The sequence below is a fragment of the Platalea leucorodia genome, assembly GCF_965183815.1.
Source record: "Platalea leucorodia genome assembly, chromosome: 7".
Lineage (NCBI taxonomy): Eukaryota > Metazoa > Chordata > Aves > Pelecaniformes > Threskiornithidae > Platalea > Platalea leucorodia.
Window position 1 is genome coordinate 43053615 of NC_138829.1, and position 278931 is coordinate 43332545.

Genomic DNA, 278931 nt, shown 5'->3' on the forward strand with positions numbered 1-278931 from the left:
ATTTCTCCAAACTCCTCTTTCAAGACTTTGTCTAGAGACAGGAAGTTGAAGACCATTGGGGAAAAAATATTAAAATTGTGGCCAGCACATTGCTAAGAATTAGAGCAAGTCAGTTGTAGGGGCCTGAGGAAATCAATTTATGAAGGTCTCCCCACCAGCCCTAGACCAGTGCAATGGTAGCATTGGTCTGAAGCTCTCTCTGTGGTCCTCTTCTTGGGATTATTTCTGTGTATTCACAAACAGCTGAAAGCCACCCCTCTTAGAGTTTTTTGTCCATGCGTCGTTCCACGGCTTGTAGCAATAGCTCCGAGTACTGTTCCAGCAAAGCCAGTGTCTGCTCATCTCCCAGACTCTTGGGACTCGGTAGATTGGCACCACATCCCTCATTCTGTGGGCTAGTGGTATCTTCTGGCTTTGCCAGTACCTCCTTAACCTTTGGATGCTCTTCCTCATCCTTCAGAGAGTCCAATTCTTTCTTCATTGAGGAGAATGTTTCTGTCAGGAGGCCTGCTATTTTATCTTTGTCAGTAGAAGACTCCGTATCATTTAACACCTGAAAATAGAGAGGGAAAAGAAAAAAAAAGAATGCATTGGGGTTTAGGTAGAGCACCAAGTAAACAGTTTCAGCCCTTTAGGGAAGTGAAGCCATGAAGATTTGCAGACCACTCAAGTGTCCTTTTCTTCAACATTCGAGACTGCCAATTTAGTCACGTAGCAGGGCATGCATCCAATACTACTAGTCACACAAAATCCAGAGGCATTACTCCAATAAGATAGAGATTGGAAGCACATTTTTGGGTAGCATTCCCCTTATACTGGGCCTAAGGAGGTGCTATGTTTCCCAGCTGCAGCACAGGGCCACAGTCTCCTTTTCTTCCCGTCTGCCAGATGCAGCTGGTCACAGGAACAGAGCAAGGTCAGAGAGCTACTGCAAGTGCTGAGGCCAGAGCTGCAGAGGTCCACGTGGCAGAAGCTCGCTGTGGAAGGTTTCACACTCGTTACAGGAGCCTTGACAGATGAGCGCAAAGCAAAGAAAGAAAGAGCTGTTATATTGCTCTGCATGTCCCTATGGTCTGGCAGTGAGAGGGACAGGCGAGTGGTTGCATGTTCCCTCTCACAGCTGGATTCCCATGGTATCTCACATTTGTTAATCCTTTTCCCGGGCATCAAAGACAAAGAACAGATGGGGATAATAAAACTTAAAGCTCCTATAATATTTTGTATTTCTGAAGCACTGCATAAATATTAACTAATTCCCTAATAGCCCTTTGAAACAGAGTGTACTGTTATCTTCAGTTTACAGATAGGCTAAACAGACTGGAAAGTTAATTGATTTGCTCAGAGTACCATAGCAAGCCATTAGAAAATCCAAAAGTTGGAAATTGGGAGTTCCTGCCTCCCCAGTTCAAGCTTAAATTGCAGTCAAGTGGACAACCAGGCAGCTTGTGTCACTGAACACCCAGTCAAAAGAACACCTTGAGCCAGCAAGCACATACACTCGATGCTCGCGGGCTGTAAAGCCGACCTACTGTAACAGAGCCCGCGTCCGAGGTCACTCACCATGCGGTAAAGATGAATGGCTTTGCGCATGCTGTCCTGGAGCTCGGATACCACATGCTCACACTGCTCGATGCTGATGCACGATTCTGAAGGGGAGGAAAAAATAAAAACCCAAACTAAGACATACTCCAATATCTGTGGTCTCACAGTTGGGTAAGAAAACATTCTTTTTTAATGTATATTTGAAAGACCATGCGCACTTCTCATTCGATTTTTAGGGCTGGTTTGAGCCAATCATTAAATAGGCAAGTTCTACATGTGCTTTCCTTCATACTACCTAGAGATGCTGCTTGTTTCAAACATTTCTATTTTTCCAGTCTTTAGCCTCTCCTAAGTCAACAATGGTTTTTGTCAGATCGCACATGTTTGTTACAGTCAAGGATAGTCACAGATTACCCATGCCACTCTCAATTATAATTAAAGTCAAGTTTGAATGAAGGCTTCTAGTGGCAAAAGGGACTGATCTGAGGAGCCTCTAATTTAGCCTCCACCTGGTCAGAAATCTACACGCCCCCCCTCATGTATCCTTCTGTACAGTGTACAACTAAGTGCTGAGGATGAAGGATTACACTGAATTATTACAGTGTTCTCTAGTGAGGACTGAGGTCCAGAGGAGTGTTGACAAACTCAATCACAACAGAATCGCATTTCTGAGCAATCCACGATATGCACTGCTGATACACCGTAATTCAAAAATGAAAAATAAAAGCAAGCAACTGAAGAACACCATCTTCTGCCTGCCCCCACCAGATATTATCTCCAAAGCATCAGAGTTGAAGGCCTGCAATGTTTTAATAAAATAAACACTTTCATGAGTTAGACATAAAACATGAACAAAGACATAGACGCACACACAATCTGCAGTTATTTTCAATTTGCAGAGGCCTGGACAAAGGCCATTCGACTTCCTTTAGTCACCTAAAAACAAAACTTGGTCACATTAGCACTATTATTTCTGCACTTCTAAGAACGTCATCTTTGAACAGGCTGGAGGGGACCTTAGCTAATTTTATGAATACATCCAGAAGATGTATAAACAAATACAGCTATAAAAACATCTATTTATACATAAACAAACACATCTAGAATGAAGGGGTGTGAACAAATCCTTCCATCTGCATTTTTTGTTCCCAAATCACCCAGCCTTGTAGAGTTTGAGCACAGTGGGCTTCAGTGCAGTCCAAGAGTCTTGCCTCTTTTTTTTTTTTTTTTTTTTCCTCTCTTCTTTTGCTGCTCCCCTCCTGCCCTCTTTTTGTTTTAAACCAAACTGTTTCTTCTCATGATCATTTCTGGATTTCTCCTCTGATCATGCTTTTTATGCTGGTCTCCAGCTTTGTGAGCTGCCAGTCTGGAGAAAGGTCACAAACATAAATGCTTGAGTAACAGGCATTTGCTGCCTCTCAGGTGTGCAGAGCAGAGCTCTTCAGAAACCAGCAGAAAATATTAAACACGGCAACAGTATTAAGCACATCTACAGCACTTTAACTGTAGATGTCAAAATGCTTTAATAAAAACAATTAAGTCACTTTATCTGCAGCTGTTATACAGGCAGGAAAATGGAAGGGCAGAAAAATTAAGTGGAAACCCAAAGACACAGAGCAAGTCAGAAGCAGAACAGGTCTCTGTCAACCCTACAGTTCTAATCTAAACTGCCACACTATGATCCACAGAAGCCACAGTAAATTGTTCACAGCAATAGCCAACCTGGATCTGAACAGCTTTTCCAGCATCTGCCACTAAACATTTGAGAAACGTGGTCTGCAAGAAGCTGAAGGCTGACAGCTGTCTGTTGAGGAAAAACAAAACTGGGGATCCACTGTGCTAAATCATCCTAACCCACTAAAGGATGCTGCTAAATATTCTGACAGGGCGTGCTATGTATTGCGAGCTGCTCTAAAAAAAATAATCACTGCTGCAAAAAAAATTGCTCTTTCTCTGCACTACCTGTGCTAATTCTGCAAAGATTCATAGCAACCGACCAAAAACCATGTGATATGTAGCTTGATTCCCAAGTCTAGAAGAGAAAACTCAGCCTAAAGAGTACAGACAACTGGGCTGTTACTTCTCTGCTGTAGAATGTGATTCCACAGCTCCAGGCTGCATCTACTGTTGGAGGAAACCTCACCCCTGTGGGGGTAGGGTCTGAAAGTTTCAGATGCGCTCGCTGTTCTACAGAGCAGCTACCCTATAGTCTAAGAACAGCAGGTCCCTCAGACAAAACACCACATTTCCTGTTTTACATGAGTGCTTCAATCTTAGAGCATTTGATCCCTCTAGAAATGCAAAAAAAAAAAAAAAAAAAAAAAAAAAAACAACCAACAGTGCATCAAAAACAGATTATCCCTCTGCAATGCTTCAGTGCAGAAATACTGCGCTTAACCATTGCAATGAATGGTGGAGCAGCCTGGCACCACAGAAAATAACTGATCAGAGGATTACAGAGGAGTCCCTTCTCAGACAGGAATAAGAACAACATAGCAAAAGGGATTAAGAACTGTGCACCGTATAGTCCCCTGAAGGCACAAGGTATCAGTGCAGTGGTTAACATCCAGCTTCCTACTGCACGACTCAGCTGAATATTTCAGGAAGGCGTATTTCCTTTCAGGTTGTGACGGAAAAGAAAAAACTCTGGACGTTTTAGTCCCACAGCATTTGCTATGCCTTCTCTGCCTCTGGAGGATCTCCTGCCATGGAGGGCAAGATTTTTGCTTCAGTTTGAAGTTACCTGCTACTTTTCATTTGATTGAAGTACCTTCAACCAGGGCCTGTAACAGATCCAAGAGCTGTTTTCAGCAGGTAAAACAGTTGCCCACCTTGTACCTTTTTCTCGAAACGAGAGATAATTCAAAAATTAATCCATGTTCTTTATGCTCAAACCCAAAGGCTAGCCATACCCAGTTTGCAGACATGTCTTCAGAGTGATAGCAGCACAGAGACTTTCTTGCTCTCACAGGTGACTACAGCAAGGAACTCACCTTGGTCAAGCCTCATCTCATGCAAGAAAACTGTATGCAAACCCTTCTGGACCCTGCACACTTGCACATTAACAAAGTAAAGCCTGAGCTGCCTGGCATAACTTCACTGTCACTATTATCTGTGCTTGCTAGGTTCAGCTAGCACATGTTGGCCTGCACCTTCATCTGCTGGTCAGACATGCTCTGAGCGGGGCACAGGGGCTGTAACCTACACACACTCACGGGGTTTCCCAGCACGTCAGCTTTTAGCATTGACCACAAAGGGGTTTTAGCCCCTACATGTAATTGTATGACTAAAAACATGAGAGTGCTGAGGTCTACAAAACATCCAGCTAAAAAGGACCTTCAGACATAAGACCCAGAGGAAATGGAAATTAAAGACTGAGAAAAAGATGTCAGGTTGAAGAAGTGTCTCACCATTGAGGGGATGGCTTATGGAACGAGACAGGTGCAGACAGGACGAGACAGGCCAGAAGCTGGACGTAAAGAAATGTGATGGGATCGTGAGGCGGTTCACAAAGACAGGAGACAGAAGGGGGAAGATAAGAGATGGGTATCCATGCACACCTGAGACCTGTGCCGAGGCAGTTATAGATGTAGGAGACCTTGGCCTGATGGGGTCTAGTGGGCAAAGTCCAGGTTGGTTGTCTAGCACACAGGCGATGCCGGTGATCCTCTCCCTGCACCTGGCCAGCGTGCCCTCGGGAGACCTTAGGTGCCGGCCCTCTGACAACTCCCTCAGTTTTGGATTAGTGATCCCTGGCTCATCCTGGCAACTTGACCTTGAGACTGAACTCTCCACCAGGCTCTCCTTAGCAAGTCCTGTTGGGATCTCTCTACCAGGAACCAGAGACCCAGCAGTCTGATTCTCCCTCTTGGAGGTTCGGCCCTCAGGAAAAGAGGGTTTCTTTTTACAGGCCCCAGCAGGTGACTGCGGAGACTGTGGCTCAAGCAGGGTTTTTGTTTTGGTAGTGGGTGAGAAGGAGGCCAGTGTGGGTCTATCAGGTAATGGCTTGGGAATGTCAAGAATCAGATGTGCTCGGTTTGATGATGCCAACTTGCTGTGGAAGGACTTGGGAGACGAGCAGTTTACAACTGGCTGAAGTGCTGGCTTCACTGGAACATTTTCTTTCACTGGTAGCTTAATCTTCTCAGCATCTGCTGTGGAACTAAACTGTGTCTTCTCTGCCACTGGAGGGCTAATCCTCCCATCAGTCAACATTTCGGTGGAGTAACCAAGGTACAGGTTTTCCCCTACAGATACGCTCCTTGACATCTTAGCACGGAAGCTGGTTGTCGGGTTCATGTAGGACTTTGGTTTTGCAGCCCTGACATCTTTGGCCAGCAGAGCACCAGATCCATCCATCTTCAACATACTGGCTGATAACACCCTGCAACTGTTAGGTCTGGGATCCTTCTCAACCACCATAAGAGTCTGAGGACGCTGCTTGGCAGAGGCTATCACTCCAGGACCCTTATCTGTGAAAATTAAACAGACAAACATACCAAAAATAGACAAGAGCCTGCAGTGAATTCCAAAATCGGAAAGTAACAGAGCTGCTCCAGCCTATAAGCCTCAGCTCAGCCCCTGGGAGAGGTGTACAGAACCACTACTTCAGGTTAATATCACCAAGCCTCAACAGCTTGCTTTTTCGCCTCTCCCTCATCCTGCTCACACACTACTGCTTTCCTGATGAGAGAGACTTGTTCTTAAAGCATATGGCCAGAAGACCTCAGACCACTGTGACCGCTAACTGAGAGGCCAGAGGAAGCAGGCAAAAACTTATACATGGTGTTGCGGTGATAAGGTTTATTTTTTTTTTAAAACAAACTGATGGTTCATGAGTTGATTGTTTCAAAAATTGAGTTCTTTCACACAGAGTGCATGGATACAGTAAGCTGCCTCTTACTGCCCCTACTCCTTTCCTCTTTCTCTCCTCCCCACCCTGGGGAGCTTCAGTCTTGGCCTGGAACAACCACCCACAGCAAGAGAGAATTTCTTTGCAAATAGTTCATTTCACCCTTGGCACTGCTCCTCCCACAGCTGCCAGACAAATATCAGAGACTGATAATTAGGAGACCAGCATCTGCATTACAAATTAAAAGTATTTTCCCTTGACAGGCTAAGAGTTAGAAGACATGCAAAGCCTCTAGCTCAGAACACAGAAAGACATAAGCTTAATTTAAATCTCTACTCAAGCTCAAATCTCCTCATTTCATTCTCAGGTTTATACCATCATTCCAACCTGTGTCCTTACCCTCATGAACGAGGTCGTGAACTGACTGTGCCTTTCTCATCACTGCATTCACAGGGCCTTCTGGAAAGGATGCAATAACCCGTCCAGGAGCCATACCAACTCTGCTGGCCTCCAAAGCTGATCTGCGTTTTTTCTGGACATAAACAGCCTGACTTGAATTTACACTCTCCGGGATCTGGCTGTTCTCCAATGCATCACCAGCATGGCTGCTGCCATTTTTCAACAGGTCTGGTGTAAACCGATTGGTCTGGGTTGGCGGCTCGATTGGCTTTGAATCCAGTATCAGATTTGACGAAGAGAGTGACAATCGTCTAGAGAACACGATAAAGAAATCTCAGTTAAAACAAGTAAGTATGTTGCCCTGGCTGAACAGGCACATATGTTAAGCCAGTTTCTCTGGGATAAAGAGCCCTTCCCTATCTGAATTTTTTAAAGTCAAAAATGCCCTAGGCTGTTACCACTTCATTCTACTCATCCCTGGAAGCACTGGTCTTCAGGCATTTGACTTTAGGCTGCACGATCACAATTAGCATTGGGTCACTGTTTCCAGGGGAGACACTGTAAAAGGTGAAGGCGAAGGAGAAGGAAAAAATCCAGGCAGAGGGAAGACTGGGCAAAGTCAGGTCAGGTCTTTTATCTCAGCTCACCTTACTAACAATGAAATCTTTTCCGTTCTAAGATACCGTAAGAGAAAGTAACTATACTTCCTAACATTATGAAGGCATAATTACTAGGAAAGCTGGTCACTGTCTTCAAGAGGAAAGCCTAATTTCCTCTTCCTCTCCACTTCAGACAAGCACAGTGGGCTTACCTCAGAAAGGAGGCAACTTTCAATCTGGCATGTTTGAACAGCGGAACAGATTAAAAGCCCAGAGGTTTTCATAATCTAAAACTACGTCTCTTGTTACATCTCCAGAGCGCCAGTGACTTCCTTCACTCACCATTGCAACTCTCCAGAAGCTTACACATTAGCTAACCACTGGCTTTCTTCCCAAACATGCGATCCCAACGCGAGTCAGACTAAGAGGCACTCCTGACAGCAGCAACAGCAGCTGAATACAGCAATGACAAAAAAATATCCCTAACATGGTGAATCTAGACACAGCTGGTGAACCATAGAAGAGGTACCCAAATCTGCTCAGTCCTATACAACGAAATTAATTTAAGCTGAGATTTCAGGTTGTCATTTTAGAGGAATACAGAAGTATTTGTTTGTTTTAAACATTTATGAACCCAAATGAACAAAAGTATTTACCTCATTTTTGTTCATTTTTTGTTTCTTTGTTTGTTTTATTGGGATTTTTTTTTTTTTTTTAAACAAGGGAAACAGCTTGGAGAGGCTTTTTGGGGTGCTTTAGGGTTGAGGTTTTTTTGGAAGAATAATATCCACATGGGGCTTTGTATGAAACACCAGAGCACCCTGTGAAGGCATGGGACCGAAAAATGAAGCTGAGTAAGAAAGGACTGTAAAACAAAGGAAAAGTTGACAAGCCTACTTTCATTGTCCAAGCTGAATGAAATGCAAAAGAATAAACAGAGCATAAACAGTGAAGAGTAAATTAGATGATTAGCAATTCCTCCAGCTTAATCAATCAAGGCATTAATCATGAAACAGTTAAGCACATTGTTGAAAGAGGAAAAAGAACAAAACAACAGTGTTGCTTTAGGAAGATATAGAACAGCTAAAATGACACAGGATGGCCTGTCCAAATCACAAGGGTTTGCAACCAGCCTACCAGGTGCTATGCTAACACTTTGCTGTGCCAAGGCACATTAAGGCCAGAAGTTTGCTCAACTATTTTGACCCAGGGCCTAGCAGGACACCTTCTCACACTAGTAAAAACAGACAGACAGAAACACTCAGAACAAGCAGAGCCATACCTTAGAGCCGGGGACTGGGAAAGAAAGCGAGAGGAAATGCTGAGGTTTTCAGTTCTTTCCAGATTCCTACATGAGCCACCTAAAAATTTTGGTTAAAGGGGAGAGAAAAAGGGAGCAGTTTAGTTACAGAACAAACATTCTGACGCATGCATTTTCTTATCACAGAGACTATCAAATGTTCTCCCATATCCAAGGGGATTTTTTGAGCTAAAACCACAGAGAATGAAATAATTTCATTGCCTTTGCCTCTTCAGTTCTACTTAGATTACTCTGCCTTAAACTGCTACTCTCCCTAAGGGTACGCCTCCTCCTTTTTCTCTTCCCTTTGTGTCCTATCCTGCCTGCAGGACTGTGAGGCACTGGCATCAAGCAGAAAACAAACCAATCAAAGGAAAGGGGAAAAAAAAAAAGAAAAAAAAAGAAAACAGACAACTCACATAGATATTGCTGCCTGCAACCATTATCAATTCTAGAAAGATACGCTTTGTTTTGGAGTTGGTCGATAAAGACTAACCAGCTCCTTTGCCACTCTGATGTCTCCTCTTATTCTCTCCCTCCACCCAGCATTTCAGCCTTTTCTTTTGTGACATTTGTTATGCCTTAGTATACCACTAGAGGCCACTACATGTCACCTATGGGGGGGGGGCCGGTGCACACACAGTTGATACCTTCACATATAACAGGAAAAACTAGTCCAGGAACAAGAGAACGGCTCTTCAGGATTTCAGGGACAGCACTTAACCCAAACTGACACAGACCCCAATCTCATCCACACAAACTTACACACAGACTGATGGAGTTAAGACATGTCGCTCTTCTTTAGGCCTCTCTACATTGGTTCCCCATTTTTGCCCCCTCGGATACACACACCCCCACAAAAGCCTAGCAGAACTTGCAGTCTGGTTTGATTTACACAGGGGATAAACCTGGAGTGACCTCAGAAAGTCCCCCCACTGAGCAGAGAGCTGTACCTTTTCCATCAGTGCTGCCCAGGGTACCAAAATGCTGCTTGAGGAACTTTTCCTGATCAGGTCTCTGGGGGATTTCTGCCTCTGGCATACTAGTACACACGTCCTCCTCTCCTTCCTCTCCCTCCAGGTCTGAGACGCCATCCACACTTAGGGGCTCAGTGCTTTCAGAATCTGGGAAAAGGAAAAAAAATGCTGTAATAGCATAATCACAGTAACATTAGTCAGGTTAAAAAAAGATACAGCAAAGATGCCAAATTGAAGCTGAAATGTTAAAGCAAAAGTCAGTCAGCATTAAGTGCAATTCTCTAATCTATCATATCGCACAAACAGCATAGCCTATGGGATAATTAATATTAAACCTGCCTCCCTACCTAGCAAGGTAAAAGAAAGCCAAAGGCGCACAAGGGAAGTGCACTTTAACCAACTCCTGCTTCTACAGTGGCTTCACTGAAGTGCCTGTTCAAATGTGCCTGAATCTTTACAGCAATACTAGCAAGACTAATAAGAGTGCAACCTCAGTTCAGCTCATGAAGAGGATCAAGTATTAGAGGTCAGGAACATGGCACAGAACAGTCCCAGGAAGTTTCTGCAGTGTTCCACATCACATATAAATACATTTATAATGTCTTACCTTCATTTGGATGGTCTGGGCTGGACAGACGACTGCTGCTGTAATCTACAGAGCAGGCACTGTCAGGACTGTGTTTGTCTGGGCATCCATTACTGTGATAACCTCTACTTAGCTTCCCATGGGGCAACGCCTTTACCTGGAACTCACTACAAGAGAGACAGGAAAGATACAGCACTAGAAGAGATATCTGGTTTATATGTAAAGAAGCACATTCTAACTTTAATAAGGCCTTACCTGTGTTAGTAACACCTTTGATTACAAAAGTAAGGCTTTAAAGAGAAAAATAAGTTGATTTCTCTCATCATTATACAGTATATTTTTTGCATTTCATTAAGCTTGGACAGTGAAGTCTCAAGGGGACCGTCTGACTTTCTGGGCGTTGTCAGTTTCCCATGATTACCAGGCACCAGCACAGCACTGCCCTGGCTTGATTTCCAGCACAGGTGAGGAACAAATGTAGAGGTCTATGTAATGAAAAAGGGACTAAAACCAGGCCTATACCTGCATGATAGAAACTCCAGTGTGGCATAGATTTGAGCCCTAATACAGTATTTTTTCCACATTTATGACCTGCTTCTTTGGGCAACTTCTGTCTTGCACAATAGAGAAGATTCTGGGTTTGAGCAAGACTAACCTACTGAAGAACATCATACAAAAATACAATGTTGTAGGACAGGGTTCCTGATTTCTGTTGCGATTTCACAAGTCTCGTTTTGTCAAATGACACCAGCACTGTTCTTTTGGCTTATGCCTGAGGACTTCAGTTTTCCACTTTATTAAATACTTAGGTTTCAGATGTACTCCAGTGCAAGGTAGGATGCAGAAGTCACTCAACGGAACTGAATGGCAATTACCCCTGGCAGCTTGCAAACTCTGCATACTTTGAGATGTGTCCAGTGTGTATCCAACATTAGCAGAGAGCCTCCCTTTCTTACATGATGGAGTAGCACATGGGTCTGCTCTGTCCCAATGTTATCATAATAAAATTAAGAATGTAAATAAAGAAAAACTGGGAGAAACCTAGCAGCTTCAACTGCAAAATCTTGGCATGCACTCTTGCATAAAAGCCTGTCTAAAGCTATCAGCCCACTCTTTGTAACAGAGCAGGAGGAGACAGAGGAAATTAAACAGCTATTAGCATCAGGTTAAGAGGGAAAGGGAAGAATAAAATTCAGGGAAGGAAAACAAATGGAGCACAGAATGAAAGAGAAAATTAAGTGAGGTAAAACTAAACCAGAAGAAACAGCAGCAGAAGAAAAAAGGTCTCTACTGTCTCCAGTGTCCTTTTCAATTCCATCTGTCTCATGCAAGCCATTCTATTTCCCGTAACAGGGTTATCACATACTACATTTGTTAAATTCTTGCCTAATTAGGTTTGTCATAAATTTTATATATATATAAATAACAGCGTCCTGTCATTTCTCCTGGGCAGACATTTCACTTCCACATATACGTCACTGTTGGGTGGTTTTCCAGCTTCCAAGTTTTCCCTTGCTTGTTTCAATCCAGATAAGGGAGAAAGCAAAAGGGCGGCTCCCATGTTCTTTATTCAACAAAAAAAAATGGAGGAGGCTGCTAATGTGCAGTTTCCTCCAAGGAAAGAATATTTTAATGGTGCCTTCTTAGTTTCAGATTCCTTTAGCATCAGGCTGGCATAAAACTCTCAACTAAACATGCCTGGCATCAATCAGGCAGTAAGTCAACTCATCCAAATTACCACACAAGCTGCAAGCAAACTAAAACAGAAACGTCTAAGCCATGCACAGCAGAGAGCTTATTTTTAACCTGCTAGGGTCTGTTGGATGGATTTCATCTTGCTCAGGGTAGATTACACACTCCTCACTCTCAGAAGGTTCCAGTTCCTGAGAGAAAATCCCGTCTTCACAAGACACAAGCCGAATCACTTGGGGACGCACACAAGACCGGTTATCTTGGGGAGGTATTGAGCTGCCAACCTGTTTTTTAAAAAATAAATAAAAAAATAAAAATAAAAAAAAGAGAGAGAGAAAACTAGATATTGCCAGTGTTTTCCCTTAACTCAGCAAGTGCTGTGCAGAGCTAGAAAGTACACATTACAGCACAGAGTATCATCAGAAACCTGAGATTAGAAAAACACAGCACTCCTATGTCTTTCCTGTTCCTTATCTACTAAACTTGACAGACTACTGCTGTAGTTTCCTATTTTGTTTCCTCTTTGCAATCCCCTAAAATTCTCTGGTAAAGTACTGGACTCCCCATCCCCCTTTGATCACACATCAGGAGTGTAAGTCACATAGCAGCAGGTTCTTCCATTACCTTTTATAGACTGATCAGACATAGTTCAGAGCAGTCTGTGGGCCACAGCTGAAACACACTGATTTACTGCACGCAGTGAGCCCAATCCTCTCCTCAGTCACGCAGTTATAAATGCAGGAAAAACTCTAATGAAGTTAGGTGGCAGGACAGACTACTACTGGAAAACAGTCATTAGTCTTCTGAGGTATGAGCATACATCACTTGCTGTTACCCATCAATACTGAGATCTTGGATGTGTTTTAAAGAGAACTTAATAATCTAGCACAGCCCACAACTAAGGGCAGCATACGAGCCATATTTCAGTGGCTAGTAGAGTCAAGAAACTGCACCCCAGCAGAGTAAGCTAACAGGTAATCAAGTACACTTCTGTAATTCCAAGCTCAGCTTCTCAGCTTGTTTTTGCCGTAAATAACCAAAGAGCTAAAAGAAAACATGAGGCCTTCCTCTGTCATTGGAAAGAAACCATGAACCCATATGGACTTTGCTACAAGATGGCAGAAAAGCCAGAGTCACACATTACAGGAGTACTAACTACAAAAGAGTTATCTGAACAGGTTTCTCAGAAGGCATTTAGAGCCACCTCTAAAGACATAAAGAATGGCATCAGTTGGTAATAAATACAGGTAATAATAAACAGAGACAGGACAGATGCACTCAGAGTAGATTCACCTCCTTAGAGTAGTACTGCCCTTACTTTGTTGATGTGCACAGGAAGATCTGCCTGTTCTTCTCTGTCATCCCCATTGCTGTTCTGAGACAGTGAGTCTCGACTCGGAGAACGGGAAACAGAGAAAGACTCCAGCTGACGCAAGTCAAGCATGGATTTCACAGTCATCTCTATGTTACTGGTTGGCTGGGACCAGCGCCCACGTTGCCGGGGCATCTTGCTCATTGGCGCCTCTGAGTGCTGGATTGCTGCTATCTCTTTGGCCTGAAGGAAATTGAAAGACAGACAGTCTTAGGGACTGAGTTCTGCTGATAGAAAAACAGGAGAGAAAACAAAAGACCCACAGAAAACCACAATTATATCCATCTCCATAAAAGCCCCAAAGCTGTTGGTGCGACAGCTTAAAATTCCTCCCTTAATCATAAAGACATCAAGTAAAGATGATACTTCTGTCACTGCTTCTCGCATAATTGAACATTTAAAGGCCTCACTCAGATCCAAGTATATGATCAGCTTCAGCACTATGTGACATTCAGGCCAGAAATGAAGATGACAAAAGCATAACATCTGGTAGAAAGATACTGATGTAAAATCCCAAGTAAAACTGTCTCTTAACTAGGCTATATTTTGCCATCCCCAAGTCGTTCTTCAGTGAGGCTTCTCAATGGTTTCCCACTGCAGCTGTACCTTTCCCACCAGTGAGAATGAAGTTTTTAATCTCCATGGGAATTTATTTTCCAGTTTCCCTACGACAACAAATACAATTTGAAGGTTTAGCAACTCACCCTCCTCATTTCCCAATGGGAAAGGCTTCTTGAGAGGGTAAGGTCTGGATCTGGAAAGGGAAAAAGATATATACCTAGTTGACATCCTTGGCCAGCAGTCCAGCTTTTTAAAGACCTCTTACCTCATCTTTCCCCAAAAGCAGCATTCCTACACCTTTTGAACCAGCAGACCACTGCTAACACATGCTTTCCCATAGACTACCAAATCGTTGTATCAACTTTTTAATGGAGATGTACTGTTTTATGTAAGATTTTCACTGACTCAGCAGACCCACTGCAGAACACTTGTCACAGTGCAGTGGCCCATCCCAGGCTTGGGAAAAAACCCTGCTCCAATACACTGTAGCATCTGTGCTAAAAATAGCTCAAATTAGTAATGGTAATCTCTACTGTAAGTTTTATCAGACATCTCTAGAATCCTCTGTGAGATCTCTTTTGGCTTCTGTGAACTTCTAACAGCTTGTAGACCCAAGCCCAGGACACTAACTCAAAATTTGTTTGGCCAGTTGGAACTAGCAAGAAACCTGGCAATTTAACAACTGAATTTCTAATCAGAGAACTCCGAAATGCACCCCTCTTCAGATGCAGGAATGGGCAACTCCACATTACCCATTGGTGTCAATCCGTTTCTGTTTTGGTCTTTCTCTTTCTGCCGGTATCTTGTTATCCCTAAGTGTCTCTCCTCTTCTCCCCACTTCACATTCATGCCATTTTTCTCCATCTCTGCCCATGCCCCTCTCCCATTTATACCTGAGTCTCTCTCAGTGTTGCAGCTGGACTGAATATGGAAAGACTGCAGCCCACGTAGCTCATCTTCATCGTTCCCTTCATCTTCACCATCCTTGTCGCTATCTGATGAGAGTACAGGCACAGAGGACAGGGCAGAGATGGACTCGTGCCTGGGAGGCAGGAATTGGAAGCAGTATTATGGTCTGTCTCAAGAATTGCCCACCATTTCAATCCTTACACAGGCAGTTCTCTACTTTATCTCCATCCACACTCAGCAGGCTGCCTCAACTTTCCCAAACAGCCCTCGCTCTAGCAAAACTCACCTCTGAGAAACGGGGCAAGTTAAACACTGCACAAAGGTGTGCAGAGCCTGCCACAGCAATTGTTTCATATGTGTGGAAGGATGACAGAAATCAGAACAGAAATAAACGAGTCTGTGAAAGTCAAGTGGAATGAAACTTGGCCTTCCATTTCAGACCCTGCCAATTCATAAGGTCAAGATGGTAGAGCATATTTGAAAGGCAAATATTTTTCCCACCCTTAAGCATTTCCTCTCTTCAACTCTTTTACACATCAAAAATGTCATAGTGATACTCCCTGTTTGACAACAATTGGGTATATGGCAAATTATCACATAAGAGACAGGTTCACATCAAGGATTGCACCACGCAGAACCTGCAGGCACAGCCCACTCACCATAGGAGCACTGTGCTGCCATTTTTAGCCTTCAGGCACAAGGAATAATGTAAAACATATTTTGGGCAGATCTTTAATCAAAGTAGATCAGACAAGTGTTCCCACACAGACCTCAGAGGCACAGGCACTCCCAGGATAGAATTCCCCAACACCAATCAAGGACACTTACTAACACCAAACTCTTTCTTCTCCTCCCTCCCCTCACCCCTTCAGTCAACAGAACCACATGTCCACTTTGGACAATAATTGAATAAATGAAGAATCCTTAACAAATACATTTGAGTAGCACCCACTCCATTGCCTTGAGCTAGAGTGCCAAAATCATCATTAGTGACATATAAATGGATAAAAGGATATAAAAGGGTATCACTGGTAGGTGTTGAGTGTCAAGCATTATTCATGAAATAAAAATAGCTCTTCCACCACATACAGCCTGGCCAGGGATCAACTTGTCATGCAGCTGACAGATAGCAGGCAGTACTGAAACATGGTAAGAAGTAGTTAAGTTATTTTAATATTTTCTCTTCCCATATAGTGGCAGAACATTAATTTTCATTTTGTTAGAGGTGGCTGAGCAATAGCTACCCAACCCTTTCAGATGAGCTTTGAGGTATTCTGGCAAAAAGAAGAGTGAAACTGACTGTAGTCTGCAGTGTCCCCAGTGAAACAGTTTCATGTTGGCTGCCCTCATCTACTTTTAAGTTTATCTGTCTCTTCTTCTTTTCCTCTGTCCCTCTTGTCACTCTCAGGTTCTTGTGCCTAACCAGGGGAAACCCAACAAAGTTCAAGCACCACAGTATGTTTGAGGTTATGCCATGTTTCATCCTATGAGGTACATTACATTTAAATACAGTAGACAATATTAACTTTGTATCAGTAACTTTGATAGCATCTTTCTGCTTGTATTCATGACGGTTGTTTGAAGAGTTTATTGAGGAAGAAGGGTTGGATTATTACACATTTTAACATCTAACTGGTTGAATACCTCACTATGATGAGGTGATATGGCCAGACAAGGTTATGTGTTTGCTGAACTCCTGCACGTACTGTCATTGGTGTAAATGGAGAAGGAAGGATTGCTACCAATGTGGTTTATGTTACAAATAGAAAGATGGCCTCTGTCCATCAGATGGTGACCGACAAAATTAGTAAGGGGGAAAAAGTATGTTACAATATCCTCAAGGGAGCTGAATAAGAGAATGCAAAACATATTTTGGAAGTCAAATGGGCATTTTTGATACCTCACAGGGAGTGCCAAACAAATTACGAAGTCACATGTGTCCGATACAAATGTAAGGTTATCTTGCATTATCCCAGCAAAAATTCATGCCCCCCCGCTCCTTTTTACAACTCAAATATGCTTTTCAAACTCAGTCCTCTGACTTGAAGGGAGACAACTGAATGGGGTTTTCTAAAAGGATCTTGGGCCCACTGACCTGAAACTGAGATACTCCTGAAAATGAAACCTAGGTTCACAAGGTCTTGAGTGTTTTAACTGTTGTGCTTGCCCAAGTCAATCCCTTAATTTGGGCTTTACTCCTTTCTCCTTTCTTTCCCTGCTTTCCTCCATGTACTCTGGATTTTCTTCTATGCCCCTCTGTGGCACACATCTCCTCAACACTCTTCCTCAGTTCTTGATCATGCTTAGATAGAAGTCAGAGTAATGTAGGGTGAGGTTTCAAGCATGGGAGCTGCTTCCAAATAAGCACCACACGAGAGCATTCTGAAAGCAAAGGAAAAAGACCTCTCTCTTTTGGTGAAAGCAGGTTCAGCCAAACCCCAACAAAGCATCATTATATCAGAATGAATGTTTCAGAGTAGCTATTCCAGAATAGCATGTACAGTCATGTCCAGTTCTCATGATATATGTGACTCAGAGCAAGGATTTTACTTGTCCTTTCTCTTGTCTTCTTCCTTTGCTGAGGAACTATCCCATTCTAGTACTGTGCCTGGGTCTTGTTCTGTACAGATGGGCAGAGTCAGTTGCACTTCAGCTACCAGTTTCTGAAGGGTCTGCCAGTATGGGGTCAGTGGCAGGGAAGGACCTTCAGGGAGAAAGTCTTCAGGACACATATATAGACTTAAAAGTGCCACATGTCTTTATGGAGTTCCAGTATTAAGACATCTGATATTAGGTACTCTGTATTTTTTTGCATGTCCTGAATTCAGCCCTTCTCTCTTTTCTTAAAACAAAACAAAACAGACAAGAATGGCAACTATCCATTTAAAGAGGTATGTTGTCAGCATTCCCACTCTGATCTCGTGCTACTTAAACCCTCAGCTTTAGGGGCCTATTTATGAAACTGTAACATCCTATGTGGTAGGCATCACTAGCAGATTGCCTCCTCCCCCTCCCCAAATGCCTAAGGGTTTCAAAAGAAAGTTACCCTGCTTTCCCCCACAGAAAGATCACAGTGCTTTTGCCTCCAGAGTTTCCCTGGTGTTACAATTGCAGTAGTTCAGCACAGACTCAGGCACCACTTCTGACTGGCGTCAAAAGCCTGCCCCATTCTGAGCCCTGGAAACTGCACAGCTTTCCTGGACTGGACCAAAGCCTCACTGAGAATTTGATAAGAAGCTCTTCTTTCCAAATACATCTGAGGGCACACAGTACTTCTTCAGCAAACATATATTAGTTTTAGACAATTTAATTTGGATAACATTTCTGTCTCCTGCTATTTATACTAGACCTTCAATGAAAGTCACAGAAAAAGTGACTTTTAAAATTAAAATAAAAAAATATAAATGCTCAGCTAAAACATGACTATAAGCCCTGCAAACATTCCACAGTAAAATCAATTTAAAACTTCCCTTCCAAAAATTTGAGACAAGCTTTTCTAAACAATAAATGCATACTTGGATCGAAATCAAAACTGTATTAAAAGGCCTTTACATGGTTCCTTCTCTGAAAATACAAATGCTTCAAAACCAAAATGTACCAACAATATCAGCTGAGTACAAGTTCTATTATCCCAAACCATCAAAGCTCCTCATGTTCAGCAGATGGGAGAAAAGCACACATCTGCAGTTACCACAACCAGAGGCAGAACTGAGAGGCTCTTAGGGGCACTATGGAGAACTGTGGGTCCTACAGGTCCGATCAGTTCCAAAATAATCCAATGTCCTATAAAGGCACGTAAGAAAAATCCTTCAGAGGAGAAACTTTAGTCTCTCTAGAAGTTTTTGGAGGGACTGAAAAGGCTGGGACTCTTCAGTTTGGAGAGAAGGCTGGATGGAGAAAGGTTATGATAGAGGTTTACAAAACCATGGGGACTACAGATAGCTGGATGCAGAACTATAGTTCACCAAAGCTAACAATATTCAGAAGCAGGGAGCTTTCAACAAAACTCGCAGGAGTGTGGTTTAATAGAGACAAAAAAAGTCCTTCTTTCCAAACTCCTGGAACTTATCACCATGGGAGGCTGCAGAGGCAGAAAAATATTACAAAGTTCAAAAGGGATTTATACAAATTCAGTGGATGATGGGTCCATGACCAAATACTAAAGGGAACAGGCAGAGATGTACCTCCTAACATCCCCGATATAACAATAGAGCATGAGGCGAATGGACCACAGAGATCCATATAGCAAGGCTCACACAGTGTCTCACTAAATAGCATCCTCCATTGCTACTTTCACAGGCAGAATACTGGGCTTCATGGAGCACTGGTTTGACCCAGAAAGGAATTTTTACGCTCCAGATGTTATTCACCTGGGACAATCCCTGCCCTGCCAGTCACAGCTGGATAGAGACAGCACTGTCCTGAACTGGAAATCTTAATCTCCCCACTGCCTTTCAAGTTCAGTTTTGTTTCCCCAGTATTACTTTGATTATTCACTTTGTCATACATTCATACTATGAAACTAGGAGACTGCATTACTACCCCCACAACATTCTAACAATACCATTCTAGAGAAAATATCGTAGAACAAATGACATATCGCCAGGCAGGGACCTTTCTTACACTACTGTGCGTCCTTTTGAGACAACAGTTTCACACCACAAGGTGCAACCCCAGTCTCCACTGCAACCTACACAGACTTTGGAAACACAACCAGAACAGGTACAGGACATCCAGAAAACCAATCTTATTCAAGTTCATTAGTTTTTCTTCTCCCACCTCAGTAATGCTGGTCCAATAGGCTTTTCCTCCATATTCAGTCCCAATCCAAAATGCTCTGTAGTTATGTCTTTGCTGATCTCCAGTGACCACAGTGGTTGATCAAAACTGAAAACAAGCTGTCAAAGCTGACCAAACAAGTAGATTCCAGGCTTGCAAAGAGGTTACCAAACAAGTTTAATAAAGTGCTGGGCTTGGCGTGGCACTAACACCGCCCTTCAGCAAGCGTCTGTGACGGAAACAAGTATCACCTAATGCGGAAGAGAACTGGGATTATCTGTCACAGGCTGAGCCTCGGTAGGGTAAGGCTGCAGCTGCTGGAATAATGGAGAGTCTGCTATAAAAAGCACATTGCTTGACAGCTCCAGAATTTTGGCTAGAAAAAAGGCTTCCTGAGTTCTCCCAGCATCATTACCAAAAGCACTTATTAGACAAGACTCGTTTCGAGAATGAGAAGATCAAGACTTTCCTAAATGAAACTATGCAGACAGACTTGTTTCAACATTACTTGCTCCCAAAGGGAGTGGGAAGGTCCCTGTGATACTCTAACAACCAGTGTGGTAAGTCCTCCAGTGCGTTGGCACTTTTATATCCAGAACTCAATTTGTAGTCATTTGGAGGACGAAAATTGTGGGACGTAGCATCAAAAATCTGTGTTTATCCTTCCCCACTTTGATCCCATATCACCTCAGTCAGGACTCTCTCCTGCATTCCTTACAGTCAAATTAGTCTCAGCTATTTACTAACTACAGAGAAACAAAATATATTACACTAATAATCCATAATCACCTGTCACTCTTGTTCTGTTTAAAAACAGGGTCTGTGTTTAAGCACCACTTTTTAAAGAAAGGTCACCAGATAAATTTAGATCTATTCAGTTTGTAGGCTGTGGTAGTTTGTTTTTAGATACACTGTTTACTGAGCAAAAAATAATAATATGATTTAGCTGCCAAGAACTTTTCACATGGAAATTATTTTTATATTTATTATTTATATTACAATTATTTTTAGGTGACCTTTTTCAAAGCCTCCGGGAAATAGTTAAGAAAGGAACAGCACAACTGTAAGGACTCTTTCAGAATTATGATCAACATGGCAAACTCATACAGCTCACAGGTATACTTCAGTACTGACACTGCAGAAAACAGTCTTTAAATTGCATTCAGCTTAGGTCCAGAGAACTTTATTCATGAAGGAGCAAGGCTTCCCTGGTGGGATGCTGTGTACCAGCCTCAGTATTGCTAGGTAAACTGCTTATTAAAGTTTCTGACCACATCATTAAACTAAATTAAGACACAAGAGGCATTGCATACACATTGCAATCAGTGAAGCAATACTAAGTAAGTCTGTCTGGAAGATCACAGTCAGGCTTCTGTATGCAAAGAAGCGGGGCACAAAACCCATGCCAAATCCAACAGAAGAGTAAGAGAACTTTTGGGAGACACTATTAGTGAAGATAGCAGAAACCTTACAGTTGAATCCCAGTGCCACGCTTTTCACATTAAGCCCTACAAAGCCAGCCACCTCTTCTCAGTCTGCTCACCTCATGAGTCCAGCTGTCTTGTGTGGAGGAGACTTTTCTGCCTGCTTCCCTCTCTGCTTCATGTCAGATAGTCGCTGCCGCATGTTGATGGTCATCTCTGAGCTCAGACGCCAGATGAAGATACAGCTGAAAGAGGGAAAGGGGAGGCTGGGGTCAAGTCTCAGTTCAGTTTATTGATATTATCAATTCCCACTGCAGAGGCAAGCGAGCCCTTCTGTCTGTAGCAGGGACAGACACACGCAGAAACAGCTTCACAGAAACTCAAACCTATCACAGGCCTCATGACAAAAAGGTAAAACCTGCCTGGCAAAGACTGCCTGTGGGCGAGATCAACTGCAGAAATATTTGCACAGACTTATCTCTGATCTTATACCTTTATTTGACTATCTGACCAGGTGCTGAAGGAAATGCTGCAACAAGTCCCTCCATGGTCAGCAGGATAAGTGGAGCCTACAGATGTCCTTTGCATCCTCTAACAGAGGCTAAGCTGCAGCCTCTGATGCAACTACCCCCATGGTCAAGGCCTTTCTAATGCCCACCATCCCATAGAGCCTCTGTGGTGTAATAACGCTTAAGCTTATGTGGCAGTACTTTTTGCAGTCAGGATACTCCTAATATTTACTTGGGATCTCTCCAGGAGGGAATTTGAGTGAATTTGGTCAATGGATTCAAGTGTTTAAGAGAGGGAAACAAGCAGTGTGATCTCATTGGTCTCATTTTCTTCAGAAATCTGGCTAAAAAATAAAAGAAAAGAAATTCCTCATCTCATTGGAGAATACTGTATCTTATCTTCAGCTACTAGAAAGTAAAATGACCAGTGTTTTCTCTGAAATTTAACCTCAGTGTTAACTAATTCTTCTCATCTCGCCTGCCTTTCCTGTCTAGCTGGGTATACTTACACTGATGTAGAAACAGAGGTGGTGCTTTTACTATCATTTATAAAACCCTGCACACTACTTTGGAATCCAAAGAGGATTAAATCAAGTTCTTCAAGACCCATCAGTGCCATTATACTCATGGGTACTCCAATTCACCAAGGAGTTTTCAATGAGGGGCTTTCCCCTCTTCCTTGCTAGTTTGTAAAAATCCATTTTCTCTGCTGTTTTGAACAATGGCCATGAACTTTGGTCTCCTGGACCTGAGGCAAATGCCAAAAGCACCAGGATCCTGAATGCCTGCATCTTCTCCATTTTTGTCCTCTCATGAGGAGACATTTTAAAAGGTTTTATTTCCATGCCACACGAAAAGAAGACAGAAACGCCGCTTTGCAGTCTGTGGAGATTTTAATCATAGAATCATAGAATCGTCAAGGTTGGAAAGGACCCTTAAGATCACTGAGTCCAACCGTTAACCTGTCACTGCCGAGTCCATCACTATACCATGTCCTCAAGCACCACATCTATCCGTTCTTTAAATACCTCTAGGGATGAAGACTCCACCACTTCCCTGGGCAGCCTGGTCCAATGCTTGACCACCCTTTCGGTGAAGAAGTTTTTCCTAATATCTAACCTAAACCTCCCCTGGCGCAGCATGAGGCCGTAATGAAAATCTAAAAATTAATGAAAAACTAAAAATTCCCTTCTTGCCACCAGTGCCACTCCCTTTGCGACAAAGCTAAAGAGCATCACTCCCAGCTACTGAAGTCACACACAGACACAGATGCTTCCCATCAACAGTGAACACACCATCATCCTCCCACCCCAGCTTTTCAGCCAGGAGAAAGTGGTGAGGCACTGCATCTGGGAACTATGGCAACCCAGGTGCAGCCAGCTGCTTCCCTTCAAGCAGCAGCTTTCTCGAACATAACAGCAACCATAATCTGCTGCTGAGAAAATATTGAAAAGCAGGAAACAAAATTCAGAAAGCAAATCTGGCTCGTTCATTTATCCCACCCCCACAGCTGTCAAACCTAGAGATAAGCAGCAAACAGTATGAACTTGTAAATACATTAACATTCAACACAAAGCTCTACAGAAGCATGCTCCCACCTTCCCCTTTTGCCGCTTTTCTTTTTCCTTGCAGTACTTTTCTCACATGGGTCTCCTAGTCCTCATGCCCTTCTCCATCTCCATTTCTCTTTCTATTCTCAGTTTTATTCTTTGCACATGCTGCTGTGTGTGAACAGACTATTTTCCCTGTTCTCCTTTGAAAAACACGCTTTCTCCTCTCCTTACAACAAAGTTCTTCATGAATCCTTTCCTCACTTCTCATCCATCTCCTCCGCACCCTTAGTGAATAAAATGACCCTTTTGCTCATGGAAATGGTCAACAAGGGAACATTGTACTAAATCACAAGGATCACTGGGGACCTCAAATCATCCATGTTTCTGGAATTTATCAGAAATCCACAACAAAAGGACTCTTTTTTCTGCAACTTTTCCCCAAATCTATTTACACACATGAAAGGTAAAGAAAGAGGAAAACCAAATTATTTACTTTTTACTGAAAGAGAGAAATAACTAACTGATGCAATTTAAGGTGATATATTGTATGTTCTGTAACAACTCACCCTCTAAAACTCTTTTTCGGGTTCAATTGCGGTTTATTAATTGTAAAGAGAAAGAAAGAGAGAGAATCTGCGTTGCTCTGGCCTTGAAATATCACTCCAGGAACCATCTTTCTCAAAGGAAAAATTTTATTCGGTTCAGCCGATTTAAGCATTCACTGATTCCAGAAATAGTGGGTCCACTCATCTCTACAATCATCACGTTAGGCATGTAGTCTCCTTTTCCCCTTGGGCTCAGTCTGGTGATTTCTTAAGCTTTTGGAGAGCTGATTTAGCTCACTAAATCAGCAGAAAACTCAGCTGGGGAGGGGTGGAGGTGGGAGGGTGCTGATGTAGTGACCTGAATCAGCTTAATGAGTCACCACAGCTGACTTGGGGGAGTGGGGAAGACAACCATAGGGACAGGAGCAAAGAGCGGGGACAGGCCTGTCCCTTTTGCTGCTAGACAGGCTCATTCACCTGGTGAAACCTCACCAACAGGAGTACTCTAAGACAAAGTTTGGGCACCGCTGGTCAGAATACCACAAGCTGCATTACATTACAGACCTGAAGGCTCGTAAGGAAACAGGCCACATCCCTTCCAGCAGGGAATAGTACCTACGCTCAGCAAACCACAAGGGAAGCACTTCACATAGGCATCTCATTCTGTGGAAGGATAATATAAGCTCTGTGAGCTTTGCCAACAGCACACATTTAGGATTCAGAAAGCTCTGAGGTTTCTTTGGAATTCATAAAACATCCCTCATTAAAAAAAACCAAAAAAACAAAAAAACCCAAAAAAAACCCAACAAACAACCACCAAACAATTCTACCATCCTTCAGGACACATTTTAATTCCAGTGTGAGATGGCATGAGCTCATATCACAAACAAGCAAGCCCCTCTTACCTGTCACCAGAAACAGAGATCAGATGTTTGCAGTCATTACTGAATTTCATCCCAGTTACAATCTCTGTGTGAAATAAAGCACAAGCAAAAAAAAAAAAAAAAAAAAAAAAAAATCTTAATTATTCCAATGGGCAGAAGAGATCATTAGCCGAATAGCCTATCTGTGCTCAGCAACTCAAATTCCAATTAAAGCCAACACACTTCATAGATCAATATGCCCCAATTACCATAAGCATTTAACAAAGAATCTAGGCTTGACATAGAAAGGGTATCCCATAGCAAAATAAGCACGAAGACCGAAGTCTCTTTTTGCCTATAATAGAATAGCCCCAGCATGGCAGGAGCTGAGCGTATATCATAATGAAACTAAATATACACTGAAAAACCACATATTACTTTATAGGCTATTAGAAAAACTATGTAAACAAATACATAGCCTGACAGGCGGGTATGTGCTTGTGTTTTGCAATGCAAAATGAGGTCTGAAAAAAGTTGAAAATTGCAATGAAATAAGCTATAACACTTCATTCAACCATAACCTACTCCAGAATACCCATTGGGTAAACTTTGGTGGGGCGGAACCTTCAGAGAGCTTTGACTAGTAACAGACCCTGCTATATAGTCATCAGCAGAAAAAACACATTTCCAGAAGTTTACATGCCTTACCTGAATGTCCATACATGGTCGCAACACACTCGCCAGAATAGAAATCGAAGATGGAGAGGTTCTTGTCAGAACAACTGGTTGCAATATAAAGACCAGAGGGATCCGTTTGCACCTGGTTTAGGAGATAAGAGAAGTGCAAAGATCTGGTGAGAAAGTGCCTTCAAACTGCATGAAAATGGTCCCCAAGAGAGTCATAGTAGTTAAAATAATAAAATGCAAGTAGTTCCCACAGGACTCCAATTGAGTACCAGGCTATCCAGCAACCCGGCTAAGTGTTAAAACTATGTCCAACCTAATCAGAGACTAAAGGCATGTACATTAAACGCCTTCATGACTGTGAAGGCACCATCACCAATGGACAGACTTATACCTCTCTCTACCTCCTTTTAACCACTTGGGTCTTACTTTCTTCTATCTTTTTTGTATCTTAAGATCAAAACAAAACAGAACCCCACACTCGCCAAAACACCCCCCCCCAAAATAATCAGAGCTGACAAAGTTAAGTGAAATATTAAAAGACTCCAGGTGTTGAGGAGAGAAACCAAAAAAGAACTCAACGCTGCAGAGAAATTGTCTTTGATAATGATTCTGACAAATCTCCAGCATTTGCAACTCCCATATTTGGATTTTTCTTTTTTTCATATACACCCATTTGTTGTTTGATCATGGATCAAATATAAACCCCCCTCCAAATGCCTCACTAAGTCTAAAGCAGCACTACACAGCAAATACAGCTACTGTCACCAAATGTCCTGCTCTGTCCTTTGTAGAACTTAAAGGAACTGAGAGTGAATATGTGTCTTTTTTGAGGAAGACATGGTATTTAAATAATGATAACTTTTTTTGGTTATGTTTATTTTTTTGCTGTATCTTTTGCTTTGCATGTCACTGTTTGGGTTCTACTTGTTAAACTGCAATGTATAATATGATCTCAGGACAACATGCCAAGAAAGTTTAAATTCCAGAGACAACCATAATCCCTTGGTTACATAATTGTCCTAAAAATGAACAAAGCAACATTAAAAATAATTGAGATTCCCCACTTCAGCTACACATGAAAAAAAACACAAAAACATAAAGGATATTAGAAACAAAAAATCCGGCTCCCAGCAACATTTCATGGTTTGTGGTCTGAGAAAGATATAATCAAGCACCTGAGCTTACCAGCAATAACGTGTAGCATCAATTTTTCGTTTTCATTACTCTGACTTATAAAAAACTTTGTAGGAATTATAACAGGCAAAGAGAAAGAGAACTTATCTTTCTCTGTAAAACAGAAGAGATGACACTGAACGAAGTTGTTTGCTTTCCTCTCTCTTTTTACCCAGTTATTTAGACCCATCAATAATACTGCTGGTCTGTGCAGCTGAACAGAGATATTTGGTTTAAAAAGTAGAAAAATTAACAGTGAAAAAAAATACGATGAAGCAGCTTGTTTGGTAACTTAACCTGAGAGATATTTTGGTTGTGTCAGTTGGTCTTCCCCCTTTAAAGACAAGAATGCAATTCTTCCACATCCCAATGTACTGGCGTCACTCTTAATGCTGACTCTTGAATGCACCTGGTTTACCAGGGGAAGTCCAGGACAGTGGCAGAAGCAGGCCTGTTACCCTACCCCAAGGCCTGGATGCACTCAGCAGGTGGGAAACATGAACAGACTCTCTCTAAGCAGTACTGGGCTTGTCCAGCACTCCAAGACTTGAAGAATACAGGCTTTTCAGGGCAGATGCTACTTAATTTCATGAACTCATGGTGAGTTTCCCTTGTATTTGCCCTCTGGCAACCACAAATTTTTCAAACACTGATCAACAGGCAGCTCCACCTTAAAAATCCTAACAAAAATAGTCAAGAAAGCCAAAATGAGCTCTCTGGAGCAGAAAGTAAAGGATTAAAGTAAATGGACTAAATAATCTCCTGACAGATACTGGTGCAGTTCTACTTGCTTTTACAGCATGGGCCTGTGCTTCACTTCAGAAACACAAAAGAGAGTGAAGTTATAGATCAAATTCAGCATTCCTTGGCTCTTTTCCTGTTTTAGCCTGATGGAACGCAAATACATTACCAGCCCTTAAGGATGGAGGTACCGGGAAGCAGCAGCAGGATAAGGGACTAAGTATGGAGCAAGGGAGGGGGGGAGAAAAGAAGTTCCTGTGTTCAGATTTGTATTTCATTTTCTTAGCCCCGAGCTGCATTTGGAAGAGCTGGAAAAAAGGAAAAGGGAAGAAAAAAAGAAAACTGCTTACTTTGATGAGGGTGCCATCTTCACCTTGGGATCCCTTGTAAAGCTTCTTCTGCTTCCCACTGCTTATGTTGAAAACCCTGAGGGGGACGACATAAGACAACATTGCTCATTTTGCCCAGGTACTGCTCCGTGGCTCTTGTCACCAGGACCCTTTTCTCTTTCTGCTCCTCGTTCCACATGAGAAACGGGGAACGCGGCCAAGCCACAGGAAGTGGAGAAATGACCTCCATGAACTATAACCAGCAATCATTTAAATGGTTCAAGAAACAACCTCAAAAGTAATGTAGGGGCCCAAGACTGGATGATACGATATGAAGCAGATTATCTGAATTAAAATTGAGGCTTGATTCTCAAGTCAATGATCAAAACCAAGAATTGCATCATGGCAGTGAAGGAGAGGTCAAATGGGAGGGAGAAAACCTTGCCATGCCTTGTAATGGCTAATGGTTATGTAGCAGAAATGGCTCTTCGTAAGCTTCACTCAGTCCTCCCTGCTATAAAAATACCTGTGGCTCCTTCATACTAAAGGAAAGGGTTAAGAGAGCAAGACCCTTTATTTACATTAGAATACAAAACCAAATTACATTCAGCAGTGGTATGTAGCTATGACCAAAACTCTCAACATCTCACCCAGATACAACAGGAGACACACAACTGCAAAGTCTCCTTTGCTTTGAAGGTAGAAGCAGACAGATTAGAGAAATGGATAAATAGGGAGCACAGAATGGATTCCACTTGTCCAAAGACAGTCAAACCTAACTCAATTTTAGGTTCCTGCAGTCCCAGCTATTCCACAGGACCTCACAGCTTCTCACTAGACATGCCTTTAAAAGCAAAAATTACCACAGTGCAGAAGTTCTTGCCTCACAGCTCAATGATGTGCCAAGGAAGGCACACTTGCTCTCCCAGTAGAAAGGCTTTGCTCTACAGGCAATCCAGCGAGAAGCTGAGTCCCATGGGCATTTGCATATATCCACAGCTTTTTATTAGTGAGGGGAAAGGCAGAGTTCAACCTCACAGAGTGTGAGGTGAGGCCTCAGATCTGTCTGAAAATGCTGTGTCAAAGAACCTAGAGGAATAAGGAAGATGGAGCTGCCTTGGCCAACTCATTTTTGACTGCAAAAATATTTTCAAGAAAAGAAGTAAACTAACCTGATGTTACGATCCTGGCATCCAATAGCTGCGTATTTCCAGCTGGGGTCCACATCCATGTCATACAGAGTGGTCTTCCTAACAATGTGATGTGTTCGGGTAAACTGAACCCCTTCTCCTGTCTAAGCATGTGGGTAAAGACTGTGTCAAAATCAAGTAGTTAACCCATTATTAAAAACTTCTAAATACAGATGAGTCCTCTCACACAGCCAGCACAAACCAACCCTTCCCACTAACCAGGTCTGCTGGCAGCAGCTGGGACTGGAGGCACAATGAACTCCTCTCCAGCCCATACTCTTTCACCACTCCTCACAATAGCCCTGGCAGCAAAAGAAAAGCAGATATCCTAACAGTTCTCTACTTTGCATCTTGCTGAGAGAGGTCAGGCTGGGAGCAGCTGCATGCTTCACAGAACTAGTTCTCCAAATGTAATCTCTTGCATTGAGTCAGTGGGAGACACTGAGGCTGAAAGAGCAACAGGCTCATATAGAAACTCTGATATCACGCTTTAAAGTAGTTCCTTTGTGGAGAGATTATTAAATAAAAGTGCACAAAAAGCTGTAATAAGTTACCTTCTGCGCAGTGCGGAAATAGATGCTCTTGTCTGCCCCACAGCTTATCATTCGCACCTTCCCATCATTGGCTGGAATAAAAAGGCATGAGCTGATCAAAAGATAAACACAAATACAAGGTGGAGGAAATGTTTCAATTTGTACCACTGCTGGTTTATTCCAGTCCTGATTAGCTAAGACTGACTCCTACCTAAGCAGCAGGATGCTGCAGCAAAACAGAAGGCCCTTCTCAGGGACAGCATTTGTTAATGCTCAGAGTGCATGAGGCCTTAACACAGAGGCTTTACACAACAGATTAGGATGTAATTCTGTCTTCTCCCCCAACAGTATGCTCAAAAGCTTATTCTCTGTATGCCACAGCACTCTGTGGCAATATGACAGGTTCACACTCAGTATGAGCTGAAAACGGGCAAAAGGCACTTTTCAGTCCTCAAAGTCAGTCACATGTTTCTTGCTGCCCTTTCTTACAGCAGTATCAGGCTTTCCTTCTTCCCTTAGCTCTCTTCTGTAACCCAGCTGCTCCTTCAGCAAAGCAACACCTGATAAAACTCCATGTAATGAAAATGGATCCAATATCACACAAGTCCACTTGAACCGCACCCACTTAGAGCAGGGCTGCACTTAGCTCAGAGACTAGCACAAAGGCCTTCGCTGCCAGGGCCTTGAGTGCAGTTCCCTCATCTCCTAGGAGTTTATCTGGCTGCATTCAAGGCCAGCTCACTGATAAGACAGACCTGCCAGAGAAACTTTTGGTGGGCTTGGAGCTCCTTGAGAAAAAAACCTGAAAAAGCCTCACAGCGGCTTTGGGAAGAAGAAGAGAAGCCTCTGCTATGAAACTTCAGCAAGGTCCCTGCCCCTTCACTTGGGAGCTACTTTCAAGCTGAGGTTCTCATCCTTGAACCCCAACTGAGCTACACTGCAGCAGCATTGCAGCCACACCTGTGCCTGGCCACGTACCCTGCTGATCTGAATCCTGACCCTGACCCTGACCCATGGACTCAGCTTCCTGATTTGAGCTTGGACCTGCCTTGCTGCTATGGGCTTGCCTGGCAGGCACTGAACTGTGGCTGACCATGCTCGCTGCCTCCGTGCAGATCCGAACCTTGAATTGCTGACCTGTCTTATCACTATGGATTTGTCTGGTGATCTGAACTACTGGCTGGATCTAGTTACTGTCACTGGACTTGATTTGTTCCACCTTGTTCAGGTACTGTGGGACTCTCCCACTGCCAGTGAGGCCACTACCTCTGCCTGCCTTCCTGTCGTCCTTGGCTACTGGCTCCCCTGGCAGAGCAGCCAGCCCTTGTTGCTCCCCAACAACAGCAAAACACACCACACTGATGTCTGACCATCAGTAGTAACTGAGTGCCGGGGATGCAATGTGCTCCATTGCCATGAATGCAAAGTCTTACACTGGTTTGCAGTGACAAATTTACTTGTGACTAGTTAATCCCAAAATGTTTTTTGTGGGTTTGGGGATTTTTTTTGGAGGATGACTGTTGCACAGTTCTCCTCACTAAGAATAGTGTGTAGCCATCTGACATCAGTTAAAAGGAATAAATCATTACAGAAAACAGCTTTTCAAAGAAATGCTGAGGACTTCAATCAGGAGAGGTTTTTTGAGTGGGGAGGAAGGAGAGGAGAAAAAAACAAAAGGGAAAAGAAGGCAAATACCATCAAATATCACCTTCTGTTAGGACTGCAGCTACAGAAGATGACAAAAAAGCAGCTGCAGCTTCAGCCTGGCCTAACCCAGTGTTCAAGCAGTTATAATTACTTTACAGGCACAATGGGACAACAGCAGTGATCAAATCCAGCTTTGGAGGGAGGCCATGATTCTCTACCTGCAAACTTCACAGCAGTGATTGAAGAAGAATGTTCATCCAGGGTCTGCTGCAGGCTGTAGTCCTTTCCAGCATCCAGGACATGAATCAATCTATCCCGACTGGCTGAGGCTAAGAGCTTTAAGCCTGTCAGAAAGTTAAAAAGAATGCAAGACCATTACTAAAAAGTCATTTGTTCTTCCAGTCACTATTTTAAAACAGCTTCTCAAGTCATCTTAGGGACAAAACATTATACTGTAGCTAACTGCACGGATGGACACAAAGGAACGCCCCTAGATTTCACACTGTAACAACAGACAGAACAAGTTTCAATCTCAACCTACAATATTCCAAGAAAAAGTACGAGAAAGAAGCCTGTTTTGAAGTCTGGCTCTACTGGCCCAACGCTACAAGCCTGCTCTGAAATCCAGGAGTAGCTCACCACTGAAAGTTCTGACATACCATGGCTGGACATTCTGACTTGCTCAACACCACATTCGTATGCAAAAGGGAAGAAGCTCAATTGCATTTACCTGTGTCAGGTTTGGAGTACTCCAGACATAGGATCTCAGAGTCATGGGCTTCCACCTTCAGCATTTCCCTCAGAGACTGCAACTCATATATCCTAAGACACAACATGGCTGATTTCAGTACGTTTAATAAAATTAGCAAGACCTGGTCTTGACTCACATGCCTGCCCAGCCTGCAATCTATGCAAGAAGCTCTATGGGATTACCTGAGAGTGCCTATCCTGTCCCCCGAGGCCAGGTGCTCCCCACTGGGACTCACACAGACAGTGCGTATCCCCACCTTCGTATCCATCACTTGTGCATCAGCTTTGTCCGCACTTCCTGCTGAGTTGTAATCAGTATCCAGAAGTACCTGAGTGTTGTCATCTACATAGATGATTTTCATCAAGTCCTGGGGATACAATACACCCAAAAATATTAACTAGTTACAAAATATTAAAGTGAGGCACCTGCCTTAGAAATGGGGCTCCTGGCCAACATATACACTTCATTGGCACTAATGCTGTAATTGGTGGGATCTTTTAGCGAGGAGCAAGCACTCAGTCCCTTCATATTGTAGGATGAAAGTTTCACAGCCGTGTCTCATGATCACCCTTTGCAAAAGATTTCCCTTCAAGCTAGAAATTAACAGCACCTCCCATACAACACACAAGCTCCAGGATTAGTGATTATAATGTAGTAGGGGACACAGCATGAATCTGAAAGACTTCTAGGGATCATCCAAGTCAGTGCATGCCTTTTGAGAAATGACAGAAAGAGCAGGAGCTTTTTCCACCATGAGCAAATTGCTGAGAACAGGCAGGTCAGGGCTGCTGTGCCCATGGATCTTCCAACACAACTGAGAACAGAGGCAAATGTCTATAAGTAATCACCGTTCTGTATGAGTATCCTCCCTCTTACATAGATGAAGTGAGTGTAAACTGTTTCTCATTCAATTCTCCCAAACTTCTGCCTCATTTAATGCACCTTTTCCAAACAAATCTTAAAGTGCTTACACATCACAGAGATGGAGAAAAAGAGAAACAGCTCTCCTGAAGCATACAGCATGAGCCATTTTGGAAGAGACCAAGCTTGGTGAATCCTTGGGTGGTTTATGGAAAAAGCAATAGTCCCCAGGGCCATTTCAGACAAACTGTCTTTCCACCTGATACTCCCTTCATGTTTCTTCAGGTTCGTACATTTTACCAGACTTGTGCTCTGTTTCCAGAGAAGCTTGTGTTGACTTAGAGATCCAAAGAAGTTTGGCCCTTAACTTGGGAATACCTGTGTATGAGGAAGAGCAACCCCAAGGGCAAGGAGGTGATCAAAACCTGGGATCTTACATTGCTGAGGATGTTGCGGTGCAGGGCTGTGCCATGAATGTTGGAGCTCTCAGTGTTCCACAGACGAATGGTGTTGTCAGAGGAGCAGGTGATGAAGGAACCAGGGGGGAGGCATGACTGATTGTTGTCCTTCACCTCTGGATACATCTAAAGGCAGGTAAAATCAACCCCTGGATGAGATTGCCTGGCACCCTAGGCACTGGTAGCAGGTTTCAAAACAAAATGAGATAAAAAGGCTGTCCTCCCTGTTTTGTAAAGGCGAGAGCCAGCCAGTTCTCCTAATGAAAACCTGTTTGCAAACCAGAGCTTCATATTCACTTCAAACAAATGCTCACTGAGCTTCCCTGAATGTAGAACATCTCCTTAAGAAGCGTGCAACAAGCCGCATCCTTTGTTTCTAATAGTTCAAAGAGAGCATCTCAAAGATCACACAACAACGACCATGCAACAACGACCTTACACTGGTGTTTGCAACTTTCAACTACTACTGTTGATTTGTAATCCAAAAGGAAAGGGTGAGATGCAATTAATAAATTAACAAAAAGAGTCCTCAGCCTCTTCCCACTTTCCTTCCACTTCCCCCTTTCCTGACCACTGTGGGACATATTTCAACACATTAACAACTACATTGTTTCCTCTACCTCCTTTCCTTCCGTCTGTCCCTCTGAGGGAAAGCAAACTAGACAGACTGGAAGATGACAGCCACTTGAGAGGCTAATTCCAGATATCCCGGTAAATAGGTTAAGAAGGATCAGAGTTGAGATCTTATCACTTGTTTCATTCCTTTGACTTTGGAGCACTTGCTCACCACAGACCTCAGACAATTTTTTTGAGGTCAGCAGTAAACTCTTGTGCGTTTTGTGAAAGGAGCCCCTGCATTCAGCTTTGTCCAGTTCTGCTCCTTCTCCCACCTCTCACCTTTTAACAGTGGGATTTTTTTTTTCCCCCCAGTAACACACTGCATCTAACGCATTTGGTCAGCCATTGCAGTGCAGCCAAAGAACTGTTCCCAGCTCCAACTCAAGCCTCGTAGCAACCACACTAACCACAGGAGGAAATCTGAGTCAATTCTTTCTCTCTGCAGTAAGTGTTTGCATTCAAACTTGGCAGCTCTTCAGATGACTTCCTCAGCTGCAACTCGCAATCCAACACTTGTGTCTGCAGACAACGTACCTCAATGTTCCACACGCAGGAAGAATGGTACAAAGCAGAGTACACCTTGCCCACTTTCTTCGGGTCTTTGACATCCCACACATACAGGCTGTGGTCATTGTATACACAGGAAAGCCACTGGTTGGTGGGGTCAAAGGTCAAGGCAATCGTGTCTGGATACTTTGCATCAGCCATACCAGAGAAAAGACGACTGCATAAAGAGAGAACAAGAGTCTGGTTACCTTGTGCTCTCTTGGAGTCAGAGCAAGGAGGTGAAGCATGAGAGCTCAGGTTCTCCATGGGGTGCTGGCGAGGTGAACAATACACTGTGGCATATATAGATAGAGAGAGTAGCTGGCTGGGAAGACCTGTCTCTTGAACAACCAGAATCCCAAAAGAAGCCTGAAAGTCCCATGGCAAAAGTCATTCTCCTTGCCATCCAACCCAGAGGCCCACCACAGACAGGTGATTGACTTTCCCTGAAGAAGGACCAAACAGGACACTTGATCATCACTGGAGCTCATCATCATTTACCCCTGCATAACCAGGTAGTAAAATCTAAGTCAAATAATCTCAAAAGAAAGGGGAAGGAGGATCATCTTTTGGTGGGTACCATATTTTGTTTACTGATTGCAGGAACTGCTCTTGTGTGTGACCAAGCAGAAGAGTACTGCACTCAAAAGACAGAAGCACACCAGCACAAGGGACAAAGGAATGATTCGCTTCAGTGGCTGCTTGTCTGACATGCTTCCCTTCCACCCCCACCCCACACACAGGCCAGCTTGGTGCTGCTTGCAGCAGCTCACGAGATGGGCAACTGCAGATGGGTACAGTCCTTTCCTCGGTAGGCAAGCTCTCTGATGCAAACTTAAAAGCAGAGGAATTCTGCAGAACAAAGAAACATGCCTTTCCACAGGTTAGACCAAGATCACACCATGGGAACCCTGTATCTCCTCTACAGGAGTCCTCTGTTAAGTCCTGCTGCCATGCATGTAAAGAACGAGCTTCTGTCTTGACCTGAGGTGAACATAGCCATCCCACAATGCTGCTAACAGTATTAAATAAAGTAATTATAGCCAGAGTGCCAGGGTGTTGAGACCAGGTAATTTCAAGGACTGATGGAGATGCAGGGATGAGGGCCAAAGCACATGTAGCACACCAGAAAATTGGAGCCCTGCTTCTGCAAGTGCAAAGCTTTGAGGGCTAGAAGAGCGCAGCCCAGATCCTGTCAAAAAATCAAGTCATTGATACAGTTGTGGGCAGTTCATTGGGGGCAACTGGCATCCCACAGAGAGGCTCTGGCATGCATGGGAATATAAGAAGTCCTGTGTTTTCAAGCTTCTTTGGAAGTAATTAAAAAAAAAAATTGTTGTTAAGATTGTAATCAGCACTACAAATGCATGTTTAAGAATCATATGCATATTTCTGCTCGACTGATGCATGAGAGCAGCAGAGAGTATTTTTAAAGGGTCCACGTATACAATTGTTTGACTTTAGCACTACCAGAAACTGGTAACATTTTAAATTGAAAGAGTTCCTTTTCCAGCTCCCTTACTGGAATATCATTATCTCCCACTGATCTTCTGGAGAAGGACTACACAGTGCACTGTTTGAACCTTTAACTCAAGTTCCCAAGAAAAGTTTAGAGAAAACCTGTTGAGACACAAGGAAAACAAAAAACAAAAAAAACAAAAAAAAAAAAAAAAAAGAAGAAAAAAAAAATATCTGTAGAGGTGGGAACTCCAGATATCCAGTGGAATGATGGCTGGTGGATTCATACACCTTTGGATTTCTTCTCCCACTAGTGACAGAAGTGAAAGAGGGCAACAGAAGAAGATTGGGAAAGCCTCCAACCGGGACTGGCAAACAGCAACACATGACGGGTTTTCTCTAGCATAAGCCTCTGCAAGCTGGCAAGGCAGAACTGTACAGAAATCACATTACCCATCTCAGAAGCTGAGAAATAGAGAGCCAAGGCAGAAGATACTGGACCAAGGTAGGAAAACAAGACAACAGAATGTACAAAATGGAGGGAGAAAGACTACAGACAATAGTAGGAGATTTGGGTCTATAAAAGATTGCAAGGGAGCCTTTGAAAAAGTGCCCCATGAGAGCCTGGGCATCTCTTAGTAACATCATTATATTGCTATGGAGGAGAGTCTTCAGCCCTTACCAGTGATAAGCAAAGGATGTGCCGTGGTACAGGCACAACTGAAGTGTGCCACAGCATCCTGTGCCCTCTGCCTGCTTGCTCATGGCAACCAATGTCAAAAGGCCACCAGACCCGAGCAATCCCACGGAGATGAGGAGCAAGATATGCTGTGTAGTTCAGCAACAAGCTTTGGGCTGTAGCCCAGCCATGCAAGGAAAGGCTGCAACAACTCAGGGAGACCTACAACAGGCTGCCAATTTAAATCCATAAGAGCAGCACACTCCAGATGGCAAAGGTCTGGGGAACAGTTCTAACCCCCACAAGCCTCCCTTGCTCCCTTCCACCATTTCGACAGTACCTGGCCTCAGTCACACTCGCGATGTCTGTTCCCAGGAAGTGTGGCTTTGGCAGCGTAGTGACAAAGTGAAGGTTCAGAGGGTTAAAAATCCGCACGGTGCCATCAGCACAGCCACAGAAGATGTAGTCATGATTCACCGAGATGCAGTTTGCCACAGTGGTCTGAGGAGGACACAGCACACAAGAAGACAAATAAGCAATGTGCTCTCACTTTAAAGGTCACCAGACACAGGACAGGGAGAATAGCAAATTGACAGACAAAGGAGTCATGGTCAGAAGAGCTGAAGTGAAGTGAAGTCGAGCCCTGGGAGTAAGGAAAAGCCTAAAAATCCAATTTTCCTTTCTGAGGAGCTTCCCCGCAAGGTCCACTGCAGATTCCAAGTGGTTAAGGAAAAAACCCAGTTCCTCTGCCACCCACTGTGGTGGGAGGTCAGCAGAGCTACACATTTGCTCCAGCTGAGTCTCACTCTGAACATTGTTTTTTGTTCCTCTGTGACATTCAGCACCACTGGCAGGCAAGCAGCACCTCACCCTGTACTATCACGCCAATACGTTACCTGTCACAAGCAGATAAGAAAAGAAAAAAATGGATTTTCTTCCCCCTCCCACTGGGATCCGTACAAATGGCAGAAAATGGTACAAAATGGAGTGTGGTGATAAGGGGATGAGTTCAATGAAAAACTTTTTTCCAACTTACTGTGAAGCTGTCTGTATTCTGAACGAGAGTGAAAGGCAGATTTTAGAGAGGAAAGGAAAGGAAAGAAAAGAAGAGGCATTTCACTTGAGTGAAAGTGTGGAAAGATTTTTCCCTTGATTTTAATACACTGGATCCTTTCAGGTGGGCATCTTGCATTCAATTGAGAGGAAAATAAGCACAATTAAATTCTTAACTACGGGCCAACCTGGTGGTTGAGACCAACTAGCACCTTGGGAACCTGCATTTGAGATGCACAAGCCAAGTAAGACACTGCAGAGTGGGTAAAAATCAGAATCCTTCTAAAACTCCTACGTGACCAGGCCAAGCCAGGAGGGACAACGCAGGCATTGCCAAAGCTACATCGGGACACTGCTTTGCCAGAAGGGCAGTAGCTCTAACGCTGAGGCTTGAGAATGAAAGAGCCCCAATGATTAATAAAATCCCTTTGCCAAGAAGCAACGCTATTTTTGCCTGGCTTTCCAGAGTAAATCACAAAGTGGCAGAGGCCCAATGACTTTCACTGCTGGTGGTCAGCTTGTGCTCCCTGAGTGCCCTTATTATTTGTTGTTCCTGCTCTGCTTCAGCAGGCACAAATATTGCAGGACAGGAGGATGTAAAACTCACCCTCAGCTCCACCCACTTGTCTAGCAGCCTTTTTTCATTGAATTCACAGAGAAGGCCTGAGGATGTGATACAGAAGGTGCTGTCAGCTTTTTTGCCTCTTCCACAAGCCACGTCTGCAAAGAAGTTGTTCCTCAGTTCTCCAAGCAATCCTGAGCGACCTAGCAAGGGGACTGTGGCATTGACCTACCAATAAAAAACAGTTTGTTAGAAACAGAGCAAGGCACTCCAGGCAGACAGACATTTTTTAGAACATCAACCCTTGAGTGCTGAAGTGCCTCAAAAAAAAACCAAAAAAACCAAAAAAAACTAACCAAACAAAAAAAAGAGCTGCAAATGGCCTACAAGGAGAGGTAGTGACACATTTTACTTGCTGCAGACCCATCGGTTGCACGGTGTATTGAGACCATCAGTATTAGCACATCAGTGGAACAGAACACTATTAGTGCCACCAAAACTGCGCATCCAACCGTATGACCCAGAGACAGCAGATCAATCACTGGAGGAACAACCATTCCACAGCCAATCTGTGATTTATACCAAATGCCAAAGCAGGGTTCAAGCATGAAGTAGGAAAATCTGTTCATGAGCACGCAGAAAAACTATTGTATGTGAATTCTGTCCCCCAGAGAAGAATCAAACAGCTAAAATTTTAAACACTTTAGCTGTCACTTCAAAATAACACTCACAACCCTTTGAGATGCTCGTACCAACATCAAACAGCAACCCCCACCTCTGTGCTTCAAGTCGTTTAATGACTGCAGCTCTTTTCTAGTTTTTTTTGTCCTTTGGTATACTTGACTACTAAAGAACAAGCATGCTGCTATACAACTCCAGGAGCCATGCCCCTACCTCAGTGCAGGATAAGTCAAGCTTTTGGTGCCTTTTGGTGCTACCAGCCCACGTGAAGACTGAGACTTGAGAGCCAGGGGTGGAGGGCTATCCTTGAATCCCAGCAAAATCAAAGAGCTCCCCCTTCCCACAGCTCACTGGGGCAAAATCCACCGTGCCGTAAGATGGAAATGCCTGTTCACAGCTTGGCTTTGATGCACCTTCTCTCACCTTGGAGGTTTTGCTGTCATCCAGGTACCAGAACTTGATGTGTCGATTTCCAGCAGTGACAAAGTAACTGCAGTCCTCCGAGAATGACACAGCTGTCACTTTACTTGAGACTTTGTTGGCTGCTACTACAATGTTTTTCTGGAAACATAATTGTTTAGATAGCTTAATTTCTTTGCTAAGAAGCAAAGGAAACTCATTTCAGTTACAGGCACATATCCAGTACAAATGCTGCAGCAGGGAAAAGGCAAGGCCCAAACTATTCCCCATTCATCCCTGAATACAATCTCCCCAGCATTAGCTGGGAGCATTGATTTCGCAGACAGTACAATTCACATTTACATTCAATTCCACTTCCACATTGACTGGGATCTAGAACAAATCAGCAGGCACTAATGCCTGCAGGAACTTGCTGTCTGAGCCATGAGAAACATGTTGGTTTCACAATCACCAGGAGCTCAGAGCAAACCCATTTCCCTCTCTAAACAGCAAAAGCTATACAGGCCAGCACAAGGAGGAGCTCTCCCAGCCTCCAGGCAGCAATGAAGGCAAGGCACTCAAGATGGGGAACAGGTATTTTGCACAGGGAAAACAGTACTGTTTCCTCCATAAATTTTCTCTTTTCTTTAAAGACATAACACTTTATCAAAAGAACAAAAACACAAGGAGACCATGTATTGGAAGGGACAAAGCAAAATCTGCTACACCTCAAATGTGCAACTCAAAACATCGAAGAGTTTGGGAAAGGAGGAAGAACACAGCAGGGACAGAAAACAGGAACGGACGCTGCCCGAGCAGAACGGTCAGATGGCAAGAGCAAACTGTCCACAATACCAGCGCTCGGTTTTCCTCCCCCTGCCTTTCCCCAGGGACTGGTAGAAGTGAGAATAAAAAAGTTTCCCCCTCTGCCTGTGGTGGGTTTTCAACCATCCAGCACATGGTTGACAACAGTGCACCACTTCTTACTCTCACTCTGTTTCCTTTACCCTTCCTTTTAGGGACTTGGTTGCTCCCAGTCTTCCCAACGCAATGCCCTCAGCGCACAAACCACGTCATTCCAAGGGCCCCATCAGACTGTGTGCTGACAAAACTGAAGAAACTGGCAACAGAGGAGTCTAGGCTGCTGCACCGTCACCACAGAGGACCCCCCAACCCAGACTGGGGGAAAAGCAAGGGGGACTGCCGTTAACACAACTTCTTTCAAGACAGCACACAGAGAAAGGCCTAGGGTCCTTGCAGACCTCAACATCTGGACTGTTGCTGTGGCCTTTCTCTAGGGAAGCAAGGGGACCCTACAGACAACAGGGGTTTTATTTTCCATCACAGTCAAATGACTGACCAAGCTTCCCAGCCAGGAAAAACAGGGAAACCGAAGCAGCAGCACAGTTGATAGAAGAAGGGTTGTGGTTAAAAGTGCAGGAAAGTGCTTCGGGAGATCTGTTTTCACATTTTGGTTTCTTACTCTTCTTTAACTTCAGTCAGGTAAAGTCTCTCTAGTTTTGGTACCCAGCTCGCAAAATAGAGGCTAGCTGGACCTCCTGAGAGTCACAGTCCAGAGTGTACGCTTAGAGCATGCGTTCTTCAGCACAGAAGAGTGAGATAAGCCTTACCTCACAGGCTCTCATGCACACGATTATAAATAAAACACAGCGAATAGAAAAACCTGCATCAGCAAGGGAAACAAAGATACTTGTACTCAGACCCACACGTGCCATGCATTATGACCATCTCCAAGTCACCACTTTCATTCGTAGAACTAGAAAGAATCAAAAGGCTGAGCACTCAGTTTTCAACACTGACAAACACACTTAGGTTTTATCACTAGAGTTCAGCTATACAAAAAAATAGCAAGGTCAAACTTCAGCTTATGCAGGAGAGAACTAACAGAGTTTAAATTACAGCACATATGTACAGGAATGTGGCGAAGAGAGTAAAATACTAAATGAACAGAGACTTACAAGCTGCATCATGTCAGATTTTACAGATGCATTGAAGTTTTTTTTAAATTGCATCTCTTTTAGAGAGGGTACAGCACCTGAAGAGGTAGCAGTGGCTGAATAAGTGCTTAGCATTTATTAATGCAGAAGACTCCAAGCCTACTGACAATAAATGTTTCTTTTTTTATATACAAACAGCACACATTTAAATGTTTTCTACAGGATAAGACATGGGTTTTGTTCCCACAGAGTGCTGCGCCAATCCAGTGGCAGACAGAGTGACCTCCATCAGTTTTCATCCACTGTGCTTTCTCTATGTTCCCTTTCTTAATCATCAAGGATGGGATTAGAGTATCACAAACCCTGACAAAACAGAAACAAAACAAGCCAAGAGCATCCACTACACCACAAAAGAAATCCCTGGCTGATAAGAGTTTCCTTCCTCAACTTCATAAATTAGTTTTTAATAAGCCTCTAAAAAAAGCACAAGACTTTGACAAGGTTTCAAAATCCAGGCTTTTCTGACTTAGCAGCAAGATGTCACACGTCTCCAAGTATAAAGAATATCCCTTCACTGAAGTGACTTAGACTTTCCCTAAGGGACCATAGCAGTTTCTCATGTCCAAACTTGTCTGTGCCTATGAATGTCAAAAACAAACAACAGAATAATAACAACAAAAAAAAAAAAATGGCAGAAAGCAAGATGGAACTGAAATAGTTTACAGACAGACTGTCCACTCTCTTTAATTTAGCAACACCCTGTGGTACACCCAACCTCCCAGAGAACTTACCTTCCATGACCACACGTTGACAATCATGTCATGCTGGTACCCCACTGAAACAATGTACTTGGAGCTGGGGGAGAAGGCCACGCAGGCCACGCCATACTTGTGCTCCTGGAGCTCAGCCACCTGCGCTCGCTCGGCCACATCCCACACCCGAACTGCTGGCATGTGTCCGCTCTGGAGGGGACAAGAACAGACACAGAACAGGAAAGGTAACCCCCGAGGTCAGTTCTGACAGATTGAAGCATGCAAATATGTGGGGGCTTGGAAAAAAGATGTCTAGATGGTGCATTCACAATAGGGTTAGAGGTTAGACCTCAGTTCCTGCGACTCTTTAAAGCCCAGGTTGAAACTGACAACCTAAGGAGTATATACATTTCAACAGGTGTCTGAAAGAATTAATATGATCTCCCCGGCTTTAATCCTTTTCTTATGCTACTCACAAAACAGCCAGAGACTAGAACAATAATTTTGATGCACATCTTTGCAATGGGAACTCACAGCCAGCTCTCGAAAAGGATTATAATAGACTGGATCTATATAATAGACTGGTATCTCTGGACTCAGTGCACCAAAAGGCCCTCATATCCTCTGCTCCTAACACAATGTGGACATCCAAGATCTCAAGCCAGGTCATGCCATACAAACCCATGACATGACTGTTATGATTGAGGGAGGCCTCTGGGAAACTAGCAGCACCATTTCTGTCACAAAAGTAACACACAGATGCATGCTGCCTGAAAGCGTATGGGCAGGGCAGTGTCAGAGAAAAAGACATTAAGGGAAAAGAGCCTCTGGTTTTACGCTTTTCTCCAGAGAAACAGAAGGTCATAGACTTCAGAAATGTCAATTCAGTCAGCACCTTCTGCTAGACAATTCTATTCTCTTGCTTAATTGTTTGTTATTAAACCAAAATAAAACAAGGCACACAAGATGAGCTGAAATGCTGGCCAAAAACATAGAATACCAGGTTGGAATAGACCTCAAGGATCATCTGGTCCACCCTTTCTAGCACAATCTAGATGAGATGGCCCAGCACCATGTCCAGCTGAGTCTTAAACATGTTCAGCGTAGCGGAGTCAAACACTTCCCTGGGGAGATTATTCCAATGATAGACTGTTCTCATTGTGAAAAATTTACCTCTCGTGTCCAATCGGAATCTCCCTGGGAGTAACTTGTACCTGCTACCCTTTGTCCTCACATGCCTGATGAGCAAAACCTACTCAAGAGCCTGCTCGTGATTTCACACTGAAGTCTGTCAAAACAATAGCTTGCAAGATAACATATCCATGGCAACATGGCAAAATGGTACCTTCTCTGATCAGTTTTAAGTAAGTCACTTGATTGTGTGGGAGAGGCGAGTCTGATCACAAGGAAAAGTCAAAGCTTTAAAAACTCAGAACTGTGCATGTTTTAATTGTCTTGTTCAAAAGCTTTGCCAAGCAACGGCTTGTGGCCTGGAAAAACACCATGGTCAGATTTTACTGCAGTTGGTTCAGTTCTCTCTCCTGCAAGGCAGAGCTCAGGTCTCAAGGTGGCTGGCAAGATGTTACAATGAGCTGAATCAGCTGCTCATCAAAGCAATTACTGTACTTAAACACATACATACATATGTGTGTATATACATACATACACACACACACATATATATATACTTCCCAGCATCTTAGCATACACATCAAGACCTTAACGAATTGAATTCTTATTTCATCATTCAAGAAATGCTCACCAAAAGTGAGCTCTGTGTGATCCCCATGGATAAGGAATCTATGCCTCTATGGGGAGAAAGAAAAAATAAAAATAAAAAAAGGAAAGGAAAAAAAAAAAAAATCTATTTTCTTCTGGATTTGAAAGACACAGAAGACATTCAACATGTATGGTGGCCAAGGACTAAGCTCCATGCTCTCCTTGCTGAAAAGCCAGCTATGCAGAAAACGAAGGTGTTACCAGGCAGAATTAGCATGAGGCTGCTAAAAGTGAGCTTCACCAAGTGAACTTGGAAAGCATTTCCCTATGGGACCACCCACAGCACAGAGGTTGAACTAAGACCAGACTGCTGACACCGGCAGGGGACACTGCTACACCAAGTAATAACTCAAATGTTAGACACGTGGGAGGATACTGAAAAGAGAAATGGTCTTACAACAGGGCAAGAGGAGACATGTTTTGCAACAAGGCAAAAAAAAAGCTTTCAAGTATAACTGGAAAGGCTTTTTTTTTTTTTTTTTTTAAAATATGAACTAGCCATTTACCCCAATGAGGTTTCAAACTGAGAAGTTTGAGTTGTCAGTAAGAAAAATACCCCCTTCATTTTTTTACCACTTTTCCTACCCCACATGAAAAGAATAGAGCACCAGAGATTTAAAGAAAAATAAAAGAAGGCAGCAGAATCATCAGAACTGAACACTAGGGAGGAAAAAATATATATAGTATATATATTATAATTTCAATATAAAGGTTTTTTATTACATTAAGACTTATAGAGTGTAAGGAGGCATTAAAACAAATTACAGGTAGAAAACCTCATGCTTTCACTAAAAAGTTAAAAACAACAACAAACTCTGATGCTCTGATGGAAAATTTGTGCTTACTTTTTCTGTGTCAAGGTAGCCTCCATCCCAAAACACTGTTGTTTCCATCCTTGGCCTGATCTATGCAGGATGCAGGCCCAGCTCGGGAGCCATCCAGTGACATGACAGCTGCCATCACTGTGGCTGCACTAGGAACCTCCGGAGCGAACAGCCTCCATCTTGACAGCTCTGACACAGGGCTGTGACATGCTTCTCTTCTCTGTGGCTGAGGCTCAGGAGGGGACCTGTTTCACACACGCTCCCTCCCCACGTCTTACAGAGGCACAGAGACTAGCAGTAAATTACCATTAATCACACACAAGCGCAAACTGAGCCCAACCATACGGGGGACAGTCAGCATTTCTGTGGATTTCTAACATCCAACAATTCCATCCTCATGACACACAGCCTGTGTCTTGAACTTCTAACACAGAACAGACATGCAGTGCACTCATCCTTGTTCTCCCCCTTGGGCATGTTTGGAAAGAGGAAGCAATTGTTGCCCCCAGCCAAACATACAATGCCAAACCACAGGCACCAGCATCTTCTGTCACTATTCCTAAAGCTTCATTCCACATGCACTTTTCACTTTTTCCACGACACTGTTACTGGCTTCAGTTACTTCCTGAAATCCTAAAGGGATGATGCTAAACTCAGACCAAGATTAAGGACCATCCAAGTACTCTTCATTGATGCTAGAGTAGAACCATGCTCTGTGTCCTTCCACTTATTTTCACTCCACCTTCAACCCACAGACGCCACCCCAGAAGAACCATCCCCCAAGCTGAGGAGAGACAACACACTGAAAAACTGCCAGCAGGAGCACCCAGAGTCACCCATAATCCAGTAGGTCCACCCAGAGGTGCAACACTGAAATAGATTTGTCTGTGTCAAGGCAGATCACTGGCTTGTTTCTTCTAACACCCTCTGCCTTGCTTCAAAATGCAATGGACAAGATGTGCCCTCTCTCCTCTCACACTTACCTCTCCTGTAACCAAATATTTTCCATCTGGAGAGAAAGCAAGTGCTGTAATTGTTTTCCTAAAACAGAGAAAGTGACACTGAGAAACATTTCCAACATGTGATTTTGTTTCAATACGTCATGACTGGGGAGTAGGTTGGGATGAACTGGAAAGGGGCTAAAATCACACATAACAGCCTGACACAACAGTTTTGCTTTACCAGAGGTTAACACTTGTCATGGAAATTCCCTGCTGCCCAAATGTCAAGCAGCATGCCTACAGCACCGGAAAAGCTCCAAAAGTCAAGGTTCATCCTTGTGCCTTTTTTCCAGATGCAGGACCATGTCCCAGTCCTGGCTTCAATAATGAGTTTTAGGTGGAGGAAAAAAAAAAGTCAGATACCACGGAGTTCTAGTAAGATCTCCTCCATGTCATGCCTGTTAGCAGTTCCTCATGGGACCACAATGTTTATGAGGTGGTACCTCATCAGCAATAGCACCTCACATTAGAAGGAGCTGGAGTCAAACTGGCAGGCAGCCTCTCCCCAAGGCAGCTCTCACTGAGGGAATTTAGCCTGGAGCAACAGCAATTCCTGCACTTCACTCAAGCCATAAAAACCTTGAATTCACCTCTCACAGAAAGCATGCCCACCTTAAAGCTTCACTTACCTGGAACTGTTTAGAATATGGTGTTGCTTGTTTTTTCTAGGGTTGAACAGCACAACAACGCACCTAGATGGAGGAAACAGAAGAACAAAAAGAGTTGACATGACCATGTGTATAAAGAAAACCAAAGATCTATCCTTGCTGGCAGAGCAGCAGCAAAAGCAGCACCAAAAAGCTGTTTCATACCCTAATCTCACAGACTGAGCTGGGGTTAACCAGAAATCACAAAGAAAAAGAGCAGCCAAAAGGGGAATCACAAGTCTCTCCCACGTTGAGGAGTACCATGTGCGAGTACCATAAGTAATTACCTTTCTAGCATCTGGGAGCCCTGAGTCTCTGATTGCTCAAGCTGGGCAGAAAGGTTAACCATAAAAGTTTGTGCAATGGTGCTAAGGGATTATGCCCCCTGCCATAAAAGTGACCCTATGTACTGGGCACCAAACCAGCATGTCTAGAACAAAGTAAGAAGGAAAGAGGGGATATTTCAGAAAAGCTCTCAGAGGAGGAAGAAGGGGAGGTAGAGGGGCTAAATTTCTGTGCCTGGCTGTAACACTAGACAGGACAGAAACTGTTGAGTATATCACAAGAAGCGGATGGCCAGTTGAGAAGCGAGACATATGATGCCAAAAACTATTGACCCAAGGGACGTATCTGAATAAACAACTTGCTCAGGGGCCTTGTAGAAATCTCTCGGCGAGATGAACTGCAAAAGCAAGCAGTAGTAAACTCCTGGTAAGCAATATAATCATCTCCATTGGGAGCAAAACAGTTGCTGACTGGGAGGGAAAGTAAGGAGAAGAGGCCCCACTTTCCCACTAATCTTGTCCATAGCTCATTGCCTTGGTGCCTCAGCCCACCACAAGAAGCCTGGGGCAGTCCCAGGTACTGGAGCCTTCCCCACTCTCCACAAACACCCTACACACGCAACAGCATTTGTCTCATAGCAGAGAGCAGTAGCCACCTGTAACAGAAAACACACAGCCCTTACTGCCCCCTCCCAAAAGAGTAACTGTTAAGTGAACAAAAGGAACGGAAAACTGGCCTCAGCAATTGCTCTAATGACCCTGTGCCCTATCTCTCACTTCACCTCTAAAATAGAAATCATGATTTTCACCGGTCTCTCTGCTAGTACACTCTGCCAGTGCTTGGAGAGTCCCAGCTCCTCCTTCACTGCGGTGCCAGGGGAGCGCTGCGGGATGCCCCTGCTCCACTGCCAGCAGCCCTCACCGCGCTGGGGACTTCACTCACGTCACCACCACACTGGGGCTTGCCTGCAACGCGTGCCAGGCTACAGACGTCAGTCAGGGAGAAACACGAGGGCAGAGAAGGAGAGGAGCTGGCCTGAAGCAGCCAAGCAGAAAGGCAAAAGCTGCGGCATCACAGAAACTCATTGCAGCACCTCACCTACAGATCTCACCAACATTTCAACACAGACAGCACACCCTCGTGTGCAGGGCTTTAGCCAGGACTAAGCACACCTCAGTGCCGTGCTGCCCAGGACAAGAGCTGCGTCCTTCCAGGCCCCTCTCCGCGCCCCCTGCAGCGGGCAGGGCTAGCAGCGCTGCAGGCATGGCTCAGGGTTGGCAGGGATCTACGACTCTCTGGCACCTCCTCACCTAGCCCGGGCAGCTGACCCTTCCCTTGATCTAACCAGGCTACCCTGCCAGAAGTGGTGTAAATTTTGAAATGGAAAAGAGCAGAAAGGAGGACTGATGCACCAAGACCTTGAGCTCAGAGTCCTTGGCTGAAGCTGTCACGCTCCATTAACATTGCTAGCTCAAAGCGGACACCATCAGAAGGTACCAAAGCTTTAACCCCCAAAGCACCAACTACTCACAAGATATGCCCCTCTCTCATTAGACTACTCTTCTCCACCCCTGCCCTACCCAGAACGCCAAGGCAATTAAGCCACCAAACTTTCTTGATAGTTAAGGCAGACAGCCATGGCTGGAGAGGTAATCTTGCAGAAGAACAGGGAAAGTGTAAATAAGCAGTTTGTTCAGACCAGGATTGATCCTTCTGCGCTTTTCACGCTGGGGAACCAATCTGGAGAGTTTCAAGTCAAAGCTATGCTATATATTTCTGCAGGATTAGTGTAAAGAAGCAGGTGGTTTGTGATCCATTAACAAGTCAGGGGAGGTTAAGCCTTGCAAATCACAAGATATGAAATAGGAAGTTAGCAGATGTGAAAATCTATCTAATCCCAAGCCTCTAGCTAATCAGAAAAGCAAAGCAAAACCCCATTATGTGGAGTTGGATAGGGTTAATGGACCAAAAACCTGCTGATTTATGACAGGGATATATTGTGCTCAAAATAAGCTTAAAAAAACAGAAAGAATAAAGGAAAGACACAAAATCTTGGCAAAGACTTTCCTATGCAGCTCTTAAGTTACTGTTTATTGTGAGGAACTCTGCAGAAAACCAAGACTTCAGAGAAGTGAACACAGTCTAAAAACACAAGAAAGACTTTAAAAAAAACAAACTCTGGTCTTCAAACCAGGCAAGAAAACAAACCACTTCCTAGAATAGTATAGTGAACCATGAAGGTCCAGGGTTTTGCCATTAACAACTTACACGACAGAGCCTTTGGCCACTTACAATCATGAATTTTAGCTCAGCTGCACTCCAGAGTGGGCTGTCTGCCGGCAGGCTTCCTCCCCACTTCCCAACCCTCAGCCAAGTCCAGAGCCCACAGTGAAGGTAAGAGCCACCCAGCTCACACACCAAGGCGAATCGACAAACCGCTCCAAGAGCCACATGGCTTCTAGTGACAGAGCAGCTATCACAAACACGGATATTTTAACTGTCTTGAGACAGCCTTATTCTCAATTCACTGAGTTTTACCCATAATTAAAAAAATTCTATCTGGAAGGGGCAGGGTCGGGGGGGGAAGAGGGAAGTAAATCACAGTATCTCCTTATTGGTCAGCAAGCATTGATTTATGCCATGAAAAGGTAATTTTAACTCACAGACTCAGTGATTGATCGATTGTTTGATAAGATTTGTTTGGGGAAATACAAAGATTTTTTGATAAGATTGCTTGATAAGATTGTACATGGTTACGCTGAGTTGGAAGCTAACAACTAACATAACTTGCTAACTGGTTATGACCTTCTGTATCAATGAAGTAATTTAGCCAGGATAAACTAGTCTTCTAAACTTGGTTTCTTAAATTAGCTACTACCCAACAAAAGCTACCCCACTGCTATGCTGTCCGATGCTGATTTTCCTCCATCACTCTCCTGTCTGCCATACACAAGGACAATGAAGGCTCCAGCCAACTCCAAGGACACATTATCCAGCAAGACAGCAGGCCACAAACCTCAAATTTTACAGTGGGACAAAGGTACTGTTCTGGGAGTCAGGAGCACCCGCCTTTGAAAACTGGCTGTCTCTCAAAATGCTTGGGAAGGTGTCTAGTCCACTCCACCCTAGAGAACACATCTCCTAAATGAGCAGAAATTAACCATTTCTAGCACTTTAATCTCTTCTGAGTGTTCAGGGCGGCCTCAATTGCCTGCTCTAACACTCACAGCTCAGCTCAGTGTGGCCCCAGAGCAGCTCCCTCCACCCCACGCAGCCAGCAAGTTGCTCTTCAGCAGAACCTGCAGTGGTTCCCCAAACAAGGTTGCTCAGAGCCCATTAGTACTCTGGGCATGCTCTCTTTTAGCAAAAGAAACTGGTCTAGCAAAATAAAGGGAATGGAGACACTGAACGGTCAGATCACTGACCCACCTACTCCATGCTGCCTCCAAGTCCAGTAAAGCTACCAAGCCCTCAGGAGACTCAAAGTATCTACTCCTTTCCATTTATACTGGCTTTAATCTTACAGCATTTAAAATAATAAAAATAATTACCATGGAAAATTAATTGCATACAAGAGCATACACCCATCTATCCATCCTCCACCTTTGTCTGCTCCTTTATAAGGCTGCATTCAGCATTTTACAGCCAGAGGGATGGAAAGGACGCAAGGGAAGAGAGCACTGATGTTTTTGTTCCTAGCTTCCAATTGTGGATGTAGACCAAGCAAAGTACTTCAAACCTGCACTTCTATAATGGTCACATCACGTCTTCCACCTGCCCCACCCCTTTCCCAAATTGAAGCTTTCAGAACAAATTCAAGTTCTCAAGACACCTTTGTCTGAAGAGATCTTTTTAAATGTTAGTGCCAACATGCAAACTAAGACTAGCTGCAAAAGCACCTCACATGGGACCTACAGACAGAAATATCGACCCTGGTGCACACGAGTTGTTTAGAAGGCAAACACTGTTAGCACCCTTGCTTCAGCACAAACTGTACCTCCTCTGCAGCTGTGGGCAGCACTTGATGACCACAGTACCTTTTTAACCCACAAGTATATTCTGATTTCCAATATGTTTATAGAAACTATTCACGGCTGTATGGATTACTGCCGTACAAACCATCTATCAGCCAGCTGAGATCAAGTGTCCTGTTTGTTTGCATGCCAGTTCCTGCAGAGGCCGTTGGCAATGGCATACATATTTAAAGGTAGTATTTCTAGGTCTATGATGCCACCCCACAACCTTTAAGTACACCTTCCTGATGCAAGCAGCTTTTAGAAACAACTTGGCTGTGGAATCTCTCCCAACTCTCCTCTTCCTTGTGGGACACTCAAGTAACCTCAAACACAAGGAAAGGACAGCATCAGCTCTCACAGCGATGTCAAAGGTTTTTGCAGACAACCTGAGCTCTCTCCATCAGGGAGCCTATTTGGGTCAGTCAAGAAGAAAGTGGTGAAAGGTTCCTTGCAGAGCTTTCCAAACCTCCATGAAGGCACAGCCCTATCTTATACTTGCACCATATATGCAGATAAAAAGCTGGTGTTGTTTCAAAGAGGAGTGGGGTGGGTGAAGGGAGTGTCAGAGCAGTTTCCATTGGCTCCAGCAAGAGGAAAAAAACCAAAATATAGAAAAGAAGCAATTTCCCCTAAGCTAAATATAGGAGCAGGAATGGAGAGGAATCGGACGTCAGTATTACATTTACACGAAGTATCTGACTCACTAAGTCAGCAGCAGTGGGTCACTCCATGCAGCTCCCCCCACCTCTACTTCTGCCTTTTCTCCTACTGGCTTCACTCCTGCTCTTCCCAAAATCCTAGTTTCTGAGCATTTTAGTCTTCTCATTGTCCTCCTGTTTCCCCGCACATCCCTCTAGTCTCAGCTGCCTTCCCCTAACCACCTCCTTCCTCACCCTTCTTCACCAAGCTAATAAAAAACAGATTTCTGAAGAAGTCAGTTTTCCTCTTTCCTTCCTCTGCAGGCCACACTCCCCTCCAGGGGGCTTGGGAAAATTAAAAGCCTGTGATAGCATTCCTTTCCAAGTTATCCATCAACTCAGCATTGCCCTATCTTGTGGGACACATGACTGGAGGCAGAGTTCATGGGTCAAGTCCTCCTCTCCTAAATTCATGCAGCCTATGCTATAAAGAGGATGCTGTATGGAGGAAAGAAAACTCCATTAAGACATTAAAACAAACGTTGGCTTTCTTTTTTTCCCCACAATATATTCCTTTCATGCCGCTGCAAGAATAAATGAACAGAGCAAACAGTCCCATCCCTTCAAAACTGGTCCATTTCTCAATTTCTGGCCCATATTCTGCTCTCTTCCCCCGACCCAAAGCTATGCAAATGAGAGTGCAATAGCTTCCTACGCACTAAATGCATGAAAAAGAAAAAAAGACATTGATAAGAACAAAATCTTTTTTACACTGCACTGGTTGCCAAGGGAAGCTTGATTAGAGTGAAGCAGTGTCTACAAAAGCTGGTGTTAATTTTCTATGTGGCAACTCTTCCTGCCAAAAAGCTTCTTTAATTCACAGCCAGTACTGGGAGTGGGTTAACAACGATGAGAGAGGATGTGCACGCTGACTATGTAACTGAATAGGTATTTTCATGCAAGCTATATTAATTAAATGCATGCTGAGAAGAAAGATGTATCTGTCGAGAGGTTAAGATTTGGGTGTCACCACCTGAGCAGAAAAGCTTTTGGAGCTCCCGGCACCAATCCATGACCAAGAAGATTGGAAAGGTGGGAGCCTGTGAGATGCAGCTAAATTCACGCTTCAGAAACTGACACAGGCTAATGAAAAGCCACGGATACTGAACAAGAAACCCACTGTGAAAAAGAAAGTGAGCGATACATTTAGAGTCTTGCTAGAGTAATAGTGTAGGAATTTCTGATTGCCAACCAGGGACACGTTTGTTCTGTTTAAAAGGCTGTGTGGCACCCCAAGTCTGCAGGAGTGGGAGCTCAAACGCACCACAGAACAGGCTCTGCACCAAAAACCACAGGAAGAACCAGACCAAACAGAAGTCCAATATCTTGCCTCCAAAAGCCCAGGCCTAGGGAAGAACAGGGTAGATTTTAAGATACTTGTCCAGACTATTCTCCCAGCCTCCATAAATTCGACATTCAGAGATATCTTAAGCCAGCGGGCGCCCACACACAAGAAGAGGGAGAGCAGCACAGTAAATTGAGTCTACAAGAAGGCAGAGCAGAACTGACAAGAAGGATTTGTAGGGATAATCCCCAGAGGGAAACAGGGCAGCCTCTGCTCCCCCCATCATTTCAGCCTACTGAATTCACATCGCCCATTGCATTGATTCATAGGGCAGACATGTCCAGTACGAGGGAACACAAGATAAAGGAGCCCAACAGCCTCTCTCTCTCTGCCCACTGTCATTTGCTCTGCACAACCACAGGATAGTGCTCTGATTACTCTCCTCAGCTGGGGCAGGGTAACACCAGTGACAGCTCCCTTCCCATTCAACCTTCAATGGGCTGAGACAGAAGAGCAAGCCATGCAAGAGAACAAATACTATATCCCCAAATATGGGAGCCTCAAAATGCCCACCACCCCCACATAAAACCCACCAGTGCCTATGTGATCTGATGCCATCCAGAAAAACAGGCAGCTTGCTCTCCCCCACCACCTGGCGAGGACACTGCCATTCTCATGATCTGCTGCTGCCAGCGTGGTTTGTGCCTGTCTACATGCACAGGCTCTGCTGCAGATGAGCGGACAGGGCTGAGTGCCCAAGAAGCTCCTTCTCAGCTCCTGCCCTGCACAGAGCCAACATAAACTCCTGCCATGCATGGCCAGTAGCTTCCACTGGCAGCTCTCAACAGCCCCTTTACACCTGCCAGACTGTATCTTTAAAACAACCAGCCACGTCTCTGACCTCAAGCTGCAGATAGCAGAGAACAGATCTGAAGAGACACCCAAAACACTTTAAAAAGACTTTAAAAAAAACCAACATATAAATGGATTAAAAGATCCAACAAGGAGCAGAGACTGTGACTGCACACTGAACAATCCAGGCCTCTCCTTGCATACACATACACACCACTGAAGTCTCAGCTTTACCAGGAACAGAGAGGAGAAACTCTGCAGGAGCCCTCCTGCCCGCCTCCTACCAGAGCGAAGGTGCTGCCTGCCCACAAGGACTGGCTGCAGTGATTCGTAGCGGGTCCGGCTGACCTTACTGCAACGTATCCTCACCCCCCTGGAACTACCGCACGTGGAAAACTCCATCTTAGCATGGAAGCCTCCAACGCTAGGTTATTTCAAGGTCTCTTTTTAAGGGGGCAGAACAGAAGAGGAGGAGGAGGAATTTTAAAAGCGGCAACCCCTCTGACACTGGGCAAACATAAGGCAGAGTGATGATTCAGGAAAACAAACTCAGATTCCACACTTCGCACGAAATGGACGCGGGGACAAAGACAGCCCGGGTCCTGTCTCCTGCTGGGTAAGTTGTACACAACTCCACAGCAGCCACTCTGGAGCCAGAGATGCAGCGGTAGCGCCCTTGGGAGAGTGATAGCTTTTCACAGAGCCGCACAATAAGGAGGCACCTTTTCTGGGAGGCAAAGAGCTAAGCCAGACAGAGATTGTGAAAGAGCTGGGCAAGAAGAGCATGTGGGGAAAGCAGAGGAGAGAAATGGGCTCAGAGGAAAACCACAGAATTTAAACCAGCTTACCAACTGGGAATCATTACAGTTGCAAAGAAGATGAAAATAATTCCAGTTAATTGTTATGGCTCATGGCCGCCTAGTCACCAGTGATTCAGCAGGAACTTCACCTTCAAAACATCCCAATTCCCTTTGACACTCCAAAGCCAGGAAAGGAAAAAAAAAAACCTCATGGATGAGACAGCAGGGATAAAACCCTGCCGCACAGAACTGGGGACAGGCCATCTCCCCTGCCCCGCAGAATATCTCGTCTCTCCTCCAGCCTGCAGCAAAGGTAGGTGGAACAACGAAGCCACGCAAAGTGGCAGCTGCACGTACACACACTGAATTGCCTGTCAGCTTGCGTGTCTGACAAGCTTCAAAGGACATAAGGCACTGATGACAAACACATGTGCGCACACACACACATATATATGTGTATGTAGGTATATATACAGACACATGCACACATATGGCTCGTGGCTGACTATAACACGCACGCACAGAGTCCACATTTCTCCCTCCCTCTCTCCAAAACCACTCACTTCCCTAGGGGCAGGGAAGCAATGCCAGCTATACACCTACATGAAGCATTAAATCAACTGGGCCGGGAGTAGGAGTTGCAGAGCTGTGTTTTACTTCAGCACTCTTGGCAAACACCCACTGAACACTGCAAATCAGCAGCAGCCCCAGGGGCTAGAGCAATGGGCAACTGATGACAGGAAGGCTGGAGGAATAAAAGGATCACTGAGACAGTTCATGGCAAGAAAATGTGCTGATCAGTCAGACAGGAGAGACGGAGAAGCAGTAGAAAATGAAGCCTTGAGAAGAACCTGGCAGGTCCCAGGTGCGACCAAGAAGGATGAAACAAACAGCCAGAACATGGCTGAAAACCTGAAGAGCTTTGCATCAAGGCAGGGAATGCAACCTTTTCCAGGATAGTATGCTGTAGCATCCATGTTAATTCTTGAGAAAGGACTTGTTTGCATACACTGAGGTCTCCTCCCAAAGTTACGGCTGTCACAGGCACATCAACAAGTAGAAGAGAACAACTCTCCGTCCTGACAGACCAGCCAAGACACCTGCTTCAGGGATCTCTTGCTCCCCAGTTGTGCTCCACCCCTCCACTTGCTGTTAAGAGCCAGTCCCTCTTCGATCAGCCTCTGGCTGACAGCCCCAGATTTGCCATTCTCAGCAACAGGCCATAAGCTTTGTGCTGAGTCTGAAAGGCCTCGGGCTTCCTCGCTCTGAACTTTTCTTGACCTGCCTGTAGCTCTGTTTTACTTGGTTGAGCTGTGACAGCAATTTCTCTAACTGACCAGGTGTCTATGGCTAATTTGTTTTACTTCTGTTTATCTTTGTGTGATACAACCATAGTTTTATATAAATAAGAGTAACAAGCGGTTATTTTATGTAGACTGAGATATTTACAACTAACATGACGACGTAGTGGAGAGAAATGCAGGCACGGTATGATAGCAGAGGCCTTGAGAAGTGAAGATGCGGGATGCAGTGCAGAGTACAGGCATGGGATGATAAGAGATGAGGCACATGCTTGGCAGCGGAGTCCCCATGGCTGTGAACAACTCATCCACAGTCTGTTAAAAAAATACAGACCTGGAGCTGTGCAAAACAGGTTTTAGGGGTAACAAAGAAGACAAATAATATCCAAATGCGTGAAAGACACCATGCATAGGGAATTCCGAAGCATTGTGGAGCTGCAGACCAACTAAGAAAGAGAAAGGTGGGAAAGTGTGTTAGGAAACATATGAAAAATGACCCAGGTGGACCCTGGAGCGAGGAAGAATCCAACAACATCCACATCATACTCCTCCCAGTGAAGGGCTACAAAGGCTGAAGAGTTATGGTGTTACCCTCCAATGACTGACTTTAAGATCCAGAGAAGCAACACAAGGGTGAGCATAACACCAGGAAAAACTAATAGGAAAAAAGAAATGTGTTACAGTTTTAGTTGCATTATCACAATTATTGAGACTCTTTCTATATAGAAGTATTCTAATGCATTATTATTCTTTCTTTTTCTGTAATAATTAGTGGTAAAGTTATTCTTGAATTAGAGTGTTAAGAACTCAGTTATACTAACAATAAATTCTTGCCTTTTTTATTTATACACACACAGAGCCCGTATATATACGGGGTGCTTCCTCTTTGCCCATAAACAACACTGAGTGTAACAAAGCCCAAGGGGAGTGCCTCAGAGAAAAGAAAATGCATAGATGTAGGGGAAGAGGAAGCAATGAAAGACAAGTTGAAGAAAACAAAGAAAAAATATTTTTAAAACTCAGGCAAATAGCAGTTCAGAGGGAAAGGCAAGAAAGACACAAAGAGAAAGCAAAGTTTTCAGTAAAATTCCTGCAGAATAATCAAATCTGCCATCAAGCACTGAGCAAATTCAGCTCTCCAGACCAACAGTAGAATGAGAGAAGATGGGAGCTGTCTCTGAAGGCACCCTTCTGGGAGCAAGCGGCTCCCTGCAGAGATTCGCAGACCCAGCTGGGCTTACACGGGAACATCTGGCTCTACACTTCAGGTCTGCACTAACTTCTCTGCAAGAGCAGTTCCCACCAACGCCACAAAGCCTCAAAAGCTGAATAAGTGTCTTCCTTTAAAATCAAGTCCCAAAGGAAAAACATATCCCACTTGCAAGCAATCGGCCAGCATCTCCGTTGCCAGCAGCAAGCGCAGCCAGAGTATTCCCTCATTGTGCCTAAGCAGCTCGGGAGCAGGGAGAAAGATCTATACATCAAACTAATCATCTGGGGCAGGCGAACATGACAGCTCGTGGCAGATGCCTCAGGGCTTTAATTGTTTTACCATGAGCAAGCAGTGCAGTCAATATTAAAGTGGCATCAATCAAATGAGCAAAACAAAAAGTAATACAATTTAACTCTCTCCCCCTTCCCATCTAATTAACCTTCAGAAAGAAGCAGACTGAGGCCCCCTCCCCACCACCACCTCCCTGGGGAGGATGGCCACACGGAGGGTAAGGCACTGGGCAGGCCCCTCCGGTGCCCATCAACCCAGCGTTGATCTCTCCTGCGTTCCAGAGCAGATGGCAAAAGCCCCCACTGTGGCAGGGAAACTGGAGCAGCTTTTCCCCTTGAATGCTTCGGTAAGCATAATACCCGCTGTATCTCTGTAAGAGCGTCAGAGACAAAAAAAAAAAAAAAAAAAAAACAAACCCGCTTCTTCGAAAGCATGGAGTTAAAGAATCACCCACTCCAAATGGTCAGTTGTTTTCGGCTTCTCTAGGCATGGCAAAGCTCACAGCTGCCCCGGGCAGCAGGCTGCCAGGGCCACCAAAAAGGCAATAAAGCCTCCCGCCAGCCCTGACTATTCGGAGCCCTATGAGGTCAGGCTGGCGGACACTGAAAGAAGGGGCAGGGGGGAGCCTGCTTCTCCTCCCAGCTGCTGTCGGTGCCACAACCCACGGGAAGCCTGCCATGGCTCCCGGGCCCAAACACCCAGAGCTCTCACCGGCTCCTTGCCCTAGCCCCGCTGCTTCTCAGAGCAGGAACAGCTCAGGCGTTGCCAGATTGGCAAAATTCAATTCTGCCTATGTTATCTTTTTAGGAGCCTTGTGACAGCTCTGGCTTTAACGGAAGATGAACATTTACCTCTGGTTTTCCTGTATCTCAGCATAATATAGAGCATTTTAAATGCACTAAAATTTTTCTTCAGAGAAGCTAATGAGCACCAGTTGTCAGGAGATCTGAAAAGACAGCTTTGCTGGAAGGAGAAGCAATCATGATAAAACCAAGTTTTGCTTTCTCATCTATCTACATCTCTTGTCACAGAGAAACGTGGCCAGGTTAGAGTCCAAGACTAATAAGCATTAGGTCAGCATTGCAAAAGCGTAGCAACTGACCCCGAAGGCAAAGAAGTGCCTGGTATCAGCTCTGTCGGCCCTTGACTGCCAGCTGAAAGAACCTGGTGCACAACAGGCCAGTGCACGTGTGCACACGTTGCAGGGCACAGCTTCCAGCGCAGGGCACGGCTTCCAGCGCTAGCCCAGCAGGGACGGCCGAGTCCTGCCTCTGGTTCCTAAGCAATAGCCAGGGCACTTCTGGGCATGCTTACAATAAACAAAATACACTGCTTCTTGGAACTTCTTAGCTATCCTAACATGATGCTCTTTCACCTTTAACTTCTTGCCTTTCTGACAGTGACCAAAATCTGAGACCATCTACAGTGCCAGATTTTCCAGGAAGAGGAAAAGGACTGACTCCCTGTTGTTCACACCTGGTGATGGGATATGTCCTTTGGACTGTATGTACTTCTTTTAAGTTAAACTCTATGATTTGTGTCAAGGTTGCCAGGAGACGCAGCGCCTGTTTTGAGATTCTTAGAAAGGGTGGAGCTCAGCTGAGGCGGCTGGTATCTCATTTTCATCCCAGACTTTGCTATTCAGTCCCCATTCCCCCCCCTCGCTCTTATGCAAGCTCAGGACTTGGCTCACGAGCAAGTCATGTTGCCGCACCAAGGCGCTGGTTGCTAGGAGGTATAACTGCTGGAGAGATACAAGGCAGGTAGAGGAGAGAGCAGGTCGCTACCTGCAGGTACACAGGCTTTCGGGCACTCCTGCTCTATGCCATTCCCCTTCCTTTCTCAGGCCAACGCGCAAACCCCAGCGGGCTGCAGAGCTTCAAGCTGAGAAAAGGCCTACATGTTCCAAAATAGCCAAGGCAGCATGAGCTTCGCAACCACTCCTCTTCCCTATTCCACTAGCATGCAGTAGCTTTCCAAACCTGTCAAAGCTTCCCACTTGCAGAGCTCTACCAGAGTGTTTAGCTCTGTTATTAAATAAAGCAGACATGCTTGTTCTCTAGCTTCAATTTCTTTGTGCATAAACTGCAAGTGACCCTCACCAGGGGACTGCTTTTTTTTTTTTTTTTTTTCATAATGACTTCCCTTTAACTCACATGGTGGTTAATGAGATCAAAGCACAAAGTAACAAACTAACCATCTACATGGGATTATTTCTACCTTGCCTCTCAATTTAAAATTGGTACAACTGGCACAGTGAAACATTGAGGACAGTCAGCATTTCTCTTAATAAGGCAGGTTAAAGTCAGATACGACCAATATAATCATTAAAACAGCAACTGTAGGAGCCATTCTGACAGACACGATAACACTCTCCCATTGAGGGAACTGGAATATTTGCCCTGGAACTAGGACAGAAGTAGTAACAAGCATGTACTTTATAGTTCTTAATATGGTTTGTCAGGCAACCCAAAGAGCAGCAAACTCACAGGACTCCTCCAAGAAGCCCTACCTTTTCCTGCTCGCAGCCTCAGGAATCCAGCACAGGGAAGCTTCAAGGGCAGTTAAGTGCTTTTTCTTTGTCACAAGAATTTTCATTGCAGCCTTGCAAAGATAAAAGCATTCCCATTTCCCTGCTCTCACTTTTCTTCATCACTAACATTTTTGGCAACAGCAAGAATCCACACTCTAACATAAACTTTCCTGAGGGCTCAGCTAATACTTCTGGCCCCCCAACACACACTGCACAGGCAGTGCCTGGACCTGCCACACCAGTTGTATGAGGCAGTGCGGGACTGAAACTACCTAACTAGACTTGCCCTACCCACACTACCAAACCTTATTTATGGCTCGCTCACACCACTGCAGTACCACACACAGAAAGAAACCCCCTCTCCAGGATTTCCATCACTGGAGGCGAGAGCACATTCACACTGCCTGCACACACACTGCAGGCAAGAAGCCTCCCTTGGCCCAGAGTAAGGGTTCTGCAATTCATTCTTACACTAAAAACCATCCACAACTTCATTATCAGTTAAGCACAAAAGCTGCTTAGAGTTAACACAATTGTGTGCCATGCTGCGGTACTGAAGGGTGAGAGTTCAAAGGTATACAGTATGGAAGAGGAGAGGGGTGGAACAAGAAAAGCTTTGACTTTGAAGTAATCAAAGAAATTGCACGTAAAGACACTGATGTTCAAGAAAAAAATGCAAATTGCACCACTGAACAGATGCCTATGCAACTTCCATCCAATTTCCTTCTACAAAACCATTCTGAGAGCATTTCTTTCCACCACCGCCCCATTCTGCTCTCCCCTCTCTGTCAAGAACAGGGCTGGCTCAGCACTGGGAACATGTACAAAGGAGGACACAGAGGCACTGGAGTAGGCAGCATCTGGTGTTCTTTGCCTTAACCACCTTAACTTTCTGTGCATATACCTACCACAATGTCACCTGAGCTCATGTCCCATGTGTGGAACCAGCTGTGGGAGGTTCAGCAGGAGCAGCACACTGCAGAGGCTCTTACATGTCTTTGTGGACTCCACCACCTCGAGGGATGGCTAGTATGTGATGTTGGGAGAAGAGTATCCAAACTAGCAAGGGTAAGGACTGTTGCACAAGACAGCACTTTTTAAGTCTTTTTTTTTTTTTTTTTTTTTTTTTTTTTAAAAGTCATCTGTTTAATACCCAGCTCCTATTATCTACAGTTCTTTAAGGAAGAAAATAGAAAACTCTTAGTCTTATTTTTAGAAAAATGTGCAAGCTGGGAGAAGCAAAGTGATTTTCTCTACCATCCAGTCCCATGGCAGACCAAAAATAGAGAAGAAAAGTCTCAGTTCTCTGTGCCCTACAATACATTGCTTCTTCCCTATTGCTGGCTTTTTTCAGAAAAGTCTTCCTGTCCTTCAGACAAACTCTCACTATCATCCCAAATACAGAACAACATACTTCTGGTGAGACCCCACCTGGAGTACTGCGTCCAGCTCTGGAGCCCTCGGCACAGGAAAGAGAAGGACCTGTTGGAGCAGGTCCAGAGGAGGGCCACAAGAATGATCAGAGGGCTGGAGCACCTCTCCTATGAGGAAAGGCTGAAAGAGCTGGGGTTGTTCAGCCCAGAGAAGAGAAGGCTCCGGGTGAGACCTTATTGTGGCCTTTCAGTACTTAAAGGGGGCTTGTAAGAAAGATGGGGACAAACTTTTTAGTAGCTCCTGCTGCGATAGGACAAGGGGTAATGGTTTTAAACTGAAAGAGGGAAGATTCAGACTAGATATAAGGAAGAAATTTTTTACGATGAGGGTGGTGAACACTGAAACAGGTTGCCCAGAGAGGTGGTAGATGCCCCATCCTTGGAAACATTCAAGGACAGGCTGGATGGGGCTCTGAGCAACCTGACCTAGTTGAAGATGTCCCTGCTCATTGCAGGGGGGATGGACTAGATGACCTTTAAAGTCCCTTCCAACCCAAACTATTCTATGATTCTATAATTTTACTGCCCCCAACCCTGTAATTTTGAAGGTGGGGAGGGGAAGGAGGAATGGAGTCACCAGCTCATCTCTGAACTGAACCCAGTTTTCTGCTCAACTCAAAGCAGGGTTGCCCACATCCCAAGGAAATATTCTCAGGCAATTTGTTCTGGGGAAAGGTGCCTGCTCCCACTCATGCAACTCCCTCTCTCCACAGAATTCCCGGTAAAATTTGTGAAATGTTTCCCAAAGTGTTTCATTGCAGCTGGACCACTCCCTTGAAAAATTCTCAATTCAATCTAAATGTCAAAAACCATCTGGCAATCTAAACAGGTCAAGGATTGCTGTTGTGGCTTTCGGGAGTTTGTTTGGGGTTGTTTGGGTTTTTTTGGTTTGTGTTTTTTTTTGTTTGTTTGGGGCTTGGTTTTGTTTGGTTTAGGGGTTTTTTTGTGTGGTTTTTTTTTGGGTTTTTTTTGTTTTGTTTTTTTTTTTAAAAACAGCAGCAAACTCTGCTACCAAGGGTCATCAGACTTCAGCTTTGATTCATCCCTAAGCCTAGAGAGCAGGTACTGCCTGTCAACAGGGTGGGTCCTCCCACTGGAAGGGCTGCAAGAGGAAGCACAGACTGCTGCTCCTTGCTTTTGGGGGGGGTGTTCTATAGCAACACGGGGATGCAGCAGCACGCTCCTATGCTGAGCACAGCTGCAGAGTCCAGCCCTTTCCTGGTACCTGACAGAAAGGAGGAAGCACAGAAGCATGGATGAGCACAGGGTGGAGTGTACAAAGGAAGCACTTTGGGAGAAAGGGCTCAGATCACACAGCTTCTGTGGAAAGGAGGAGGATAAATGGGCACACTGGTACCTGGCGGCTTGAGGGAGGATGCCATATCAGACCTACTGCTGCTGCCAGATCCTCAAATAGTAACTGTGGGACAAAGCGTCACATTTCGTCTCTAGTTCTCCCTAGGCTGTAGCAGCTGGCTACAAAACAGCGAACCACCCCCTTGTAACCTGAAGGCTGGATTAGCGTATGGCACTCTGGAGAAGTAACCAGAAGCTCTGTGTACATCAAAACAGCAGCTCTGTGTACAAGACGGCAGCTTGTCTCAAAGGGAGCTGGCAACACCAAGCATCAGCACTGCCCTGACTAGTTTTTCAATACCAACTGCGACACAAGGTACAATGTCACACAGGGTCTGAAGACAAGCGCCCCACAAGATTCCTGCAGTCCACCACAAGAGCTTCAACCTCCTCCACTCCTGACAAAGTGGCATTAACCACCTCCCCAGCCAGTGGCTGAGCTCTCAGAATCAAGGGCTCATGCTCCCAAGACCTTCCCTCCAGCAGTCTGACTGCACCCTGATGCTGCAGCCTTCAGTCCATGCAGCACAGACAGCAGCGCTTTCGGCAAAGACTTGACACAGTCTCCCTCTGGTTTAGTAAGAAGCTTTTCTGCCCAGCTATTTTGAGGTTTTGTCCTATTTTTCTCCCTTTTCTGCTGGGCAGCAGGTTTGCTGCAGGTCTGGAGCTTTGCGGCTATCTCATTATTTAAGATTCTACCAAATGTTTCATCCTCAGCTGTTTGTCACAAGTAAAGATTTTAAATTAATTAGACATGACATCAGAAGCCCACACACACACACGCCTGGGGGCTGGCTGATGGAAACTGCCTGGAAGTCAATTTGACAGGCTTGACTCCATTCTGCTAAGGAGGAGTTTGCCCGCAGCTCTACATGATAGCTACTAGTACTGCTTCATTTGCTTCTTCATCTCCTTTTCTGCCAAACCAAGTGAGATTACAGCTGAACTGGATCAGTACACACCCATTCAGCAAAAAACTCTACTTTTTAGGTGCAGTTTTATTAGAGAGACATGGATTTAATGTGGAGGAGTTTCCAGCACTCACAAAAAGGGAAAACCAAGCAAAAACCAACGTAGAAATTCTTGCCTAGCTCTACAGGCATGTGGAAACAGCTCACACAAGTAAGACTGTGCCTACTCCATTAAGCAGGGTCTTTTCTGTCTGAAGTGCAACAATGGGGATTCAGGACTGGACCCAGCTGCTACCTAGATGGGAAGAGGCAATTGCTCCAGGACTGCATGATTGCTACCTGTCAAATCTCACAGGCCAACAGCAAAAGAGCAGGGGAGAGGTCTTAGCCCTCTTAAATCCACCTCTGCAAATTAAAATATCAAAGTTATGATTCTTTGGCCTGAGAATAAAGCACTGTTGCAAAGGGGATCTCCATTCTCTCGTCCCAAGTACAGAGTTTGCTCACTTGCCAGAAACTAAGGCTGCGTTAGCCTTCCTCAGCCCACCCTCCCTGTCTAATCTATATTAATAAAAGCAAGGAGTGAAGGGCAGTATTTCACACTTCAGGTCTTCATGCCTCAGTGCAGATATGCTCCAGTGGGTATTTAAGACAGGGAGATTTAAGAGTTAAACAGAGTATTCCTGCATCTTTCCGAGAGATCTGCTATTGCTGGGGAAGGAAAGGGAGGGAAGGGTTTGGCTACTTTTCATCATCTTTTTGGACACTTTCAGGACACTGAAACCTGGTGGTGTTGCCTCTTGGCACAGAAAAATTGGTTTGGTTTGGTTGTAATGGCCCAACTCAAACCCAGCTGCAGTCACAGCTCTTCAATTCAAATTGTGTTTAAATCTCAATGAAGGGGATTTTCTTATCTTCCTCTCCGGGTCCACCACCACAATTGTGCCAGCTGGAAAGTCTCCGCAGATGGCATGTACAAGCACAGTAGCTTCACAGAAGAAATGCATTAACAACAGTCCGGATTCCTGGGAGACAGGGAGGGGAAAGAGGTCTAACGCTTGAAAGGCAACTGTCCCGTTTTAAAGAGGACAAAGCAAACTGCCTCTGGTGTGGCCAAAGATACTGAAATTTGCTTTGAACCGTAGATGAGAACTTCTCTTTATTTTAGGGTAGATTTCTACAGTCTTTACAAACCCACAGGATTCTCCTTTAGAAAAGAACATACAAAGAAAGCCCAGAAATTCTACTTCAGAGGTTTGGGTAAAGTAAAACTGAAGGAGCCAGCACCAGCAGAACTGGATTTATCTACTGGCAACCCAGCAGTTCAAGTATTTCAGTGTCCCTTTACCCATTCAAGCTGCATTTGGGATACAGCCCAATAGCATTAGCATTTATGCTAAGGAAAAATTAGTGAAGAACTGTACCTGCACAGAGCAGTAGAGCTTTGCACAAACTGCACATGTACCAAAAGGTACACTGGGCCTATGAAGAAGTGGATTCCTTCTGTGTACCTACAGCTTTCTAAAGGCAACTACCATTGTGGCATCCAAACAAAGTGATCAATTAGTTAAGAAAAACATGCTCTGAAATAAGGCAGGAATACTTGCCATCTTAGAAATTAGGATTTCACTGTCCATGTAGCGACCAATACTAATCTGGCCACGATGGTCGTAAGTCTTGAAAAGATCCCAGTTCAGAACAGCATTTTGCCTCGTTCACCGGCAGTCATCTACTATATCTGCCTCTTACAATTCATTCCTGTACCCCACTGACCAATACCTTCCACTTTAAAGACAAAAGAAAGAGCAAGGCAACATCATGCCTGGTAAAGTTACACAATGTTTATCCTAAATGTTATTCTTCCATTGTGGGTTATAAGCAGCTTAAGGTAAAGGGAAATTGTTCTAAGCTGGTAATTTATTATGTTGTGCAGTAATCTATGTATATAATACTGGAAAACGATGATTAAAACTTTCCAAGAGACTCCACATGTGGATGGGCTGGAAACCACTTAGCCTTACGCTCTATCTACTGGAACTGGAAAGAGGTATTTGGGAGCAAACCAACAACCACTCCTGGAAAAGAAAAATCCTCACTCTTTCAGCTTCCAGTGGGACTTACCACTCAATTGTGTGAGACAGCTCCACACGTGCTGAGCAGACTCCTGGCTGGATTAAAACCAATTCACTCATTTCCCTCTGTGCTCCTCCCCTTCCTCCCTTTGCTGTGACACAGACCCTGGTCACTGCCCTGCCTGTGCAGGACCTGACACTTACCTCCCTGGATCCGTGGGCAGGGAGCCAAGAGGGGTATGACTCAGAAGGGCTGACAGAGTTAAGAGGCTTCCACTCAGTACTGCAAACCAGCCAAGGACAAGGGGTGGAACAGAGGGAGGCACAGTGAAACCAGAAGAGGAGACTGTGGCTCGATTCTGCTGCAGCACAGGTTGGCATGCGAGAGGCTGCTGCACTGACATCCAACATGCATGGCACAGTACCAGTAAAATAAAATTTGACCCAGACAGCTGTGCAGTTTTCTGATTTTGAACACATCATACCACTATTCACTCCTGAATAGTATTTGTCCTGTCTCAAAAAAAAAAAAAAAAAAAATCAAAGTGATAAAGCTGAAGCAAGAACAAGTCTAGCTCTTCAACAAGATCTCGTGCAAAAAGCAGCAGGAGAAAAGACTTAGTATCTTCATCTCTAACTTTGATCATATAGCTCCTTCTTTTATTGTCCCTCCCTTCCTATGTACAAACACGAGTGATTCATTCTGAAATGGTACAGAATACGGGGGCATCCAAATCATTTGTTCATCAAATTTACCATGCAGACACAGAGCTAGCCAGGGGCTGTGTCTGTACTGACTACAATAATTTCTGAGAGAAACTCAAAGAAACTCATTTCACAACCCATGTCTGCCTTTAGCAGGAGTTGCTGTATGTAAAGAGCTACGCTAGAGAGCTGAAGGGGAGGGAAGAATATGCAAGCTGAGACCGATCAACTCACTACATGTGCTATGCATCAAATACCAATTCCCCCAGCAAGGAACACTAATGTGAAAAATCCCTGACTTTTATCAGAGTGGCTAGGAATTGATGAGCAGAGCTGCAGAGCTAAAGAGAGGCTTGAGCTTGCCAGAATATAACAGAATAGTGTTTAAAAGACATTGCACACTGAACAACACAAAGCACTACTTTCCTGCTCCTATGGAGAAAAAGCACAGGCTGCTCTCTCAAGCAGGCAAGTGCCTCATGTGAAGACAAGGTTCCCAACCAGCTATCACGACCAACTGTGAGCCAAGGAAAGAATAAAGAGAAGCAAAATAAATCAGTCAGTCACACCAACCTATAAGGCTTAAAAAACAACAGCAAACACAACCCCAAAACAGATAAGCTGACTCAAGCTATCTGAGCAGCTGGTCTAGAATCTAAACGGACAGACATTCCCCCCCCCCCCCCTTTTTTTTTTTCCTTTTTTAATGCTAGTCATCCTCAGAGGATTTTCTTAGCTTTGTTTCCCTTCTTGTTTCTAGGAAACAGAACCTCAACTAGCTACTGAAAAAAAAAAAAAAAAAAAAAAGAGAATAAACCAAAATGAGAGAAGGGCAGGGAAAAAGCAAAGGGGGGAAAAGAATGAAAGGAAAGGAGAACATAGCATCAGTCCTGCCACAAGAAGTAAAAAATTCAGTACATTTCTGTCCCCCTCACTCCTCCAACAAAACCCAGTTTGTTACTCACTGCATAACCCTAACAGAGATCAAATTAAGCAACTTTGGGTTTATTTCACTTGCCAGCATAAGAACAGGCAAGTGCAGGCAGCAGTTCTAAGACCTTTGGAGAGGATGTAATTTTCTCTCTTATGTTGTCTTATCTTCCAAGACAGCAGCCTTATATGAAAGTGGTGGCCTAGAATATCTGCAGCATGAGGTGCCTTTAGCCTTTATGGCAGACACGAAGAAAAAGCCTCCTATAACACAAGCATCCCACCAAAACAATACCAGGGTCAGCAAAGCTGCTGTCACACACTGCCAGAGCGAAAGCCTCATTATGGTCAAAGAAGAGAAAGGATAAAAGGTTCAAAAGCCAGTGAGAAGGAAAGAAAGTAATAATGTAACGCTCAGCTCTTTGGCACCATTGTGGAGTTGGAACAAGCTTGGGCTGCATTGGGAACTGCTTCTTTCAAGAGATTCAGAAACTTTTCAGGAGATTCAGAAACTCCAGGAAAGAGAAAATCCAGAAAAGCAATCATACTAAAAAAAAAAAAAAAAAAAAAATTACTTTAGGCAAAACCAGAGACCAGAGTTAAGATTCCGCTCAAAGAACACCAAAGCTTCTCATGCACAAGTCCTCATTCACATACACGTTCGTACGCCTGGTGTGGATGAAGTCAGGATGCCTGGGGCAACTGTTTTGATCTCAACCAAATGAGTCCAGGTATGTTGAAAGTGTTCTCAGGAAAATACAGAGTTGTTACGTAAATTCAGCTTTTAGGGGTAGGACAGACCGGAGCAGCAAAGCATCTGCATGTCAGGACTGCAAAACCTCAGTAGATGAGCAGAGGGCTGAGGAAATCACTGGAGTACCTGGAGCACAGCTGAAGATGACCAAGTTGCCTGGACAGGTCATGAACCAACTGTGCATGAGCCATAGCCAGTCTACTACATCAGCTTCACATAAGAAGCTTCTGTGTCCAGTAAATTCAAACAAGTAGAAACAAAGATAAACAAAATAAAGCCAATCTACCAGAAATACCAGGGTTCTTCCAAATCAAGAGAAATTCACTGGAAATGAGAATGGGGAAAAAAACCAAAAACTACCATTAACAAACTGAACTTGCATGAACTTAGTAAGGTCTGCACCAGTACCCCTCTCATGTTTTGATTCCTTAACTAATGCTAGTTTTGTTAGAGATTGTCTTGACTGCAGCAAATCACAACAGCATCACAAAACAGGCCAGCCATGGCACAAATACAGCAAGTCATATAAGCCATTAAACAGTTACAACACATATCTGCCAGATTCCATAGGTTTCCTGCCCAGGCCGTGAGACTCTACCACCAACAAGTAAGAACAGGAATTCCCCTGTAAAGCCCTAAGGAACCCCATAACCTTTTAATTACCCAAAAGAATCCCCAGGTGTCCTCATGCTTGATTAAATCAATGTTAGGCACGCACAAGCTCATCAGAGGACATCGCTATCAACAAAACTAATCTATCTTTAGCTATGCAAAAGCCTAAAACATGTGTTTACTGCACTTGTTTTCTTCCCTCTCTCCTTGCCCTCTTCAAGCGTGAACATATTCAGTGTCAGAAAAGGTGCAGAAGAGGCAGCACACACTGGAATATATTTGCCTGGCTCCAAAGAGTTCAAGCATAAAGGATGCTGTCAAGCACAGATGTGGATCTCAAATTGTCTGCAGTTCAACAGACTGCCCACTGACAGAAAAAGAGGGAATGGGCAGAAATTAACACACATGAAATTCCATTTGAACATAAAGGAAAAAGAAAAGAAAAAAAACAAACACAGCTTTTTTTTTGCCTTTTTTTTTTTCATTACTGTGAGCGTAGCCAAACACTGGAACATGCTGCCCAGAGAGGCTGTGGAGTCTCCATCTTTTGAGGTATTCAAAAGCTGCCTGACCATGGTCCTGGGAAACCTGCTCTACGTGACCCTGCTTGAGCATGGGGGCTGGTCTAGATGATCTCAAGAGGTTCCTCCCAACCACGATGATTCTGTGAACTAGGATATCGCCAGAATGGGCAAAAATTTCTAGCTTGTTTTACTGACTCCATCTCTCATTTTGGCCACAAACACAGAATTCTTAACTGTTGCTAGCCTGTTTCTTGTACACTTGAAAATGTCATCTATAATTGTTGTGGAAGTTTCTTTCTTTCTAATTTTCTTCTAACTGTTTTCATGTCTTAAGAGTATGCCTATGCAACACCACTTGGAGATACTTCCTCTTCTCCTTTAGCTTGCTGACCAGCAGAATAAACTAGCTCAGAGGAAGAGCCAAGCTCATACGGACTTCTGCAACCCTGCCAGCTGGAGTATCCCCACGTAGTGCTACATTAGGCAGTGAAGGCTTTTCCTGAAGAGTCACTCTTCTGTCTTCCCAATCTATTCCCACTACAGTATCATAGCTTTTCATCTAAGTCATAGATATACCCCATCTCATCAGCCACGCTTCCATTGGCAGGGTAAAATGATTTTTCTCCCCTGCTTTTCAAAATGCCATCTATTATGAGACCTCTACCTGCCTCTTTCACAGTCCCTGTAAAAATTTTCAGGGGCTTCATTCTTTCAGACAAGTCCCATCCCACAGATCAGCAATAATGACATGTTCTGCTCCTCCATGGACACATGCCCTTTGGGTAAGCTCTGCCTTCAGCAAGATCAGGCTCTGGCCCCAGATGTCTATGACTTTGCTAAACGTGCAACTCAAAGCCACCTCTCCAGCCCTCAGCTATCCCCCTCTAGGTAGCTCTTTTGGCGTCTGTCAAAGTCTCCTTCTGGATATCTCTATTTGGACTTAGACCGTGGTTGATAGATGTGTTGCACTCCAGAGAACCCACATGCAAGAGGCTGTTAGCCTGAAATCTTTCTCTGCATTTGGGTGAGGAACACGGTAAGTCAAATTGCAGGGCATATACAAGAAGGCCTTTGTCAATTCACTGAAAGCATCACCTGCTCCATTAGGTACTCACTGGCTTGAGTATTGCATGGAGTTACATGCAAGTTCACCACACTACATAGTTTAAAAACCCACAATTTAACACCCAGCTTAGAGAAAGAAGAGGGAAAGGGGTTGCATTAAAATGGATCCCGTTAAAACTTGACAGATAAAATGCAATCCCTCTCCCTTGCCCATTACACTAACAGTGCTGAGTCTTATCATTGTCCAGTGTTAAAAGACTAAAGAATGGTAAATAGCCTCCCTAAAGAAGATCATGGTGGAAACACCCTGAATCTTTATGTTGATACATCAGTCCTGGTTCATCTTAGCTTTGAAGAACGCGGTTAGTGACTTACCCTGCTGGATAAGCAACAAGGCCAGTTCTGGGGTCGCAGGCTAATCCTCTGCCTCCTGACACAGTTATCCCCAACACCTTCTCCAAAGTCACCTAGCGCATGTGAAAAAGAAAACAAGAAGTTATTATGAAATACGAGTGCAGTTCAAATGGACCTATACACAAATGCTGATGGTCTGGTTCACACTGGCACTAAGAATCAAAGCTCCTAAATATTTGCTGACAAGTACCCAGGTACAGAAGCAACCCTGCTCAGTTTTCAACACAGGCACAGTAAAATACTGCTGGGGTACAGAGACGGAGTTATCAATCCACTGATTACTTTGTCTATGCCAGAGCATTGCAAAGACATAGGACTGCAAGCAGCAGATAGTACTGGTGAGAAGCTGGGATGCACATTCACTGCCCACTGATTCCCACCCTCCCAGCAAGAGCAGCAAACCACTTTCTCCAGAGCTCTTTCCCAAAAGTTGTTTCCAGGTTGACTCGTTCTCCTTATCTCCTCCATCCAGTGGTAGGTGGTTCAGCCTGGTCCCAGCCCTATATTCCTAGGAACTGAATAGTCAATTTTTCCCACAGTGCTTGAATTGGAAATCACATCCAGTAGATCAGGGCATTCCTCCCCAGGAATCTCAAGAGACAGAACAGCTTACATGACTGGGTTCACAAGCCCAAATACCAATGACCCATGCAAGAGACAGTAATTCAAAATGCTTGCTTTCCCCCCTGAGCAAAGATCTCAACTATTTTTAGGAAAAGAAAAGAAATGCAACTGGGAAGAGCCACTTGGAAGATACAAAGATTCATAGCCAGGCCTCTGTGGCAAGAAGCTGGGAAAAGCAAAAACAAAAGAGGAAAGGAGGGGGACAGATGGACATGACAGTATTTTGGGGAGCACTCCCTGGCAGAGAAAGCATCAGAATTTAGCAATTACTCCAAAGCAAAAGGTTGCCGTGGGATTACACTGCATAAAATCTCGTCTGTAGCAAGAAAGGACTCAACCTCTGAGCACAAACCAGTTCTCAGCCCTGGGGTTGTTTTGACCGGCACAAAATAATTCTCTTTCCTTTACATTTGCACAGCTTGATTTTATTTATTATACATTTGATGCATACATTCCTCCTCAGCATTGCTGTCCCTGCCAAACTGATGGATTTTACTGGGTCACGGTCTTCTGTTTTTAATTATCATCATCTAAGTTATATTTGGTTAAGGCCTTAAGGGCATGGACGCGGCATAAGAAGTTACTATTGTAATAATTACTACTATCTTTAATAGCTGCCCTGAAGACGAACATCTTGCCTTTATACCAGGATGGTGCACAAAAGGCAGGGGCAGGGCAGGTTCCCCACGCCACCGGGACCACACAGCTTATCAGACCGAAGGAGTTCAGCTGCAGGGTGAAGAAACAAAGGCTCACTGAGCTCATGGCCCAGGTTACTAGAGACAGGGACAGAAGTAACCCTCCACAGAGAACCACCTTGCTTCAACAGGTAAAGCAGGGCTGAGGTGGCACCACTTAAAGTGAGCCGTCCATGCTTTAGCTAGTTCAAATTTGGCCTGCCTTCAAACCAGTGACATGGAAAGAGTAAGGTTCATATCCCAGTCTCTGGAACAACATGGTCTTTTTTTCCCTTTTAGTAATAACATACCCCAGATTCCTTGAGACAGTATGAGAGAACACCAAATTGTCCCCTTCCCTTACAAAATGAGTATCTCTGGAAACATGGCTTTTACAGCACTCCATTGGATTTTTGTTTAGTATAAGAACATACAATTAAAAATCCATTTACAAATCCACTGGTAAAGAAAGGAAATAGTTTTGTTCCAGCTTAATGCTGGAACAAAAATGCTGGGGGCGGGGGTAAAGGAGTGCAGGAGGCTAGGAGGATATCTACTCTTCCAGGCTTGTTAACAATATTTCAAAACACATTTATTTTTAAAGCAGCCTCACAAATGCACAGAAAGAAGAACCCAGTGCTTCTACTGCTGAGATTCCAGCTCATATCAGCAGTTCCCAACCCATCGAACTAAGAGAGGTTTAAATTCCTATAGAAACCGCATTCTTGACAGCGAAGGAGGAAGTGGAAGAGACATGTGCCATCCAAGTGCTCCAATCTAGATAAGGCACCAATTGATGCTGTCAGCAAACACCAATTTAGCAATGCTGTACTTACACTGCTCAGTACAGGCTTTAGCTCAGGCTGGCTGTAATTGCAACTATCCTAAAAGGCTCTACTTGACCTTGACTATGCAGCTATTCAGCAGCAATTCAGCAACCTAATTTCACCAACAGGTACATTTTTGCTCTGTGAGGATGTACATTGAGCCTCTCAGTGTGCAGTCTTACGCCACAGCTGAGCTGATCTTACAGCTGCCTGCTCTGGAGGGGACAGTTCTTTCTTCCCTCATCCCACTCATCCCAATGACACTCCCCACCATTTCCCTTGCTCCAGCACTGGCATGGCAACTGCCTGCCCAGCAGGCCAAACCAGCAGAAAACTATATTGTAGTTTTTGTTTTCTGTTTGCCAGCCTAGGGAAACCACAAGGAGCTCAAAGCCACGTAAAAGAAAAACTGTCCCCTTTCACTGGCAACGGCATCAATCCAGCTGTACCTCCAAAACCCACCCTGTACTGGGTGGTGTGGAAAAATCTGCCCTCTCCTAGTCTTTGAGAGAGAAACTGAACAAGAGTACTAACTGATTCATCTTGGCACTCTTACCCCACCAACAGCAAAATGTCACACTTGCTCCAGCTTCCTCTCTCACTCTAGGGTCTGTGGAGGCCCCATGCTGCTCTGCCAACAGACTATTTGCGGCAATGCTAGGAGGTGGAAAGTCTACCTTTCTCTTATGGTCAGCACACAGCTTGACACAAAAGGAGTAGCTCAGTCTTCAGGTTCAATTATTCTACCGCCAGTGAGCATCTTGTGACCTCCAACAGATCACTCGTTCCATTAGAAAAAGACAACTCTCAAGGCCATACCGCTGGTATTGATAGACCTAGTGCCACAGAAACAGATACCTGTGTCCAGAGACTCATAAATAACTTTCTGAAAAAGACTCCACATCTTTTGCTCCTAGTTTTAGCTTTAAAACTTTCCTAATGTAAAGAGGCTGAAAGGCAACCCCATGAGCCTATCCAATGGATGCTCTTACAACACCTCCACATTATAATCCTTGAGTACTAAAACCAACTTGCTTTGAAAAGGAGTATATGCAAATTCAAAATTTGGTCTTACGACACTTGTGAGCTCCACTCTTACCACCCTGCCCACAATACACCACAGCTTTATCCCCATGACCAAGCTCCAGACTAGGTGACATAAGAGCAAGAGATAGTCAGTCACTTGTCACAAAACTTGACAGAAGAATGAAAAACATTTCAGCGAGAAAAAACAGTAGGCAACAACCCAGTATAAATTGGATTCCTCTCAACTTGCCAGCTAATACAAAGAAATTGCTAATATAGTTAATTAGGGCAGGAGCACACCAACTTTAACTTCCTAATCTGCAATTAAGATTTGTCAGCAAAGGGCAAATTTGCAGATACAGGTCTGCCACCTCTGAAGTTACAACTTACAACAAGGTAGGAACCCACCTCCTCATGCGGCAACTGCAGTCTCCCAGTCCTACACAGCCATAACCACTGCCATTCATACAAGCCTCCCAGGTGGTACTTCAGTACATCCCAATTCAGAAATAAATTCCCTGACACACCTTTCCAAGTCTGATCTGAGCTAACCACAGGACCTGGAGAGTCCCCCTGCAGATCTGAGACACCGTGTTCATTACCAGTAGCTCCCACGTTGGCGCAATTTGCTTCCCACAGTCGTCAGACATGTCACTGCTTGCTCAGGCCTTCACAGGCAATCAATGGGCCACCTCATCACCCTCATCCAAGCCTGGAAACAACTGCAAGATTAAACCTGTCATTTTGTGTGCCTAAATTAGAGGCACAGAGAGGAGGCCAGCTATCCACATTTGTTACTTCATCTCGAGGCTTCTATTAATAGTATTTGGCACTTTCAGTCAAGATTCTCTACACGATTTGCAAGTGTTATCAAATCGATCCACACACACCGTGCTTCTGCAGCTCACTTTTCATTGCTACTATCCCACCTGTAACCACCCCAGCTCCATTCCTTTAAGGTGAACTTTTTTTCGAATTTGGAGGCTCAATACACACCCTTAGGCACCAAAAACAGAATCAGCTGTGCAGCTAACACCTGTCTTGCAAAACCTGATATTCACCCATTTTACAGGCTTAAATCTAAATTTGGCTGCTTGGAGTTGCGCAAATGTGCATAGAAATTTTAGTGCCTAAGCAGATCACTTACCCTGTTCCTTCCACGTCAGATCCCAAGATCACCAGATAGTTCCCACACCTGGTAGGACCAGACCAGAAGAGTCCTGAACTGCAGGACTCGAGGAACCGACAGGTATTCACGGCAGCCAGGCCTTCCCAGGGAGAGGGGCCTTGCTGCAGCCCAATCCCACCTGGAAGTCAAAGGGCATGTCTGAGAGCAGCCCCTGCTTCCCACGCAGCACGAGGGGAAAGCCCATAGTTGTGTGACAAAGCTATGCCACCTCTGCCTTACTACTGAAGTGCAGATAATCCTTTCAGAAAGCCTGGTCTAAACAGCCCTGGCCAGCCTTGTCCGTCTTTTCAGGAAACAAGATGCATGACCAGCTGCTCCCAGCTCACAGAGAGCGAGTTTCATACTTGCACGAGCTCTTTCTGTTATTTTGAGGAAGTTACCACAAGCAGTTGTTTCCACATGTTAAAAGAACAACACAAATCCTTGAAGGATCAGCCCAGCTTCAGCCCCCTGCAAACACTCTCCTCCATCCCATCATTTGCATCCCTTTGGGACTGTCTACGCTTCAAAGCCACGCAGGAGGTACAGGAGGCAAACACTGTGGCCTGTACATCTAGGGAGCACGCTGTTAGAAAGCAACAGTAAATACACCCAGCGCAGTAATAATTTCCACCAAAATGGGTGCCAAAAGGGACAACCTAGTCACAGTGATAGTCCTGCCTGACCTGAGCTCACAGGTACTCTCCCTCCAGTTGCACTGTTCTACTACTGAGCCACTGCTGCTGGGTCGGAACTCCTGTGTCTATACCTGCTTGCCCACCAGCAGACTTCTGCAGTCTGGCTTCACCTTGAAGAAAGAAAGGAAAAGAAAATTTCAAGGGAAAGCCATTTTTAACACCAGGCATCCCTCAAAGACTTTTAACTGTAGGCCAAATGATGCTGCTACTCACCCCAACACCCTCCCCAGGCCAGCAAAATACTGGCCCATACTCATATGCTCATACCCCATACTCATATGCTCAAGAAATTAAAGAGTGTTCTGACTCCATCACCTCACCTCCTGCCTTCTAATACTACCCACATTCTCTTCTGGGCCCCAAAACTCATCATTCTCTGTAAACGCAATTTATTTAAGCATGGAAATAAAGAAGCAAAGCATTTGAGAGGATACATGCAACTCTCCAGTGCTCAAAAAGACCACCAAGGAGAGAAAACTGGTGTTACTGTACAGGGCTGCCCATATGTCCCAGTACCTATGGCATTAGGCAGGAGGCTACAGCCTGAGAAAATCACAACCAACAAGCAGATGTGTCTTTTCCAGACTTCATGAGACTGGCCATCTTGGATCAGACAGTGTCTAGCCCTGGTTCCTGTTTCCATTTGCAGCCATAAGTGAAGGAGGAAAGTCAGAAAGAACAGTATCATAAACAAATGTATAGATAAAGTTTAAGAGCAGGGAAAGCAAATTGGATTCTTTCTCACCTCCTGTCAATCTCCCAGTCTCAAAATAGATATTCGCAGTTTTTAACCTACTTCAGCAGAGTTCTCTACCATTAACTTATCCACTATGTCTTTAAAAGCTTGGCATTCACAACATCTTTTGGCAAGGAACTCCACCAGTCTGGTACACGTTGCAAGAAGAACCATATTTCATTGCCTGTTTTAAATCTGACTTCTATTAGTTTCATTTGATGTGCCTTAGTTCTTGTATGGGAAGAGAGAGTGAATAGACAATCGCCACCTACCATCTTTAGGTGGCTCATGATTTTGTAAGGAGCTATGCTATCACCCCTAAGTCATCTGTGTTCCAAGGACAAGAGTCTTCACTTAGTTTATGGCTCTCTTGAAAGCCATTTCATATCTTTGATCAGCTCTGACGGTCTTCTGTGAGCCACCTTTCAGGTCCACTATAGCCTTCCTGAGATGAAAGAGGAAAGACTACATACAGCTTTCAAGGAGTGGTCGCAGCAAGTGTTTACAGAGCAGAATAATATAGTCTTCAGTTTTGCTCACCATTCTTTTTTCCCATTAATACCTTACACTCAATCTGCCTTTTTGACATCTAAGATCATTTACAGACAGCAGTGAAGAGGTCACCCTGCTCAACAAAGTCACAGATAAGAACCCCTGCTGCTTTGCACTTGGAAACTCATCCCCCATTCTCTCCTCTCTGCTCCCCTATGGAAAGGGAAATCCTGTTCTTGAATCAACAGTTTGATTTCAACTTCCCCCTTCCTCTCCTTGCCTTTGTGAGCACTTATTCATGAACAAGAGCATCCTCAGAGGGGGTTCTTGCAGCACAATTATTCCATTCCACTCCAGAATGGCTACTTCAGTAAACATCCACATGCAGACAAGTTCTATTTTAAAAGCCTTCCCATGGGCCTGTGTATAACACAGTTAACGTTTGAATCTATTTAATTAACCAGCGGCATTCAGTCAGCATGAAAAGACAACATCCATCAGAGTTCATCTATCATCCACTGCACAATGTGCCTGCCCTCATCCCTCTCCTGCCTGGATGTGGGCATATTTAATAATGTATATGCAAAGGCACGCGTTCCTGAGAAAGTGGTGGACACGGAAATCCCAGAGATACATAATCCATGAGGGTTCCTTTGAAAAGCCTTCCCTGGCACATCAAGTAATCAGTTACCGTCTTGTCTGAAGAGCAGCTACATAATCATCTGTTCTTTTGCCTTTAAAAAGATGCTTTAAGGACTCGACTTGAGACCCCAATACTCTTCAGTCCTGGCAATACACTGACACAGAGAGCTCCAAAATCAGGCCCACGTTTCACAACAGCACTGTGCTTTTCACATCCATCTCCCTATATTCTGCTCACAGAGTTTTCAGCACTGCTGCACACACTCCAACGTGTTTTCCGTGCTGCAACATAGCAAAGTTGTTATCAATGCACTCCAGCATCCAATACGTGAAAATGCATCGTAGCTGGACATTGTCAGCGTCAGCATTTAAGAAATAGCCATCTATTTCTTACATAAGTGAAATTTGATACAGAGTGCCAAATCTCACAGCTGGCCCTGTTTGTACATCTCTCCTGCCGCCCCTGAGCCCCACCGCAAAAAAGCACGTTTAACCTCCAGGGACCAGCACACACGTTGTAGGCTCTAATCCACCATCTGAACATGCTGTCTGATCTCCTGTTACTGCTGCAGAAAAATAAAGGCTTGAAGTTTTACATTTAGCTCTGCTGTGCTTCTTTTGGCACATTAAACACAGAACGCTAATTACAGTATAGTATTCTACTTAAGGGGCTGTCAGCATTTCCACTGCAAAGCCTTCATTTTAGGGCTTTATAGCACAGCTGTGAAATATTAATTTTGCACTTGAGCTTGACAGGCAAAGGTCTGGCTTTGGCACAGGTTCCTCTGCCTGTTTGTTTTTTCGGGAGTTGGGGTTTTTGTTGTTGGTCTGGCAGGGGGAGAGCTGAAGACGGGTGGATGGAATTAACTGCAGGGCATGTTTGACTTACAAGAGAACACAAAGGACACCACCACCCAGCTTCACAGTTGGTTTCTGTTCCTCACCTACATAATGCCTCCCCCTGGTTTTGTATGTGCACATAGAATATGCATTTTAAAAAGCTTTTTCAAAAGGCTTTTCTATCCTCTCCCTCCTCTCCAACCAGAGCCTTCTCTCCCTCAGCATCCAGTGCAAGCAAAGAGTACTGTCCTGACAAGCATGGAGACTGAAAATATTCCACCTGCAAAAGCAACAGTAGTAAGGTAAGCTCCAACACACAACCAACTCAGGATGCCTCTGCCTTGACAGAGCAGCCTCCATGTCTCCTGCAGTAAGTTTCACAAGCCTTGCTCACTGCCTCCATTGCAGACTCATACCAATTGCCTAATTGACCCTCTAGGAACTACTCCAAGACCATCAAGCTGGTTTCATGCAATCCACCACACAGATCTGTTGCAACATTTCAAGGTGTTTCCAGCCAATGCTCAATTTGAAGCAGTATTCATGGGGTGAAAGGATTCAGAGCTACACCTGACTACTGAACAGGTCCTCACATTTTAATTAATTTAAAAAAAAAAAACCAAAACCACACCTGACCAGAACATCATCATCTGCAACAAGTAGTTGCCAATTCTGGACAACTGGATTTCAAGATAACCGCTTTAAGAACATCAGGGAATGATCTCCCACAACACTATGACTGACGCACCTTGGCACAAGAGTGGCAAGGGTAGAAACCGACTTGTCCAAAGGTTTTGAATCACTGAGTTATGGGAAGCATTACATTACATTCATAAACCTGCACAAAAGTGGAGGCAGGGGGGCAGTTCTAATGGAATGCTGAGCCCCAGCCCTAATGGCTCTCCCAGGTGTCACTACAATGGTTGTGCAAGGGTGTGCACACACATCTATTAAAAATGATCCAGGCAGTTGAGAGAACAGGGAACAAAACAGGGATGGAGGTGGAAGAAAGGGAACGTGAGCAACCCAGGGCCCCTGCAGGCTGTCTTTCCACGTGCGCCTGCACACAGTGTGCGTGCGTTTGTCCATCTCTCCACACAGCCTCTCTTGCCTGCTCTCCCCTCCTGGCCTCCCCACCGTGCTTTCAGTCTGATTCCAGCTGTCAGGACTGCATTCCTGTCCTGTCAGCCCCAGCTGTCGGGGTCTACGTGCTGAATCTGCACTCCGACTTCTTCTCCATGCACCTGGAGCAAGGCAGTCCCAGGGAGGCCATAAATATCGTTGCACAGCCCTGGGGAAGTGGGTGGGAGGCTATTAAAAGCACCTCGACTGGGAACCCTAGCGAGGGCACTCAGAACTGACAGCAGCACACATCTGCAAGTATCCCTGTCACCTGCAAAAGAGGATACATAAAGGGTTAATTTCCTACCAGCTTCTGCAGCATGATCTAGCCATCATTAAATAATTACCTTCTGTTTCTTCACTTAACACCAGCCTTATCCCCCAACCTTCTCTTCCCTACCCCCACAGCAAGGTCCAGTTTCTTCTAAAATATTGCAGGGATGAAGAAAGGCACATGTAACCTTATCAACCCTGGCTAAAGACATGGCAAGCAGCAACTTCTCCTCCTTCTCCCATTCAGCCATCATTCTCACTGTAAAAGCAGCCCCAACTCAGATTTTCATGAGATTTCACAAAACCTTCAGAATATCTCAGCTTCAGAGATACAAATGCGGTAAAGGGACAAGGCGTGGAGTACGTGTAAATTGTCCACTTTTGTCAGTGTTGCGATGATGCTATTTTGACTTTGGTGTGGGGTATTCTTTTTGTTGATGTAAGCAAAGTTTGTGAAGATCGTGTGTGAATGTGTACTTTAAAAAAGAAAGAGCGACATCAAACAGGCTACTGGTTTGCTGGCACATAAAGAGTCAATCCTGATTTATTCCAGACTAAGCATCTGCACATGGAGTCAATCGGACCAGCTCCCTGGGCAGGCGAGCCCTATGGGACACAACAGAGATGCATCCTGTGTGGGCAGGCTTCAAAGAAGCCATTCCTTGAGCTCTCAGGACCTGGAATTGTGCAGGATCACTTCTTCACAAGGAACAGATTTTTTCAATTTGCAAACGTGCATTACTTTTTCATAAGGAAAGAAATACAAGACTTTACGAAGGGGGTGCTTTTGCCCTCCCACATAGGCAATTTGTCAAGCTATTCCTTCTTTGTAGTAGAAAAAGGAACTAATTCACCTTCCCCTGCATGGAGAACTGTCTGTAAGAGGATTAGGTACAAGCGAGGACTTGCAATGCTCCCTCATCAATCTGTCCCAACAGTGGAGATCAAAGGAAGCAACTTTTGACTCTCTGGCAGTGTTATTCTTTGGTCTCCTCCAAATCCATGCACAGGGCCTGAATATAGGCAAAGAAAGTGCTTCAGTAAGAAGAAGTAAAAAAAAAAAAAAAAGTAAATACAGCTCCCTTGGGCAGCGTTTCAGTTACTCATATAAGGGTTTGAAATCAAGCAGGAACAAACGGTTCTCTCAGCGTAAGGGTCACTGTTTATCATCGTTAATCATCACTTCCCAGATAGGAAAGGCTCTTTCCCCTCTGTTTCGCCCAGGCTTTAGCACTCACGAGAAGCAAGAGACAAGAGCAAGGAAAAGAGCCAAACAGGGACGCGGGCATGGGCTGGCACGGCTGCTCCCTCTGCGGCTCTGCCAAAGTCCCTCTCCACAGCCCCGACCCCGAGCTGGGCCTGCTCCTAAATGCAAACAGCAAACGGTTAAAAGTCCACAGCTTTGTGTCAGAGATGAGCATCCACTCCAAGGAAACCGTGGCAGCTCCACATATCTCCTGGCTCCGGAGAAGTCAAACACATGGGCTATAACACGGCATTTCTAACACCGATACCACCATGACGAGGAGCTCCATCCTAAATCACCTTCTGCTGAACTCTATAAACAACGCATACGTTCAAACTAAACTTGGACACAGGGAAGACAGACTGAAAGAGAGGGCGCAGAAAGCCTTCCCCGCAGTTAACCCTGCCGAGGAGAGCCAGAGAAGGAAAGCCACATCTCAGCACTTCAAGAAAAGCACCATGTTACAACCCCCTTCCCCTTCATTTCTTCTCACTGGGGCTTATTTTTGGTATAAATGGATCCGTGCCCTGTTTGACGAGGCTTGTGGGGAGAACTTGGTGGCTGACCTTGAGTCCAAGAGTAGAAACACACAAGCTAGAGCTATGCAGGGTAAAGAAAAGCCTTTTGATCAGCCTGCCTGAGGTGACACTCATAATTCAGTTGTGATTTCTTTATTCACGCGCAACGCTCCATGCCAAATCAATCTATTTTTATCCTTCACCACTGATTTGCACAGCAGTTCTGTCCTAAAAGTCATCGACTGCAACTTCTAAATTGTGTCTCTGGATCTCATCCCTACCTACCCAGCCCTCATCGCCATGAGGGCAACCACACAAGTTTTTTGGAGAATGGGACAGCTGTAAGTAGTGTATTGAAGTTCCCAGGAAAGATTTAAAGAGACTCTCTGTATGTAAAAGCTTCATCTTTTTATGCCCAGATTCCTTACACAGAGCAGGTATCTCTCCCCTCCACAGGAGGTCAGAGAGCTCACCTCTCCCGGTGCCTGAAGGCTCCTGCCTGTAACACCTGAACCACTCCAGGACTAGACTCCTTGTCCTCCCACGCATGCATCTGCCTAAGACTGCAGTGATGCTATGGGGGAAAGTACATACTCGCATCCTCAGGGGATTAGAAAATGGTTTTGTTGTAAGCAGATTTAAATTATATTAAAAAACACTTATCAGCAATTTAAAAGATGCTAAGATTGGAATAAATACAACAGGAGGGACAGAGTGAGTACCCAGCATTTATCACACAGACAACATCCCTACAGAAGGAGGCAGGTGGTAAAGAGCTTATTCAGTCTTTCCCTAAACATTGTCTGGACTATTTAGTATTTGTTTCACAGTACTCACAAGAAGTCCCAACAAATATGAAGGCCTCCTGTGCTTACAGCAGGTAGCAACATGTACTCTCACACAGCTTGCAATCTATAACCAGACATAAGAGGACTAGGTGGCAAAAAACCAGAAACACTGAGGTAAAATGTCTTGATCATGGTCATGCAACACATTAGCAGCAGAGCTGGGAATAACCTCACCTCTCTCCCAAGTTCCAGCAGCTGTCTACTGCATGGACCATGCAGCACCATTGCTGTATCTCACTCCTGCTTGAGGCTAGGGACAGTATTTTTAAAGAATGCTTAAAAATGAATCAAAGGAAAGCACAAGAGACTTTTTTTTTCCCCAAAACCAATCAGGATATACAGAAAGAGCTACCCAAGCATCCTGCCCACCTCCAGCCACCACTCACTGCCTAGCTCTTGGCAGTCCCTTCCTGCACTCCTCCCTGCCCTCTGCCCTGAGGAATAAGCTTCTTACAAAAGAGCTTGCATCATCATCTGCCCTTCGTGCATCCTAGAATTAAGTAGCTCTTTGTATCTGTCAGTCAACATGCATATTGAGCACCCAAGAGATTTCTCCTGTCAGCCAGAAAGGAGACCATGTCCTCCAGGAGAAGTGATACATAGGAATGCAGGCCAAAGATTGAGAAAACAAACTTAAGAGAACAGCACAAGCACTGATTTCCATCATCTCCTCAACAACCCTGCTGCCACCTCCTCCTGTTCCCGTATGGCTGTAAAGTCCTTCACTGGTAATACAGTGTCCCCATCACTGCATCTGCTGCTCAGCCACTGGCACGGACAACTCCCGCAAGCCCTCATGTACTCACTCAGGTACACACCGCTGGGCCATCTTTCTGCTTCAAAGATGGAAACTGGTACTACAGGAGAGGCAATCATCATTCACAGTCTTTTCCAAACAGTTAAAACTTCTTGCAAGTTTTATGTCCTAGACCCAGCACCCCAAAGACCTGAAAAACTCCCTCTGCAAGTCACCAGCAAGAAATAGCATCGATTCTCTCTCCCTTACACACACACACAGAGGAAACCGCCACTAGACAATAAACCGCACAGAAAGATAAAAGGTTATAAAGACAACTACAAAGCAATCCTAAACAAACTCATTAAATCATTCATTCAGCCCACTTTCCTTCTTCACATACTTTGCCCTTAAATCACTTCTTCCTGTGATTTTTCCCAAGCACCTTTTCAGTTTCTTTTCCTGAAGGAAACAAAGTCTGTAAACAAGATGTACAATAGCCCAACATAAGCTGACTTATTTGAGGAGTTCATTAAAGGTGACTTAACAAAAAGAAAAAGGGAGCAGGCTACCATCTAAGTGACTTAAAACCCTGAAACAGGGGGAGTAATACTGGAAAAGCAGGTCTCCTCTAGCCTACATTTAGGCTCAGGAGCATGGGTAACTGGTAGAATTACCAAATATGAGAACTTGGAAAGTAAAATCACACTCAGAGGAAGCAATTTTTATCTACAGACTTAAAAAACCCTTTGTTACCACCTAGCTTCTGCCATACTTCTAAGAAAGCAAACCATTACAACTACCACCATTTCTTTACTGCCTTTGTTTAGAAATTCAGAAAGCCCTAGATCCAGGCACACAACCAACTCCTGTTCCTTCAACACTTCACAAAGTACTTCTGTTTTTACATGTTTAGTTCTTAGCAGAAATTCTGCTGTAAAAAGCAGAACACAAAAAAAGAGATTATGGAACTCCAGTCTTCAGCAAAGAGTCAATGCTCCCAAAGCATGATTTTCCGGTCAACAGTTTTAGACACATTCACCTACTCAGAAGCATTTAGCAGAATCTGTCTTGGTAGGAAATAACTTTGAGCAACACATGTAGTTCAGAAATACCTGAACTACTAGTCCTAATTACATTTCTACAGTTTAAACAAAGGATATAAGAAGCAGACAAACACTTGAAGGACAAGCAGTAAGACTGAACAGCAAAGCAACGCTTAAAGAGTCAGAACATCCCTGTTGACTGTCATTTGTACTGAACCACTAGGCTAACCCTGCTCAAACTGTATTTCATGTCCTCCAGCAAAAAGATAGCTATAAAGCTTCCACGCAGTTTCTGTCCACTCCTTGCTGTGGTGCACTGGCAGCTAGGTAGTGGGCAACAGCTGGACACAAGATTTACTCTCACCCCTGCACAGGAACTGGCCCCTGCGTGAAGCCAGGCTGCAATTCCCATCACCGACCAGAGAAGAGGTGTTGGATGAAACAGAGCTGATTGCCTGTCAGAGCTGTAAGAACGCAACTGATGATTTAGACTCTTAAAAAAAAAAGTTGCAGAAATAAATGATTGTAGAGAATTGTTCATGGAGCACTGAACCTGAAAATGTTCCCACCTGTCCACAATCTTGCCTCTCTTCTTCTAATTGTATCAGTCTGTTTAAGAAAAGACATTACTTCCACCTGCCAACCTTGCCTCTCTTACATTCTTAGAACACCACAGGTTGATACCTGCAATAAAGCACGTAGGAGACAATATTGTGCAAGGATCTGTTTACAAATCATCCAAAGACAAACAAGCACTTAGAGTTTAAAGATGGAATTAACACCAGCCACAAGTAAAGACTAAAACTGGCTGCTCAGTGCTTATCAGCACTTTCTGCTATTTCTATAGAGGTCACTTCCTACATTTCTTTTGGGTGAGATAAAAATCTATTAGTGACAGAAAGGACCACAGAAATCGGAACAATCTGCTGCAGCAGCCAAGCTGACCAAGCAAAGACTTGCACTGAACAATCTCGTACAAAGAACCAGAAAGGTACTTAGAAATTGCAGAATTTGGTTTGCTTCCAAGCACTGCCTGGAAGAAGTCCTATGCACAGTTCATATGGTTCAAAAGATGACAGCAGCATCTCGATGCACCTGTGAAGCACAGACACACAATCATGTCACTTCAAAATGCTGCTCCCTGCAATATGTCACAACATGATGACCAAAGCAACTAGAAGCTCCACAGGTACCCAGATTACTTGTCTAACAGCTAGAGGACAGAAGTGTCTGCCAGAAGAAGTTCAAGAAAACTCAGCAGCAGTTTCGGAGTCACAAGAATCCCACAGACTGTCACAGACCAAACCGCGTGGCTTTGAAGGACCAGGTCACTGCAAACTGAACTCTGTGGGGTTTCTGATGGATGTTCCACCAGAAGAGAAAAGAGCTGGGCAACCGTCAATCAGGAAGCCAATGCTCCAGACCCAAGTATCTTGCAGTTTATGCTCTTCTCTGAAGGCTAGCTGTATGGCATTTTGTTGCTGCTTTCAGTCACCTTCCCCAGCCTTTTCCACTCAAGATGGAGCTCAGGGAAGTCTTCTTGAATCCGCTCTAAGGAAGGGAAGCCCTGGTGCTACCCCTTTCTCCTATTTATACCAACAACATTACTGCAACAGTTCAAACACATTTTATATATAGCTCTGTGGCTTATTTCCAGGCAGAAGTAACTCAATGCTGGTGTACATATGTTTAGACCACAGCAATTGGAAAGAATGTCCCATAAACACTGTTAACTCTGCTGCTCCACTGTGACCAGAACAGGCTCTACCACTGCAGAAATACAAGCCGTGTTAGGAAAATTAAAAAAAAAAAAAAAAAAGAAAAAAAAAATCATCCACCCAGAAGCTAAGCAAGCCACTCGCCACCTGCACAGCACTGACAGACTTCCACTATAGCCCCAACAGATTTATAGCTGTAAGATAACAGCCAGCTCTTGTCACATCAAGATACAGTGTCTGACTGCCAAGAGGCCACATAGAGGTGACCAGGGTGTGTGCCAGCATAAGGGCAGACATGCAATACATAGAGCATCTGCCAGTATCCACTTGCACTTTAAAGAAATCTTATAAACTTAAGGGCCGGACAAACAGAATATAGTCAGATTTGCACAGCTCTATTTGCAAACCCTGCTTATACTGAAAATATCAGTAGTGCTACTATATTTTAATGAGTCTGACTTTAGTCCAATACCCCTAAGCTCATGCACTGAAAAGAAACAAGGAGGGCAAGGTGCGAGAGCCATGGACCAACATCCAAAATGTATTTGCCCTGATGCTGGTTGCAGGGACCTCAGTGACGTGTAGAGGAGCGAGGTGCCTGCCATAAATCCGCAGGATGCTGATCCCAGTGCTAGGCCTAGGTTTTAACATGACCCCAGGTGAGGCAAACACCAGGCAGCAGCCCACAGGGAGACACAGTGTCTGCTATTTTCCCTCTCCTAAAGGAGGGTGCTCCTGCTACCACATCTACCAGGTGATAACTACCATGCCTTTCACCAGACTGTCCCTCTCATGGGCTGCAAAGACAGCTCTGCCAGTCTTCCCAGAATACATTAAAACAACATTTCATCACATTCTTCTCTGCAACAGATAAATACTGGGGAGGAAGGGGAGATTAACATGTTTGGGAAAAAAAAAAAACAACTTCCCTTTTTTTATGTCTGAATCCAATGGGACTGGACTTTAAAGAGGAGGGAAGCATAATCAACACCTCGGAATTATCTAAAATGGCATGGCATCTTTGGTTATGTGATGTGGAAAAGTTAATGACCACCATCTCAGGCCTCTGCAAAGACAGGCGTCTCCTGTCCTGGGGTATAAATAACCTAGCTTTATCCTTGTATAAACCTGTTTATAACTTCAGGGATGAAACTGCCCTTCCCAAACATGTCAGGTCAGCATCTTGCTTGGATTAGAGAAGGCTCTGTCAGGAAGCCTCTAGCTGGGGAGAAAAGGGGAAAACAAGTCCACATTTTGTGGATGATGATCGGAGTACAAAAGAAAAATGGAATTTCTCTGGTTAACTGTTTAACTAGGGAACGGGAAACAGGGAAAGAGAAACAGCCTCTGTTCCAGGCTTCACAGGACTGGTTAGCAAGATGCTCTGGGAATATGGATTAATGGACAAAGTGCAGCTGAGCTGGTCAAAACAACATGATAAAGACAACTGCATGATACACATATAAGGTATGCACACACATACAGTTATGTGCATCAAATGAATCATCATACCTAGACTCTGATCTTGCAATCAGCCACAGAGGCACTTATCTTTACATCCATTGGGTGAAATGGAACTACTCATGCTCATACTACCTCACATAAAATTAAGCACATGCTTAAGTATCCGCAGGAATGGTGCCAGAGTTTGCATTCAGTCTTCTTTTAAACCCTTCAAGGTCATCACGACTGTAAAAATGTTACACAAAGAGTTGTACAAGACTTTGTGTACGTTACAGCTCCAACATAATACCAGTGTCACTTTATAAGCAGGGAAAAAGAGTGGGTTGTAAGTTACTGTACTAACAGGCACACTAAGAAAAGTAACATACACTCAACCAGAACAGAATATGTTCTTCCTATTAAACACACACACATGCAGAAAAATAGAAACATACTCATACAATCACCCAACCAGGCCCCAGCATTTAAGTATGCTCTACAATGCAAAATCCTGCTTGGCAACTGTTTACAGTACTTTCCTTTCTGGGGATCTGAGAAAAGCATCCAAATTAAATCACACTAGAGAGTGGGAAGGTAGGACATGGGACAGAACCCAGGCAGCAGACCTGGAAGTAAAACCCTCTTCCAGAGGGACGGCCACAACGCATACGCAGCGTTCCCTCTGCTGCCCAGAGACAAGACCCCCTCCCTAGCAAGGGAAATCACCCACTTTGACATTTTATAATGGATTTTGCTTTTAAGCCCTTCCTTCTGCCCTAACTGCTTCCGCAACTTAGTAGATCGCTGATGATTTACAGTTTTGCCATCTCCTCAGCACGAGAGCTTCCCAGCTCAACTAATCCCAAACGCTACACAAACATGCTTCAGGCCCACAACTCCCTTCCCCACAGCCCAGGGCAGGAACACCAGCTCCTCTCTGCCTGGAGAGTTACAGTATTGTTTATACAGCCTCCTCCCCTCCTCAGCCAGGGCTGCTGGCTAAGGCGGGCCAGGTTGCTCCTCCCAGTACAATAGGCCCTAAGTGCCAGAAAAAACTACCAGTAGAAAGAAGCAGTTTCTGATGCTTGCCAACAAACCTTTAGGCAGTAGGTGATGAGTGTTCCCAATTGTTTTAAACCTCTGGAAAGCACTGACAGCAAAACTAAATGCCTTATCACAGCAAGTGCTCTCCTCTTCCCACTGCAACATCATTGGGCTCTCCACAAGGAGCAGTATTTCTCCAACCCCTGGTGACCTCAGAGTTCGCCAGGAGCCCTGTAAAACCCTTTTCTTTCACAAAAGAAAGAGGTAGATTTTCCTGAACTAACAAGACAATTCAGTTCCCTTGGCAGAGATGCAGAGCTGGAAGCTGCCCAGTGCCTCTCAAGCAACCACATCCTCTGCGACAGAGGACAGTGTTATTACGCAGGGCAACCTGGTGCTCTCTTCCAGCCTTGCTGGTCAGCCGGGAACGTTGCTCACCAGAGCTCCACTACGAAGGACCAGACACTGTCTGGAGACACAGACTGCAAGCATATTATATAGGGTTTGTCTAGACTGGAAGCTGGGTTTGTCTGTTTTTTCCAAAACCTGTGTTTAAATTAACCGGCATGGGCTTACCCAAGGGTACGGCCCCTGGGAAGAGCACCGGGAGAGCGGTGCCCAGGGGAGCCCTCCCAAGCGCGGCGGCCGCCCGCGGCTCCCTGCCGGGGGGGGAATGCAGCGCCGCGCACGCGGCACCCCGCGGCCGCCCGGGGGCGGAGCCAGGGCGCCCCGGAGCGCCCCGCCCCCCCGCCCCCCATTGGCCGGGCGGCGTCTCCATGGCGACGGGCAGCCGCAGGCACCGCCCCTCCCGCGGCCGCGCGGCGGCAGCCGGCCCGGCCCGGGGCCGCCCCAGCCGGGAGGAGGCGGGCGAGGGAGCGGGGCGGCTGCGGCGCGGCGGGAGGAGCGAGGGCGGAGGGCGCCGGCCCACCCCGCGAAGCTGCCAGCGAGCGGGCAGGCGAGGCCGTGCAACGGCAGCCTGGTGCTGGGTCCCACGCCGCCTCTCGCCTCCGCTCCAGCACGCCTTGCAGCAGGCCATGAATCAGCCCGCTGGCCGTTTTATTAACGGCCGTGTTTACATTCAGACGCTCCTGAGCGGAGACGTTCATTCTAAGGACCTGGAGTAGCTCCGATGCACAGCAGAGAGAGTTCAGGCGCTGCATCTTCCCCCCCCACCACCACGCTCTGTTTTCCAGCAATGGCTCCATCAAAAAACTATTTGTCCCAGGTCTCGGACATAAAAGAAAGCTGATTTGTAGCCCTGCTACAGAAAGCGGGCTGAGAACTTGGCAAAGCAAGCATCTGTAAGCCACCCACCACAACACTGATGTGGGAGACCAGAAGTTACAGCCAAAGCAGTCAGGGGTGAGGAAGCTGAAGGAAGACCCCTCCAGCCCAGAGCACCCTACCCTCACCCTCCCCCGGCACCAGTTATTCGCACTGCTGATTGCATGCAAAATACATCTCAACAGCTTAGCTCGAGAAGCCTGCAGAGACAGGCACTGCAAACCATGGATTATCAGGGAGATTATCCTCCCGGTGCAGGAGAAGGTGGAATCCCAATTCCAGCCTCAAAAGCAGCTCAGGGTTTTAGAAGCAACTACGTCCATTGAGGTACACCGCACATTCATCAGAAATATTTGTTAATGCATTTCCTTAAGAGCATTTTATGTCCTCTTGTCCCCATTCCCCTCCACCACCACTGCCATAGCGGGGCTCGGGGCACAGGCTGGGCAAACACCCTCCAGCCAGCCCTCACGTTAAGGCAAGATACACAGAACAACTTTTGCAGCCTGTCTGGCCATGATTCTGTCCAAGAAAACCAGGTGAGCTGGGACCAGATGGGCTTAAACAGACGAAGCAGATCCCAAATTTGTCAATTCCAGTTTACAGTCAGCAATGCTTCTGAACCCAGCTGCTCGAGAAGGATGACACCCCAAAGCAGGTTGGAAACAACTGTGCTTGGGACCACTATATCTAGCTCAAAACTGGGAGATAAGCCAAACGTGAGGAGTTACGCAGCTGTTTTAAAGCCCTGGATGCTGGGACACTTTGCAGTAAGTGGATAAGTATCCTGTCTGTTTTACATTGAGAGAAAAATAAAAAAAGAGGCTCAGAGCCAGTCTGAAGAGCAGAGCACAGAACCCAAAACCATTAACCACATTTAAAAAAAAAAAAAAAAAAAAAAACAGCTCTGTTTCAAGGTTCGCTCTACCTTTACACATTTCAGCAGCACAGAAGCATTGGTTAGGAGCGTGAGAAACATCACTCTTAGCCCAGACAAAGCTCTTGCAGAAAACCCAGTAATATTGATGCAACGTAACTGGCAAAAAGAAGTCCTTTTACTAGTATAGCCTGTTTCTTTGAGGGACAGGATCATTCAATAGACTCTTTTGATGCTGTGTCACCATTAAGACAGCTTGTTGTGGAAGCTCTGCTTGCAAATTGTTTCTAGCAGAGGCAAGTGCTTGAAGTACACCCTTACACTCATGCCCACTCTGGATACCTCCGACGCCATCCCCATCCTCTTACAGTCCAGATCACAGCCGCACAGCATGGCCACAGCTGAAGCACAGAGCACAGCAAGTTCTGAGCACCGAGAGCAGTCCCCAAAGGAGGCAAGTCTTGCACACACCCCTTTCACTCTCAGTCCTGTTCAATGTTTCGGCCACTCCAGCATCTAGATTGCGTTAGGGACTGTGTAACAAACTCAAGCTCCTTTGGTGCAAAGTCCTGGGCTGAGCAATTGTGCTGCCTTTTTTTTTTTTTTTTTTTTTTTTTTTTAAATGAAAGCATCCCTAGTACAAACAAGACTTCAAAGGTAAGCGGCCCCTTACGTGCTACTCCAAAGGTGAGCAACCAATTTCAAAGCCCTTGGGTGAGCTCAAAGGCTACCGCTGTTGAGCATAAGAGACGTAGCTAACACTTCAGTACTGGCACGTCAAACAACTGCCCTATGCTGAGCCTGCCGGTCCATAGGGAAGGGTTTCTGAACAGGCAGCACTGTTTTTCACAGTGCCTACTTGGAAGAAAAACAGGAGCAGAGAGCTTTAGAAGTCTGTATCCTTGAATCCACTGACATAAAGTTGCTTTCTCCTTCTTTCAGAAACTCCTCCATCTGCTTGCTCTCAAGCCATTTGTTAATGTTGTGACTCTCTACTACTATGCAACCTCCAATAATCTACTTTCTTCCAGAGAAAGGAGTCTCTCTGGATCCATGATGGGGGAAGTTTCAGTCTAACTATGCAAAGTGTTTGGGAGATGCAGAAATTAAGGAACCATCACTGTAAGGAAGGAATGTCATTGTTCAAATTCCACCAGGTAAGAAATCTTGCATCAGTTGTTAAATCACATTAGCCTTCTTGATCAATTGTGAATTTTAACACTGTATTTGGGAGAACAAGCAGGACTGGCTTTTATTGCTATTGGCTTGGAAACACTGAATACAACAGACTTTTCTATAGTACTATTTTCAACCAGAGTTTCCCCACAGTAACTAACAACAGTACTGGTCTCCTGGGACACTAGCAAAATTACAAGGCTTACTGGGGTTTCCACAGCTCTAATTCATATGGTGCTTAATCTGCTTGAGCTTGTTGGAAAGTCATCATCACCAGAGCTACTGAAATCATTAGTGACAATGGAACCAAGTCAGCATTTACAACAGCACAGTTTGGGGACTTTTAAGCAAATAATCCTAAATGAACACACAGTCCTCACATGGGAGAGGTGAGAAACATCCCTGGTAATCTGCAAGAGACTGGGCTTTGTGGCTAAGGCTAAGATTTGGCTTCAGAGGATCAGGATTCAATTTCTAGGTCTGCCTCAGACTTCCTGTGGGAGTTTGAAGCCATGTCTGTATAGGAAAAGCATGTCCCATTCCTCCCCCACCTTTTTTTTTTTTTTAAGCTCCTCTGGGCTGGGTCTACCTTATCACGTGTCTGTCCAATGCTCACCAAAGCAAGGTAGAGATGGGATGCTCCTGCAGCCTATGGTCATACACATACTAGCAGCAACTCACCTTTGCACTAATATTTTTGAAGACAGATCACACAGCACAGATCCACTGCTGGTTACAACAGCTGCAGGCCTCAGCTGTATTCTCCTTGCACAACATGCAGACATGCTCAGGGCAAGGCTAAGCAGCACTGTGGTAAAGGAAATAGTGGGAGGTTTTTCTGCATTGCAGTAGCCACCCTTTGGTGGGTACAGCCTCAGCAGAGCCTGCTCAGTTTCAGGCACAGGGACCAGCCCACATCTGGAGCTGGAAACCAGAGAAGAGAGCATGCTGCAACCCTGCTACGCATGTATAGAAGCCCTCAGAAACTTCCAGCTATGTGGAGGCAGGTACATCAGACACAAACAGAAGCCTGAAGTGACTGAAACTGGGCTTGGTGCTAGTTAATTATTCAGACCTTAGCTGGGATCACTCAGCACTAATATCAGGGCTTCATTCTGCTAAGCACTGTTTGAGCACCATGTAAATGCCCCTCCCTGCCCCAAACATCGAGAGAAGAGACCTTTTAAAAAAGGCAAAAACTAGCTAGCACATCGTGTTTGCTTTCACCCTCACAGCGAAAATTGTACCGAGGCTAATCAAGCAACTTCCTCCTAAGACCTGATCAACGGGAAGCAAACTATCTTCTCAGCTTTCCCAGGCCACCAAAATGCTGACCACCACTTTCTCAGCTGCAAAGAAAGGTGATGCCCTGCAGTTGCTTTCCACTAGACACAGAGGAGAATGAAAAAATACACAAGTCATTTTACAGGCAGTTGCAGACCCTTGATGGTACAAAAGCAGATAGTGGTCCAACCTGGCCTGCCTCCCAACCATCACTTCAACTGTTCTGCCCTCCTGAAACAAACGAGGTGATACACCACAGGTAGTGCCAAGCACACAGCTAGTGAAACAGATGGTACACTTTGGAGGAGGTCTCTTTCCACTGTGTCTGTGGATGCCTTTCTCCACCAGCCTTCCCTGCACCACAGTGAACAACAGCTCTGACTGGCAAGCACCAAATGTACCACCTGCAACACCTCTGACCAGCCCTGACCTCTGCCATCTTGCCATCCCAGCCAGGTCTTTGGCAAAACACTACATGCTTCACAGCCCGCTGCAGAACAACAGCCCACAAGCAAAAAAGGGTCATCAGTCTATATGTGTACGGTTTATCCAACACAGCAGGGACAGAGTAAAACCTGCTTATGAGTCTCTCCAGCCAGGTTAGCTAAGTCCCACGTGCCTTCTCAGAATACCCAGCTCATCTGAAGGAGGTGAAGAACAACATGCAAGCCAACATCTCAGCAGATCTAAAAGACCATCCAGGAAAGCAGCATGTGACCACCCAAGGGAAGCAATAACCATTTAAACTCACTCAGCAAATGACCTAGTTTGTGTAATTTATGCTGACTGCACCCCAGATGTTACCACATCATCGCTCCCCCCCAGGCCCCTGCCATGGAGGGGTCTTCCTGCTGTCTTTCATGGTAAAGACAGCACATTATTTAGGGGTGGGCAGAAGGGTGGATCTTTCCAGCAATCTTGTCTCGAGATTGGAAAGAGGGGTCACAGTGGTTCAGATACCGTTGCAGGCTACAAAACCAAATATGTTAAATTGCTATATGCTTTTATATCCACCCTACTTCAAGAACCAGAAGCAATTGGTGCTGCAGTCCACCAGCGGAAAAAATTTGGCTTTGATATGCCCTGCAGCTATAAGTCACATTTAACACTCATGTTCAGCTCCAATTCAGGCCAGGAGAGCTAGCCAGATCACCCTGTAATTTCAGGACAAGGCATAACATGCATAGAGCGAAAAATGGAGTGGGGAAAACCTGTGTGTGAAATTGTTAACAAACACAGGGTCATCTTGAGCACCATGTATTTGAGAACGAAGGAGAAGGGACCAGAGCAGCCCAAGAGGGAAGGATTCAGCCCCTGAGCTATGACACTTTCAGTTGTTCCACTGACTCTATCCACAGATACAGACATGCCACTGAAATGCAGGTATGGCTATGGAGAAGCTAACCAGCCTTTGTCCTCTGCTTTAAGAGACACTGTTATAAGCCTGACCAGAGACAGACGTGAAATCCCTTCTATCTCTGGACAGCAGCCCCTAAGCTGTTGAAGCATTTGTGTGTGTTTAGACTGAGTGGTGCAGAGCTGCAAGAGAGAGGCCTAGCTATCAACCAGGGCCAAGCAACATTCATGGATATTAGCTTCGAAGCAGAACAGGCACAGCAGCAGAAGGCCAGACCAGGGTTAGATGCATCCTCTCAACTGTACCACTGGATGCACTGGTCCCAGAGCTGGTGGGCTGAGCACTGCTCAGACTCCAGTGGAGTGGAAAAGGGGAATAGGGCAATACTGCGCTAAAGAAGCTCCTCAAAACCATCATCATTATGTAAAAGACCCTTCCAAATCCTGCCAAAACAAAAGCTTATGACAGCATCAGACAGGCTGCTCTCTACCTCACCCACACAGCCAGGCTGCTCAGCCCCGCATCCAGCTCCCTGGGAAATGCTGCCCACAAGGAACCCAGCAGGCTCTGCGGCTGCAGGACCAAGTTGTTCCCAAAGACTTACAAAGAATCCCACTCTGCAACAAGCCTCAACTGCACCTTAAATGATTTAATAAGAGGTGACGATTTTTGAAGCATTTATATCAGTGAATCAAACTTGTGTGGTTTTTGGTTCTGTTCCAGTTCAGGTTCAGCAATTCTCAGCTGATCCAACTAAGACCAGCAGCAGTCTAAACTGATTCCTGTTGGAAGCTACAATATTTTCAAGCAAAAAGGCCTGTGTACTGAAGGCAGGAAGCTACAGCCAAGCCAGAAACATTACTCTGCTCTCCTGTGTCCAGGACAGCTTGTGGTCCTAGCTGAGCCCTACAGCTTCTCAGGGGATTCAGGAGCTGGAGAACTGTGCTGGGAATGCGAGGGGCATGACAATGCACGGGGGTCTCAAGCTTCCGCAGATCTCTTTCCCTCTTAAATCTGTGCCTGTGCACGTCCTGCTCACCAGGACACAGAGGCAGGCGTACATGTTTCTGCTGCCCTAACTGGGGAGCCACCATGAGGCTGATGGGAGCCCAGAGGCTGGCAGTAAGAACAGACCATGCCTCACTAAAGGAGGACAGGAAACCCTGTCGCACTAGGAGCAACTTAGTCAGGGATCATTTTCAGAACAAAAGCTCTCAAAAAGGTTTTGCAGAGCCACCCAGTCCAACCCAGCATGATGGAGCAGGAACAGGCACTCGAGCTGCACATGCTCGCACAACACTCGGTGGGGGGAGACCACTATACAACAGTCCCTGTGCCGAAAGGCTTCCTGCTGAGAAACGTCAGGTTTTAGTCAAAGCACTCTTTGTGCAACTGGCAACTTGAAATATTTCTCGCGTAGAAAAAACAGGAGAGATCAAAGAAACAAGCCGCAAATTCCAAATGTGTTTCTTTGACTCACTGCCTTACCGTTTTAGGGAAAAGCCTGTAGCACGTTTTGTAGCAATTTGTTTCTACATTGACATTCATAATCTGGTTTGACTGAGGATACCCCCGCACACACACCCTAAAACAGGCACAGCTACATCAGTTAAAAAGATGCTTTCGTTTACAGAAGTCAAGCTTAACAACATGAACAGCCCCTGCAGGAGCTGTACCTGCTCAGGGACATTACTTCTGTGAGCAGAGAGAGATTTGTGTAGCCAAGTTCCAGGGTGCTACAGCAACCAGAGCATTTTAGCAATGGGAGATGGCTCAACCCTTAGCTTCCCCCACTGTCCTGATACTGCTGCTCATTCAGGGTGATCGATGTTGCTTCAAAGGCACTCAGTGCCCAGTTTTTAACTCTGTGTCTCTACTGGAATCACAAGCATGGTGACCAGATGCACGGCTGGGTTTCTGGTAGGGCTACTAATCCTCTAGAAATTGAACTCAGGCCAACCAACTTATCTGAGGAAATTTTAGCTTCCAGCCACCACGCTGACATGCTACAATCCCAACAATCAACAGGCCTCGACTTAAGTCACTGTACTCTGGGTCTATATTGGTTCAACACAAAAAACGGAGATCTGGAGAGGACAGGAGAAGTGGATTCAAGCCATGAACATCAGAAGACACACAAAAAAAAAGTCTAAACACAGAGCTCATCACACAGCAACAAAAATCAGGACTCCCACAGAACAAAAGCTGTTTTCAAAAAGCAGCAGCAAAACCGAATACTACATCCAATTTGTCAACAAGCTTTACTTAAAGAGCTCCTGTTCCTTCCCCTTATTTATTTTTTTAAATATGCATGATTATGTATTGGTTCCTTAGTTTTACTCCTGTAGAGATCTCCTGGGGCTGCACAGTAAAACCATGCATTAACCATAGGCAAGGAATAAATCCTAATAAAAGTCACAAAACAAGTTCTCTCTTGTACAGCTCCCAAGTAACACATTGCATGTCCTGCACAGCCCTCATGCAAAATATCTGTACTTACCCACACTCCCCCTTCCAGAGCAATGCACAAACAGGTCTCTGCGGAGCCACCCTCCCACAGCCTGCCCACGTCCAGCCCAGCATTACACGGCTGCTTCACTGCAAGGAGCCAGTTTTCACAGGGCTTCTCTTCAGCGTGACGAGCTGCGCAAGGGGTCTGTGCTACAGCACTGAGATGGCCTGGCAAGCCTCACACTGCCAAAGGGTTGTTTAAGAAAGAGCAGGGACACCAGGGACACTTTCCACTGGAGGGGAAAATCACAGCTCATGGATGTCAAGGCAGGGCCACTGAGGGTGCCTGTCCATCTTAAATCGAGCAGCTAGTTGCAATAAAAGCTCGAGGGACTCAGAGGAACCACAGGGCTGTTGAGGGCTTGCTCTTCACCTACATCTGCATGTACAAAGCACAATATCACCTTTCAGGCACTAATCTAGGGCAACAGTCCTCCTCCATAACGTGTAACGAAGCAGCATTTAGCAGAGATGACCAGCCAAAGCTATCAGCTTCATAGGCCCTTCCACACTTCCATGAGTCACATGCAACTCTTGGAGCAGTCATTTCTCAAAAAGTCCAAGAGACAAAGGTGTCTGAAAAACCCCTCCCTGCAGGTCAGCAAAGATCCTTTAGGAGCAATGTCTATGATGCTCAATTTCAGTCCCAAGGGATTTACACTCACACCAAATAGCGGACTGAGAGGATCTGCTTCCTTTTATTTTAGAAAAGTAGAGCTGCTTCTCACCTTGGAAGGCAGAGAAGCACACACATAGCAGAGGGAGCATCTCCACAGATATTCAACATACGTTAGATCTTTGGTAAGGGGCCCACCCCTTTTTGCCTTGCCCACTCCAGCTGTCCCTCTGAAGGCAGGCCATAACTCATTTGAGGGAAATTCACTTTAGGAAATCAACACCGCCAGCTAACTCCTCATCATGACAAATTGCTTCTACCAGCAAACTCCCCAGCATTTCCTTTGCATCTCACTGATTAACTGCTCTTACTAATAAAATACACAAAATCCAGCCCTCGAACCCTAATTTGATGGTGTGGAATGAATCCATGATATCCCCAGGGGATCAGACAGCCCTGGCTGCGCATTGGGAGACAGCACAAGGGATACAATGGAGCTCTTCCAAAAGGCACGTGCAAGGAAAGCAAAACGAAACAGGTACCAGAGAAGACCCAGGGTATGTAGCAGCAGGTCCCAGCTCTGAAAAGGAGCGTGCAGACCTCAGCTCCTATTCACAGAGCCAGAATCCAATGCCCACTGTATGTGGTGGTACAGGTGGCTCTTTCGACAGAGGTCTCTGCAGAATACAGATCAACAAACCGCTCTTCAGCAACAGCTACAAAGCACGTTTTGCTGGCAGTCCACAGGCTGCATTAAACGCAGCACATGCATGCACATGCACACACTGAGGTCATGCACAAACACCAAGGACTCTCCTCTAGACAACTCTGAGGAAGCCAAGCAGGCTTTTCTCTTGCTTGGCAAGAGAAAAAAAAAAATCTTTCTGTTGTATTCCTTGGTACTGAACAGCCATCTCAGGGAAACTCCAACCTGAACCAGAGTTCTGAGAACACGATTTCATGCTGGGGACAGGCCATTTAGATAAGGTGTCATTTATTTCCCCTGAAGTTTTACACACACTCTTCACTCCAAGAGATAAATTTTGACACACTACTGTTTTGAGACAAATGAATGTACTTTGCAGTCATGGATTACAAGCATTTCTTATTTATTAGTGAATCTTCACAAGGTGGGAGGGATTAAGTTTTCTATTTATGGAGAGAGCAAGCTACGCAAAGGCTGAGTGATTTGCCCAGGGTTACAAGTGAATCAGTGGCAGGAACAGAACGAGGTACCTGCTGTCAGCACAAGGCAATGCCACCCAGCTCCTGTTCTCCCCACAGCCGAGTTAAGTCATCCTCCTCTCCTCATGACACCAGTCAATTACCAGTGAGTGACTGTCTGTCAGGAATTCTCCACAACACCAAGAAAAATGATGGATTTTTCAGGTAGAAGCAATTATACCCCAGACAAGACATTCCCCAAGGGAAGATGGTCTGAGGCACACACAGGAGGAACATGGAGGAAAGAGCACCGAGGCCTGTGGAACACAGACCCCATCTGAACAGTCACCTCTGAGACACATCTCGCATCCTCCATCTTTCAGACCATCCTACCCTTCCCCACGTGCTCACAGAACACTCCTTTGCAGGGCTGAGAGCAATTGCTTACACAGAAGAACAGGTCTTTGTGTGTCGTTAGCTGCTGGTAATGCAGGTTAGCAGCTGGGAATATGGAGGAAGACGCAGCATTATATTTCTCCTGTCAGTCATCTGTAAGAACTCCACACACCACAGTGTAGGAAATCCCAAAAGCTTTCTGACACAGACGGGGTACATACCACACAAGCAAAAAGAGTGTGTTTCAGAAGAGGGACCCAGGCTTTAGCAAGGATCTGCAGCACAGTAAAGATCCCAACTAAAAGACAGACTACAGTCACGTATCAGTTGCTCTGCATCACTCTACAGTTACACCAGGTCTCCCAAAGCAGTATTGATAGTACAAATGGGACCTTAAGCAACAAAGTTAAAGCATGCTGGCCACGCCACACAGCACTCACCTTGGTGCCTATATCTTCACGCTTGTTCCCAGGCTTGCTTCTCCTCAGCTTAATGGAAGGGGAGCGAAGCAGATTTTTGATCCGACTCGTTATTGTAGACCCTTCGACCGACATCATCTCCAGCTGCCAAGAGAGTATTCACCTCACACACAAACTGTGCCTGGGGAACGAGCCCAGGTTTGAGGCAGAAATGCCGATGTGCTCAGCTTTGCTTACACTCGTTCACATATCTCTCAGCAATTCTGCTCGGGAACTCCACTCCTGTTACACTGCAAAGCTATTCACAGAGGCTGGCAGACTTTCCTTTTGCAGATTCCAGAGGATCAAATCAGCAGTAATCTAAACTGAAAGATGCACCCGTGGGTCAATACAACATTCGCAATAAATTCTAGCCTCATTCTTTGCAAGAAATGCCAAATGCAAGAGTTTATGATAAGGATGGGTTCAGTATTACTTATTCTCAGAGGCTTCCACAAAAATTATCATCCCTTTAGTATCAATTAGCACATCTAAACCAATTCCCAGATCCAAAATTTAAGCGTCTTACACTTCAGTATCATCTTATGACAAAGACAAAAATTTCCACCGTTGCACTCCATTAACGGGGTCCATCCAGCCCCTTGCTTTTGCTCCATACACATCCATTCCACCTTAGGCTTCACGGTCTGTAAAGTACAATGCTGTCCTTGATTATTAAACACCAAGTCGCAGAAGCACACCGAGAATAAACACGAGGGAGTTTTTAACTCCCACAAATTTAGCTCTGCTTTAAGTACACACACATAAAGCGTGTGGTATCTGACGATAAAGGCATATAATATTTCACATCCCGGCACCCCCTATTTATAAAGGGGATCAACGAGGAACTGTAGCTGCCGCCAACGATTACAGAAACACACACACACCCCCCGCCAAAACCTTCACCTTTCCCGAAGCCCCGGCGGTGGCCGGAGGGAAGGGGGGGAAGAGGGATCCAGCCAAAGCCTGCAGTAAGTTACCCTGCCGGCTTCCGTGCAAAATGGGGGCGGGGGGAAGAGAGAGCGAGAAAGGGAGAAGGGGAGAGAGCGGAGAGGAAGAGAGGAACGTCCAAGCCAGCACAACCGCCAGCCCCTCTCCCTACGGCGGCAGCACTGCGGGCTGAGGGGACGCGTCTCCTCCCCCCCCGCCTAACCCGCCGGCTCCAGCCTCTCCTACCTGGTGCCCAGCAGCGGCTCTGCCGGCGAGGCCGGCGACCACGGTGCCCCGCAGCGCCTGCCCATGCAGCCGGCCTCCCCCGAGGAGGGGCCGCGGCGCGGGCCGCCCCCGCGGGCGGGGCGGGGGCCGGTCCCTCAGAGGCGGCGGCGGCGAGGGGGCGGCTCCGCAGTCTCAGGTCGCGGCCAGACGCGGGGGGCCGAGGCCGCCCGCCGAGCCCCGCGCCGGCCCCGGGAGCCCAGGGGCGAGCGCCCGCCCGCGCCGCCCAGCCGCTCCCCCCGGCGGCCGCAGCGCCGCCCGCATCCCCGGGCCGGCCGCCCGGCCGCGCTACGGCAGCCCGCGCGGCTCAAAACGCGGCGCGGCGCGGAGCTGGGGGGCGGCGGAGGGAGACGGGGCGGCGCGCGGCCGGCGGAGGGATCGCGGCGCGGCGGTGGCCGTTAACGGGCGGGGCGGGTGGGGGTAGGCGCCGGTCAGGCCCCGGCTCGCTGTGACGGGGGGAGCGGGCAGCGCATCTCCCACCCGGGAGACGAGCGGGACCGAGAGATCTGCTCCGCCGGGCCCGCCGCCCCTCGGGACCCGTGGTTGTGTCCTCCCCCGCCAGCGCCCCCGTCGCCGTGGCCGGTCTGCCCCAGGCGCCTGACCGGCCAGTTGCGGCTTTGTGCCACAGCCGGCCTGTGCTGACAGGACCCTTCGGGGGAAGCGACAGGGCAGGGGGCTGTGGGACTGCGTGACCCTGCTGCTCTGGGGTGGGAGAGGGGACGGAGGGTGTTGACCTGTGCCCACGTGCTGTGGGATAGCCGGGTTGGCCTTGCCACACACAGCGTTGCTGTGACACCCGTGGGGTCTCCAGGCCTTCTTGAGGGCAGCAGCGCTGAGGGTGCTTCTGGAAAGACAAGGGTCCTGCACTTCACCATGGAGGTGAAAAAGTTGTTGAGTGACCACCATACCTCAGATGATGCACATCTTCTAAATCACTGGTGTTTGGATCCTTTACTGGGGCTACAACAGTCACAGAGCTAGCTGGTGCAGAGGCTGCTGGCAAAGCCAAACCCATAGCAGCTGAGCTGGGTGGTACTGGATGATCACGGGACTCCACAGCCCCACGATGGCATGGTAGGACACCACTGCAACTGTGGTTGGTTCCCACCTATGAAGAGGTCCTGGAGCTCCTTCTCCCCTCAGCTCTCTAAAGTTTTTGCTAAGAGTCTGGCAGCCCACTGTCGCATCAAATGTGGGATTGAAGCCCAGTTGGATGCTTGTGTGCTGGCTCATAGCGGGTGAAAACCTAGAAGCAAACATATACCAGGCCAGCAAGAAGGTTTTGCCCTAGAGCTGCCTGATAGCTGTTCCCCATGGAAGAGTCCAGAAGCCACTATGCTAATTCTTGTGCTTCCCAAACGGGGATAGACAGCTGCCCTGCCATGCCGTGGCAGGTACTAACCACATGAGAGGAGGTGGGTAGGCAGATTTCACAGGCCACCAAGCCTGAATTGCTGTAAAAGGGTGTACATTTAGGATGTAGCACTCTCTCTGAGAGTTCAAAGAGGCGGTATGTGTCCACGCTGGCCTAGCATACATGTCCACACCAAAGCCCTCAAGGAGAGAAAGGAAACCAGAATTTGTTAGGGTGGAAAAGTCGTGCTAGCACCTGCTTCCTTAACATGTTCTGCCATTTATTGCAATCTATCCTCTGTCCTTGGATCATCTTTCTGGCTCCCTATTTCCTATATGTCCTGGTTTCAGCTGGGATAGAGTTAATTTTCTTCTTGGTAGCTGGTATGGGGCTGTGTTTTGGGTTTAGGATGAGAACAATGTCGAGGATACACTGACGTTTTGTTCTTGCTAAGTAGTTGCTAAGTGGCGCTCACAGTGGTAAAGGACTTTTCAACTGCCCATGCTCTGCCGGGTGCACAAGAAGCTGGGAGGGGGCACAGCCAGGACAGCTGACTCAGACTGGCCCAAGGGCTATTCCATACCATATGACGTCATGCTCAGTATATAAGCTGGGGGAAGAAGGAGGAAGGAGGGGGACACTGGGCATGATGGCGTTTGTCTTCCCAAGTAACCATTACGCGTGATGGAGCCCTGCTTTCCTGGAGATGGCTGAACACCTGCCTGCCGATGGGAAGTAGTGAATGAATTCCTTGTTCTGTTTTGTTTGCGTGCACGGTTTTTGCTTTGTCTATTTAACTGTTCTAATTTATTTTACTTCAATTATTAAACTGTTCTTATCTCAACCCACGAGTTTCCTCCCTTTTACCCTTCCGATTCTCTCCCCATCCCACTGGTGGGGAGTGAGCGAGCGGCTGCGTGGTGCTTAGTTGCTGGTTGGGGTTAAACCACGACACTATAGTAGCTGCCCTCCCCAGCTTTGCCATCTTTGGTGACTGTCCCATCTTCAGTGACTAATGCAAACCCAGAGTATTCATAGCAATTGGAGATGATCATTCCAAAAATAGAGTCCATGAAAATTTGCCAAAGTTCAGGCACAAATTTGCCATGACAGACGATCCACTTGTGGGCTATGGTCTTCCCCTTAGCGGTGCCCGTTGTGGCCAGCACACTGCCACCGTCACAGCTTGTGACTATGTGAACCTGCACCACCTGAATTTCAGGAAAAGGTTGTTTGCATTCAAAGTGGGATCCTGAGCAGGCACGAAGGCTTGCAGGATTAGGATCCTAAGGCTTGACTGGTCAGAAATCTGCATGTATTGATGAAAACACCCAGAGGTGTTTTCGGGACATCTTTCTAATCGCTGTCAGCTCCAGTCATGTCATAGTAACCTGCAGGAAGTGAATTTAAAATGTCAGTTTCTTACCTTTGTTAGGCTTTAGTTTTGATACACAGGTGCCATAGAGAAATCTATGCTTGTTGCTGTGTCAAGTCACGAGGTTCCAGGAATCGGGGCTTTCCGAAAGATATAAAATTTTGTGAGATTTACAATAAAATTGCAAGAATTGGTAATGTTGCAATTATTTTTAAAATAGAAGTAATTTAAGTCCATGGGAGCTAGGAATATAAGTATAGAATCACAGAATCATTTAGTTATCCTAGCTTTCAGCCCCAGACATGGCCTGCAACCCAAGAGGTGGCACATAAGAAAAGGATTCTTCTAGAAAATGTGAATGTTGTCCATTCCTACCGACCCTATTGGCCTATTGCTGAATAACAGTGCCCTGTTGCTAAGGGTGAGGAGAAATTCCTGAAGGACACCAGAGCTGCTGCTGCAAAAATAAAATCCCTCTTCTATGAAGATTTACACGTGTGTTTAGTTTTATCCAGACTATCAACTCTAGTGAGTGGAACTACTCACACTGGACATGGAGTTAAAAACATGCACCAGCCTGTACAGGACTGGGACCTGGCACTGCACAGGGGGAAAAAAAGTAGTTTATAGTTCTTCAGTTTCTGCTGTTCAACAGTAAAACATCGGAGTCATCACATTTGGGAGAAACATGCATACATTTGAGAAAGAACTGAGGGGTGTCTTTGAAAACAAGGGACAGCTGAGATGTTTGCTTGGGAGACGCTGTTTAAATGCAACTAGCATTGTTCCTCTTTTGTTGAAAGCTGAGCACAGCATAATGTGATTTGTGATTACAATTCTTTGTGTCTGTGAAGCGACTGAAGAGACCGGCTAACTCTGAAACATCAGTGGACTACATTCAGTGAAAAGGAACTGGGACAGGGAATGGATGTTTCTGATTTTCTGACTAAAGCATACTACCTTTCTAGTTATTTTTTAAGCAAAATGGAATGTCACAGCATTTCTTCAGTTTGTCCTAAAGAGAAGGATCTTGACAGTGATTTTTAAAGAAACTTTTTCTGTAGTTTTATTAATACAAACACTTGCTCTTTTTTTTTCTTTGATGCTATTAATACAAAAGGAAAACAAGCAGGAATCACCAGCTTCCTCTAGGTATTGCAGTGCAAGTCTTACCACACACCTATTTCATCATTAGAAGGGCCCGATTTTCCAATCGTAATATCAAACTTATGAAAGGTTAGTGCAAAACCCTTGCACTGACTCTACCAGTACTAGACCTTTAGCTTGGGTGAAAGTGGAGCAGATGATGCTGACCTCCATGGCTTCTGTTCTCCCAGTCCTGTCCTCCAACAATACCAAATAACTTGAAATGAAGAGAAATAAACTTCTTTTCATCCAGTGGCATGTCTAGAAGCAATTGGTAAACCCGCTGCTCCATGACATGCCTCCTGACGTTGCTCTTGTTCATGGTGTCCAGAATAAGCTCTCCCACGGCAGCAGTCAAGCTGGTAATCTGCTGGCCAGTCATTCGCTGCTGCTTCTGTCCAAGCTCATTAAAGGTAGGCACCTGCGGCTTGTGATGGGGTGCGCGCTTCTCACTGTGCTCACCCACCCCACCGATTACTGCTGCTCCTTTTGTTGTGCCGCTATTGTCTTCTCTCTATTGCTCGCCTTTTTGTAGATGGCCTTTACTTCAGAACAAAGCTTGTCTTTTACAGTATGTTCCTGTAGGACCCATCTCCATAGGGCAGCGCCTTGGCTGAGATCAGTTAATGATAACCGAAGGCAAGAGGATTTTCAGCTTCACTCTAAAGGTCCTTTCTTGCCAGAAAGGACAATGTACCATGAATAAATTGTATCATTTTTCTTTGGCATTTGCGGCATTTGGTCTTGAATGATGTGTTCTTAAAGTAGTCTTCTGAGAGATGCCATAAATAATGAGAGAGAACAGATGCCTCAATAAATGAAATGCCTTATTTTTAAGCATTAGGTAATGAAGTATCTGAAAATGTTTTTCTCTGTTGCAGAAATCCTCTGTGCTTTTCTAAGAGATAACATCTTGCAAATAATGCCGTAATCCTCCTATAGAGCTCCAAGCAAAAGGAACATTTTAGAAGTGATTTTAAACAAAATTATTTTCCTGGTCAAAAATATCATGATAAAAAAGAGCATGTAAAAGAAGACACAAAACAACAGAGCAGAAGTGCTACACAAGCCCTCTCAGTGTGATATTAAAACCTCTCCTTGAACTTGTTCTCCTTACACACAAAGCACTTCTCACCACCTGCAGCCAGGCGGGGAGCGGGAGGCGACTCTCCAGCCAGCCGTGCTGACGTGATGAGGGTAGTCGTAGTCCCATCACCAGATCCGCTGAGCGCTGCCCGAGCACTGTGTGACAGGGGCAGCAAGGTGCTCCATGCCTCTGAGACCCCGACGTGTTGATACCACGCTGCAGCCATGACCCAGGATGGTTGCTTGATCAGCTTCTTTTCCCATTTTTGTTATTGATTTCTTAGTCAGAGAAACAGATCTGAGAAAGGATTTCATTTTTTCAGGTACCAATGTGCTGGAGCTGCCCTGCTCTCCTGGTACTAGAGGGAGCTCCAAACTGGAAGTTGTGGCAGCCAGCATGAGCAATTGAGGCCAGCTCAGAGAGCAGGTGAGTTAGTCAGGGATCAGTGTCACACTCGTGCAGATTCGTAGCTTCCACACAGCTTAGAGCATGGGTTCAACTTGCTCACGTGTGTCTGCAAAAATAGTGGGGACAGACATTTTGCTCCACACCCTCATTGCCACTTTCCTGAGCAGCTTTCAGGCCAAGTAAAGAGCACAAAACACATTTTTTCCCGCAAACTTTGAAACCCTGTGGAAGAAGAGCATTCAGTCTTCTTCTGGAAGAGCTGTCTACCCTTCTACCTTCAAAGGACCGTGGTGCTGCTTTCCAGTTAGGCTGACGGCTGTCATTTTAGCCTCACAGGATGTTGATTCAGCGGGGTCCTAATGCCTTTTTCCACCTGTTGACTTGTTGTTAGAACAGTGAACAGCAGGAACTCAGACAGGGAGAGAGGGTGGAGGAGGAAAGATAAACAGCTTTGGTCTAGTCCAGAATAAAAATAACTATATGAGAAAATGGAAGGGTAGAGAGCAAGAGAATAAAAGCAGCTACCATGCAGTATATATAGAGGGCATTTTACATTTAATTTTTCTCCAACTATGAAAATGACTGCACGCTTAATAATAATTTCATTATTAACCTCCTAATTAGATATGAGTTTGCCCTGGCAAAATGGACCAAGGATTCTTTGCAGGACACACAAAGGTCTCCAAAGCTCAACATACAGCATGTCAGGTGATGAGCCCCAACTGGAGTTGTTGTTTTTGTTGACTTGTTTTCCCCCAGTGAGCTTTGTCCCTTGCTCTCTCTCCTTTATTGCCACAGCTACAAGGGATGAGCAAAATGAGTTTCTGGAAGTTGTTTCCAGCCATAGCCTGGGTCTTTTTATCAGATTCCTGGTACCTGACTTAAAATATTTAGATTCCAGCCAGAGGTTACACAGTATCTTTTCTTCAGGTGTTCCCATGGAAAAGTCATGTAGACATCTATGGTTCATAATGCACCCAGGGAGAATATGCTCATATCACAGATCCCAGATGAGCTTTAAAAAAAATAAAAATATACATGCATGAATGCCATTCAGCTGGCCGCCAGGCAGTTGTGCTGTTAAAGAGAAACCATGGGGAGTACGAACAAAATGTGTAGTACAGAAGGCCCAACTGAAGATAGGAAAATGCTGCTTCGAAGAGGCTTGTATCCACCAAGGATGGAAAATTTCTGTAGTAAGACAAAAGGTGCATAGATGTACTTGGAAATCCCAAGCACAGTTACACTGGTTTTTTTTCTGAATTAGAAGCATGTGCCTTAAACTGAAGGAAAAAATTACAAATCCATTTAAATTTTGGCTCTGCTATTATAACAGGTGAACTAGTCCACTTATGTCTCACTCCTGTGTTTCAAGGGATCAACAAAATCCATGCCCTCATTTAAAACTATTTTAGATATAATTAGCGAAGTGCGTACAGGTGTCCGTTCCGCTGTCAAACCAAGGCCACGTTCTGACTCACCTGGTGCCTGAGGCATGTGCGCATCCGGTGTGCAGCGAGGTATGCGTCCAAGCTTGCTGTGAGGTGGCACATGTGATTGATTGATAAAAAAAGTCTGGGCTGGCTGATTTAGGCCTGGAGGAATGGCTGCAGGGCTTCCCGCAGCCACCTCCGGCAGCACGTGCTGTGAATGGTCCTCACAAGAGCCTCATCAGCACTTGGGTATCGCGGGGGCGGAGGAGCCTGCCAGGGCTCCGTGGGGGACAGAGGCTCCCCGAGGGCGATGCCGCAGCCCCAGCTGCTTCTGTTCCAGCTTCTCAGCTGGTGCAGCACTACGTGTGAACAGTTATCCCCACCAGCTGTGGCCTGGCCCACACATAGTGCGTTAGCCAGCTTTGTGAAGGGAGGTAAATTATGTTACAACCCTATTAAATTTTCGCCAGTGGCAGGGGATCAGAATACCATGCGGTAGCTGCTGAACGTAAATGCGTTGTGCTTCCTGCTGTCTACATGGATGCTATTGGAGAGGACGTACAGCAAGTACTGAGGCAAAGCTCAGCCTGGACACTGTCTGGGTCCTGTGAACTCCCCACCATCACAGCTTCGGCTGGTCAGATAAACCATGACATGTTACCCAGGCTAATCCACGGGGGTTTCTTTAAGCTTAGATCTAACCGAGTCTGGTCCAATTTACATGCAGGACCAAATGGTTTGACAGTCTCAAAAGCCCACAGTGGAACTGCAGTCTTGCATGAACTCCATCTTTTTCAGAGAGTAGTTATCTGGGACCTTAGATGTGGGCAGAGACAAGAACAGCGGCGTGCAGATAGGAGAGGGCTGTCCCTCACTGACTGGCCAGGTGCCAGGGCTGGCAGGCACACAGAGATTGGATGTTGGATATAGAGGTCCCTACTTGCAAGGGGAGTCCGGAGCTGAAAACCACATGATAGGAAAGCATTTGACTAAGCTGGTACTTAAATAAGGGATGCCAAATCCTTGTTCCCTTTTGTAGGAGTTATTTGTGTTCCATTGTTCTCCTTAATTACTGCTCTCTGGAAATATGAAGCACAGGATGAACTTACCATTGAACTCTGCGAGGAATGATAAAGGTTTCCCTTAGAGCAGTCACTTTATACCTTTCCTAGTTTGGGGCCGATAAACATTTTGCAGTGGAGGTGCGGACACCTACACACGTCAGCCTGTTAGCAGTGGGTTTAGGGGGGTTGTGAAAGGTAGTTGAGAACAGCTACCTTTCACAAACATCTTAAAAGTACTCGCAAGGGCTCACTGAGCGGAGGTTGAAAGCTGCTGCCTGACTGCTCTAAGATCACCCAAGGGCTTGTTTCCTGTAGAAAGGTTGGGTTGGGTTAGGTTATGTTGGGTCAGGTTAGGTTGGAGAGAGCTCCTTACCGTTACAGACACAGAAAGGGATCACGAGATGCATTTTCCAGCGTGTGTCTAAGCAACTGATTGTCCCTCACTTGTCCTCCCTCTGGCAGCATAATCAAGAGCGTACAAATGACACCGTTTTCACTCCAGGGCTTTTCTGCATGGACAGCGGGAGGCTGTTATTTTCCAGGTCTGCCCTAAGGCTCGGGGAAGAGGTCTTGCAGCCTCCTGCCGGGCTAAATGTCACCTAGGAACGATGCCTCTGCATCACTTGGCTGATGTCTCCCTGGATGTTCTTACGTGTTGAGGCCAGCTCTGCGCAGGCTGCAGGGATAGCACTCAGCGCGCAGGCTGGCCCTGGCCCAGGGACCTGAAAGGAGAGAGGCATGCAAACCCCCCTCGTGCTGAGCTCTGCGTTCCCCACCGCCTGCTGTCTAACATCCCCCTCCCTCCCTGAGAGTATGTAGGTCACTGTTGACATTGTTTTGTTTTACCACTTTGTTTGCAATTAGCCTGCACTTTTGTAATTGACCTAAATAAGCCTGTTTGTTTCATTCTCCTTCATCCCATGCCTTATGTTTCCAGAGAGCAGTGATTAAGGAGAACAATGTAGGACGAATATCTTCCGCAAGCCCAAAGCAGACAGTGCCCTGGCTGGAGTTTTAGTCTTGCACTTGGTGATCCTTAGCGAGCTGACAGCGTAAACCAGAACTCAGCCAGCTTTGGGTTTTGCCCTGAGAAGAAGATGGCATGACAGATTTTACAGCTCGAATGTGCTGTGCGGCCGTCTGGCTTCCACAGATGCATTTTATTATTATTACTACTGTTAGCAAAATTAAAGAACTACAGCAAAACTGTAAGTGAGCAAGCAAAAATGAAAGTCCCTCTGATGACAAGTGATTTCAAAGCATTATATTGCAAGCCATGAAATCCACCCATTTATATCAGTTTTCACAGCTGCTTGCTATGTCTCCTGCAATCACGCTTAGCACGTTGATGATGTTCTAAATTTCCTTTCATGTCACGACCTTGCCCTCCCTGTTAGGGCTCAAGTATGAATGTTGGAAAATCAAATGCAATGGAGCATGCAAGTTCTCTCTCTCTCTCTCTCCTTCTCTCAAGTTGTTGAGCAACGCTCATCTGGCCAGGTTTCAAGCACTGCCTTTTGCCTCAGTTTCCCCATCTGTTCTCATGAAGTCCTGCCTGGAGGGTACATTTCATCAATGCTCCTTTTACTTGCTCTGTTTTTTGCCTTTCACATCCTTAAAAACAAAAAGCAAACATCCAAACAAAACCTTGCAGGAGAGTTTTTTCCAAAACTTCCTGCTGTGTCCCAGACCCTCCCGGAGAGATGTTCTGCTGCTTCCCACTGGGGTGCCCACCTCTGTGTCCCCCTCCTGCAGGCAGGGCTGCGTCGGGGTCCATACGTTGGGTTGGTGTGGAGGTCAGTATGGAGGCCCCCAGGGGTTGTTATGGAGCCTGTAGGGGAAGGCTTAGCACTGTGGCATCCCTGAGCGCCAAGCTCCATCCTCTCACCTCAGAGATACTGAAATGAGGCACAGGGGCTGAAATGCAAACAACATTTCATGCTGTTTGGAAATTAAATACCAGAAACACTGGCACTGCATCTATTTGTGTTTTTCCAGACCCATTGCCAGTACACTGCCCAGCCCTACCTAGAAGTACGTGGGTTATGTCAGTCCCTTCGCTTGTGCTTGGTTCACTAGAGAGACTCTCTGAGAGGGCTTTGGCAGGTGTCCGAGGCAAAGCACGACTCTGTCCCAAAGGAGACTCTGGCCAGAAAGCAGAGAGACAGCACAGAGATAGGCACAAAAAGAGCTGGGGCACTTGGCTGTGGAGCTGGCGTTTTCCAAAAAGCCTAAATTTGGTACCCAACTCCAACTGCATTTCCTTGGGAAATAGGGCAACAAACTACCATAAACCCCTTTTAAATTCCCTGTCAGTTCAACCCCTGGCTCCTTGACACAGACTTTGAGAGCCAGGTTTCCCCCTTCCTCTGCAACATACCTTGGCTTGCAGAATTCACCATGCAGAATGAAATTTGACCTTTCCACTACCCATGGCAACCATAATTCAATTAAACAGGACAAACCTTGGACAGCAGTTGCCCTCAGGACATGATATACTAAATATGATACAAGCAAGAGAAGAGTGAAACACAAAACTCATGAAACAATCCTGTCAGAAGAGAGTTGGCAAGTGGGTGCCCTTCAGGACAAGGACACACACAAACACGGGCACTCTCTCCTTTCTTTAGGACAGTGCACTTTACATAGACGACAACAAATAGGAAGGACTGGGATTAATGGCAACATTTGCGTGCTTGTAAGTCTACCTGAAGAGCAGTCAAGCGCACATTTAACTTGTATGTATGGATGCATTTGTTCCGACTGCTAATGCGCAAATATTGTTCTGAGTAAGGATGCTTTCATAAGGCAGTGCCAGCGTGGGCAGAAAACAAATGTCAAATACAAGAAAACACAGCCAGTTAGTCATCTGGCAAGATGGCTGACTGAAAGAGAGGGAAATGTAAAAGTACAGCCAGATCTTAAGTTCATGGGAGAAACTCTTCAGATGTCACGGTGATCAGCATGGCATCAAAAACCTCAGCAGATAAGAGAATGCAAGATAGCAGTGTGGCCTGCGCTAGTATGTTCATGAGCAATGAAGCGAGGTGCAACAACCCTGCAGACAGAGAAAGAAATCAAACTGGAAGGGAAATTTCTCCTCTGGATAGACTCAAGGTGGTGAATAAATGTCAAAGACACAGCAAACTCAAAATATTATTCCCAGAATGACTGGAATTAGGAAGGCTAGAAGGCTGGTAGCTACAGCTGAGAAACGTTGCCCAGGGAGGTGGCACCATCTCCATCCCTTGAGGTTTTTATATCCTGGGTGGAGAAAGCCCTGAGCAACCTGGTTTGATCTCATGGCTGACCCTGCCCCGAGCAGGAGGCCGGACTACAGATCTCCAGAGGTCCCTTCCCACCTGACTTTTCCTATGATCCTACGAGTGCCTATGATTTGGCATACAGATAAGGCAACTACTGACATTGCCATGACAACAAACTGGGTTTATGCTGGTGTTGCAGCTTCCTGCAAAGAGGAGAGTGCACGCTTTCTTGAAAGAAACGTTTGTGAAAAAACAGTGAGATTTATAGCACTAGACTCATTTGAGCTTTGCTTTCAATCTGATGAAAGAATTAATAGGTTATCAGCTTGTTACACAGTTCATTTCTGCTTCTGTTTCAGGTTTTTTTTAGGATAGAGGGGAGAAGATTACATGCAATCTTGCAAAAAGAAGATAATTACATCCTCCCCCTTGGGGAGACAACCAAAATGGCTTCAGCTAATACTCCCAGCGCCGGGGGGAAGGCAGCCCGTCAGCAGCCTGGGCCGGCTGCATGTGGCTCATCACAGCCAACCCAGCGCTGTAAAACATATTCCTTCAATATTCATCCTGTCGTCCTCCTAAGTAAAAACATATGAAGCGAAACGCTGCCAACACTTTGCTCAAATACTGCAAATGAAATCGCAACTGCGGTAGTTGGGAGTTGAAAACAGGCAAATTCTGGACGGCAGCGCTCCTGCGGCACAATGTCACCCACCCAGCGAGCGGCGTCGGGGAGCCCGCCGCCCGTGCAGGTTCGTGACTTGCGGGAGGAGCACCGCACTGCGCTGACCTGCTCCGAAGCGCCTGCGGGCTCCTGAGTCGGCAGGCAGAGGATGGGGACGAGCGAGCCCGCTGCCCCAGCTTCTGCCCTGGCAAATGCCCGTTGGGGAGCTTGGAGCCACGAGGGCGCTGGGGCCTGAGCGTGATGCAGCTGCAGCAGCGGCTCTCTGTACAGCCACGGCGAGGGCTCTGCTGTCTGCCCTGCCCGCCTCGCGCCCGGGCGCTGGCTGCGCCCGGAGCAGCACCGGAGGCAGAGGAGCGCTTGGTTTCCCGCATGCTTTCCACTTGCACTGCCTGTCTCCCAGCCAGAGCCAAGGATCCAGCCCCCTGGGACCCACCTTCAGCCAGGAATAACTTCTGACTTGAGGCAATTTTAGTAGGTCACCGAAGCCGCTGGCTTTTCTCTTTGGCAGTTATGCCTCTCTTCCCCACCCTATGAAAATCAAGTTTTCTTTCAAACATGAATGTGCCCCTTGTAAGCTGATCTGCAATATAATTATTTTCTCCCTTGCTCAGCAAAGTTTGTGAAACTGGACATTTTCCCTGTCAAAGCCAGACAATGAGGCCTTGTCTACGCTGGAGCATGGTAGTAAACAATTCCCACTGTGGCTGCCATCAGTTCAGCTCGCCTGGTGGGAGCCGTTTATTACAGTTTCTTCCTGGAGACTAAGCCTCACAGTTCAAGTTGATTGCCCCATATGTCAGAGCCACAAAACATTTGTGGGGTGAGATTCTGCAGGGAGACTTTTGTCTTTTTTTGCCATGGACATCCAAGAGCTGAGGAATCACATTTAAACCTTTGCAAAGCGGTCACGAGCTGAAAGTCTGCTTGAGCCATTTCTTAAAACCAGAGTCATTGTAACCTAGAAGTGAGAGCACTGGTTGAGGAGCAGGAGTTAATCATGACTGTTGCAAAAGATTTGCAGGTACCTCCTTTTTCTGTCATGCTTTTGCAGCCAGTCACCTTAATGCAAGTTATAACATGATCACATCAGATCTACATCATTAAAAAAAGTATCAAGATAACCAGAGCAGGAAAACTCTACCTGCTGTGGTATCCATCTCATACGTGGAAACGTTCACGTTCGAACTTTGCTGAAGCTTGGCCCGTACAAATTTATCCAGTCCCATAACCTGTCCCGGGCCCTCCGAGAGGGGCTACCGGCCATCAGCGGGCCCCACCACCGCCGCCCACACACCCCAAACCCAGCGAAGCCCGGGCAAGCCAGCAGCTGCCCCTCACCCCGCATCAAGGGGCACGTTCTGCCGGGGCTCCCCACCAGCCTCCCACCCGCCCCAGCGTCTCGCTCCCGCACGGGGCTGCCTGGGCAGGCAGGACCTTGTCCGGGCCTTGCTGCTTTTACAAGGCTGAGCATACAAAACGTGGCTCCAGCCGGGCCCCAAAGGGACAGTAATGGTTTATCGAATCACGTTTTACTCCAGCTGCATAACATTGTTTCATAGTACAGTCCAGGTCTAGCACGTCTCAGAAATAAGGCATAACATTAGCTAACACATTTTCGAAGCTCAGCGCTGCCAGTGCCTCAGGCTTAGGCAGGGACAGACAAAGCTGTCTGACAGAGAGCTGTGCCCCCATGAGGAAAGGGCCAAGGGCTCATGGCTGGGGTGGCACAGCCTCATCCATGCCAAGCAACAAGTGGCTCCTGGGGGAAAAGGCATCTTTAGCTGCTGGTTACCAAAACAGCTCCAGGCTTCATTTGATACCGAAAAAAACCAGATACCTGGTCACCGTTGGGTTTTTTCCTTCAGGAAAAAGCAACTCAGCAAGGAATTCCAGGATCCCTTCAATAATTTTATCGTTGTTTTGGGACACCTCAGGGTGGAAGATGCTGTGTGAATAAAGGAGCGGGGTGAGCCAGAGGGAAGCAGAAGGGAGCAGAGGGCTCGCCCCAATATTGCTGCCTGGCTGAGCTCTGACTGTGCAGACAGGACCGGAGGGGTGCAAGATGTGCATTTGATGGTTGCAGGTGGTGCCTGGAGGAAACCAGGATATAGCTGGATAGATGCAGCATACGTAGGAAGCTGGTGCTGTGGATCCGCTGTTTGCAACTTAGTGGATGACTGGAGCTCCACTCACTGGGACCAGCAGGGCTCTGCCATAGCACTCTCACGCTGGGAAGCTGCCCCAGTCTTGCTCTCAGAAGCAGAGAAAACCCAGCATTTACCTAGCAGCTGACTTTGAGGAAGAAGGCGAGCGTAGCCACAGGCCTGGGCTTTGAGGCGCTGTTGTGTGCGTATCATGGCAGGCCAGGGTGGAACGTGGGAAGCAGCAGGGTCTGGGCCCCTTTTCCTTATGCAGAGGATGGGGGCTCAGAGGCCCAGGCCCAAGCAGGCAGAAGGACAGGTGGAAGAAGGGGAGAAAGAGGAGCACCTGCCCTCAGGCCGAGAGCAGCTTGGGCAGCTCCTACAAGGGGGCCTGCCACACAGGGCGCCGTGGAGGCAGGGAGGGACGGGTGGTGCGAGAGCTGGGGACTGCCCCGCTTGCTTCTGCCAAACTACCCTGTCACCTCCAGCGCAGGCCCACCCCTCTCCTGCTACTGCCGTGCGAAATCCCGACCAGGTGTTCAACAGGAGGCTACAGCGGCACGCGCTGCCGCCACAGCCGTTCCCACTCCTTTGGAGGAACAGCGGTGTGCTGTCCTAGAAACAGCTGTAAGGCTGTTACTGTCCTGCTAACGGGCCTCAATCACATAGTTGCAAACTAAACAAGTCCTCGATCGTATTTTCACGCTGCAGAAGGTCCAGGGGAAGGGCGGGGGTCATCAGAGTCGCCCGGTCCCCAGGGGCTGAAAACACGTTGCACTGTTCCAGAAACCAGTGAGCTCTTGTCATACATTCAGCCTCCCATTTAGTTTTTTATGTAGATTGGATCCAGCACAGTTTAGAAATAAACTCTGGCCCCTCTTTTTTAAGCTGATTGATGATAACACTGGGGTTATTTTACATTTCTTTTCTAATAACAATCACGTATGACTGCATCCCAAAGTTGAGGGATCCAACGTCCATTTTCCAGGTCCTTTGGCACCTTGGCGGTGTGAAGTATTTTATATCCTTGCAGGGCTCAGGAGCCCGTTGCTAATGTAAGCTGTGCAGACCCACGCCAGCCTACAGACCTTGCCCAAAAGCTTTGTGCCCGGACGGCCCGGTGGCACTGGAGAAACGGGGGCAGAGCTGCACACCTCGCGTTTTTTGCTGCGTGCCCCAGCCGGCCCTCAAGCCCCAGCTTCGGCCAGAGGAGCGGCTCAGGAGGAGCCAGGCAAGTTGTTTCATACAGCCGCTGTCTAAGGAGTTAATCATAACCGAAAGCCACTAAAAATGGCATACGGCTTATGTTTGTGTATCTTTTTTTAGCTGCCGTTGAGCTGCCTGGGTTCAGCCCGCCGGCACGGGTGCCGCGGCGCTGGCGAGGGGCACCCCTCCGTGCCGGCCCGGGGAACTACAGGGGCGAAGCGGGGACGCACACCGACAACGCCTCCTCCTCCTCCTCCTCGCCGCTGGTCCCGGCGGGCTGGCACAGGTGGGAGTAAGCCCTGCTCTCGCAGCACCGCAGCCCTGCCGCTTCCACCCAGGGAGCGCCTGACTGCGGCCGGAGGGGCGCGGCTGCCCTTGCCGACCCCCCTTCGCCAGGCCGGTGTTGATACCCCCCCCCCCACATCCACACCTCCCGCGGGCAGCGATCCCGGTCCGGGGTCAAGCTGCAAGGACAGCTTGAGAGAAAGTCGCCTCTGCGTTCAAGTCCCTCAAGCTTTGATTTCCAGCATCTGCTTTTCACCGGAGAGCCAAGGCCAAGCGCTGTAACCTCAAGGAACCGCAGTCCTGTACACAGAGAGTCCCACAAAAACCAGGGAACCCTCACGAGAGCGAGATGAACCAGGTAAGTGAACACGGTTAAAGCAAGGAGAGGTCTTGCTTCGCTTGTGCTTTGCATCACAGGAATCCCGCTGCCAGCAAGGGGCTGTCAGAGCGCGGCCTCGCTGCACCGGGGAGGGCAGGGGCATTCCCGCACGCACCAATGCGGGTCGGAGGCTCCAGGCTGGTGGGCTGGATGCGCAAGCGCGTTGCTGACAGACACGGCCACAGGTCCTGGAGGCCCCGCTGGCACAGGGACGCGCTCGTGCTGATGAGCACGCTGGAGGTTGCGCGGCTGCAAAGGTGGGGCACAGGGCTTTCCGGTTGCTTGAAACGCTGCGCGGGCTGTTTGTGCTGGCAGGAAGGACAGACCGCGGCTTTCCTCTTCGTCAGAAAAGACTCTCGGACAAGTGGAGACTCCGCATCTTTCTAGGGGTAGAATTCCATTTCAAAATGAAGAGGGGGGACCTCCAAAAGAGCTGTCGCCTGTCGCGGACCTCCAACTCCCCAGAGACCCAAGACAGACAACAAAGGTGCTGGCTGAGGCAGTGCACGATTCAAATGCACGGAACAGCCAAGTACACCGTGGTGCAACAACGCTTCTTGGTCTGTAGCAGCAGTTAAAAGGGCAAAGAGATGATGCGCTGAGCTTAAGTGATCACAGGTAGCACTACAATTCCTCCACTACCATGACCCCAAATGACAGTAATTAATTTAGATTCCATTCATTGCTAATTATGGACAAACTGGTCCTCTGCACATTTTTGGCTTGCATTTATGGACTCAAATCTGGCCTTAGATGGGTTGTTGCGAAGGCTCCCTGTAACTTTTCATAGGCTCAGTTGACTAGCTGACTATCTGTACCGTCACCTGTGTTTCCCAGAACACAATGAATAGGCTGGAAAACATAGGTCCCCAGCACGGATCATCGTGGGACTCTACTGATAAGTTCTTTCCATTGCAAGCCTGACTGGATATACCTTATGCTTACGTTCCTTTCTATTCCAAGAAGTAGATTTACCCCTTAAAATAAGGAGTCATGGATTGAGGCCTTGTTGAAGAGTTTCAATAGAACTTTTAAAAAATACATTACTTGACTCCATCACCCATTTTTGTTCATTCTCCTGTGAGATCTGATCTTCCTCTTTAAAAAAAAAAAATTCTGCCACATCTCTTCTCCAGCTCATCACTTACCCTCATGCAGAGTTGTTCTCTTCATTGTATTTTCTTTTCTCAGGTCTGCAAGTCAAACTTGCTCATTTCTAGACATTTACTACTTTAAAAAAAAAATTAGCAAGTGTGTTATCTTCCATTTAATGGATACGGAAGCAATAGACACTGACTTGTTACAGGCATTTTAGCTATTTCTTCTAAAAAAGTATCTCCTCTGATGCTTCACTTGGAGACAGATCTTCGCTTCAGACTTGTTCCCATAAAGACACCTGTGTTGTACAACTTCTCTAAAGGAAACAGAGACAAAGGATTAACCTAAGTTTGGGGCTGGGGGAGGGAGACCGGAACATGATTTTATGTGGACTTAAGCTTCAACGGTTGGTTTGGGGTTTTTTTTTGGTTTTTTGTTTTGTTTTGTGGGTTTTTTTTTTCTTTTTATGCCATGATCGAATGTTAACCCCATTGGCTTCCTGCTTAAGATGCATTTTGGTGAAAATAAAGCCTCTCCAGTACCTTTTCTGCATTTAGCAAGTCAAAAATCCCTTTTTACAACCAATAACATCTCCTGCAAACTGCTCAAGACTAAAGAGAGAAATCTCCTCCGAGTTGTCAAGATTACTTGAACCAAAACCCAGACGTTTGTGTTGCCAAAACTGCTGCCTCAGAGCATACGTGCCTATCATTTGCTCAGGTCCAATGCCAAGTGTCACCAACAGCACGCCACCGCGTCATTTCTGCTCCCTCTCCCTCCTTGTAATAAACTTTCAAAGCCAGTTTCTAGTTGACCTCGATTGGTTTATTTTAGTTTTACACTTTGTCCCTCACATACAGTTATTTAAGAGTCCTGTATTGTTAGATTTCTACAAAAATATCAATTTTTCAAAAGCAGAAAAGAGGGAAAGATATATTTTAATATATAAAAGGAAAAAAGCTAAATCTGACATTTCATTATATTCTTAAAAACATTCCAGTCTATTTACAGATGTGTAAAAAACAGAATCTCCAGGTCTCTTGGTCTAGTGAGAACGTGCGCCTTGCAGGGGTTTCCTTTGTTCTCCTGATTCTAAAATCTTGTCATTACGTGTCGTATTCTTGCATTATTGCCTCAAAAGACAGCATATGTAATCTTTAAAAGGTTTATTCCAAACCAATGGGAGCTTGAGGGAAGAGCGAAAAAAGAGAATCAGCATTTAAATTCATAGCAAAATATTAAGCTGCAGACATGAGACGGTGGAACAAGGAGAGCAAAAACAAAGAGCATTTCGAACATGCTTTGTTGCCTGGTAGAACCCATCACAGAACCTTCTTGGAACTGCACCGACTACCACTTTTTGCAGCCAAATTTGGGGTCCGTTCTTAGTTAATGTAGTAATCACGTTCAGGAACCGAAAGTTTTTCCTGTCATCTTTACACAGTACATTTTTGTTGCAGTAAAATTCCTTACTGCCCAGTGCCAAACAGTAAATACATCCAGGCATTTTCCATTACCTTGATAATGGACAAAACATCCTCAAAAGTACAGCATTTATTTTAGATAATATTTGAATGGTTTTCATGTTACAGCTTTCTCTGTCCCGCAGAAGTGTGCAAAGCACACATACTTTCAAAAAGTATTCAGATATGATTAGCACACAATTCTGTAATTAAAATTAGCCATTTGTAACCATAAAAGGATGGGGTGCAGAAAGAAAGGCCAGTGATTAGCAATTTGAAAGGAATCACAGCACACTTCTGGTTGCTGTTTCACGCATAGGAGAATTAATTCTATTGGCAAAACAAACTACCATAGGTAAAAAAAATAAGCAACTTCAGCCTATTAGAAATGCTCAGAACCAGATTCCCAGGTAAATAAATTTAAGTCTGATGTGCTGCTACTAAACTCATTTAGTTACTCCAGATTTCCACTGGTTTAAAATAAGGTTAAAATTCTTTAATAATAAGCAATGCATGTCTAAATACTTTTTTTATATTGTAAATTCCCTTTTCTAAGGCATTCAGTGACAACTGTAAGACCCTGCATGACTCTCATGCTGAGCTATACTCTCTTTTCCAAATCACTACTACAGGACTTGTATCAAATATTAAAATAGTAAATATGCGAAAGGCAATGAAGAGTTATCTGTAACCGCTTTAAAACACACCATTTAGAATAGCCAGCTGAAGAACCTTTTTTTATGTACGCTCTGGAGTAACTTTATGCATACCGAGCTTGAAGGGCTTCTCTCCTCTGCAGCGTAATATAAAATCATAAAAAAGACGAGGAAACACCCAAGGTACGTGTATCCCCTGGTGGATCTAACCTAGGCACAGACCCAGAAGATGCAGCTTACTGAACAGGGCATATGGTTGCACTGCGTACAAACGCTGCTCCTGAACTGTGGAAGAACATCACTCTCAACACCTGCACAACCTCAGTGCTGCGAAGATGAAATTCCTGCATTACTGCATCACCAAAGATGGGGAATTTCAGGGGGGTGGGGAAATCCCAGCTGCTGTTGCTGGAACAATAAGACAGGGGATTACATTCCTAAACATAAATGTTTAGCAAAATGCACCACCAAATTCTGTAGAATTTTCATGGCAATGTTTTTTACCTTTCTGGAGCAGTTAAGAAGCCCCTCAAGCGCACTGTAACTCATATTTACAAACTTGATAGGAAAAGATTGTGTATACACTCATTAACAAATCATCTCTCCTAGGCTGAAAATTTCATTTGTCAAGAAAACTATGAAAACAAAAATTGTGTACAAAAATATAAATATCTTTACAGTCTGTAGGGCCTTCACATCCAACAGCTGAACAGTGAAGAGCATCTACAGGTTACTGAGTAAGCAGTGGCAGAAAAGAATAAAAAATACATCTTGTGATTCAATACTGCCCTATTTCCCTGGTAATGAGCATTTTTGTTGACTTTTTTTTGCTATACACAGCTTGTGCAAATGCAGTGAGAAACCTCTGAGTACCTTTCCTGAATTTATAAAGAAATGGAAGGTTTGGAAAGATATACACATATTTTCATATATACATTCACATATACACCTCGCTCATTTATGCTAGGCTACAACAGTCCTGAAAGCGTTCTGTATTTTTATGAAGCAACACTTCCTATTAACATTCCTAGCCACCAAATACATCTTTAAGAATGACAGGAGGAAAGAAAACAAGAGCTGGGAAAACGCTACTTCAGCAATGTATTTAAAGACGCAATAGGGTGCCCAAATTTCTTTCTACTCTCTGCAATTTTTCCTTCCAGATGCCCTAAGCACCAAAGGAGGGAGTATTTGTATAGGGGCAGGAGGCAAAAGTGAGGGGTTTTTTTTAGTAGTTTTATTAAAGTTAACCTACTGTCCTACTTCTAATTACACTGGGAAATATCGTTTTCTTCCCCATGTAGTGAGAGTTATAGATGTTTAGTAAAATCTTCTGTGCATAAGCTCCTAAAAAAGAGTCTCTGCCAGAGAACTATCTAGCACCAAAGAACAAAAACTTTTCACTTCAGCCCTCTGCACAGTCTCAGATCTCCCTTCCGCTGCTCTAGGTAACAAGTTTGAGAGTAACTGCAGTCTCATTTCTGCACATTCATCATATTCCGCAAACATTAAAAACAGCAAATGTGAACAATCCCGTTTCTGCATAGATAATTTGCCTGGTACAAAAACAAGTAATCCAGATTTTTTTTCCCCAACAAGACAGCTGCCTCCCTGCAGGGCTGGGGGGAAGGGAAGGGAATTTCTTTCAACAGCCTAGGTTTCTCAGTCCTTTGACAAACTATTTCTGTGAAGGACCCAATTTCGGAAGGATACCATGCCCAGCAATGGTTATAGATCATCTTCCTTGTTTTGTGAAGGGGAAGGAGAACACCCAGAATACAACACTGAGGTAAAAATATGTCAACATGCTTAAAGTTTCATAGCACTTATTTCTCAGTTTGGGGCCTGCCCTCAGATGAAGAGAGTGCTGATGCCATACAGAAAACAAGCGTTGCAGACGAGGGAGGTTGCTGAACTCTGACACTGGTTCACTGCTCCAGATCTCCATTCCAGTCTCTGATAAAAAATATATGCATTTATTTGCCTGCTGAATTTGAAGGCAAGGTCCCAGTAGTATTCAATTTCGTAACCACAGGTGCTAACGTGGGCATCACTTTGTTATCCTGTCCTTCTTGAACAGTTGCAGGTAATGAAGTTTTTACCCCACTGGGTGCCAGTTTTGCAACTACAGGTGCCAGTAAGGGCATCACTTTATTACTCTGCCCTTCCGAGTCCGCTGGCAGACTTGCCACTTTTAAGCCAAGTGGTGCCAGCTTGGGCATGGGCCTCCACAAAGTGTCAGCACTACTAGCTTCTGGATTAGTTTTCATCTGCAAAACTGGTGGAGTCACATTAGCACTCTCAGCCAAGGTTGTTATGGTTTTGCCATTCCCACCACTGGTTACAGACAGATTGGGAAGTGGATCCTTCATTTCAGCACCTATTACTATCTTTAAAACATCTGCTTCAGATGAAGGCTCCCCAGAGTTCTTGTCCCCATCAGTAAGGTCATCATCTTCCAGGTGCAGCAGGAGAGGGCTTATAGAGCCACCCCCTTCTGGAACTTCCGAAAGGTCCTTAAAACTGCCTCCCAAATGGCCAAACTGGAAGGAAGACCCATCTGCAGCAGTGAGATCACTGGCTGTTCCCCGGCGAGCTTCTGCATCTTCATGAGAAAAATCTGAGTTCAGAGTGCTGGGCAGTTCTGACATCGCTGAAGCATCATCATTCAATTGCTGATTGAGGAAGGCAATCTCGTTGAGCAGTGAAGTGAGAGTTTCATCAGTGTCATCACTCTCCTCAATGCTGCTCAGTAACTCACTTGCATCCAGTTCTGCTTCCTCCATTGCAGATGCTACTTTCCTCAATTCCATTTCTATCCTGGAATCTTTGATCTGCAGCTTGCGGAATGGCAATTCTTTAGATTTTAATCTTTCTCCTCCAGCATCACTGTCTTTCCTCCTGGCTTGGCTTCCTACAAACTCACCAATGCAGAGCTTTTTACTAAAGGACTCTGGAGGTTCCTTTGTACACGATACGTTCCGCAGCTGTGGAAAGCCATCTTTATTTTCAAAGAACGCTTTTGTGGGACCTGTGGTATTTCTTCCATCTCCGCCACTGTCTCCAGGACATGGTTTAGACTTTTCTTCTGAAAGGACGCTATCACTCTTCCTACTTTCAAGGGGTGCTACAACCAAGGATTTCTCAGAAGCCTGAGCACCTGCAGCTGTTGTTCTATTAGCATTTTTGTTTCTGTTCAGGTTTAGATTCATGCTTCCCTCAGCAGCCAGTGATGTTACATTAACAATCTTTGGCATCATGAACGAATCTTCACTTTCTGCAAAACCAAACAAAGCAGCATCCATCAGGATCCATGCTAACTGCAAGATAATTCCTAATTAAATATAATTTGCTCACTTTCAGCTCTTCCTCAAGTAAGCTGCAATTCACAATTTAAACCGCTTACACAGTTTTGGTCAAGTGAAGCCTTAAAACACTAATAGCTTAACTTTCAACTTACAGGAGAAGAGCAAGCTCCGCAGCTATTATCCCAGAACCACTTGCCCAGTCCCTTCCTTCAGCAGGCTAGCACAAATGCAAATCACTAATGCGTACAGTTCTGATGGTGATGCACAAGGAAAACAGAATGACAATTTTCTCCCTTACTGTTTTTTCACACTTCACTTTTATGCTCACGTTTTGCAAATACTGGTTTCGTGCACAATACTTCAGAGGCATTTCAGGGACTACGCGACTACTTACTTTTTGCCTCCAAGCAGTTTCCTATTTATAGCACTCAGATTTTTCCCAGCCCCAAATCTGAAGTGAACTTTCCTTTTTCATTATGATTCTATGAAATGACTACAGTGAAGCAGAAAGCGAGGGGCTTGCTTTTAACACAACAGACGGCAAGCAGCACACTATTGGCAGGAACCACCTCCCGCCTAGACCCAACGTACAGTACTCAGTCTTGAAACATGTCTCCAACAGGCAGCAGAGCTGGCAGGGTACGGGACGGGGTTGTGCCAGGGTAAGAGCCTGGATGTAACACGCAAAGATTTTCAGCAGCCCCACCACCATTTTGCACTGCAGCTTCCCCAGCAGGATGCACTTCACCACAGACACATTCCAGTCCCCACTTATTCTGACTTTGCTGAGGGCAAGGAGGATCAGCGAGGTGAAGGAAAGTTAAAAAGCTCTCATCTATAATCCCCTAGAGGCCCATCTAAACTGTTCAAAACATTTAATAGTGATTTTTCTTTGCATACCCAGACGATAGTACCTATCTTTATTTCTTAGTGAGAAAACAATTTACCTTCATTTTTGCAAGGATAACGTTCCCTGCATGCAAGCAGAAAGATCCATAAAAAACAAAGAGCCTACCTGAGTGGGGCTCTGTAGCTGATACTACTGTTGAGGGCACTGGGTTTCCAGCAACAGTTGACAGTGTAATGGGAATGGTAGAGTTAGTAAGGATTCCTTTTACTTGGACAGGAACAGTTGATCCTGGCAGCTGAATCATCACAGAAGCAATACCTTATCCAAGAAAAGGGGAAGGGAGGGTGAGGTGGAAACAAGAGCCTTTCAGATACTCAGTCAAGCCTGGAAAATAAGAGCCTTGCACTCCTAGGCAAGACTTTACACTGTAATACCATCTGGAAGTGGTAAAAAGCAGAAATATAGATTAGTTAGGTGATCTTCCCTATGTTTCCCTAATTTGGGAATAGTGAAATTTAACAGATTTTACTTACCTGTTGATAAACTGACAGTTTGAGTTAATTATATCAAATCTCTCTTAGAGTTAGGTTCTACCTCCCTCAGTTAAGTTGTAACAAACAAAAAATCAAAGCAAAAATTAAATAACATGTTACTTGCAAACTGCTACGCACATCTATGAACAGCATGATACTGATTTTCATTAACATGTTCTCACATGATCATACCTGGCTGTGCTGTCATGGCAGTACCGACAGCTCGAGGCTTTAATTCAGCTTGCAGTAGTGTGGAAGGAACAGCTGCTACCTGCCCTGGTACCAGTGGGCTCTTCAGCGTAAGCACCTGCCCCTGTGGCGTCATCACTAGGCTTGCAGCAGTTAGTGTAAGAGAGGATGAGGTGTCCTCTGTAAAAAAAGAAATATGTAAATCAGTAATTTATTCTGGCATAGCACCCTTGATGGCAAATGACCCTGCGATCCAGTGTTAAGTACAGCTGCGGAAGGTACTCCAGCTAGAAGGTTTACAAGCCCTAGATTAGAAAGCTGCTACAAAAGCTATGCAGGCTTCAGGAACCTCACCTACACAGCTAGAGCCAGTCTGTACTATCTCTTCATGCAGTGTAACATAATCTTACCTCTCCAGAGTGGCAACCTGATCAAATATCAGAGCAGTCTTACTGAAATTACACAGGGGACTTTCCAGTCCAAAGAAAGAAAGGGAGTTCTCTCACCACATCCAAATTCTGATGCCAAACTTCCCTAGGACTGGACAAAAATGAGGCTTGGGAAACCAGAATGATCAGCTGGTTTATAAAAGCCCAAGACCACTTCAAGTAAGGTCTATTTATTATTACCAAAGTAAGAAACATCACCACATCCTTACAAAGTATTATAATGGTACTACCATGAAACTTCTGCCGTTCTTATGTTCCTTCCCACATTTATGGTGGGAAGGTCTCCATAAACGCCGAATCCTTCTCCACAAGTTCTCAGCTCAAAAAAAAAAATCTGAAGTGTCTGACAATTCTGCCATTTCATTCAAGAGCAAGTCTTCCACCACCTCGAGAGCTAGCTTGTTTGGGGAGGGATGTTTTTAAAACTGAATCTCTTCTAGCAACTCCAGTATTCTGGGGCTTGAGCTTCAGGTTTTGAGTCAGCAGAAAAAGAACCACCTTTGCCTCTCAGAAATCCCTGCAGGCTTGCCGTGAAACTCCATGAGACCGAAGGGCAACTTAATAGGAATTTACTTCCCATCATTCTGAAACTCAAAAGTCACATTCATCTGAAGACCTCAGTACTGCTGGTCTCATCCCTACTGAAAAGAAATGGTTTCCGCACCTGTTGGATGGACACCTCCCGGTCCTATACTCAATTCTGCTTCAAGAAAGAAGTTGCCTGCACAAGCAGGCATTTTGCCCTCCCATGGGGTGCTGCTTCAATGTCTGCCTCCCCTTTATGCGAAACGTGCATCGCTTTTAGCCCACCTGTGGCACGGCCTCCTTTTCTGGCGAGTATCAATGGTTTGCCTCTTCTATTTGTCATAGTGATTTGGGCCAGCTCTCTGGAGGCAGCCGAAGATCCTTCTTGCTGTGTGCTAGCAGTTGAGGTTACAACAGATTCCTCTGGCTCAGCTTGTTTCTTCTTTTTTTGTGCTTCTACTGCTTTTTGTTTGGCATAAATGTATTCTAGCTTCTTCAGGACAACCTCTTCTGTCTTTCCTACAGGAAAATTATCAGAGTCAACCTACCTTCAAACTCTCTTTCCAAAAGTAAAGAGCTGAAGACAGAAATAAAAATCTATTAAGTTGACACCATTCAACTACTGTACAATAGATAACCCCCACCAAGTAAATAGCATACTTCATAACAGCGGGAAGTAATTACCTATTTGTTCCAAGACTTTTTTTCCTTCAGAAACATCCATACATTTTAGAATTTATCTGCAACTTTGATGAGCTGAAGTCAGCTTGGACAAGCACTAGCTCTTGCTGAACAAGTACCACTTGAAAATATCAACAGCTGTGAAAAAACCTCCCATCTCTCCTAATGATAAACGTACGACTACCGGACAAAATGTTACCTTTACCTGGAGTGAAGTTTCTTGGACTAATGCACCCTGTTACTCAACTGACATTTAGAGGTAGACTCACATACCATTTACCATTGGCATGAAAATCGTAACCTTGAACAAACACAAAGATTTTATAAATAATTTCTTTTCTACAGATGCACACAATGTAATATGATCAAAGTTGAAATAACTATACTGGCTTGTTTCCTGCTTAGTATTTATGTTCTAACATCATGGTCTATCTTTAATTAAGTCTATATTTAACTAACTCTCCTGAGAGAGGATTTTGTCCTCAACAGTTTTGAGGTGCTTCACTAGGAATGCAGAAGATCAGAAAGTGAAGTTATTTGCTTTCACTCCCTGCCCAAAAGGCCTATCATACATTTCTGGATTGAGCTGAGGGTTCACTAACACACTTTTTAATTTTTTTTTTTTTACCAAGTACCTCAAATATACACGAACTGATTCACATAAATACACAAGATTTAAGTATCTTTCATTTCTACCTTACGGGTAGTCTCCCGTTTTTATTTCCAGACAGTAAGAAGATTACAAGAATAATTTAATGTTTTGTTTGTTCACACTCATTTTGGCACTGGCTGAAGATGTGTCACAGCTTTCCTACACCTCCAAATGAGACAGAAAGACACAATAAATATGACATGGTTTTGTCTTGAAATGCCTAGATGAGTAGCAGCTTGCAATATACTGCAATTTTGTTCTATGGACAGAGCTGCCACCTTCTAGACACTACTAGCACTAGTTCTCAGGAAAGCAGTACAAGGATAGTTATTTGCAAAGCTGACCAAAGGAGTCAGAGGTTTTAGTACTGATCAAAGACGGCTGTGGATACTTGTGAAGCACTGAGCAGAAAATCTGTTTCAGGAAGTGGCCAATGACAGAATAAAGTGACTTCCCCCCCCCGCCCCCCGCCACTAAAGCATACCCCATGCACAGGAACCCAAGCCTCTGGCTTGCAGCACAGAGATCACTGTACACTTCCTTTTAGGCATGAAGGAAAATAAAAGCAGTTCTTATCAGCACCATGAGTGTATCACTGAGTCAGAGCTTAGCAGGTCTTTGGCGTCAAGAGGCTTAATTTTTACGTGAACTAATGACTCACCCGGATCCACAGAGATCCACTCCACTCACTCCCATTCTTAAAAGCCTTTTCTTTCATTATTCCAGCTAGTCTGTATCCAAAAACAGTCTCACCTGAAAGCGTGGATACTTTTCGAATCAAAACATCCTGCCTGCGTGTCAGTAAGTTCTTCTGTCCAATAAGTTTATCTGCCTGATCAGTCAATCCTTGGATTTCTTCATAGGCCTAGAAAAGTGTCAGGGAACTGATTTATAAATCAAGGATACAAAAAATAAAAAAATAGCTTTCCTCCCCAGAAACGTTTACACAATTTATTTAGACATTTTCATCATCTCGAGAAACTAGGACTCAGAGAAAGCACGTGAAGTACCACATAATGCCACCTTTCCCTAAATGCAAGCTGAAAAGTGATGAACGTCTTGTTTGTCCTTCCTCCAACGTTCAGCTATTTTAAAGAAAAGGAATCAGCTTTTATCCCACAATTTCAAGGTACAGCTGATAAGCATAATTAGGTATCTACAACTTATGTTTTGTTTCTTGTCATTTATACTTTTACAATTAAGTTTTTAACATTAGTATAATACTTAATGAAATGCTATCTTGTCCTGCATTTAAAAAGTAAGTCTTCAATGTATTTCAAAACTGCCTGATGTACACAGTAAACCACCAAGGAATTAAGACACAATCTTCCATGATTAAATTCACAAAGAATATAACAAGGAGAGGGCTAATCTGAAAACATGCATCTGTGTCATCAAGATTAAGCTTTTAGGAACACAGATTCTTTCAGATATTGTTTTATTCTAGAGTCCTGTAAAGGTCACAGAAGTTCTCTATTCACAGTATCGCTGGGACTCACTCAAAGCGTTCACACTAGCTTAATTACTCTGTCCAGATGAAATGATTCTCCTCATCACTTAAGCTTCAAAGTACTTACTTGCTTAAGAATGTAGCATTTGGAGACCTTGGGAAGGTTGTGTAACCCCAGAGTTCTCTTCAACTTTTCAAAGAGATCTCTCATTTCATTACGTCGCCGGCGTTCATTTGCTGTGTGCGTCTGACGGTAATGAGCAAAGGCTTCTGCCTCGGTCTTCAGCTTTCTGTTCCAGAATTGAGGTTTCTGCTGGAGAAGTAACCATATTGACCAGTTTAAATAAAAAAGGTAATGTAATGGCAAACAATGTTCACAGGCATGCCTGATTTACAAGGCTTCTACAGACACCTGAAGATTTCATGTCATGCTGTTCTGCTATTATGTCTTCATGAAAGTTCGGTGTAAGAAGCACGCGCAATAAGCATGAAATGCTGACCAACAAGAAATGACCAACATAATCACATCAACCCTAAAGGAAAAGATCATGAGCAGTCCCTTCTATTCATAAGCTTCCTTTTTTTGCAATACAAGGCTACTTAGGTAAGCCACAGGATTACGGCAAAATCACGCATGTTTGAGCCAAATTTTTTTTGTTATTTGCTTGTCAAAAAAGTCTACTAATGAATGAAACAATCGCATCAAATATAGGACATTTGAATTTTTCCCTGGAGTTAAACTAGTTTGATTTCTATTTTGTTTCATGGGTATATATGGGTTGGGGCCAAGAGACATTGTAGGTAAGAATGTGAAAGGCGACATTGAAACTGATCAACCCAGACATCTACCAAGAAACAGAAAGTATCAAAGACAGGCTCTGATTCTGAATTTGCTTAAGTTTCCAAAAAGGTTGACAGGCAACAAGCATAATCACTAATCTCTACAGATTTGAACGTTTGTTATTTCATCATTACTCTTACATGTTTTGTACAATTATGCTATTTATATCATGATGAAGTAATACTTAAGAGTAGTATTAACGCAGTTTTTACATCATTTTTAGGTCTGCTCCAAACCCCAGTGAATCAGCGGAAAGACTCCTCAGGTCCAGTGATACTATTTCTGAGCCTGCTGGCCTTAAGAGGAATCTGAAGACTGTCTCCTGAAACCTGGCTCTTGACATCCATTTTGCCCTCACAGGCAGACTGAGCACAGTAAGGCTGCAACTGCATCTGCTCTTGTGTTGGGCATTACGTTCCTCCCAAGGAAGGGCCTCATGCCGTAACTTCAAGGGTGGAGAGAAGAATACATGGAGAAGGCGAGGCAGGCAAAGCATCCTGGAACTCCTCTCCATCTCAGGCAAAAGCATATATACCAGTCTGCACTAATGTCTAAGACATACACCAGGCTCCCACCCCACCTCAAAGCCCCACCCCACCAGGTAGCTCTAGACCTGACATCAAGTACATCACAGATAGTTACCATGGACAGTTAGTGAAACTGGCTTCAAAGCCACCCTAAAATACAGCGTAAGCTTCAGAAGGATTGCAGTGAGTTTTGGTTTGAAAGGATTCTGTGTTATCTTTAACTTGCATAAATACATATTATTTAAACTATTGTTTTCAGAAATCCTTCGCCCAGTGCTGTGCCTATATAATCCTACATACTTGAATTCTTCGACACGTGAAAATATTTTTCAGTTGTTCATTATTTTGTGTGCTGTAAAAATGATTTATGCCAAGAACACAAAACCTAAGCAAACATACTAATAAATAAAAAGCAGATATTCCTCCCATACATAAAGCTGTATCTGAAACCCACTGATGCCAGTAGCAGTCCTTTTTCTTTAATGAGATTTGGACTGAGGCCCTTCCCCCCCACATACACATTTGGGTTCTTGCATTCAATCATAAATATATGGAAGGTAGATAAATCGCGTTAAGAGTTGCACTTGAGATGAAAGTTTATCTTTAAAATGGAGGTGTGATACCAAAAGGAAAGAGGAGAGCAAACATATACCTTCGTAGGTTTTTCTGATAATTTTTCATCCGAAGAATTACGAGCATGGTATCTGGAAGAAAGGTAAAAAGTTTTTCCCAACACTACTCATCTCATGCACTCTATCCTCATTAACTACATCCCAACAGCCTAGCATTGCTCATTTTTATCCCTTGAAATTAACTCTTCCTTGTATAACTACATAATAGCAGGATACTGTTGAGCTTCTCAAGAAAGTGAACTCTTATTTCCAATGCCATCATCCTGGAAAAAAAAAATCAGCCATTCTGAAAGCTGTAAAATTATCCCATAGTGCGAAAGACAAACTATTTCACTATATGCCACAGAGAATAAATTCAGCCCGTGACTGTTAGCTGCAGAAAGTTTTGGGTTTTTTTTATTATGTTTTGGTTCTTTTTTCAAAAAACACAGATTCAATACAGATGGCAGAGCAATCCCTCCCCCACCAAGAACAACCAACCAAAATCCTCGTGTTTATTACTATCCTAATATATAATAACAGCTTCCTCGTTATCTCAGGAGCTTCAAGAAAACAAAGAACAATACACATTTGAAAGAATTCTTTTTTACAAAACATAACATCTGTTCTCCTCTCTCACTGAAAGTTCTTTACAATTTATAGCAAAGTCACCATCTAAGGATAAAAGTTGAGCTGTATCTTTGAAGGAAAAAAAAAAAAATAGGAACTATCTGGGAGGCATATAATATCGCCAAACAGATTTTTCAAAGTTTCTACAAAAAAATTCTTCAAACAAAAAGAACTAAGGATGCAACGTTCCCCATTCTCTTGTCTGGTGCAACTGAGACATCACCATGACCATCTTTACATACCTCAAGTCAGCAGTGTTTTTACTTTGAATTTTGTCATTATAAATGCAAGGGCAGCAACAATAACAAAAAACAAGCAAACAAACAAAAACAGGAGGAAAAAAAAAAAAGCTAAGCTATCCAACCATGGCAGACTATATGTAAATAAGAAAATACTTTCTTCGCTGGGGAAATGGTCCCAAGGACAAAGCTTTCATTTACAGGATCAGGGATTAAGCCAATGAATGCTCCTGCCTAAAAATAACAAGTCCATCAGCAAGAATAAACAAAGCTTGCAGAATCACATTTAAAACCAAGATGACCCTGCTCATCTTCAGTCTGCAGGAAGGGAGGCGATTCACTCATAATAATTTTACATTACAAGATACACATCCCCATGAACAAATTGATTAGAGGGGAGGGGGAAGAAGAAAAAAAAAAAAAAAAAAAAGGCTAAGACACCTCTAATCTACTCTTAGTTCTGCCAGCCCCATCCTCACAGACACTGGGAAGCACCAGCGCTCAGGAAGACCTGACACAAGCCTTGCTTTATCTTACCATCACATTAAACCTGTTGTTTAATGGGTTCACTCAGCGCCAGCTCATCAATAAAATACAAAACTGTAGTGCTCTCCAAGGATGCTTACTTCTGTTTGGAAGGTCGGATATTAGCAGCTGTGGCCTTCAGACGGGCAATGTTAATCTTCTCTGAAAGCTCCTCCACGGTCTCAATGTCCACCTGCTCGTCATCCTCACTGTATTCACACGCATCCTGGAACAGTTTTTGTTTTGTTTTTTAAAATGAGTATCTACTTCGCAATAGAGCTCAGGCCAAAACAGTTTCACTTCAGTCTCAAAAGAGATTACATTATAACATTAAGAACCATTATAGAATCAACATCTCCAGCTACACTGGCCAATAAACAGTGCTAAGCAGGTGGTTATTTTAACTGTCACCTTGAGGAATTCCTCCCACTAGCAACTCTCCAAAATGAATTCTAATAAGGGCAAAACCTACCTCTGTCATTTATGCTTTTACTATGGGTGAGATAAAAAGCTTTCACAGGGCAGAGCTTTCCTGCCTCCATTTTCAAATAAAATTAAACTGCCTTTACAACCTACTGCTATAGACTCTTGCTAACATTTTTTTGACATGAGTTGAGACAGTTATAACCTTGGTAATGGTCTCTCATACCTAAGATAGCAACAGTCAGAACATCATACAACCAGGCTTCTTTGGGTCATACAGTAAACTGCTTACATGATGAAGAGTATGATTTTGGCTCTTCCCAAAACGCTGACCAATAATTATTTTAAATATTTGTGATATTCTGAAGAGTACTTTTTCTCCACGCTTGCCTGACCAAGAAAACTTGCTACCATCTGTGAAGACAGAGATAGAGAACAACTGCAGTGCTGTAGCAACTACAAGATTTAAATACCAATCTTGCGGCCATTTGTAGTACCAGGTGATGATTCCCCCCCCCCAACAAAACAAGCCTTATTCAAGCAATTTTTTGTATTACAGTTTTTATTGAAGTTTTTTATATTATAACCTTTGGTCTGCTTACAGAATGCAGAACTCTTTCTCCTCCTTAAGTAAGAAAATGTAATTATACTTCCATTCTGTACTCTTATCTCACCCAGTTCCCTGAACTAACCCAATCTTGTCCTCCTCCTATTCTTCTCTTCTGTCTTTCCTTCCTTCTCTTTGTCCTTCTTTTCTTTCTTTTTGAGGAGCTGCAATCTCCTTCTCTGAAATGAATACTTACCTGAAATTGATGCAAACAGTTCTTCACAAAAAACACTTAAGTGCAGAACGGGAAAAAAAAGAAAAAGCAATGTGCAATACTGGATCCATAAATGGCCTCTAATAAATGCTTTTCATGGTACTGGTTATTTAAAGTTATCTGCAACTCACACTGCTGTTTTAAGAAACTCTGATTAGAAAGGAGAAAGTGTTGCACTTACTCAGCTGACCACAGATTAGGCTATATACAGCACTATAATGAAAACAAACAAGAGCAGCCTAAATTACCACACAAGCATAACTAACAAGTGGCTAAGGATACACATTTCCCATCAGTCATGAAATTTACACCTGTGATATTTGCAGCTACGTTAGTTTAAAGGGAGTCAATTTATAACAAGGCAGTAAATCTTAGCTGATAATTTCCTTTTTGACAGAGAAGCACGATCTCTAATAACCAATGTCTGATATAGTATTTGGCTTCTTCATACTGACTAAACACAACCTTTTCTAAACAAAAAAAAAAAAAAAAACACAACCCCGAAACACACAATTAGCAGCAAGGCTATCTAAAATTCAAAGAACAACATGAAAATTGCCACCTTAGTTACTGACACCACAGAGTGACCAACATTGTGAATCATGCTGCCACATAAGATTATCAGTATTTTTTAAACTTTGTGTAACACACCATCTCCCGTGGCTGTGTGATCAAGGCTACAGAAAACTGAAAACAGAATCAGTATGAAAAATTAAGCAAGTTTGTCCTCCTTTACTGAAGGCTATGCTGGATATAACCTTTGTAAAGTATAGCAACGTATACTTTATTGCAATGTAGCCTTTCGTAAAGCATATAGTAAGTGTATGCGCGCATATATATGAAAAAGGGCGCATATATATATATATATATAAAGAGTGTTTGTGTATAGTACATAAGATTTTAGTGTCTACATACATACACACATACACGTATGCAATACTGCCTGTAGAATCTTCCAGTCTTTTAAGAAGAATGAAACGATGCAGCATCCTCCCCCCGTAAAACCACTCTCAAATATTCCCAAGTCTTCCACTGATGTCATGAGGGGTCCTACAAAGTGTTCGTAGCATAGATTCTGTGTAGAAAGAGGTATAAACTTCTAAACTACTCACTTGCAGAGAAGCTGACACCTCTTCCTGTACTATGTAGTATCGAGATATTACTGCTGAAACAAAGAAAAGTGATGCTCAGGTTATCAGCTATAGCTGCTATATCTGAACAAAAAGCATCCTTACTTCTACAAGTTGCTATGCACACTCCCATCTTACCTACTACCTCTATGCTTGTAAAAAGTCTTTTGAAAAAGAAAGAGAAGAGCAAGGAGAGTGACCTTAGATGAGAAATTACTAGCTTTAGAGAACAATCTCACTCTTTCTTTCAAAGACATTTTTAACACTTGAAAGACACCATTCTTCTCGGCCCAGGAAAGCAGCTCTGATCTCTGGTGAGTTCTGTATTTGGAAAGGAGATAAATAAGTTATTCTACTACTACTAACTTGTGGGGTTTCTTGCAGCTTTCCTTCAGAGCAGCTACGAATCTGTATTATGCCATGACAGTTCTTGTTATGAGTATAAAGAGCAGCATGGAGGTAAAACAAGTTCTTATCTGACTTTGAAAGTATGGTACTGGCACTGGCAGGAACTTAAGGAAGTACTGTTTCTCTCTGTGCATGAAAGCCCATAAAATCCTTATTTGTTCCATCCTGTAAATATTCTCCCACAAAGCAAGACTTGTTAGCACTGGGACCAGGTAGAGCATGGAGAAGATGAACTGTCTTTACCAAGGAAGCAGTGCATCACCTTGAACCTGACAGGCCGGTCAGGTTCATGTCACCACTGCTCCCCAAGACGGCAAGAGAAGGAAAGTCAGCAGACACCATGTCCCTGGGACCTTGGTGAGGTCTAACCAAACACTGCTTGCAGTCTAGATCCAGAACACATATGCAGGGGCTACTGAAACTGTGACCAAGTTAAGACTACATTGCATTTCAGCATAGGTGTTTCAGCAACTTTCAAACACTGCCTGTGAACAGTACGCAGCTTTGCTTCAGGTCTGTTGAGTGGCTCCATATGCTTACAGTAACTTAAGAAATCTTTTTAGTTCTACTACATAAAATCTTATTTGAAGAATATCACTTATGCAAACAGCCAGCAATTTTTCAACAACTCCTCCTCACATCTGCTTTACTTGTTACAGACTTTGTCAAGATCCAGTTTTAATGAACGGGGGCGACTCTTTGGAAGCATTTTTTTAATCGAGTCATTTTGTTCTTAAGACAACAGATGCATCCAAGTTGCCTTTAAGTCAATTCTGTAGCTTCCCCATTGAAAAGCAGACACCAACCCATTTGCACAAGGTCATAGAAAGGCAGGAAAATCAAAAACACAACTGACAACTTCCAAATTCTCTAGAAGTCCTTAATTGCTATGCCAGGGTTCACAGAGTGAACTACAGGACGTACTAGAGGACCCAGAGTGCTGAAATTCCAAGAATTCCTCAGCTGAGCAGAAGAACGTAAGTTTGAATCTGAAATTAAAGTCTACTAACTGGTAAGAGAGAAGCAAAGGGAAAGCAAAAGAAAAGAAGTTGGAAGATATCAAAATTACACCATCTCCCCAGACGCAGACCTTCTGTTGAGCTACAACAGGTGATGTAAACATGTAGCATAGCTGCTTCCACAGCTTTTTTTTAATCCTCCCCAGGGCCTGATGAGAGAAGGAAAAGCATCATAAAGCCAGAGGAAAAAAACCTGGCTGAACAAAAATTTTTCAAACAAAGATAGTATTTAAATTACAGAACTACCAAATAGATACACACTATTATGTAGAAAATATTACATGTGCGAGAGGTAGAGTTACGAAATTTAACAGGTCACATTTCATGACAACATAGTTGTATTTCATAATACATAGAGCACTTCTCATTCTTGCCTGCTCTCCTGGGTCTCTTGCCTGTTCTCCTAAAGCCTCCTTGATGCTGGATGCCTCCCGATATTTTCTCTAGCTTTTCCATTTTATGTAGTATCATTGCTGTGATTCTACATGCAAGAGACATACTGTTTTTCTTCAGTGGGCAGGACTACCCTGTCTGAACTACATTTGGGCATCATTACACTGCAGGGAAGGGGACATGCAGGGTAGTTTAGAAGACGCTACAACCCAGAGAGTGAGGGGAAAAAAACCCAGAAATTTAGCTCACTGAAGAAACATTATCATGGTAAAGCTTTTGAGTGCTGACAAGTTACAAGGGGCTAACCAAAGGGCTGATAGGAATTATCCAGCTAGAGCTGTTCTCATGGAACTTTCTACATGCCATCATACTAGAAAAATGGTATTCAAAACCTGAGATGTGGCGTCTTTTTGACTTCTTGTTGGGGTGCAAAACTTTTAAAATACTTGTGGAAGCCCTACCTTTCTAGCATCAGTCTTTCCACAGGTGCTGTACTTACAAAGCTTCTAAATGCCTTTGAGCTTGTAAGAGTAAAATACCTTAAGGAATGGAGACGCAAGAGGAGCAATCCTGCACTACAACAGAAGTTCCAAAGTTGCTACAGAAATGTCAGCACTTTTCCCTCTCTGCATTTCAACACCTCTTTCTAAGCACTCTCCTTTTACTTTTACCTGTCTGTCCCTGGCACTCTACACCCCTATTGCTGGTTCCTGAAGAGCAAACTGCCTGATGGCAGAGTCTCAGTGACAGTGCTGAGAAAGGAGGAGGGCAGATGACAATGGATGTCATTAGACATTACCCAAGCAAATGCCTCGTTTCTCGATCTGCCTTCTATGCTACAATGTCTGCAGATTTCACACATGGTCTGTACCAAAAGCTCAGAACATGCGAAAGATTGTTAGAACTTAAATCATCCATGAAATATGTCACTTGCACTTTTTATTACACTTACAATGTTATAATAATTCATAATAGTTCCTTATAATTTTAATGTTCAGCTCAGGAAAAGAACAATTGAAAAACACATTTTAACAACATTTAAAATAACTCACCAGACACAGAAGCTATATTTAGACTAGTAAGTTAAACGGGACCATTGGACTCTATCTGTAGCATTAAAATACTAGAGCAACCCCCGGCATGGTTTTGGCTTAAGCCAACAAGCACTCATGTGAACAATTCACAGATAGAGTCTGTGACTTAGCCCAGGCCAAGCAGTCATTCCCAACAGGAACTGTGTGTGCAATCATCATATCTTGGAGGTCAAGAGTTTAACATCACATCCCAGACCATCGCACTTGAATTTGTTCAGACAACAGGTCCTGGTATTGATTAGTTTGCTTATACAGATATTCTCAGAAGGTTTTATTCATATCACCAAACCCAAGATGACCAACCCTCCTAAGCTTCTCTTGATGCAATTCAGGGTAGGAAATGCAAAAGGGCAAAGATACCATCTCAGGAAGCTTCTCTCTTTTTGTTGAGTAGAGGAGATGTCTACAAGAGTCTCTTAAGTCAAGTACAGAGTCAGCACAAGGTAAGAAGGTCATCTGAAGAGCATCAGTATGTAAAATTAAGAACAATGAAGTCATTACTGCAATGAGAACCAATGTGGGGAAACGTACTAAAAAAGAAACATTTACAGCTACTACAGGTTAGTAGCAATCATCCTGACCTTCACTGGAGTTTTCCAGAGTTTTTAATGGCTATTTCCTGAGTAACTAAAACCAGTCCATATTCCAAACTAGTAGTGAAAGAGCTGTCGTTAGTATTTCCACTAAGCAGAAGTATTAGTGGACGTGCGTGTACATTTCGCTTCTATGTTTCCACTAGCTTAATGAAACAGATAAACATTCTCTAGTAGTCTGTTTATATGATCTGACCTCATCCAGTCTGACAAACAATATACCAGCGCAGCCTGTCTTCTAAGCACTACACTGATAAAAAGAGTACATCCCAGTGAAAAATAACAGACTTAGATATTCAGATTTAAAACTGAATTCTCCATTAGGCATTGACATGCTAACTTAACTTGCAGGCAGCACAGCCTAACAAACCAAGAACTCGCCCAAATTCCAGACAGGTTTTGACAGTCCTCTCAGATCTCATTCCTCAGCTTTACTGCTCTAGAACCAAAGCTAGCTTACGCGTGTTTGTATGAGCTTATGGTGAAGATAGACCCTTATATGGCTTAACAAAGCATATTAGTCAAAACCTGCATACTAAGTTTCTTCCGAAATAAATATTTCCTACAATCTCTGATAATTATTTTTTTTTTGTTTCATCATCCTTTTGCAGGACAAAAGAAAATACATCTTTAAAACATCAACCCTGGTAAGAGGCTACTCTGTGACCTAGGCATTACACTACCTGTTGGCTCACCAACAGATTCCTAAGACTACCTCATCTGGAAAGTTTATTGGGCATCAGGCACAAATTAACTGTAGTTCTCAAAACTTGATAACTCTGCTGAAGTTACTGAAGGATACAGGAGTTATCAAACTCTCACCAACTGACTCAAGACAGCAACAGCTCAGTTTTCAGCTTGAAACATCTTTCAAAAATGACATCTGCCTTCAGTTTCCACACCTTCATGCAGCTGAAATGCTATCATCTTGCAATGAGAATAGCAAGCTGGAATATGAACTGATTAGTCAATTTTTCTGGAAGTTAAATAGATTCTCTAAAAGCCAGAGTTGCTGACTTAATTGAGTTACTCTGGATATGGTTAAAAGAAAAAGAAGTCTAATTTGGTTTCCAGCTGTGAGAGGACTACATTAACACAAAAGGGCTAAAAGAACTATACACTTTCAGATTCCTGAAGACACTAACATAATCTCTGCTATTCTTAATTTGTTTGTTCTTCTTCTCCAGTTTAACCCTTCTCTTTCCACTTTTACCTCATCCCAAGAAACAGCTACCTTATTTATGTCCATTTGACTGTCTCACAAAACCACAACTTCGTAAATTTTAAGTAACAATGCATTGTTTCTTAAGTCACATACTGATATATAAAAAGTACATCAAGGAGTTACACATGGGATTGTTTTCATTTTTGGGTGAAATTTGATGGAAATTCTACGAGCATTAAAACCTACACATATCTTAACTATACTAACCACCATGTTTTACTCTTATTCTGTGACTTCCAGAGTGATTTGTTTTCTATCGAATATGGAATGACAGCTTTCACACACTACTTAAATGTATTACTAAATTTCAATAGGAATTTAAGGGGAGATTCAAACATTCCTTCCAGAAATGAATGTTAACTAAGGGCTACAAAAATTAAGTAGAAGGGAACAGCTTAAAATACCAGAAATACTAGATTGGCTACTACATTTTAGGATCATAAGTCATATTATAAGGAACCGAGTTGCTTGAGTAAATACTGGAGGAAAACAACATGCAACGGTTCTACTACAGCTTGCTCAGTATAACTCCCATTATCTGAAAAATGGACAATTTCTAAAAGGCCACTACAACACTACCTATAAAAAACCATGCAACTAAGAAGAAATAAAAGACATTTTCACCTGGAACCCCAATCTAGACTTTCTAAGGAAACTGAAGTCCAGAACACGAACATCATACTGTGTCTTTCAAATCCATGGGTTGTGACATGTTAGTTGGTCAATTTAAACAAACAAACAAAAAAAAAAAAAAATCCCTTCATAAATAGTTAAATGCTTACCACTTTTTCAACATCTACTTCCTCTTCACTTGGGAAGTCAGAAGCACCATCCAGCATCTCATCAGCAGAATCATCAGTTTTTTCATCCTCGTCATCCTCATCATCATCTTCCTCTTCTTCCTCTTCCATATCATCAGCAGTTATATCAATAGTGGGCATGTAACCCTTTTTGTGAGGCCTGGCTTCCTGTGCCCTCTGTTCTGGTGTCAGGACGTCACTTTTCTCAGATGTATCAGCTTTATTATCCACCTCGCTTTTATTTTCCAAAGCGGGTACAATGCTAGATATTTTGCTCCAAGAACTGTTGACATGTGTTACAATATCATGACCTGTTTTCATTTCTTCCTGAGAATCAAAAGCATCTTGTTCTTTGTTGTTACTGCCTTCCTGCCTAGCTACGTTTGCTTTGCCTTCCTCGGCATTGACTGTATGCTCTTCTCCTGAAGCATTATCCTGCTCTTTTGCAGAACTGATTTCAGACTTACTTCCTTTTTTCTCTCTTATGCTTTCTGCTTCTGTAGAGTCCTTGTACTCCTTCCTTCCCACATCTGGCTCCACGGCATCACCCTGGCATTCTTGTTTGTTCTGAGACAGTTCAGTCCCTCTCTGTTCCTTCTTGTTCTCCAGCTGTGTATCTTGCTCTCGTTGACTCTGTGACTGCCCAGAAATTGCTTTGTTGTCCTCCTTCATCTGTGTCTGCGCACCTCCTTCCTGCTCTTTTACTGGTTTCTCTTCCTGTTCAGCATGTATTTGTTCCTTCCCATGGTTCTGCAACTGTGCAGTCTCCTGATTCTCAAGACTCTGTGGACATGCATTATCCAGATGAGCAACTAGAGACTGATCTGATGGCCCACGAACAGTTTCAGAGTTAGCTGAAACAGCCTCCGCTACAGTTTCCGAACTGACAGAATCCTCCTTCTCCTCAGAGGCCCCTTTTTCTTCCTCATCATTTGGTTTCTCACTGATGTACGAATGGTCAGATGATATGACATCTGCAGAAACATCATGCTGAGAAGAGCTATCATCACAAGAACTCTCTAGCACCTTTGAGTCCTTCTCCACCACCTCTAATGTAGCGGAATTTCTATCAGGTGCGATTGTGCCAGATGCTGACTCTTCAATGTTATTTGACTGGTTAACTGACAAGTCCTTTTCTCCTTGTTTCCTATCTGACACTGTGACCTCGGATTCTATAACTTCAATGTCATCTGAGTGTGAAGCCTTCTCATTCTCCTTCTGCTGAGCAGCACCCGAGTCCTCTTTCTTGCATATTTTCCTGTAATCCTTCTTCATCTGAAGAGATGCAAAATGGTGAAGAATGGAGTTTGGCACAGTCTTCTGTCCTGGCAGCTGAAGTAAAGCAAAACTGCCGGATTGTAAAGGTATGAGATTAGCAGTGGTAGCTGGCGGACCACCTGAGCTGCAGGTTATTTTAGACTCGGAGGCCGTTTGATTTGTCACGCTGCTAGCAGCAGGAGGAGAGATCCTCAGAGTCAGAGTGCCTGCCTGTGACACAAAACTTGTTACTGAAGGAAGAAGAGAAGATGCTTGAGTGGCTAGATTAGATGTAGGGGATAACTTGGGTACTGCAGTTTGTACAGCTGAATTTGTGGCAGGAGAAGTGGAAGACACAGAGGAAGTGGGAGACACGGGTGACTCAGGAGGCTTAGAAGGTGCAGGCAACCGGACGCCTACAACAGATCCTGTGAGGAAAACAAAACATCAACTAATACTTCCTCAAAGCCATTTTTTTCTTTTAGTTTTAGTATTTGATGCTGTACTAGAAGTAGCCAGCATTCCCAAGGATCACAATGTAATCAGGTCTTTGACCACAAGTTCTCAGTGAAAGAGCTGGTACTGCATAGAGACATATAAACAGTTGAATTTTTATATGGAACACCCTAATAAAATACAGGAGGTGGCTATTCTAGAACTAACAGATTTAATGGTAAGTTCTAGCATTAAGCTTTTTAGTCCAAAAGGAATTGCATTTAGTTAAAGTCCTCTGCATTTTACTTTTGTATTTATTTGTAAAACAGGAAAATGGGGATTTAAAAAAAAAAAATTAACACCCCACCCCCGCCCCAAGACTTCCACATAGAAAAGCTATGACAAGTTTACACAAGTATACCACAATCTTTTTCATCTTAATGAACTCTTCTGCAGTGTTTCAGAACTCCATAAAACAAGGAGGAAAAACACCACCACTGGCAACTAGTTTCTCTTGTACAGCAGAAGCCCCAAACCAGAAAGGAATTCAATGAACTTTTCCACTGATTCTTTACTACACTTCATACTCAAAAACCTTAACTAAGGCACAGGATTATTTTCTCTCCTCCCCAGCTTTGTCATCTACTATGCTTGCTCTGGCCTTTCTCTTTTCAACACTACTCTGCCTCCCTCTCCTCAAGATGCTTCTTTGTAAAGGGAGAACAGAAAAAAAAAATCCTACTGCAAAGTCAAACATGCATTTAAAGTACATTTTGTTTATAAACATGTTTTATTTACAAATATGTACAACAGTATCCTCAACAGGCATCCTACCTATTTTCTGTCAGATACCTGCAATTTCTAACTCTTCCAACCCTGTCTTCAATGATACACTAGAGAAACAGCTGAAAATCACACTTATTTTTCTTCTCACGCTCTAAGGAAGAAAAAAACCCAGCAATTTTGTACTGTAGTATAACATTTGATCTGAATATCCGCTGTAAAAGCACTAACAAACCTGCAAACCAAACAAAAACAGAGCAGCACATCCAATGAGACACAAGTAAAAGCTCATTCTTTTTAAGAGAACCTCCAACAAGAGTTATTTTTTTAATCGCCAGATCAACAGAATTTCTTTTAAGTTCTGACAGTAAAATGGACATGGCTCCATTGCGACACACACAGAGGCCCTTTTACTCGCTGCAGAGAAGTCCCAAATTTTGGTGACTTAGCTATTAACTGCACTTTCTGTATTTTAAACACATGGTATTTAAGTTGCATTACATCTGAATACGTATTCACTATGTCCTTCAACTACTCACGCAGAACCAAATTAGACTCTGCTCAATTACTTCCAGAAGAGGAAAGGAGCACCACAGAGATTCAGTACATTGTTAATTTCTGGGTAACACACTGGTCAGTCAAGAAAGAAACACTGGACTTTGTACCTGGATTGCGGAACATCACTGGCTGCACACTGGGCTGGGCACCTGCAGCTCGAAACTGATGCAGAGGGACAAGCTGAATTATCTGCCCATTAGGATGCCTGAACAGGTTCATACCACCAGGGCTCCTGAGAGGCTGAAGGACCATCCTCTGCCTCTGAGCCAGTTGTGTGTTGTTTAGTGGTCGCAAAGCAGGAGATGTCTGATGCACTGGAATCAGCAACAATCGAGGTCCCATGCGTTTTTCTGTTCCAGGAGACATCTTCTGGGGAGTCTTACTTATAGCTTGTGGAGTAGCATCTTCTGAAACATTTTTGAAGTTATATAAAAATCAGCTTAAGAGAACAGCCTACAAATCAGGCATTACGCTTAATGAAAACAAACACAAATATTCTGGAAACAACTGGATCTCTCTACATTTGTTTGAAAGCATTTTTTTCTCTTTTTATTCACAGAACGCACATAAAACCAACCAGGCCAGAACAGTCTTTCTCATGCGGTTCCACCGACATTTCTCAACAATCGTGACTCAGAAGACTTCCATGTTAATGATGAGAGAGTAATTCCATACCTACTTCTTGGACTCTATGCCAACCATGAAATTCTAGCAGTCATAGTGATAATTTTGCTATACGTTTCTATGGGCCAAAAAATGATGCGAGGCTTCCAGCTCCTTTCATAGCAGTCACTGACCAGATAGCTACATTTTTTTTTCCTCCTCTACCGGCTCAGGCTGGAATAAAACAAGCAGCTTAAGAGATTACATTTCTTATCCTATTTTGGAAAGAAGGGTGAGGCAAGTGAATCTATATTTAAATTGGGTTCTACAGTTGCAGACTGTATTCCAGCTACGAAGGAGGCAGAATGAAAAAAGGAAGCGTTTGCAGCAATAGCCCAAAGCACTTAAGCCTTACCTCTTTTTGGATTCAGTGAAGGACTTGAATTAACTCCTGATAGTATAATTGGAACAGAGCCAGCAGAGGAAGTTGGTGTGGTCACCACAGATGTAGCTGTTGCAGTTGTTGTTAGTACAATTGTAGAAGTGGATGTTGTGACAACAGGACAAGTAACAGTTGGTGTTGTTACTACAGTTTTAGGGAATGACGTGGTTGCTGCTGGTGCAACAATCCCTGTTGCTTTTGTTACGTTCACAGCGGCAGTAGGAGTGGTGGATGAGGGAGTAGTAGAAGTGTTGATTCCAGGTGTTGCAGGAGCAGCTGTGACTGTAACTGCAGGAGGAGAGCAGGGAGGTTCATTAGCTCTTGTTTGGCTAGGAGTGGTCACAGCAGATGCTGCCACACTGGTACTTTCCACAGTAACTGGAGAAGTGGTGGTGGCTGTAGTGACCCCAGGAGAGACCGTGCATTGAGCTGGAGATGGCCTTGAGGGAACCACAGGAGCGACAACCATTATTGGCGTAGGCTTGATACTGAACTTCTGTGGCCCTGACAGAGGCTGTCGTGTGCTCACTCCAGGGATCTTCTGCTGTAGAGCTCCGGCTTTGTTCATCACAAACTGTGTGAACACACCACCAGGTGAGGGTCGGGCAGCTGCAAATAAAAACTTGCAGGTCAAAATTTTAATAGATTTCCTCTTTGCCTTTCATGAGGTGCTACAATTGTAATTTCAGCATGAACCTGAGCCTCCATTTTCTTTGTACCTTGTAATTAAATTGAAACCTTTATGGCAGTCCTGAACATGCCTTACATATTAGAAGTATGTCTGCTTTATTCCACTTCTATAGCTTTTTGTTGCATTTCTTCCTGGCCACACAAAAGAATCAGGTCTGAAGGGGTTGTTCTTTATCATGAAACTATGAACAGAAAATTCTAATTATAGTACAGGAAGACAAACACCTAAGTGAAAGAATGGGCTCAACCTATTTTCTAAACCTCAAATTCTTCCTGTAACAGCTTGTGTGATCTTCCTCTTTTCACTGCTTCTTGGTTTTCATCCCCCTTCTGCTGTATCCACACCTCACACAGCCACGAGGGAAGGGGGCAGGAGGGAGATAGAGTTTGCCAGGTCCCCTTCTCATTGCAGTGACATTCGTGCAACTGAGGATTGGATGGGACAAATTTAACCAATGGGAACTAATCACTATGGGGAAGATCCTTTTCCTCATCCCTTGCTCTCCAAAGGATTAGAATACTGCATCTACATCACCCCAGATGCCTACGGATGAGTACAACAGCATTGAGACTACGGAGCAAGCCCAACTTAAGTATTATAGTTATTTATGAATATAGCATTTTTAACCCAGAATATGCCAGAACACTTAAATCATATATGCAACAACCACTTCACCCATCAATGAAATGCAGCCAGCTCTTTAATATTGCATAAACACATAAAACAAGAAGATTTATTACAGGACAAGAAAAACAACACACCCATTTACATGGCAATGAAAATTTAGGCAGAAACAAAACAATCCATCAGAAATTAGCCAGGACACAGGTAACATCCTTTTCTCTTGCAAAGCTTCTTCAGATCTTTAATTAACATGTGGATGGGCACTAGATTTTCTTTTTTTTTTCCTCTCTCTCTTTTTTTTTTTTTTTTTTTTTTAAAAACTCATGCAAAATGTAATAGTTAAAGACAACTTCCTCTCTTGCCATGCTGGGGTAACCATTTCAGTACCAATTCAGACACACATACCACATGCTTCTTCTGATACTCTTTTTTTTTTTTTTCCCCCTTACTCAAAGTGCTAAGTCCAACCCTGTTTAGCTTGTGAACTCCAATGAGACTACAGGCCGGTGTGGTTATTGGCTGCACACCTGTTGTTTCGCTAATCCAGATTTGGACCATCTTGTCTTTCACTGCTGCTTCACGCATCTTTGGTGGTCTCAAGAATTCCAATTATAAGTGCAACGTCATCAGAAAAACTAACAGCGAAGAACCACAGATTAGAGTGATCCTTTACTCATTTTAAGTAAAATCCATGTTTGATGAAAAGCAATTAAAAAGCACAGTAAGGAAACTCTCAAAACAAAAATCCAAGCTTAACATTCAGCACGTCTCCATCCACTCTTCCTTGTCTCTTGAAAATATGTTCTAGCAGCATTAATAAAATAACTAATAGCCAACATCTGTAATCTTATTCTGAAGTCAAAATAAAACTTTCTGCTTTAAAGAGGTTATTTATTGCAGAGGCAGTTTAGGTAGGCAATGCAGCCAAAGGCAGCATGCAGTGTTGCACAGAAATCAACAGCAACGCTGTACACTCACTTTTTACTTCAGCTTCACGCAATGAAAACACAGTAATAAGTTCCAACCTACCTATCTGTCTCTGTGCTGGGACATGGGTTTTCAGAGTCGTCACAGTGGGGGTTGAAGTACTGCTGGTGGAAGATGTAGTTTTGGGAGTTGATGTTGTGGGCACCTGGACTGATGGTGTCCCAGAAGCAGCTGCTTTAGCATTGGATGCTACCTTGGAGATCACAGTACTGAGGGTTGAGATATCAAGTACTGTGGGTCGCAGCCTGCCTGTGATATAAGCTGCTAGCCGATTGGCGGGATGTAATGCCCCCATCTGTCCCAAAAGCAGTTTGGCCTGAGGATACCTTTTATCATTAACCTGAAAAAAGTGGAAAAGGGAAATTTTGTGAAAAGAATGCTAATTCACCACCTCTGGAGAGGCGTTTCATTCCATGGGACTTCCAAGTGTCCTTTTCAAAAAACCATTGCAATTCAGAATGGGAATTCCTAATTTCCTTACTGCTCAGGAGAACTTCAAACAACTCTGTTACATCTTTATAACACAGATTTTAGATGCTACTCAGACTCTCGCATAGAACCACAGAGTCCAAAGGAGCATGTGAAATCACTGAAATTAGATAAACTGAAGCTGGCCCTTATTTCTCCTGTTCCTTACTTATGCTACAGTCCTTGAATAAAAACGGGTTCCCAAATTCAAGGACAATTTTGGATAAAATTCTCAAACCTAATTAACACCTAGCATTACAGAAGAAAGAATACTTATGTCATATACATTGGGACAAAACTCTAAAGAGATTGTAAAAGCCTCATCAGCTTTTTCCTTATCCATACTGTCATTTGATACTGTAATTAAGGTATGAGGAGTAGACTAACTTCAAATTTAGAGTTGTAGTGGTAACTGACTGCATGGGAGACAAGAACCAGAACATCTTTCTGACTGCCAGGCTTTATGCCTACTGGTCAATGGGAAGTTTGGGTATGTTGTGTTTTACTTTCAGGTTGTTTGATAATACCTTCTAAAAGCCAAATATATTTTAACACATTACTAAATAAGATCTTGACTCTTTTTATTGATCAACTCGTATTAAAAATAAGACATCTCCCTCTACATTTTTTCTCTCCACTAACTTCTCTTTGTGAGGGTGCCGTATCTGCAAAGTGTCATGAAAATAAATTTTACTCTTATTTTCTAATTCATATGCCTTCTCTGAAAGTGGTGTTACTATAACCACAAATACCTTTGATGGAAAAAGGTCTTCATCCTAGCCCTACGGTTCCTACCACCAATTCATAATACCAAGTTGGCAGCATGAATCTGCAGGGAAAGGACTCACTTTGAACTTAGGATTATGAAGTCTCTTGATGAACAACATATATTCTGCAAAGAGGACGCAGGCGATTAGTGAAAATTAACAGTAAGCTGTAGCAAAAAGCAATTTAATGCTTACAGTTTCATTTTAAAGTTTTGTCCCAGTGTACACTTTCTCAGAAAATGGTCTTTTCCTGGCCTCTAACAGCCATTCATTTAGAAGTATTATCTGTCAAATGCATCTGCAAGGAGTTTTCCAAAGCACCAAAAAGATCTTGAGAGAGATTCTGTACTTCGGCCGCCAAGACCCAAATGGCCAAAAGGACAAGCTAAACCATCAGATTTCAGACTTCCAATCAGATTTCCTGTTATTGAGTCAATCTTGAAAGGGACAAGCTTATGGAGGGGCAGGAATGCCACCAGATACTAAGAATCCTTGTCTGTTCAGGCAAAAGACTAGGCAGACAAATTAAAGAGTGTTCCCCCCTTCAAGGAGTTCTGGGATACTGGATGAAATTGAATCTAATCTCCACAGTAAAGGCAGAGGGACCCACCTGAATCAAGCCTGAGGGGCTCATATTAGCTTTGCGTTTGTAGACGACCAGCTTTCCCGCAGGAGAAACCCCTGCATAAAAAGGCAAGCCTTTGCCCCCATGCAACTTCTCACGCAGTTTGTCCAACGTGTCTGCCCGCAAGAACTTTAGATTTTCTGGGCTTTTGCGTGACAGCACACCGCTATCAGGAGTCTCCAAGACAGGTATCTCGGGCTTCTCGTCCTTGTCCTGGTAGGACGGCACTGAAATTTTCACTCTGGAGGAGTAGACAGGAGGGTGGTTCTCATCCTGGGCCTTGTGTTCCGAAGCCAATTCAATAATGAAGCTACCCGCTTTGAGGCACTGTGGCGCGTTACTGTTGAAACGTTGTGATAAGATGGTCAAGATCTTATTGTGATCTTCCTCCCAGTTGCAGTCAGAGATAATCTCGATAAGTTTGGTTGGTCCACCTGGAGTGGTGTGATGAACATAGGAGGTGGAGGAAGAGTCCCCCTCACTACGGGAAGACCACCAGCTTTTCTCTGAGAAAGAATTGAAATAGGTTTCTGCAATACTATGGCATTTTAATCACCTGGATATTCAAACAGTTTTATTCTGCCCACACCTCCACCCTTGTCTCAGCTGCAGGGCAACAACAAGTAAAAGAACTGTTCAAAGCATCACTTCCCCTTGCAGAGGTTCACAGGCAAGCAAAAACTCACTGCGAAACTAACGTAACTATTTCTCACAGTTCATTCCCTGCAGCCGTATCATCTCAGGTTGTATCCCATTGCATCACAAGCTAAACAAAGCTGGGTTGTTTCAGTACATGGATGAAAGACCTCCAAGCAACACCAACATGCAGTAGAAAGCATCGCTGGTTATTCAAGAGATGGCACTTTTCTCTTGGAGTCAGAAAAGGACCAGTGTCCTATAATGGCACGGGGGGCAAATGTGCTGCTAGCAGAACTGTCTTTTGCAGAAGATGTATAACAGAAGCATGACCTTTTGTTGTCATTAGAGATCCAACGTCACTTTTTGCAAAACTGTAAGGATGTTGAGCCCTGTGTCCTGGCCGTTTTAATTTCGCCTACCAATTCACCAGCATTTTCAACTAGTTGTATTATTTTTCCATTCCCATCCTTAAATGTAGAGTGCGCTGTTGTATATATTAAACAGTGAAAAAATTCAGCTATATTTCATTAGTGGATGACACAATGCCTCTAGTATATGTCTCATTTTAAAGTTCGTAACATGATTTGGGCCACTTCAGACTGAAGGAGAACACAGATGTCTATCTTACTTCTTCATGAAATAGGAACTCAAACCCAGTATATATAATGTAGCAAAACTTCGATCCAACCTTTCAACTTGAACTAAAAGAATTCAACATCAAACAATTCCAAATAAAGTATAGGCGCATCCTTGTCCCATGTGGTTCTAAGTGGAAAACATGAGTATCCCATCCTCACAGTACCACTTGGATATTTATTAATTCTTCAGTAACTACAAAGTAATAGTAAGGAAAAAAAGAGGGGAAAAAAAAACCCAGACAAACCATGTACAGTGATCTCCACTCCTTCCCAAGTATCTAATTATCACTCTTGAAGACAAGTCTGCTGTGCAGTATTACCTTTTATTGCTAAACAAGCTACTGTAATACTGGTCATTTTAATCTTAGAGCAACAGCCAGCACTGGATATTTAGCCTGCTGTATCTCCCACGTGACACACACACACTCAACTGCTTAAGAAAACAGGAAACTGTAAGCACATCATAAGATTTTTATTGACAACAGTAATAACTCCCCCAGCACATGGACTTTTGTTTCATCAATAGCTGCAACTTTTTAAAAAAATAAAGCCAACAGGAAAAAAAAAAAACAAAACCAAAAACGTGGAACTACCAAGAGGTCCAATTATATTCAAGACTCAGCTCTTACCTCCTGATTTATCAGTGTCTTTGTCTATCTCACAGGTTGCTTTCTCAGGAGTCTGAAGCTCTGGTTCATGCTCCTGTGGGAGGAAAGAAATGCAAGGAAAATATTCATCCTGTATCTCTCTCTTCCACATTAAAAATCACATCACAAAATAAACTAGTTCATCATACTGTCACCTCGAATCATAAATCATGCTAACTTTGACAATGTTACAATTTTCATCTTAGAACAGCTCTTTTAACAATGAACGTTTAACCCTTACATGATAACGCACTTAGCAGTCAGGAATTTCCACAGACAAGACGATTTCTGTCATAGTAACAAGATAAGTCTACCAGCACTGCTAGGTGATTTAGGCTCCAAGCTCCACAGCCCTATCACCATCAAGTCAAGCCCTTGTGGCACATAGGAGTTTCTGGGGAAAAAATTACTTCAACATTTTCAATATATCTGCCTGTTCGTGATACGTGCTAGTTACAATATGACTTCTTACCTTTATACTAGAACTCTGTGAATCACTTTTATCTTTTTGTTGCTTTTTCTCCTCTCTCCTGCGTTCATATGCTCGGACCCTTGCACAAGTCATCATACTTTCAAAGTACAAGTAGACAGGATCCTTGTCCTCCTCTCGAATCTACAAAATAAAAAAAGAGAGAAGGAAACCTCTCCATTCTAGATGCACGTTAGATTCATGAAATAGTTTTACACTTCAACATTAATGCTTCAATAGGAAGCGTCAAAAGAAAGGTCTAGCGCATTTAAAGCTGAATCTGCCCTCTTAGTATCACATAGACCAGTCTACATCTTGCTTCCAAATTACATATTCAGGGAGGGGCAAGGGGGGGGTGCGGTGTGTAGAACAGAACACCAACACCGCCCCCAAAAACCCAAACCCGTTCAGATACTCTTCTAAGTGGGGAAATGAGTCCTAAGTGTCATGCACTGTTTAACATTATATGGTATACATTAAACAGCAACTCTGGTATGTTTATTCTTCAGACTGAACTCAACTCAACTCTACTGCTGTTCTGCCTCTACTACTGTTGTTGCTTTTGTTAGATACTAAGGTGAGGGGAGAGGCAAATACAGATTCTTGCAACGTTGGCAGTGAAACCTCAAAACAAGAACAGAAACAGACTCCAGAACTACACTGAACACTGTGTGTCTGTATCCCAATTGTTTTTGCAAGTAATTCATTAATCACAGAGGCTACATTATGCAGCTAGTAACTTACACAAACATTACAGGACCGGCAATCATTTTGCCCAAAATAACATATATTATTGCATTTTTTAAATGAGGCTATTAATGAATCATAATCACCTTTCACCATCTGTATATTGCTACAGTAAATTCTCAACAGAAGACAGATACAGTTAAAGATTTACACACAGCCAATTCATCCTAACTTCTCAACATACCTATGGACTGTCAGTCTTAAGCTTTCACCTGGAATTTGATCCAAAATGGCCTAACACAGAAGCTTTTGGCAGTGTTTGTTTTAATTTTCAATACAAAGAAAAACAAATGCATCTCTTTTCATTTCTTACCACTGGATTGGGTTTAGGAGTATACACTCTGCCTGGTTTCATTCCACTGGAAGATCTATGCCTACTAGAAAGCAAGACTTCTGGGTTGGGCAGTACCGCAGATTTAACTGGTTCAATAACAGATGGTGTTGGGACGTAAATTGGCTCTGGATCTATTTCTCCTTCTACTTTCACCCACAACGGACAATTCCTAATAGGCTGTTCTGGCTCCGAGTCACAGATAGCTGAAAAAAGAGGAGGGGGGGAGGGAACAACAACTTATTTATAAATGAAGCACCATCTAACACAGCAGTAACAGAAATTTTTGTCTGAGCCTGAGGCCTAGCCATGCAGCAATCACCAGTTCATACTGTCAGAAAATACTACTGGTTGTTTTTCTTGTCTCAAATTCTAGCCAAAAGTGACTGGGATTTGTCCACAAGAAAGAAAAAATGAAAATAAAAATGATTCTACACTAACCATTGTTTCTCAGTTGTACTGTGACAGCAGACACAGAGAAACGCTGAAGAATTAGTGATCTTCATTGATGCTGTATACTTAAAAATTATAAACACCTCCAAAAAAACAGACTTTGTACCACAGCTCTATGGAAGAATTCCTTTATTCCAGTGGAACACCAGATAACACTATGCTCATTTTTACGTATTGCCATAATAGTTTATATTGTTTATATTAATAGTTTATACCTAATAATATTGCCATAATTCTTTACTAGCAAGAAAGTGAAAGTGTAAATTCATGGTCAATTTCTACCAATTTGCTTTTCTGAGCATACCTTAGTCCAGATCTGAAACTACTGTAAATCACTATATTTCCACTGAAGTCCATGAACTATGCAGCCATATACAGCAACTGAAAATACAGCTCTAGATACCCACTTGAATAAGAGGGAAAGAAAACAGCACTATGACAGTGAAGATTACCAACAGTGACAGCAGTAATTATCTCATATCCTTAGTCTTTAAAGATATTTGGAGAGTTGAGCAGGAGTTTAAACTATCAAAAAGAAACTCCAGCTATTTAATCACAATAAACAACTAAGTAATGCCCAAAATGCTGATCAGATAAGAGTCAGAAAAAAGGGAAAAGGTGTTATTTCCTGCTAGTCAGCTATATGAAAGCAGATATTGCGGACATCTCTTGGAATCCACTCCCAATTTCTGGACTTAGAAATGGCATCACTACTGCGTCCTAATAAAAATGCCCAGCCAGACAGGTGGTTTCTGCAAAGCTGCAAGTAATCACTTTTGCCCAGCTATACTTACTGTATTCCACCCTTTTCCTCTTCTTCTTATCTTTCTGCTTCAGCTCATCTTCCTCCCCATCACCCTCTTCTTCCACATCTTCATCCTCTTGCTGATCTTCTTGTGTTCCATAGAACACAAGATTTCCACGTACAGCCTTTTTCATTATTTTCTTATGTTTTGATCCTCCCTTCACCAGCAACACTCTTCTCTTCAAGCAAGTACAACCAAACATACAGTCTGGTCTGCGGCAGTGGGTAGGCTGACGTTTCTCCAGTGCTAGACTAGCACATATGCAACCCAGTCGACAGAAATCGTTATTGCAAGGAGGTGCTCGTCGTCTTATTATTTTGTGGATAGGTTTGTTTTTGAGAGAAGCCTAAAAAAAGTTTTGAATAAGTATACACTTCAAATTTTAGTAAGAAGAAATTTTAGTAAGATTAAATCAAGCATATGCAAAATTGCTACTCTAAGTTCATTTAGAATAACCCGTCCAACCACACTGTTTACATATGAAAATTTGTCATCTATATGGGGGGGGGGAAGGGAACACAACAAAACAAAACCAAACAAACAGAACAGAGGAGAGTTTGCATTTGAAGACTTCTGCAAGGCAATTTGAGACAGCTAAACCATCTTGGTAAGAAGTAGGATGTGAAGAAAGCAAAAGATGTTATTATGTGACAACCAAGTTACATGACCAGGATTTTTTTTTTTTTTTCCCCAGTTAGTTCAACTGGGAAAAAAAAAGTGACAAATAGTAAGGAAATGCAGTTGCTGAATAGCAATTTTATTAACCAGAATTTTTAATGGTGAAAATTTGAGATAACTCAATTATTAATGATTCATATCAACACGCTATTATCACAAATAGTTTTTTCACATACTGCTAAGTCAGTACTTCTCAACTTTCACTGCAAAGACTATGCCACAAAGGAACATCATGCCTTGTCATGCTCCTTAGCAGCTTTAGTCTTATTTTCTGCATCTATGCAACATCAGTAAGTGCACGGATTGCGAAAAGCAACAGTACAGAAACGAAACTATTACAGATCTACCTGAGCTGTAAGCAGGGTTGCCAGAGAGATGTCTGCTCGTTCTTCTGTAATATAGGTCCGTGGTTTGCCATCCCAGAGAGCACAGTCTTCCAAGTCCATTAACTTCACTTGAGATTTAGACAAACCTGGTGGACGAGCTGCTTGTTGCTGTTGTGGTGCTTGGCGCAAACTAATCTGTTTTGGAAGTATGTTTTCATCCAGAGCTGGCACCATGAAACTATCTGCTTGGTTAGTCAAACTGCTATTTGAGACAGACTTAGCAGCCTTTTCCCCTGATGCTGAAGAGTTCTGTTTCTGCTTTGCAGAAAAAGGTGAAGGCAGTATAGGCTTGTAAGATGATTTTACTCTACTGTTTGTAGACGTCTGTCTGTTTTGAGTCTTTGTCTTCCTAGAGGTAGATGACAGAGGAACAGGCTTGAACGTGTAAGATGTTGATGGAATTATGGTGGACTGCTTCTTTAAAACACTGTCGAGTGTTCGCACATAGCTAGTGCTTTTAGTGGGAAGCTGATACACCACAGGAGAAGTGGGAGTGCTAGAAGAGAATCCCATACTCGTTTCCATCAACTTCCCTTCATTTTCCAGGTACTCATCCAGCTTGTCACTACAGAACGCTGAGCGGTTCTTCAAGGAACCTTCTGAACTGCCACCTTAACAAATAAAGAGCACTTTAACTAGCTCCCGGGAAAACATACTGACAAATCTTATAATAAATAAACGATATAGAAGACGTAAATAACTCTCTAAAAACACATATACAATTCCTTTAGAAGGGTACAACGCAGGCACGCCAAATAGAATCCACTCTGAAAAACAACCAGCTGTCTGAACAACTGTTTTTGTGGAGATTTTACATGTGTATTTGTCCACAAACCTTCGGCTGGGGCTGCATGGCTAGAAGGCGCATCCCCTGGGTGGTGGATAGGGGATCCCTCTCTGGAGGGTGCACCGGATAAAATTGAAGAAGGTGCCGCGAACCAACGCAGCCTAAGGGAAGGCCACCCTGACAGAAAAACCACTGGCCCTCCAAGTCACGGGGGTTGGGCAGGAGGCCAACTACCTCCTCCCGGAAGAAAAAAAAAAAAAAAGTTGCAGAAACAACGAGCATCAACTCGGAGATGGAGAAAACCAGTAATGAAGTGAGGAGGAGGAGATGGAACTGGATCGGTCATGTCTTGAGGAAAAAACCAACAGAAGACTGCGCTGTGGCCCTTGGGACTCCAGAGCACGCAGCCGCAGACCGATCGAAATGGAAGAATGATGTTCGCGCCTTGTGTGCCTCCTGGCACTGAGAGAATTCAGATTCAGATTCAGATTTGTCCACAAAAACAGTAAGCCTTCAACAGGCAGTGCTTCTATGCAACTTACTTTGTTCTGAACATCTAGCCTACCTGGTACACCACAACACATCTGGAATACCCCAACACAACACTGTATGAAAATACAGCCAGTGTAATATAAATATTTAATCTAAATACAAAGTAAAAATTGGCAAATTGCCAAATATCCATTTCTCCCTGAGGCACGGCAAAGTAATCAAATATGTAAGGAATATCTATTCTAACTGGAGTTAAACATACACCAATATAAAGGAAAATTAGTCTAGTTCATTAAGGTCCCTGGGGCAACAGATTTCTGAAATTACCACAGTTCCAAGCAAACCCAAAATTGATGAACAAACCCAAAACTATCACAGCTTTGATCTTCACTCAAGCCTTCTGTGTAAAACAGAATACACATATTTTTATCTTACTCGGAGTTTCTCTCTTCCCTCATAAACCTCCATTCTGACCATGGAAGTAGTACCAAAAAATTCTTTATTCATGACAGTTTCAATATAAAAAAATCTGATTAAGACATACACAATTATCAAATTGTAAGATCTATGGAAGGTCAAGAAAAAGGCCACGTGTTGGAAATATGTGCACTGATCTCTCTCTCTCTCTCTCACCTTCATTTCTAGAAGCACCATGAAGCTTCCCCCGCCAGCCTTTGATTTTTGTGAAATCATTTGTCTTTCCTGTCCTGGAAACAAAAGGAAATCCAGTATCTGGAAAAGAAGAAAGCTAGCCTCAGTTTATGAACGAAGCTTGATTGTATCAATGTCCTAGGAAATTCTGCTTATTCCTTTTCAGGGATAGATGAACAGTAGTAAATCAAAAGGCTGAATAAAGAGATTTTATTTTTACTTTTTTTTTTTTTTAAATTAATAGAATATTTAACAAAGCCAAGCTTCCTGTAGAGCCCTGCTGTAGAATCATGCATCTGCTATCTCATACAAAAGATGTCTTCTCCTGTATTTTCAGTTTTAGTCTCCTTAGCAATGGCGCGAGCAGTCGATTCCAAAACTCAAAATGGGCAAATCAGCAAGTTAGCAGGGTAAAATGGAACAGGCAGGTTTCAAGCTGATACTACAATTTCTCTCAGCGGGAAAACTAATTTGAGTTTCTCCCCTCAATTTAGCCCATGACTTTTATAAGATCTGTAGAAACTTCATTCAACATTTGCTGTTCTGTCAAATTCAGCTAAGTATCAATTAGGAGTAGAGACAGGGAATAATCACAAAAGACAGTATCAGCTCTGGGAGCTAAGCTGGAATGTAAAAATACTAACAAGAATCTGTTTGGCTGTTTTACATATTGCTAGGCTAGACATAACTGCATTTGACACTGAGATGACTGAGGTCTTCTGAATTGAATCTGCCTCTTTTTCAGTGTAAACAAAGCTGAGATACATGTGCCTCTTTACCAGCTTACAAAAGCAGCAGATTAAGAAAGACAGACGAATCAGAATATTGAAGTAGGAGAAGGAGGTTAAGTAGGAGAAAGATAAGCACCCCTATACTTTGTCTAACCAGTTTATTATTAAAAATAGTATCTGCCAACAGTATTAGAATCATAGTCACATTATAATGAGAACCACACTTGTTTGGATACTAAAGTTTTTAAAAAGCACAACTGGTCAGCACTTTCATAATAAATAATTACCATGAAGTTATAGATTAGCCCCCAAGTAGCGCCTCAAGCTCCTCTTCTGGAAAGTTCTGATTCTCAGCTTTGTGAAAGACAACTTTTTTTATTTTGCATGTGAGCAACGTTAGAGAAATGTAGATTGCTTAGGCTTTTTCTGAGCCATATGAGAATAGTTAACATGTATATTTACATTTAGAAAAATCCAGCTCCAGTAGACAAAACATGCCTATATAAATTAAGCCAGACAGATACTATTACTGGATCACAACCACCACAAAAATGAAGGCTAAAGACAATCTGGCCAGAATTACTCAGGACTCCTTGGCCAGTAACTGCATCATTGCATTTAAGGAAGTTCTCACATTTTGTCATTTTAATACTGCTTTAATCTCTTTAAGATATCAAGTTCAACTAACGGCCATTCCCTCGTTTTTATCACTGATAAATAAAAAGGTAATACTTGAGATTTCAGCAAATTCATATTCTACCCACCTGGAGAATTGGGATTGGTTCCTGGATAGCTCCACAAGGAGTAATTTGAGTAGGAAAGAGGAAGCTGCACACCCAAGTATTTCAAGTCAATGCTCATTGTTGGGTCCACAGAATTCAACTTCAGTCCCACTACAAGAGGCAAGTATCAGTAAATGTCTCAATGCAGCAAGACGTTAGGAAAAAGCAAGTCAAGATATTTACTAAAAAATAAACCAGTAAGTTATATACAGCCTTTTCTAGCATTCACCCACCATTTTTAGAGACCTGAAAAAGAACATTAGCGACTATAACTGTTACTGATACTGGATTTGCAGCAGGTATGAATTAAAGAGTACTTTAGGGAATGTGGAATCAAGAAAAAAAATGGAATTACTTTTCATAGTTTTCTTGATTACTACTGAAGTTTCCACAGAAGTTTATTAACCAAAATGCCAGTGTTGTAATAATTCTCACAATAAAAGTTTTTGTTTGTTCATTTTTTGAAGAAGTTAGCACCATTTACATTCTTGAAGGCTAGAATTACTGCCTGAACCAACCCAGCTGACTATTCGACATTTCATATCACTACATAAGTTATCAATCCTGCCAGTGGTACTTATACATCCCCCTCTCTACTGAAACCCATTCTTGTGCAAGAAGATATACCACACACACTTCAGTTTCAACCAGCAATAAGAGACAAGAGCAAAACACATTTCAGTTCTGAAGAAGTGTGTGTGCATGTTTGGAAATTATGATATAAACAAACTTCTATTCAAACAGCGCTCTCAGGACTAGTTCATCAAATGATCTGGATCTCAGTAGGTTATTTTTTTTCCCCCAGGCTCGGCAGTTTGCAACACTCTTCCTTCCCCCCCCCCAAGCAGGGAGAAAACCAGCTATAAAGAAACTAAACAATCCATGTTGTTGATGCCACCACAAAGCTTAACTGCCTATAACATCTTCCTTCACCAACTCCTCCAAATTACTCACACCGAAAGACTTTACTTGGTCACAAAAGGTATCTTTATCCATGGCAAAACAAATATAGATATAGAAATGCTGAGAAAAAAGAAGCTAGTAAATTTGACTTAGTACATTTTTCAGAAAATATTGGTACACTGAATTCAAGAAACAACTATTGTCAATCAAATTCAGGTCACAGCCTGAAGGTGAGAACATCTGTTTTGGTTTTGAGCTATAGAAACCTATAAATGTTGCTCCTGTTGCCAACAAGTCTGAAATTCATATATTAAATATGTGAGTTTTGAAATTGAAAATATATGACTTGACAAGGCTCAGGACACCTAAAGCAGTATTTGCACATACAGTAGAAATCTTGCGTTGGTGGTATACATTTATGTTCACAAGTGGCACCACAGTGACCTGATTACTGGCAGCCCAAAAACAATCAACATGGAACAAATCTCAGACATGGTTGTTTAAATGGATACCGTTATTAAAGACAGTCTAGTGAGATTCAATTTTCAAATCTACATAGGGAAAATGATCAGCAAGCAAGTCAATCCAGCATTTTGTATAAAAACACGTCAACTGCCAAATGTCAAATGCCATCCATTTCTTTTCAAACTCAATTTAAAAATAAAATGGAAAGCGCACACAGTTTCTTTTTCTTGACACTCCATTTGAATTATTCTGTCATCTTCAAAAACAAGCCTAGCTTTGTTTAACACTCAAACAAAAATAAGAACATCATCCACACAAAATCGATTCTTTCAGTTTAGGATCATGAAGTAAAGAACACCCCCAGACAAAAAACAAAAAACAAACAAAAAAAACCCACACACACCACAACACAAACAAACAACAAGGATGACTCCAACAAGTACAACATGGAATGAACGCAGACAGCCTAAAAGAACAAATGGTAACAGTAAGTATATGTCAGGACAGACATCACCATATGTGACACGTGAACTATCATTTTTATTAATTTCAGTTGCTGTAATCAAATCATAGCAAATGAAGAACCATCTCCTCCAGAACTTTCTCCTCTCCATCAGATGCAGCTGCTAAATTTAAAATACAATGCTTGAGAAAAGTGCCTTTGATTTTCAGGAATGTAATAAGGGATTCAAATTAGCTCAGATAGAAAAGGCTTCCCATAGCATTCCAGTACTCCAGCAGGAGCTTTCCTTCTAACACGCTTAAGCTGAATTCCGTTGTTTCTGAAGCATCTTCTTCCTGCAGTCCGGGTGTCTCTAAGATCTAGATAGCCTCAATCACCACTTTCTTAACTTCACAAATCAACAGCAATTGTGGGGTTCAGGTACAGCTCCAACACATCATCAGTGAATCCCAAAAAGAAACTTAAGCTTCTCAACTACACTGTTAAAACCAAAAGCAGAGTTAATATCAAAATTGCTACGTCCATTTCCCATACTGCAGTGAGGACAAGAAAGCCAGTAAGCTTCTACAAAATGGCTGAAAGCACATCTAGAAACATGCACTTCACATCTTCCAGACAGAAGGGAACCACGTCTCTTTGCCTGTTCTGTAGCAGATGACAAGGAGGTATTAGTCATGATCTGTGGCCAAGAAATTTTGGACAACAAGTATCAGAATCAAGAAGGCTAATGAGGCTGCAGCAAGCTCCAGGATGCTACTTAGGATCAGTATGTCTGGGAAATGATACAGCCCTTAAGTTTGGCCTAGAGGCACTCCTCAGCCACCTTCTTATGTCTTATTGATGATATTGTGGAGACAGAGAGAGAAGAAAAAAAAAAAACAACAATCCCTCTCTCCATTAACATCATTGTGTTCCTTCCCCAATCTCAAGTCTGCAATGGAAGGTGATAGATCTGTAACTTTTTGCAAGGTGAAGGTAATCCAAATAAAGATCGATTCCAGTTCACATGCAGCAGCTGAAGCCTAACAACAGAAGCGTATGTATTGTAATTCACTTCACAGCCTGATGAAATTACATCTGTATCTGTTTGTAGTAATGGTCTTGCTGCAAATAGTCTTCACGTAGCTTCTTTTCCCTCTAAAAATTAGACAGGTGAAGGTCATTCGCTTCATTGCTGAATTACGATTTCACCATTTAACAGGCTCAGCAGATTACCATCCTGGATACACCAGTCACGAGTGTTCAAGTAAGTCAAAATTCTTCAGATCCTTTTTTCTTAGCCTGATGCTTGACTCTTCTTGTCCATTTTGTAGTATCTGTGAACTGCTCAACATCCTTCAGAAGGTACCACATGCTTTACCACCACTCATTTAGAAGCTGGAGGAAAAGCATGTGGGTTTCACATGTTCCCAGTTTCAGGGTTATCTCATGAGTAAAATACCCCTCGCTAGTGTTGTGGTTGCCAACATAACATAATTTTATTATACTTCTCTTGGGTAAAGATAACATCTAGGAGGCCCATAATATAATCCTAAAAAGCCTTAACATTGCTGTAACATTTGCTTAGCACTGTATCTAGCATTGCCAGCAGTTGGCCACAAAAAGGATTTTACCACCGTTCTTGAAATGCAATGACACACACAGAGCTGTGAGGGCAGGTTGGCCAATGAGGTCATTAGAAAACAGGGCCGTCTATTTCTGGAATCATAGGAGGGGAACACTGCATTTAGACATGGTACAATTGTCAAGGCTGATGCTATACCACTGATGTACAACCTGGCTGGGGATAGGTTATCTTGTTTCATTCCCACCACATCTAGGACAGAGCTTTAAGAGCTCTCTACTACTGCTTCCATTCAGATCAAGTTCTTCAACATCTGCTCTGATGCCTGTGTTAACGCCATCGGTCTCAGGCCTACTATTGCTGAAGACCCTCAACATCATCAGTAGAGAGAACATTAACTTCTGCTGCGTTGACCCCCTGACTTTCTTCCATCTGACCTCAGAATAATATTGTATATAAATGAAAAATCACAAGCTAGAAGTACCTTGCTTGGCCCTCTTATGTGGCTAGTGAACCTAGATCTACAGCGACTCAAAGAAACACGGACTCAAATATAGAAAATGTAGTCTTAGTTAAGTGTTTCTGGATCTCTAGCTCCTCTACTACCAGGAAATGGCTATTTTCTACAGAGGAGTAAAATCAGCTCCATCTGGTCTCTACAAAGATTAGCTCATTACAAAACAGGCACGGCCTGAAGTCTGACGGCTCCGTATCTTCTGTAAGAGGCATACAATGATATGCAGCCTCTTGCTCTGCCGTTGGAGTCATCTTTTGCCTCCTCTACCTCTTCTAGTTTGCAACACGAATGTGTGAAAACGAAAACATCTTTATTGGCTGGCTGAAACTACTTTTAAAGCCTCTAAGAAAAAAAACTGGGTCGCATACCACAGATTCTCTCTCATTGCCACAAGTGGCAAGAAGGAAACTGATAGTTTCACACAAATTTCCCTTCATACTCTCACATCTGTACATACACACCTGTATGCTTTCCTGTGTTTGAAAAAAAAAAAAAAATAACCAAAACCAGATCCCAGCTGTATTGGGCATACACAGTATTACATCCAGCAGGAAATTATCAACTCAGTATGATTAAGTATAATATACAACCAGGTGCAACACTATGTACGCTGCCTACTTACCTTCCTGAAGGCTAGGATGTATTACTTGCTTATGCCTCAAGGTCTTCAGCTCGTCCATCAATTCCTTTTCCAGTACTTGTATTCTTGCTTGACAATCTACTCAAAAATTAAAAAAGACAGAACATATAAAAAACATTTACCATGCAAACAATTGACTTAAATGATCAATTTTCCAGTATGTATTTACAAATTCCCTCATTGCAGGGAACAGCCACTTACAAAAAATACAAAAACATACCTGGATCATTTGTAGTCAACAAGGGAGCCTGAAGATTCTGTGACTCTTCTCCTCCAGCTCTATCAACAGTGTGAATGTCGAGAGCTTCCTACATACATAAATAGCCTTGAATAAGTATAAGATATCTTATAGAACACTGGCTTAGATGCAAGCTAGGCCACATCAAAATATCACTGAAACATTCAAAACATGAGATTGTTTAATAAACAAGTATGCATTCTTTTATACAGAACTCTAGATCCCATTATTTCTCCTCAAGTTGCTAAGTAGTAAGAAAATGTTATGATTAACATAGGGACAAGATAGCAACAGATTTGGAAAGGAGCCATAAATCTCAAAACTCAGTTTAAAAGAAAATATATCTTCATCTTATAAGTACAAAGGGCTTAAAAATGAGACATTAGAAAAGGTTTTGAATTTTACTCTAAACAGTTAGGTTTTACCTTTGATGCAAAGGACACAAAGAGGACTCCATCAACATCTTCAAGGTCCGGCTTAACATCTGGAAGGATACTCCCAGGCCCCAGAGAGGTGTTCTTGCTTGTTATTACAGTTTTCCCTATACCTTTAGGTGGTCGACCAGCCTTGGAAATTTTCAGTTTCCGTGGCCTTCCTCTTTTAGTTGTAACTGATGATAGGGTGCTTTGATTGCTACCAGAGCCTTTCAGGGACATCGGATTCTTCAGTATGCCAGGCTTTTTTCTTCCACAGATCTCTTTAGCTGAAAAGTGACAGCTTACTGAGCCCCTGAGATTAAAATTAGGTGATTTAGATAGAGCCCACTGGGCGTCTCTGATTGAAGAGTATTTCTGTGACATTTTACTCCCAGGAGGTTGTTTTTTCATAACTAACTCCTCAGTTACAGTGGCTGTGCCTGAGCAAGAGCCTTTATGATTTTCAAAACACACAGGCAAGGAATCCAGTATTGCACTCAAAGGGGATTTATCCTTCTTGCAAGAGGAGAGCATGGTCTGCGGCAACTCGGATATCTTCACTGTGCTCTTTGTGACTGCACAAGGTTCCAAATAGACCACAGGCATCTTCCCGCTATCCAGTTTTAACATTTTTGCTTTGGCAACACCTGAAGGACCAGTTAGCACACGCTTCCTAGACCTGAATTCTCCATCAATTCCATCTGTTTCATTGCGTCTCATCAGGTGTTTTTGTAAGATGGGATCATCATCATCAGTGTTGGAATACTCATCAGTTTCTTCATCTGTGTCTTCCTGTTTCACGCTTATTCCTTGTGTGCAAATACCTGACTCGTAGTCATAGTCATCTACTGGTTCCTCTTTAATGACTACGTTAAAGTGTCCATTTGGGTCCAACGGGGATGCCACACGGGAACTGCTTTCGTAACTGCTAGCAATGGGACTGGGGAGGGAGGGGACAAAAACAAGACACAACACAAGATCTTTATCAAATCTCTTCCTTTACCAAAATTCCATTATCTCCCATAATCCTTGGTTATGTATTATAAAAAACTTCCAAAATGCTCCAAGAGACGAGTCTGCTAAATAAGCTGTCATTTACAAGCTTACATTTTCAGAAGTAAGCACTCAAAAAAAAAAAAATTGCCATCATTAAAAACAATCCAACTTCTTATCTAAAGGCAGCAGCACAATGTCCTTCCCTAGTAATATCAGGGTAACATTTGCACTTTTTCCTATTTGAGACTCAACATGAACTCATGCTAAGCTATCATGTTTTAAATGCTCAGAAGCGGCCTTAGTTTGCTGTGTATCTCATTAAGTCACCTTATTAAAGCCATTGTGCTTGCAAATAAGAAACCAAGTGAGTGCCCAATGCACTTCAATTTACATGATTTAACTAAAATTTTAGTTAATAGATCCTGCAGCCACATACAGACAATTCCTAAATTTACCTGTTCTAACACTTACAGAATGTCAATATCCTATTGAATTATGCTCCATCTTCCACTAACTCTGAGTACTAACCTAACCAGAATTTGACATATCATGCATTAGATACTGAAGACTAACGGTGCAGCCAGTTACACTCCAATGATGGGCTTCTTTGAGGGACAGACACATCAGTCAAAAAAATCCAGTCAGCAGTTTTGTTAAGAGCATCAGAAGCTGGCTCTTCATCATAAGAGGAAACAGCTAAGATATGAAACCAGAAACTCGTATCCACAATGAACCTCAGCAAATAACAGTCAGAACTTATTTACTAAACATATCAGTATTCCAATATTCCCTTTCTATATATTTTATAAGATACTATATATAATTTTAATTATGTTAAATTATTACTCAAATTCCATTAACCTTGTTATTAAAATGATATTAAGAGTAAAAATATTTGTTAATGTTAGTTAATACTAACATAATTTCAAATATAACTTCATTTTAATAACAATATATTATATATAATGGGAATGTTGCTTTATTTATTGCACATTTATGTGTATGAGTGTGTATCTTATTATTATTCATTCACACACACGCCACCACCCCCCCTTAAAGAATGACTAAGCTCAGTTGAACCCCCAGCTGGGACTGAGGGAAGGGAAGATGTGGAAGAAGAGGCCGCTTCCACCTTGTGCAGACTGTATTACTTGAGGGAGAAAAGCTGGGACACACAAGAGTCACAGCATGGAGCTGAGAGTCTCCACCTCACGAAGAAAGACTGCAGTGTTAAAACAGGGAGCAGACAGCCAAGACACAGATTTATATACTTATATGTAAAATTCCTAAGAACAAGACAGAACCTATCTAGAAAACATGCTGCAATTCAGAAGGACACTGAGTAACCAGAATTAAGCTTGAAGTAAAAACCTGCCTTGTAGAGGGAAGAGCAGGCAGCAGGAGAGCGGCATACCAGTCCCGTTTTGTTTACTGTCTTCTCTGGCCAATGAGTTTCCTAATAGAAAGTTTCTAGCTTTCATTTAATTAAGAATGTCAAATGTAAGATTAAAAAGCCTTTGTAAGTTTAAAAAGTGTTTCTTCTTCAGCAAGTTTACTGTGAAAGAAATTCTATGACAATCCACTTGTAGGTTACGGGCAACTCAAAATCCTGTCACATTACAGCTAGAGGTTGATTCAGTACAGCAGATCCACAATTAAACTGAATGCTATTAAGATGATCTGAGTCATCTGCTCCTTCTTAAAATTCTCTAAAATAAAGACACAAAAAAACATAATAAATTTGCTGGCCAGGAATAAATTTCTCATCCGAGTTCCAACTGTTTTTGGTTAGAAGCCCAGTAAAGCCTGGACTTCTCTAGCCATTTTCCTTTATCTATTGCAAGGTGTATACTCAAGCTAAGGATTATCTTTCTATTAGGGATGTGGACAGTATACAAAACAAAGAAGCCCTCCTGTAAAAATGAAATTTCTATATACAAACGTTATTTTACTCTGCATACTACTACCATAAGGCAGATGGTGACAAGAGGTATCACCCATCTATGTGTATGTATGAGAAGATCAAGTATTTGCGCAAAATGCTGAGCAGCATTTTTCTAGATTTTTAAATTCAGATGCAGTTACCAACTTTTCAAACAATAAAAAAGTTGCTTTTTAGCACTTTCATTCCATTTGGCCCTTAGTTTGTGAAGTTATGGGCAACATAAGCAGTCACGGAAACTTCTCTTTCTATATTCTATGGAAAGATGAATCATGCAATTTTGTCCTCTAAAAATCCTTGGCTTAATCTGAGATCAGGTAAAAATAGTGAAATAATGTTTTAACTAGCTCCTTTTTTGCCTGATATGGAACAATGCTCATATTTAAGCAAACTTCTTTATACCCCCAAGTAATGTATTTGCTACCCTCACAATAAAACAGTAAAAGCAGAGAAATAGTTTTCTTGGGTTTTGCCAAATTAAAAACCATTTAGCTGCTCATTTATTGAAAGTACTGAGATATACGGATTTTTTTTTTAAGGTAGATAATTTTAAAATACACCATGGAAACAAAACAAAAAACCAAAAACAAAACCAAAAACTACTGATTTCTTTTGGAATTAATCTAGCAATCCATGGCTGAGGTTTGAGGGATGATCACTTGCCTTCCTCTTCCAAAAGGCAGGCAAGGAGGGAAGAAAAGTAACTGTCAGACTAAACACAAGACAACTAAATTAGAAAAACAAGACTATTGGAGCATTAAAAATCCCACAGTATTTGTATTTTTGAAGCAGGAAATTCAAAAGACCTTGGAAGGGAGAAAGGGTACATTAGCCTGTAAGACTTAAGAACCAATAAAGTTTGCTTGTGGTTCCTTTCATGCCCCCAACATCTGAGTGGTGCCAGGCATAAGCATTCCTATAGAAGTGTCCACAACTCAAATTGAACGTTTATTTTCTTTACAATACACCTGATGAAACTAAACATACTACAATGACACAGAAAAAAAAAAATCATACCACCTCATATAAAGGGAACAGTCTTTTATTTCCAAAGTGCATTAATAACTCAAGATTAAAATTATTCTCAGGTATCTGCAACCTTTTACATAGTTCCGTTCTCAAAAATGTCAGAAAAATTGAGCATTGGTGGGAAATATCACGCACTACAGCACTAGGAACTCTACTTCCTTTGGAGAGCCTTACCCGAGAGGCAGCAGTTCCCAACTTTGGACTCTCACCCAAATCTAAACTCAGCAAAAATCACTACCCTGCATAAAAGCAGGACAGTTCCTATCAACTACTAGTAATAGCTTGCCTATGACAAAAAAAAAATTGCCCAGTCTTCATTAATGTAAATATTAAGGTGTCTAGTTTGATAAAGAAAAATGCCACTCACTCAACATTGTCCTTGAAAGGCTGACATATTTATGAACAGATCTCGACTGCATGGCATGAAAGCATTGTCAACAGATCTGAAGGAAAAAGGAGAACTAATGTTCTGAAAACCTCCGGCACATAAAAAGACAGTTCTGCCATTTCTTGGATGAGATCAATTTTTCTCTTTTCAAGTTCAGAATCTTTTTCACATAGATTACAAAAACATAAAATGAAAAGCTGGACAATGCTTGAGGGTAGTTCTAGGACTGTGGTAACATTTATTCATCAAATGACAGATGCTTCCTAGCTCAGAAGAGAGAAAAACCCTTTACAGTCTTTCCCTGTCTGTGCAGCTTTTAGCACATTTCAGAGATGAATTGTCTTGGAGGTGAAACCAGGGAAGCTATCTAACATGCTTTGGACCAAAAGAAATTAAGTCTGCCAATTTGCATCATCTGTTCTTAAGGAAGATCCTCGAGTCCTTAAAAAGATGGATTTTAGTCCTTGGGAAAGCAGGGAACAAAAAAAGCCAAGCTGTCCAATTCAAACAGTTCTCCACATAATTTGCTGCAATGACCCCTTCAGGCAAACAAAATTTTAATGTTTTCAGCTGCAGCTGACCCCAAGGAGGGGGGGAAAAAAAAAAAAAATCACTTTGAAGACAAAATAAACCTTTCAGTAATTATTTTCAGAGTTTTACTGTTTTACTTCTAACATGCAAAGTTACCTAAACACTTTTCCATGCTGTATTCTTGGAACTACCAAAAGCCCATCCTCTCTGAAACCAGTGTACTTTCTGTCTTCAAGATGTCTTTCTCTAGAATTTACAACATTATTTTTGGAGAATACAAGTAGTCTAGAAGACATTCTTCTTCCTAATACATGGACACTGGAAAGTACTGCAAGAGAAATGTTAGGACACTCTAGATCCCAAAGCAACTCTAGTATTCTGAAGAATTATTACAACTAAACTCAATAAAGTCTCAAACAATGGAGAACTTTGCAATTTGAAGTTTTTCAGTTTCTCAAAACGCAAGGAGATGCTTTTTGCAAGAAAAAAAAAAACAAACACAACAAAACAAGTCGAGCAACCTCTGTCCGCTCTAAAACACACTGAAGTAGGATAGTAATACGGCCTTTGAAACAAACTATAATTACATCATAAATAAAATTTTTTTCTTCTAAGAACTGACCTCTAATTACACCATTAACATCATCCTAATATCCTGCAGTTAAATAATTTCTTGGTGTATTGATCTACATAAAGCTGTTTTTGTCACTAAATCTTTGGCAGATTCTGGTATTCACAGACAGACATGATGAAACATGGCAGGAGAGAAACCTCTTTTTTTTTTAATTACTTCTTCAGGTTCAAAGTATTTCTAGCATCTTTTGACACAAATTAACTATTCACTAAATCTGCTCTATTCTATTGCTTAGATTTTGGAAACTAAGTGAAAGTGCAGTAAAATAATAGGTTTAGCCAGGCTTGCTTTACCAACATGAACACTTACCAGTTAGCAGGTTCCATACTATGGGTAGACTCTCAACAGACACTAGATCGCTTTACTACTGTTTGTGTGATATGAATACAACGGTTCAAAAAGTCAATACTGGGTAAGTACATAGACATAAAATTACCACAGAGTAAATTAAGGTCTGAACAGCATAACGTTTATTCTGAAGTACTTTCCTAGGTGCAGATTCTCTTGCCTCACAGCAAACATGAGGCAACTGACTACCAACAGGCAGGCTACCTCATGCTACTTAGTGGAATAAAAAAATTCACTCAAGCAGTTATTGACAAAACAGTGGCGTGCTGCCAGTTACAACTGCCTTGTAGCAATCCCTACACATACCCAGCCTAAACACCCACACACACCACACACCCTCACCCATCCGCTAATGGAAACTGAAGACACAGAGACAGCATGTCACTACAGTAAGCAAACCTAAAGAGAAAGGAAGGGCATTGTTTTGATGACTGCAACGTGCTCTGTTTAAAACTCTGAAAGAGTAAATTTAGTCTCCTAAAATGGTAAGAGGGTTAAGGAAAATCCCTCAATACTTCTTTACAAAGGGAGTTAAAGCAACACAGGAAAAAATACCGAACTCTTACGCTCCTTGGACACATTAGAAAGTCCAGACTGATACATGACCGTTTAAGCAAAGAAAAGCTTTTACTAATACCAACTGGTCTGCCATTTCGGCTCAGGCAAACTTCAGCTGTAAATCTATATACTGAGCATCTTATTACTTAACATTTCACCAAATACCCCACTCAACCGGTATTTGTGCTAAAAATAAAAAGTTAACGCACCTTTCAGAGACTTCTTGTTTTAGCTTTGGCATATTAGCCGAAGACAGGTCAGTGTCCAGGAAACCCAGGAAGTCTCTTTCTGCATTAAAGGAGACTTTTTCCAGATCCATGTCTGATGGGTTTTGACCAATGAATGAAGAATCTAAACTTCTGTGATGCAAATCTAATGCATCAACTTCAGCAGGGCGACCACGAATGCTAGCAGCGCTAAAAACATCACCTGCTTCCAATTCTAAGTTACTGTTTTGTTTCACATCACGCTGAGGTCGACTATTCAACCCATCATCTCTGAAGCCTTTAGCAAAAGGATTGTAATCTATTTTCAGCTGGGTAATCTGGATGTTCTGGTAGGCTGTAACTGCGAAGAACTCTGTCTGTGGAAAGGTAAATGTATGGACATCAGGGCCATTGAGCTGAATGACTTCTGTGGCTTTGTCTGCAGGCACCAAGTGAAGTCGTGGCAGGTAACGGTGCATAGAATGCAAGATTATATGACCCTCCTGGTCCAGGGTATTGTTGGTAAGTTTGAGTTTGTAGAAGGACACCGGCTGGTGCATCCAGTACTGGCCAGTGGAAGGGGACTCTGGATGAATAAACACTCGCCCAAGAACATGCGGTTCTGCCTTCCCACTGGGCTCCCACCAACGGCCATTCCACTTGTATCGGTGATTGTCTACAGGGGATATGTCCATGACTAGGATGTACTTCTGACTGGCATCCAGACCTGTAATCCAGTATCGGCAGTAGGGGAACATGCGCCTCCCCTGCTTCGTCAGAATCATCTCTGTGTTGCGATGGTAGAATTCATTCCACATACTGTTGTTATCTAGGGTGACGGTAATGCCCCCTGAGACACAGTCAGCTGGGAGGCAGGTCTTGAGTTTCGATTTTATTGGAGTTGATACGCTGCTGGCGAGAGCACAAGCATCACGGTTTGCTACTAAGATTCCTTGGTCAGCTTTCCCATTTCCCTGCTGTTGCTTCAAGATGACAAAAAAAGCAGGTGCTGCACCAGACACAGTCCCACCATCCCGGCTACCCAAAACAATCTGCTGTTTCTCCATGATGAGCACTCTTCAAAGCTCTCAAATCAAATGCAAATTCTACACAGTTCTGATAGTCTTCTATGTGTGTTCACCATACTGGAAAAAAGGAAAACCCAGTTAAAATTACTCAAATACAGGCTTAAGAAAGTAATTAAGTCTCATGAGAAATCCTTTTTGTAACAGTTCTCCACATTAAAAACTTGAAAGATAATCAGTACTATAAAATCGAGCACAATTAGGATATGTCAAATCAAGGTTGCCTGTATGTATGCAATTTAGGCCTTACAGACATGGGGGGCTATGACACCTTTAAACTGCATTTTCATATAATGCTTTGCCACAACAGGACTCCTTGATTTGCTTGATATTTCAAAGTGCTCTTTGTTCTGATATTGCCTCAACTCTTCAGACGATGTGCTTAACAAACAGCATTTGGCAAAACATGCAGAAGTTTTCAGAAGAGCAAATGGCACATCTCTGACACAAAGACAGAAGTCATTTGCTCTTGCCAGAAAGAAAGAGTTCCCAGAGATCCAAAACTTCTCAAAAATGAAAAGGGGGAAAGAAAGGAAAAAAAGGGGGGGGGGGGGGGGGAAAGGAAAAAAGGGTAAAAACATTTTCCCCAAATTTCTTTGTTGAAAAAGACTAAGTTTGTGTGGTTGGGATTTCTTTGCTGCCCCTTCCCCCCCAACCCCAAGAACTTCTAAACGTCTGTCCAAGGCAGAGACAAAGAATAGAAGTGAAAAAAATTGTTCAAACGGATAAGCTTTAGGGAAAAAAACAGACAAACTAATACCCCAAAAGGCCAGGCAGCTAAGATTGAATGGATGAATGTGGAAGCACCAGGCAACCTTAGCTACCTCTATCTTCTAAATTGTGGAAATAATTTAAATCAAACAAGAAAACATTTGTACTGTTACAATTAGCCTAATCACTGTTCAGGGAACTAAAGAAGTTACCTTTATCTGCATGTACACAATTCCACTTTTGTGTGGCTACCTCACAAGTTAAGTATTATGTCAAGACTCTTATTAGAGATCATAAACAACTTCATTTTTCAAGCAGCCTGTACATTTCTCAATGTGAAAATTTAAAGTAAGCACTTCTGGTAACTCACACGAATGCCATTTCCACATTCAGGTGTTTGTATTTTGATCCTTATTATATATGGAATATAACACTGGCAAAAAAATGATTGATTCTTGTATCAAATGTCTAGTTGGTGGGAACCAGAGACAAGAGTGAATCATCATCACTAGAAGTTAGCTGCTTGAAAACAATCATATTTCTTTCTAGAGAATTAACTCAAATTCACAAGTTTTAAGTGACCTGGGTATTCAATAAGACACATTTATTTTGTTAGGACTGGGGTACTATAGGGGGAAACACTCGTCTGCGCAAACCAGCTGCCACATGCATGTGGGAAATGACCTCAAAGCTCAGGAGGCAGGCAATTTATACTCCATGATAAATATTCTTGACACCTAGGAAATATGAGAGATCTACTTCCACCCTTTAAACTTTGCACTTTAAAACTTCATGTAAAAGTTAAATTGGAGGGGGGGAAAAAAAAAAAAAAAAACAAAACTGTTCTGCACAGGTTTTGAGACCTATGAAGTTAGAAGATACGGTTTTCAGTTTTACTTTGAGTAGGAAACACTTAATAGCGCCTAGAACACAAAATGAATTAGCTGTTCCAAATCAGCTTCATATTTTCTATGTTAAGAATGTTGTATGTGATTTTCCACCAACTTACCCTCTCTATGTACACATACAGCATGTTTATAAGTATATTGAACAGACAATCAAAGTGAGTTTGCATTAATGCTGTGCAACGTACATCAAAATTGTATTAGCTCATGAAAGAAGTGAGTCAAAGTGATTTCAAATCTGGTTTAAGGTACACAGAAAGCCCGTAACTTTAAATTTACTTGAGGTAGAACTCACACATGCCAGAAATAAATTCAAAAAAAACTCAACAACCACGCATTCAGCAAAAATTCTAGGCATACAAAGAGCTATTGAGTCACAGTTTCTGTTTTCCAACATTTAAAGTTCTTACGTTGCACTGTTGCAGTTATTTCTACCATAAGCACTGCTCACAGTATCAAGTCAAAGATGTGTGTGGTTACAATGTGATTATGTGCAATTACAGTAGCCAAAAGCTACATTATTTCAACACTAACATGGTCTATTACAAGAACAATTTCACACTTTTTATTACACTTGATCATACACGCTAGCCTATTTTATTATAGCATGGAGTTTCTAATCCAGTGTTAAGGAAAATGTGTGTATTTGTGGAAGTTGAAGTTCTAATCAGCTTCAGATGCTTCACTTCTCTGCCCATACGGAGACCTTATATTTGAGAAACAACATCTAACTAGACAGCAGTGGCCAAAAACGCTCAAAGTTGCACTGAAACGAGCTAAAAGCAGGAAGATAATCAGATGGGAAAAAATCCCTTGCCAAGGAAAAAAAAAAACAAAACCACAGCAACAAAAAACACCCAAAAACCCCAACAAACCACCTCAACCTGCAAACAGGACCACGACTGATGCACACAACGCTCACAGGCAAGGAGTTCTGCACGGGTTTCTCCTGCCGAAGGGAAGCACCGTTAGGCACAGCGGGCCGGTGACGACATCTCGCTGCCCGCGTGAGAAAAGCCCTCAGGCAGCGGCGGGGAGCCGCGGAGCGCGAGACCGGCGGCACAGCCCGCCAACCGCCGCGCTGCCGACGGGAGCCCGGCGCCGGCTCCAATGGCAGCGAGCGCTGAACGCGCGGCGCTGCCGTTCAACACCGCGGCGGCGGTGCCGCCCGATCGCCCGCCCGCCGGGGCGGCCCGGGCCCGGCAGGCAGCGCCCGAGGCGGCGAGAGGCGAGCGCCCCCGCCGGGGCAGGTGGCGTCACGGCCGCGGGCCGAGCGCCGCACTTGTCGCTTGGAATGGCCCCCCGCCCCCCGCCCCCCGCCGGCCGGCCCCCGGCCGGAAGCCTCGGGACGGGGCAGGCAGCCGCCGCCGCCGGGAGCCGCCCGGGCCTTTCCGGGAGCGGCGGGGGCCGGAACCGCCGCCTGCGGCGGCCGGCGGAGGCGCAGGGCAGCGGGACCGGCGCACGTGAGGACGCCGCACCGCTCTTCGCCGGGACCCGGCCCGGCCCGGCCCTGCCCGGCCACAGGAGCGCGGCGCGGCCCCGCCGGCGCTGCCGAGGCGGCCCCGCCGCCGCTGCGCCTCGCGTCGCCGCCGGCGGGCCCGGGCCCCGTCGCCTCGTGGCTACGCCTGGTGTTAATTTTCGCAGCTGGGGCGGCGGGCGGCAGGCGCGGGGGGAGGCGCGCGGAGTTCGCGCGCGGCGCGGCGGGCGCCGCCGGCGCGCCCCCGCTCCCCGGTAGTTACCGTGCGGCGAGGCGAGGGGCCTCCCACTTCCTTTCTCCTCACGCGGACCGTGTGTCCGCCAGCTGGGGACAACGTGCGTGCGCACCGCGGTGACGTCACCGCGCCGCAGCGCGCGCAGGCGCACCGCCAGCTCGCGCCCCCCTCCCTCCCGCCTGCCCGTCACGTGCCCGCGCCGAGCGCGGGGCCCGGCGCCCGGCCCAGCCCCGCGCCGCGCCGCGCCGCGCGCGGGGAAGCTTCTCGAACGGGCGCGGGCGCGGCGCTCCGCCGCGCGCACGGCGGCCTCGCCGGCAGCCGCCGCCTTCGAAGCCCCGCGGGGCTCCCAGCCGCAGCGCCGCCGCCGCGGCCCCGCCCCCCGCCGCCGCCGGCCGAGGAGCGCGGGCGAGGCGCCCGGCCGCTCCGCTCCCCCCGCCGAGGGGCCCGGCCCCGCCCCAGGTCACGCGTCTGGCCCGGGGCCCGCCGGCGGCGGGGACGCCTCCCGCGCTGGCACACGACGGCCGGGGGGCGGCGCCGGCGGGACGCGCGCCCGGCGGCCGCCCGGGCCGAGCAGAGCTGGCGAGCGCCGCGCCGCGCCCGGGGCCGGCCCCGGCAGAGCCCCGCCGCTCGCCGCGCTACGGGGGCCTCCCCCGCGGGCAGCCCGGGGAGGCCCCGCCCCCGGGGCAGAGGCTGCCCCTCCCTCGGGAAAGCGGCACCTCTCTCCTCTGCAAAGGCGACGGGCAGCGCAGCCCCGAGTCACCTGGGAGAGCTGACACCGAGGGACGAGCGCGGGTCCCCCCGCCGCCCCGGGGAAAACGCCGGTCGAGCAGGTAACGCCAAGGCCGGGGTCAGCGGCGGCTCCATCCCTCGGCGCAGGCTGTCGCGGACCGGCCACAGCTCAAGTCAGGATCTGACCCTGCAACGCCAAAGCTGCGCAAGCGCCCCGTGACTTTCAGAGAGCTGTCAGGGGCTTGTCAAACCCTGCCCCAGGTTAACGGAGTACCAAAGGCCTGGCGTCCCGCCTGATGCTACGCAAACTAGTTAACCAACAAAACCTGGCTTAGCACAGTCTAGGCATAACCTTAGCAGAGCCTGCCTGCCCTCAGCACCTAACCGAGCAGTCTGCCACACCACACCACCCCAAGGCTGGCAGTCCTGCACATACGTCAAGGAAATTACATTTTGCAAGCCAGGCACTTCTGAGAATAAGCTCACTAAACCAGAATTCTGAACATTAAGGGAATCCACACCAAAATGCAGCATGGCTGCAGGTAAACACCTCTGTGAAGGCACCCCCTGCCCCCCGCCTTTTTTCCATTAAGGATACTTATTTTACAACACTGCATCCATTGTGAAAGGACAGATGTTACACAGTGGTGCCAGAAAGCCAAGGCATCAGAGTCAGCAGGCTGACACCAAGGACCAGAGTCACCAGCAGACCTGAATTTTGTACTGACAGCTGCCTGCTACAGAGTGTAACTTCGCTAGGGCTGCCCCTCCGTTTAACTAACACAGTTGTGCCTTTGCTGTTAGGATGGAGAAAACGGGCAAAACAAGAGCAACGTTACAAAGGCCAGCAACCCTTTGAAGGTGTCTTGGCAACAGAAGTTTATGCTGTGGGAGGTCATCTTGGATGCACGTAACTAAAGAAAATACATTTTTAAGACACTTGAGAAACGTGCATCCAAAGAGTAACATAGGCAGGTCTGTAGAAGACCATGGAGTATTTTTTTCCCTTTTAACTAGAAGAATTAACTCGGGCTGAAAAAAATGAGGATTAAACACATTCGCTGTACAGAGAAGCTGCTTAAATACAAAATTCTGCAAATATGAAAGAATGTAAGATTGTGACGTTGGTATTTCTAGCCGTTTATAAAGGAGAGGTATGGACAGAGGCATAAAGCCCCACTGCACTGGTTTTGGCTGGGATAGAGTTAATTTTCTTCGTAGTAGCTAGTATGGGGCAATGTTTTGCATTTGTACTGGAAATGGTGTTGATAATACAGGGATGTTGTCCTTACTGCTGAGCAGTGCTCACACAGAGTCAAGGCCTTTTCTGCCTCTCACCCCACCCCACCAGCGAGCAGGCTGGGGGTGCACGAGAAGTTGGAAGGGGACACAGCTGGGACAGCTGACCCCAACGGAACAAAGGGATATCCCACACCATATGACGTCATACTGAGCATATAAAGCTGGGGGAAGAGAAGGAAGAGGGGGGAACATTCAGAGTGATGGCGTTTGTCTTCCCAAGTAACCGTTACATGTGATGGAGCCCTGCTTTCCTGGAGATGGCTGAACACCTGCCTGCCAATGGGAAGTAGCGAATTAATTCCTCGTTTTGCTTTTTGCTTTGCTTGCACACACAGCTTTTGCTTTACCTATTAAACTGTCTTTATTTCAACCCACCAATTTTTTTTTTACATTTACCCTTCCGATTCTCTCCCCCATCCCACTGGGGCGGGAGCAAGCGAGCGGCTGTGTGACACTGAGTTGCTGGCTGGGGTTAAACCACGACATCCATATACTAGATAAGGTTCGCACAGTCTAAGAGAAACACCCAAAATGCTGGCAACAGGAGATCTGGAGCGAATAAAGGTTCAGAGGAATTAGAAGGAAAGAGATATGAAAAATCACAACGAGATGGTATTCTTTTTGTTAAGGGTCATGTTCAGCCATTCTCTAAAACAGCTTCACTTTACGGTTCTCTCTCAGAAGTTTCTAAAATATCTTTGCACAAGAAAAAGCCAAGGCTAACAGCCAAGTGCTTTCACATTTCATATAGCAAATGGGAAGTAAAGGGAAGAAAGGAATCAAGAAAGCATTCCAGTTTAGCTATAAACACTGGGGGGCAGGGGTGAGGTGCGGCTCGACAAAGGGCCTGGGGGACTGGGGGAGTGCCACCAGCTCTGTGTGCGTATGCACATCTGTGTCCCTAAAGGGCACGGTCGGGGGGAGGGGGGTTGGACATCAGGTCGTCCCAGCCAGCCGAGAGAGACACAGCATGTACCAGCACCTGGAGCGGGGCCGTGGCCTCGGGGGCTTAAGTGTCCAGCAGCCAGCAACTGGGGAGACTGGGATCCAGGAACCAGCTGCTGGGCAGACCGAGTGTCTAAGCCCAGCTGCTGGAGGAAATCTACCTTCTACATATCTACACATATATATGTGTATATATACACATATATATAAAAATACATATATACACACACACTCTGACTAGCAGGCCTCCGTCCTGCTCAGATAAGAGAGGGGAGCAGGATGAGGCTGTTGCTGCTGTGTTCCTGTGAGTGTCTGTGTGTCTGCCTGATCTGTGCGGCCAGACGTGTGTACATGTATATGTCACGTATACGTGTGCTCTATGTGCTTGTGCCTACCGGGAATATATTTTCAGCCTTACTGCTGGTTATACCTGGGGGCACAGAGCTGCAGCAGCCTCCAGCTGTCGGATCCAGCACAATATTTTTCCCTTAACAAATTCAATCGGAAATAATTACACCAATTAAAAAACTAAGCCCTGTTGTCCAAGATTGGTCAGGAATAGTCATTTTATACCTACAGCAATCACATATTAGGTATAGCAGTCATCAAGTTTTACGGTCACAGAATACATTGGCACTCTATTTTTGTATTAAGCAATACGCTTCTGAACAGTGACAATACAGAAATAAGTCTTTTTTCTTCAGCAAGAGGGCCATTTGTACAACTCAGAGCAGCTGCACAGAACTGAACAGCAGACAGTGCCACGTTCACTGCCCACAAGCCACATGTTCCAGTGACGATAAGAGAAGCAATACCAGAGACTCTTGACATTGCCAGGGATTTTGCTACCATTTTACCTAACGCAGATAGAAATCCTTGCCTGCAGCAAAAGCAGAACCTCTAGTTTATCAAGAGAGCAGATTCACCAGTAGAAGTCACAGCAGTACCTCAGATTCCCACCAGCTTACGTAACCCGGTTCCGAGCCGCTTATAGCTGACAAGAAACAGGAGTACGGCAATTAGGAACTACATCCCATTTAGATCAGCACAAACACCAGTTTTAAGGCCTTGTTTGTGCTGAACACCAATTGGCAGCATAGAAATGAACTGGTTTGCACCAACTGAGTGCTGCCCTCCATGATCAGAGGGAGTTACCTTATACTAACCAGTAATGCGATGGTCATGTTTGAAATGCTGAAGTTCACTACCAAGAAGCACCCTCTTCCCCAAAATGCTTCTTTCAGATACATTCCCTGCTTTGCAGCACCTTGAAAGTATGAACTGCAGTCTTTACAGACTGTATTTCAGTATCCAGTAGATCACATCCCTTCTTTCAGTAATGCCTACAAGCATAAAGCGCCAGTTCAAGCCTACACACTACAAGTAACACAGAGCCTCTAACTTTCACCACCCAGCGGTCCACTGAGATTGCTAGTTGGAGCTGTAGCAAAAAACTGTGCTCTTCAGCCGCTCTTATTTCTAACCTGTCTCCAAAAGAAAAAAAGATTCAGTAACAGATCAGCAGCAGGAGGGTCACAAGGCCCAGGTTTTGCTAAAGATCTGCATGTGGCAGAACAACATATGTTGCAGAACATAACAGTTGCCAACCTGTAGAAAATGTAAACAGTTTGAATACAAAGATCTCTACTGCACGAGTAGATACATGACAGGACATTTCTGTCTTACAGTATACTCTGAAAGGCACTACTACTGGAGCATAAAGGAGGCTTTCAGCTCTCAAATTCACTAGCTAAAAACGAGCACTAGCCGAAACTAGACTCACTAGCTGAAAACAGCAGCTATCAAAACCAACTGTGCCAATATAATACACTCACAGTGGCCGTCAGTCGGCAGAGCCTAGGCTACAAGTTTATTACTAACTATGACCAGGCAGCCCTGACAGTCGTACAAAGTCCCAAGTTTTGGCCATTAAAAAAAAAAAATAAATTTGAAGACCTGAAGAATCTAATGATGTTATAGGCAGAAGTGTTGTGCAACGTGCACATTAAAAGGGTTAAAATACAAAAACATGCTTTCTTTAGCCGATGTTTTGCCACTTTGGAGAATGATTAACGCAGTAGCACCCCACAAGAAAGTCTGTTAATTCCGAAACTCCGAGTTGGATTAAACTGCCTATGGAAATATATCTAGTCCCATTTTCTATACCATAACCTGCCCCACTGGCCTCCAACTGCTTCTCCAGAAGAGTACTAGCCTCCCAGAGTTGAATGTTTGCTCTACACAGGTGTCTCGAATAACTTGCATCATCTATGACAGCTCTGGACCCCTGTCCTTAGGCAAGAGAATCCCAGCCCAAATCTACTTCAAGAAAAAAAGTTTACATCATTTTATGATAGAGAAGTAGCTTAAGTTCTTCCTTTAGCTATAGTGAGGAAGTATAATCCAGTGTCAAGAAGATTAAAGGTGTAAGTGGTGGCAGAATCTAGCTAAAAAGTGTGAGATTTAAAAAAAAAAAAAAAAAAAGGCAAGAAATGGTCGGGGCGGGGGGGGGAAGGGGGGGCAAGAAATCTGCTTTTCCAGATTTAGGTTTTCTTGCTGATGCAAACATGTTAAAACACAAGCTCCAGCTGCACACAATGCACTATCCCCACAGCAAGTATGACACAGCTTGTGCACCATCAGATTTCAGCCCAGAGCATCCCTTTATACTAAAACCAAATTCACTTAACACTCAGAGCCCTGACTACTGCAGGATGAATAGGTGGTAGTTCAGGAAGTGCTTCATCAACTGCCAGCGACACCCCTGCAAAAGCAGCAGCTTCTATTGGAGGAACCGGGCAAACACTTGCGGGGGGAGGAGGAGGAGGAGGGAAATACCTGCTTCACCTCTCCAATACCAGCACTTTGCCGCAAGAGTCTGAACTTTCAGCCCCCCATAAAGTCGGTGCTTTGTTTAACAGCATTAATCCTGCAACACACAGTGCACAATATTCCCCGTCTCCCAGGAGTTACCTGAGCTTTTGGGAAATACAGAAATCTTCCCAAATGCTGAAGACGGCAACATGGAAACACCCGATCCATTTATATAAAGTATGAACCACTGGTCAGTGGGCAGGGAGAAAAGCCAGCGTTCACTACAAATAATTGCTCTTTTTTATCTGTATACAATATGTTATTATTTCAACATTTAAAATAATGTATTTTACATTACTTTCCATATTTTATCAGAAAGTTGTTGATATGCCCACTACTCATACATTCCATGATTGCTGCATTTTTTTTTTAATATACTATCATTTAAACTACTGAAAATTACAAAATAAAAGAACAAAGCAATGTTTCATGCTTTTTGCCATGCAACACTGGCAGAAACAAGGCATAATCAGCAGGAGTAACACCATTTTGATGAAGTTCAGTCTCTTTATGGCTATCATGAGGAACATTTATCACATACATGAATCTTCAGCTGGCGATCTTGTCCACATCATAGAAAAAAAATGAGAGCAAAAAATAAGAAAATTCAGAAAAACAAGTCAGGCGAGTAAAAAAAGCCCTCATCTGAGCTCAGGACTATCCTACCCATTCAGCTGTTGTCTTATAGCAATACTCATTGCTAGAGCCACCAATGGCTCATGAGGTTAGAATTGCCAGGGAATCTCTACTCCCCTTTTAAATTATGGTAAAAAGGAGAGTAATGCCAATTCAAGTACCAGACTGTTGGTGATGGGTTCCAGGTTTATATCCATCTTCTTTATTGGCTTACTGACTTAGCCTGTGGTCAGGCAGGCCACACCATATTAGCAGAAAGCACTGTACTGCAAGAGTTAGCAAAACAGCACAATTCCACCATCACAAGTATTTAATAGTAGTTAGGCCACGATCTTGTCATTCTCCAAATTGGCTTCTCCTGAAGACAGTGACTGCAGCAATGAATGCGAACATTTTCATTGTAGATATGTTTTATCTGGCTCCCACATTCATTTTCTGTCTTTTATGCCGTTCACATCCCTTACTGCCTTTCCGTTTTGGGCTTGGTTTAAAAAAAAAAAAAAAAAAAAAAAAAAGAAACCACCAAACTTTCTTCTTCTGGTTGCTTTCTTCTCATGACATTCTTCATCATTCTTCTCACCCATATCATTCTCACTGCATTCTTCCTTATCCAGTTCAGAAAAAGATATATCAAGGATTTATCATAGGTATTAAAAACAACCAGAATCCAACAGTGAAGGCACATTGCATCTTTCTGTGGAGAGAGAAGAGCAACTCCACCACCATCATTTGATTGATTGTTCTAAAGTCACGTGGTATTAAAAAAAAAATCCAAAAAACAACACACACCCAAAAAAAAAACCCCAAAACACACACCACATCCTTAATTACAGAAGGACAAGACATCAAGCCTTGCTGGTGTCACAACTAATGGCACTGTTTCCTACGTGCATACCATGGCTGAACTTTTTAGTAGATCCTCTGCTGTCTATGAACAGCAAACAGACAACAGCCTCTTCTTAGATGAGAGCTCCTTCTCACTCCACTAGGCAGAGATCTATTTCATTGTGTTTGTAAAAAGAATGTCTTGGACTTCCCATTCCTTAGGAAATTAGGTGTTTAAAAGCCAACATACACAACCACATACTTTAGAAGTGATCTAGTTGATTTGAGTGTAAATGAAGAAGTGGCATAAGCTCAAAGAAAAAGAATTTCAATTATTTTTTTTTCTGGTAGGTGACCAAACAAGTTTATTCACAAGCGGGACTAACATTGGTTTCCTCCAGTTGCACGTTTCCCTCCCATGGCAGGCACAACAAACAGCATCTGCACCAGCACTAAGCAAACAGTAGGTGAGGTTAATAGTCAGCTGCTGCCAGATGGAATACGTAAGGGAATGAACGCTGTCCATCTCCGCCAGACCCAAGAACTATGATTTTTTCCCCACGTTAACACACACGCGCACAAAAATGCTCACCCACAGCAACATTTTTCAAGCAGAATCAATTCCCCATTCCGGTTCTCAATACAGACTCCCAAGGAACGGTGCCTGAGGGCACTGAAAGGGTGCTGCAGCCGCAGAGCCAGCGGCCGCTTCGGGCAAAACACCTTAAAGTGGCAAGACCAATTCATCAGCCTGCCCTCTTCTTTACGCAACCTTCGGTTTTCAAAGTCTGTAGCAAGTTCAAATCTTCAGGGCCTCAGCCTACACCATCAAGTGCAACTAAAGACGACCCATGAGCTCAAACACTACGTTGTTAGGAATAAGGCAGTGTGACTGCGTAAGTTTTGGCATCTTAAGAAGCTAGGCAAGAAACTCAAACCGCATTATTGGAAACCACTCATCTAAGCAGGCTGATGAAATACCTGCTAACCCTCATGCCTACCAACTACAGACCGAGCTCAGTTTACCGTTTTTTAACCCCCTTTTAAACTGCTTATCAACTAGCATGGTACCTAAGGCCACCAATAGCCACGGAACCCAACACCGGCACCGGCCCGCTCCTGCAGGAAAGCACCGTTGTTTATTTATTCGGCTCGCCTCGGCGGGGCCGGCCGCGACAACCCCGGCCGGCTGAGCGCGCAATCCCGCCACACGAAGCCGCCTCCCGCGCCGCGCCGGCGCGTCCTCGGCTCGGCAGCGCTCGGCCTCAGCCGGGGAAAGCTGGAAGGTACCAGAACAACGGCGGGGCCGCGGCGCCCGGCAGCCGAGCCGCCGGTGACGGAGCGCCGGCAGGGCGCGGCGGCGGCAGCGGGGGGTGAGGGGGGCGCTGCCCCCGCCCGCCACCAACGGCCGCCTCACGCGACGTGCCCGAGCGCACGCGCGCCGCCGCGGGCCAGCGGCCGCCCTCGGGCCGCTCCGCCGAGCCGCTCCGCCCCGCCTCCCCCCAACCCCACCCCCGAAGCCACCCGCCCGTGGCGCCGAGCGGGCAGAGGGGCGGGCGCGTCCTCCGGCACCGGGGCAGGACCCCGGGAGAAGCTCTCCCGCCGGGGCGGGGCGAGGCGCGGCACGGGCAGCCCAGCCCCGTCTCATGGGTGGCGCCCGCCACGCCCCCACCGGGGGACGGTCCCCGGGAGCGCGATGGCTCTGGGAAGCGGCAGCTGCTCGGGGCCGGGCCTCACCCGACCCTTCCCGGCCGCAGAGCCCGGATGCGGAGCCGCGGGGCTGCTCAGTCCCTTTACCCTCCTCCCCCCGCCCCGCGTCAGGTGACCGCCAGCCGCTGCCCAGCCCCCCATGCCTCCGCGACCCCGGAGGAAGCGGCGCGGGCCAGGAGCGAGGGCAGCCCGCCCTCCCGCCGACCGGCCCGCCCGCCGCTCCCCACCACGGCCGCCCGGCGGGCCCGCGGCCCCCTCGCCTCAAACGCGGCCCTCCCGGCCGAAGGGGAGGGAGCGCGCACGTGTGATTGGGCCGCCGCGCTCACGTGACGCGCGCACCTCACGCCACCTCCTCGACTGAAACTTCAAACCCGGGGGGGTGGGGGGGGAGGGGGAGGGGGGAGGGGACGGGCGGCGCCTGGGGGCGGCCGGCTCCTACCTGCCTCCCGCCGCCGGCTCCACGCGGCGCGGGGCGCCGAGCAACGCCCCGGCCCACGCGCCCCGCTCGCGGCTCCTGCGGCCTTCGCCTGCCACGCGCAACCTCCTGCCGTCTTCATTGGCTGCAGCAGCCCATCACGTGGGCCGCTCCCCGGTTTTCCTGCCCCCCTTCCTCTCGCTTCCTCCCCCCCCCCCGCGGCGGGGCCGCCCCCGCAAGGCGGGTACCGGAGCGGCCGGCCGGGAGGCGGGCGGCGCTCGGGGGGGCGCAGCCGGCGGCGGCCGCGGTAAAGCTGCCTCGCGACGCCCGCCAGCGGCGCGCTGCCGATTGGCCGGGGCCGCCTGCCGACGCAGTTCCGCTCCCCTCCGCCGGGCCACGCCCTTCCTGCCCCTCCCCCGCCCTTGCGCGAGGCAAACACGCCGCTCGCGCGTGGGCCGCACGGGCGCGCGTTCGCCGTTGGCGGGCGAGCGGTCGCCGTCCCCGGGCCGGCGGCGAGGGGCGACCGGACAGCGGGCCGGCCCCGCTGAGCGGGGAGGGCTCGCCCGCGCGGGGCGGCGGGGGTGCGGTCCCCGCCGGCGGTGCGGTCCCCGCCGGCGCCTCCCGTGGGCGCTCTCCTCCCGCGGCTGCGGCGCCGCCGGCGGCCCCCTCAGGGCGCGGGGGGCCGCTGCCCGCAGCCGCCCGGCCTGGCGCCGGCTGCCCGCGGCCTCCCGTGCAGGGGACGGGCGGCGCCGGGCGCACCCCGTTGCGCCGCCCGGGGAGCCGCCGGCGGGGCCGTGCGCGCCGCTGCAGCAGCCGGGGGGTGCCCGGTGCAGCGGCCGGTACCTCCGCGGCCTTGTCTGCCCTCCTTCCTTCCTTCGCCCGGCGGCACCTGCACATCACGGAAAAAGGGGCGCATCTGCAGCGGGGCGCGGTGCTGGATGGCGGTTCCAGCTGCTGTCGAGCACCCGCCGTGCGACGCCGTTAAACGCGGTTCATAAACGTTTCCGTGCCTCTCCAACGTTGCTTGCACAAAGCCTCCCTACCCAGCAGGACTCCCGGGGGCAAGCGTGTTTGTTGAGCATCCACAGAACTGCAATCGTACCAATTACTGCGCTAGCGGGAAGCTACCCGTGGTTATTTATAAGCTGAAAGAGTTTAACAAATAAAGGCTGTACGGGGTCCTTCGGCACAGGGACGTATTCAATAATATATCTAAATATAACAGCCCTGCGCCGCTTCCACAAAAGGTGACCCTGGAGACTACCACCCAGACAGTCTATATTCGGTCCAGAGTAAAATAATAGAACAAATGCTGAAGAAAAATAAATGCATAAACAAAAAGCCATAAGCTATAGGCACCGTGGGTGCATACGGATAGGTGCGGCTGGATGAACTGAGTGGCACTCGTAGCCAACAGAGCATGGTAAGTGTGTCAATGAAAAAGGCGAGGCACCTCGTGTAGTCTTGGCAAATAATTTCAGGTTGACTTGGGTATAGGCAGATGCCATGAAATGGAAACTAATTAAAAATGGAAACAAAAGGTGATGGTAAACAGCACGGTAATGTAGCCCTGGGCTAAAACTTTTGTGGTGGAGGTCTTGCCCTCGAAAGGTGCTCAGTCACGGCAGCAATCAGCATTCCCCAGGCACGGTAACGTTACTGAGAATTCATGACAATATGGCTTAGGAGTCCATGAGGGATGTAGAAAGGAAGGTGTCTAATTAGGCATACATTTATACTTTTACAAAATTGAACTTCCTTTGGAACTGATAATCAAATTGAGTGGTTGCTTCCCAGATCACCGCGAAGCTCAAAAATCTCTTCTCTCACCTATTGGATACATATTTTTGAGGAATCCATATACAAAGGTTACAAACGTATTAACCAGTGCAGAAGCTAAACCTTTGGTGGGCTTTTGCAACCTTGCAGCCAAAGTTTGGAAGCGTCTGGGTGTCAGCTGAGCGCACACTGGCGGGTTTAGTTCGTCTTTTTGGAGTTCATGAGCAGATGGAGGGACAGCCAAGTTTCAGCTGCTGCTTTGAGATTCCTGCTACAATAACGGATGCGGTGCCCGATTCCCAGCTGCAAGGTGTGTTTTAGTTAACAGGCCAAGCAGAGGAAACGTCACGCAAGCGAAATTTACCATTTGACATTAAATGCAATGATGCTGCAAACCCAGGAAGGAACACAGAAGTAATGCAAAGGCAATCAAAGATGCTGGGGCTCTGGACAAATGAAAGATAACACATGCAGGGGAAGTAGGTCACTGATGTTTATTTCTCAGGGGAAAAATACATTTTGACTGGAGCAGTTTTGAAGGAAACCTGATGGTGTTTGTGAATATCAGAGAAATGAGCCAACAGTGTGATATGGCTAAAAAAAAAGCATTGTTTTGGTCTCTAAGTGCCATCCTTTATCCAAGAGAGGCAGATCTCCTGACTGCTCTGCTGAAGAAACTGCTACGCAAGTCAGATTTGGAAATCTTAATTTTGAAAATGTGCATGTAATTTGAAGCCAAAATGCCCAAATTACACAATGAGGTTTTGAAGAACAATTCTTTGCTGCTCATTCCTTCTGCCTTTTTTTCACCTACGAGCAATCTTCTGTTTGTTCATTAATCAGGGTTTTTTTTGAAAGCTGAGTATTGGGAAGCTAGAGTTTATTAGAGATTCAGGGAGCTTAAATAAGCGAGAAAAGGAATATTCTGCCTCTCCCGCTCCTTTTCTTTCTGAATAAAACCTTTAAAAGGGAAAGCTGGGGGAAGAGCAGTACCTGTTCTTCCAGGGGCACGTTTGCCCGGGGACCACATTGCTCTTCCACATCATCAGCTCACCCAGAGGCCGCCACTCACTGTCCCACTTCTCTCTGCTCTCCTGTTCACAGATCATTCACCAGAGACCACCTCCTCTTCAATCTAACTCAAACCCAACTTTTTCAGCTCTTCCATTCCCACCCATCCCAGTAAGAGTGATAAAATGGGCCTGCAAATCCATTAGGAGGGTTCCCACTGAGGAACATATTTAGGAAATAAAGGCATATGCTTTAGAAAACTGAGCAGAAACAGGCACCTCGTTTTATGGGAAGAAATTATACAGGTTTTGAGTGGGCTGAGCTCGTGGGAGGAAGGAAGTGTGATACAAAGAGAAAGGGCGGCGCTAAATCTGGTCTATGCCTAAGGCTGGCATTTTATTGCCAAACTCATTACTCGGTGTGTTTATTCCTGATGACTGCAGAATTCAAACCCTGATAAACAAATTTTGTTCTTCCATTAATAATATCCATTTATAATTAGTCATAATGTAAAAATTATTACATTTAAACAACAATAATTACATTTAACAACCACCACCACCCTTATGTTTGAAGTATGTTATTTAAACGCTTTAATCAATCATTCAAAGTCTGCAAAATGTCAGAACTAAGGATGCAACTTCCTGGGCACTGAATGAGTCAGGATCATATGAAGAAAATAATGTGTGAATATTTCATGAAATCAGCATTACGCACGTGGGAGCCAGATAAAGATTGCTGAGATAATTGTGAAGTTGGCATTTACTAGCTTTCTAGTGTCGATTTTGCATCCCAAATAAGGACTTTCTCATCTGAATGTATGGAAAGAGGTCATTGATGGTGGTTGCTTTCTAAGAGTTCCCTAATGTTGTTGTCATTGGGCAAAGTTTTAAAAAAGATCAGTTGTCTTGGTTACACTTGGAGCTGCTGCTGTTGTCCATCATCCTCACGATTTAAGCCCGAACCTTCCCTTTGTACCTGTCCCCAGAGCTGCAAAGGTAGCAGTGTAATTGCATAGCAAGAAAGGCTCTTCTTTCCAAAGCCTGAGGCCGGGGACCAGCTGCTGGGACTGGAGAGGTAACGTTAGGAGGAAGGCCTGTCCAGATTTTCTTAAATAGTTCTGCAAGGAAAAACAGTGGGCAAAGTGGAAGGCCTGTCACTAGCCTTATTGTTGATTTTTCTTTCACAGATGTAATAAAGCCCACCAAGAGCTCACCTGAGGTCCCAGACCACTTCCTTCTTCCTTCCGCAGCCTTCCTTCTTGTATCTTCGGGTCGGCGGCTGGTGCTGGTGAAGACACCTCTCTGTCTCTGGACACACGTGAGAGCCTGCGCCGCTGAGTTTGGGTTCCTGTTTTCTCTTTTACAGAAGGCTGCAAGATGGCCAAGCCCTCTTCTCCACACGGGTCTTCCCGTCCCAGCTTTCCTCCACAGGGACCAGGGACAGTCGCAACCTCTGAATTTCCCCCTCGCTGGGCTGTGCAAACTGTTGCCCTGCCCAGCCCGAGGCAGGCAGGGCAGAAACAGGACTGCAGCCCCTCACCCTCTGTCCTTCTCCAGAGAGGAGACATGCCGCAGCACCCAGACGAGGGGAGCTGCTGGCTGGGCGCCTTTCTGCCCAGTTTGCTCCTGGCACAGCGTTTATTTAAGGCAGAAACCTCCTGGGAATGCATCTGTGGTGAGATGCTTGGACCTGGCTTTCTTGCTGAGGGCCGGTTCCTGATGGGCACAAGCCGGCTTTGGCGTCTGGCTCAAGATGATCGCTCCCTGAGGAGCCCTCCCAGCGCTGCTCCTCCAGCCTCACCGTTCCTCCCAGCTGATTTATTCACCGGGGGTTTGGCTCTTCTGCCGCCATAAGCCTTGCCGAACCCGGTCTTTTTCTCTCCTTTTCCCCTTTTGAGGGGACCGCAGCCTGACGACCCCTGCCCTGCCCTGCCCCGCCCCGCCCCGCCCCGGCGCTGGCCCCGGGCCGCCCCGTCCCTGCCGCAAGGGGTTAAACCTTCCTCCCCCAGCGCTGCCGGGCCGGAGGCTGCGGGCGCGCTCCCCCTCGCAGCCGCCCGAATCTGAGACCTTTTAACTGATGTGGGCAGGGGGACAAACCTTTCCCCCGGGACGCGGAGGAGGCCGTGCGGCGGGCGGGGAGGAGCTGGGGGCTGGCTCCTGGCTCCCCGGGCCCGGGCCCCCCCGCGGGAAGGCGGCGGGCCCGGTGGGCGGCCGCGGGTGGCCCCAGCGCGGCCCGGGGCTTCTCCCTGCTCCCTACGCAGGATCCCCCCGGGGGGCACCGCGGGGGCCAAACCCGGGCTGCTCCGGGTGCGAATGAGTAAGGAGCCGCCCCAGAAAGCACCAGCTGCAAAGCCCCGCGCAGGCATCTGCGAGCAGCAGCGCAGCAGCCGCTGCGGTGTCGAGGCACCTGGCTTGGGGGCTGCTGGCTGACCGGCCGCTGGGCGCCGAAGCCGCTGGCTGGCTCCTACAATTATTTCTTTTTAAGCTGGAAGTGCTGATGATTTCTCAGACACGTGAAGCCAGTAGTTCTCATGCTGCAATATCCTCATTGAAAGCAGCTTTGAGAGCCCCAAACCATATGAAAGATCTAAAAGGCAGACTGTATCCTTGCCGTGCAGCCTCTCCATCCTGCCTGCACCCGGGCGAGGAGATGTGAAGCAGGCACAGCTCATCCCTCCTGCAAGGGCCAGAGCTCTGCCCCCGCAGCCCAGGCTGCCAGCCGCCAGCGCGCTGGGGCCGAGGCTTTGGCCCTTCCCCAAAGCGGGAGGCCTCCCCCGGGGGTAACAGGGAGGAAGGAAAAGGGGGAGAGAGGAGAAGGAGAAAGGGAAGGGGCTGGCACCAGGGGCTGGGGCACCGCTCAGAGGGGGAGCAGTGGGGACACCAAGTTTGCTGGATGGGTTGGAAACCATCTTGGGACCATTGTGGGCTATCTAGAGGCTCCTGTACTTCTGCAAAATTTTTGCCCTCCCCAAGGGTTCGTGAGTGGCCAACAGCAGGTGGGGGGAGCCCAAGGCATCAGCCATCCCACTCGTGCCTGAGGGCACCCTCTCCCCTCCCCAGTCTCCCAGCCTCAGCAGTGCTGCCCTGGCAGAGCTAAGCAGCGGGATGGGCAATTTTGCCATCCGAAGCAAGCTGCTGCCCTAAGCACCTGCCTGCTTGGCTGCCACCCATGTCCCACCTCAGAGGCTGATGCAAAGGAAAAATAAAGCTCCTGAGGCAGGCGCATAACCCAGAGCCCAGCTCAGACACCTGGCAGCAGCGTACCAGCCCTCACCGTCTCGCATGAGGCAAGGAAACTTGCTCGAAAGCTACAGCTGCATCAGCGAGTAGTGCAGCCAGAGTGTGTTCACAGACCAAAACAGCTGGTGCTAGCAACCTGCCGCTTGTGCTGGAGCCATTTGGGGCAGGGATGGTTGCTTTAGTCCAGCTTCTCTCCGGCCCTGGGAACTGGCGGCCCTTTGGCAACCCGGGTGCCATAGCTGGACTCCTGCAGCCCACCTCCCAGTGGGGCTTCAGCCAAAACTCCCTGATGCATGGTGAGTAGAGACTGTCAAGACATTCACTATGGAAGCAGCATCCTTATCCAAAGCAAGGACACGCTAAGGTGTCCACTTCAAGCCAGTGTTCACACATTACGTATTTTACTGAAATGCATCCAGAGAAATTACAAAATGGCAGAGACAAGGCAACCATCAAATACACAAAGCACTTTCGCCATAGATGCTGCCAATAAACAACATAACCACATCACAAAACTGCATAAGCATCCTAGGGAGCAAACATGCAACAAACTCTGCACGGAGCTGGCACTTGTCGAAGGCGTTTCTGCATCTCTTCCCAAGCCTGTTTCACTGTTCGCTTCACAGGGGAACTCACCAATTGTGCATTCAGAAATCTCATCAGGTTTTGCATGCTAAATGTCAATGCAAAGCAAAAATTACTAATTTGGGGCCAAATTCTCATTTCAGTTGCTTCCTGTCGTTTTGCAGGAGTCAATAGGTATAACTGAGTGGAAGTAAGAGTCTGGCCAAGAAAATCTCCCAACTCTCAGACTGTGTGGAGCCAGAGACCAGAATTTTCTCTCGCTCAGCAATCTGTTACTCCCTCTCGACAGCTGAATCACATTAAAATATATATTCAGAAACATAAGCAGGATTACTCTTCACTGTTCACCAGCAAGACCGCTAAGCAGAGTAGAGCACCGAGGCTGGATGGGGGAGCGTGCCTGCCGCCCCAGACCTCCAGGACAGTTCAGTGGTGTGGTGGTGAAGGTCTTGAATTGGTCAGCAAGGCAAAAGATCCAGCTGGGCACACACAGCATCCTTGCAGGTGGGAATGCTGCCGGGGCTCAGGGACTGCCGTCGGTGCTGGGGCTGCCCCAAGCCAGGCAGGATGGCAGCTCTCTACCCGAGTCGGGGCAGGGACATGAAGGAGAATGTGGCCGAGGGGAGGTATTGAAATTGCGTTTGCAGGGTACAAAATAGGATTTCGTGGCTGGGCAGGCAGGAGGGCAGGCTGGAAGGAGATCTGTGGGGGAAACAGTACTTCTGGCGAATGGTGAAGGGTTTCCCCTATAGACCTGCAGGTCATTAAGTTAATGTCTTCAGCTTTCTGAAGGGCACACGTTCAACCGCCTTTATAGGCGCATTTCCGAGGAAAGTAAACAATGAAATGTGAGGGATTTTAAAAAGCAGGGCAAAGTCTGTTGCCAGCTGAGTCCCAGGAGCAGCTCCGATTCCTGCTGTAGGAGAGGAGGCCAGCGTTTCTGGGAGACGCAAACGTTGCGCTGCAGAGGACAAAATGTCCCCGACAGGCACATTATCCCACCGCTGCCCTCTCTGAGCTTTCCCAGCTCTCTGCTGAAGCAGCCGACGCTGGTTCCCTGGCTGGCTCTCTGCAGCTGGCCCTGGGGAGCCAAAACTGAATTTGATCCCCAGCGTCCTCAGGGTAAAACCGTGCCCACTTCAGGCTGCCCCGGGGCTTTTCTGTGCACCTCAGGAGGGATCCCACCACCAATGCCTGCATGGCCAGCTCAGCTCCTGTTTCCAGCATCCTCCCTGCAAGCAAAAGATCAAGTGGGAAGAAACCAGACAGTTGCCATTGTCTGTGGGTTCATCTGCACTGAGGGAAAGGTACGTTGTGCCCTTCCACCAAACCTGGCGAAAACAAGGCAGCGCCTTGCTTCCACCTGCAACAGCAGGTCCTGGAAAAGAGAGGTGTGGGGGAGACTGATACACCTCACCCTGCTAATGCATGGGAAGACCACAGAAATCTTTGTCTTCTTTAGGATTTTACTCCCATTTGCAGTAATGTTGAGCCAAGAACATCTTTTTCTTTATTTGCCCCATTCACTGTCAGTGACACTCTGTTGCCCAGACCATTTTTAAGATGTTTACTGAGAAAATAAATCCATTAGTTTTTTCTCATGAAAGTTTAGAGCCTTCCTAGAACGAAGGCAAGTGCAGATTTTCTACATTCACAGATTTCTGATGCCAATAGAAATTAGTCTAGAAACAGACAAGCTGTAAAGCACGATGTTGAACTCCTGCCAGCCTTGTGACGGCATCATCCCATGGACTTCCGTGAACTGCTGCGCACTGTGGGATCAGCATCAGGGCTCAGCGGTGCTAAATAACGCTTCAGCGGCTGAACAGGCACGAGGAGGAAAACCGACGTCATCCCAGCGAATCATCTTCACCCAGGAGAGGTCAGAGCATGGTATAAAGGCAGGCTGGGTGCATTTCCAGATTACAGAATACGTCCTTCTCTCAGTTGTGTTTTTTTCGTGCCAGGGAACCACCCTCCAATGATCTCAGTGCCTTTCTCACTGATTTACCCAGTATCAGCAACGGGCAATTCAGGCCCGCAGTGCAGGAGGCCTCTGGGATAAGGTCTACTCCACTGAGACAACGATAGTTGAATGCGAGAGCATAAATGCCCAAATAAAGTCCCTGTGGGCTAACTGTTGTCTTCAATTATAGCACTGCAGCCCCCTACCTACAGCTTGACAGAGCTCAGCAGACTGGCAATATTTCCTGGAGTATATGAAGAGAGAAAAAGGAGAAATATCGAGCCATGTTATTTTCTGCTATAAATAGGTTCAGCTCCTCTCATTTGGATCCTTGCCTGATGATGCCTGCAGAAAAAGTTGGCCCAGTGGCAGGGCAGCAGCCCTGAGCAATTTCAGCAGTGACCCAGAGAGATTTCATCAATAGGTGGAAAATATGGGAAATATTTCACATCGCGAGCCCAGCCGTTGCCTCAGGTACAGCCCAGTGTATCGGCTTCAATGAAAGTGCATTGGCGTAATTGGGAGTGTTGGCAGACAAGCTGGAGTGAATCAGATGGGGGGGGAGGAGGGAGCGTGAGAAGTCACCGGCTGTTTGCTCTGCCGGAGATTTCCACCCCCACAGCAGTGCTGGTAGAAACATGTGCCTGGGCTTCATCCTTTTCCGTGCATCCCCTGCTGTCTTCGCTACCTTCAGCAGTGCCAGCACCGCCAGCCCCGGCTGCCGGGATCCCCAGTTCCAGCAGAGGGGGAGCAAACAAATAGTGGGGAGATGGGTCTTAAACTGCCCCAGCTGTCTGCTGAGTAAATGCCAAGCCTTGAAGTCAGGATTTGACACAGGATTTTTTAGTACCGGGGGTTCTGGCAACAGCTAAGCGCCTGCTTTGTTCCGGGGTGCAGTTTGGGTCCCCTGCATAACCCCCAAGTCTGCGTCTTCCTTTGCCCTTACACCCTGCAGCTGGGGTACAAGGTTCACAGGCACCAAAATGCTGTTAAAACTCAGCCCCTCCTCGTACGCCCAGCCACAAGCATGAAAAATATTTCTGCTCGTCTTTCTCTTTATGTATCTTTGTGCAAGAGGAGGGATAATGCAGACAAATAATACCAGGAAATGTATTAATTAGGCCGGAACCTTACCTGATGTTAGTGGAGGCATGCTGCTTTACATCGTCTAGCAATGTGAACCTTGGGTTTTTTAGCTTCTTTTAAGGTAATTTCATAAGAAGAAATAAGGAGAGGCAGCAGCAAGTGCCAAAGGGCTCCCTGCTCCAGCTAACACCCGCATCGCACAAGCAAAAGTGGCTGTTGCAGAGGCATTCATTGGCGGAGCAGAAGTAAAGAGGCAGCAGCGCTCTCCCACGCAGCTCGGGTAATGACAGGGTAGCAGCCAGGATCGTTGTCTTATATATTAACTAAGCAAGCAGCGACCTTCTGAATTTGCTGCACTAATTGCCATGTTGCAGTGTGCAGAGCGTGCTTCTCTCCAGTGCCCCACTGTTTCTCTCAGCTCCCCCTTTTTGTCACCTTTACTGGCAATGTGTTTATCAGCATGTAGTGCAGTATCTTATATTCCCAATTAGATCATTTATGCATGCAAACCCTCTTTCCTCTTCATGAATTCCTGCTCCCTCACACAGCAGGCTGGCAAGAGCCAGCTCCTATAGACTCTTCTGGAAACTAGTCCAGTCCCATTAAATCCCTACTGAACTCAACAAAGCTTAAATCAACAAGTACTGTCCATTTCCTGAGGTCAAACGTTTCTTTCAGTTCTATTTTAAGCCAGTGAAAAGAAACTGGAGGAAACAAAAGCTGTTTAGATTCTTTCCAGGCTGTGGCTGGTGGCTCATTGGAGCACTCGCCTGGAAAGCTGGGCTCGGTGGGAGCCAGCAACCGTGCTGCTGAAATACCCAGCTCCTAATTTTGGTGCTATTGTCAACACGACCAAAAGATGTTCCGTTTCCTCAGCCTACCCGCATTTAGGAATGAATTGGCTTGGTGTGCCTCAAGCTGGAGGATCCACGGAGTAATTAGTAAGCGAGGAGTCGATCATCTTTGTTTTGCCACTCGACCTCAGTGCAGTGACTGAGGTCTGATTCATACTGACGCTGAGTTCCCTTTATATGACAGAGCAAAAGCAATCAAAAACCATGTCCGTCAGTCTTTTCGGTTCTTGGACTAAGTAATTGATTTTTAGCTCGGTTTCCCATGGTAACAAGGCTTTCTGATCACCAGCTGCACGTGTTGGCCCTAATAGCTTTTCAATCCACTGCTTCATTTCAGCCAAATGTGATGGCAAGATTGAGGTCTGAAGGATAATTAAGTTCCTACAAGTTTTCTGAAAACAGGCTATGTGTGGCAGACCCTGTTAGTGCCACATCGGTACCTTCACCGCAGATGGAAATTCAATGACTTCGTTTTGGACACCAGACTCCACCAAGGGAAAAGCTCTTAAGTACCCTAACGAGGGGCAAGCTTCACCCAGGGCTTGCAATCGCCTGTGGGATGCAAATCCACAGGAGACCAGGCTTCCTTTGCTCCGCGTGTTCGTAGAACAACTTGCTATTTTAAGGGAGCATACAGGTGTTAAATAATAAATCAGTATAAAATTAGAACTGAGCATGAGGGTCCCTCACAGAAATCCCTGGTAAAATATACAAGAATTTGCGAAAGCTGGTGGCTGTTGAGCATCAGGGGAGAATGAATACTGCCAGCAAAACAGAATGTAAATCAGGAAAATATCTATGTGCAAATATTGTTCCTTTCTCTAGTCAGCCAAACTCAAACTTTTACTCAAAATTAATTGCATTTTACTTCAGGGAGTGTTTTTACTGAGTCAAGACTGCAAGACTTCCCTCCAAACACAGGTCAAGAAGGAACATGGCAGGTCCCAGGGAAGCTGTGCATTAGCTCCGAGGTATATCCACGCACTGCAGGCACCTGCTGAGCCGTCAGCCCTGAGCATGCTATTCCCCACAGTGCGCAGGTATCGGATCGGGTTGGAGCATCCCTGTATCTGCAGGCTGAGCTGCCAGCGCAGCCCGCGGCCTAGGGCCCATCAGCCAGCCCTGGCACTGGAGCCGACGGGGGCATCTCTCCTCGTGCATTAACTACCCCTATGCAACACAGACGGTGCTGTGAGCTTCTGCCATGCCCTTGTGAGGCACTGTGGGGTCACACTGCCTCGTAACTGAGCTGGTAACTGCCCTGAGTGGCTTGAGCCTGTGTTGGAAAGGAGGAGACCCTGTCCCCTCCTCAGGGAGATGTGGACGGAGGAAGAGTGTGGTCAGGCTTACTGGTGTGGGACAGAGGTTGCTTCAGCAGAAACGTGCAGCGCCCCTTGGCTGTCCCACCGCAGGGGATGGGGCAAGGGCTGCTGCTTGGGAGGATGGGCGGGACTGCACTGTTGTACTGGGGCGGTGGGAAAAAAGGGTGCTTGAGGGGGAAACGTTTGGTTTAGTTAGGAAACCAGTGTGCCAGACTGGTGCCTAAATCAGAACTGTTAGGCTAAAGCTTCCCTGGGGTCAGGGTCACAGCACTGTCGTCAAGCGGACGCAGAGCCAGGCTCACTGTGTACAGCTTCTTCATGATTTAAGAGCAACGCGCTGCAGGGCAGCTGGGCTGGACCAGAGCATCTCATCGTCTACCAAAACACAAAGCCAGCCCCCACCTCAGACCCCTGCCTGGTCCCAGCTGGGGCAATGCCTTCTCTGTTCTGGGATTTCATATATAAAATTCCCCATCTCTGCTTTCCGACTCCTTCATTTGCTGTCTTCACAGCTCGTCCCATCTGTCCCCATTTTAAAATCTCCTTCCCTCCATCTTTTCTCACTAGCTCTTCTTCTGGTGTCGCTTCTCCCACCCACAACACAGCCTCGTTTGTACCTGGTCTGACCAGGCTTGCGTGCAAAAGGATTAAATCATCATTTGAACCAGATCCAAGGGACATCACTGGGCAATGGAACCTTAAAATATTAACTAAAGCAGCCACTTCGTGCTTCGGAAGTCATTTTTCCTGCATTGCAGATGGGGGGTGAGCGCTCATATCGTTTACCATCACTCTTCCTCTCTGTGTGAGCTGGCAGGCAGAGGGCGTGCAACGTGCTGTTTGCTGATGAAGAATAAAAGTGTGAGGTACACCTTTTCTTCTCTGCGAGCTGGAAATCCAGGGGCTCTTTTATGTTGTGCTTGGAACATTTGACTCAGCAGCTGAATTTTACCCACCGCCTCCAAACCTCTCTTCCACAGAGAGCACTGCCAGTAGTTGGATGGGTGCAGGCAACAGCTTTCAGGGAGGAACTGATGCAGAGGTTTTGATTTCCCAGGTAGGATGCAGCACGTCCCAGTAAGGGCTTCTCCCCAGGCTCCCGCACAGCCATGGCCGCAGAGCCCGTCTCTTTGTGGAACCAGCGGCCCGTGCCCATCAGATTTCGGCCTTCAGTCTCAAGGTTGGAGTAATGCAGAGTAACTGCCATCTGGCAAGGGCAAACATGTCCTCTGCCTCCAAGAAGTAGCTTAATCGTGCTTGGCGAAGAGAGAAAGACGGCTTTTAGCTGGGGCTGACAGCATTCGCTGTGACCCCACCCAGTAAGTGAGCATCATAACAAACTGCCACAGATAAGAGGCTGGGACTCAGACACAGTACATGTTTTATTATTAAAAAAATGCATAAAAACTAAAGACATGCTTCCCAAAGTTAGAGTCTATATGTACATCTGCGCTTCCCAGGCAGCTGCAAGGAGCACAGCCTTCTGCCCTCACTGCAAACGTGCACCGCACAGGTTTTTGTTACCCTTTGTTAGGTGTTATCTTCTCACCTGCGTTTACAGCATTCCAGCTAAATGAAGAGAAAACCCTGTACCGCCTGGGGTATAAGATGGTGCAGTTTGTATCTGCGACTGAGAAACTGTACTGAACTTCTGGAGACATCTGTAGGACATCGCTGTTCAGTAGGAAACTTTACAGAAAGGACCCATGCCCAAGCTCCAGGCTGAAATTCCCCTTCCCTAGGAAGTGTTCTCACACAGGGCTGAAACTGGACCTGAAATTTGTAGTTAGCCCCAAACCTTACAATAAGCAAATATTGGGTATCAAAGGGTGGAGTGTTCTGATACCAAGTCTGCGATCTCGTTTGACTTATTGGTCCCACCTTTGCCAACTCAGCAAATGATGACATTTGTGGTGTTTGTTTCTGAGGAAGAGCAATGTGGAATCCTAAGTCTTGTGATACTGCCGAGTTTTCAGCACGCTGGAAATGAAAGAAATTAAGATCTACGAAATATTTAGGATAAGTAGAGTAAGATGTAACTGCACTTCCTTGCTGGGAACCACTGCACAAAACAAATGCTGATTTACAGTAAAATATTAAATTATTAAAAACCACACAAGCGCTTGCAGTTATAGTGAGTCAGACATGCTGATTGGAAAACAAAACAAAACCTGAAGAGCAAAACCATTAATTTTGCCCCGTCTGGAAGGCTGCAGTGATCCTAGTCTATGTTCTGATGTGGCTTTTACAGTGTGCCAGAAGGCCTCCTAAATAGGAAGGCCAGTGGTTCTCAAGCTTTTTCATCACAAGGACTCGCTCTTCAGAAAGAGATCTCCCAGTTGATCCCTTCCCCCAACACACACACCTTCCCAAAACCGATTTCACACCTTCACTACAGCAGCTACAGCACTTGGTTATTTAAAAAAGTCATAGGACTGTTAAAGATTAAATGAATCCTATTTTAAAGCAAATGCTGAATCCTGCTCCCGCTGAAACTGAAGCAAGTCTCCCATGCTGTATCTAAGCTGTGTCCTTCCTCTCCTGGAGGGCAGTACTTAGCATTAATTAGCACTGTTTCCCCATACTGCTGTTAAGTCCTCTCTCCACTGTTTCCTTGCCATCCCTTTGAAGTTGGATTCTGCCCTCACACATGCCAGCTGCTCTCCCTCCCTTCGCATTTTAATGCCAGCTGCAAGTCTGGTCAGGCCTCAACTGGCATCAAACAGAAGAAAAAGAAAGACATAAAAGAGGTACGTGGGGTGAAGAGGGATGCTGGATTTTCATTTTTTCTAATTTCATCGCTCACCAAAACATCTGAAACTCTTAAAAGAGCCCTGGACTGAGGAAGCAGCAAGTGTCACTGCATGAAATAAGCCAGATGTTCAAATTCAGTGCTGGGTAGAAGCAGATCCGCAGATCAGTTTGAGAACCACTGAGGTAGGCAACAAGTCTAGGCAGTACTGCTGAGTAAACGCAAGGGGAATTTTGCCCTCTTGTCCTGAATGACAGTGTTTTCCGAGGCACCAGTCCCGAAGTCATGCAGCCAGGACTGAAGACAACATCTACACAAGAGCGAGCACTGACTGAACAGAAGGTGTATTCAGTTCTGCTCCAGCAGTCAGTGAGAAGGAGCAGAGCGTAGACTCTGACTACCCACCTTAGCTTTGAACTCCTTTCAGCAGGACGCGATCAGCCTGTAACCCTACTGCCCCCCTCCCCCAAATCCAAGGGGTTGTTGGGGTTGCAGTCCTTCCAAACCGCCCGCCAGTCCAAACCGTCCGCTGCCGCAGCCCACGCAGGTGGTGAAAGCTACAAAAGCTGCCCAAGAGCTCTGGCCAGGGCTGTTCAAAGCCATTCCAGATCTGGCATCAGAGCCCCAGGCGACACGGCACCGCGGCTGCACACATCCCATCCCAGGGAAGCAGAGTGTCACTGCTATGTACAGGCTAACAACTTTTCTCTCCTTCTGTCTCCAGCTCATACAGAAGGCTTTTGTCCTCCCCTTCCTGCCCATCTGGATGCCTTTCACCCTCGGCACCATCTCCAAGGCACAAGGGGCTCATGATGTAGCGATAGTCACTTGTGACAGCAGCAGCTGCCCCAGCAACGGTTTCTTCACCGTCCGTGTTTCCAAAGGAAGCATGCAGGGCAGGGTCACTTGCAGACGCCTCTTTGTCCTTCCCAATGTTGACATAGAGAGGATCTTGACTGGCAGAGAGTGTGGACATCCTCCCCCGAATCATTTCCAGCTGGGACCGGAGCACTCCAAAGCTGGGGCGTAGCTTGGGCTCAGGATGCCAACATCTGCACATGAGATCGTAGCTGTGAAATAAAGGGAGACAAGAGCACTGAGAAGCAGAGCAGCCACCCCCTGCATCTCCAAAGAAGGGCTCTGTGCAGTGCAACTTAAAAAGCACAGACCGTTTCCCCAAAACCTATCGGCTTTGGCCTTGCACAGGTGACAGCACGTGGGCAGCCATCATGGATCTAATTCCTTGTTCCTTCCCATTTTCAAAGGCATTCTCATTTTGGTCAAAATAATTATTTAGACAGTACCAAAAAACCCAAAAGTCCTGTCAAAGGATGCTGAACTTCTTGGTAAAAACCTCATTCCACTGTCTCTGGAGAGCTACAATAGGACTGTGAGTGTGACACCACTTAATAATAATATCTTTTGAATTTATTCACAAAAAGCATCCCAACATCTGCTGTGGCTGAAGCCATTCCTCCAAATTCTAGTTCAAGAGCAGATAAAACACAGGAAGAAAGAAAACTGAGATACAACTGTGGGAGGTGCAAGTTATTTCCAGAATATTCTTTTTCCACACTGTGTTAACTCAGCGCTCCCGGTGTAGTGTAGGTGTGCCACTGGTGCTGCCCGACAGGTTGCCAGCGGGACTGGAAAAAGGCACAGTGGGTTTGTTTAGAGGGCTGTGGAAGAATGGACAACAGCTTCTCTGCTGGAAGAGGGATGCTGAAACCGCCTTTCTACTACAAAGGCACCACCCCTACGCAGAAGACGTGTTCAGTGCCGTTATGAGGCTCAGGCCCTGTCCTGCAGCTCTTCTCCTGCGGTCAAATGCCAGCTACCTCAGCTCTGGTTGCCCGAGGGCCAGCGTGAGGAGATGTCGCTGGCTCCGATGGCCTGTGCTCGGGCAAGGAGCTCTGCTCTCCTGTGGCTGCCTTCGCGGCTCAGCGCCTGCGCTGGCTGGCCTCCCGCCGGCCAGGCCTCCCGCCGGAGCCCACTGGGCTCTTTGTGTCCTCCTCCTCTTTGTGCATCACCCACAAGACTGGCAGCTGCATTCCTATGGCGTTATTGTTGCCAGTTCTGCAGGGAACAGGAACAAAGCACAGTACTGGCACTGAAAAACACCGCAGACAAACGAACCTCAGTTAAACTTCTAAATAGAAAAAATCTGATATGGCCTTTACTGGGAAATAAAGCATTTCATGATGGCTTTTATTTTACTTTGTGTGTCCCTTGCTTGCTATCAGCTTTACAAGACTGTTTTTGATCTCACACTAGTTTTACAGAAAGCTTCTATGGTTCAGTTGTCTTAATCCTGATTTACGTCCCTCAAAAACAATACAAATAACTCTAAATAACTCCAGATAAAATAGAAACTTCCTATTCTGTGGCACCAAATTAAATATTTTCTTTTACCCTCGCTGGTAAATGTTCTGTTTACCCAAACAACAGAAATTCATTTGAAAGAAAGGCAGAAAACTACTGGCTGTACTGAATCAGCCCAAAAGTCCATTTGCCCCAGTACCCAGCCTCTGACAGTGGCCAGTAGCAGACGCTGTGAGAAAACACATAACCTGAGGGTGAGCATGTAGTGAGTTCTGGTATATTCTCTCAGGTCTCAATAACCTGTAGCTCAAGGGCCTCTCAAAATGGAGGTTGTACCTTTTTAGTCGTTTTTGACGGATTTTTCTTCAATGCCTTGCAGCTTTTTGAATCTTCTCTACTTTTGGCATCTATAACATCCTATGGCCATAAGTTCCAGAACTTGGAACCAAAACTACTCACAGCAGTCAAGATGCAGACATATAATGAATTTAAGCAGTGCTATAACGATGTTTTAATTTAAACTCAGGAACAGTTAAAATGAACTGCTGAGAAGATAAAACTCTACAGCTTTCATAAAAAGAGTACAGATTATTCCCTATGTGGAAAAAGGCTGGAGAAAGGAAACGACATGAAATAATTCACCGTCAGAACAGGAGGGAAGAGGGAGGAAAGAGGACTTGCATGTTGCCCATTTTACACACACGGAATGGCTTGAAAAGGTCACTAAAGTCAGTGCTCATAGTTACGTCTTGCTTTGGGCAGGACAAAGAGAAAAGAGAGACTTGTGTGGGCACTCAGTGAAATGATTTCCCCTTGTCCGGACTAGGCAAGCTTTTCCCTGGGAGAAGTTACGGTGACACTCCCCGGGGGACGTCAGCCCCGTGCGTGGACTCTAGGAAGCTTATTGCAGCCACCACCCGTGGAGCAACGGTTCCTGAGCACACATTTCACGTAACCTGCTGGCCAAGAATGGTCCCTTGGCCACAGGACTAAGGCAGGAGGAGCACAGGCTGCAGCATGTAGCTGCCTGCTCCTCCGTGGGCTACCCGAGTCCTTCCTGCAAGTCTGAAAATGTCCGAAACCAATATCTGCAAGACTGTCCTGGTTTTGTTTCCACCTGTAATTTAAGGTGGGACACTGATCTACAGAACCTTAGATCCTCCTATCTCCCCTCTTCTCTTTCACCCTGCTATTTCTGTGAGAGTAGTAGATCCAATTTTGAAAACTGGGCCCAGCTTTGAAAGACGCATGCAGGCCACTGCCTCTGCAATCCACTTTTCTTGTAGTCTTGCTTTTCTATTCAGCCTTCAGGGTGTGCCATGAAACTCATTTCTTTTCTCACATGCTGGCCTGAGAAGGTAGGAACCAGTGAGTTTCTGGAAACACAGTTAGTTTCCACAAAGCCAAGAGCTTCTAATGTTGACACTATTCAAACCCCTGAGCCAAGTTAGCTGCTTGTGAAGCTACCACAGGTTCCAGGGAGCTGTGCCAGCAGAGAGTATCTGGTAGCTAACCCAGAGACTTTCTAGTGAATGCTTCTGTGTACTGGAAAGTGGATAGATTCAGACCAGCGCTCCAGCCAGCTGCCCCTGTTTCCTTCCAGCGAGCCAAACTTCTCAAAGCATCACATGTCAGCAGGGCGAGGAAGTACTCACACATCTTCCAGGCACTCCGGCGGCTGCTTCAGCCTGTTCCCGCTGATGAGGTAGTTGTAGATTTCTGCATTCTCAATGCCAGCATAAGGGGTTTGCCCTCGGGTGACAATCTCCCACATGGTCACCCCAAATGCCCACTGAAAGGGAAGAGCACACAGAAGACATGAACAGACAGTTCCCTGCTTGCTGGGGTTTGGTTTCAGCATGCTCAGACCATGCCGACCCTCCCAGCCCAGGGTAATGTCATGTGAGTTGCAGTGATGCAAGGACTATCCAAACTCTAGCTAGAAAACAAAGAAATGACCCAGCTGTTGCTGACACGTCATTTTGGGAGACAGCTGAAGGCCCTGCTCAGCCCCATCCTGCACCGGAGCAGGGGAAGATTTGGGAGCTACTGCTGTCTTCCACCTGCAGGCCTCTCCCAAGCATCTGCTACACATGGTTCCTTAAGGCATGCAGTATCAGTTTTGTGGTTCCCAGCTCCATGAAGATTTTGGGTTGGGGCTCACAAATCAGCTGCTTAATTCATTCAGCCAGATTATGGGTTACTGGAAATGTACAGGCACAAATGAAAGCAGAGTTTAGCCAATAAAGCGGGGCAAGGAACAAATCACTTACGGCTCACGCTCATTTGTGCTCTGCACTGCAACAGTCATACTTGTACATTTCAATCTAAACTGCGGGGTTTGTTAAGTGCAAAAAATAATGATTTTCATAAGCAAATTAATAACCAAAACGCTGTCCAGTGTCTATTGTAAACTGTCTGAACTAAACACTGTTTACAGTGCTTACAGCAATCACCAGGCAACACAGCAGCCAAGTTAGACGGCGCTCTTGGTGATCTCTTCAGGTACACTGTGACATGGGTAACTGGGAAGGCAAGTCTACAGGTCTGAAGGACAAAACTAGTGTGAAACCAGATCAAAAGGCAGCAAGGAAGAGGGGAGAAGGTATCAGAAGAAAAAAAAGAAAGGGAAAAGAAGCAAAAATTTCAGATGAATGGGTTTAGCCTCACTCTCCAAGGGCAAAGTTACAGGGAGGAGTGTCTCAACACTGATATATTCAGAGCCTACGAAGTTCCACCAATGCCTTCTGTAGGATGCAGTGCCACTGCTGCACTTGTACATGAGTGTGTGGCTTATATGCGTTTCAGATGTCACCTTCAAACTGTCATGCAGAAGAGAAAGGAAAAAGAATAAGAAAGAAGAGACTGCATAAAAAGAGAGGAAAAGGAGGCGAAGGCGAAAGGTGAAGGCGGGGATGGGGATGAGCACTGAAGAATGAAGGACCAAAGGACAAGAGGAAAAGGGCTCATGTCTTCTGCCATAAACTACTTGTACACATCTTTAGTTTCGAGTTCTGAAAGCACTCAAGGCAGAGGTGGCACTGTCCCTCAAACACAAGGCAAACTACCTTTCCTATCACCAGGGCCTTTTCCCACCCTCAATAAATACGAAAGCATTCCTCCACTTCAGCAGGAATACAGGTGGTTCCCAAATGCACCAGAGCAAAACTCACCACATCACTGTGTGTTGTGTACAGATTATCCGCCAGACTTTCCAGAGCAAGCCACTTCACTGGCAGCTTGGAAGCACAGCCCTGACGGTAATAGTCTCCACTGTAGATTTTCTTAGAAAGCCCAAAGTCTGCAACACTCACGTTCATGTTCTCATCCAACCTAAGGGAAAGTTTTAATGACTGAGAAAAGCATTTACTGGCTACCTCAGGCAAAAAAGAGGTATGTCCCTTTCTGGCCAGGGAGCTGAGGTATATAGTTCACCACGTATTGCCCAGAAGGACAGTGACTTCATCTACTTGATGACCAATGTGAAATAGTTTAGTGGTCTCAAATCAGTTCCTTGAGACTAACAGGGAGATAATTAGGACTAAGGAAGTAAGGAAATCACCATGCTCAGATGGTTTACTCTGTCAGCCAAAGTGAAGTCAGATACTTTCTGTACTTCCCAAGATTAACAGAGGACATCTGTAGTGCTCATTGCTACCACTAAGGCCTACACCCTGTATAGGCAACCAAAATACAGAGGTGCTTGCCTAGACTGCCTATTAAAACTGCTCAGACTACATCTGCAAGACCTTCTCTCCAGGCCTGGTTCATGGTCTGAATTGCTCTGTTACCCACTTAAACCTAGACATATCGGTAGATAGTGCAAGTAAAGTCCACAAAGACTTCATGCTCCCAGGTCTCTTAACAGACTCCCTGCTTTTCCCAGAAGATATGATGAAACAGGCATTCAGCTTCCTCTGAAGGAAGTCTGTATTTTTTAAAATGTTTAAAAATAGGAAATCAGTATGCATTTCTCATAAATGTCAAAGCAGGCTAACGCATCATTTTTCATTATGACTATCAGGCTCCTGTCTGTACATCTGGACATTCAAATGCCTTTGGAAATCTGTGTCTCATTGCAGATTTTACCGGTTGTCGTGTTTTTGTTCAGAGGCACAGTTCTGTCTGCCAGAATGGGTTGTTCCTTAATCCGTTCTCAGGGAAGAAGCAGAGGGGAAAGGACAGAAAAGGACTTTTCTTCCCTTCAAAGCAGGCAAGGCAGTTTGGGGACAAGAACAGCAATGTGGGATCATACATTGTGTTCACCATGCAATTATTTCTAAAGGCATTCCCCACATAAGCCCTTCTTTACAAGCTTTCAGGGAAATTCTACATTTCTTATATTGTGATAATCAAGTGCTCAAAATAGATACAAGAAATACAGATTTCAGGCTACAATGAAAGTTCCTTTCTCCTAACACAGACAAACCCATTCTCTCCTGTTGGTTACATTATATTGTGGAACAAATAGCCCATGCTGACACATAGCCATTAGAGTGACTAATTACAAACGCATATTGTAATCCACCCTATGAAAATATATGTGCAGACAAATGATGGAAAAGTTCTTTATAAATAGGGTCGATTTGGAAGCTCAGTAGGACATTAGGAGTTGCTCCCTGCCCCCAGCACCACCACCACCTCCACCCCCATGGCCATGGCTCCACTATGCCTATTGTCACTTAAATGCAAGGACCAGCATCCTTGGACAGGATCCCTCCCCACTTCTGTCACGCGAAAGGCTTCTCATCCTTCTCACCCACTCTGGTCTTTCTTTTCTCTAAAGACTCATGGGTCACTTACATGCAGTTCCGAGCTGCAAGGTCCCTGTGTATGAAATTTTTTGAGCTCAAGTACTCCATCCCGCTGGCAATGTCAATCATGAACTTGAGGAGTGTCTGAACAGGCAAGTTCTGAAAGAAAAAACAGTTTAAGTTCTGTTCCTGGAAGCTTTCAAGCACGTATGGCAAAACTGCGAGATTTGCTGCTAGATTACTGAGCAGGGATGGGGTTATAGGGAGGGGATGGAACGGAGCAGTTCCTCAACATGCATGGAACTAAATACTTCAACATCACATCCCACAACTTCCTCTGGTATCAAAATCTGGTCATCTGCCAATACCTTTGGGAGACCAACCCTGAACTGATCTGAGTACATTCTCTGAAAATCCATACCCTCCCAGAAGGAATTCTATAGTAAGACAGACTTACAAAAGGGTTTTCCCCAATCCGTGACATCAGCAGAAAAGCATGAAGGTCTCCATGCTTCATGAAGGGCAGGATCACCATGGGAATTGGGAGACGGCCCTTGGGACGGCTCCGTAGACTGACTCCTAATGAGGACACAGACAGCAAAGGGGTTTTAGCAAACAAATCAGTCCCGGGGGAATGTTACAGGCTGCTGTGCCTTTCTCTTACAAATCTGGAGGAAAACGTGCCGTTTAGGTGGGTTGGTTCCATGCTCCAAGCTCCTTTGCATGTCTTCATGCCAGGAGGTGTTAAGATACCTCTAACCCTGTTTACTTCAGCAGCAGTACTAAGTGCCCAGTGGCTCTCAGCTCTCCTTGCAGGACTGGCTATAAATGTTTTTAGGATAACTCCAGACCAGACAGTCCCAAACCCCAGGGTCTACAGAGCAAGCTCCACATTCTGGAAATTGCCCATGCTCTATAGTGCCCACCCATGAATGTCTTGCTTCTTACCCAGTATTTCAGAAAGGCACAATCTCCCCTCCCTCGATTTGCCTACCAACCCACCTGTCCGCATTCCACAGCAGTTCAGACCTATCTCAGCCAGCCAAACTCTCTCTGTAGTATTTGCAAGAACCGAAGAAATGTCTTAAATAAGAGATGCTTATCACTGGTGTATGAGGGCCAGTGTTGTGAGCACTTACACGCACTCCAACTCCCTCTAGGCCTGGGAAGGAGCAATGCTGATATACGCAGGACTCCAGGCAGCGCAGAGGTGGCTGCACTAGCCCTGCTGTTGGACAGCAGCGGGGGTGAGTATGTGAGGCTGTGTGGGATTGTGCAGGATCGGGAGATGCTCTGTGGCACCACAAGCAGCAGTGCTGGCTTACCAATCAGTTTAGTGACATGCGGGTGGTCAAACTCCTTCATACATGCAGCCTCTCGCAGAAACTCCTCGATGTCAGTTGAGGTGAAGATGTCCGCTGGAAAAAAGTGTCTGTAAGTTCTCCTCCTTTGTGGGTGGCACCAAGGGACTTTACAGATAATGATTATTAGAAGCTTGTTCTTTGTGGCACAGCACATCCTCCCAGACCTACAGCTAAATGAGCCAGTTTACAACAAAGCAGAGCCTGACACTTTCTCCTGGGATGGGCGGCAGTAAGCACACATCCCGGACATCTGGTAAATTGGTTCTTGGCAGAGTAAAGACCTGCTGATTAGCAGCTCTTTTCTCAGTAACAACTTTTGTTGGAAGCCATGGAACTCATGTGTGGGTTAAAGATGTAAGAATTAATTACCTAAAAGGACCTAAACGACAATGTGGGGGAGAGGAGATGTCACACAAAATTAAAGAAAATGTTGAAACTGAGGAGATGGCCTGGAGCCCCTGGCTGGCATGGCAGACCCCAATTAATCTCTGATAAGGATGGCATGAAAGATCAACGCTTTTACATCTCTTGGCTTGACTGAGTCTTCTAAGGTGCTAGAGCTAAGATTCCTTAAATAACCACGCTACTGGAGAGCTTGCACCGAATTCAGCAGTGACATACATGAGCATAAATTCAGAGTAAATTATTTCTCATTGCTATTATTCCAGATTTATGGAAGTACATCAATATAATCAAGAATTAGCCCAGTGGACTGCTTCCCCCACTCCTGCTTCTGAATTTAGCGGGAATCCTCCAGTCCTGCTGGAAGATCACTTAGACCTGTGGGGGAGTATTCACATTATCTGCTTTTGGCAAGTAATTAATATGATTCAGAAGACAAAAGTAGATTCCCTTTTTCCAGTCAATGAAGAAGGGAAGGTGCCTCTGGAGGGTGACAGTTCCCAAGTTAGATGCCTGAAGGCAGACAGCCTGACTACACAAAACAGCCTGCAAACTGATTAGGATTATTGTTGAAACTGGAGAAAATGATGGCACTTACACTAATGTAGTGTTAGTGTATTTAGTACAAACTGGTATTCTGTGGCAGCCAAACTCATCTCCAAAGATAAGCGAATGTGACTCTGCTTTAAGTCAGTCACAGTTAATTTTTGCGTTACAAGCAACAGGGGTGAAATAACATAGGTTAACATATATATACATAGATATAGGCACATATTTGCTTTGACTTATACCTACCTGTTAACTGCTTTTCTTGTTACAGACTTCTGCTTGATGAAAGTGTTAGTTGCCCTTTGTTATGTACACTCATCAGATGACAAATCAGAAGGGAGTTAGACTACTTACTCAAATATGCCTGACTGAGATGAGTTAGCTTGTCGCTGCATTCAGCCCAAATACTCTTCTGTTTATTCTAGGACGTATGCTTGGAGGAATACTGTCTTTCACTGCTGAATTATTAGGGCAAAGCCGACCCGTCTGAGCTGTCTATGCCACATGATGTAGTGCTGTGTTGAATCAAGCAACTGAATGAGATCCTCTATACACAGAAGAAGCTGTAGCTATGCCTTGGTTTTGGTTGCACTCACCATGTGCTAGGTGCTGTACAACCAGCTAAGGTGGTATAGGTCCTTCCCTGAAGAGCTTTCACTGCATAAAGACTGACATGAAAGGGATGGGAGACAACATGGGTAGAGTGGCTGAGTGGGAAGCTCAGAGCGGAGTAAAGAGCATCAAGGGATGTTTGCTGGAGAAAAGGACAGATAGCATTTAATCTTTGCAAGTTCTCTTCTCTTAAGTATTTCAGGTAGCCCTGCTTCCACTTACCTTTCAGCATCTTCACTGCCACTTTCTGGAAAGAGCCATCATCTAGCTTCAGTAGTGCCTCTCGAACTGACCCAAACTCCCCTGTGAAATGACCAGAGCAGGCAGTGAGGGAACAGCTTCTTGCGAAGAAAGTATGATTCACGGCAGGTTCACTTCAGGGGTCACTGGCAAAGAAGCTGAATAACCATAAGAAATGCAGCTACCAGCTTCATTTTTCATTCTGCAGTACCAGCCAGCAGCTTTCAGTATACGTGTGCCTAGAAGAGGTAGCACTACCAGCAGACAGAGGCCACTGTGCTGGCAGTCCAGAAGGCAAAGGAAAACAAGAGGGAAAGAAAGCAATCCTCTACCAGATGGACGATGCAGAGTCACATTATGAGCTGGGATCCCAAGCAGACATTTCTGGGGAAGCTGTATCATGAGGTATGAGTCTGAGTGAGGCTCTGGGCAGAGAGGGAGCTATTAGCTGGAGCAGTGAGGGGATGGGTTGACTGAAGAAGCTCTCAGTGCTGACAGCCATCAGAGCTGAGTAATGGTGCCAGGACTCAACTATTTGAGACACAATCAATCAGGCCTCATCTCTCAAAACTCAAGGAATGACTTCTATGAATCACAGCTGACCAGACAAAACACAGAACACCTACTTGTGTGTGTGTGAAATGCTAATTCACAGGAAGTGTTTACCCTGGTGTGTTCTCTAAGGGAGATAAGAGGAAATGCAACTGGCCAAACCCTCATCCAATTATTTTAGCCTGAAGTGGCTTTATACCACAGCATAGCAGCCTCTTTGCATTAGATCTGGCTCTAGATTTACTCTCCCTAATTTTGTAACTGCTTAACCCACCCAGAATGCATTAGTATGAGGAACTCTGGTACTGCAAAGGAAGCAAAATATGGCACTCAGGTCACCTACCCCAAAAATATTATCTTTCTACTAACTTTTCACCAGTGTCTTTCACTACTGCATGGCACATGCTTATTTCACAATAACCATGAACAGTGTATCTGACCACAAAAGAGGAAAATGGGAAGGAGCAAAGGCATTTTGTACTGCTTCCTTATTATGGAGCTGTTGCTTAGCTGCAGAGTCAGCAGAGCCCGAGATAATACAGTCATGCCATCTTGTAACCTGTATGCTGAGCGTGGGGTTAGGGGAATGGGGCTGACAACCCCGACCAGATCCTGCCAGCTAGCATCCTCCCACCAAGGCCACCCCCAGGGGCCCCACTGCAGCTGATTTCCAGTTTTTTACCTGTCATGGGGACAGCCCAGAAGGGCTGAAGCAGGATCCCAGAAACTGGCCAAGAACTGATGCTCACAAACAGATGACACAGCTGTTTAATTACTTAGCATTGTTAAGCCCTCTGAGACCACTTCTGCAGGAAGGTCATCTTCCTGCTTTGAAAGAAACATGTTTGTTCTGGGAGGGATGGAGCGGAAGAGTGCTCCCAGTGGGAAAGGGTCAAAGAAAACTGCAATAAAACTAGTCTTATAAAGAAAAAGGAAGCCAAACACTTCAGCTTCCTTTTGCTTATGACCCCTGACTTATGCTCCTCTCTTAGTTATTGGCTGTATCATCACGTGTTTTCACTTATTTCTAGAGATTGCCTTCAGCCTGAGAAGTAGGGAAGGATGATTCAACAGTTAGCACACTGGCCTGCCATTTGGGAAACCTAAATTCAAAACCATGTTTTCACACACAGTTTATGGGCCAATCTTTCAGCTAAAGTTAAGTGAGAAGCATCCCACCTTTACTCTGGCCATCCATCCTGACCTGAAAACCTCAGAGAAATGTTAGGAGCACCTGTATGGGAGATTCAGATGGAGATCCACAGTCAGAAAAGCTCCTGAACTAATGAGGACAAATGTCAGCAAAATTCAGTACCTGTTCCAAATGTGCCTCTATAAGAGCCCAAACTAAAATCGGGAGTCAAACCACCCCAGATGTTGAGAATATCTGAAACTGAATTAACTTTTTTTTTGAGGGGTTGGAGTGTTTGAGGTAGATCATCTCTGTCTCTGTATTGTCTCAGCCCATCTAATACTTGATGCATACTTATGTAAATGGAAGGAATTCTATAGCACCACTTTGTTAGTAGAAATAGTAGAAGTTTAATTGAATATTCCTTGTTTAAATCTCTGAAAGAAATTCACACACCAGTGAATCAACAGTGCTTTGGAAAGCTGAGCACAGACTGCAGTTCATGTCTCTGTAGAGCCATATTATAGGAATGGCTTAGCCAATATCCTCTTAGTTATGCTAAACCTTTGAAATGTTTTATCCCAACAGAAGGGAAAGTGCCATTTAAATTGCCATCTACAAGGAGAAGGAGAGAAAACAGGCTGCTTATAATTGCTTCTCCCTATTCAACAGTAAAGGTAACAAGTGGGACTTTCAATGTGAAGCCTTGTTCAGTTTTGGTTCTTACCCTTGCCCAACATTCTTCCCAAGGTGAACTGCTGTTCCTGGATTAGGACATCTTTGAGTTTTGTCTTCAGCTCATCACTGATCCCTACACTCTCCACTGGAAAAAACAAAGGAAGAGTCAAATAAGGCATACTTAAATATTCTGTCACAACATCAAGAGTCACCTATTCTAATCTCCATCTCCAATCCAATTCCCATACTGTAAGCAGGAAAACCTGAAAAAGACAGAGTTCCCTTCCATGTCCTCTAGCCTCAGCACAGCCAAGAGGCCAATAACTTTCAACCACAAGAAAATGTACCAACAGTACTGAAAGGGAGAGGGTATGATAACACGACCCTTAAACACACCAAGAGCAACAGGAATGCAGAACTATTGTAAATGACGCTGAGAAGACAAAATCCAGTCAGAAGGGACACTGACAGACACTGGTTCATACAGCTTCATTTAAGCTGATGGAGCTGCACCAGTTTTCAATGACTGGCTCTCAGACTATTTTAAGTACAGTACAAGTCTCATAGCACCTGGCTGAGAGGCTAACGTAATGTCCAACAGTTTATGGTCACGAGATTTAATAGAGAGACCTCTAAACCCAGGGGAGCAAAGTCAAAGACAGCTGGAGCACCATCCTAACCCAGCCATGCAGCGCTGCTACAGAGAGCCATGGCCTTGCTGAACCAGGAGACAGAAATGGATCATCTTAACTCTGGCCATTCCTGGGACTCAATCTCCTGTTTGAGAAGTTACTAACCCCTCGGATTCCAAGACTGATCGATTGGTTCATGCTTGTAGCACAGCTCAGCACACTGAGTTTAAAGCGTACTGCTAATGTTGTTAAGCCATATTTATCTCACTGTTGCATAATATCACAGTCGAAGGAGTCCCGGTAGTGTGAAACTGGGGCACGGGAGTGGCAAATTTATGCACTGCACTAATATATGCAGTGACTGTAGCTGTAATTAGCAAGTGCTATGTAATTGGTATGGCAACAGCAATTCCGGCCTTTCACCTCTGCCATCCACAGTGTCTAAGCCTCCTTGTAAATTAATCCCATGTTCTTGATCCAAAAACATCAGTTTCAGGGAAAACAAAGAGAGAGCATAGTACATGCATGAACACAGCTTCTCAGGCAGAATCACTCAGGTCATTTTACTTACATGTGGCTTCAATGAGCTCTGGGCCCTCCCTGTTGAAAGACCTGGCAGCTCTGAAATGGACTGCTGGATCCCCTCTGCCAACCACACTGCCAAAGGCATGGCTAGAAGGCAGAAAAGACACACAGGCCATGATTACATGGACCATTCACTTCTAAAAGGGTGTGTTGAACAGTATGGAAGATTTCTCACGCCTTGCCATATAAATAGTACAGACTGTTTTGTTAAAGAGGGTGTAGCTGGAGAGGAGGAACTACGGGTTTATGCTGCCTTGCTGATGCACCGAGAGGCAGTGGGAGCCTTCTGAAAGAGGGAAATCACTCGTCCTGAGTGCCTGGGAGAAGCTGCAGCTTGGGGCAGCTTGCAGAAGTCACATAAATAGAGATGCTGCGGTGAGAGGGAGGTCTGGGAGACTCTGAAAAGAATCGGAACCTTGCTTGAAGCAGGGAGCAACCCACAGCCAACTGTCAGAGGTGATGGAAAGGAGACTTTCCTGGTGATCCAGAGGGTTCTGGGCAGTCAGGAAGTTACAAGCAGCTGCTAGACTGAAAACCAGCATGGGAGAAAGGGACCAGCCCTTAAGAACACAGAAGATGATTCATCTGTGGGTCTTTTCTCTTCAAATCTCTTAAGCAGCAGTGCTAAGGACTTATAGAATTACCTTGATCTAGTTTATATTTCCATATTCTAATAAAACCCAGCTATTGACATAACATTTCTTCTACTGCATCTTTGGTGTTCTCATTTTGAAGGAAAGGTAGGGCACTTTCCTGCTTGTCTCTAATCCAGGATCACCCCCAAAACTGTGAAAAAACAGTTTTCCAAAGAAAGTGCCAAAGTACTCAATCCACAATGCTTTTTGAAAAATAATTGAGTCAGAAACCACACTGGAGGAGAAAGCAAAGATCTCTCTAACCAGCACAAGGAAAACCTCCCTTACCCAAACCGAGTTTCCTTTCTTCTTTTTCGAAGGAGAATAAGAGCCAGGGCAACAGCCGTGACCAGAGCTGTGAGAATGCCCAATGCCACAGGAACCCAGGATGTCCCATAAGGAGGTTGTCTCTGGCCACCTAGATGATGGAGAAAACACCAGTCAGGAAACAGAAAACTGTCAATGATAAACAGACCATACTGGGATATTTCTTCATTTTGCTTTTAAATGGAAAAGCCATGCTGCTGGATCTGGTCTACACAGTGGATCACTGTACACTGGAATTTGGCATAAACAGCTACTCAATCATCAGAAAAACTAGCTGTTTCATACAGCAAAGGCAGAGCAGATGCATCCAGTTAGCAGAACCTATTCTTAGTTTTGAGCTTCAAGAAAGTAAAAGGCACTGCTCCAGATTATACTACTTTACACGAGCTCATGATCTGGGGTGCTTTAAACCGGAGTCTCAAGACAAAAAAAAGGTTGCTTAATATGAGCATTACCTGTGCAGGTTTCACCTTGTCCTGTTTGAGGCAGCCAGCAGAACCTTGACCAGGCTACACAGTACTGCTTGAATGCCAACCAGATAACATTTTGAAGGACAATAGAGAAAGACAATTGCCTCATGGCAATCTGGTTGAAAGTATTTACATTTCTCCTCTCACCCCTCCCACAAAGAGAAGCACCCTGTGGGACTTGGTATTGGCTGTAACTTCCCAATGTTGTTGGTTGGTTGTAACTTCTCAATGTCTCTCTATCAAAGAAAAGGTGAATTTTAAAAAGTGCCCTGCAAGTCAAGAAATAAGTTAGCCATCAAGCAGGTTCCAATTCTGGTCTAATACTTGCTCCCAGAATATGTATACTTTTGACTACGAACTGTCTACAGAAGAAATGGAGATGCTGCCAATCTGAGTAAGCTGCCAGGGAAGGAAGATAAGCAATATGGTTATGAATAAAAGAATATTATCTATGCTTGGCAAACAACAGATAAATTAATCCAATTCCTTGAGAGATTTCTTCTCCAAATACAATTACTAAAGATTAAATGTGAATTTGAATGGGTTTATTAAAATTAGGATAGCCCTCATATCTCCAAATTGTTTAAGAGCAAACAAGAACAGGTAACACGTCCCTAAGCACTTTCTTCATCTTCATGCGCCCTTGCTCACCTTCAGCAGTTGACTGTGCTTTACCAGAAGCTAAGGAAGAATCATCTTTGACAATGTAAGTAATCCTATTATGTTATATGTCATGAGAGTACAAGTAAACCTGTCCTTAAAAGACATGTTAGGTTAACGGGCTGAGATTTGGATGAACCTCTGCATAGATGTATGTGAAAAGGAGCCAGACATCCTTACTGGCAGAGTCCTGGCAGGTAAAAGGCTTTTAAGGCTTGATTACTAGTTACGTTGCCGAGCCTTATCATCCAAGTTTTTAAAGAAGCAATGTTAGTCTAATAAACAGGTAGAGCTTAAGGAAATAGAATTCTGGGCCATTGAGGAAGCAGACTAGTACTTGTCCACTTGAAACAATTATCAGAGCTTTAGTACCTATTTTCCTGCATCTTATCTCCTTCAGTGACTCACATATTCTTTTCCCACCCACAAGGCTTTACAGGCTCTGGGTTTTATGATGCTCTCTCTTGCTGCACCTTTTGACCTGGCCTTCAAGCCTGCTCATGAGGACGGAGAGGGATCAGAAACAGAAGTGGAATGAAAATACAATGAAAGGTAACTCCAACCTTCTCCACAATTCCCAAGCCAATCACTTGGGCTGTTCCTGCCAAACAATCAGGGCAGAAATAATTAACAACACTGATGTAAAAGGTCCTGTCTGATAGTTAACGATAAGGTTTCCTTCCCCCTACGGTGAGGCAAACCTCTCTCGGCTTGTTTTTCTTGTGTCTGTCTGATAGCTGGCCTGGTGAGAGAGCAGGGATTTAGGTCACCTTCCAGGGGGTCCCTCCAAAAGGAGGATGGATGAAAACAAAACTAAACTAAATTATTGTCCCTGTTTCTAAACTGCTAGGAATTAGGAGCCCATCCCACAGTTTATAGCAAATGTGTCAGAAATAGAAATGAATGTCGAAATTCACTGCCTCTCCTCCTCTGCCCCACAGATCATTGCTTCCCACTCGTGCCACTGAGCTAGAGAGGATGGCTGCAGCCCAAGTAAAGACCAAGTTGCCTCTCCTCCCCCAACTCTGCCTCCCTCCCATCTCCTGTACCCTCCTTTTCCAACCAGCATATGACTTAAGACTGCACAAGGCAGAGAGAAGACAGTATTATTAGATGAGCTTAAATGAGTATTTAGGAGTCCTTTGATGATGAGAGAACCCCTTTTAGTTCTGTAGCAGCTTTTATATCACAAAGGTGTGCAAAGAACGTAACCCATGAATCTTCTCCTGAAGATTACAGATAGGAAAAAGCTATTAGACCATTTTGTTCCTCTCTCTGCAATGAAAGAGTGAAGTTTCTACTGAGAATGTTTCTGAAAATATTAAACCAATCTTAGTTAATAGTGCACAAGATCTCTGCATAAGCAGGGTGGAGCTCCTACTAGCTTTGCTGTGATGACAAATACGACTTAAAGTTTATACAAGCTTAGTCATCCTTACTGCCGCACTGGGAGCTGGTCAGAAACCACCCCTGGCATTTCTCACATAAAGCAACCAGTGCCAGTTTGCTATTTTAGGAAAGGAAGCGACTTATATTTTCTACCAGGCCTGAAACAAAACTGCAGTCTTTCTGCAGCTCTGCTGTTCTAGGCCTGTCAGTGTTTCCACAGCGAATCTTTATTTCCAGCCTGTTAGGCTTGTGAAGAAATATATGCGCTTTCAGACAGCATTTGGCCAAAACAAGCACCACTCCTGATGCCACTTTTTTGAAGTGGTTTGTAAATAAAAACAAGCAAACATTTTGTGCTTTCAGGATCATCCCTTTCCAGCTCCCTGTAAAATGCAAACCCCATACATTCCCTGGGGCTTCTTGCCAGTGTTGGTCATTTTCCAAAGGGATCTTCTAGTCCTTTCAGGTACTTTTCTCTGTATTTGGGTGCCACAGAAAATAACTGAGCAAAAAGCAGGAGGAAAAAAATGATGGAGCCAATGCTCAACCTCTGGTAGAGTCAGCTCTGGACCTCCGCACCTCTTCTTTAAATAATTTGAGGGCTTTGATCCCACGGTGACTGTGCGCTCGCACATAACCATCAGTACTAACTTAATCACAAGAGCCAGGTTGCCAAAGGGCCTTTCTGAACAACGTGCGTATTAAAACCAGCATTAGATGCGCTACTACAGTTCTCTCCTGGTTACTCTGCCCCTATGCCCCACCTCCTGCTTGCCTGGGAACCCCACTCTAGGCTCCCCCTGCCATCCCTAAGTGTGGAGGGATCAGGAGAGATCGATGTCCATGTGATTGCTCAAAAGACATGTGGTCTGGGAAGAAAGCAGCGGCAGATGGGTCAGCACCAGAGATTAGAGATTGCTGTCTCATTCTGCCACAAGCGCTGGGAACAAAACCTCAGGAGATTGTGGGATTTTTGCACAATCACACCTCACTCACTTCTTATCACCAATCCGTACTTTTATTCTGAACTTCTTCCTCTTAGTTGTTTTACAGCTTCCTTCATAAGCAGCATTCTTCTCACTCTTCTACCCATCTCCCCACATAACACCCTGCCCTTCTCCATAGCCTGACTCCCATTTCCCATTCACTGTGAAATACAAGCAGCAATCGAACCAGCACAGATGAGCCTAACTGCCCTTTATCACTAGGAATGCACTCCACACATGCATGTTCTTTGCTCCCAACAAACCCTTCCATGTGGTCCAGATTGCATGGTACAGCTTCTGCACTATCATGTCCCTCTTCTACCAGTAGCTCAGCTTTCCATGGAGAGAGCTAAACTGGTTTAATATAAACACATTCATTAAAACCATTACAAAACCCCATGAGGCCATGGTTTAAATCAGGCTCAACTGAAACTAGTCAGGAACAACTTCAAATTAAACCAAAGAAGAGAACCTGTGTTAGAGGAGCTTTCTGTCACGTTTACTCTTGCAAACGTGTGTGGCTTAAGCCTAAATGAAGGACTTAAAACCTTCATTTGCACCTTTTCTATTGTGTCTCCCCTTGCCCTGCTCTGCACTAAGCACAGCAAAAGCCCGTTAAAGAAGACACAGCAGTGGCCAGAAGCTGTCTTGTTTATACCAGCTATTTAAATATTATTTAATTTCTACTCTGCTTGATGAAGTGTGCTGTTGTATTAAGCCACGTGGCTCAGTCAGCTGTAAGCGCTGAAAGGAGAAGAGTCAGAGAAAAACAGCAATCCCAGCACTTCTGACTTGTTTCCCCAAAGTGAAGGGAAGGCAGTGGACACTCACCCATGACCTCTTGGGCTTCAAGCAGGAAAAGGTCACTCCAGGGCCCGCATCCTGCAGAGTTCAGCACACACACCCTGATGATCAGGTCTTTGAGAGGATTCCATGTTGTGAGATTAGCTTTTGTATCCTGTACGATCATCTCCCCCTGAGAGCAAATGGCAACAAACTGTAAGCTGTCTTAAAAGGAGCCTAGTCTAAAACTTCACCTTCAAAACTAAACCAAAACATTACTGTGTACTTCATTGGTGCTATAACAAGGGTTGGGAGTTGCGACTCCTGGGTCCTAGTCTCAGTTTTGCCACTAACTTGGGCTGTCATCTTGGGTTTCTCTTCTCAAAAATTGCTAGTAGCTTCCCATGGCACAGGGAAGATATGAGGTTTAATGATTTCCTCCTTTGAGGTCCCTCCATGAAAATTGCTATAGAAGTGGTTTTATTTCTGCTATTAAAAGATACACCTCCTTCCTGTGGTTTAAACACAAAGATGCGCTAACACGCTGCAAAGTATCTCACAGTTTTAATCGAAGGGAGGAGTCTGTCTGTTTTAACTTGTTGACCAAATCCCAAATGGCTTCTGAATTTCATGGCCAATTTTCACTTAGGATGGCAAGACCAACATATTTTCAGTAATTTTGTGGATCTTCTTCATACACATAATTTGCAGTAAACCCATGAAGATTTGGCTGCCACCACTGACACAATGTAAATTCAATGGGAACCCAAAATATTGTCATTCAAAGTCAATGGTGCTGACCTAGTATGAAATGGGTCATGCAAAAAAGGAAATAAGTCTCTTTTCCCTCTAGCTGTCTATTATTACAGGCTGCTTCATCATTAATAAGCACTGGCTAAATACATATTAAGGAGCAAGAAACCATAAGAAAAGCTGTGAACTTCAAAGGCAGATAGATACCTGGGAAAGGTCAATGCTGAAGAACAAATGAAAGGCCTTCTACCCTGACAGGGTCCTTTCAACTCCCTACATATTGTAAAGGAAAGAAAAGAATCCACAACCTTCCTTCTGTGATTTACAGTATAACTCATTCACTGGTTAAATACACCTTTGCTGCAAGTCCCAGTCACAGGAGAGAGGAAGCTCAGATCCTGCACTGTCTGCGCTGCCTTTGGGACAGCACGAGAAAGAGGCAGAGACAAAGTGAATTCTCTCTATGTTGTCCTTGTTCTACAAGAAACAGCAGAGAACTGGCCTGTCTGCAGATCAACATTCAAATGAAGGAATTCTGAATATGCCAGGAAGGGCCTAAATCTTGAGGCCAAATACTGAGGAGTTGTGGCAAATCAGAAAGATCCATTTACACAAAAGCAATGCCAGCAATCTAGTCCCCTGGTATGGATAAGGGATGAGGGACCCTAATGCCTAGAAAATGTAATAGGAGCATTCTCCAACTCTGTGCCCAACGGCTTGGCTCCCCTCTCGATCTGTTACCTGAGTTACATTATCCTGAATCCATTCCAATCTGTATCCCAGGACATTTTCTTTCAGCACATCTGGAGCCACACCTTCCCACTCCAAAATCAGACCAGGATCTCTTTGGATAACATGGATATTTTGTGGGGTGCTGCTTGGAGCTGAAAGCAGAGGACAGAACACAATCACTGTGCAGGAAAACGAGGCACTATCCACACTGAAAATGGCTGAAAAGACAGTTTCACCCTCTTTCCTGAGATCAGCCGGAAGAGAGAGCGTGAGGGGAGAGAACAACTTCTGCAGGCCACCAGCACTGTGTTTGCTTCAAGTGGAGAAGATAAGGGCGGTCAGCATCTCGTTTCTTTCCAAGACCCCAAGAATCTCAGGGAGCCAAAGGGTCATGTGCCCAGCATGCAGAAGCCCCATGGCTGGATCAACGTGTGTATCATGCATCATTGCTGTTAACCGCATTTGACTGCGTATTATGATTTTATATGTTAGGTGTTAGGAGACTCTTAGAGTGGACAAGCAATCTGACAATATAACATTTCCTGCACTTCAGAATTAGCAAGGAGGAATTCAACGAAGTTTATCATCATCTCTTTTTCAGACTCAGAACTGCTTTCCTGTTCTTGTCTACTATTTGCTTACCAAGCTCCAGGGTCTGGAAATAAACCCTGTCGGTGAAAGGGGAGCTGCCCATCTCATTGCTGCACTGCACACGAACGCTGTAGTTGGTGGAATGCTTCAGGCCTTGCACGCCGTAGGCAAAGGGGGGCACTGGGGTGACTTCAGTGGAGACCTCCTGGCCCTCTGGTGACTCAGCTACCTGTGCCAAGAGTGAAACAGAGAAAACTGTTACCATAAGCTATATGACTAACAGGTCCAGAGGGATAAGAATCCATTTCATGGTTAGTTCAGGAATGTGTAAGAATAGATATGGTACCAGTGATGTTTAAAATACTGAAAAGGGAGTTGTCAAACTAAGAATCACGAGCCATGCCTTTATTTGGTTTAAGAGACATCAGTCTCCTAACTCTGGCAGTACAACAATACTCCACCAGCTGAAAACTTGCTTCCATATTTTAAAACATTTCCTTACCTATGTTACAAATTCTACAATTAATTATTATTTCCTTTAAAGAAAACTAAATGTGCTTGTTGCTTTGAGTGCTAGCGGCTGGCTTCTGAGGCTTATCTAATTTTGGGCAATGCAAATCAGTAGATCCACTTCCTTGTTGCCTAGTTTCACCTTTTTCTCAAATCCTTTTTCAGAAGTTTGTATATTTTCAGTTTTGTAGTGGATTAACATGGTAGACACTAGTGGCTTGGTTCAACTAAACTGTTTCAAATTAAACTGAAAAGAAACTTTTTACCACTCCTGCAACCCTTTTTTTTTTTTTTCAGATCTGAACTTTTAAGCAACATGAATGGTAATTTAAATCTGATATCACTGTGTGCTTTTAATGCACAGACAGGTTCAATGTTCCTGCTTTTGTATTGACAATAGCAGAAATCACTGCATAGCTCCCAGGCTCAGCCTATCTTTCTTCTCAAGTGCAAATGAAATAGCAAAGCTGGGAGTAAAAGCAAGGTCTACTGACAAAAGTGAAACACTCATGTGGACTTTATATTATTTATATAGCAGTCTTTCTCCCTTTCTCTCTGCCCTTCTGCTCATTCTCACGCACACTTTTGGCCCACTGATTTATTTGGCTAATAAAAAGGAAGAATTTCAAGTTTCCTTAATAGAAAAGCATATTGCTGTCATTATCAGTGTCATCCAAAGCAGGGGAAAACCAAGCAGACTTTTGCGCAAAACCCTGTCAGTTTGATGATGTGTTTCTGTTCAACAGTTTGAAGAGTCGGGGCTCTTACATCTGCCCCCTTTATGCCCTGGAACATGGCCTGTGTTAACAGCGAGCCCCTACGCTGTCCCCAGAAGCAATCTGCCTGCCTGAACACGGTGCTCTTGGGGCACCCGCTGCGATTCCCTACTGTCAGAACACCACAGCCAAGTTTCAATCCCCCTTTTCTTTCTGGGGGGCTCCAAGCAGAAGTGCAATCATGGGGAGCCAGGAGCGTGTGCATTTTCACATGGAAATGTGGGTCAACGTCTCTCACGAAATCTCAGTGTGGGAGACAGAGGAAGAACGGCTTTCTGTCAGTGGAGGGTTATTGCCAAGTTATCCTGCTCCTAGATCCAAATGCAGGAACTTGTCCTCTCCAAATAGAACAGAAAAGGCTTAGAAAAGGGGTGAGAGACTGCTGAGTGGACAGAAACTGAGCTGCTCTGATTCAGCCTCTTTTCCACATGTCCCATCCCCCCCGCCCCTGCCCCTGCCAGAAGGGAGAGGGGGAACTCAAAACCCAGGGTGATTAGCATTGCAGCATGCAAGCCAGAGAGAATAGGCTGTTCCAACTGGAGATAACTCGCATTGTAAAACAGAGGAAGAAAACCATTTTTGACTGTGAACAAGAACAGAAGCAGCAACAAACCCCAGAGATCGGGGCCAGCTATATTCAGGCATTCTTTCTGCCAGTGAGTTAAAACAAGATGATGGTTTCTTTTACTTGTGAAAGGGAATAAACATCAGAGCATGAAACCTCTGGTTTCCTCCCCAAATAAAAACAGGACTGCAAGTAAATTAGCTAGGCTGCTTCCAGCGTACCTTGTGTTTATAATCCTCCTCTACATAGTTGGCAACACCCTATAGAAATTCCACTCCAGCTCACATTGCTGCTGTAATCAGGTAGGGAAAGCATAGGGGCTCAATATTCACACCTGGCAGATAAATCCATGGGGAATGGGCCTAGCTGTGTTTGCATGGCCTCAGGAATCACCATTTGACACTTGGTTACCAGCTGTTTGATTTGATTTTACAGTTAAGTGTGCAATGCTAGAAACTAACTGCCTGAAGTTGGACATGTACCATCGTTCCCAGGAACCTAAAGAAGCAGTCCAGTTTTTCAGAGATGTTGAGTATTCAGCACCTCCTTGATTTTCTGGGCAGAATTGGTCTTTGACAATGGAAAACCAATCAAGATTTATGGGCAGGGCTTAAAACTACTCTGAAACATGCAAACAGGCCTGATTTTGTATCAAAAAGTCCAATCTGTCTCCTGCCTCCATCATTCCCACCTTTCCTGTACCACATCCTATACTTTCCAAGCTCCTCATCCCTTGGGCTCACTGGTATGTCCGGACCCCAGCATTGCTTCTGGCACCGCAAAGCACAGGGCTGAGCTGGCATGGGAGTCACAGGCCGCTGCACTGCACTGCACTGCAACTGCTCCAGGCTAGCAGGGCGCATGAGCACCCTGCGGCCACCCAAGGGCACTACCCATAGAGTGATATGTGCTTCACCTGTGCTGCAGTGTACGACTCTGCACGGAGTAGCCGCCACGGAGCAAACAATGTGCTAACCTGCCAGGAGGGAGAATGGGGCCAGTCTCAAATTCTCAACTGGACACTTCATGTTCAAAACTGGCCCTACTGTTCGGCACCTATTTATGCCCTGAGTTGCATCCTGTTAAGTTTCCATGTTTTAAAACTGTGGAATAAGAATTCAAACACTGCTACAAAGCAGTTAGGAGAGCCAAACAGTGTTGTGGCTCAGGGGACTTCCATTCTTCATGGAGGGCAGGGGACAATCCAGAGGGGCCATACCTGAAGAGTGCAAGAGTGGAGGGGTGCGCGGCCATCAAATCCTGGCACCCAGACCACGCTGGCATTGCTGCTGGTGACTTGGCTTACAGTTACATTGAGAGGCGGGAGAGGCATGGCTATAAAGGAAACAAAGAGACCTTTCAGTATACACAGAACTGAGCAGGTATTCACATGGAAATGACAGAGGCTTGAGGCTAGAAATTATGCAATGAAATCGCTAACAGAAATGGTACAATATCACATCTTTAGAGAGTGTCCCTGACTGCTGTGAATGAAACTATTATCTTAACATTGAACAAGCTATTGGCATCCATTCTTTAATAGTCCAGCATACTTGCTTGATGCATACGGGCAGCAGTTGATCTCTTTGATAGCAATGCCAGTGTGTGATGTTTACACCTTGGCTACTCAGCCCTCTTCCCTGCCCCCTCCATTGCAATGCATGACCCAGCCCTGAGCACATAATTGCCTGTAGACCTACATTGTGAACCAAATCAGCGCTTTAAAATCGCCCCCGCCCCTGTTTCTCAGTCCAGCCCCCAAACCCAGCTCTGCCAGCACCAGTCAGAGGGTGGTTTGCTGTAGTGACCCCAATACCCTGCAGCTGGATTTGCAGCAGACAGCTTCATGCTGTGAAAGTGCTGCCTCCAGGTGACCATTACCAACCTTTCCTGAAACATCCTGGGATGGAGCCTGGACTGAAAACTGTGCCACCTTCAGGCTTGGGAAGAATAAACTCAGAAAGCACTCTGTTATATAGAGGGGCAATTCGAGGCAAAGGGAGTGCCTGTTACATGGCTGATACCACACTACAATTTAGGGGCAGAGCCAGGAACAAAATTAGGATTCCCAGACTGGCCATTTAATCAGATGTTTGTGCTTCCTACACCACAGAGCAGCACCAGAGCACTGCCCCTCTGCTCTTGCTCTGACCAGCCACCTCCATCACTGCAGGGGCCTCTAGTATGGTGTTGCATTAACCTGAGCTCTTTGTCTTCCTTTTAGGATCCTCAATGCTTCCCTTTGCCTTCTCTTTTCCTCCCACTGTATTTCCACATAGTTACTTCCTACTCTTCCCAATGTACCCCTCACCATCTCTTTTCCACTCCTCAGCATCTGTATTTAGGCACCTTACTCCTGAAAAAATTACCAGCTTCATGAATACTAAACTCTTCCCTGACCTTTTGCTCATTTTAAAAATCCTGCACTGCTGCTATGAGTAATACTTTTCCTGCAGCACCTCAACAAATTGTACCCTCAGGAGTCCTCTTTCAAAAACCCAGCGGCCCCCAGGACAAGGCTCTGCCTACAGACCAAATTTTCCACTTCTCCTGAGCTGTATCCAGTGGAAAGCAGCAGTGGAAAAGTAATTGCAAACCAGGATTCTCGAGCTGCATTTTCTACTCTGCAGAGAGCACCTTTGTTTCTCACTGCACCGAGGACAAGCACAAGCCTTCAGCATCTCCACAGGGCCATCTTGCAGGAGAAATGCTTAGACCAAAGCCCCCTCCCAGGCCTCTAGAGAGGGCTTAGAGGAGGGGGCAGGGAATAGATGGTGCCACAGATTAACCCTATAAAGCCTTTTTTCTCTGGTTAACTAGTTACCAGGACTCAGGGCAGGGAGCTGCCACCTAGATAAGAACAGTGTGCATGGGTGGGAGGTGGGGCAGCAGAGCACAGGTCTGGGATGGAAGACAGGCAATGAGTTCTTTGCCTCTCAGTGAAAAGTCTTTGTGAGCTAACTTAGACATCTTGGTTTCTTTCCCTTTTGATGTTGGGTATTCAGGTTTGTAAGCTCTTTGGCGGGGAGGAAAGCTTACTTTCACTGCTTACTTGGGTATCATTGAAACACTGCCCTTTACTCAAGGCTTTTGTAAACACACTCATAACTTTTGGGTTTAGCAACATGTAATTTTCAACACTGGATGGCAGGCCCAAAGGAGGTACCAGTGAGAATAAATAATCAACTGCTAACACATACACCCTGTAATGGAGACAGCCACCGAAGAGGGTCAGCTCGCTAGCACCTTCCCCCAACTCTGCCATTTGTAGAAGGGACAGATGCATTTCCCCATCGTGCACTGGGAAAAAACTCTGGGTGGCTGTTTCCCGTTGTGCTCCAAAACACAGGATACGACCCTAAAAGTCTTAGCCGCACACATGAAGGAGAGCAAACCCAGTCTGGAAACAGGACCTTGAGCGTTAACATAATGAGAGTTAACTTCCTCTGTGCTTGTAGAGAGGCTGGAACAATGGGGGATTGTACACGGCTGGGATTGCGGGCTACAATAACAGTAATTTTCTGCTTGGAGTACACCCAGCACATTGTGGGCACTACAGAGAATAGATAATGAACAACAGCAGCAGCAAATAGGAAGAAATGTTAACAGTTTATAAATGTCCTAGCAAAAATATTTGCCTCTGGAAACACAGAAGAAACAAATTGTTTGATAAATTGTAGAAAGACTTGAGAGTCCTCATTAGCAGACGGATCTGTGTAAGAGAGGAAGGCCCTGATCATGCATGTATGGACAACTACTCCCAGGAGTCATTCCACTGAAGCCTACACGTTCATAGGATCAAGGACTAAATAAACATTATCTGGGCCTGCTCCTGTTCCTGCTGATGTCCTTGTTAGGAGCTTTGCTTTAATTTTAACAGGGGCTGTACTAGATCTTCAAAACTTTTGCTCTTTAGAAGAGCCTCATCACTTCCCTAAGTTTATAACTACTCTTTTAGACATATCTTTGAGGTATTACAGTTAGTGCTTTTATGACTATAGCACTGGACTTGCTATTTAAAACCTGTTTGTTATCTCTAGGACATGCCTCATACTGGTGCAACATTTGCCAAATCACTTAAGCTTGCTCTTCCTCAGCTCTAAAAAGTGTGTGTGTGTGTGTGTGCACATGCACAAGTGTGTGATGGCGATACATCCCTTCCAAATAGGTTGTGTGGATTCGTTAGCTGATGATTGACCCCTATGGAGCACTTTTGGCTAAATGTAACTGCTGGGAAACGAGTGAATTCTGAGGCCTTTACCCCATCATCTTATTAGTGGTTAAAAAAAAAAATTAAAAAATCTGTGTTAACAGTAAAAAAAGAAAAAAGCTTGTTTATGCTAAATGTTATTTCAAATTACGGCTTGATGAGATTTTTTTAAAAGCATAATAGCTTTGTGAACTACATTCTATCCCAGGATAAAAATATCCATAGAAGATATATTCCACAATAACTAATTCCCCTGTGTAGACAAGCCTTTAAGGCAACAACTCCAAACATTTTTAAATTAAGTTATAAATCTTACTAGTCCAGCATGCTGCATTCTTGGCATAGCAGTAACCACAATGTCCTGAAGAAAAACACACTGTAAGAGTGGTAGATCTACAGCTGGATTTTAAGCTATCCTTTAATGAATATTAGCTAATACAACTGTGAGTTCCGATACAGACATAAATGCTTGCTCTTACTCGCGCTGAGCAATAAGCTACCACTTCGAACAAACAATTTTTGTGACATGCCTCTCCTGGAACTGATAATCATGTAATTTAATGCGCATTAAAGCATGACTAAAAATTCAAATGCAGAAGCATCTCAACATGAAGAGGAGGGGAAGAGCTGATTGCTCTGATTATCCCTGTATCAGTCACCTGGAGGAACAGAGGAAGTGTGACATCAACTTAGGGGCTTCCAAATGGCAACTGGTCATGGAAAGGCTAGGAATTATTTGTTTTGAACGAGTTTTTAAAAAGCAGAGAATTAAAAAACTAAAATCCATAGAAACAGCGTGGATGATCAGACTTTATTGCCCACTGGTGATTGCCTTCCTTGTCTTTTTTTCAGCATCTAATATGATGCCAATAGAAGCAAGCAGAAGTAATGGCCTCTTTAGCTCTGACAAGACCCATCTATCTCCAAGAGGGAAAGATTTCCCCAGCTACGGATTTATATCCGGCCCCATCTCTCGCAAACAATTTAACTGCTCTGACTCTCTCCTTTTCAAGAAAAAACTGTTATTTGACATCACATTTCCACTCCTGAATCAGATGTGGTTTATTTTCAACGGCCTGGGATACGGTCGGAAGCGCTGTTAGGGCACAAAGAATTGTTTCGATGCTGAGAGCTCCAAACGGTGCTGGTTGCTGGCAGCTTTGAGACAACCCCTTGCATTAAGGAGCCCTACTTTCCCTCCCCAGTGAGAAAACCCGAGTCCCTTGCCCATTCTCTTGCACTCTCTCACCTTTAATTTGAACAGTGGCTGTCCGAGATGAAGACAATCCCTTTACGTTGTGAGCTTCGCAGGAGAAAACTGTGCTTTGATTAATACCTGGAGATCAGCCAAGAAAAGGAAAGGAAACACAAACAGCTATATAATCCAACTTCAACCTTCAGCAGAATTTCAATTATGTGTGACATCCAGCTCAAGCTGTACAGGCAACCGGAGGGCTGAGCGGGGTGCCAATCAAAAGCACGTGGATTTCAATGTAATTAACGTGCTAAACACATTTTTAATGGAGAGAGTGTAGCAATGTAGAAAAGCTTCCATAGGAGCTTCAGAAAGTACTGAAAAAGAAGGATGAATCTGGCAGAACAGCAGCTCACAGTGCTCGGTTAGTAGATGTCCACTTCTCACATTCTGGTGAGCATTCTCTGGAGCAAGAATCGTGCTGAACCGCGTGTTTATAGAACGCCCAACGCTCTGGACCTCAACCTGCCGCCTAAGCAACAACCATCGTCTAACTGGGCTATAAGCCCAGGCAAACTTCCAACCAGATGCTGCAGATTTCAAGCTAATGCCTACCTATCCCTCACCTTGCATTAGAATTTTGAAGACACGCAAAGGAAGCAGAAGTGAAATGCTACTGCATCAGCACTGAGGCACCTTCCAGGGGTGATACAAGTCAGGACTACACCCCCTCTCTTCTGTGAGCATCCATCCATCCCACGGGGCCTGAACATGGCATCATACTGATGTCCGGCTGTTCCAAGATGCATACAGGTATTGCTAATTAATCAGAATTGAGACAGATTTGCAAAGCTGCCTTGAGAAGTGTGTCCAGCATGTTTTCACTCAACTTGGCCCACAGTTGCCTTATAGGGCTCTATCTGAGAAAAGTTAAGGATTGGCACACTATGAGCATACAGTTTGGGAGGGAAAAAGATTTCAGAGCTGCACGGAGCAGCTTGCACAGTGTTTGTCTTTGCCCTTTGATTCATCTCCCAAGCCTGAGATTAACAGCACTGCAAAGAAGGTGCAGTGGAAGAGAGGAGGGACTGCTATAAAATGAAAGAGCAAAGTATTTTGGCTTCTTCCATTCACCCCGGTGAACCAGAGGAAAATGCTGCCAGCAGGCTGAAGGCCAGGCAGCAGAGTAGAGCAGCACCTGATGTGGCAGGCATGTCCCAAAGACAGAAACAAACACAGCCCTGCCCTGAGGAAAACACAAAACACACCACAAACCAAGATCTCCTTGCTCTCTAGCACCATTGCCAGAACTGCTTTCCAAATACAACAATCCTTTTACCAAACCAACTGCTTTCTGAACCTTCTAAATGTTTTCTAGCCAGTGCTTTATTATTATTTTCTTCATAATTTGATACTTTATTTAGCTAGCAATACTTGTTTTCTTACCAACCATCTTTTTTGACATGCTTTGGCAATCTGACCATACAGCTTGTGCCCTGCTACATTTTTTCCATTGCAAAGACAAGATCTGCCCAAGGGACACCCCAAAGAACACTGAAAGGGGCAAAGAAAGATGCTGGTGATGAATATATGTAATGGCAATTCATTTGAAGAATCACTAGGAGCAGATGCCCTTCTTCGGGCCCCCATGCCATTTCCCCACAAGGACAGAAGTTTTGTGAGGCACTGTGGGATGAATTCAGTGGAAGAAGAGAACTTTTTTTTTTTTTTTAAATTGTCCTTCCTCTCTCGACTATCAATCTTTTCAGTTTCCATTTCAACAGGCAGATTATATCATAAGGGAGCAGTTTTCATTTCCAACTTGGAACAGCACCGAGTGGCTACGTAAGAGAGGGAGCAGATGATAAAACTGTTGCAAATCACAAACCAGGTTTTGATTTACATATAAATTAGGTTCTAAGGGAAGGCTTAATAGGATTGGATAGCTCAAAGGATGGCCAAAGATGTACAAAAAGAAACACCCCCTGGGTGTAACTGTATTAACACTGATGAAGAGGCCCCAGAGATGAATCTGAGTTGTAAAACCTTTTCTTTCTAAATAGCTAGTTCAACTTTGGCTCAGAGCTGCTGAGAATAATAAAACAGCAGCACAGAAAAGAAGTAACACAAAGCTGCTGGACAACTAACTAAAATAAAGTTACCTTTAGGAGGTAACTACAAGAATAGCTGCGGTCAGGTCCTGGCAGGGATACATCGCCCTTCCCTGAAAGCGGGCTGAAGAGAGGCCTGAACACCTACTCACTCCAGAGTTCTTCAGCTGATGCTGCTGGGAAAGGCAGTCTTACCACCATGCACCTAGTGCCCAGTCTGGGGCGAACCTTGGTCTCTGAGGGTATCAACCAGCCCACTTCAGCACCAATACAACCACTTTAAAAGTGTCAAAGAATTACATGAGGCAGTCAAGTTTTAACAATAACAGCATCCATCAAGCCTGCAAGAACAGAGAGGGGGGGAAGAGAGGGGAAAGCAGTGCGTGACATGGCCGTGCACAGGAGGAAGAGATGTAGCATCTGTTACATCTGAATGCTTGGAGATTTCCAAGCAAATGCCACCAGAGTCACTTAATATAACCATGAACACCCTCCACGAGGTTGAACAAAAGAGGCATCCAATGCATCATCTGTCCAGTAGCATCTTTACCGCAGTGCCAGCCCCACCCAAGCTCTGACGAGCCTGTGTGCCTCAAGCCAGCCGAAAATACAGAGCAACGATCAGCCCTCGAGATGACCTGGCTTTGTATGTGATCACAATCTCTCAGCTCTCAATGTACAGTCAAAGACCATTCTCACACTATGTGGCTACCCAGTGTCAGTAGGCACGATTAGAAGAGAGTTCTCCTCCTCTTCTGATGCTCAAAGTGATCCCCTGCATTGGCAGCAGCCTTACCTGACACATTTAGGATGGAGGGGGAGATGTCTGGAAGCCCCACTCTAGAGTCTCCCATCCACCAGACAATTGTCACTGGTTCAGGGGGACCAACAGCAGCACAGGCCATATGAAATGGGGCATTAGGGGACACGGACACATCCTCAGGTTCCACAGTAAAGTAGGGCACACCTAGAAAAGCAACAGACAAGTGAGAATAACTACAGAGACTCCTTCTGTCTCTTGTTTATTTCCACTAATACCAGTGCCCAACACTGGACACCCCTCTGCCCTGCCCCTACACCTCATCTGACTCTCTCCAAGCCCTTCACAAGAACCAAGGGTCAGATATGCTGGATCACCTCAGGGCACGAATGTCTACATACTCCCACTAGAAGTAGTCAGAGAGAAAAGCATGCTTGCCTCCCAAAATGCCTTTGAAAACCTCTTTCACCAAGTCTCCTTCAAGACTCCCCCTATGAAGTAGCTTCTAGTGGCAGTATTTGCTCAACTTTTCAGCTGGAGAGACTGGTGTTTAAAGAGCCAACAGTCAATAACTTTAGCAGTGGCAGACACCACTTTAAAAGACACTTAATCCAGCTGCAGATACTTCTTGCCATGCATTAAAAACTGAAGCTTGTGAACGTGTTGAACTAGCGGCTGTAACAAACCCATGTGTGAGGAAAGAATCCCCTCGGTGAGAGACTGGGATCATTTACAACGCTCTCTCCACACCTTAATTGGCTGGAGCCGCCTTACAGCACGCTCCGACACCACGAGAACCAGGATGCCTTGGAGTTAGGGGTAATTTGTTTCAGAGCTGAAGGTTATCCATGGACACAACTCCCTTGATAACTATCTGTTCCCCACCGTGGAAAGACTCCTGCTTAGTACAACAGGCCTTAGATCAGGTCCATAGGGAGTAAAACGCAGCTGCAATGCTAACTGCCTCAGGTCATCTCTAAGTGGCAATAGCTGAGTGCAACTCAACAAATCAAGAGATGCGATTCCTCTTACAGGCAATGCTAAAACTCTTGCGGTTTCAGTGCTCCAAAGCAGCAATACAAAATTCACCAGCCATCAGCACCAGTGCTGACCCTGCAGGACAGCCAGCGTGCACTTTTGGTGGCTGGTGGAAGAGCTGAAGGTCCAGAGAAACGCTGAGTTCCCTTTTATACTCAAAACTCTGGGTGTCAAGCACAGCCACTACAGACTACGTCTGCACCAAAACTAGGTGTTCTCAGATGGAAAAAGTGTGTTCTGGAAACTGCTGATCTGCTGCCTCACAGAAACAGAGGAACCAGCATTATGCATTCACATGCTTAAATTACACTGTCTGTCCCTGGCCAAAGATGACAGGCCCAAGCGGCTCCCGTTGGTGTGGCAGATGCTGAGCACCTCCAACAGCAGGCAGTTCATGTAGGTGCCTAAGGCTTGGCATTTCCCCTACACTCCAGCTGAAAGTGGTGTCCTCAGTCTTTCACTGACCGTCCAGTTGCTGTTCGTGTCTTTCAGGTAGCAGTTTCTTTGTGCCTTCCTCACCTCCTTGCCACTCCCTTCAGAGTGGCAAGTAAATGAACAAACTAAAACAGGTCTCTACACAGGTCACTTCAGGAATGATGGTGCCTATGTGTACAAAGGCTAATGCTCAGGACAGGTATATTCATCATCATGATTTACTGCTAGGTTTTGCTTACATGTTTTACTTTATTTTTTTATTGCAGTCACACAAACAATAAAAATGAACAAACTTCCCAGATACCAGCTGTGACACCTCCACCTGCTTTGCCCTCCTTCTCCAATGAAGATTAGAAGGGAAAATACCATCATTTCTTCTACCTGTGAGCAGGATCCCTGCCTCCTGTCCCTTCACCATGGCACGCAAGGTAGCCTTTCAGGAGGATCCTGCCCAGCTCAGCAGGTTTTCTCACTTTGAGAGCAGCTAACCAGATCAGACAAGACCACAATTAAAAACTCTCATAGTTCAGGGATTGCAGCTGACTCATCCAGCTCAGGAACTTGCACTGCCCCCGTACGTATGTTACCTGGATACTTCACTGTCTATGACACATTTAGCCTCCCGGCTCCTGGTACAAGAGGTGAGTGCTGGCACCCCCCTTTCACAGATGCACCATGGAGGCACTGAGCAGCCAACAGCCAGGAAATCAATGGCAAAGGAAGAAAATAGCCTGTTCCCTGTTTCAAGCCAGCATCCAACCCTCAGGGATTTTTTTTTTTTCCTACAGCTCAGTTTTTAGACAGTGTTAATTCAGTGGGACGTGTCCATACAGGTGTGGCTGGGGCTCTGACTGTAGCCACAACAGGGGCTAACAGCCCCAGGAACAGCCACACGGTCAGAGGTGTAATTTCAGAGGGAGACTGCTGTAAGAAACACAATCCGTATTTTCCAGGTGGTCACACTCCGTAGTATGCCTCTTAGATTACCTCTCCAGGCATCAAATGCTATCACGTTCTCGGTAAGGCCAGAGTCTAGTTTCTAAACCAGAAAACAGTTTCAAAATAATTTTGGTTTTGTAAATTCTGAGGAGTGTTTCATAAGATCAAACATTTTAGCTGTATTACAAAGACAGTTCAAATACCATCACTACAAATTCTGCCTGATACAAACTACCGAAGTGGATCTCAAGGCAGATATTAGACAGCCTAGGAGTCCATTTGAGCTCAGTTTAAGTTAGATCACCAGTAGTCCACACTTATTTTATGTGGCACACTGAAGGGTATCAGCACCTACCAAAGACTACAAATGGCCAGAGTAAAGATCCTCTCTCAGTCAAAAGAGGACAACGGTTGTTATCAATACAGCAACCACTTCTAGACAAAGCTGGTACACCCAGGGAAGAAAGACATACAGCGATAACAGTGACAGTGGGACTGCTAGGCTTTTGCATTCCCCAGTGTTTTCTCATGCTAACAGCTGACACATTTTTAAAAATCCACCCCTTATCACTACTTGTTATTTTTTAATTTTTTCCACTAACTCCCATTTCACATGATTACATGCCCAGTTCAAGTTTAACTAGCTTCTGCTGTACTTGCTTTTCTCATAAAGGCGACTAATTGCATTTTTTTAGCTTATGCTTCCGCTGTGAGCTTTGGCCTTCATTCTCAACATTCCCCCTTACCTCGCTGCAGCTGTTTTTTGTGACTTTGATATTTCTTGCCTGTGCTATCCAGAAGGGCTCCTTTGTTTTTCAGATGGCTTAGCAGACTGAGCTACCCAATCACTCCTAATGCACCCACCATGCAAATGCAGCCACCTCTGGAGCGGGCCATAGTAATTGGAATAGAAATAGAAACCCTGCACAATAGAGAGCATTTTAAGCTGTAAACAACGTTCTCCAGTTGAAACTGCATCTGAAAATTTAGGTGGACAAAAGCCTGGCATTTATGGAAGGCAGCAGGTAAGCATTCCTCTTCCCCTGAGAGCCGCTATGAATGTTTCCATGGCTCTGAGTGAGACCTTTGCTGTAAACCACCCAGACCACACCACCTCCCACGACACCCTTCCCGCTCCCCCTCTTTAAGACTGTCGATTCAGCTCTGGCCCAAAATGTTACCAATTACATCCAAAAAGCCACTTCTTGCTGCAAATGCACTGTTCCTGTCAACTTCCTCACCAAATACTAAGACATCCTATGACTACTAGCTTCTGAGGATCTAACACAATCATGGCTCAAGGAAAATGAAACTAGAGACAGTAAGAAGCCACCAATCCACACTGCCTTGGGCGACTTTTGGGCAACCATGTAGAAGTTATTCTTTATCAGACAAGACTGGGCAAAACAGTGCCACATGGAACAGTCACAGCTATGAAGTGCTGATGTACAGCACCGCTCCCGGAACTCAGAATTGGGCTAGAACTGGACCTTGCCCTCAAAGACCTGTTTGGCTGATGACAGCTGAACCAGGCTGTGACCCTGGTCTGAGAAGTGGGTTGGACCAGATGATCCCCATGGAACCCTTTCAACCTGAACCATCCCATCATTCTACGAATTATGTGGAGACCAAAGCAACAACTGATTGAGGGTCTGGAAAGAAATGTGTGTGCATGAAAGGATCTTTCACTTGTTTCCTAATGTGCCAAAATAAAACCAGAAGGTAATAAACTGACAGCTCCTCTCCTTGAAGCTACTCTCCTACCATTTCTTACTCCTGCTCTGTAGTCATCTTGCTGCAGTTAGCAGCAACGGTTCAGAGCCAAGAAACCTGTCACTGGAGCAATCTGCTTTCACCACTTCCACCTAGAGCATATTGGTGGGTCAGCCCTGAAAGGAAACCAGCACTACTACTACTCCTTACCTTCCACTATGAGCCACACTTGCTGTGATTCTTCCTTCTTCCCCCCGTGCTCAACCTGGCACCAGTACTTCCCAGAATCTGTCCGCTCGACGGATTTCAAGCTGAAAAAAGTCAAAAGCCATATCGATATTTTACGTGGATAAAGCATGTTTTTGCCCCAAAGGACCCTCCAGTGTTTGGCAAACCAGATGCATGGACAACACCCACTGAGACGCAGCCAGCTCTGGGGAGAAGGGCAACAGCTAGCCAGCACAAAGCGCGCGGCAAAACAGCGGAGACGGGAGGCTCCTCTCTAAAGCGGGTGGAGGGAGTCCTCAGCAGAGCAGACAGCCTTCCTCTGAAACATCATCACAGAAAACCCGTCATTTATGTCCTTTGAGGATAGGAAGGGGCTGGCCATCTTGATCCTGAATCATGACTCTAGCTAGCCTTCAAGAGCGACAGCTTGGCCTACAATGTCTGAGCTAGCAGGAAACTCCAAATCACAAACCTCCAACGAGCCCGACTGTCGTGCCTCAGTAGGTGACAGGACTGGTGACAGCCTCATACGGGAACGGATGGGTCAGAAAAGGCCCCCCCTCGCCTCAACTGCACTCAGCGTTATTCTTATCCCAAGAGCACCTCACACTGCAAAACTCCTTGGGCCTCTTGATTTGCGATTTCAAGGGGTTATTCTGGCCTGCTCCAGCACAGGACCTCACCCTACGAACTCTTCCATGTCCTCCCTTGCTCAGCAACAGCTCCCCTTCTGAGAAGATGCATCCAAGCTGGGGAAGGCAGCCACAGGGACTGAGCAGCATTCAAATTGTAGGCCTCCAGGTCAGGGGAAAAATTCTGCTCCTTGCTCCACCGCTGGAAATCTGCAGTATCCTCACTGCCATTAGCAACGTGAGGCTAGCGTGGTGATCAAGGGCAGAATTTGGTCCCAAAGCGACAAGGTCTCAGCTACCAAAGGCACCAGCGCGACTCTGAGCGCCTGTCAATGTACAAATGTTGATTGCCCCCCGCAGGATGTGCAGCCATGCGTCTGCTGCCATGCAGGGATCCTCAGCAGATCTGATGCCCGCCTTTCTGACGCTAGCCGTCCGCCTTGGGGAAGGGGAAGAACGTCTCAGGAAGGAAGACAGAAAAGGGAGAATGTTTGCTGAAATGCACAAAATGGACCCACTACAGCCTGATTTTCAGAGCTGTACCTTCAAATGACATCAGCTGTCCTGCCCATCCAGCCGCATGTTCTGAAACACAGCGATCGCAGCAGAGAGTCACACAGTGGGTGGCAGAAATGATCACTTTAGGAGAAGAAAGGAAAAAGGAGAAAAAGATACGGACACATCTAGACTTAGCACCCTATGCTTAGCCCTGGTGCTGCAGAAAGTTCTCAGTGGAGGAAAACAAGAGGTGAGAAAGAAGATCAGACTGAGAGACTATGAGGGCCAAAGAGAGTTAACTAGAGGAACTAAGGGGAAGTAAATGGTATAGTTTCAAGACAAACTGTTTCCACAACATAATATTATGCAATAGTTTTACTGGGAACAGATTTTTTTCCTATCAAAATGTTTACTACAGACAAGCTTTAGCACAGAGACTTTTAGTTGCTGGAACTGGAGACTCCGTGCAATGTCAATCCAAGAAACCTGACAGGAGATCAAGCCGGAGCTCAGGGAAGAGTGATTCTCAGTCAGTCAACATTTTTGAGCCCTCACAGTGATGGCACGCTTCCTTGTACAAGCTCTTTCTGTGCAAAAAAGCCAGAGCAGAACCTTGGGCTTTGTTTAACTCAGTACTTCCAGAACTAGCTGACATCCCCCTTCTGCTGAAATAAAGGCACAGAGAGCTGCTTTGCAGAAGAAAGTTTTTGTGCCTCTGAGCGGGACAGGACTGATATCATGTACTGCAAATGTATTGGGAAAGTCTCTGCAAAATGACTCAGAGATGGTTCAGGTGACAAACACTCCTCTCCAAAGAAAGGAAGGGGATGTAGTCCTGGGAGTCTCATTTCAATTAACAATCCTCACTCTTTAGGCAGATTGACAGCTCAAGGGAGAGAGTAAGAGAACGGAATGAGTATGAGACAGAAAACCTATTTACCTAAGTCAGACCTTAGTCTTCCTGCTGCACGGCAGAACAAGATGAACAAACAAGGCAAGAACATCCTTTCACCTTGAAGTCACGTCTCAAGCATCACAAGCATTAGCAAAGCACCTGTCGCCACAGTAGTCAGGAAACCAATACGGTTCTAGTGCATAAAATCTCAGCCCTCAGTGGTTTCAATTCTGCTCTCAGTTATGCCCTTGCCACGCACTGAACTGCAGACCTAAGAACCCTGCCCCACCGAGGGCACTGCAGTTGCATAGATATAGCTGACAGCAGAAAACTGTGCAATAGTTTCCGCGATATTCTTCCTTCTCTGCATCTGTTGTACCTGAGGAAGCCGATCCAGTGTTCTTCATCTACTGGAATGTACACCTGGTCTATGCTTTGCACCACTGCTCCGTCCTTGATCCACAACATCTCGGGATCTTCCATTCCCTCGAGGCTGCAATTTAGTTTGACGGGTTGACCCTGGGACACCTTTAATTTGATTGGAGATCCTGTAAATTTCATACCTAAAAAAAAAATACTACTCCGCCCCACCCCCAGAAGAAGGGGGGTTGGAGTACAGCAAATTACTCTAGGTTGGTGGTCTGGAATTACATACCCTACCAGCACACACTGCAGAGGGGTCTGTTAGTCTCGGCACTGCTCTACTATGTCTGCTAAGCAATAGCCAAAGGCAAGCACTGAAAGCACAACTGCTGGAGAAAAGTGGTGGCTCAGTCCACACATGGGGCTTTTTTCAACTCATGTAACAGCAGGGTGAGCTTCTGCAGAGCAGTGCCCAGGCAGAGCCAGACAGAAATGCTGGGAGCTTCGCCATGTCACTGATCCAGCAGTGCTAAGCGCATTCACTCAACGCGGTACCACACCTCCCTCTTTTCCCCAGGTTTGAATTTCAGCTATGGTGTTCCTGTGCTGCTAAGAAATCATCGTGCTCGCTCCATTGTATGCATTTGTAAAGAGCTGGGATACAAGAAAGAATCAATTATGTCTCGTTATTCAGCGTATGCTGTTCCTCTGCATTACAGAAAGCTTCTCTGCAATTTGCAAAACCTGTGAAAGCAAAGCCTATTCCAGAGCATACCTCGCTGAGGAGCAGAGCTGTTTACAGAACAGATATTTCTGTTGTGTGACGTAGGCGTGTGCTCAAACGAGCCTCCCTGACCCTTCAGTCCAGCCAAAGGACGACGTTATACTCGGAGCTATATAGTCGCAACCCCAAAGCAGCAGGGCCAGAGTCCGTGAAGCCGCTCAGGTTTACGTTGACACAGAAGCGATCAGAATTTGGCCCGGAGCACTGTTACATGTGTGGGTGGATGGGGAGTGTTTCCCTCAAGCAGAAGCGAATATATGGAATGTGTTACCATGAGAAAACACGGAAGCCAACTATATAAGCGCATTTAAGAAAGAAAGGCATATAAAGGAGGAACGAGAGGATCAAAGGAGACTGCGGGAAAGCAAGAAGGTGAGAAATAAATGCAAAGCTAGTTTTGCTAGGGAGAGTGGCCATTTCCTACGCAGTGGCACAGGACTGACAGACCAGAGCAGGTCTAGCCTAGCTCAATATTATGCCCTGGCAGTGGCCTCCACATCCTTCAGAAACAAATGACTCCATCACTCTGCTGCTCTTGCACGGCCACGTATCACAATACATTACAACTTCACCCAGTCCATTGGCTGGTCAGCTTCTCACAGGATGCCTCGCTAGCCTACAGAGCCAGCCAGAAAAATGCCAGCTGTGAAATCCAGAGCGCTGCTAAATAAGCAGCCCTGTTGCTCTTGAACTCTGTTACAGCCTGACCGATGATCAAATACAGAGATTTCTCATGTGCCACTTCCCTTCTTGCCAACACGCCACCCTCCCACAGCCACGAGGGCACCACCTCACGGGGCAGAGCAACAGCGGAGGGACTCGCAGCGTGGTGGTAACCGCTGGGAGAAGGGGGAGCCAGCTCTGCGGGACCAGCCGGCGCTCTGTGCCGGCGGCCAGTACCCGGCAGAGCACCAGTGGTCCGGGAGCAATCCCAGAACACAGGCAGAAGGACTTATTCCTTTTCCTTAATGAGATCCCCCGGCCTGTTAACAGCTGGTTTCCCATACTCAGTCTTTTGCCTTTCTATCTGCTGTCCTTAATTTAGCAAATTCACAGAGAGCACTGGAAAACTGGTAAGATGATAATTTTAGTTTAGTTGCCAGAACTCGTTTGCTGGGCTAAGGATTTAATCACCTTGGGTGAGGATGATCTAACCTCGCATTACTTAACTCATCTGTAACACAAATTACATGTCCCAGTGCATGCCAGAAAGCATCCTCCCTTTCACCGCTCACAATATTGGAATAAAACATGAAAGCTTCACTACAGCTCTCCCTGTGTTACAGAAAACTGATGTAGCCAGGCTGCTGAACGCATGCACAAATTGACAGACACTTTCATTACAGGTGCCTTCATGGAAAAGCGAACTACTCGGCTCTCTTCAGACTGCCCTCCTGAAAGAGTTAGCCACAAATTAAACAAAGAAGTAGTGTTAGAGACCCTTTATGGTTTTCAGTTCCCATACAAATTAATGATGTAGGAAATTAATATACAGTACAAGTGTTCAGCCCGAGTTGTAATTCTCCACATTGCCCAAGTATAATCCTTCTGTCAAGATCAACTGAGATGAAGAAATACAGATCAGGGATTCTTAATAAAATTCACAGGTTTTTGACAAAAATCCAGCTTTAGCTGCAGCACCTCTTCCTTCAGGTACCAGGAAGAAGCACACAGGAGGCCAATATAGATTTTAATTTCCACCTATTTCTCTTTCTATTCTCCCACTCACGATTTCTCATCTGATAACAACCTTGCAAACACAAGAAATAATCTCATCCAAATAGGTTCCTCCGAGCCTACCTGTAAGAGCTGCAGGAGTTAAAATGTATAGCTAGGAAATAAAATTGTATCAAATTTCTTATCAACCAGTTGTCAGACAGAACTGACAGCAAACGAACGTACTAGTTGTCAAAGTACGTGACGTATTTGTTTGTTGTTCTGCTTTTGTTTTGGTTTTGTTTTGGTTTTGTTTTTTTTTTTTTTAAACTTGCCACCTCTGAATATTTTGATTCCTAGGAACAGAAGCATGCTTTTTGTGAAGTTATTTTGGGAGCGGAGAGAGAGGAAGGTGTCTACCCGTGCGCGCCAAGGGAAAGGTTTTTCGCCGCTCAGGTTGCTCAGGACCCCGACGTCGGGATCCGACCTGCAGCACAGCCCCTCCAGCTGAGCGCCACTGCGCGCCCGCTGCCCCGCATGCGGCGCCGAGCCCCCGCTCCCGGGGAAGCCGGCGGGAGGTCGGCCGGGGCGCCGAGAGGCTCCCGCGCTGCCCTGCCCTGCCGGCTCGGGGCTGAGACTTCGGAAAAGGAGTTCAGGAGGGAAAAAGAGCAACGAAAGCCACTCAGGAATGCGTTAGCGCCCGGCTTTCCTCGGCGGTGATCCGCGCTAGGCAAATACCAGAGCAATGCCTCCGCAAACAATGAGGAGGATTATTTGGGCTGCGACTTACTACTCTCTACTTGCAGGCAGGCGGGCGAGGCGGGCAGCACCCCGCACGGCCCGGGCTCCCGGCCGGCTCCCGAGCGCCACGTAGCCGGCCCGGCCGCTGGACCCACCGAGGCGGCGGAGCCCCCCGCGCCGGCCGTGAACGGGGAGGGGGGGCAAAACGGGCCGGCCCCGGCCCCCACCTGCGCCTGCCCGAGGCCCCGCGGCCGCCACAGCGGGCGGACCCCGCACCCCGGCGCCGCGCCAGGCCGCCCCTGCCCGGCGACCGGTCCCCGGGCGCCCAGCCGCTGCCGGCGGGGCGGCCCCGCGGGCGGCGGTCGCCCTCAGCGGGCTGCCGACACCTGTAGAGGCGGCGCGGCGGGGGCTGCCCGCGGGGGGCACTGCCCCGCCGCCCCTCCCCGCCGCCCCCGGCCCTCAGCCGCGGCGACCGGCAGCGGCCGCCCTCCCCGCCCGCCGGCGGGCCGTCCGCCCCGCTCACCTGCCACGGCGGCGACATCCCGGAGCGCCGCAGCCCACAGTCCCAGCAAGAGGAGCCGCGGGATCGCCATGCTCCGCTTCAGCTCCATCGCTCCCGCACCACCATCCTCCCCCCAGCTCCCGGCGCCGCGGGGGGCTCCCACCGCCCGCGCAGGCGGCGGCGACAACGGCTGAGGCAGCCCCGCGTCGCCGCCCGCCACCGGACTCCCCCGGGAAGCTGCGGGGACGCTCAAACTTCTGGCTGCGGCTCGGCCGGGGCGAGGGGCGGGAGGCCCCGGCGGGGGTCGACGGCGCGGGTCGGGTCGGGTGCGGGTCGGCTCCGTTCCGGGCGCCGCCGCCGGGCGGTCTCCCCCTGCCGGCGCGCAGCCGCCGCGGCGCCGCTCGGCGGCTCCGTCCGTCCCTCCGTCCGCCCGTCCGTCCCTCCTCCGCCGCCGCCTTCTCCTCCAGGAAATGGCGCTCTCGGGCGATCGCCGCGCGCTGTGCTCCCCCTCTGACATCACGCTCATGAATATGCATGAGCCGGGCGCCCACCGCCCCCGAAGCGGCGAATCACCGCGCCCGCCGCCCCCGCTCCACCGCCCCGGGACGGGACGGGACCGCGGGCGCCGATCCCGCCGCCCCCCGCCCCGCGCCGTGCCCGGGGGTCGGACCCCTCCGGAGGGCGGGCCGGGGCGGGGGGCGGCGGGCGAGGGGGTTTCGGGAGGCGGCGCCCCTGGGGCTGCTCCACGGGGCGGCCTGGTTTCCAGAGCGCCGGCGGCGGGTGACCCAAATCCGCGGGAGCTGCCGGGGCACCGGGCAGGGGGGAAAACCAGGTCGCTTATTCCCTTGCCTACGTATGGAAGCAGGGGGCCAGCCTGGCCCCTCAGGGCAGGAGGGCTTGGGGCCACCAGCGGGGCTCAGCCCCCCCAAACCAAGGCTCTGCCGGGATGAGCAGCACCTCGCCTCATGCACACAGCACCCCCAGCCCCATCTGCCCTGGCCGGCCCGCTCCGGCTCCTTGCTCGGCCGCGCTCCCCTCACCAGCCGGACCCCGGCTCCGGCGATGCTGGCCACCCCATCCCCGTTTCTGATCTGTGGAGGAGCACGGGCAACGTGAGGAGATGAGCCCGTGCCCTTCAAGCAGGATCGGCTCGGCCTTGCCCTCTTTTCCGCTAGTGGAAAAGTAGGGAGAGGTCTGAGGAAGGAGATCTCTGCTGCCACAGAGTTACTAGCACGGTGTGGAAAAAGTCACCAACAAACAATTTCAAAAAAAATCTAGTGCTGCCTTTTTGTAGGAGTTACGGTGAGAATCTGGGTTGAAAGGCACCATAAGGAGCAATATCGTTACAACACGACGCGGCTTTCAGCTCTGCCGCAGCCGTCGGTGTGCAACACTTACCCAGCGGCTCCTGCAACACTCTGGAAACCTGGCTAAATGGAGGAGCGTGGGCAAACAGCGTTATCCCCATCAGGGGGATGGAGAAACTGAGGCATGGCAAGCTCACGTAATTCCCTCCCAAGCTCTGATCTTCCCCTCCCCAGCCATTTGCATTTCTGATAGGAACTCCTAGGGGACTGGAGCAATGCCAAGAAGATTTCATGACTGGAATGGAAATGTCACTCCCTCCCCAGTGTCTCCCGCCGCAATGACAAGCCATCCACCTGAGAGCTTGCAGGAAGCCTGGGTGCTCTCGGGGACAGGGAATCATGACATGCCTCTCGCCGGGATCACAACAGCTCTTGGGCTGAGAGCTTCTGCACCGGTGTTTGCTAAAAGCTTCACGCGCCCTCGCTGTCACTGCTGTCTCTCCCCCGTGTATCCATATATACCCATCTATCTGAGTGTGTGGCGTGTTTCTGCACTTACTCATGGCGATAGCGCCTTCCAGAAAGCAGCTACTTTTGCAGATCTTAGTTGTCTCATGGGAAAAAATAATGGCCATTAGAAGAATGCTGTGTTTCTGTGGCGTTTTCCTTCTAAGGATTTCTTCCAACCTTACAATTACAGAGGCTTACAACACTACGCTGGCCCTGTGGGCTCAGGAAACACGCCGGTGTACAAGCAGGAGAGAGGAGGCACAGGCAAACGCTGTGACTTGGCCAAGCCCATGCGGGGAGGCAGTGGCCAAGAGAGGCTTGACTCCACGCTGCGTGCCCGGAGCATGCCTCTACCTCGACGGGCATGTTGTGCTTCATCCAAATGTCATATGTGACGCTCTCAAAGGCTTTGGGAAGGGGAAGGAGAAGGGGAAAGGAGCTTTCACCTGCAAAGAGGAGTACAGGATAGGAAGTTGTTGTAGCACAGCACAGGCCAGACTCTGGGCTGGTATAAGAGAGCAAAGCTGTGCTGGAAGCAGTAGACCAAAGGGAATTTTCCCCAGCAGGGGATCTGGCTCCAGCTCTTCTGAGAAGGGCTTTGTGTCAATGGTGATAGGCAGGAAGAGCCACATGAAAATTGGACTGAAATCCTGCACGTGTTGCCAGCTGGAGTGCAAACTGCTGTGGGAAAACTTACGGAGGAGTGCAATATTACCATGCAGAAATCAAAGGAACTGGTGATTCTGAAATGCTTTTAGGAACTGACGACAAATAAACTCTCCCGGCCTCTGAATTAAGCAATGTGGCTTTGTTCTACAGGCCGTAACACCAGTGGCAGTCCTCACTGCTCACATGCACAGGACACAGCACAGTGGCTTATAAATAAGCCGGTGCCTTCCTGGCTTAGGTCCTTTCCTTACTTTTTCTGTTGCGATACTGTGTTGTCACATCTCACCAGACTTGCTGGGCAGCATAGCCATGTTCTAGAAAATGCCTGAAGAGCTGCACAATAATCAAGAGGTGAATTCCCAGTGCTGGGAGACTTCTGAAGACGAGGGAGAAGAAAAAAGGAAGAAAGGAAGAGAGGGAGGGAGGGGAGAGAGAAGGCAGGCGGGAGAGAAGTATTTGCTGGACTTCCTCACCTTCCTCTGCTGTTCAGCCTCTTCTAATTATTAAGACCCAACAGGACAAGGATGGGTTATCCCAGTGAGAAAGCACCCCAAAACACCCATTTCCACGTGAGAAGACATAGCCCTAAAAGTTCAGCAAAAGCTGCTGGTGCATGCCACTGCTTCATTGTCAAAGTAGTCAGTCTGCAATTGGATGCAAAATCCCTGTGTTTTGTACAAGGCGTTTTCCATAGAGCTGCCGGGTTTGCACTTGAATTCGAGAACCTGACTGCTCCATCCTCTGACTTGGGATTGAAGAACAGCGTTGTCCCCTCCACTGGGGGACACATCCCTCATCCTGCATCAGGGAGCTGCGGCAATGGCAAAAGCAATGATGAAGTGGTGTTCAAGGGTTGCAGGAGTAGCTCTGCTCTACCGTGTAGGAGACCCAGAATGGCTGTTCAGATGCTTCCTGAGTGGGTGATCTGTTGAAACCAGCATATTCAGCTCCAGGCCAGAACAGGAGCTGCTTTTCAGTCACCACCAGAGGCTACAGCAAGTGACAGGAGGGAGCTCCGCATGTGTGGGGGCTTTTGCAGCTTAGGGATGGCTTCTCAAATAAATGCCCCAAAGTTGGGCTAGAACACCAGGAGTGAGGAAGCAGGGCTTTCCAAACCCTGCCAAGGACACAGCTTGAGAGCTGCTGGATATTACAGGGGTTTTTGAGGACACTGAAAAGGTTAAACTGGGCATAAACTGTCCCCATTCTCTGCCCAACCCATCATAATAATGGGATTGCCAGAGTTTGTTCGTGTCAGATAATAATACTGTTTAACGTGGCCACTTCTGAGGACCCAAATATAGCTCTCCATCTTGAAATACATATGGGACTAAACTGGCCATGCCAAGACCTTGGACATGGTATTTAAAGCCACAGGTGGCTGCAGCAGCTACACAAGAAGACTGAAACTCATCCTGCCTGTGTCTGGGCTAAGCTTGCTATAACTGAGTTATGCTGCTCATTTGGGAATTATCTTAGCTGCAGCTGAACTCTGTTCTCTTTTAATTTATATTATTCTACCATCTCTTCCTTTCTCCTTTCTTATCTTCTTCCCTACCACCTTCTTCAGTAAGAAACTGCATTGAAATATTCCAGCCTCTCTGTTTCATGAAGTTTCAGCCACCTCCAGCTCTTACATCTTCCATATGTGCTGGTTTTAACTTTCTGTGTGAATGAAGATAAGGACAAGGAACAATATTAAAGAAAGACTTGCATTTACTCCATCTTCAGAATACAAATAAATCAGGGATGAGTCTGAGCTTTGAGTTCAGGCCTGATCCTCTCCTGGTTGCCAAACTCTCCCAGCTCTGCCTGGGGGTGGTAGGTGGCACAGTGTAGATGGGGGCTAGGACTGGATCACTGTAGGGTGGATCTAAGTTTGGATTTTTCTCCAAGTTTCAGTGTTATTCAGTTTGGCCCCAGCCCAACCATAAGCATTACCCCGAGCCCAGACCTGGTTCCTCCATGTGTCTGGGATGGTTACTCTTTTTTAGAGGTGATAAACTAACACATCATATGTGTTATCTATTTTTTGCGATAAATGCCAAGCTGTCAGAATGAAAATGTCACATAAATCATACATAAACTATTTACATTAAAAAAGATCAACTCATACGAATTTAAACAACCTTTCTGATGGTGCCATCATTTGCAGCAGGTTAGCCAGGTGTTGCCAATGTTTCTGTTTCTGGAGTTGAAATAAACACAGGACATCAAAACACAGTCATCAAACCAAAACAAAATGTATTTAACATGGTGCAACAGTCAATGCCATAAGAAATCACCATATAAGTATGCAGAGTTATATATAATCTACACATACTAATATGACTTTACAAATCTCGTATTACATGTAGATATACACAGAACGGACTTGGGAGGAAGCATTTGTTGCCAGCCCCTCTGGGGGCTCGGTTTCTTACCTACTTGCTGTAGGGAGTGACAACACTTTGTTTTTGAAAGTGACTGTATTGCGATCGTATTGCATTCTCCTGTGAGTCATGGTGGATAATAATCTCTGCCATCCACACGACAAAATGGTACGGAGCTCGCTCAGCGTATGACCATCCCTTGTGGGATGGAGGTTTGGCAGGTGCGAGGTCCCTGGCGGGGTCCCTCAGTGTGGCTATAAGCTTCTTGGGTCGGTCCCTGGCTCTCGGGGGGTCTCTGCCCGGGCCAGGAGGGCAGCCCACAGCTCAGAGTGCAGCAGTCCGCTCCGCCAGGACCGAACACCTTCTGGGTTTGGCATTGCTGGGACTAATCCAATAGTTTCTGGAAGGTGCTGCACCTGCTCCGGGGGAAGCCTTGCAGGAAGAGCCTGGAGCCCTGGCAGGAGCGGCCGGTGGGGCTGGCTCCCAGCTGTGCTCCCTGCCTGGGGCTGGGGTGGCACCACATCCCTCCTGGGAAGGTGGGAAGGTGGCAGCGGGCTACGGGCCAAAAGCCCTCCCCAGGGCCCACGAAAAGCTGAAGGATAATGTAGAGCAGTCCTGCAACTGCTCTAATAGACGCTGTGGGTGGAACAGCTTCATAACAACTCCAGACTACCAGCGGGAGGGTTAATACCACATTTACCTTTCCCTCTGCAGCCCCTCTCCCCTTGTCCAGCCCGTGCTGCTCTGAGCAAGTGGTACAAATGAAACAACTGCAAACCAGACCCACAATCCTAAAAACAGTGGTACTAACAGGGCACTGATCTACATCACGGCTCTCTATGATTGCTAACAGGGGTGGAGCTGGCCGAGGTTAACTACAGTTGGAAATGCAGCAGTATCTCTGCTGCAGACCAGGCAGGGCAAGGTGAGCAAAGGGCTTTTTGCTTTATTGGCGTATGTCACCGCCCTGGAAAGAAAGTCCTCAGCACTTCTCAGGGGCATAGCCTGTGGTTGTGTCAGCAGTCAGGGACATTTGTGCCGCCAATACCTTATTTTTGCCCAATGGAAGGCAACTACACCCTGAAAGACATCCTCACTGGCAAAACCCCAGAAAGGCTGGAAAGCAGAAGCGAAAAAAATGAAAAAAAAGGAAGATGAGGGTAAAGCAAGAGGAGGAGAACATGGAAAAAGGAGAGAATACATGACAGAAGAAGAGGAGAAAAGACTGGTGAAAATAAAATAAATTTAAAAGGCACCTTGTTTGGGGTTTGCAGGAGGTGACTCAGCGCCTGCAGATCTGAATTCTCCTTCTGACTTGACTCTGGCTGGCCGTGTGCCTTTCGTTTTGCTCTATCTGAGTTTCTTACCTTGCAGGCCATCCAAGAGGGCAAATATACTGCAAAGCACAGGCTTCATAAATCCTCCAGCAGCAACAGCGGTCAAATGCTGTGAATGAAATGTAAAAAAAAGACTGAGGGTGGGATGCGAGGAGAGTCAGGGAACCGAGGAGCAAAGAAAGGGTGAAGAGTGAAAGAACAAAAGGAATAGGGGAACAAAAGACGAGGGGGACCAGCTGAAGGAGGGGGAGAAGCTCTTGGAAATGAGGTTAGCCATTCATCAGTGTGACTACGTCCTCTTGCAATGGCAGAGGGAAGAGCTGAAGCTCGTCCTGCCGACCCGCTGTGGAGACCAACGCTTGCAGGCTCCCCGCCAGCAGCACCTCTGCAAGCCCTGTCCCAGGGCAGAGGAGCCGAGAAACCACAGACGCCTGTCACAGGGAGGTTTCTAGACAGGAGGAGCGCCTGACATAGAAATGCTGCCCGTCGTGCCCCTCTGGCCTGTGCACAATCAGGACGGGGAAGAAGCGGGCGTCGTGGTAGGTTGGGGGGTTTTCGTTGACAGCCAGCTGGCTGGAGTAGGAGCAGCACTGTTCGTCCTGGCAGCCCCGGTCCGCGATGCTGCTGCTGTGGCTCCTCCAGAGGCCTGTCCTGTGGGAGCCGTGGACGCGGCAGAGGGAGAAGCGGCTGGTGTTGAGGGAGAGGTGGGAGTTGCCACTGCAGCTGTGGAAAGCGTGGCGTGAGAAGATGGAGGAAGTGCTGGAGGCACGGTTGCAGCGTTCGCAGCCGTGGGCCGTTTCGCCATACCGGCACACCGCGTAGCTGTTGTAGGCCGGGGAGTCGGCCAGGTCCATGAGCATGGCCTCTGAGTAGCTGGGGATCAGCTGCCGGTTGGTGCAGATGTGCCACTCCAGCTCGGTGCTGTCCTGCGTGGCGTCTCGGGGCATGCGGTACCGGTACAAGGGCTCCTCTGCCGCCGTGGGCGCCGTGTACTCCAGGCCCAGCAGCTTCTCCACATGGTAGTGGACGTAAGCAGTCCGATACTCTATGAGTACCCTGAGCGGCCACGAGATCATCAGGATAGCTGCCACCCAGAAAGCATAGTGGGACACGTACCACGGGAGGTGATCCGGGTCCCCATAGGCCATCATAAGCTCTTTAAAGTCCACGTTTTTGAGCTGCATGCCTTCCCTCACCTCCATGTAGTCATCCAGCCCCTCGATCTCTGTGAAGAAGTGAGCCCTCTGAGTCAGGTAAGAGTTCTCAGACTCAATGTTGGCAAAGCTGAAGCACTTGGTGAACCTCAGCTTGGTGGCTGTGTAGCTCTCCAAGCCCAGGAGCTCCTTGGAGATGTCCTTGTATCCACAGTGAGAGTAGTCAAACTCAGCTTCAGCCACGTGGGTGTTGACCCTCTCGTGGTAGACTTGCGTGGTGGTGTAGGCATCACCGTTGCGGTACCGGGTCACCTGCCGGGTTCGCCGCACAAAGTGGTAGCTGATGGCCTTCCACCAGATGCATGGAGTGGCTTGCTGCATGCGGTTGATGCATTCATAGACACTGTCCACATCTGCCTTGTACTGCAGCTCTCTCTTGACGTGGCAGTGCCAGCACTCCACCAGGTACACCACATACAGCATAGAGAGGAAGGCCAGTGGGATGTAGACATAGCCGTCTGAGCACGGGCTGTCATGGTAGATCATGGACTTGCCCTTGAAGGAGCTATCGAAGCTGAGCTTGGTGACCCGGGCCAGCTGACACCAGGCCACCGCACCCAGGCAGCCATACATGAGGATGGACAGGAGGAGGCATTTCCAGTGGGACTCTCGGCACATGCAGGCACTCAGGGATTGCTTCACGGGGCGTTGCTTCAATCATACCATGAGGGAGGGGGAGAGAAAGACAAAGAGAGAGCGAGGAACCGGTCAGTCACGCCGCTTTGCACAACACACACAGTGACTGTTGCCTTCAAGACTGCGTCTGGCTTTGCTCTCGACTGCCTGAGGACTGGGACACCACCCTACTTAACATAAACGTGAATATAAACAGAAACACTGGGCCAGGGACAGAGGTCTCCAGACAAAACTCCTTCCTTGCTTCCTCCTGGCTCTGGGGAGGGAAGTTGTTCACGTGGCAGTGACTCGCCATGCCTGCACCCCAGTCAGACGGGCCCCTCCGCAGGGGGCAAGACGGGTCCCCATCACCTTCTTCCTGCCTGGAGCCAGCATCATCTATGCACCCCACCATCTTCTGAGGCTGAGGGCTTTGCAGCACGTGAACAGCTGAAAACGCAGGGCTGTGGACTTGCCCCTTTGCTTTGCAAGTGCCCAGCACCTGGGTTCCCACACGGTGCTGCTGGGGAGGCTCCAGCACCACATCTGTTGCAGGGCCTGTTGCAGGGCCACGGCCCCACAGGTCGTGCCAGCACAGGGGGACCTGCACTTCATCGAGCTGGAGCTGCTGCCTGACTCAGAGCTGACTCACACCCAACCCTGAAACCTACCAAATGATCGACACCATTTTTCTTGGAGGTGAGCCATTGGGAAAATTACTAGATTCAAGCACATTTACTTGAAAAAATTGTCAGGATTACAGCACGGTGCAGCATAGCTTCAGGCTGGTTAGAAGACTAGCTCCAACCTAAAATACCTGAAAGCTTAAGCATTGGAGCTAAGGGTGTATGCGTGAATATTTAAAACTTAGCACGTCACTCTCTTTCAAGTCCCAAAAGTCGGGCTGGGAGTACAGCCGGAGTTCACGCTCTTGTACTCCCACTGTGTCCCCTGAGACGGTGTGATAGCAGTCCTTACCCCAGCCATGGTGCAGTGAATCAGCTGCATAGTCATGCCATGTTGGGCTATAATAAAAAATGCCAAATCGAGCCAAGCAGCTAGCGGAAATGGAGTCGTCTCCCTGCAAGGAGCAGCAGCAGCATGAGTTACATCACTGGCTGGCAGCCGCCTGTCTGTAGAAAGTGCGTGAAGCAAGACCCCCCACTGCCCTGACAGGTAATGTGGAGGGCTGCCTGCATCCCTCTTGTTACTGCCATCCTTTGCCTCCCCCCTAACTCTGAGGAAATGACAGTGAGAAAGCAGATACACACTAATATTCATGCATCATCATGCCCTCTGCTGAGCCTGATTTAATGCAAAAATAGAAGCACACTGTTACTCCTTCTCCCAAGGGGCAACCTCTAATGCATCAAACTGCTCTGTAGATGCCAACAGATGCTGGGTTTGGGAAATGTCTTCTCCTTCTTTCTCCAGGGGTAAAGTTCTCCCCTAGTATAGCTTACCTTGGTCCCACAGCAGTTAGGGTTCACTAAGTAATCTTGAACCAGCAAGGAGTTTAAGGAGCAGCATCTTATGACTCAGGAAATAATAGTGTGGCGCCACTAGAAAGAGTTTACTGTCTTCTCAATGAGATGGAAGCTCTGGCATCTAACCTTGCAGGGCTATAAGGTCAGATTTAATATTCCTTTTCTTTTTCTAGGACAGAGAACCACTTCTAAGTAACTATAGAGGGTTTTATGGCTTGCTGTGAGCACTGCCAAACTAGACTTCATGGGGTTTGGTTTTGATTTCGTAGCTTCTAATCTGACACAGTGTAAGTGCAGAGTAATTTTATTGATTTTAGGGAGCTACACCAGTATTCATCTGCAGGGACTAAGGGCAGAATCTGGACTAAGGGCAGAATCTGGCCCCTGATTCTTCCTGATGCATCCAGAAGGAATCTGTAAAGAATTTCTATTCTATACAAGCCTTTTGTATGTGTGCATGTGTCAGAATAAAGAATAATTATTCTGGGCTGTATTCTCTTTACAGTGACCAAAATGGGTGTAGAGAAGCTATGTGGGTTATAAAGGACACAGTACATAACTTTTCTGTAGAGAGGGCAGTGAAAAGACCTTAGTACGGGTAAGAATAAGGCTGTTTTCCTTAGCCTTTTGCAGGAAACCTTGAGGAAAGCCACAGAGTGGCTTCAGGCAGTTCCCAAATCAGCTGAAAAATAGCTATGGGAATTTTGGGGGTGAATCCCTGAGTCTATGTGCAGTCATGGAGAGTTTCATCTCTTGAAACTTGTCAAATACCCACTGCTCTGTCCCAGTGTGGTTACTGCCCCAATGTAGCCTTCTGCTCCAGCCGTACACTGCACCCTGGGTCAGAGCCCCAGGGTCTCCCGAGTCGTGGAAACTCCACCAGGAAGCACTGTCTTCTATTTTTTGTGTCTTCTTGACATGGAACTAAAGTTTTTAAGTGCTATAGTAATGCAAAAATATAGACTGTAATGAAGAATTGCAAACCTCTACCCTTTTTTTCCCCCGAAGGTTTTCTGAGGTGAAAAGAACTCTAAAAATTAACATCTCTCTACTCCAGTCACTGAGACTGCACAGAAGAAAACAGCTGGGCAATATTCTAACACAGGAATTTAAGTTCACACTCAGGTTTCCACAGGTACCTCTCATGTAAAATCGCATATGGATAATACTGTGAAGAATGCCGGTGGACACAGCAGAAGATGTCCAGCCCTAAGTTTTAATGTAAAAGATGAGTGCTTAAGTATTCCATGCAGCTCCGGGAACCCCATTTTTTTCTATTTGTTCAAAGTGCTGTCAGCCTGGCCCTGGGCACAGCCATGCGAAAGGGCTGTCCCACATCAGTTAAGGCACTATTTGCCAAAGGCACTGCAATCCCCACCTTCCCTTTATCTCAATTCCCTTGACAAACAACTTCTCCGCTCTCTGCAGCTCTGTGGTCCAACTTAAAACCCACAGGCTGGGTTCTGCCCAAGGGGTGATTCATCCAGCCCTGCTGGTTAGGGCTATCAGTGGCCATATCAGAGCGGGCAAATGCCTCCTAATGTGCTTAGCTCCATGAAATGCCATCTCCCCTTTGGGGGAAGAGATGGCTCTGGTCTCTCTCCAGTCCTGGAGCAGCACGGGGCTGGGCTGGCAGCAGCTCAGAAGGCTGCCAGTCCAAGATGACATTTCTCTATGTGTCCTCTAGAGACACTTCAAAAATGGTCTTCAACCCACTGCACTGAAAGGGCTGGATCAGCCTGAGCCAGGTTACCTCCACTATTCTCACTGCAGCCTGTAAAAAAAGCAGCTTTTCTCATCCTTGCATTAGTGAAGGCATGCAGCCATAAAGCCCACTGCCACATCTCTCTGATTCACACACCTACCAGTCCAGTTCAGCAGGGCCTTCATGTTCAAAACCCTTTGGGAAAAACACGATTCTTTTCTCCTGGCTCTTCTGCCACACTGTCTCATACCCTCCTTTGCTCCTAAGCAGATCCCACTCTCCGCAGGTCCTCGGTTATAAAAGGATCTCTCTTCCAGGGTCTACTCCCACAGCTGTCCCTCCTGTTTCAAGTTCTGAATGTGTTCATCTGGCCTATATCCCCTCATTTCTCCTTCCCTTTGCTGAAATAATTATCTAACAATTATACTATTAAAAACACTATTAGAGTGTTTGTAAGAAATACACGAAATAGAACATAATTGCAATAAAAGTATCAGACATTCAAAAATCTCATAAGGAAATACATCTCCATCTCTCTCTGCATAACAAATTCATTAATATGATAAACCAGTGGCTCCCAGACTTTATTAATTAACATACCACCTTCTTGCAAGCATGATGTTTGTGGTACTACATGGAATTTTCTCCTTTCCATGCATAGTGTTTCAGATTGAAACAGGGCAAGCTTGTATTTCTGGATGAGTACAATAAATGCTTAAGGAAACTAATTTTCCATGATAACTTGGGCCAGCCAGCAAACGGGAGTTTCGTCCTTTGAGGAATGCTGTGGGATCTGTGTTGTTATGATGTGGAACAAAAGCATAACCCCTGGAAAATGTTAAGAAACATAACTGAAGAAAGCAAAGACCCTGACAGAAAGCCAGAGCCAAACAGAGACTGTCCCAGAATAGATGCAGGCTCAGTTGCCAGGCACTTTGCCTGAGAGCTAGGACTGGCGGATTTGGGTTTCTAACCCAAATCGAGAGGTGTTCTTCCTCTCCTGCGCATTGGGGGCTTTGCTTTGGGCTTTGCTTCCAGTGTTGACCCAAGAAACCTCCTGACAGAAGATTAAACGAGACACAGGTTGCCCAGAGAAGTTGTGGATGTCCCATCATTGGAAGTGTTCAAGGTCAGGTTGGACGGGGCTTTGAGTGACCCCATCTGGTGCAAGATGGCAGGGAGGTTGGACTAGATGATCTTTGAAGTTCCCTTCCAACCCAAACCGTTCTGTGATTCTACAACCACTTCTGTGAAGAAGGATGGCTTTGCCAAATCAAATGTTTCACCCAAAAGGTCCCAACCATCTCTGATGACAGTATGAATTGTAAAAATCTCCTGTTTTGGATGGAATGCTGTGAAGAAGCACAGCCGAGCTGTCATTATTATTGTTTATGAATTTCAAGTCGTGTTAAAAACACACGCTGTAAATAACATCTTGCTACGCTCTGGCATGCTGCTGAACAGCTTTGAGAGGCCTCCCTTCTCATCACACCTGACTGGATTGGAAACGCCTGCTCTTACCCAAACTATCCATAATCACAAGCCAAAATTCACTTTACTCTTCCACACTTGAAAACAACAACAACAACAAAATATCTCCCAAATGCTTTAGTAGATCTCAGCACAAATGAGGAAAATGCCACGGGTGAGAGGTGGCATGTGTGGAGAGGGCTGCGGGTGCCCATGCTGGGGGCCTTGCGAAGAGGGACAAGGCTTGGAGACAGCCCTGCCCCGAGCTATCCCTGGCCCCAGGCAGTCGTCCCTGCAGCTCTGCTCCACGTTTGCATTGGGGTTTTTTGGCCTGTCATTTCCAGAAAGTTCAGGCAGAGTGGAGGATCTGTGTATCACACAAAACAAAGGGGCAGCTCCACATCCTCCCATGGTCTGTTTTCTGTCTGGTGGCGTGGAGCCTCCCAAGACACTAAATGATAGATGCTATTTAATTTGTTGCCACAGTTGCTGGAAAATAGTCTGGAAAGCCCTAACTGCCGACGGAGAACTGGAATTTCAACTGACACCTGTAGCAGGCAGGAGTTTCCAGGCCAGCAACATTTCGATTATTTCTCCTTCAAGAAAGTTCTGTGCAAAACTTAGTTAGCAAATGATAAACTGTCCAGGCAGTGGCTGAAAGGACAATTGCCTTCAAAGACACCTTCCGATGGCAGATGCCCAAGATCAAAAGCAGGTATGCAAGGACTGGCGTGGAGCCTGCCTTGCGCAGGCACACCCACCCAGCGCTCGTCCTGGCTCAACAGCAGCCAGGTCGGGTTCTGGCTGCAGCAACCATAATTAAAATCATTAAAACGTTCTCTGTGTTGTAGCGGCGTGCAGATTAGGGCTGCTATCTCGCGTAGTGTAAAGGGGTGGAGAGAGAGCAGAGAGGGGAGTGCACAGCCCAGTATGTCCCCCACTTAGCAGCTGGAGCCGAGCATGCTCTGGTGGCAAGAGCAAGAGGCTGGTTTTGGCTCTCTGACCCATCCCTTGACTCCTTGTGAGCAATCAGCGTTAAGATGCAGGCAGGTAAGTTATAGCTGGTAACCATCCTACATGAGCCTGCAAGCAACAGTAGTGGGGGTGGCCAAGAATGCAAAAAATTACACCCCCCCCAACCCTCACTTCTCCTTAAAAGGCACATTTGAAGTGTCAGACTGATGCTAAAGAACCAGAACAATATATTTCTGGGTGACCAAATTGTGCTTGTGTCTCTAGGTCCCTTCCTCAACGGGTACATAAGAACTGGGGTGCAGGCTGAGGCAGGCTGGGCGCCCCCATTCTCCCAAGCGAGGCCCCCCCATTAGCAGGAGGAGCAAGGTCCATGCTCAGAGAAGCCCAGACAGATTCCACCAGCCCAGGTTTTTGGGTGCCTAACCTGAAACTCCAGTGCCTCTGTTTTACCAGTGATGGCTCGCTGCTTTTGCTGACCTCTGGATACGAGCATATCTGACAGCAGGACTCACCCACTCGCCACATGGCTGTCCCTTGGTGATGGCTGGGACACTTCTGATATAATAAAGAGCCAGACGGTTCTTTAGCACTTACAGGTAGTCGCAGAAATTCCTCCTATCGACTTTGCAAGGCTATTCTGAGTCAGGAAGGTTCAGCTTCTATTACAACCCAAACTACACTTACACCTTAAAACTGAGAGACACTGTGCCTTCTCTCCGTACCTCCTATATCACACAGGCAATGCAATTTCACTCTACAGTCCCATGTAGAGCCCAGTAACTGGTGGTTGGTAAAAGCTCATCTTCCATAGAGACACTCTGCTTTAACTGATAGACTAAAAGAAATGAAGAACCTGCAATTCCCTTTGTAATTTGTTCTGGTGATGAAATTTTACTGCCATTGTAATTTTGTCTCACTTCAGCCCCCGTTCATGGCAGTGGGGATGCCCATTCTCCGGGTGATGAAAGACTCCTTTCATATGACTGTCTTCTCTCTCTGAAGATACTTCTCCATTCTAATTATGACACCTCTCAGCCTTCTTTTTGACAATTCAAATGGGTCAAGGTTGTGAAGTCCTTCACTGCACAGCCTTTTTTCTAGCTCTTTTTGGTGCCCTGCTCTCTCTCCAGCACCTTGAGATCCTTCTCAAATGTGTACCCTGCAAGTGGATACAGGACTTCAGCACTTATTTCACTGGCATTGTACCAAAACATAAAATCACCTCTCATTCCCACTCATTCCCCTTTTTACTGCCTCCAAGAGTTGCATTAGTAGATTTTTGCCCAGCACCACCCCAGGAGTTCACATTCAACCACTCACCTGCTTTGCTCCCAGGTATTTTTTGAGTCACTGTTTCTGAGGACAGCTGAAGGGTTGGATGCGCTCTCCACCCTGAAATGTGTAACTTCAGATTTGGCTTTGGATTGAATAATGAAATTATCAAATGAAGCAGATTTCTCTGTAGGACTGTGTTCGTCTCATCATGACAGACCAGCCTCTAATGGTTGTGCCAACTGTAAATGTTACCACCAGTGATTTTATGCTTAATTCCAGTGGATGGTGTCAAATCTGGTAATTATTCCTGCAGAGCTCTGCCAATCTAATGGCTAAATACCCCATTAACTTATACAAGACAACTGTCTTCATAAAGCTAAGTGTCAATCATAAAAACAAGGCTGTGGGCGTTACTGAGGAGCTCCTGAGGTGCTCCTCACACTTCCAGTGCTCGCTGCCAGGAGTAATCCCACATGCAGCTCTAGATATAATACTAAGAGAAACTCTCCCAAAGCTTCAGTGGAGCACATTATCGTGTAGCTTGCTGTTGCTGCGTGCTATTCATCAGTAGCTGTATTTTACTCCAGAAGTGGCTGTATGGCAGTGTGGGCTTGACGCATCTCTTCTTTTTCTAGCTGTGTCAGTAGTGCTTATGGCATGCAAATGGTTACGGTGACAATTACAAATCTCGTTTTGTCCACTTCTCCTTTTGACCAGCAAAACAAATTTGAACTGTAAGTTGCCAAACTGACCCCAATAGAGGGGGAGAAATAGTCTGTGAAGTCCAAAGGAAATGGACCAAACTGTTTTGGAGTCTTTAAAAATTTGATATATAATTTTGCATTATGCTTACTATTTCTCCGTAGCTCTCTATTGACAAAATGGCTTTTTCCTCTTCTGTCAGACTTCATGCTTCAGTCTCCTTGAAAACTCCAGCATGAGCTGTATAAGCAGAAAATATGCTGCCACAGCATGAATTTACTCTCATGTTTGTTTTGTAGACAGTTTGGGGCCCAAGTTTGACTGTCTGTGTCTGGTTTGCAGACAGATATCTGGGTTCCCCAATTTCAAAAGCACTAAAATTCTCCTTCGGGGAAATAATGCCAAAAGTGTTTCTTGTCCTTATAGACCCCACGTGTAAATGCGTTTGCCCTTGGTGGCTGACCTCAAGAGCTGCAATTTTGCTGCAGCAAAATGCTATCATGTCTAAAATGAAAGAATGAGAGAAAACAGAAGGTAGCGAAGACGTGGCCTGAATGGAAACAGAGAAATGAGGGGGAAACAGTGGGGGTGGGAAGAAGTGGAAGAGAGAAAAGGATAGCCTAGACATGCTCCGAATGCCAGTGCCACTGAGGCAGGGGAAGGGCGCCAGCAGGCGAGGATGGAGACCAGCCAGCCTGGGCAGTGGCAGGAGGGAATCGGGCCCAGAGAAAGGACCTGGGCGAGGATCAACGGGGGAAGCACTGAGCCTAACAGCACCAAAGCATCGTATGAGCCAGCAGTCCTCCCAGCCCATCTATGACCTGGAAAGCAGTACTCCTCAACAGCTGCTTTCTCACCACTGGGAGCCTCTCCAAAAAACAGATCTATGCCCCATCCCCTCCCTACAGCCTGGGGGGTGGGATAAGGTTGTGCTAAATTGGGGCAGAGACTCCCATGGAGGTGACAGCAAGTTGCAGGGCTGACACTGCAGCTGTGTCTCAGCGAGATGTGCAGCATCACAGCATGCTCCTGCTCTCTGTCAAGACCTGGCTTCGGGGCTCCACGGTGACTTTATCACTGTCTTCAACAACAAAATGACCCCACAGCTTGGGATTCCTCATGTGAGCAAAGAGTCAACCTTATATTTTTCCTTTTTTTTTTTTTTCTCTTTTATTTAGCAAGAATAATCTTCCTGTCCATGGGGAAAAAAGAGTGGGGGAAAGACTGACATAGGACCAGAAGAAAAGAAATAAAAGTAGAGAAGCAAGAAGGAAAAAAATCATGGATAAATTAATGCCAGTCATAATTTCATTTGTCTCTGCGGATTTATACAAGTGACAAATATATCCCAGTGAGATACATGAAAGGGAAAGAATAATCAATAACCACAAGTCACACACTTTGGCAGGGGGTGACCTGCCTGGATGAAAGCAGATTTTTGTCTCTACCTACGAGACTTCTTCCATCTTGATCACGAGAGGGCAGTGGAAAATGTTCCACCTCCTGATGGACATGGCAGGACATAACACAGAGAGGACCACTGAGTCCTTGCTAGGCAAGCCCTAGGCTGTGCTGTTAACCATAACTGAGGTGAGCTCTGACACCAGGACTGACCTCTGGTGCTGAGTAAGGCTTCACCATTTGTGCAGCGGACAGGGATAGCTCAAGAAGAGCAAGGAGATCTCTACCCTCCTTCCCCAAGCAGCCACAACAGACGTGGGTGCAGATATCATCTTCCAGCTTCTGAGGTGATCCTGGTGAAAGACTGGCCCAAGAAGCCTGGGGTGACCAGGGAGAAGACAACTGCAGGAGAAGAGTGAGAGTACAACCTCTTATTGCCTTCCAGGGCCAAATGAACTCCTAGGTCAGATACTCATTAATATGGTGATGGAAGGAGACTGCAGGGCTGTGCTAAACCAGGTGTTGGTGTATGATGGGCAGAAGTGCTCCTCCACCATGTGACCCAGTCTGGGCACCGCATGGGGCATCGATAATAAGGCCTGGTGAGGGAAAAGGGAGATATTACAACAGTCACCTCATAAATCCCCTCCTGGGGAGCCTGAAACAAATTCCCTCCTGCCATCCATCTTGAACGGCAAGAAGCCCATTACCCCTAGCTCATGCTGAGCCAGTAGCAAGTGCTCTCAGCGTGGCTGCCAGCACGGAGGGAAAGGGAAATGTAAGAGATAGAAGGCAACGGAAAAAGCCATTTTGCATCAAAGAGAATTTCCCTGCAGTCCTTGAATATGTAGCACATTGGTTGCTGCACATATGCTTTGGATGCACCATTTGCTCTTCCGCCACAAAACTCCTGTGAGAATGAAAACTTCCTGCAGGCAGGGGCTGTGACGTCAATGCCCAGCAGAAATTATGTTACTTGGTTTAAAAAGAATAACCTGCATGCACTCTACGTGTTTGTAGCTTCACTGACTCAGGCATTCGCTTCGGCAGTTGCCCTCCTGTGGCGAGCAGGGATCGCTTGGTTTCTCATTGTTTAAGTCCCTGCAGAGATTTAATCTCCTCCTTCCATCGACAGAGCTGTCAGAGGGAACATCTCAGGGTGGGAAGGTGCACAAAATGGCAGCATTAAATTCTCTCCCCAGCAGAGCCTATCGCAGGACAAGACAAACCATGAAAAGGCACAAATCTTGCTGATTCACCTGAATTTCAGATGCTAGCCCCCCCCTGAACTACCATGCAAAGACAGCCTGTTATTTTACATCATTCACCCTCATGAATTCAAGCCACCATCTGAAGAAGAGGAAAGCAGAGGTCAGGACAGAAGGAACCTCCAGTCCTCTAAAATGTCAGCTTCAGCAGTAGCTCTTGCAGGATACTTTTGAGTTCTTCAAGCAGAAATAAAGGAAATCCCAGAAAAGAAAGACATTTGGACCCCAGCCAATGTATATGCCGCACATCACAGCAGGATGGGAAAGCCGCTCACTAAAATACAAGGGTACATACGTGAGTGGCGTGAAGAATTTGGCCCTAGCCACATCTGCTGGTGATGCTCCCGCATGCTGCTCCAAGGAAAGCCGTGCAGTTACATCTTCAGTGCCAAGGAATCCTAGCAACAAAGTGGTCACCATTTGCGAAATAGAAATCAGGGCTATTTTAGTGGCAGCTTCCTATAAGCTCACAAAAATGCTACACTAACAAAATTATCCCTTTTCCCCCCAAATTGCTGATGTTGCTGCCACTGGCTTTCGACTCAGCAACAACACAAAGAACATATTCGGGGGGCAGAGGATTTTTTCCAGTAATGTCAATGCTGGGAATGAGTTGACTGGGAAAGAAAAGCTGGGATTTGAGCTGCCTCAGAGCAAGCAAGTAGCTCCAAGAACGGTTCTTTTTCCTACACTTTAAGCATACCCATCAGACTTAGCTCATATTCCCCACTCCCTTGCCTTGAATATCGGTGGTTCCTAGTAGGCACAGGGTAAATTTTACAGGTATAACAACGCAGTTTACCTCAACACTTATCAGTCAACCGATAAAAGCATCGCATATCCTCAGGAAAGCTCCTGGGATGCAGTTCCCAGCCACTGCCAGATTAGTGAGACTGAGTGATTGGCATGAGCCATAGCTGTGCCGCTCGGTGTTTTGCAGATTGCCTCATGCCTAGCTGGCCGTTTGCCCCCCACCGCAGCCAGCGGCCAGCCCTGCTGCACAGAGGTTTCTGGGCAGCTGCCCTTGCCCCTGCTCCTGCACTGCAGGGAGTTCCTGCAAGGGCTGACGACAGCGTGCGTGCACGCACCCGTCCTGCGGCTGCAGAGTGATCCTCACCTCGGCAGGAGCAGGCTCCAGTGTGCTCCAGCCTGTGAAAGCCAGACCCAGCTCCCTGCACCCTTGGGCAAGCCGCAGGTGACACAGAGGTACCACAGCCCCAGGGGATCAGCTAGGTGCAACTTGATGACAGCACTGGTGTTACCAGTGGCTTCGCTGACACGGAGGGAAAGCTGACACCAGCCAAGGGAAAACAGGAGCGCTAGTGGGACCAGCTCCCGTTGCTTCAGTCCAGGAGGGATGGAGACAGCAGGGAGGGGAGAAGGGGAAGGTAGCTAGCTGCTGGCCTCTATGTGCTTGACAAAGTCCCAGTTGGGTTCAGTGAGAATCCTGTAATATCTATTTCGCATCCACCTTTGCTGACAAGATTCAGCTCTCCAGGAGTGGGAAAGGAGCAAGAGGCTGGTGGCGCTCGAGCAGGTGTATTTTCTCCTGTGCTGTGCAAACAAGTAGCCCGCAGTAGTGGATGTTAGAGCCATAGTTCAGTGATCTACTAAAGCTTGCCCCATCCCAGTCCTGGGTCCCTAGGGTCGCAGGTGCTCTCCCTGTCCTTGAAGAGTGCATGTCCTGTGCTTTAGTGTTCTCACCATTGCCACAGGTCCTGTGTGTCCTGCCCGACCTTCCCTCAGTCTCAACACGGGGAAGTGACTGACCTGGAGCCAGGCTGGACAACAGCCACAGACCAGTTTCCCTGCGGGGGAAAGCAGGGAGCCAGGAGGAGACAGCCTTGTGAGGAGGAAGCCCAAGGAGTCGTAGTTCCTCACCAGCTATTTGCAGCCTAGTCACTGAATGCCTCCGTTTAGAGACTTTGCAAATGAGAAAAATAGTTCATTATTATTAATAGCATTTAGTCTTTGCTTACTCTGAAGGAACACCTTGAGATTTAAATGAGGGATAGAAACATCTCTCAAGTCCTCAGAAGAAATATGATCCAGGACTGATCCAAGCTCCAGTGAAGTCAGGGGAAGTCTTTCAAAGTGAACTGTGAATCGAGCTTTATCCAGAACCATGAAGTTTTATTTTTATTCTCACTGTTTTGCAAAGCCATCCTTTTACCTAGTAAAACCAGAACAAGGTGGCTTTGTGATTTAACCTCTCGGTCTCCAGCCTTCCCATTTCCCACGTGTGACCTCCCAGTCGGAGCCTGCCAGCCACACTTCAGCAGAGGACCTGCCAGCCCCGCAGTGCCGGGCTGCCGCAGCTCGGGCTGCGTCCCTGCCAGGTCCCTCCTGCTGCTGAGCTGAGTATCCCTCACAGTAACACCCAGCCACTGCTCGGGTTTCAGCTGCTCTGTCAGATTTGGGGAGTGTCTTTCCCTGTCTCTGCACCTTTTTGAACACAGCTGGGACCTCGGTGCTGTCAGTTTTTTTCATAACGGTGCTCCTGTTAAGAGGAGGTAGCATCCCAGCAGCTAATGCTTCCCTGTGAGAAAAGAGGCTTCATCGTAAATATCACTTCTCTCTTCCCCTTGCTTCTACCTTCTTTCTCTGAGACACATTCTGCAATAACATGTGACAGCACAGCAGGTGAAAACTTCACTGGAAATTCATTTAAACATCTAATGGTTAAAAGGGATCCTGGGAGCCAGGACACCTGGATTTTATTTCTTGACTTGACTTTGACCCATGGCATGGCTTCAGCACACCTTTGTATACCTCCCGAAGAGGTATAAAAATAGCATTTATAAAGCGCTTTCACATAAGCGTTGCAGCCACACTCTCCGGGAAGGCGTCTCATCTGCATGTGAGCTGTTGCATCCTGCCACTCCGACTACCAGCGGGTAGGAACGAGGGGATTTAGCTCCTGCCCTGGCCTGCTGACAGACAGTCCCCCGCAGAGGACCACAGCACACCTCAGGCCCGCAGACAGTCATTCCCACCCTTTCAGCACATGCCCTCACTACCCTCTTCCTCCACCAGGTACTGGCATTTCTGGCTGGCTACCTCACCTCCAGGCAGCCACGAGGGGGTTGTTCTCCATCTTTTTGGTCCTCAAAGGGACCCCCATGCTGGCAGGACCCTACTGGCAGATGCTACCACCTCAGCCTCCATGGTGCTCCATGCTCCCTCTGCCCATCGCAGGGTGGAGGAGATGGCATGGCTTGTGCCTGTGGGCACTCAGGCTCTTCTAGCTCTTGTCCTCCAGGACACATCATGCTAGTTTGCAAGAGCTACTCAAAGTAAGATGCCAATGCCTCATGCTGAATCACTTTTGTTACCACACTAGTCAGATGTACTCCACAATTCCCAGTCCAGCTCCTAAGGGCAATCAGTCGTATGGGTATGAAGAAGGCCTCCAGCCATAAATGCATGACCACAAATCACTTCTCTCCCACAGCGAAATACGCTGTGACCGGCAGAAGTCTCTGACTGATCCCATCCACTTCTCTGGTAAGGTCAGGTTATGCAGACTCTACCTTTGCAAGTCACCCCAATTACCTACCGTTAGCTTCCTTGCCAGGAGCGTGACCCTTCCTGACCTGCTCTCTGCCCTTTGCTGTCAGCTCCCACCCTGCCGGTCCCCACTCTCACCAGTCAGCTGTTTCCAGCCCCTGTCTTCCCTGAGGCCCAGTATTACCAGTCTTTCCTTAACAAGGCTTCTGATGGCTGGGTGCTGAACTGGGATGTGCCATATAGAAACAGTCATGTAGAAACAGTCCTACTTGTGAGTTGGGATTCCCTGTGCATTATTCACCTGATGTAAAGTCACAGAAGTTAAAAGCTTGGGCATTTCATGGCGCATAATCCCCTCTGTCCTCTCCCAGTGGCACGCGTGGCACTGTGAGAGCGGCTGCCAGGTACACCAGACACCGCTTCACAACCTTAACTCCGCTCCGGGAAGGCTGCCAGCCTCCCGGTGCTGCCGAGCTGCCGGCGCTGCACGCAGCCAGGCTCCTCCAGCCTTCCCACTCGCCATCTGTCCTGCCCATTTCAGGCACTTTTCTTCCTCGCTTTTGCAGCTGCGGACGAGATGTGCTGTGGGCAGAGCGGTCGGTGCTCAGGGAGGAGCCGGCACGGGCAGCTCTCGGAGGCAGCCTCTACCCCGGACCTGCGCTGTGGGCTCCTGTTGGCAGAGACCCTGCTGGCTCCGCTGCAGGCAGCAACCCCGCTATAATACCTCGTCAGCTATTCTGTATGCTGCTGCTTAAATGAAGTTACCCCCTATAGTTTTGGGTAGCTAACAAAGCCGTTATAACAACTGTGACCTCGACAAAGTTTCACAATGCGCTATTTTTAACTTTACAGTTCTTAAGCTCAGAGGAGCCCAATGAATGATTAGAGTCTGAAAGTGAACTCTTGAGTGAACTATATTTTCCATGATTAGAACTTAAAAACTAATTAACTACTTAACGATACTTTTCCAAAAAGTAGAACTCCTGCTGTAAGTGAAAAATGAAACACAGCCTTATCTATAGTGTCACAACAGTGTCACTGTAACAACTGAAAGGGCCTTACAGTGCTCACGATAGCTCAGCAGCCACCACTTTTGGTGTTAACTCACTACCATGGGTTAGGACACACCTAGAAACAAGTCCCACTCACTATGGACTACCTGGGGACATTTCACTCTTTTTGATCTCCGTTTCCGCAATGTCCCTGGTTACTGGCAATGATTTGAGCTATTTTCTTCCAAGGTGTAGAAACAGATGAGAGGAAGCCTCATGCTCTGTTCCCAGGGAGACGGTGCCTCCTAACTCACTCTTGCAATGGCTTGCACTGATGGAAAAGCATCCTTGGGATGCTCTTCTCTTCTGGAGGGAGATCATCCCCTGGGGTCTCTGAAGTGAGAAAGGGAGAACCAAGAGAGTATTTGGGGCTTCAAAACAGTGTGCAGACCCATTGCTTTTCCACTGGTATCCGCTGACTGTCTGTCCGCCTGAGAGAACGGCATTGGAAACCAGGTCTGGAAGGGACCTACCACCTAGTCACCTAGTTTCTCCTTCTCCCAGGAGGCAACATCTACACACTTAACACCTGTTTGCCTAAATTTTCCTTACAGCCCTTCAGTGGTGGAGCTCCACAAGTTCCCCAGTTGCTCCAGCCCAACCCTCCATTAAGAAGATTCCCTTGCCAGAGGGAATTGGGAAAGTCAGCTGGAAGGAGCAACTCACTTCAGTCTCAGCCACAGTGGTGAGGGAGCACTCTCTGTTGGAGAGGCCAGAAGACTTTGCCCGTAGAAGCCCACATAGCAGGAGCCCAGGCTGCCCTTCAGAGCTCAGACACATCCATTTGATGTTTCCTATCTATTTTTTTAAACTCTTGACAGCTTCTCGTGTGAAATACAGAGAAGACAGCCAACTTCAGGGCACCAAGAACAGACACGTGATCAGAAGATAAAGTGGGACAACGAAAAGAACAAAAGCAGAGAAAAAGATGTGATGCCTCAGCATGGATTTTCTTATGACAGGATCTGCAATTCAAATATTGCCTGGAACTACAGGCTCATGAAAAAAAGCTTTCCAGTTCCTCTGATGCCACTACTGCTGGACTTTTTCCTTTGTCTCTACAAGGGAGACCATTTGGATCAAGGAAAGAGATGCCCTCCTTGGTTTATGTCTGCTGAATAAATGGGCAGAAGGCGTAGAAAGGGGCTTTTCCTGTTTCACCCTCACTCAAGAAGGGGAATATCGTGCACTGCATAAAAAGTAACTGCTTAGTCAATCATACTCGCTTGGGATAGTGAGTCTTCCACCAGGCTAACCAGCAGCTACCATTGAGCGTGTCAGCCAAGCAGGTCTTTTGCAAGAGGTTTGGAAGAGCTGCAGGGAAGGAAAAGCAGAGCTTCCCTAGGAGCCACATCTCACCTTTCCTGCCCTCCTCTGGGCAGAGGCCGTTGGGTCAGTGTCCTTCACGGCTCTTGGCAGGGAGGTTTACAAGGGAAACAGCCCCTCTCTGGAGACTGGTACCCAATGGTCCCTCCACAGCTCCTGCTTAAAAGGTGGCAGGGAAGAACATTAACCTCTACCACAGGCCCTGTGCCCCCTCTGCTCTCCATCCCCTGCTCCTGGGTTCATTTCTCTGGGGCACAGAAGCCTTAGGGATGACAACAAGTCTCTATAGGAAGAGGATGTCGCCAGGGAGGCAACGGGGAGCAAACGGGCTCCTGCGGATCTGTGACAGAGCAGGGTTCATCAGATCGTGGGGATCTGCTGGTGAGGAAAGCGCACCTACTGCAGGCCTGATGAACCTGAGAGGGTCGCCTGCCTCGCTTCCTCCACCACCCCTCAGCCCCATGAGTACACCTCAACCCATAGGTGGGGATAATTTACAGCTACCCAGTCTAAGTTATAAAGGGCTTTATGCCTGATGTTTTCAATGCCATAAAATAAGCCTTGACAAATAAAATAAACGTGTTTGACATTCATATTGGGGAAAAGGGATTAAAAAGGAGAACTAAATGGAGTCAATCCCACAAGTAGAGAGTGTCTCTCCAGTGGCATGCTTAAAAGGAAAGGACCCAGCTGTCTTTTGACCTGACAGTCTGTAAAGCTGTAGCCTGCAAACAAGAAATATGTATGTTTTCTTAACTTGTAACACCCCTTGGTGCTATTGTGACCACAAATAGCACTTTTGAAACGAGCTCCTGTTGCATTTCCCAGTGGCAGTAAGAGGCAGATGAGACAGTTTTAAGTGGCCTCTCTCTTCTGTAACATCTCCATCAGTGAGCTGATGACTGTTGGTTTCAGGAACATCGACCCATGAGGTTTTTCCCCTTTTATTTAAATAGCTTAACAGATTACATTATGTCATGCCCAATTAAAGTTCTTAAATATGGAAGAGAAGATAAAACCAGGCATGGACAACCGCTGTTTGACTCTGCTGGTAGACAAGACAAATATGTATTTCAAAATGTCAAGTGGCTGCGGCTTTCAGCTTTCTTCAGTGATTACTTGGCTATGGTAGCAAATAAATGATGTTTGTACTCACCGGCTTCACTTTCCTGAAAAAGAAAAACAATTTCCAACTAAGTTTTAAAGATTTAAATATTTAAGACCATTTCCCGATTGGGGTGTAAATTGGCAGAAATGCAGAAAAGTCCCTACCAACTCTTCAGTGTAGGTGTAGGCTGTCACAGTAATAAGACAAGAAAAAACACTAGCCCACAGCTTAACTGGGGCAGTACAGAGCAGCAGGTTCTGCTACCTCAGGGAGGAAAGTAAAAGAAAATATGTCCAGAGAATCAATCTACAGCAATAACTGCTGAAATGCCTGGAAAAACACGTCCTTTACATTCTCTTCCCTCAAAGATCTTTATTCTTTTTTACAAGAGTTGATGGGATGGTAAAATCCTACACCACCACCAAAAGCACGGCTGTTCCATGTCATCCAGCTCAAGCAATCGATACCTCAACAGAAAAAAACCCAAACCAGAATACTGGCAGGTGAGCTGAGGGCTTGCTCTGACACTCAGCAAAGTCAGCAGTAAACCTAAGCAGCCCTTGGCAGAAGAGGACGAGGGCCACGGCAGGTAACCGAACTGCCCCTCTCCTTTCTGCTCCGCAGCTGCACCTTCCCTTGTCCTGCTTTCAAGAGTAAAAACTTCAGACATGTTCTCTGTTACTAGCTCGGGGTTTTATCTCACATTGATTTATTACCCAATAAAGGCAATTTTTAGTCACTGTTAAGATTTAAGCCCATGCATTTGATCTAAGTGAAATCCATAAATGACAAGACTAACACAGAAGCCCATGAAATGCCCATTTAATACTGGCCATTTAAATGCAACTGCAGGTCCAAGCGCAAAGAGTATTTACACGGAGATGGAGAAAACATGAGGAAAAGACCGATATTGTAGGACTGCAGTGTTAAGATATCACTGTTACAGGCATTTGAGATATAGACTCCAATGTGCAAATGTTTGTGTTGGAACAGAAGAAAAACTGAGAACAGGATGAGCAAAGCAAGATATAATGTGCTTAGCAGAGAGATCAAGTGTTCTCATGCCTAGAAATGGCTTGGATATTTTTATGGTGGACTTAATATATTGGAAAGCCTTCTGTAGCTCCTGGTCATAGACCGAATAAATCAAAAAATCCCTTCCAGCATTAACCATCTATTGATCTTCTGCAGGGCTGTAATTACATTGGGGAGCTCTACCGCTGGAACAGCAGCTGTATGCTGGATCCAGCCACAGCTCTTTGCGGTGAACCGTGTCGCAGGTGTTTAAAAAGCAATTGTATGGGAGAAAACCCTAATTTTCACCCACAGAGGACAGTTTTTTCAACCTGAGCTGCAAAGGCAATTTTCTAGTATAGGTACTTTAAACAGTGCTGTTTGGTTTTAGCCTAAGTATACTGCAGCTTCACACAGGCTGTGTTGAGGGTACCGGATTTCGACTACAGGACCACGCGACTCTTGGTGAGCCATGGGACCCGTTAACAGAAGCTTTAAGCAGACCAACTGCACACAGCAATGTTCCAGGGTTGCTTTCACTTCTGTTTTCAGTTTTCTCTGCCTGCTTTAAGGCTGCTCTCTGCATCTCTGGGAGCACGTACATTTGTTTTTAACTCCGTATTAAGAAGAAAGTTCAGTCACTTCCATGATCTGCACATGGATTACGCAATGTAAATGGCAGACCTGTCAAAAGAGTTGGGAGCAAGGGCTACATTAGGCGTAGAAGAAAATCTCAGGCATTCCTAATACAGGACAGGTTGCGGTCCCGAATGTGCAGGATTGTACACGCATTGTCACTTACTGCCACAGAGCCCTGCAGCTCTGTCTGGCCAATGCCTTGTGGCTCAGGATTTTTTGTGTCAACACTCAGACACATCCGTCATTCCCTCCCTATGATGTGCAAGGCCACAGTAAGAGCTTCCCAGCTGATCTGAAGAAACATATTAAGCTGTATTTTCTACAGTGTTTTCTATCACAGGTAAGGCAACCGGACGGAGTGCCTAGGCCCCAAGGGAAAAGGAGAGGGATGACCTCCTCCTTTGGCCCAAAACACTTGAAAGCCACGGAGCCCCAGGCTGCAAACCCCTTCTCACGCTCAGCGTGCCCCTCCCGCTAGCTGCACCAGCGCCTCGCAGAGCTGCAATCTTCTTGAGCGTTTCAGAAGTCCCAGGCAAGCAGGAGGCTCTCCTAGGCCAAAGCCCAAGGGGCGTATTTAGCCGAACTTCCACTGGACAGGCCCCCTTCCCCCACTGCATCGTTCCGGTGCAGAGCCGCTGCCGAGGCGCCGAGCCGCCGCCCCGAGCCCGGCACCGGGCGCCGGGGGCCCGTCGGTAAAACCCCGCAGCCAGCGGCCGCCCGGCGGCGGCCACCCCGCCGGCCCGGGGGCTCTGCAGGGCCGCGGGGGGTCCGGCCGGCGGCCCGGGCACCGCAGGGCGCGGCGGGGCACCGCACCGCACCGCGCACCGCACCGCGCACCGCACCGGCTGGCGGCCGCCCCCGCGGCGCGGCTGCAGGTAGCCGGGCGGGCGGGCAGGCTGTGGCTGGCTCCCCGGCTCCCCCCGCCCCGCAAACACCCGCAGCCGGGCACCCTCCTCCCGCCGCGGCTCCCCGGTTTCTCCCCACGCCCGCCCCGCCGCCCCGCACCCCGGCCCCGCGGCGGGGCTGCCTTTGCCCCCCCCGGTCCCTCCGGCCCGGCCCGGGGTGGGGCGGGCGCCCCCGCCGCCGCTCACCTCCTCCCGCACGGCGGCGGCGGCGGCCCCCGGCGCGGGGGTGCTGCCCGGCCCGCTCTCGGCAGCCGCCTCGGCTTCCCCCTCCGAGGACATCCTTGGCCATCACCGGCGGCGGCGGGGGCCGCCCCGCCGGGTGCTCCCGGCTCCCTCCACCATCCCAAGCAGGCGGGCAGGGAGGGAGGGAGGGAGGCGGCGGAGGGGAGGAGAGAAAGACGAGGCGGAGGGGGGGTGTCCCTGCCGCTCCGGCCCCCCCAGGTGGGCAGGCGGCCGCCCGGCGGCTCCCGGCGCGCCTCTGCGGGAGGCTGGGAGCTGCGGGGTGCGCCCTCCCCTCCCGGGGGACGCCCCCCCCCACCCCCGCCCTCCCCGGGGCGCCCCTTCCCTTCCCCTCCCCGGGGTGCTCCCTCCCGTCTCCTTCTCGGGGTGCGCCCCCCCCTCCCCCCCGAGTGCACCCCTGCCGCCGGCCACCCCTCCCGCCTTGCCCAGAGCCCGCACCTCGCCCGGGCTGGCGGCGGCACCCCTCGGCGGGAGGCGGCCCGGCAGCAGCAAGAGGAGGAGGAGGAAGGCTGCCCCGGGGGAGCGCTCCCGCCCCGAGCAGCCAGACAGACTTGCCCGGCGCCGCCCGGGGGTGCCCCGCTCCCCGCCCCGGTCGCTGGGCGCCCGCAGCGGGGGCAGAGGGCGACGCTGCCGGGACCGAGCCGTGAGGCGGTCCCGGCCCCTCCGGGAGCAGCCGGGGAGCAGCAGCGGCAGCAGCCGCCCCCCCATTCCCCGGTGGGATTTCTGCTGCCCCCGGTGGGATTTCTGCTGCCTCCGGTGCTACGGGAGCGTTGGCGCGGAGCTGCCCCAGCACCCCGGCCCTGCTGCCCACCTTCACCTCCTTTCTCCAGGAGCAGTTAGCAGAGGACATGGAGGCACCCTCCTGCTCCTGCCCCTGCCCCTTCCTCCCCTCCCTGCTGCCTACCCCTTCCCTACGGGTTCATCTGCCTCCAGCACAGGTCTCCCCCGCACAACTGCAGCCTCCCGCAAACGCCCCGCACTGTCAATATTTCTTCCTCCCGCCTGTATCCTGCGCTCAGCGCATCCAGTCATTATCTGCTCTCCTGCTGACCAGGACTGGTGTACTGCACCATCTTATCTCCACCTGTTTGCTTCATGTTTCTTTACACTCTTTGCCTTGTGAGGCTCATCTCGTTTGATCCGTTTCTCTCTCTGTGCCCTAGAACAGTATATATTTTAAATGCTTCATAAAATCTTGCAAACAGGCAAGTGAGGACACTTGAAGCATCGACCTTCCCTTCAACGTTTGCACCTCAACTCCTGCCACAACATGCTTGCTGCTTTTCAGGCATGCTGCTCTGGAAACTCCACTCCAGTTTCAAGGCACTCAGGCTGTGTAAGAGGTTGGTTAGAAGGACTGTAGAGCAGGGAACAGTGCTTGGTGTGTGAATGTAGAGAGATAAAAGCCCCAAGGCTGGGTTTTTGTAGAAATGTTGGGGTCTGCTAAATCTGAATTTCAGGACATATGTTGCATTTGACAAGTCTTGGCTGATGCCAGATGGAGAAACCCACCCATTTTTGGAGGTGCAGGATGTCCATGAGAGACAACTGACAAATTCCCTTTGCCTCCTGTGGCGCTGGATCACACTGCAGTGCATCTCCTGCCACTGCAGCTAGAGCCGCATGTGCCTTGTCCTCCCCCGATGATAACTCCTCCTGGCAGGAATGGCATTTGTTCGGCTGCATCCAATAAACACATGCAAAGTCGTCTGGCTTTTGCTCCCGCCATCCCTGGAGAAGAGCTGCTGGATGCACATAGTGGAAGGCAGTACAACGCAGGTTTATAAACCACATGAAAACGCACATTTAAAATACCCTGTTGCCTTTCTCTAAGTAAGTGGCACAATGGGAAATGATCTCTTGGGGATAAGATAGGCAGCGGATAGGCAGGGAGCGGGTCACATCTGGGACTCGGGAAAGAGCAGTGAAGAACCCATAAGGAGTGCCTGTGACTTGCCCACCGAGATCGAGAGGGGAAGAGAGAAATTAAAAACCCGTTCTGCTTGGTCAGCCTGTGCATGTTTGTCTAGATGGTTTCAGTGACCTTACATACACTACGAAACCAGTGTCTGTGGCTGTGCTGGGATGTGATGGAGTGCTGTGGTTAGAGGGGAAATATGCCAAGCCAGAGAACTGTGCACTGAGAAATCTGGGCTGAACATTATATTTGTGCCAAATTTTCACTCGTAGGGACTGTTAAAAAGCAACAGTTAAAGGCATCATGAAGGGAGGTAGAAAGAATGGGCTCTGGTGTGCTGCGAGGCAGCTGTGAAGGAGCACCCCCATTTGGTAAGGGAGAACGGGGTGACAGTTTTCTGAAGTCAGGGACCCCATTTGCACAGACAGCAGGGAGAGGCTGTGCACTGGAAAGGTGTCAGCCAGGCAAGCCAAGCAGCCCAGGAGTAAGAGCATCAAATTGAAAAGCTGAGTCAGACAAGGACAGAAAACAAAGACCTGGCAGAGCTCAGCCTGTCAGATTTGTCTGCCATCCCAGTCCGAATATTTGCCTCTATTTAATAAATACATCTAATACCCACTGGGCTTTGGGGCAGCCTGAACAGCTTCATGAAGGTTCTTAATTTATTTTCATTACCACAGACGCTCCGCTTTTGATATTGAATAACCTGTGATGTATTTCATCTAAACCAATCCTGACTGTTGCTTGGCTTACGGCTGGAAGCAGTCCCAAGGACTGCCTAATTGGCCGTTCCACCTTTAAGGGAAGAAGTTGTCTCTGAGGGTATGTAGACCCCAGCTGAATTCAGGCTTTCGATAGACACAGGCGTGTATTTCTTCCCACCTGCCATGCCGTCAGTGTTCCGCTGGTACCTGAAACCAAGACATAGGAAAAAACCTGGAGATGACCTGGAGAAGGGAAAATGAAGGTTGCTATCCCTGAGATTTAAGCTTTGGAAATGTCATCTCTCAGTTGGTGCCTTTATTTCCACCTCTGTAGCTCCAGATTCAAGGTATCAATCTCTGTTATCAAGGTCGCCTTCACAACCTGCAGGAACAGGGGAAAAATGGAAGCTTGAATTCCAGGGAGTACTGCAAAATCTATGCAAAGAAGCTCATTTTTTAATTTCAGAAATGCAGAGGATCAGTGTCACTGGTATGAGCTGCCTGAAGGGGCTATTTCTGTTCTTTAGAACCTTTTCCCTCTATTCTAACAAAGATTAATTATGAATATTTATGTATATAGCACCAAAAATGTGATACACAGTTTGCAGTCCGGCTTGCAAAATATGTATACCATATTGCAAAAACTAGCTCTCTCTTCTGGGCTTTGTGCCTGGTCACTCACTCTTTCTAAATGGCTAGCAAAGAACAGAGACAGCATGTATTTGTGGCACTGCCGCCTCTATTCAGAGCAAGAAGAAACTGGTGCAGTCAGGAACTGCAGTTTCTGTTAGTTTAAAATCAGCCCCGTCACTCAGAGCGGGCCTCTGTTAAAACGTTGATAATCCTTTCTCTGAGCTCGGCTGGGCCATTGCACTGATTTAACAGGCAGAGTTTTGTTCTGCTCTTTAGTGAGACACAGCATTTGGGCTGAATTTGCAAAGATCTGGTACCATTTTAAGATATACCTGGGAGCCTGGTGTCTGTCTTTCAGATGAGACAGCTATCAAGATCCTGAGCGTTTCTGGCCATCAAAACTTGCAGAGCACTTTATTGAAGGAGAAACATTAAGACTTCTGTCTGAGGGAGACTCCTACCAGGGAAACTGCAGTATGATGACTTCAAATTACTTCTCTGCTGCTCCAAAAAATAGCATAAATTAATATATACTGTTAAGGAACTGCCACATGCTGCCCCAAGGCTGACAGTAATGGAAAAAGTATTTCCAATACAGATGGTGCGTTAGTTGACTTATGCAAATAGGCATATTGGAAGAGAGGAGCTATTGCTAAATATAAAGTCAGTCATACTGTCCTACGACTTGTGTGAGCTGCCAAAGAACTATGCAGACTATCCGTAAGGAGCAAGTCCAGTGACTTCAACAGGCTTTCAATCAGGCTCTTAATGTAAAAAAAGAAGCATATTCCTAGTTAATAATAAGTTCTGCCTTTTTAAAATTACAAATTCAAATGTCTATTGGAGTCACAAGTGGCATTTCCTTCACTGTACTTGTTTCTGAGTCTGTGTAATCCAAAACATGTCTATTAACTTTTGCAAAGCCTGTAAAGAGAGAACACTGCATTGCTTCAATATTAACGCTTAGTGCAATATTTGTGAATTAAATTGTGGATATAGCAAAAGCGAATCTGTCTGGACCATTCACAAAATGAGCTTTGATATCCTTTTAGTAAGTAAAAAGCTGAAGGGAGACATCAATAATTTATTAGCACTTGGATTACATCCTCCAGTGCTTGTAGTTTGCTGCCTTCTTGGAGGAAAAGAGGACAAAGGCAACATTGCCTCTTAGGTTGTAAAGTCTTTGCATACTCTAATATGTTGGTGCTGACAAAGGAAGCCTCATTTTGAGGGGCATTTGACTCGCAGCGTGATGTTCGTAGCTCCAGGGACCGCAGTGGGATGAACCACCAGCCTGTTGTCGTGTGATGCCTTTCCAATTAACAGCATGAAATGAGCCGGGTGGTATTGGTACCACCCTGGCATGTAGGCGCCTCTGGTGTAAACAGCAGGCTTGGTGCCCTGAGAGGCCTGGGCTTTAACAGCCAACGTACAAAACCTCTGGGGACCCGACGTGGCTGGAAAGCATGGGTGACACCCACACAGACGTGAGGCCCAAGACAAGGGCCATCTCTAGAGGCGTGAAGTGTTCCTCATTCCTTGTCATCTCCCGCCATCATCATCTCCTGGCACTGCTCATTTTCTTCTCTTTATTTCTCAACCCATCTCTACACTCTAGGCTTTTTGCTTCCATACTGTCTCTCTCCCATTCTCTTAGATGCCCCTGCCCTGCCTCCTACTATTTCTTTCCTGGTAGCAGCGATGCCTGTTCTCAAGCTCTAGGCTTAATAATGTTATTGCCACGTTGCACAGATATGCCAGAATTTGCACTGACATTCCCTCTTTCCTTCCAGAATGAAATGTTCTCCCTTCTCATCTATTCCTCTGGCTTGTGCCTTTCAAATTTGGCACCTGTCTCCTATTTCTATCTTTCCTTTATCTTGCTCTTTCTGATGTGCTATTTCCAATACCTGAACAATCCTCCCCCCAACTTATTATTTCCCAGCTTTTTCAATCTTTAAGTCCTGAGAAACTTTTCCTAGTTCTGTCCCTATCACTGTCACCAAGAGCTTCATCTTCCCTTACAGCACTCTCTTGAGTCATTCCCAAGAAGCACTTAGGAATAAGCAAAGGCTATTCCTCTGCTAACTGTATTGGAGGAGAATCCAACCTCTCTCTTTGCTGCTTCTTCAAACTGTTGCTCTTCCTTTTTGAGGCTGCTGGTGAGGGAGGACATCTGCAACCTCCACTGACAGAGACAGAACAGATACTGTCCTCCCAGCCCCGGGTAGGACATGAAGGGCCATGGGCAGCATGAGGGACATAGAGCTGTCTCTGCCCTTTTCTGTGCACAGGGGTTTTGTTTTCTGCAGGTACTGACATTTCCTATTCCATGAATGCTGAACATACCTGCATAAAACTGGACAGATGCTCTGAGAGACAGGCAGCAGCAAAAGGCCATGCAAAAGGATGCTCACCAGCATCCTCTGAGGCTGACGCTGCTGCTCATGTTGTGCCAAGCCTGAGCTGATGTACCCTGCTTTTCAGCGGGACTTGGTAGCTCAGCTTAACGCTACCCAGGTCCTGTCCATAAAGTGCTTTAGAGCAAATGAGGACAAGTCTTTTTACAAATCTTGTAAAGGCATCCCAATTTTCATGGGATGCTACGGACAATGACAAGGAATTTGAGCCCCCAGATTCTCTCCCCTCAGCACTGAGGGGCTTTGTAAATCAAAGAGAGTAGCAATGGAAGAATCTGTTCACAACATTTTGTTATCTTAAATAGGAAAGAGAGGTCCTTGGACACAGTGGCTGACCAGAGGAGCAATCCTAGGCTAGGCATATCACTGGTGGCTCCAAGCACCAAAACATGGTGTGTATGGCTGGAAGAAGAGCAACTACCTCTGTTCCTTAGCAGGAAATATCTAACTATCACGGGGCTTCGCCAACTTCTTTCCCAAGTTAAACTCGGAAGCTCAAATCTATCCATTGACCTCCACGGCTCACGACTTCTGATGCAGAACAGCCATCTGGGCAGTGCCATTCCAGAGCCAAGTCGCTAATTTGGAGAGTTTCCAATGTTTTCCCATGGGAAGAAAACTGGGCAGTTGCTGCTGCTATATGTCTCTAAAAGGCAGCCTGCCAGCGCTCAGGGCTGTTGTCCCGTGCCAAACAGACTTTTAAAACGCATGGCCCTCAGTGACAAACCAAAATGAAAAAAGGTGCACACACGCATCTGAGCAATCAATGCTCCCACACAGTGACATTAGGCAAGCACTGGAGTGATCTCTGCTGTTTCCACCGTAACTGTGCTACTGAAGAAAAGGGCTTTTAAATGTTGGTGTTGCTAGTGGTACCACTTGCCACTAACAGGAGGGGGGCTCTCTGCCTGTGAGCTTTCCTCTGCTCACCATCAACTTCTTTGCTCCTGACGTAGGCAACTGTCATGAGAGATCACAACAGCTATAAATACCTCTGAAAACAACAAAACAAAAACCCAAACAACACTGAAGAGAACTTGTTGTCAGGCAAATAATGAGCATAAGAGAGTACTCTAGAAAGATGCTTTCACGTCAGCCTGGTAGAGAATTGTGTACAGCTGAAGCTTTCTGATGACTTCACTTCCATCACTAAGTACCACCAGTGAGGGGACAGTCCTGTCCTGGTGCCAGGCATACACCAAACTTCACAAGCACCGAGCCTCTGGAAAAAAAGGGTGCAAGTTCCCACCCTGTGGAAGACTGGCAAAAGCACTTCTTCTGTGTATGAGGCGGCAACAGAGTTCAAAAGTGACTTGGCACTGTGTACCAGTGCCATATCTAGGTATGAGATATCCCATAAGATAACAATACAGTTGTGATAGTTTCCTTAGAATACCCCTCTTCTCTTCTGTGTGTCTCTTCCACCTTGCTGGGCTGTCCTTTTAGACAGTTGCTTCTCATTAGGCCGCTTATCTCTCTCCCTTCCCAGAAAGCTAGGTGAATGCAGGGAGTGTTGCTACCTGAGAAGCAGAAATGCACACCACCAGCACGCTCCTCTGGGAACCCACAGCTTTTCATGTCACTCCCAAGGAGATGGGAAACCAGCTCTGGCCTTGCAAGACTCCATGGGCAAGTACTCGCAAGGACGAGACACAGCTACCCACCACAGCCCTTTACATTGTCACAGATGAAGGCAAAAACCCAACTCTCTGTGACTGCAGTTAGTTCTGCCAGACCACTTAAATCATCAGGACATCATGATCATCACTGTTAAAAACTCTTGGCAGATCTTGCAGCATTAGCACAGCTATTTAGAGTTACGTACTTCAGGCTTGGGTCCACTGGCAGCACGAGCTAGCTGCTGGGCATGCACCTATACTGAATATTGAGCTCCCTAAAGCGAGTGCATCGCTGAGGCCACGCTGTCCGTTCTCAACAGTGCGAGAATTGGAGCCTGGGAGAGGTGAGCTTCCCATGGGACTCCTTTCAGTGTATATTCTGGCTAGTACAGATGGGATTTGGATAAAGTACGTGTGCATCACTCTCATTCTGCTCAGGCGCAGAAGTATAAGGCTTTCCCCATGATACAACAGGAAACAATCTGAAGAGAAGAAAGGAATAAAACCTGAATTGCCAACAAAACAGCCAGTTCTTCAGGAGATTTGCCATGGAGGATAATCATCTGAGCATATCCAGTGCTTTAAACTGTCTTAAATTGCATGAAATATCAGGCTTAGGCACTTTGACAGGCTTCCTTTAACATCTATGACAGTAGACTTGAATGCATCCACTATGTCGCTCAGATTTTGGTAGACAGATCCCACAGCAGCAGCCATGACAGACACTGTCCTCAGCGCAGAGAAGCTGAATTTCAGAAATGTCGCTTTCCTCAGCGATAGCAGGGGCAGAGGGCATTGTCAGGCTCAGAGACCATTTTCCTTTAAGCCTTCTGTGAAGCAGTGACCGTCAATGACGACACGTTCTCCATCTGTGCAAACACTGATTTTCACCTGCAATACTCTTCAGAGGCAGCGTTTGAATGACCTGACTTGAGAAACACATTTGCTTGACTGCCCCTTCTAATTTCCACAGCAGTCTGTTCTCTGGAGTCTCAGCTGTACGGCAGCTCGCTTTTATCTGGGTTTTATTTCGACATTGTAATGAGGGGAGGAAAACCCAGTGTGATATGGATATGTTATACAGACTGAGCAAGAAATATCTTTATTTTCTGAAGATGTGTGTTATTTCAGGATACTTTCATTTAGTCTGATAAAAATGGCATTTCTATAGAAACAATTAATAAAACAAACAACAAAGAGGAAATCCCATACTAACTGTCAAAAGCCAACATACTGTTTGACAGATGCATTGCCAGAGATGAGTAAATAGTCTGCTGGTTTGGGCTTTTAAAACACACAACCCTTCCCCCCCACTTACATGGTTAAATCAATTCACATTGGGCATGGATGCGTGTTTTTATTGGTGAGCTATTAGAGGTTTAATTTAAAATATCCCTGCTACCTAGTCCCAGGGATGCCCAGCAGCCTTTGCTCAGTGAGGTGTTACTGCCGCCGAGTCCCAGGGTTCCACCCCAAAAGTAGACCAGAGCTGCAGAAAAAGCCACCCAAAGCTCTGTGGGTGGATCTCTGAGGAGATTTGGACACGCACACTGTCTCTGCTCACATATCATGTTCTCCCACCGGCAAGAAAGCAGCCATTGATTCCTCACAATCCAGTTTAGCTCTTGTGCATGCACATTTCTTTAAGAACATGTGCAGTTTTTTTACTACCACAGAGAGTCCCGATGTGCTGTGCAGGACACTGCTGTGTGTACGTCCCTGCTTTGCTGGCGCAGGTCTCTCACTCTTCCAGCTGGATTCCTGCAGACGTTGGTGTTGATGTGCAGTGCAACCACTCCTTTGGGGCATGATGTATCACCATTCCTTCTGAGTTCAATGCTTGGTCCCTTGCAGAGTTGAACCTTTAGCACAGGCGACAACTTACTACTGAACATTTTGTCCTACCAGACTCAACTCTTTTTTACAAGGGAACACAAGTAAGGACTTGTATCTTGGACCTATCCCATATTATCCTCTGTTCTCCGTTCCCAAGCAGACCTGCGCGCTGCCCACCACTCTGCTCTCCAGCTACTCTGTTCTCGACTTCAGTTTCTGTCTTCTGGCAACAAACCACTAGGATTATCTGTCTCCTTGGTCACTTGCTTCTTAGACAACTCATCCTAACATTTATCATCTCTGTAACACACGTAATACTATTGTGTTTACGGATTTACCCTTTCTGATCCCACCAAGGCCACTGCCATACTGTCTTTGTTGTTCTGAGCCCTTCCCTTTTACAATTCAGTGAGAAAGCATTTGGCTGCGGGCTCTCATGCTTCTCTCTGCTTTGGAAGACCAAAACCATCCTCCAGAAAGTCACATGAAACTATTTGCTTGTGGCGAGCTAGAAGAAGGAGATGAGGGACACTGTCGGGGCTTGTGACAAGAATGACAACCTTTTAAAAATCACAGAATCATAGAATCATTAAAGCTGGAAAAGACCTCTGAGATCATTGAGTCCAACCGTTAACCTAACTGCCAGGTCCACCTCTAAACTCTCATAAAATAGCTCTCCTTATGTGAGGAATGTTTAAGTTCACCTCCAATGACTCTTAGAGATGCCCTGGTGGGAATTTCTTTGCTAGCATAGCTTAGCAGACCCACGCAAGTGTGTTGGTACTTATAATTTATAGGATAAATATGAAGACGCACAAGCATGATTTATTAATGGAGCATAAGCTATATATAGTGCCTTTAACTGTATTATTAAAACTGAAGGTAAATAATTAATGGAATGAAGAAAAGATACATAAAACTCTGGCAGTTTTGATGGGAAGCATTCCTGTCTTGCAGTAATTAAAATTGAATATATTCTGAGTATATTTTTATATCTTTCTGACAGAAAAGATTATTTGTCCACTTCACATGCACGCTAAGAGACACTGCATGTGGCCATAGAACCTGTGCAGCCAGCGTGAGAGACATCAGGGAGGAAAAATGTTTATGGCTGTCAGGCTTGAATGCCACCCCGCGCCCAGGATAGGATTAATGTCTGTGAGTATTGACCAGTTCTGCCTGGTTGACCCTCAGATTAGTTTCAGATTAGATATAGCTCAAATAACACGTGTTAGTTTTGCTAAGTTCATTGCTGACCATTCACATGAGAAGTATTACAGAAAGGTACAGGCCTACTTCAGCAGAAAGCAAAAGGCAAAAGTTAATGTTTTTTATCATTAGAATCAGAGGACTACTCAAGCAAAGCAAAATTCAGCTAGCAATTGGTTATGTCTCCATAGGTACCTCTCCTGGGTTTAAGATGAAAAGATGATGGGCGGACCACCCCGAAAAACCATAACTCAAACAGGCCCTTTCATGATTCAGGCCATCTAGTTTACTGAATTGATTCAGTTGAAGACACACAGGGTCAAATACCCTATAACAGCTTTAGGGTATCTTTTTTCACTGGATGAATAGCCATTCATTTACACCATTTCCATACTAACAACATTAGTAAGGTGAAAGTGACCTTACGACTAGTTATTAAATTCCCTGGAGTCAGAACAGCTCAACCTCATAAGCGGTTGTCAGACAGTCTAAAAGAGTCCCAACACTTAACCGAAACACGTTCCAGCGCAACCAGTGCCAAGCCCTCCCTGCCTTCCTGTCCGGGTAAAAGAACCCAAATGTCTTCATCGGGGTCCACAGAAATTCGTTCCTAAGTTCAGCACCAATAAAGCCTTGGAGTGCGAGAGGTCTTCTACTCGCACCACTGCATCCGCCAAACCCTTTTGTAAAATCAGTGGTGCTCTCTTGTCCGGTCTGACGATGAACAGTGCGATAAACTAAAATCCCAGTTCCATCTTTTGCCTCAAGCAGAGGCATAATCTACTGACTTCAACAGATTTTGGAGCAGTCCTACATGATCAACAGAGTCCCAGAGCCACCAGCAACGTCGGGTGGTTCCACAGAGAAAGGAGTAGAAACCGCTGCTCTTGAGGCTTAACTGCAAGAGACTTGAACAATTATTTCAAAGTGTTTCTTGCATCCCAAACCAGCAGAAAATGGGAACGACAAAATTAAGTGGCAGATGGTGGTGGTAGAGTAACAGTTGATTTCAGTGAAATGGAGAATTGGACATCACATTTCTCAGCAGTCACTGCTATTCCTGAACTAGGTTTGACTTTAATTTGATTCCAGTTCCTTCAGGGAGTGCAAAGCAGAGCTCCACCAGCTGATGAACTGCCATCTGGCAGGGGAGCATCAGAGAAGCACTCTGAACACTCTTGAGGCTCTCTTCTGAGAATCTCCAAATGTAATTAAGAGCAGCTCTATTTATTCCTCCTGCTAAGGGCACCTACAAGCACCAGATGTAACAGTAGCAGCTGCTCAAACACCTGTGCCAGAATCAGGTGGTAGAAAAACGTCCACTCATAAGGTTGGAATTGGGGTCGCTCCTGGCTACTTAGTCAGCTGGTCTAATGGCACATCTTCAAGCGATTTTGGTGGTTCCTACTTCAAGAAATGCTCAGTGACCTAAGATAGTGCAGTCATCAAGTTCACAGTCTCAGGAACAGGGTTGCTCATCAGAAGACACACAGCTGAGGGAAACATTTTCTGCCCAGCATTTTCACTGAGAATTTCTATTTTGTATGAGTTCATCATGGCCCTGGTTCCCTGACACCGTGGTTAAGACTGGCTGTTGACAGAATGAAGGTTTATATTAATTTCTACAGATTTAAGTGCTTTCAATGTTCGTAACAAATAAAATTTGCTTCTGGCTGTAATTTTGCACTAGTATCATAGCTTTCCAAAGCAATAAAAAAACCCAGTGAGATTCAATAGACTAGAAGGTGCTGCATTTCTTACAGCATTAGGGCACCTGTGGCGAGTCCTTCCCAAACAGTGAGCCTACCTGATCCAGTCCAAGCTCTTATCTCTGTCTGTACTCATGCCCACGGAATTCGTCTCCCAGGTAGAAGGCTGAAAGGCAACCAAGCACTAAAACTAATGACCAATATTAAAATCAATGCTTCTGCATGTTATGACAGCTTTCCAGCACTTTTTAATAAAGCTTGGCATATATAATAAGTGAATAATCAGACATGAATAACAAATTACAGCTCTGTTTATACAGCTTTATGTACTTGCTCTCCTGAAGTTAACTCCAGTCTCAGGCACATCGACACCCTCCAATAATGCAAAGGCACAGATCATACATTTATATAAACGTATTTATGTGCAGGCACACGCTATTGGATGCAGGTGCCCTGTATTTA

General features: G+C 45.8%; 4 protein-coding genes across 14 annotated transcripts; all 4 read right to left on the reverse strand.

Moving 5' to 3' along the window:
* Positions 1-259: 259 nt before the first annotated feature.
* Positions 260-99938, reverse strand: MAPKBP1 (mitogen-activated protein kinase binding protein 1; the record flags this gene model as incomplete). 2 transcript variants are annotated; one of them, XM_082317024.1, is made up of 31 exons in its annotated part: positions 99863-99938; positions 98669-99012; positions 69801-69892; positions 45772-45834; positions 45125-45182; positions 41578-41748; positions 38853-38990; positions 37794-37976; positions 36474-36634; positions 33985-34174; positions 32812-32958; positions 31696-31880; positions 31493-31584; positions 30981-31106; positions 29137-29207; positions 28565-28686; positions 27414-27489; positions 25171-25282; positions 24505-24568; positions 21112-21237; positions 14774-14922; positions 14024-14073; positions 13266-13502; positions 12062-12231; positions 10277-10422; positions 9646-9816; positions 8675-8753; positions 6794-7104; positions 5103-6014; positions 1561-1646; positions 260-553 (listed from the first exon to the last, which is right to left on the reverse strand). In XM_082317024.1, exons 2-31 carry the CDS (start codon positions 98783-98785, stop codon positions 260-262), a joined length of 4899 nt encoding a protein of 1632 aa, XP_082173150.1. In that variant the 5' UTR covers positions 98786-99012; positions 99863-99938. The 2 variants fall into 2 exon arrangements, with proteins under 2 accessions (XP_082173150.1, XP_082173151.1); XM_082317025.1 differs by lacking the exon at positions 5103-6014.
* A 17705-nt stretch (positions 99939-117643) lies between these two features.
* MGA (MAX dimerization protein MGA) lies at positions 117644-182248 on the reverse strand. 10 transcript variants are annotated; one of them, XM_082318738.1, is made up of 25 exons: positions 182049-182248; positions 168179-169320; positions 161553-162483; positions 161110-161197; positions 160872-160967; positions 156320-156448; positions 154807-154905; positions 152856-153505; positions 151819-152176; positions 150554-150777; positions 149497-149637; positions 149007-149079; positions 147086-147606; positions 145283-145580; positions 142912-143547; positions 142001-142297; positions 138843-140545; positions 131056-131180; positions 129602-129653; positions 127709-127894; positions 126885-126996; positions 125084-125317; positions 123828-124004; positions 123268-123420; positions 117644-122221 (listed from the first exon to the last, which is right to left on the reverse strand). In XM_082318738.1, the coding sequence occupies exons 2-25, from the start codon at positions 169240-169242 to the stop codon at positions 120921-120923; spliced, it is 9648 nt and encodes a 3215-aa protein (XP_082174864.1). In that variant the 5' UTR covers positions 169243-169320; positions 182049-182248; the 3' UTR covers positions 117644-120920. The 10 variants fall into 10 exon arrangements, with proteins under 10 accessions (XP_082174864.1, XP_082174863.1, XP_082174859.1 ...); XM_082318737.1 differs by having other exon boundaries at positions 127709-127891; positions 142001-142300; XM_082318733.1 differs by having other exon boundaries at positions 142001-142300.
* Positions 182249-195337: 13089 nt separating this feature from the next.
* TYRO3 (TYRO3 protein tyrosine kinase) lies at positions 195338-238452 on the reverse strand. Its single transcript, XM_082317116.1, has 19 exons — positions 238342-238452; positions 234654-234837; positions 232232-232332; positions 227933-228103; positions 225080-225166; positions 220840-220955; positions 217821-217998; positions 217188-217330; positions 215742-215886; positions 211367-211496; positions 210430-210530; positions 209276-209371; positions 206847-206927; positions 205023-205115; positions 204155-204276; positions 203747-203856; positions 202117-202276; positions 200599-200735; positions 195338-197691 (listed from the first exon to the last, which is right to left on the reverse strand). Exons 1-19 carry the CDS (start codon positions 238427-238429, stop codon positions 197316-197318), a joined length of 2619 nt encoding a protein of 872 aa, XP_082173242.1. The 5' UTR covers positions 238430-238452; the 3' UTR covers positions 195338-197315.
* Positions 238453-244949: 6497 nt separating this feature from the next.
* On the reverse strand, positions 244950-266460 carry LOC309592996 (transmembrane protein 151B-like; the record flags this gene model as incomplete). The annotated part of the gene is made up of 2 exons (XM_082317061.1): positions 244950-246380; positions 266368-266460. The coding sequence occupies 2 exons, from the start codon at positions 266458-266460 to the stop codon at positions 244950-244952; spliced, it is 1524 nt and encodes a 507-aa protein (XP_082173187.1).
* Positions 266461-278931: the final 12471 nt, after the last annotated feature.

What these genes read in the sequence shown, in the direction of transcription:
- MGA (XM_082318733.1), bottom strand. Translation starts at nt 169,242, where the DNA reads ATGGAGAAACAGCAGATTGTTTTGGGTAGCCGGGATGGTGGGACTGTG. An exon ending in AGTGATGTTCCGCAATCCAG is followed by an intron (nt 140,546 to 142,000) that starts GTACAAAGTCCA and finishes TTTTCCTCACAG; the next exon opens with GATCTGTTGTAGGCGTCCGG. An exon ending in AGCTACAGAGCCCCACTCAG is followed by an intron (nt 122,222 to 123,267) that starts GTAGGCTCTTTG and finishes TTGGTTTTGCAG; the next exon opens with AAAGTGAAGATTCGTTCATG.
- TYRO3 (XM_082317116.1), bottom strand. Translation starts at nt 238,429, where the DNA reads ATGGAGCTGAAGCGGAGCATGGCGATCCCGCGGCTCCTCTTGCTGGGA. An exon ending in TCCACTCTTGCACTCTTCAG is followed by an intron (nt 217,999 to 220,839) that starts GTATGGCCCCTC and finishes CTCTTGGCACAG; the next exon opens with GTAGCTGAGTCACCAGAGGG. An exon ending in CCGGAGTGCCTGGAAGATGT is followed by an intron (nt 197,692 to 200,598) that starts GTGAGTACTTCC and finishes TTTATTTCACAG; the next exon opens with CTACGATCTCATGTGCAGAT.